Below are 252024 nucleotides of genomic sequence, written 5' to 3' on the forward strand. Positions count from 1 at the left end.
TGAGTGATGGGGAGAATTTCACCTACCCTTAGGTTTGCTGATCAGAGGGGGTTTGAACAAGGGGCTGGAATATAGATGCCAGATTTTCTGTCTGAAATATCCTGAACTTAAGGACTTTCCTCACAGAAAGGGGCACTGACAACCTGATTCAACCCCTTGACACACCTAGGCCAGTGACTCCTCTATTGCAAGTCAGGGTCCTGCTGCAGAGCTGAAATAGGTGCACTGCACTAGCTCCGTCTCTTGAAGTAAACTGAACATGCACACCAATAAATCATCAACACAATCCCTGGCACAATTTTGGTTCATGCCAGTTTTCTGCCCAGTAGGAACCCATACCTGGGGATTTTTTAGGCTTTGGTTTTCTGTTCGTTGTTTGGGGGTGGGGGTGGTTTGGGGTCGAGAAGAAAGTTTTAGAATTTATTTGTATTAGAAAGAAAAAGGGTCTGATTTCTGCACAGACCACATGTATACAGGTAGCCCCAGGACAGGAGAGGTTTGCAGTGGTGGCTACTGCTGTTGTTCCTCATCCACTGCCCTGCCACAGCGGCAGCAGCAGAACAGCCTGCTGTTGCCTTGTTGAAAGCAACAGTAATAGAAGCAGCAGCAGGAGGATTCACAGAGGAATCATGGGGCACAGAAAGGAAAATTAAAAGGCAAGATGGGGTCTTGTACCCCAAAAGAGATCTGAATGCTCTCCTGCATTTCACGCTCACCATTAAAATTTGACAGAGACCATCTGGATTTCAGGCTGTCTGTCATGTGTCTGGGACTACTAACAGTCTGTTTACAGCATGACATTCAGGGGAAAATAAGTCCAGGCTCACTGAAAGGAATGGTATGTTCCTGGCATAGAATAGCAGGTAATGTACAAAGCAATTGGTACTGTTCTTCATATCTCTGCATTCATCTCATTCATGCAACAAAAATTAGGTACCTAGATTTGATGTTTTGGCTAATTAATTTTCTGGGGTTTTTTTTCTTGTTTGAAGCTTGAACTGTCATGGTATTCATGCAGCTCTAACTTTGTTCTCAGGTTCCAATAGAATCAGTACTTCAGTTATCCATTCCTGATCTCACAGATCCAAGAGACATAGTGTACAAAAGCTGAAACTCTGAAGAAAAGGTCTAAGAATCTCAGCTCTGCAGGTGTACTGTAAGGAAAAGAACATTTAAACTGATACATACCCTTAAGTTGAGACTGCTAGGAAGCAGTCTAATTTTGATGTGTACTGTTGAGTGAAATATTTGTGGGTAGCTTAGAAAAGTGGAAGAACTTATATAACATCAAGAGACAAAGCAGCCCTTCCTGGCACTTCCACTGTGTCATAAGCTGCAGGTACTGGCTGCTAAATTAGATATATTCACTAGAAATTTCCAGTATTGGTCTATATAAAGCAGAAAAAAACCCCAACAAAACACCATAAAATCAAACCAAACCAACCAACCGACCAGAAAAACACCAAAAAATTTTATTGATGCTCTAACTGTAGAGATGTTGATAACACTAAGAAAAAAATAGGGCTGTCCCTTCTTACCATAAAATTTAAGTAAGTTTTTGGACCCTGCTGCTGCTTTTAATACTGATTTATGGCTCTTATTTATGATCAGATCAAACAGGAGCCATTGAAACAGCTGATAAAACAAACATACTGAAATAATAGACCCTTGTAAAAAAGATATCTAGATGGAAACTGACACTTCAGTAATAAAGGAAATGGAAATGAGCCTCAACCTCCAAGTAAGAGAGAAAACCCAAAAGACACTGAAGCAGATGAAGTCCTGGTTGCTTGAACTGGGCAAGCACTTACCACAGGGGTGTAGTTCACCTCTCTGGCTATAGCCACTGGCTGCATGGGGGGCTATATTTCATAGCCAGTAGAAGAAGATGAGCACGTGCAGGGTGCCCACCACTGCTTCTTTTGAAGTGAGATGAAATAGGCCCCTTTAAAATGGTGATCAGCTAATGGTACTGTACAGATACAGAGCATCTGCTGTGCCAAGAGATGGATTCCCTGAAATCCAGCTGCAGCCAAAATGCTTCTCCTCAACTGCCATTTCCTGCTGCGCTTCCTCGTGCATCACAGCAAACTTCACCAAGTTTGCAAATTGCTAACACTACCACATGGTATTAACCTGACTGTGCAGAAGCTGTGGAGGCTTTATGATGATGCTGGATTGACACAATCTTTTTTGCCTATTTAAAAATGCATGTTAAAGTTATTATTTCTTCCCCATTGCCTTAGCTCCAAATCCACATTTTCATCAAACCCCACTCGGTAGCCTATTTGAACACATGCTAATACTGGATAGCAATACTCTAAAGAAACGGACATTAATTTTAAGAGTCTTAGTGTGCCTGGATTAATAAAGTCCCCCTGCCATGGAGTTTGGTCATAAACATCCACATGACACTTGTCCACTGTCCCCCACCCACCACAGATCACCCACCACTCCTTAGCATCCTGGAACAGCCATAAGACTGCAGTACAGGAGGCCAGAAAAACTGCGGTGTGTCCCAGCAGCATATCAGGAGAGACCAAGCATGCTGGCAGCATTTCCACTCTACAGAAAAACCAGGGATTTGCTATTTGAAATGTCCAGGTAGCAACAGAAATAGGTGCAACAAATCTCACATTATAGAGGAAAACAGAAGAAACAAACCAAGCCAAAGACAACAAACGCAGATGGTTGGACCTGAGGGAAACACCTCCTTCCTTATCTACTTTTGGTGATGGATGTTGCTTTGAGGATGTCTGACAAACAAACTGATTAAACACACAGAGCTGGTGTAAATATGCATGACAGCCTTCAAACACTTCCAAGCAATATATGATCTCAGCATGGGCAGCCTTGACACAGAGTAGAAGAACTGAGGACTATCAAAAAGGGGTTTGAAAGAGAGGCAAGGCAGTTGGTTCCTAGGGACATTAAAAAATTGGAGGAATGAAGTGGATAGGAAACAGCAATTTTGGGAGAAATGCCTCATGAGATTTTGTGTCAAAAAAAAGGCAATTCTTGCAGAAGAAGTGTGAGAGGGAGGAGAAAGTTTCTTAATGTAAAGAGATGGGGGCAAAGATGAAAGGATTGAGGGAGCACAGGGGATTTAGCAGTAGCAATTACAAAGAAGGATGGGAGGCAGATAGTAAGGGAGATGTCAGAACTGGTGATAGACCCTCTGGATTATGCACAGAAAAATAAATCAAAATAATCAAAAAGCTAGTTAGGTCACTGGGGCAGTTGCAGGCAACATTTTTCAGAGTATTTTGAAGTGGCACAGTTAGCAGGCTCATTTCCAGAGGCTTCCTCCATAGAAAATGCAGAGACAGGCTCCTCCAGGGAGCATATCAAAGCAACAGTTTCTTTCTGAAGAGCCCATCTCTCTCCTTCAGTAGGGAGCCAAGCTGCATAACCGAAAGTACCTACACAGTACACCTAAAGCAAACACATATCAAAATAACACCAGCTAGAACATGTGAACTGAGTTTGGATCACAGACAGTGCCAAAAAAAAACCCAAAAAAAGGAAACGACAGAAACAAAATACGGAAATTCAGAAAAATTTACTCAGAAAAAAAATCAATTTTTTGTTGATCAATCTGGTGAACATTTGACAGCCCTTTCTCATACATTAACTGCAAGTAAGCAAACTAGTTGAATTGTAATTCTGTTGATGCAGAATTGGACACCTTAAATAAACAAAAGATCCCAAAGCCATGGGAATAAAGTCTAAACATGTAACTTATTTATCCATTTGAGTTAAAGAAGTAAAATCTGTACCACAATTTTATTCCCATACTAATTGTTCACTTGAGCAAATAATTATGTATGCTACATCTCACTGCATGGACAGTCCATAAATAAATTTTGAAATTTGTTCTTTTAAATGAAAGAGGAGAATTCTGCAGCAAATGCATTATAGACTCCTAATCATTCAGATTTAAATGCTCAGCAGTCAAGGCTAACTTAAATACTTCCTTCAATCCTGGAGCACTGACTATTGATTTTAAAAGGTGTGTTGGTATTAGTGGGTTACACAATCTGAAGTTTCCTTCTCAAGACCATTAAGTACTCACATTTAAATTATTTTTCTTGCAAACTGCATTCATTCAAATTCCAGTGGAATGCAGAAATAGAAAAAACAAACAACTAAGAAGGTGTCATTCAAAATGTCAACATAAACCATGACTTTTATGACCCTTTGGCTCTTTTCTATTTGTTGATCTCTCTCTTAGCAAGTCACTCTTTCTGTCCTTGTGTTCCAGACAAGCTAAGCATGAGAGGACAAGCACTCCAAGCAAACAAGTTGTTACCCTGAAAGACTTCCTATGATTAGGGTCTGAAGCAAAGACCTTTCACAAATCTACACCCCTCCAAATATAGGATTTGGATAGGATGACATTGTTAGTGCCCACAAACAGAACACAGTCTGTGCAAGAGGCACTTCTATAAAATTACTGCTGGAAAAATGTTTCTAGAAGGATGCTTGAAAATGTACCCTAGTGATATTATTGGAAGTAAAGAGGTAACAATTACGGGATGTCTCAGTAAAAGAAAATCCCAGTGCTCAAAATGCAGTTGCCAGGTGACTATTTCTAAGAAACTCATCCAAATTTCAAAAGGAATATTGATGACACTGCTCTTGAATATCAATAATGATACTGCTCTTCTGAATATCCTTGCAGGGTAATTCTGTCATGTCCAAACACTATTAACAGAAAAAGGGCTGACAAAAAAATAATTAAAAAGAAAGCTAAGAAAATCACTAAACAAGACTGTGGGAGATTTCTCTAAGGTATCTGCCCTGGTTTAGACTGGGATAGTTAATTTTCTTTTTAGTAGCTGGTACAGTGCTGCATTTTGAATGTAGTATGAGATGAGTGTTGATAACACACTGATGTTTTTATTGTTGCTAAGTTGTGCTTACCCTAAGGCAAGACTTTTCAGTTTCCCATGCTCTGCCAGTGAGCAGGTGCACAAGAAGCTGAGAGGGACCACAGCCAGGACAGCTGATCTGAACTAGCCAAAGGTATATTCCATACCACAGAACAACATTCCCAGTATATAAACTGAGAGGAGTGGGCCAAAAGATGCTGATTGCTGCTCGGGTGTGGGCTGGGCATCAGTCAGCAGGTAGTGAGTAATTGAATTGTGAATTGCTTGGTTTTTTTGGGTTCCCCCCCCTTAAATTAAAATTATCATTATTGTCATCATTATAAATATTATTATTATATTTTATTTTGTTTCAATTATTAGACTGCTCTTATCTCAACCCACAAGTTCTATGTTTCTTTTTTTTCCATTTCTCCTCTCCACTGCAAGGTGGGGGGCAGGCAGTGATCGAGCGGCTGTGTGGTACTTAGCTGCTGGCTGGGATTAAACCACGACAGGAGCATTAAACCAGGAGAAGCAAAGCCAGTGACGGTGCTAGTCAGGTAAACAGCTATAGTATGCCCAGCAATTCAAAACAGCAGTGTGTGGACAAGCACAGCAAGTAGAAGAGATGGGGGTGTATCCAAACACTAACTGATGTTCAGAAATATGGAACACCATCAGCAATGAGCTTCCTTTACACCAAAATGCAACAGGCTTCTCAAGGTGACAAGTGATGCTGCATAGGAAGGAGCTGCTGCAATCAAAATCTTCCAAAAGTAAAAGAAGGGCAGTTTTACTTGAAGTATTGCATTGTGAGAAAAATTCACTGTCTAATTAGGAGTCAATGATTAATTTTGATATGTTATTCCCAACAATAACTGTGATGTAAAAGAAATTTAACAGGCAGCTCCATGAACAGAGGAGTAAATGGAACCTGGATCCCCATATCTCTGTGTCTTAGTGTGGGTTGGCTTGTGAACTTAAGATGAGAAACTTTGCCTGCAGTTGTGTGTTTTTAAAGTCTTTCTCTCAAATGGTTTCACCATTACCTAATAGAGGTTCAGCTCCTGCAGCAGTCTTCCTTTCAGCAGGAACATTTATGAGATCCCGCTTTTTTCCCATCTACTTAATTGCAACTGGTAGCTCCTTAATCTTTCTGAGGCCTTGGTCTCTCTAGATTTTGGTGATGGTGTACTGTGGTCATTGCATGAAGTGCAAACACCTTCCACATCCATACATGTGTATATACATACAGGGCATGATCCCACACCTCTGATTTCCTAACAAATCATCAGTTTTTGTAGATTTTGTTTTGAAATTATTTTGTTTGTTTGTTTTTATCAAAAGCCAGCCATTTTCTGGCACGGTTTCCAAATTAATCCCTGTGTAAGCAGCAGAGAACAGTGGCCTGTCCTGGCACTACACAGGAGTGAAATTGAGCGTAAATTGTTTTTCATCTGCAAGGTACAGTGTAGGTACACAAGGTGTAGGTACAGCTGAACTCCACACAGTCTGAAACTTCACACTCAAGCAAGGAATTACTGGAAGTTGGAGAGCTCCCAGGCTGCCAAAGCAAATTGCAAAGGGTCTTGCATCACTGCTGAACAATGGTCACCAGGCCTCCAGTGCTCTCCTCCCTCACTTACAGTTGTTTTTGCCCATGCCCACATTTGCCTACAAGCAGGAGAATCCCTCAAAGTCTATTTTCACATCTTAGCTCAGAGAGGTGGGCAGCATCTCTCCAAGTTCAGGGCTCAATATATTTGTCTCATCTACAGAAGAAAATCTATTCCACCAATCTCCCAATGCAGTGGCCCATCTACATGAAAAATAACAGGAAAGGAATGTCCTTCCAAGTAATACAGACTTCCAGAACACCTCACAGAACTGTCCTGTAGTGGGAATGAGCCCAATACAATCACAAGGAAGGAGCCATTTGGAACCCATAGGACAGTCTGGGGTTTGTTTAGTCACATCCATGGCCTTTTTAATTTGAGGGTGCTGGAGAAATGTGAATATTACCCCTCTTGCTATTAAACACTGAATCCCACTGATGTCAGTAGATCTTACAAAAACAGAGTCGCAGCAGCAGTGAGATGAGGCACCACATAAGGCCCAGTGGAGATTGGTCAAAGTGTTACAAGAAGACAATGAAATACACTCTCTGAGTTTGGAAGACAGTTAAATAACTATTGTAGCAATGACAAAAAGCAAACACTTGCAGTTCTGTCTCTGTCACACAGCACAAACTGACAGAGCTAATTTGGTTCCACATGTGAAAAATACAGAAAAACATTTAGTCCTGTTTTCCAGGTCCACTTGGTGTGATTTAGAACATGGCCATCATACAGATTTGCTGCTGGTTCCAAAACTGGAAGCATCCACATGGGAGGATCCAGCCTTTCATGCCATATTGGTCATGATGACTTTTGAAAGACAATTTGCTTAACATTACTTGTAAAAGAACCAAGGATGCCACCTGAAACCAGAGCAATGTCCATTTCCTTATAGCTGCTTGTGTTTCAGTTATGAAACATGATTTGTTTTTCGGTACATGTTATCACTTGCTGTGTTTACATTATGTCAAAAATGATAAAGAAGCAGAATCAAAATTGTATTAATCCTGTGTAATTAATACTTTAAATGCATGTTATTGTTTGAATGGTTTGAGCAACATAATTCCTGAAGGAGTGCAAACAAGGGACACTGAGCATGAAGCTCTGAGCAGCACAAGCTGTGGGTTTGGGCCAGAGCCCGTTTATGTCCTTCCTGAGAAAAAGGGGTCGTGCTTTTTGACAACAAATACTTGTTTTGGACGACACCAGTTCATTGCACTGAGTGGGGATGTGCTGGTTTTGATTGAAGCTTTGCTTGGAAGGCTTCTCATCTTTCATATTGTCAAAAGCTGATTTAAGGCAACCTCTTCAGATGGTCAATAAGTCAATAGCCTAATTGGTAGGTGTAGAGCATAAGTTTCTTTCTTGCTCTTCCTCAACAGGACATCTGGAAGCTCTTACTCATTGTATAAGTAAATAGAGGGTAATTGGGCCAGAGAGACTGATGCCCTAATCTGCTGTGGTGACATTAGGACATGCCACTTGTACCCCATGGCCAGCTTCTGTCTCTTCAGCGACATTTATACTCCCAGATAGGCAATTAGACACCAGACCAACACAGACATGATTTCACAGTTCAACTTAATACGGACCAGACTTCCACTTGCTCCCCCTTGTTCCAATGTGCACTCAGAAATAACTCCAAAAGGCCTGCAGCTCCAGAGCTCCCAAGGAGAGAGATGTTCTGTCATCTGTGCTTGGCTGTCAGGTGCCTGGTCATTTCTGTCTAAGATACAGAAGGCTGCTGAAAACCACGTCTCAAAATGGTCAGATACAGGCAGAGCACCTTGATCTGAACCCAGAGCACTTGCAGCAAAGACTACTTCCATCTTATCCAGCTGTGGATAAGAGCCAGAAGAGGCTGGGCAGGAACAAAACTTAATCTACCTTCTATGAAGGAAAACTGGGTAATTTTTAACCCCCAAGCTGGTTCTGACTTTTACTAGGTAATCACCTCCAGCATAGCACTTTGCCAATGCACAGTTCAAGATGGAAAGCTACTGTGCAAAGCTTCTGAACTCTGCTGCAAGGTGTGCTGTGTGTGGCTGTGCTGCTGTCAAGCCCATCTTGATCAGCTTTGGCATCCTTTCATCTTCATTCCCCATCTGGGGTTGCTAATATATGGCAAAGAGGCCAAATGTGGTATTTGCTGCGTTAGTCCTGTGTGTACTGCTCGCTATAGGAACAGGCACATCTCCACCATTTGACATACATGGCCTTCAAATCCCATAGGTGTTTTTGATGTATTCCTCTCTGGGTAAGGTGTATGAATCTCCATTTGTCACACTCCTGTGCACTTTGACTCTTGAACCTGTGATTAGTTGAAGACTGTCAGTAAAACTTCTGTGAGCACAGTGCAAGTAGTAGGGCTTCCCTGTTACACAACTGCAGTGTTCAGCAACTCACCTTGGTGAATCTGATTCAGTGAGTTACCTTCCAGATTGCACAACCCATGGAAATGTATCTATTAAACGATATTTTCACCTCCGTCCTTTGGGGAGATGGTGGAATATGCTAACGAGCGTGGGTGGGTTCCCCATCCTGTGTGAAATGTCTTCCCTCCAAAAGCTCTGGACCGGGAAACCCAAGTTTGCGGTGTGACCGCGTTCAGGCAGGGCGGTGCCGTGGCGCCATCCCGCAGCCCGGAGGCGCGGGGCGGGCAGCCCGGGCCCAGGATCGCCGCCCCTTCTCGCTCCGCAGGGGCGCTCAGCGCCTCGGGGAGGAGCGGGCACTGGGACCGTATAAGGCCCGCCCGCCGTCCCGGCTCTGGCAGTCGCACCCGGCACGGCCCGCTCCCGGTCCCCGGGGACACGCGGCGGGGACCTGCGCGGAGCGCTCCGCAGCGCACCTGTCCCGGCGGGAACACCGCACCGCGCTGCGCCTGTGCCGGCGGCGGACACCGCACCGCACCTTTTTGCTTCTGTCCCGCTGGTGTCACCGCTCCGCACCTGCCCCAGTCCCCGCGGGGGACACCTCCCCGGGGGCCGTCCCCATCTGCTTCCTCCTGCTTAGGCCACCCCGTGCCAGCCCTGCGGGGGCAGCAGCAGCCCCTCTGATTTTGGGGAAGATCCTTGGTTCCAAGGGTGAGTTCTTCTAGTAGAATGGGCCGCTTCACTGTCTGGGACTATGTGGTTTTCGCGGCCATGCTGCTCATCTCAGCCATCATTGGTGTCTACTATGCCTTCGTGGGAGGGGGGCAGAAGACATCAAAGGACTTCCTCATGGCAGGCCGCAGCATGACTGCCCTCCCGGTTGCACTCTCCCTCACTGCCAGCTTCATGTCAGCCGTCACGGTGCTGGGCACCCCTGCTGAGATCTATCGCTATGGTGCCATCTTCTGCATCTTTGCCATCACCTACGGCCTGGTGGTGCTATGCAGTGCCGAGATCTTCCTGCCCGTCTTCTACAAGCTGGGCATTACCAGCACCTATGAGGTAAGGTGGAGTGGAAAGAATCTCTCCCCAGCTTTTAGGGAGCTGGGGGGCTTCTTGTGCCTGCTTTCTACATGTCTGCTCTCCATTTTTTCTTCCCCCAGATTCCCTGCACTCTGGGCTGTTCTACATCACCACACTCCTGAGAGCAGGCTGTAACCCTCTCTGTCCCCAAGCCTGCCCACACTGTCTCTGCAGACTGGTGATGTTCAACCCTGCTGCCTTAGCTCAGGAGCTGTGTGTCATACCAGATTGGTTTCCTCACACCAGATACTCAGTTCAGTAGGTGGATTAATCCTAATGCAGCTTGGATGGTGACATGTCATTAATAATCTGTAATTAATATAGCAAAACCAGAGCACAAAAGCATCTACTATAGGAACCAGAGTTCTCTTATCCTATCACACTCTCTTCAGATTGGTTTCTTAAGCTTAGGTGCAACCACAAAAGTCCCCCTTTGGCAGAGTACATATTTGTGCTGTTCCTAGAGATTTTGAAGAGACTCCTTGTCACCTGAGGCTGTTTACACTACTGAATGTCTTCTCCATCATGACTAGACAAGGAGGTCAGCAAGTGCTCTGTGTCTGTAAAAGTTTTCTTACTTTCACCAAAATAAGGCTGAGCTGGTCTTCAGCCCAGCGTGTACATTAAAGCTATAGCCATCAGCACGCAGACATCTGGGGTAGTGGGACAGTCACAGGTAGAGTCTGGCAGTTTTGGGGCGGGGAAGCATCTGGTCAGTGCTTTCTTCTGATTCAGAATGCCCGTACAACCTGTTTATCTTCCTGCATGGAGATGGTTCCTAGCTGCAGATTTGGGAGCAAACTGCTCTTTTTGCAGAGGATTTTGGGAAAGGAGCATTGGTGCAGGTGAAAGTCCTTGACTGCCTACTTTGGTCTTTAGCACTTTATTACACTAAAGAGAGGAATTGCAGCACTGGAGGTTGAAAACAAGATTTCTGTCAGTACATTTAGATAAGAATTCACCAACAGAAATCTCTGGTGTCTTCCAGTGTATTTTAAACTACTAATCTTTGGACTGTCATGATGATACTTAAATAGGGTTCTTTTAAGTAAAGGCTTATGATCATGACTGGAAACTCACTGATTATCTCAGCGTTGAATCAGAGTAATGCACCTATAAAAGATACATCTTCTATTTGTGGGCAGAGTTCAGATTTTTAACAACCTTTTGTGTCTGTCCAGGGGTTCAAGACTGCTTCCTTGTGTGGGCATGCTCACAGATCACATTTTAAATGCTCAGTTCGTGAGGGAGCACTTTGAGGTGCTTCAGTGTTTATTTGTGTTGATTGAACAGATTCATCAGGCGAATGAGATCTCTTTTGTACAACCACACACCAAGATGGTTGTTAGTACAGATGGTAGTAAGAAATCTGTTCTGCAGCATGACAAACTCACTTAGAGGTTGTGCTATTCCAGGCTTGGTAGAAAAATGACGGCTCCTGTTTCGCAAAAGGCTAAATGTTGACTTACCAGTAGAATATGGCAGGCTGCCTTGGGCAGTGCAGAAGGTGAGGTTAACATGGGAAGAAGCTGCTGACCACTGAAAATCTGCCCTCTCTCACAGCAGTTCAGATGGACACATATAATGGCAGAATTTCCATAAGACATAGGAATAGTCACAAAGTTTTCTTTCTCTCTCTGATTTCACAACATTAGTGGATTCTATTTTTTGGCTGACATGTCATTGTCAACTTTCAGGTTTCCCTGTGCAGAGTCAAGAGTTGGACTTGATGATTCTTGTGTATCTTTGTCCCTTTCAATGATTCTGTGATATGTCCTAGTCTTTTCTGTAAATTCCCTTATATAGTGACTAGCTTATGTCTACTTCACTTGCTTGTGTGTTATTACCCAGTGGTGTGGTCTGTAAAGAAATATCAAACCAAGTTGAAAGAGATATCAAACAAGGGGACTCTAGGAGTTTTGGCCATTCATGAAAATGTAAAAACAACACTCTGTATTACTCATGATTTCATTCTAGTTGTATCAATAGTGCCAAATTTCAGTATTTGTTTGTTCTTCTTTTTTGCAGTATTTAGAACTTCGATTTAATAAGTATCTACGCCTTTGTGGAACGATCCTTTTCATAATACAAACGGCAAGTAAACTTCAAAGCTGTTCTATGGTCCTTGGGGCCACCGGAATTATTTGGTTGAGTGTAACTGGCTGTTTTCTCTGAGCAGCTGGTGAGGTTACCACAGTGCTTGGGTGGCTGGGAGCAGGAGAAACAAAGCTCCTTCTGCTCCACAGCAATGAGGTGGGGAGAGGATGCTGGGCTACCTGCCTCTTGAGTCTCCATGGGCACTGCTGAATACCCACAGCAGTCACTTGAATCAGCACCACGCCAAGAGACGAGCGACCCTTCACTACAGGATAGCAGTGTGAAGAGCAGTCATTCGCTTGCCTACTGGAGAAACCCACAATGAGTTAAAAATGTCTATGTGCCCCAATTATCTACAAGCATCAGTTTTCATCCTCTGGTGTGCAGATTCTCGAAGTCTGACTAATTCTCAAGGGTCAGCGAAAGGTGACAAAACAGGCTGTCAGGAGCTGTCATTTACTTACTGCACAAGGGTTTGCACCACCACCACCACCCCTGGAGAAACCTTAGGTGTCTGCAAACTGATAAGTAGAAAATTACTGCCCTGGGGAATGTTAAACTAAAGCAATCTCTGAAATTATTGTTGGTACAGTTTGCTATATCTGGCCCTTTCAAGGAGGCAGTACGGGACCACAGCTTTTAAATGTAAGTGAGCATGTGTCAGATGCACCAGAACAAAAATGTGTTCTTTTCACAATTTTGAAGTGGACTTTTGGGGTAATTCAAAGTAAAGATGACTATGCAGTCAGAAAGTTTTTTAAGTTACATGCTTCTTTTTGTCCATTTTTGTATTTTTTAAGGCACACCAGAAGTTACAGGGCAATCACACTTGCACCAGTAAGATGGTTCCCAATGCAGTGCTCATTACTTATTTGAGCAGTGCTGCTTAGCTGGCTTTTACAGACACACAAGCTCATGGTAAAAGTAGAGTGCTAGCATGTGTGAAACCTGACACTGTTTCACCAGCAAATATGAAGACATCACAGTTGCGTAAGTTAGAAAAGCTAAGCACAGTCTTTGCTTGCAAAGATGAGAAAAATAATTCTATGCAACTTAAATACATGCTCAAGGAAATTAACCAAAGATCTATATGTGTCTTTCTCTGCCAAGCACTTACAATTTAACTTGAATAAATTAAATAATAGTGAGAAAAGAAAACCTCCCAAGATCTTAATGGTGCAATTTTAACTCTTCTGTTAATATTGGCATATACTTTAAAGAAGAAAAGGATATATAATAATACAACCAAAAGAAACCTACTGAAGAAGCAGAAAGATTGTAGCAGTCCTATTTAAATTTACACAAAAATGCAGTCAGAGTCGTGACAAATTTTAATTTCTGATGTTTCAAAGCTTCTGGCACTTACGCTGTGTATGAGAAAGCCACAAGTTCTCAAGCTGAATCCCTTGAATTAACAGGCTTGAAGAGATACGAGTTTGACTGATGGACTATTAGAAGGAAAAAGAATTGGCTTGATGATTACATCCAAAGCATTGCAGTCAACAGCTAAATATTCTGATGGGAACCAGTAATGAGTTCCAGTATGTGCTGGAACCAATACTGTTTAATACCTTCATTAATGACATAGATAGTGAGAATGAGTTCACTCTCAGCAAGTTTGTGGATGACACCATGCTCAGTGGTGCAGCTGATTCGCTAAAGAGAAGAGATGACATCCAGAGGGACTTTGACAGGCTTGAGGAATGGCCCCATAAAGTTCAATAAACCCGTGTGCAAGGTCCTGCACATGGATTGGGGCAATTACAAATATCAGTACAGATTGAGGGATGAGCTGATTGGGAGCAGCCTTGCAGAGGAGAACTTGGAGATACCGGTGGATGAAAAATTTGACATGAGCCAGGAAGTCTGGTCACAGCCCAGAAAGCCAATTTTATCCTTCACCAAAAGAAGTGTTGCCAGCAGGTTAAAGGAGGTGATTCTCTCTGTCTGCTCTACTCTTGTGAGACCCCACCTGAAATACTGCATCTACCTGTGGGGTCCCCAGCACAAGAAAGACATGGACCTCTTGGAGAGGGTCCAGAGGATGACCACAAAAATGGTCTGGGGTGTGGAACACCTCTCCTGTGAAGAAAGGCTGAGAAAGTTGGGATTAATTGTTCAACCTGGAGAAGAGAAGGCTGTGGAGAGACCTTATTGCAGCCTTTCAAAGGGGGCTTATGAGAAAGGTGGAGAGAGACTTTTTACCTGTAGTGACTGGACAAGGGATAATAGTTCTAAACTGAAAGAGGGTAGATTTAGAGAGGTTATAAAGAAGTTTTTTGCAACAAGGGTAGCGGGATACTGGACCAGGTAGCCTGGAGAAGAAGTGCAATGGCCCCTCTCTGGAAGTGTTCAAAATCAGGCTGGATGGGGCTCTGAGCAATTTGATCTAGTGGAAAGTGTGCCTGTCCATGGCAGCGGTGCTGGCCTAGATGGTCTTTAAAGGACCATTCCCACACAAACCATTCTATGATTCTGTGTTTCAGCAGCACACGCTGACAGTCACTGTATGGACAGCAAGTCAAACATTGTCTGGGCTAGACAGGTGTCAGGAGCTGGCTGGGAAGTGATGCAGGTAGTTCTGAGGAGATACTTGACAGGGACTAGTCAGGACTGGCAGCTTTTCTTGTCATACAAGCTATATATGAAAATCTAGAGAGGACTCATGGCACTGAGAGAAATAAGCATGCACACACAGTGGCAGGGAGTAGCACACAGGTAGGAATAACTATTTCCCCAATGTCTCCCCTATCCTTTCTGGCATGTGCCTGTAGCAGGTGTGCAGCAGGGGCTCAGGGCAATTAGGTTAGGCTGGGTGAAGCAGCTTCTCCATACTAATTTCCTCATAAAGCTAGAGAACTGCTCACTCCCGTTACCTCTTGGCTCTGTTCCCAGCATAGCCACTGGCCATGTGGTAGAGCTCCACCTCGGGGACTGCATTTGATCTGCTCAAAAGCCATGGCAAGTAATTCAGTGGTTAGCAATCCTGCTCTGGTTTGCCACCTGTGCCTAGGGTGGACACATGCAGGAAGGGCAGAAGCTGGTGAATCCTGGATGACATCTGATTCTGCTGTTTTTCCATGCCCAAATCCCATCCCTGTAAATCAGAAAGTCAGAATTCTGAGTCCAGCCATGGAAAACTGATGCATGTCAGCTCACGACCTATCAGTGATCTAGATGCTTTGAATCAAGACCACTGACCTTCACAGAAGTCATCAGCACGTTGCAGGCTGTATTCTCCTGACTCTTGTCACAGCTGAACTTGTGGCAGTATTACCAGTGATAAAAAAGCAAACAGGATTTAAAACCATATACAAAGAGATTGTAGAGGTTATCAGTGTATGAATCCCATTGTGCCCACAAAAGTAGATGGAGTTAGCTCCTTGGTTTTTCTGTATTTTTACTGTGGTTGAGAATATAATCACATGTGGCTTCATTTTACATGATGAAGGTTATATAATTCCTTGTAACGCTATCTGTAATGACCAACTAATGTAATATTTTGTGCTCTTAGTCACATGAATTATAGCTATATACTGAGAGGCATATTGATCTCAAAACTGAGGAAATGATAGTAATAGATTCTTTGACAAACCATGTGTAAACCTCATTGACGTCCTTTTGCTCTTGTTTCCTTTGCAGTTTTAAAGGAATAAAATAAGTTAATTATAAAAGTCAGGAGAAGATGAAGATGGATTTTGTATTTAGGAGTCCTTGGTATTCGTTTTAAGAACACTAGGCTGTGAGGCTGCAGAGCTTATTAGCCTCAGACGTTTGTCTTCTAACATTTGCCAACAGTTGTGAACTAGGAAACATAGACTACATAGATACTTGAAAAGAAATCATGTCAGAAAGCTATCACCTTTCCAGGAATTTACATTTCTTTTGATCTTTCCTTTTTTTCTCCCATTCTAGACTTTATACACTGGCATTGTCATTTATGCTCCAGCTTTAGCACTAAATCAAGGTAAGATGAGTACACTGCAATTATATCCTCTACTGATATAATTTCTGCTGCATATAGTACTGGTTTGGTGGGGGTTTTTTGGTAGTGCAACACCTAAAAATATAGCTTAAGGGTTGACTGTGAAGTCTTTTAATGGGAACTCTGTAATCCTAGTCCCTTAATCCTACCTGTAAGGAATTACAGAAGAGATTTATGGAAATACTGGCTCTCATTTACTCTACCTCTGATGCAATACCTGTAAATAATGGCTTATTCAGAGAAGTTGAGAAGACTTAAGTAAATTTTGAAGGCAATGCAGGCACTAAAGACAAATTTAATTCCCCTGGTTAAGTGCTGTTCATCAAGATGAGAGCAAGGCAGAAGTTCTGTAAATATGATTTTGGGCTGCCTGGAATGGTTTGATGTGGTCTGTCCTTTTTCCAGGAAAACCAAATCAACAGCAAAGAGATTGTTAAGATGTTTATTGTGATATTTACAAAGTGAAATATTTCCATTTTCTACTTCACAATGACTCTTTGATTTGAAAATGAGCCACATTGATTTCTAAAAGGGCAAAAGCTTTTATATGGAGCCAAATTCAACTTTTAATCTGACACCATTAATTTGTTCATTTGGCAAGAAAAGGGAATAACAAAATGCAAATAAAAAATGAATCATTTTGGCTAGAATAAAGTCACAGTTTTTTTCCTCATAGAATGTTTTTTTTTGCCCTGTTCATTGAACAAAAAGGAAGAAAAAACCCAACACTCTCTGTACTGGTTTCTCCCAGTGTGTAAGTCCCACAGGTTTTGTGGCTTTGATATTTATATTTGCCTTGCAGATACATACTAAACCAAGCTATGACTTAGCTGGCTCCTAATTAGAATAACTTACGTTTTTTACTAGTTTTGTTTCAGTGTTTCTCATTAGCCTGAGCTGTCTGTCGGGGAGCCCCCTCATGCCCTGCCTGGCAGCAGGTGAGCATGCCTTGCTGGGGCAGTGACAGCGTGTCTGGCAGAAACATATGATCCTTGAGAGAAGGAAGAATAAAAGAAAGGCTTTTACTCTGATGCATTTCTTCCAGACAATGCTTGAACAACCTTTTCTCTGTGCAGAACCCCCATTCTGTTTACTTGCTTATATCCCTGCCCAAGGGCTGGGTAGCAACTACACAGGTGTTTCAAGGAAGGACATGCATTTAATAACCATCCTGAGCTGGGACATATGGGATGTGTTGTTTGGCAGCACTCACATTAAAGGCAAATAGCTTCCTAGATCCTGAAATAAATCTCAACTTTTTAGCAGTGTCCAAATCTGTAACTAAACTGTTTCAGTTTTAGAACTGGTTAGGATGAATCCCTTGGTTTAGACACACTAAACTTTTCATTGCTGTTTGTACCTCCTACTTTTGCATTTAACTTATTTCTAGCTTTTTTCAATAATTGACCTTCAATGTTTTGTCCCCAATGCCTCATTCACACTGATGCCATTTCCCTCTCTTTCAGTCACTGGCTTTGACTTGTGGGGTGCAGTGGTGGCAACTGGCGTGGTCTGCACATTCTACTGCACACTGGTATGTGGGCCCCTACCTGAGAAAAATCTGTTCCTTTCACCACTCACATCAAATATGGAATTTATTAAAAGTAGCCTAATAATCAGGTTACTCCATGGAATTACATTTTACAGGTGTAGCTAGAGGACCATATGCATAGGCAGCCACTATGCAACTCAAATCTTTTCTGTTATGTTACATTCAAACTTCTGTTGTTGCTAAAAGAATAGCAAAATGGTAGATTTCCCTTTCTAAAAATCCTCCTGTGATTTTTCTTCTGATCTAGTAGGGTTTTGCTGTGCAATTTTTCAAACACCTTCTCAATGCAATTGTAACAGTCTTGTGTGTTATTGAATAGAGCCACTGAAAATAGCGTGCCACATGAACAGATTGGTCTTTAATTTAGTGTTAATTGAGCAAGTGTCTAGAAACGATGAAAAGGAACCTCAGTGACAAATTTATTTGTCTGTGTTGGACTAAATCATGTTTATTTTTATTCAGATAAACGGTATACCTTCTGGAGTTAGTGGTACTGTATATAAGTAAGATGAGCACTGTCTGAAAATTTATCTTTTGAAACAAATTTCTGAATAAGGTTATGTGGCACAGGAAATACTGGATTAAACTATGTGTATAGCCAAAGTAAATTCCAGAGCACTTCAAAAAAGGGCCAGGATGTCCTGAGTAGGTTCCAGAGTGTAATTCTTAAAGACACGAGTACAGAATTAGTTCTATTAAAGAAGAAGATGAAATTCATCTGTTATGCATAATTCAGATGGTAATGTTTCTGTTAGTTGAGAGTGCAAAGCAAGAGTGCTGTTGCCTTGTTGTACCTGATACATGCTTTTGCTCTTGCAGGGTGGTCTGAAGGCAGTGGTGTGGACAGACGTTTTCCAGGTTGGAATCATGGTTGCTGGATTTTCATCTGTGATTATACGAGCTGTGGTGGTTCAGGAGGGAATTGGACGCATTGTAAATGATTCCTACCATGGAGGAAGATTAAACTTCTGGGAGTGAGTTTGTACTTGCAGAGGATGTGCCTCTCTCTTCCTACAAATAGAGCTCATGTGACTGACTGTGAAATTAAACTGCTACTGAAGGAGGAGGAAGGCAGAAGTTGTGACCCAGTTTATGTATATTTTTAAACAAGCTTACCTAGTTTTAGGGATATTTTTTAGGTTTTACACCATGCAAAATCCTGGAAAGAGAAAAACGTTTTTACTTTGTCAAGTAGGTGTTTTAAGGATACATTTGGGATTCCACTGAAAGAGAACAATGAATAGGAGAGGACAGTTGTATTTATAATTACAATTTGCAAACAGCTGATTTGGCATTTCAGCGACTGGACCAAAACAAATGGGAAAATAATAGTTTTTGCCTAATCTGAAAAAGAGAAATGTTCTTCTTTTCCTCGAAAGAAAAAATAAAAGTAGTTTTAACAGTAATTTAGCCTCCCTTTTTGTAAGTAGTCATAGCCTAAAAGTATCACTTTACAAATGCAAGAATATTCAGTCTGACTATGTTGAATCAAGGACCATTTTAAGTAAAAAAGTTATTGTACCTTTGATGAATATAAGATTCTTCTGAGAACCTTCACCCAGTGGTATTAGTGAAAGTTTAGTATGACAAGTATTGTGATTTGTCCTTTGTCTGTCAAGTCACAATATTAATCAGGTTGTTCTGTAAAATTCTTCACCAAATTCTTCAGTAAGTAATTTATCTGTGGGTATTTTTTTCTTCTTGTGAACTGTAATTTATTTCAATCTGTTTGGCTCATTTGCAGTGATTGTACTGCATTGATTCTTCTCCCAATCACAGAGTTCATGGATGGAAAAAGAAAAGGAATAAAGGCATGTAATATGTGAAATAAAACTACAATATTCACCAAGATGAATATAATTTAAATTAGTGGCTTAAAAATAATAATTGTTTATGGCCACCTAAAATCTGCTATTTACTTAGAGCTAAACCAGCAGAATGTTTTATAGAGGCTCTGTCCACAAAGGCTGGGATTGTAAACACACCTTTATACTGGTGTTAGACTGATGTCCCTCTAGATAAGCAGCCATATTACACTTTTTACTGCAGCATCATTTCATCACAACCATCACAGGCATCATACAACTTTACATAAGACTGTAGTCTATAGGCAAATAAATCTCTCCAACTTCACCTTTGGACAGTGCAGAGTGTTTCATTGGCTCAGGATATCAGCTCTTGAGTTTTAAAATTTGCTTTCTGTGACTTCACGTAAAGTTAGAGTAACTTAATGTCCAAAATCTGGCCAAATTAAGAAGGTCTGTATGAGAACAAGCACGGAGAAATCATTTCTTCTAAGCATAAAGGTTAAAAGGTTAAAAAGACTTTCATATTCTGAATTTGTTTTCTCTTTTTCCTCTCATTGTAGCTTTAATCCCAATCCTTTGCAAAGGCACACCTTCTGGACGATTGTTATAGGTGGGACTTTCACATGGACTAGCATATACGGGGTTAACCAGTCTCAAGTCCAGAGATACATTGCTTGCAAAAACAGATTCCACGCAAAATTGTAAGTCTGTCTGAAGTAACTGTCTGAATTTAGCAGTGGCTGTTCCTTGTAAGAGATATTTTTTTAGAAGAAATGTAGGGGTATTTTGTCTATATAAATTGCATTTATAAAGGGTAACAACTTTTGCCTTCTTTTTTGTGGACCAGGTAGAAGAAATTTGTACCTGTATAAGTACTGGTATATGAATTACATGTGATTGCTGTACCGCTGAACTTTGTGCCTGAATGTTTCACTGTGCCAGTATTCTCACACAGAAATAGCTGCAATAAGTTTATGTGCAACCTAAAGACCAAATATTATAGTACTTGTGCTGAAGTCTTATCAAGACAGTATCTTGAATTGCTGCTCTACTAAACCTAAATCATTGCGTGGGGATTTTGCATAAGGAAAGACTAAAAAAATTTTCCCTAACAATGAATATCGGTGTGAGAAAATCCAGAAATGCCTTATTCAGTGATAAAATTGCTGAGGAATCGTGTATTTTGTGTTCATAATAATCATGACATATTTTTTTGAGGAATTAACTGTGGAATCTGGCAGAGGGTTCTGTTTTCCTTGAATGCCAGCATTTCTGATGAGCCTTTACTCTAGAATGGAGTATATTTACTAGCTCTATTATCTTACCTTTATCTTTAGTATCATTCCGTTAGTTAACAGCTCAAGATTTAAGAATTACTAGTGATCTCACAAAGTTCATTTATAGAAGAAATATACGAGCACACATCATAACCATAGTCCTTATACATTCTATCATTCTATGGTACAGTGACACACAGAGAAGAAGCATTATGAAGGCTTTCACTTCATAAAGTTAGCAAAATACCCACAAAATTACACACCATTTACAACTGAAATATTTTGGTTATATCAGTAAAGGAAATCTGCTTTTCAGCCATTTGTGCTGCAGACAGGAATGAACTGATGCTCATTATTAGGCACATCTCCAGCCTTCCTTGCCACATCTCCAACGCACTGCATCGCTTCTCTGCAGTCTCTGGCACGTGGCTGGGTTCTAGGTTCTCAGCACTGCAGAGGCAGGAGGCACATCCCACATGTGTAACTCTCCCTGGAATAATTGCGTATAGGAGAACAGACACGTACATTGTGCCAGATTTGTGTGCCAGTCAGGCTGTTCTTCCCAGCACCTGCTCCACTTAGGGCTGTGCCCCTCTCTTGCACCCTTCCTACCCTCTTTCCAAGCAGAGACACCTCCAGAGAGTCCCAGAAGCAGAGTGTGACCAAAAGGAATCTGACACCATGGCAGCCTCAGGGTAGATTTTCTGAGCTGTTGCAGCAGCTTTGGCCAGGGCTGGAAGCTATCTGGTTTTGTAGAAGGTGGGATGGAATTTATAGCTCTCATATTAGTTATTGTGGAGCCTTAATCAGTAGAGCCCTGTCCTGTTGTCATGGGTGGTTGGACTCCACTGCATCCTGCTTGTGCCTCACTTGTGCAAGATATTTCCTTTGCATGGAGAAATGATTTTGCATAATAGTTGCAGCTTGTCACAACTATAAACACTGCTATTCTGTGATGACTATCTAGTTTATTTGCAAATGTAATTAAACACATCTGGCAGGTCATGTCGTTGGCCTGTACCTCTTATTGCCATTTAATCTGTACACAGAAATGCAAAATGTCATCAGATCAAAGTAATAGGGCTTTGTACCCCCATGCCATTTACTGTAAGCCTTTTTAAGACAGCACAGTAACATATCAGAGCTCAGAAAATTATTCCTTCACAGATCCCAACTTGCAGGTTTTGGGAAGGCCTTTAACAGTGGCACAAGAACAGGAATTTTCTCAGGCTTTGGGAAAGTATTTCACCCCATTCAAGAAACACCAGTAGGTAGGAGCACATTCTGTCATCTTCAAATAATCACTAGGCAAATTGAACATAATGCTTATATCTGAATGACAAGAGGCACTCAGAGCAGGAGAGCTACACTGTCAGAAAAATATGGGATACCAACATGTTTTTCTCTACTTCCCTTTCAAGGTCATCAGCTGGCATATTTCCGTGCTAAGGTCTTAGAGCCAGACTGAAACAAACAGCTGAAAACAAGCCTTCTGCAGTCACAATGCCTACTTCACCCAAACTCCACCCCATGTTACTCATGCAGAATTAGTGGAAACACCTTCCTCTGACAGTGCTACAATTTTTGTTCTCCAGTGCTTAGTCACAGGGTGTACCATGAGCTGGGATGTAAATCAGAACAAAAAAACCCAGCTCTCTGTCAAGCACTGATGCAGTTCAGAAACAAGAATTGCTTAAAAATAAGACAAACAATTTATTTTGCTTCCATGTGTTTCTCTCGACTTTCTAATCTTTACTACAGGCTCTAGGCTAATTATTCTATTACATCTGTTCAAAAAGTTGGATTGATTTTACTCATTGGTTAAATTTTGTGCTAAATCAGTTTCTGGGTGTTTTATATCAGCATAGATTATGCCAGTGCAGGAACAGCTTCAGCTAAATGGATGCAAGACATCCAATCAATATATAAGCATCTATGAGAAGAGGACTGCTTCGTTTTTACTAAATTAGTTTAGAGAGAAATTTAAAGTTCTCTTGGTTCTATGTTTAGACCACCCCTAATTGCAAATACAAGGCAAAAATGCAGAGTTTCCCCTACTATGTGTAAATCAGCTTTTATTTATATAGGTCTTTTTTTAAGAGTTTGCATTGTGCTTGCCAATAACTTTTCTATTGTATAAAACTGATAGTTCAATGAGTTAATCCACATTATGCCTTTCTGAAAATGTCCATTTCAATGTCTAACAAGGCCTATAAAGTTAGGTTTACTTCTTCATTAATCCTGCTGGTCTGCTACAGAAATACAAAGGCTGTTGCCCCTTAGCTTCCTGGGAACCAAAAGCACTAGAAGGCCTCCTGAAGCATTGCAAGCATGGATATATTTGCACAGAAACCAAAGGTCCTCTCAGAGGAAGTCTTACCAATTGTTACAGGTCCAGGGTATGTGATCTGTCAGGAAGTTATATCACTATCAGTGATACACAGATAACCAGGAGGCAACTGCTGGAAAGGAACGCTGTTTTTCAAGGTCTAGCTCCCAGTGGGTATGTTTGCTTGAACTGACCACTGTAGGTGAGAAGAACTTTGTGACCCTGGAGATACCAAGAATTTTGTGACATCACATCAAGAGCTTAGAAACGTTTGAGAAAATCGGAGACTTAGATCTCTTAGCAAAAGCCCTCACTGAGCAAGGAGAACAATGTGTTTTTTACTGCCAGTAGAAGCTGCCTGTTGTGTGGCAAAGGCAGCATTAATGCCTGACGAAAACACATTTCTGGTCTCACCATTAGCTGAAGCTGAAGCTCACATCAGGACGTGGGGAGGTGATGGACTTTCTGGTACTAAAGGGGAAGCCTTGACCTTGTTGATAAATCCCTGCTCTCTGGAAGTGGCAGCCAGAGGCAGCTCCAGACCAGGTCCCAGGTCCCAGTTTCTCATTGCTGATTCCCACAGAGATTGTCTCAGGAGGAAATGGGAGATTTGTAGCTTTACAAGGACAACTCCAGCATTGTGTAAGCATGATACTACAGCTCCAGAGGCAAAGGAATGCTGGTGCTATCAGGTACTCCACACTTGGATCTGGGGCACCCTGCCTTACAAATCTGCTTTGGGTTTGTCAAGGGGTGTGGCATGGGGGAAAGAGCATCCTCTGACCTGCTGCCTGCAATATACAACTTGTACACATAATGAAGTGTGGGGATCGCTCCCACCATCTCCATTGTCAGGGGACAAGTGCTCAGACTGTGACACCAAAAGCAGAAGTGACATTTGTACATTTAGAAATGTGGTCTCTCTCCAGGTGAAATGCTGGGAGTCATACGGTGACTCCCTTGCCGTCAGGCAATCACTGACTAGGGAGTCTCCTCAGTGCAGGCACGGTCACTTTCTTGCTTGGCCCTGGCAGGGTCCTTCTGTGGGATGTTGAGCTGTAACATGGTGTTTCCATGTGTGTTGGTGCAGGTCCCTCTACATCAACCTGGTGGGACTCTGGGCGATCCTGGTCTGTGCCACGCTGTGTGGGCTGGCCCTCTACTCCATCTACAAAGACTGTGACCCATGGACGGCCAATCAGGTGTCAGCACTCGACCAGGTAGGGCCCCACATTCCGGGGGAAGGTGGTGAGAAGGTATCCTTCCTCTGCAGCCATAATAACCAGACAAACGCTGTTCAAGAGTCAGGGGGTTGGAAGTAGTGACATGCTGGAGTCCTGTGTCAGGCTGAGACCACAGTGTGAGGGAATAACCTGGAGAAAGCAGCAGACCCATCCTTGGCACTGGTTAATCTCTGCATTTCCCAGCCATCCTGGAGCTGCAAGTCTCTCAGCACTTGGTAAGGTGAGCAGCAAGGAGAGCTGCAAAGTGGAGAGCGCTCAGTCCACCCACCCCTGCAAATGTGTGGGTTTTTCACCCAAAATTGGTTCAGGAGGGCCAGCATTGTACGAAACTGCTTTGAAGAGAAGTGAGGGGAAGAGAGCAGCAGTGCCCTTGTGAGTGACTGCGGGGTCTGGTGAGCTGCTTTGTGCCATCTAAATTCCTCTGGGCTGATGAAGGCAAAATCCTTTTCAGATTAAGAACATACTTGTTCCCAAAGCGCACACCTGGAGGAAGGCTCTCAGCAGGCAGTTCTTTGCTAGTGATGGTGAATCCTTCCCTCCTTTGGAGGAGAGATGGGCAATCAAACTGTGCTGCAGAGAAACCACCTCACCACGATGGTGACCTCTCCCTAAATAGACCTTGAGCAGCATGTTTACCTGAGGAGCAAGAGTTCTGGCAGCCCATAGACTGGCCAGAGTCAGGGCCCAAGGCAATCAAATGAGTTTTATTTGTATGTTTAAGCCTAAGATAATCACAGGCTCTGAATAGTGCTCCAATGGACAGTAGCTGGAAAGCCAGGAGAAGAACACAGACAATGGAGGATCTGAGGCAGGACCACTTGGTCTTTAAGGGTAGAATAAAATAAGAGCCAAGGTGGAAACCGGAAGGAAATGAAGTTGCTCCTGTCAGTCAAATTCCTTTGGTAGAAGCTGAAAGCAAGATACTAAAAATATCAACTTGTCTGTGGAAAAAAAAATGGTTCATAGGAAGAAAATCTTAAAATTCCTCTCTCTTTTCAGCACTCAGCTCTTGCAAATGTCAAAAAATAGCACACAGTTTCCAATAAGGAAATTGATCTCAGGTACCAATATCTGAGGTTATTGGACTGTATATAAACCCCTTTTTGTGGAGTCAACAGCAGAAAAAGCATCTGTGGCACCCAACCCCCCCAAGAGAATGATGTACAGTACAGACTACCTGGTGCCCAGCCCTAGCTTCCTATACCATTGTCACTGGACAGCAAGGTCCTGATGGCATGGCACCCCAGCTATGGGTCTCAACAGACTCTCTGTATCTCTAGTGGGCATTTAAGGATTGGTTTTCTCTGTAGAAAACCAATAAATAGAGCAAGATAGGACATTAAAAATTAGATCAGCTGGACAGAATGCCAGTGAGAAGGCTGTAAAAAACCAATACAGTGATAAGATGAAAAATTAGGGCAAGATGGTAATATTTCTTAATCTGAATTTTTCAGCTAATGCCATACCTAGTGCTGGATATCCTGCATGATTTTCCAGGAATGCCAGGGCTTTTTGTGGCTAGTGCCTACAGTGGGACATTAAGGTAATTTAATAATCTAAAATAATAAACTACTATCTTTTTTTTACCTTTTTTTTGTTGGAGCTAAAGTTGCATTTATACTAAAACTTGTGTACTTGTTTCTTTGTCTAGCTAATTTCTATTCTTTAAAAAAAGCACTATAACCTCTATGATGATGCAGCTTAAAAATCCATAGTTTCCCAGATATGGGTCCTAGGACTCAAAGCTGTTTGGAGTTCCCTACTAAAAGCATGAAGAAACAGCTAGCCACATGTGATGTAAAAAACACTAACAGATCCTTCTCTGTGCTTTTAGAGCCCCTCTGCTATAGGAATTTTTGAGTATTATAAATGGGTGGTTACACCAAATAGCTACAGTTGGAGAAATTTCCTATTGCTCATCTTTAATTTTCCAGTTTCAAAGCTGCATAATTTCAAAGCCATTCCTCACCCCTGATCTTTAGAGACTTCTTTACAAGAGTTCCTGGGCCTCCAGTTGTCTTGAATGAATCTGATGAAACAACAATCACTATATATCACTATATATTTTTACTATAGGAGACAGATTGATACCCTTCTGTCCCATACTGGGGAGTTTTTTGTTCAGCTTTCCCAAGGAGTATCTTTAAGGAACATTATCTCTCTCAAGGAAGGCTCTGAACAATAGTAAGCAGATAGAAATTAAGAAACTTATGAATGTGACACCAGAATAAGGTTTTTTTTTTGTTCTGAATACTCGTAGCTACATAAATAAAGGGAAAAGCCAAAATACTTGTTTTCACATGCTGAAGAAAAGCTGGTGGCTTGCAAGAGCAAGGTACACATAGACAAAGGATCACCTGGTTTGTGCCTTAGGAGTGCTGGTTTCTCTGACCCCACAGGGAGCCTGCAGTAGTTCAGTTTGGACTAGATGCCTAATTTTTAGGTGACCATAATTAGATTATCTGAATCCTCCTCTGAGAGTGCATTAAAAGTAATTAGTGATGTGGGAATTTTACCTACCCAGATATATACTGTAGGTCATTTGTGAAGGTATCATTTATACCAGTAGTGTTTACAACCTAGCCACATGTAATAGATATGTCTATTCAGTTCTCAGGCCCAGCCCAACTTTTCATCAGTATATGCCTTGTCTTCACCAAGAATAATTATTTTAAACAATTTTTCTAAGCTGTTAAGTGCATCACCTGGAATAATAAGTTATTTCAACCAATGCAGCTGTTGCATTAGTTTTCTGACACTGTTCTAGACAGTGGCAGTTTCTCTGTGCCAGTAACCTGTTATCTACTATTTCAGCTTCTAAGATATAAAATATTGTATAAATCTTGCCTTCTGTAGTACGGTGTCCTCCAGCATCAATGCTCTGGCTGCTGTGACTGTTGAAGACCTCATTAAGCCCTACTTCAAATCGCTCTCTGAAAAGAAGCTGTCATGGATTTCCATGGGGATGAGTATGTCTGGAAAACATTTTTTCTGCTTTTATTATGAAGCGAGGGCTTGATTCAGATCTTGCTTATGACAGTGTATGTCAGGAGTAAGTCATTCACACCAGTGGGACTATGTTGGTACAACATTTTGGGGACATAAGATGAGCTGAGTAGGTTTTACACAGATGGGGGACAAATGAGTTTAAGGAAAAAAGGAAACTATCCTGTTTGATCTTTAATAAGGAAAGATGCACTGCTTCTGTGTTAAGTGTTGATTCGCAATTCTACAAAGCCAAATATCTCTGACTTAAACACCTTCTATTTTTCTTTCGTCTGTCAAAAATGAGAAGCAAAGGAAGCTGTTCTGTAACAAATATTTTGAATTGATATGCAAGCTGTAGCATTGTGTCCCAAAAATACTCCAGAGAACAAGAAATTTCACATCTTCTCTGACATACTCTCAGATTGTCACTCTGTTTAGCTCTTCTGCTTAATGTAACTCAAAAGAGAATCAGAACTAGGCTGAGCAGATGGTTTAAATCTGTGAAGTGCAATTGCCATGTCTGCCACTTGTACTGTCTGTGACCAGCTGCAGGTGTAGCCAAAGAAAGTGTTTGTAGTAAACATGGGAATACCTCAGTCCCAACATGGTGTCATGGCCCATACCAGTAAGCACAGCGGACTGGTGGGAGGGTAACAAGTATTAAATATTTTCACCCAAGAGAAGTTTCTTAAACGTTGCAAACAATGCTTATGCCAAAATTGTTGTTTGTCGTATCATGAGTTGCCTGACACATTGCAATGAGTGAGATTAACCTCTTGCTAGAGCAGTGAAACTCATCAGGGGCGGAGGTGAAAAAACAAGTAAGCCAGTGTTACGGCTCCTGGAAAGAGATACTATGTCCTGGTGACCTGGGATGTTCTCTGTCACTGTGCCAGCTCCCAGTGATCTGCATTTACTCCTTTCCTCTCCAGACTTTAGACTGAGAAGTGAAAATTGTTCCCTCAAAATAAGGACAAGGACACAGGAGATTAGTTGAGAAATATGAACAATAAGTGGGTTATTGCCACTATGACTAATCCATATGGCTGACATTTATTAACTAATCTTTAGTAATACACAGAAAGAGGATTTTGTCAAGTTTGCATGGTCTCTTCTTAATGTAAACAGAAACCTGACCTTTTGGCCAATTCAGGCTCTCTTAGAAAAACTCCAGGTGTTAGCACATTTATTTGGGAGATGCTGGAGCCACGGAAACTTTTCCCGTAGTGATTTTCAAACTTTGGCAGATTTACACATTGTTCTGCCTTTCACACACAGGCCTGTTTTATGGTGGAGTCTGCATTGCTATGGCTGCACTGGCATCTCTTCTGGGAGCCTTGTTGCAGGTAGGTGTCATACAGCTTTTTCAAGCCCATGTTGAATGACCCAGAATAAATTATGTAAGAAAATAATTGCTGGATACCATTATGAGATTAGTTTTTATTCTTTTTTGGGTACTAATGTGAAACTGCCCATGGCTCAGCCTGTTTTAAGCATCCATATATCAAATCCTGGCAGCTGAGTACACACCACTTTAAAAAGTCACGTAATTTCTTTCTCAACATCTTCTCCTATGCCACTTTGGAGGCTTTACCTTCCTTGCACAGCATCTGATAGCAGACTTTCTTCCTTCCTCAGGCAGCGCTCAGCATTTTTGGCATGGTTGGTGGTCCCCTTTTAGGACTGTTTGCCTTGGGAATCCTCTGCTCCTTTGCCAATGGAATTGTAAGTAGAAATTTAAAGACCTGTTCATCCAAAATTTATTGATAATTTTGGGCATCTCCTTCCCCCTTTTCCACCAATAATTTGATGTTGGGCAGCAAGGGAGATGTCTTTGATACTTTCCATGAGGGCGTTTCCCCTTGCTCCCTTTCTTCCTTATCCCAAGGAAATGACAAACAGAGCTGTATAGGAACTTGAATTTTCATCCCATGAAGAGATTTACATGTCCAGACGGGGGAAAATAATCTGAATAAAAATGAAACTTTGACAAGGATCTCTTAAAACCGGTTTTGGAAGCAGGGACAACGCATCTTGAGATATAGCTGAACAACCAGTAGGCTCAGAGAATGCTGGCCTGTCTGAGCAAAAGGGAGTCAAGCCAGGAAAATGGGGTCTAAGCACTTGCAGACCAAATTGGGGTATTCTCAGAGTGCTTCAGTATTGTAAGATTTTCATTTCCAGAGAAAAAAACTTTTCCATCAAAAAAAGGATTTGACAGACTTTGTTAATATGGTCCATGGGTTAGTCTGGCAGGATTACTAAATAGTAATTCTGCCAGGTTTACTAATCACTGATCTTCACCTCTTTACAGTTGCATATATTTTATATATATACTAAAGTAAAAAAATAAAAAATTTACTAGCTGTCAGCCAAAACCCCACTTACCCCTGATGTAGGAGAGACTTTTTGCTAAAACAAGTCACATGAGGAAATTGAAAAAGTGCTTCTGTGTTTGTTCAAGGAGGGCCTCAAATAAAGCAGGATTTTCCCATATACCATGCAGGCCAAAGTTATCCTTTGATTGTAAAGATCTACCGGCCAAATAAAAAGAGACCTGTGAGGAAACATTGTATTTCCCCAAAGGGAAATGAAGTAAACTCCCCAGCACTTCCCAACTGTATATTTCATTTCTGCTATGGAAACTACAGGTTAGATTATCTTGACTATTTCTTACTCATCTAGTTGTTGTTTCTTTCAGATATCTTTTGCTTTTCGTGTAAATTCAAGTTTGACTTTTTGTTTTGCAGGGGGCATTTGTGGGTCTTGTCAGTGGCTTCACTATTTCACTTTGGGTTGGAATTGGATCTCAGATTTATCCTCCACTTCCAGAGAGGACCAAGCCACTCTATCTCTCGACTGCAGGCTGTAATATATCCTCAGGAAATACAACATCAACAGAAATTCCATTAACAACGGTTTTCAGCACACCAGGTGCAGAAAGGTATATGAGTTCATCAGGTGCAGTTCAACAAAGCATGTGGTTTTTTTAAGCAACACAAACATCTGTATTTGGGTTATTATAACTATCCTTTTCTGGTTTACCTACCACACTGTTGGAGATGCAGCAGTTTTCCTATCGGACTAAAGTTTGTCTGAGTTATCCCAGAACAGAAGTCAAAGTGAATCTTCTTATTGATCTGAAAAGCTTCAGTTCACTATTTGAGTTCAAAGGCTTGGGCATGCCTTACTGTGGACCACAGTTTTAAACAAAGATATCATTTATAGTTACTGGGTTAACTTCCACAGTCTGTCGCATGAATTAAAGTAGTTGGCAGTTAAAGGGCAAAATGCCAGTTACCAGCTCTACCTAGAGCAACTTTGTGCAGAATAGTTCTATTCAGTACGTTCAGAATGGGCACAATATAAGGGATTTCCTCTGCTCTGCAACTACCAAATGTCTTACTCTGGGTGATCATAAATAAGTTTAACAGTTATGAATGACAGTATAGGGAACAGCAGGAACAGGAAAAAACTGAAAAAACATATTTCTAGGGTTTCCAAATCCTTACACCTTAGAGCATTGTACAATCAAGAGATACCCTGACACACACCTGGGTGCCCAACATCCGGTTTCATATACCACACCTCTCACATGAGCCCTCCAGCATTGCTCCTGGCTGTGGGGAAGCACCTGTTGACACAGAGCACAGTCAGGAAGAACAAAATAAGGTGTGAAGACAGTTCCTCTATTGTTTCTGGCTGTTTAGAGCTGTGTGGGGTTGATTTCCTTGTTGGTTTTTTTTGTGTCCCTTCCTTCAAATAACATCACCCTTGCTAAAGAAACTAATCCCTTCATCCAGCTAACTGGAGTGTTCAGCTTTGCACTAGATTCATAGCAGAGACAGGACTGTCCTGTTTTACCTGCTCTGTCTCATGCATTGCCTCACTGTACTGACTAGCCTCGTCTCTTACAAAGGAACCTGTTCTGCAAATTTTGGAACAAATTTTCACTGCATGTATATTGTATGGAGGTAGCTCAAGATTACCAGGTCACTTGGTTGAAAAGTATCTCTGTATTTATACACTGTCTGGAAACAGACATTTTCAAGTTGTTTGGAACAAGAAAGGAGAGATTAACACTTTTTCTGCTTTATTTCAGGCCTGCCCTGGCAGACAACTGGTATTCTTTGTCTTATCTCTACTTCAGCACGATTGGGACACTTGTCACAGTAGTTGTGGGAATAATTATCAGCCTCCTAACAGGTACAGTTCCAGAGCTGTGATTGAATGTGTCTTAGATCTCTTTCAAACTAAGATGTTCTGAGAGCTGTCACTGCCACAGCAAGTGCCAGTAACCTATTGCAAACCCTGTGTAAAGGTTACCATCCTACATCTAATTTCCTCCCCTCAGCACTTCTGCATCCCACTCCTGGTCTTTGCTCACAGCAAAAGTTACTACAAGTCTCTAAAGAGAAAGAAGTTTCAGCATATTTTTAAACCTAAGGGACAAAAAAAGAAAAAAAAAAAAAGGATGTCTGTCTTTCCTGTTATATTAGATGCCTGCAGAGGCTAGAGGTTTAAGAGGTGTCCCTGAACATGGCAACAACTCCAAGCAAGGCTATACACCCATGCTTCCAGAGAACAAAAGCAGTTTTACTTTCAGTGAGTTCAGAGCACTCAAGGGCTGTTGCCTGCATCCACAGAGTGCATGCTTTTCACCGCATTCCTCAAGAACATGCCTAAGAGCTGCAGATCTTCTGCATGGCTATTTTAGCTTCCTTCTCTTTCCCAGTACTTCTGCAAAAAGGGAAACAGCAGCATGCCATGGGTAAGACTGGGGAGTTCAGTTCCAGCCTATGGCCTCACTACTCTTGCATCCAGGTCAGATGCAAAGTACATTTGTCATTTACCTCATGCATGGCAGAAACAGCAAAAAACCAGCTGTTCTCACAGCTTTACCTGGTATCCCCAGCCAGATTCATGTAACAGCCCTCATCTTTGAGGCCGTTAGATCTCAAATTTTTAGACTGATCTACAGCCACTCCAGGACTATGAAACTCCAAACTCAGTAGACAAATTCACTTCCATTAATTTCCCTGTGCCTTACAACTAATAAGCACAAGTTACATTTCTGCTTTTCTACTCTTTTCCTTCTCAGTTTTTAGATTTGCTCCCCACTTGCTTTCAAGCACATGCTCTTCCCACTGCTATAGTGATGCTTGTAGCCAAATTTTGCTTTTTACCAGGTAGGGATCAGGTTACCTACAGGCCATAAAACTAAGCATGAAAACCAGACAACTCACTAAATCCAGATGAGAACTATTCAGCCCAAGAAACAGAAGCACAAAAGAGTTAACCCAACCATAGTGTCACCATGCTTCTTGTGGAGCAAGATCCCATTTAAGCATCAGGTGGCAAGGAGAGCTAATTCCCAGCACCTGCATCTCTTTTGTTTCCTTCCCAAGAACAGGTAACCTTCCATGCCTTAAAAATACCCAAACATCCCATTAACCCTCATCCCCCCACCTTGGGGGTGCCCTTAAGTAATTCACTATAAAAATTGCTGGTGAGTTTGGAGACAGGAGTCTTGCTGACAAGGAGCTGAGAACTGGAGCTCAGGGTTTAGAGCAGCACTTGGTGCCACAGCTCCTGGACTGGCAGAGTAGTCCCAGACATCATTATATGGGATTCATTTCTGGTGATTGCCAAATTCATTTTTTTTTTTTCCAAAATAGAAAATCTGAGGAGGGTCTAGGAAACTAAGAAATAGCTAAGGCATTTCAAATAGACTTTGAGGGATCATTTTATATATTGAGAGGTGCAGGATGAAGAAATGGTCCCTAAGGTCTGTGATGGCTTGAAGGCTTTTGCTGCATGACTCTGTCCTGCTTGCCTGGCCTGGTGCCCACAGCTGGAGTCTGACACATGGTTTGCACGTGTAAAGCTGGCTGACTAAAACCTGCTTGTTTTGTAGGAGGACTAAAGCAGAACACAGATCGTAAATTCCTGCTGACCAAGGAAGATTTCCTGTCCAACTTCTCACGGTCTGAAACTGAGCAAGTAAGTGTAATTGTGCATCTTTGATTTAAATCAATCTTTCCTCCTGGGGACAAAGGCAAACAAGTGTTCTGGCTTACTTTTTCCAATGGATGAATAGCACCTGATACTGAATGATAGGACTACCTGCTTTAAGGCAGTACCAGAGCACAAGGCAGGTAGAAGTAAGGCAGCTGCCATGGGCAAGGAAGCTCTGTTTTGCCACAGCTTAACTTCAGTCAACAACAGAGCAGCAAGTGAGAAAAGGGACAGTTTTCTCCATGTTTCTGCTAAAATACTCCCTAACTGGCCTCTGAGAAGTTCCCCCAAGGCACACTTTGGATTCAGCAAAGCTTCCTTTGTTTGTGAACATGTGTTCTCTAAGGTCTGAATTTGTTTGTAACTTTGGCTACTGTTTGAGGGAAGACATTTCTAGTCAGTGCATCTGTTTCCTAGCTCTCACCCTAACAAAAAAGAAAAGGGGAAACATTATTGGGTAATAACATCCCTTAGAAGGGAGAATACAAGGAAATTATGTTTTTTTAAATTAAACTACAGATCACTTTTCAATCAATATCAGCTGAACATTTAAGCTCAGCTTTGTTAAGTGCTCTTCAAGTGCTGCAGTACAGGCAATAATCATATCTTTAAGATGGTCGAGTTTGCAGAATGTTTTTCCTCGATCCTGACGACTCTTTCTGGTATGGTCCTATGTATTTCAGCTTCTGGATAAGAACATCAGTGTGAAAAAAGGGATATTTTACCATACTATTGTAATGCTGTTTGTCCATGTCAGAACTGGAGATCAACTATCCAGTTACTGTCATTCACTGTGTTTAATGGGCCAACATCTGTTTCCACTGTCTGGGAATTTAATCCCTGAAGTCTTTTGAAAAAAACAAAACAGTCCACCACACACATGGAAGCTAATGTCCACAGCCATACTTATTTTATGCCTGGAGTCAGAAACAAGTATCTGTCTCTTATATGGCTAAGAGCTGAATAACAAGTGGTTGGCATCACAAATAATGCAGAAAGTTGATGAGATAAAAAAATCAGGGCTAACTAAGCAACTTTCTGCACATGAAGAGCTCAACATCTCATTATATTTAACAGAAATGTGACAATGATGCATGTTAATCTGCTCTTCCTGTCAAAGATGGGGCAAGGATGAAGGGTTGGGAGTCAATAGCTCAAAGACCTGGTGGTGACACATCACTAGACATGAAAACAGCAATTAGAACTTTGCACACCCAAAAGCACTTTAGACAGTTTGCAGGACAAGAACATTTTGTGTGACAAGAACATCTTACACAATTAGTACCTTATGCAATTAAAACTTCCCATGCCCCTAGAAAAATACCTTCTACTGCAATGAGTAAGTATTTGTGCTCTGTTTTCCTGCAAGGCACTCTGCATGTCAGGCCTGACTCTGCTGGCCAAAGAGAGATCAAAGAGAGGAAGACTGTTCCTTCTGCTTCACAGCATGGCTTTTCTCTTTTGTTTTTTAGCCAGAGAAAGTGGAAGTGTTGAACTGGAAACCATTTACCATGGCAGACGAAGGAACTGACAACCCTGCCTTCAGCCACATTGAAATGGATGTTGCAAGTGATAAGAACAAAGTCAATGGCCTTCATATATGACACAAGGGCATGTCAGCTCACGAGGACGGTTTTGTTCATGTAAAGCACTGTTGACATTCCTGGTCTGGGTCAGTTACCAGCTCTGCTGGGGTCATGGGCAGGCATCTGCTGAGCACTTCCTGACACCATTGCCCTTGCATGACCTTGACATTAGTCAAGAAAGGAATCAGGTTTTTCTTGCACTTCCTCACTTTCTCACTCTGGTTCTTGGTGACAGAGCCTAAAGCAATGTTTCTATGTGAAATATTTGCCTGATATTCTTCAGCTTCCTGGAAAATATCTGCTTTTAATCTCATTTCACCCTCAGAGTGAAATTTTTATTTGGGAAGAGTACTGTTCACCCAGATGTGGCTGTTTTTCTGGTTTGCTATTTTTCTTTTTTGTTTTAAGGCATTGAAAGTATGAAGAGATTAGGGTGTGGGACCATATCAGATTGCAAGAAACAGTGGGGTTTTTTTGTATGGGAGGTATATTTAGTGCTATCTGGTTCCTCTGTAGAACTGATTCTGAGAGCATATTTATTTTGCTGGTTTTGTCGTCTGTGTTTTTATTAACCCACTGGTTTCTTGGCTACCTGCACCTTCTCCTCTGTGCTCACTGCTGGAAGCTGCAAGAGTGGCTTTGGTGGTGGGTAGAGGTAAGAGTCAGTACTGTCTTTCCCTTTATGCCGTATCTCCTTCTTCTCCTCTGTCTTGCCCTTACAGAGCTGGTGCTCATGAAGAAGATAATCTTTATACACTTTTTACTCCATGCCATAGACCAGAACCACAGTAGCCTTCTACTTCATGCCCAGCTTGCTGGCCTAGGATTGTTCTTGCTCTGGGCTGGGCACAGTGCACCAGAGATGTTAATAAAGAAGAGGCCCTTTTGGCTGTACTGGACAAGAGGGAAGGCTGCACCTGCAGGTGCCATAGCGGTTCTCTCCAGAGATATGAGCTGAAGCCTTCTTAGACCTTTGTGTTCATGCAGTCCTTGTTTTCACTTTGGGGATTCATGTCCAAGGTTGGTTCAGATCAGGCAAGTGTACACTGTGTTTTGGCAGGCAGGGAGAGCCCCCTGCACAATTCTCCAGGATGGAGAAGGGGTCACAGAGGATGGCATATGGGGAAGGCTTCTCCAGGGCTGCAGGGCATGGAATGGCTTATGCTCTGGTGGGGCTGCCAAGAGAAGGTTAACAGGTGATCCACTCAAGACCATGCACTGCGCTGGTGTTTTGGGAGGGTGAAAACCCCCATTACTTTCTTCTCCTGCTTGCTTTCTGGTACAGTGAGGAACACCCACTGTGTTGTTTTTGTACTTCAGACTTTTACTATGGCTATACAAGAGTGTATAAAACTCTTCTACAGCAGCAAAATCAGGTTGGAAAATTAAAGCCATTGCAGGAAAGATGAGCTGTGAAGCTTAGAAGGCAGTCATGCTTGGGAATCAAGTGAAAAACTGATTCTGTGCCTTAAACTCTTTCTAAAAAGTTGTGCTGCATTTGTGCCAAGTACTGAGCTGCTGTAACTTGAAATATGACACCGTGCTAGCTTATCTGCCTTGACTGGAGCCCTGTAGCATCTAAATCAATTTTTTTTTGTGCCCTTGTGACAGAGGGCACTTGATGATCTACTGTGTAAGATGAACTGTTAGGATCAGAAAATGACAGTGAACAAATGGGCTCCAAGGACCAGCCAAGGAGAACAGGCCAGCCAGACACTCTGTGCCTGCCACCAAGGCCATGACTCCATTGGCTAACCCAGCGCAAAACTATGTGATGGAGCAGGTTTCCCCTTTGCCTCCTGATTTCATTTCTTTGCATGATCCAGTGTGGAGTTTAGGGTCAGCCCCTTTTCTCACACTCCTCTGCTGCAGCTCCAGGTTCAGGTGAGTGCCTAAAGCCACTGTGTGGAAGGGCTGTGGTCAAATGGGATAGATCCCATGAGTTATGTCTTGTGTCCCTATAGCTAAGATCTGAGACAAACAATAGCATCCTGAATACAGTCTTCTAGGATTCAGGACAGGAATATCTCTGTTTTGGGACTATCTTAGTTACTCTGAGACAATTAGCCCATTGACTGAATGAGCTGGCTATGCTTCTCAAGTCTCGGAAGATAACTGCAGCTCATTCAACCTTGTACCTTGTCTTCATGACCCAGAAACAGATACTGCATTCTGTGCTATGGAATAGTTCTTGAGCCTTGGAATATCATAATTTTTACTTAGCAGGTACTTTCAGCCCACAGATCTGAAAGAGGGTAAATACTGCTATCTCCACACTGCTGCAGAGTGCTGAAGTGGACTGGTGTGCCTCTGCATACCTGTGCTTTGTGAGAGAGAGTAAGCCGTAACAGAACAGAAGCCAGCAGCAAGCACTTGATCTGTGTGCCTGCCAGTATGGCTACAGCCCTCTCTATCCAAATGCTGAATTCCCCTCTGAATGTGCTTCTCCAGAGGGTGACTGGTCACTGCTGTGTGAAACAGCATCAGCATGTCCTTTCTGCACCACTCTGTGCTGAAATTACTGCGCTGTAATTGATGCTGCTTTAGACTGTCTTACATTATCTGTAACTTCTACCTGTTTTGTTCATGAAGACTAATCTTCCTGGCTGTCATACTTTAAAAATGCACTTTTTTTTCCCTCAGTGCTTTGAATTCACATAGTTGTTTAAAACAGAGGAAACACGTAAATTACCATCTTGCCTCCCCTTTATTGCTTAAGTCTCTAAGCACTGAGCAGTCATTTAACTCTAATTTTGCTATGAAGTGAAAGTTTGGGCCAGGTGATATCCATTGCTCCACAATCATAACATCAAGGTGAGTTTTCACTGGGAAGTATGTCTTGCTGCAAGTGGTTTAGAGACAAACATCCTTATGGTTTTCAGGTGACCTCTGCAACTATCCCATTTCTTGCTATCTCATCTCCCATGACTGCTGCAGAGCTATAAAGTGACTCCTTTGGCTTTATTTTTTTTCTATATTCTTCTTTTAATTGGCATCATTAATTAAAACAATTCATTGTTTTTGAATAATATTTTCTCTAGGAACATATATTGTCCTCTGCTAGCTGCATTCTAAGCCAGGACCTTCCTTGTCTGTGTAAAAGCAGCAAGATAATTCTTGGAGTCTCTACCATACTCCTGCACCCTGGTCTTTCATCTCTCCCAGCTAAAAGTTCACCTGATAAAGAAATGTGGGATGCTCAAAACTGATTCATTTCATGGGAGCAGGAGCACTCCACAGCGTCCAAAGTACATGCAGCATCTGGCAGGATCACGAGACAAAACAATTAGGAACCTGTTTAAGTAAAAACATTAAAAACCCCTGATGCTAAAACCACAACAGTAACAATATTTGGCTATGTGAATACACAAAAGAACCACAGAGAGAAAACAGTGATAGATTTTGGCTCTTTTTGGTCTGCATTTAAGTTTTGTTTCTATCTGACTGGTCAGTTTGCTTGCTGAACAAATAAGGTAAATAGAAAGAAACTCATGAATGACAAGCAGCAAATATTTTGTATGCATAATTTATTTTTAAAGTTTATTACATCACATTATACAAGCATTAAACATGGCTTTATGTTGATGATTTTTTTTAAAGTGTGAAAACTTGACATTCTTCTCCATAGAATTTTTCTATTTACAAATAAACAATCTCTCTATATACTTTATATATAATATATATATATAATATATATGGTCAATAATGTAACTCCCCTCAGAAAGATTTAAAATAAAAAAGAACTGATTTGTAAACACAGTTTCTGTTGTAGTATTTGGTGGCTTGAATGTAGATGATATTCTATTCCTAGATTTTTCTTTTATCAGAGTATCCAGGTTGTTCATTTACATTTTTTATTCTAAGATCTGTAAAACCAGCATGGGACAGAATGCAAAAAACATAGCAAACAGGCTGAAAACCAGTCCCAATATACAATTTTTTTCCTTGGTTTTAAAAATTGGTGTGTAACTGCTCATGAAGTACATGCTGCTGTCAAGAGTGGCCTATGGAGAACAATTCTACACTGATTGCATGATGATTTCACAGTAAATCTTCTGATGTGTGCTGTCCTGCTTGCTATGTAAAATGTCTGTGCCATGCATTGAGGTTGCACTTTTTTCTCATTCCCGTGAAGGTAGTGCTCTTGTGGAGCTGGAATAAGTAAACAACATACAGGACTGTCACCTCGAGGTTTAAACAAAACCTATCATCACATCAGGAAGACAATGGCATAAATTAGTTCTCTAGAAACTATTAAAATTCCATTTCTTATTATTATACTATTATTTGTATTTTATTTTTCTAATAACTAAAAAGGGGGCATCTTTCCTGTGTGTTCTGCTATATAGCTCTGAACGACTCCAGGGAACTCTATTCAGACCAGCAGCAGAGAAACCTCAATGGCTTGACTGGTCAAACTGTAGTGACAGAGATGTACTCAGGGTCTGCTAGGGAAGTCAGCGTCCCTTGCAGCATCATACTCAGCACAAGCTTGGCAAACAGCCAACCTATGGTCTCATTTAGAGCAGAGCAGGACACAACTTCTAGCAATGGATTGTCAGAAAAATTCATCATAATGTAGCTCTCTTGAAAACTACCCTCAAAAGCAATTATTGTCTATTGCATTTCTGCTGTGCATTATTTGTTTTGGCACATTTTATTGCAGTGGTTTCCCTGGAGTGGAAGTCAGTTTATATTCTACTGTGTTTCAGTTCAGTTCTCAGAAGTTATTGAGATCTAAATTGACAAAGCTGTATATAACTGCAGGGATTTGCAAAGGTCCATTTTGCTCATATGGGTGACACTGATTTTATGCATGGCTCATGTCTCACTTTACTACTTAGCAAACAGTTCCTAAGCTCTGGTCATCTGTTGGTTTAGGCATTTAACAAAGGGTATCCAAACGAATCCATTTATTCATCAGAATTTGGTCTGAATATAATTTTGCACAGCGATCCTGCCCCAAAATCCCCAGACTGTAGGTGGTGGATGGTAAATACTAACCCATTGGTTATTATCTGGCATGTGTGTATTGGAGGCCATTGCCTAATCCCCATCCCCTATTTACAGAGACAGAAATACTCCTATTTCCCCACTGTCCATGTGGGATGAGTCCACAGCTGCTGTAAGCAGAAGGAAAGATGAACAAGTTCACTTTCCCATTAGTCAGGAATTTACCCCACAACCACTAGCTGTGCTCCCCACTCAATTTTGCACTGAGCCAACACAGAACAGACTAATCCTGAAATTCTTTCAGTGCTTTTGGTGTCTCATGGGACTTTCAGGCTTAGGCCAGAAGCAGCTGATAAAAGTGAGCTGCTATGTCATTTATCCTCTTCAGGTAGGATGGTGGGTTGCTACTGGAGGAGGTTCCTTGCTTTTTCGTGTAGGCAGGCAGTGGCTGCAGAGAGGAGTGTGCTTACATTTTCTTCCATCCTTCTCCTTCCTCATGCCATATTCCCTTTCATTAAAGCTTCTCCCTCTCATGCAAATAGCTTCAGTTCTCCCTTGCAGTGGAAAGATCGAATTTGATAATATTGGTCTTGGTGCAAATGGTCCTATTGTCATGTGGAGCTTGAGGTATCCACCCACAGGGTCTCACATTGTGTGGTCTGTTCAGAAGAACCAATTCTACACCTTCTATTAAACTGCTTCCAGAATAACTTTTAAAAACAACTGATGGAAAAGGTTTCACAACACTCAGTATTTTGATTCATGTTGCTCCATCCAACACTTATGACGTCTTCAAAGCTTACAAATGCACTCTTTTGCATTAATAGTCTGGAAATTTTTAATTTCTTAATTAAGAAATTTTTAATTTCTCAGTACTAAGGAATTTGCTAAAGGATGTTGACAGTGGCTTATTTTGCCCAAGTCTAATTTGCAGCCTGTGTAGAATTGCTCTGCAGTCTCTTCTTTTTTCCCTCCACGACTTCATAGATAATGGAATGATGAATAAAGAAAGTGTTACAAGTGTAGATATTCTGGATGACTGTGTTTTTTTCTGCTGGCCTTGTTCATCTGTCTTTTTTTTTGTTTTACTTAGGCAGATAGGTCTTTAAGACACCGTCTGACTTCTCTTACATGTACATCCTAATTCCTGACTAGGCTCAATGTGATCTTGCAACACAAATACATGGGCAGTTCTGGGCAAAATGCCATAACCTGATTTGATTCCTTCAGACACCAGACAGTCCTATAGCTGAAAAGGCACTGTTCAAAACTTTAACGTATATTACCACTTTTCACAGTGTCATTTCCAAATAAATGACCCTACAGTTAGATACTTCTGGCCACATTTAGATGCTTGGCTATCTGTCTGCACTTCTGATGCCTACATTTTTCAGCGTTGTTAGACCAGCTGATCGGACTCATGATCATGCATCTCCTCCTAAATAATACTTCAGTATTGTTGAGTAATGGAAATGGTCCACAAACGTGACCTTAACTGGTGGTAAATGCAAACTAACACAGTTGGGTCCACTGTGGAAGAGAGCAACGCTGCCATGCAAGTGCTGCAGGTGGTGGCCACACACACGGACAAACACTGCCACGTTGCCAAGGCGCAGTCACTGCTTATGAAGTAGCAACTTCATGAGAATGAGCCGTGAGATCACCAAGTTCTGTAAAGCACTGGAAGTTGTATAACTAACTGCTTTGAAGTTCAGGGCCTCGAATTTTAGTTAGGGCCTGGGAGCTTCCTGGCAAGAGTGCAGAGACTCAGTATTGGTTTGATGTGCTTATGTTGACATCAGCTCTGGAGAAGACTAAGCCTTGGAAACACCTCTAATTTCAAAAGGCTTATGACAAAACCCACCCTATTAAACGGGGGTGCACATGTGCTAAGTGCACACAACATTACTATTCCTTTCAGTGCACTCTGCTGTAGAAAACCAGGAATTTTTTATAAATGAGTTCTTATCTTCTTTTAAGCAGTTTCTTCCTCACCCTGTCATGGCCACTCATTGTGATAAGATTTTCCATTCTTTTTCCTTTCCTTCCGCTCTTTTTGCAGACGTTCTAGTTCAGCTTCATACATCATTTCCTGAATCAGGTACTTTTCTCTCCTCATTCGATCTCTCAGATCTTTTGGAAGATCTGGAATTAAGTAGGAGATCAGATGCTTTATGCAAAAGACAAGGTGCTGTGGGCACAAAAAATGGAATGAAAAATTTAAAACCTTAGGAAGAAAACAAGTACTTCTCATATGTTCTGAAAACCTTCTCTTTCCAATTTACAGGCAGATGTTGTGTTAAAACCAAACCCATTACTAAATTTTAATAAAACAAACCATGAAGTATTTTCCCCACAAAAATTCCAGCCAAAGTCCGTGGATTATTGGTCAGAAATATGCAGCAGAAATTATGAGCAGGTGGGTTCAAATAAGGCCTCAGAACTGTTCTATGACCTGTGTGTTGAAAGCCCTGAGGTCATGATTTGCTGTAAGCTTGTTCAGACACGGGCTGGTATTAGTACGGGTATTACTTCCTGCTCTGCAGGAAGAGGAGGATCAAATGATGTAACACTTTCCTGTTGCCATAAATGCTTGCATCAGTATTAGAAGTAATGTATCTATACAAAAGTAGTAATGTATCTGCACAAAACAAAACCTAAACCTTTTTTCTTACACTGGGTCTCTTATCCAAAGACATATTCCTATTTAGCAAACATGACAATTACGTACAAGTTAACTGATCCTTTGTCCCTCCTATTTTAGGCATGACACAGCAAAGCTTGACTTTGATGCAGGAGGATTGCTTGAGTGTCCTTTTCTGCTTGATCAAAAATGCTGCTTGGAGATTTACTCATTTCCCTTGAGAGGAGGAGCAGACAAACAGAAAAATCCTCCATCTCAGAAAGGACACACGTTCTAGATTGGAGAAATAAGGGTATTTCTTCTTCTCCAAGCAGAACCCTTCTTTTGAAAGCCACTGAAAAGAGAATGTAAGATGTTTTCCCATGTATTCTTCCCTCATGAGAAAGAAACTCACAATACTCTAAATGTTGGGGTTTTTTGCCAAACCTAAAAAGAGAAAAAAAGCTTCTTCTGTCAGTTTAGCCTGGACAAATAATTTCTTCTGCAGTGATAGGAAATACTTTTGTTTGTTTTCAAAGAAGGTTAAGTTATCTAAAATAACCCACACTCAGAATGCCAAAAAGGGGTATGAGCCTAGGCAGTTACCAAATTTATGAAAAAACCTACCTTGAGTCCCCTGTCTCTCAGTGCAATCTTTATTGTAAGCACTATAGCAATCACAATACACCCACTGTTGTTTTCCAAGAAGAGGTCATGGTTTCTGCTGCAATTACCTTTTTGATTTCATAGATCTAGTTAAGGAAACAGCTTTCCTTAAACAGAGTGGCTTATGTTGAGCGAAGCAGATATGAACCAGCCTATGGCTTTGGTTGAGGTAAAGCAAAGTCAAATCTGATGTGTCGGTAACAGGCAGACACAAAAAGTTATTCCACAGTTGGTCACAAATTTGGCTGGACACTGAGACTTGAACAGGGCTGATTTTTCTTCCCTCACTTCTCTTTGCACCTACACTGTGCTGCTTTATGTCAAGTGTGTATCAAGAGGCCAGACTCTCTTCAGTCTTTAAAATTCTTAGGCTGACCTGCCAAGACCATTCTTCTAGTCCTTTTTGGAGATGCATACCCTGACTTTCAGTACTGACAGTTCATGAAACTAGAAGAGATTAAGCCCAGCAGGCCTCTATCAAATCAATCTTTCTTTCTTTCTTTCTTGGCATTAAAAAAAAAAAAAAAAAACAAGGACAAAATCTAGATGTGTAAATACTATAACTTTAACTATCATTGTTTTTCAGTTGCTCAGATTTAGTATTTTCTTCTCATGTTCCTTCACCTCTATCCTCATGCACCAGTCAGCATATGGCTTCCCAATCTAGACAAGTTCCTCATAAAGTAACTAAAAGCTTCATCTATTTCCCCCTCTTTGCAAGTCACTGCTATAGTTTTCAGTCTTATATTCCCTTTTCTATGAGAACCTACATACTGTTCAGAAAACAAATCTGAGAAAACAAAGCACAATATCAGTTGAAGAAACCAAGACAAAAACCACCTCAACTGCTGCCATCATAGATCAGCCCAATGCAAAGCTTTGGAGGGAAATTTGTTTTCTTTTTGGTTTTGTTCTACCACCTGAATGGTCACTGACCTCAAATACAATAATGAAAGCCAAGCGCGCTGCTAAGACGTGCCAGAACTGCAGCGTGTAACCGTAGGGCACTGGGGAGTGAGGAGGGTCTCGGTAGTCCCTGTACCTGAAAGACAAGCATGGTATGGTAGTTAGCAAGCTCCTGCACTGCTGCCTGGGGGAAGGAAAAACCAAAACCCACCTTCTCTTGATCATTGCATTTTCTGCACCAAAAATGAGCTCCGTTCAGACTGCACAGGTTACCATAACTCTGCTTGCTTCTAAGGCTGGGCCTATGCTAACGTTTGATTTCAGGTCAGGTGTATGCTTTTGGAGCAAGTGTCCTGATCACCTCCACTTACCATGCTTTTCTTCATCCAAATGGACTTACTTTCAGCTGAAACCTACCAGTAAGACGCATATCAGGAGTGCTCTAGCTGGTAATGGATATTAGGTACAAAGGACCCAAAGCAGTGTCTGTGTGAAACAAAACCGCTGAAGCAAATACACAGGATGGTGGGTGCTTTGACCCTGCAGCATCTCCCTTGGCAACACGACATGTGCCTTTCAGGCATCTCCTCAGAACCTGGAGAAGGCTGGGATGCTTTGCTCTTTTAAGGGACAGTTTATTCCCACTACAAGGACATTTTAAACCCACAAATGTCTCCAGTCTTGTCAGCCTGATAAGTCTCCCAAAATCCATATAAAACTGCTTCGTGGACACCATCTGGCCCTTGATAAATTAGTTGGCCATCCCTGGTGTAAAGCATCACTCATCCTGACTTGAGCACAGCCAGCACTGCACCTCTTGGTATATCAACAGGGTGAGGACCGTGTAAGAAAGGGATCTGGTGTCTTCTCTCCCAGAGTGTTTCATGGAAGACTTTAGATCTCCATAATTTACCTGCAGATATCTGTTGGGAAAGCTGGATCCAGGAATGCTCCAAAATTATATTTACAAACCATGAATCTGTTTAAGTCACACATTCTGGAGTCCATTTTTACTAGCAGTGTGTTAATTCTAAAATAGTACTGTGGAAACTTAATTTAGAAGTAGTGTAAAAATTGTTTGCTTCTTAATCTGTTTCCTAGATGGGACAGAAAACCCATTGTAAAAAAATATTGAAAATACCACAGTAAATAATACACTTAAGGTTGATCACTAAGTTAGTTTTAAGAAACTAATGAAAATGTAGATGAATAAAAGAAATAAACAGTTCTTTCATCTCAATGATAATCTGTAGTTCTCTATTTCTCCATGAAGCTTCACCTTCTTAGATTTCAGAGGGTGCTATACAAACAGAAAGAAACTGTCTTGACATCTTAGCATCAAATCTCTCAGAAAGTGCAGTATTTCTAGAGCAAGATCTTAAAACTGAGATACCTTTCCTTGTGCAAGCAGCATTCTGACTTCATAGTTTAGGATGCTTTACAATATCCTAAGCATCCTGAGAACAGAAGTCCCTGGACCAAGTCCCAGTAGAGTATATATCTTCTTTTTTACTTGCTAGGAATCCAATGTCACACATGAAAAAACAGGGAAACCTTTTATAAACAACCAGAATAGCACAGCACTATCTGTGTTCCAGGCAACCAGAAGTTAACTGGGGTTTTTTTTTCAGACAAACTGCCTTCCTGGAAAAATGCCTACACTATTACGCAGTAGAACATAATATTTCCTTACCTCCCTATCAATATCTGCCTTGAAGTGCAATTAAAATGACTGATGTTTTAGCAGAATGCAGGTGGGTAAGTAGCTGATAAACTCAGCTAAAGAAAGATGTTAATTTTCTTTCAAGGGTAGATATACATAACAATTCAGTGTCTCCCAAAAGAGCAGATTTATCTTTTGGAGATTTATCACACCAATTTGAATAGTGTTCTGTTTATGGGATATTGAGCAGACAATTTTTTTTTTTGTTTATTGTGAGATTTCCGTCATCAGATTAAAGGAGCAGCTACTTCATGCTAGAAGTTGGGGAAGAAAGGAATTAGAGGTGGGGAAGAGAATGGTCAGAATGACAAAAAAATATTAAATAATGCTATAGCAAACAATGTGGAATGGAATATTCTCACTGTGGTTCTGCTCCACAGGTGAATTCAACATTGGAGTACTCTTTCTGCTAAAGAAGTTGCAATAGTCTTAAATATCAGTTAGTTAAATGAAAGCATTAATGCCATCCCATCCCCCCATTTATTATGCTATACCACTCAAAATTCTTCTTATTCATAAAAAGTCACAGTATTGCAAGTATCACTGACTTTTATTGTATCACTGACTTTTGCTGTATCACAGACCTTTGTGCTATCACAGAGTATCTTTTGTTCTTTAGGCACTCGTAAAAGAATATTTTCATCACAGTGAAAAATACTGGCACTAAGCATATCTGCTAAAGGACTACCAAGACTCATGCTTGTAATGTAATATTGCAATTAAAAAAATGGTAGCTGTATTTGTTTTGTATTTTTGTTTGGGACACCACTTAAGACCTTTATGTAGATCCTTGAGGTTTTTGGCCATTAAAATCACTCAGGTGCAAATCTGCCATTACAAACGTTTCTCAGACTGCTATTTCTCCAATCTATTGCTGAGGACAAAAACATGCAGATAAGTAACTGCTCATCTTTCTTTGATTCAAGCCACAGGTATATGATTATTGCTAATAATTACACCTGTAAGCAATGACATCACCATATTAACAATTCAACAATTAGGAAATGCTGAATTTGAGGTTTCGTAAAGATAGCTTATGACAGAGCCTGTTTATGTCTGTCACACCTGTGAAATAACTCAGTGTGGCTGCTCCTACGCAACCTTCACTTCCCTGTGCATGTCCTATGATACAATCTCATCACAGTTGGATCTCACTGGTACCCAAGTAATCAGGCACCTATTATTGGCCCTTTGATACCGTATTTATCCACGATGATTGTGTCTGAGTCAAGCTGTGACACCATAAAAATCCTGCATTAGGAACATGTTCCAGATACCAACTTCTCTTTTATCTGAGGAAGGAATCATGCAGGTAACAGCCAAGCAGTACCAAGAAGAGCATGACCCTGAACAGCACAGTTAAAACTTTCAATTTTTAAGTTCTAAAAATTAGTTTCAACTCCAGATTTATTATGATGTTTCTCCATTTCATTGTCTTGAAGCAGAGAAGTATGTTGGTCAGAAACTTACCTGCAGTATTTTAATGGTGAACCAGAGAATTCACTTCCATTTGATGTTGGCTCAGAACGGTTTTCAAAGTCAGACACCAGAAATACTGATAAACTGGCATTAACGTAGCCAACCATACACCTAGAGAGGACAAAATGCTGTCATCAGGACACAGCAAGGTTTTTCCATTAACTGTTGTACCCAGGAGGATGTCCTTTGGGTTTCATGAGATCCAAAGTACAATTTTGATGCTTATTAATATTTGAAAGGGATGTTGAGGCAATATAAAAGAAATGCTAAAGTAGGTCAGATGAACAATAAAAGTGAAGAAATGATAGATTTCTATGGGAGAAGGAATGATGAAGATTGGGACTGGTTACTTTTGAAAAGTCACCTAAATGGTGACACAATAGGGGCAGAGAAAATAATGAGGAGTGTTAGGAAGATAATCAAAATATTCCCACTGTTACACTCATGGTACTAGCACAAAGGGAGGCTACATCAGATGGAAAGATATGTACTTAAAAGAGCTTTTTAGAAAATGTCCAGTTAATCAGAGGAACTCCATACTGGAAGATCCCAGGGTGACCGAGCACTGTGAAGGCCAGGCAAAATTTAGAGAAGACTGAGTAGGAGAAGTTGTGCCCCCTGGCAAAGGGCTGTGGGCATCAGTAGAAGGTTCAAGTTTGGTGTTAGTAAAGCTGAGGAGAGATATGGCCAAAATGTGTTGTGCTGTTCATGCTGCACTGCCCGAGCACAGGTAAGTGTAGGCACACTACTCAGCTTGGTGCAGAGTATAATGCACAGTAAGGGCTGGGGGATTTTTGTTTTGGTTTGGGTTTTTCTAAATATGGACTTTACAGTCTTTGAGAAATTATACAAACACCATCTGGCTTTGTCTCCATACTGATTGGATTTGGAACTTAATTTAATTCCAGTATTTTTCTGGTATCACTCTGTGTCATATGGATCTAATACCTACAGATGTCTTCTGAAAGAAAAGAGTACCTCTCTCTTTTAAGCTATTCAGTAACAGATGGTCTTCACTCCTTAATTTGAGAAATTTCACTATTCCTGTGGATTTTTGAATACCTTCCTGCTTTTGTAACAGTACTTACTAATAACATTATTCAGAATGCTGACATAAACAGTTTTAATACAAGGTTCCTTCAAATACAAGTAATTCCTTTTAGCACAAGTAATCCTTCAAAGGATTACTACCTGATGGTTTCATCTAGAAATTCACTCAAAAAAGCAGCAGAAGTGTGAAAACATTGTACAAGAGGTTTGTGAAAAGAACATAAGAGCTTTCTCTGTGAGCCAAACTACCTCCCCTATGCAGAACTAGTTTCAAAGCCACTGAGTCATATTTGAGTCTTAAGAGAAATATTTCTAAAGGTGTTGTTTTTTCATGCACAGTGGCCCTGAGAAAATCCCTCCTTATGCTTTCCTTAGCAAGGAGAGTTGCTTGCAGTGTCGCAATATCCTGTAGATCTTTCTAATGGCACGAGCAGAGGCACATGCTCAGGAACAACTGGAACCAGACCACTTTACCCCTGAAGGGATTTTAACTCTTCCTGAAAGTAAACAGAGTATCTTCCCTAGCCCCAGCTAAAATGCCCAACTCCTTGCAGGACAGCAAGTTAGCAGATCTGCAAATCAGGAGCTGCTGCAGCAGATACCCTTCTTCCGTCAGTATGATTAAATGTATTGATAATCAAAATATGTCAAAAAAGCAGCAACAGATGAACTCACTTTCTGCAGCATGGAGTAAAAAAACCAATCTGCCATATGCCCAATAGCAGAGTGTAAGCTCTCTGTCACTGTCTACTGTTTAGCCTGGGTTTCTTTGAACAGCAGGGTTCCTTGCTAATGGCACTGCTAGAGCGTTTGCAAACTGTGTCTGTGTTTGGTTGGATTCAGTGACCTTCCCACAGTCCAACAGCCTAGATTTCACCAGTGGCCATGCAGCAACTACCTCATACTTGCTGGTAGTGTGCACAGGCTAATATAAACTTAGTATTTAGCAACACTGAAAGAAAATCCACTTAGGCAGCAGGGATTTAGATCACAAATATCTCCTGGAAGATTTAATCTAAGAACTCTAGTTTAAGAAGAAAAACAAATTACTTTTCTCTGTAAGTATATCTTGATGTATTAGTTGGAAATTGCTTCCTCTTGATAGACACTACTTTTTTGAGTAATACATGCTGAATATTACATCAGGAAAAAACCCTACGGTACAAGTTTAAAATGCTCAACAAATTCTTTACTGGTTAGTATCAGCATTGCTTCAGAAAGAAAAGAGGATTATATCCACGTAGTACCAGCTGGTAAGTACAGCTTGGGCAGCATCCTGTCACACACACTAAATCTCTGAAATAGCTCTGCCATGTTTGCCTTGAATTAACGTCATGAATCACAGTCACTCAGCAACCCATTCTGTGAACGTGCAGAGCATCAGTACCTGTGGCTGGTATCTGTTACCTAAACACAAACAATACATTTGGGTTAGTGGAATCAAAACATACACAGACAGTAATACTGCTTCTATTTCAAGTAGTAAGTCAACATGTTTCCCCCTCCTCCCCCCCCCAAGAAAAAGCTTACTTTTGTCCAGCTTCTCCTTGGCCAGCACAAGGTCCATATTTGTAAGCATAAACAAGGCGAGGGATGAAATCCGATGTCACTGCTATAACAAACGCATTTGTGATAACGGAAAGAATTCCAATGCCTTCCAGGATGCCGTACCAGATGCCTGTTCAACAAGGAGAGTATGTTTGCTCCAGAAAAAACAAGAACCAAAGTGCCTGAAATACTGCATGATCTGAAGTAGTTGTCCCCACTGCACAAGGTGGTTTTATGTAGTTTTTATCCGAGAGTCACTGAGTGAAAATAAATTTTCTTATTGAACAGGGTGACTTTAGTGGACCAGACATATTCCCACAGTGGAAATTTTTTTTATCCTGTAAATAATATTAAGGAAGCTGCAAAAATGCTCACAGAGGCCTTAGTTCACCAAGACACATGACCATTTGGGCAGTTTTAAGAAATGCTGTAAGCTTCCCTGCTTATGATGATGGCTTTCCAGCCTTCAAGGAGGGTCTGCCAGGGTAGCCATGAATACATGCAATCCATCATCTGCTGGTCACAGGGGCCTTGTGTAGACCTCATGCACAGCTGGTCAGAGTGTTCCTATCAGCATCCAAATCTTCATGGCACACTAATGCTACACAATGGCAGGGAGTCTGGGCTTCACCTGGGTATATTTGGCCCATCCTCAACTGCCTGACAGATCTTGTGGTACAGGCACACAGCAACTCTGGTCATGAAGACCATCACTGTCAACCACACTAAAGGAAGGTTAGACATACCAATTGATTTAATGAAGCATCGAACTGTCCTGACTGAAAACTTTGCCAAATAAGGGGCAAATGCAATTGATTTTGAGAAATCACACCTGAATCGACAGGAAAAAAAGTATTTTTCTGTGCTTCTATTAATTCATTATATAACTGGTTTCTTTAGAAATTATGTGTGCAGTGTATGCCATGTACTGGCTATTGTCCAGACTTGTGCCAAAACCCACAGATTCACACTGTTAACATTCAAAGCTTTAATCAGACACGGACTTTAGGTACAAGGTAGAATGTTCTAAGAGTACAAAGCCTGAGCTTCTGCTATTTCTTGGTGTGGGCTACTTATTTTTGCGATGGAGACAGTTAGTGAGGTTTCCTATTTACCCCTCTGAAAACACCAGGGATTCAGCATTGGACAGATAACTTTGTTTTAAAGTTCTTCCTAAAGGTGTTCTGCTTTTGCATACTGCAAGGACAGAAGAGATTTGTAGTCAAAATAGTTCAAAGAACCCTTGCAATAGTGTGTGGCTGGATGACCTCAGAGTTGTGTGAACCTTGTGTTTAGCAATGCAGGTGTGACTCGCTGAGAGCGAGTTGTCTGCTGGGATCCAGACCCACCCTGTCTGACCCACCAGGGACCCAGTGAGCACGAGTCACAGGGGAGCTTGGTTTTGGCCAGGTAAATATAGAACATACAGGTCCCTTACAGGATGGTGGCCCCTTGAACTTGACTTTCATGTTCCATCTGGTCTGTCTGGTTATTATATTCCAGTTGGGCAGCAGCATGTGTTCACACAGGGTGTCTGCCACAACAAAACACCTGCAGACAACACTGATCACTTTACACCTTGGCTTTTAAGTCCCCCAGAAAATCTTTAAGAGACATTTCCCAATATAGACTATTAATTGCATAAGTAGATTGGCATCAGATACTTGAAGTTGTTTTGAACAATCAAGGGGTGTATTATTAATTGGGAAGATGACTGAAAATGCCTTAAAATGTGCTCTTACTTGAAGTGGTCAAAACTTTGACTTACAAATAACACATACATATAACAAACACCGTACAAAGAGCTCACCTATATCTTTGGCTCTTGAAGCTAAAGGTCTTCTCCATTGAGTAACAAATTTGTAAGCATCAAGCCGAATTTCAATAATATTGTTTAGTAAGGCCAGAAGTGGTGCCAGCGGAAAAGCTGCCACAAAAATGGTTGTGAACCCAAACTGAAGAACTAGGAAAAAGAAGGAAATATCACAGTATAATTGTTAGGATCTAATCCCAAGGTCTAAGATTCCAAACAGTGTATGCAAATAAAAATTATGTAATTATGCAAACACTTCTTATTATGTCACACTATATAGTGGTCTATTGTGGCAGTTGTACAGCAAGTCCTTGCTGAAAGTTCAGAAGGAAGGATGAAAAGAACAAATGCACATCTGACCCTGGAATGAACAGCACCATCTAAATTTTGTAGTTTGGAGTGAAGTTCAGAGGTGGACAAACTGGGCTTTTAGAAAGGAACATTTTTACACCAGCATCAACTACGATCTCTCAATACTTGCAAAGATTAGGAATGAATACATTCCTTTTAACAGTTCAGATGGGAAGCATTTTAAAATTTTGTTTAAGTTTCTAGAGGCAGGTTTTCATCTTGTCAGATTTCCCATTAATTTGAAAAGAATTGTGTGAGGGAGAAAAAGAAAAAAACAATCGTAACATACGCAGTTCAGTCACACAGGGCAAAAGGTCATGTTTCTTTAATATTTTTTGGAGCAGTTTTCCTCCTCTCCCCTCTGGATAGAGCAGTGCCTTTTGGGAGTAGATTACTTTGTAAATGTGAGGTAGTAAATGAGGGAGGATTTTAAACATAAACAAGCATACAGGTCTGTACCATACTCTTAAAAGTAAAAGCACAAGGCAACTTTCTTTAGAAAAAACATCAGAGTTCTTCAGAAATGTATGCAGATAAAGAACTGGGCTCTGGTTTGGCAAACCAAATCCAGTTTGGAAACTGTTTCATACATGGGAGGTTAGCAAACCATCAGCAGTGTGCTTAACTACATTGGTTTGGTTCTTAAAAACTTACTCCCATTCCTCACCTGACCTGTGAGAAAAAAAAACCTTTTGCAGTCTCCTTAGCTTCACATAGTGATAATTAAAAGAATATGCCAGCCCACATCAACAAAAAAGCAACAACATTAGAATCTAGTGAAAGAGAGATAACAAAGATTAGAGCCATACTCATTTCTAGGTATTCATCAAAGAGTCCATAAGCATTCATAGGCTGCAGATTATAGTCCTTTTCCCACTGTGGGAAGCTTGTTTTTCCCTGTGTGCCATACTCTTGCCGTAGTTTTCTCCTGGTCCACCAGTTTTGAATAAGCCTACATTTTAAATTAAATTAAAGAAACAAGGTAAAGAATATTAACGGCTAGTTATCACAAAATTGGAAGAGGTTAAGTGGGCACAACATATCTTGCAAAATTAATTTCCCAATGTACAGGAAAATAGAGCACTAGTAATACATGTGGCTGATGACACAGCATAATAGATATGAAAACAGATACAGCTGATGAGCTGTAATCCCAGCCTAGATGTTGTTAAAATGGTAAAAGGATTTTGACATCTTTTTGTTATTTATTTACTTCTTTTTCTCTGCACAGAACGGCAAATCACTTCAGGGTCTGTTTATATGACAGAATGCAATGCTGTTTAGAGATAGCTGAGCTCAGTAAATAAGAGTGCTAATGCTGCTTGATCCTTTCCTGTGTGTGACCTGGCATCTCTGCATGGCTCTACAGTGTGCATGCTAACAGTCTCTGGGCAATCCTGGAAGGGAAAAGGCAACCCTGAATGATGTCTGCAGCCAAGCATTCAGATAAGCAAGAGGCAGAAAGAAGTGTCTGAACTACTGACAGCACACAGTGGCTGAGAGATGGATGGCTGACATATGAGCTACCTCCATCTCAAGAAATGGGGGAGCTGTACTGGACATCAGGGGGAAGATGCTGTTCGCAAAGAAACGCATGTGTAAGACCACTGTGAGAGGCACTGAGCCAAAAGAGAAATGAATTCTCACATCTGAAATAAACACTGTTTCCAGGAGTTGAAGTGGTTTGGCCAACAAAGGACACTAGTTAAGAGTTAGTATAGAGAGCAAAAAAACTCCAAACCACAGTGACGGAGATTTTCTCTGAAGTTGTGGTTGGCCACTTTGTCTCAGTAAGATAGAACATGATAGATCTCCCAAATAATTAAGTCCTTTTCCTGACAATGCTTCACTTTTTGCTTTTGCAGTGGCCTGGTCTGGTCTGTGAATGGTAAAGAGTGCAAAGTGACTGCAAATAGTCACTGGATTTGGGTAAGGGCAGCATTTCAGGGCTAGAAGGTGGACTGCAGGGTCTGGAGAACAAGAACATCTCTCATCAGAATAAGCTGAAGCCTTTCACAATGTTGTGACTGTGTCTTTTATGTTGTGATTTTCCTTGTGACTCTTAAAGTGAAGATTCATTTCACCTGAACCAGTTTATTCCTATTAAATCACTTGCTCTTAAAAAAATCTCCTATCTCTATCAGTCACCTTCTTTTATTTCTCTTCTGTGCTCCTTGTTAAGTTTCAAAATCTATATTAATAGAAAGCAGAGAGTTCTAATGAAAACTGACAAAAGAGATAGGCAATGGAAAGAGAAGGATCAATACTGCTGCTACTGTTCCCTCCTGCCTGTCCCAACTAATTCCTGCAGCCCTAACAGCTGCAAAATACTGGCAAGGAGTGCTAGGCCCAGGAAAGATGGAGAAATAGCAAATCCCTCTGAACTTTGCTAGGGCAAACTTTCTGACAATGTCAGCTCTCTCTTAGATTTTCACACTTGCTAATTTCCCTTGATGACCAGCAACACTGTCTCTGGCATCAACTACGTTAATCATATTAAACCTATATTAATCATGTTAAACATGCTCATTAAATACTAATCAATAAGGAATGAACCAATAGAAAATGAACAATTGCCAAGCTTTTAGCTAGGGCACAGCTCCATGTTACCTTGAAGATCACAAGGGAACATGTCTACATACCAGTCAGTACATTTTTCTAGCTCTCAGAGTGCATATGCCAGCAGTGCATTTTTTCCAGCTCGTACCTGCTCTTTCAGGCATCTTTTATCACCCAACAAGTAATTAAATTTAGAAATTACTGGCATAGCTAAGAAAGGATACATATAATATTTTTCATGTAATCAATACAGTGGTCACACAGTTATTTTTAAGGAGTTTTAGAACACAGAATACAATTTAACAAAATCAAGTACATCCCGTGTATTACTTATTTGTTAATATTTATATCACACTTTCACTTTTGCACACCATGTCCAATGTGGAAAAAAGCCCTGAGCACCATCTGCATATCTGGAGTTCTGTATCATGGGGGGGATTTTCTATTGCAGTGAATACTGCATCTTGCTTTTATTAACGGGCCATAAGGAAAGCATAAACTTAGTATTCTATAACCTACAGAAACACACGTATTATATTTACTTACGGATATCCCAATTCCATGAAATTATTCCATGTCTGCTTTAACACCATTATAATACCCATTTGCATACAAAGATCAATAAGGCATCCACTAGGGTGGCACTACAGGAAAAGAAAAAAGAAACAAAATATTAAACAGAAATTATACTGAGTTTTAAAGCATTTCTTAAAGGCTATAAATGATACTGGATCATTTACTAAAAGGAAATTAAATGCATTCTCCTTATTTTTTTAAGAAATATAAACTCATGAGAACAGATGACGCTGTATCATTCTGTCAGCATTTTAAACATTTTAAACCTACCACCTAATTCTCTGCAGAGGTCAGAGTCAGCTGAAACCAGTGCAGTTTTCACATCAGTGCTTCTAATGTTCTGTGCAACAGTGGGCAGGGTGGAGGCAAAGGCCACCAAGTTTCTCCATTGATTTCAATAGTTTTTGGGGAGGGTGACTGTGCATCAAGTCAAAGAATGAAGAGAAAATTCCTCTTGGCTGCACAGGCAAACAGTTTATGCCTAAAGGATAGACCTAGAACTGTTAATTGAGTAGTGTTTAACATCTGTGACTGAGTAAACCATGAAAATCTATTATTTTCTTGAAGAACTAAAAATCTCTAACTGCTGAGCAACAATTCTTAGTGTTTCTTGCTGAGTGCTTGCTTGCTTTAGCAGTGGCCCCAGACCTTGAAGTTGTGGTGCTGCTTTTGGGAGAGATGTTCAGCTAGTACAAATTTAGGTAATTTTTTACCTAGTATTGGACAAACCAGAAAGGGAACAAAAGCCTTCTGTCCTCAAACAGCACTTTGTACAATTGGCTTTGCAGATCCAAACAGTGTAGCTCAAGCTGTATTTTTAAATCTTGGGTATTACAGATAAGTTGAGAAAATCACTGTCATAGAACTGGAATTATTTCTCTTTAACTCTTTAGGGAGAAAAATCAGTTATGACCTGTAATAAAGTGAGACGTGAATTTCTTATACATACTGCATTATCCAGCTCTCAGAACCTGGATCCCTGCTGAGGTTTCTGTTGACCTCTTTCAGCATCTCTTTAGATTAACAGGGTGACAGATTTTTTTTTTTTTAACTTTTCCATCATTATTACTAAATCAGGATCCTTCTGTTTTTAGGCATCAGTCACATGAGTGAATGTACCCCAAGAGAGGCAGGTGCAGTGTTAATGAAGTAGCAGTGATGTTATAATGGTAACATAAATAATATGTAAACTGTCGTCTGAGCATGTCCATGGACACTGGACTAGTGTTACTAAATGTCTTAGACTTGGCTTCATTCAACAGGTGAAGAGAGGGCTGTTGGAGGGATATCTGGACATTATATTCTAAAGCAGGTTTCTAATAAGACCTAGCACAGATACAGTCAATAATGTCAAGACATTTTTATTAGACTTTTTTATTATTATTAGACTCTTTTTTTTTCTCTGAGAAAAGCTAAACAGGGACTACTAAGAGTAGCTTCCACCAGCAACTGACCAAACCTGTAACACCTCATTGTTGCACTTTCCTCACAAACCTGGTTCTCTTTTCCTTCCATCTCTGCTCCTGCAGAGAGATGAGGTTCTTTCCCTGTTCTCTGATCCTTCTGTGAAATGAATCACCCAATAAATCATCAGAAAACTAATTCAGCCAGAAAAAAGGAAGTTTACTGCTGATATGAGGAACTGAATAGGCTCCTCCTGGAGTTGGACAAGTGAGAGCCAATGCAGAGGAAGAGGAAGGAGCAAACCTCAGGGGGAGGACTCAAAAGGAAGAGCAGAACTGTCTTCCTTTGACAGCAGGAAGTTGTTAGGTCAGCTCAGCCCCAGCCAGATTTTGGAGGGTTGTTAAGCAAAATTCTGTCTGCCCATTTATCAAGTATTCTTTCCTTGAATGAACAGAATTACCTACAAAATTAGGATGGTTTTATTAAAATTATATATATTTTTTGCTAATATTTGAATGGCCTCTAATAACCAAAATATTTATGTATCCAGAAGTGTTTGAAAATTCAAGTTGGCAGGCATTTTCCACTTACCATTTGTCATTTATCTGCAAAGTTGTTTCAATTATTCATCTGTGAAGCAGGAAAGAAACCATGGGATTTCAGTGTGCACATAGCAGCACTGGAAAGTAAATGACTGGTCCAGAAACTGCTGCTGTTCACCTCCTATAACTGTCAAATGGACTTTGAATTCTGAATGTATTTGTTAAAAAAAATAAATAAAACAGGATTGGTCCTTGAGTAACTTGCAAAGCCAAACTCTCATTGCTCTCCATATTTGTTTCGTTTTATACACATAGAACATGATGCCAGCAGCTTGTTTGGGAAGTTTGTTTAATTGGTTTGATCAAATTTCACATACATTTTATGTGTCTGGATTTTTAATTCCTTACTGTATTATTTTAGCTCTCTGGTCCACAAGGCTAGAAAAGCTGAAAAGAAAGGATTTCTTACAAGCAAAAAGCTGTCAGATTCGTATCTGTCTTTGATTCATTCCAAGGATAAAATATTTCCAGCATAAATATGTGAGTAATCTTTAAACTGTCTGATACCACTATTCGAATGTGATGCAAACACTAAAACTGCTAGCATTGAAAAGGGAATATATGTATCAATATGTAGATGCTTTTATAGCAGATGGTAGTGTCAATAGTGTGGATTTAGGCAGCAACTGAAAACCCAATAACACACTCAAAAATGCCTAGACAGAGTTATGTGTCTGCCTCTGCTTGCATTCATGGCATCCGTGGGCAGCAGATAAATCAGTGTGCAGTTATCAAACACTCACCTCTTCCAGCCTCCACCGGTTTATCAGCCTTAAGTAGGCACCAGGGTGTCCTGTAAATCTTTAACACAGGAATATATATCAACTATGTTGTGTAAGCAGTCTGTTCACAGTAGTAAAAGACAGCTCACACTTATTTTAATCTGGTGTTATCTTAATGTGAGTGGTATAACTATAAAAGACGTTATGCTGTAAAATGTTTTATGGGTATTCCTGGAATAATCCCCATGAAGGACTAAGGATATTTTTACTTTCAGTTTTCTTTCAATACCAAATACTCTACTGTTGGATATTCAACATATGCAGAGCAGAGGGAAAATCTGACTGAAGCTGCTCATGTCAGTTTAGAAAATGGCTTTAAACTGCCAGTCCATTTCCTTACACTATAAAATGCTCTGTGATGTCTGCCTTCCTGTGAAATCAGTGAAAATATTAGTTCTTATTAAGAACCATGATGTTCTAACTATTCTTCCATGTTTTTTCCCCAAATCATTCCCATATGCAAAGAATCCATACTAATGGATTCTTCTATTCAAACCTTCTCTACTAAAAAGGTCTTCTGTTTTTAGGAGACTGACAGAAAGAGATATACAAATAATATATACACAGACATATATATACACACAAATAATATATATATAAAATATACAATAAAAATACAATATACAATAAATATATATATGGAAAAACCCCCCAACTGATAGCTCATAACTCACTCTTAACAGTCCAGATCATGTAATTGAAGCAGGTCCCTTCCAACTGAATTATCCTATCCTATCCTATCCTATCCTATCCTATCCTATCCTATCCTATCCTATCCTATCCTATCCTATCCTATCCTTTATTTATCTATACTTATAATACACATAAAGACAGAGTGAAATGACCTGCATGTATAGTATTGTGAGATGCATCTGTTTCCAATAGTGAAATTGTTAAGTTAATATTGAGACCATGTGGTGACAGGAAATGAAAATTGCATCTGTTTCTGGGCTTTTGAAAGGAATATGAAATTGCAATCTGTTCTGCTTTGCTAGTATGGAATTTGCATTTTGAGATGTGTGATAATATAGTCCATTTTGTTTCATTATAAACAATTTTATTTCTTCTCTCTACTTTGTTTTGCACATATGAGTGTGCAGACATCAATCCTACCTTCCAAGGAAGAATGCTATATAAAAGGTAGAGCTGTTCAGATTGACAAACTGAAAAAGAAACATTTTCAGAGTGAAGCTGTTCTCCCACTCCGATTCGGTGCGAGGCTGCTCTGTGAAGAAAATTATCAGAGTTTCAGACATTTATTCAGATTATCAATTTCCCTCAGCACAAAGGCTGCACACACTTACAAGAGCTGGCAATGTATTTGTAAATTAGCCTGCTGTTTTCAAAATATAACCTGGCAGAAGAATTTGTATCCAGAAGCAGCACTCAGCTAGTGAGCTTGTAGAGACTTAGAAATCTATTCTGGTATCTATATATATATGTTCCCAGGAGACTGTAAGAAAGTGGTCGAGGTAATGCATGTATTAAACATCCCTCCTGTACTTAAGTGGTCTTTACAGGCTCAGGCTCTTCTCTTGTTTCCTTCTCTGTATCCTACCATAATGACACTGCCACTCCACCACAAGCTATTTAAGTGCCTTTTTCTTAGAGATGCCACACTGAACTGAAGAAAATCCTCCTTGTAATTCTGTTTCATGGATTTGCCCACATGCATCAGTGGAGTGCCACTGCATGACACCCCTTCCTTGTCCCAGGGAAAAAACCATCACAGAAAACCAAGAAAAAATATTTTTCAGTGGATGGGCTAAGGCAATCAGGAAAGGGGAAGACATATTCTTCTCTTTGGGTAGGCCCTTATTCTCCATCTCAAGAAATATCAAGACAGAAGTTAACAAAACAATGTCCATGCGAACACACCGGTACCATATTCTGGAACTACTTTCCAGCTGGCAGGAGCTTGTTGTTAGCCACCCATTGCTGGGAACAGGAGTGATCAGAGAAGTGGAGGTACTAATGCTGGTTCTGAGTATCATAATGATAGTACTCATATACTGCTTCCAAAAGAGCCTCCAGTAAAGCACTGGAAATACAGAAACAACAATATACTTGTTTCTTAGAGCTGCTCTTTCATTAGAGGCCAGTCTGCAAGAAGGACAAGTTGGACTATAACAATGCTGCTGCAGCTGAACCTTTGCTCACATGCCCATCAGAGACAATGGTGATGCTCTGGAGGAGCACAGATGTGAGTTCTGAAAAAGATCATGTAAAAGCTGAAGAAGGACATCCTCCATGTCCTCAGTGTAGTTTTGCTGCCAGTACCACTTTGAGCTTATTACACTGATAAAGATCATTCAGATCAAATCAGTTCCTCAGGTCATCAGACTAAAAATCACAAAACAGTCTGAACAGGATCGAAACAACTTGACCCACTGACTTTCTGTAAAAGTGCTTTCTGCAAAAAGCAGACATACCTTGATGACAACCTAACAGAAAGTAATCAAGCTTCAAGGTCTCTAGACTATATCTTACTGTCCTCAGCGTGTCAGGACATAGCTTGTACAATTCACAAACCTCAAAGTCGTATCTCTCAACGGCAGCTAGCAGATATCTTCTCCATACAGGATATCCATAGAGGATACAGGATAGCAAAAATATTTTAAAACTACAGATTACAAATTATGAGTCTCAGTTTAATAAGAAACAAAACAATAAAATTCTATTGTACACAGATATGTTTTGAACATATTACCAATGACTTCTGGGATGTAGAAAAGCCCTGAGAGTAGCTAAAATCAGCTGTTTCCTCTGACCAGACATCAAAATCTGTCCATCTGGTCCAAAATAATTTCCTGAACATCATCAATGTACAAGTTTCCAGAAGCTCAAAATAACCTCCTCAAACCACTTGTATACATGCAATAATATGGTTTGCTTAATAGGCCTTCAGCCATAGTCTCATTTCAGCCTTCTTGACACTAAAGAGCCCTCACCAATTGCCACCAACTACAGCAATCTTCTGAAAATATCAGAATTTGCATGGAGTCTACCTGAGCCATGGATATATGAATGATAGCCTATTGCTCCCCCATTGGCAGTAGATGCTCTCCTTGGAAAATGTTTCCTTACTCTAGCATGAACACTGCCTCTGTGAGTGAGCTGAAAAGGTTACTGAAATTTAGAACATCATATCATTTAGGTGTAGGTAGAGTTGATGATTCACCTAGTTATTTTCCCTCCTTACTGTCCTTCTTAAAGGCAAATGTTTGATAGCCAATCAGCACCTTAGTTTCAAGCTATAAATTTGTTTTTCAGAAGTGACTCCCCTTTTCCATGTTTACAAACCCTGGAGGTTGTGAGTGCTCAGTCTATCTGAAAACTCATGCCTTTCCCTCCAAGGTAACAATTTTACATTTATTTACAGTAAACAGTTTGTTCACATTCTTTGATGGTAGGGGGTCGAAACAAGAACAAAGATGGAAGATTGTTGTCACCACTGATTGAATGGCACAGTAGTTTAGTTTATATACTTCCTTATTATAAACTTAAGAAATACATGAATTCCTATAGATTGCACATTAGTTAGGATTTTTCATATTATACAGACATTTTGAATGTTATCATGGTGTATGGACCAATAAGTCAGTACAATATTATTCAATTTTATATTTAACATTACTTACCTAAATTTGTCAGGAAAAGAGCAACCTTTTCATACAGCTGTAACACAGAAGAAACAGCCTCTTAGTTACATGGTGGCTCAAAAATATAGAACTGCATTCTAGGGAGAGAACATGTTAAGTCCGACATGCAAATGATTTCTGTGACGTTCTGATAATGACAATAAAACTACATAATAATACAGTAATGATATAATCAAACAAGGAAAAGTAATGTTCTTATATCTAATGTTCATCCATAATATATGGAGAAGAAATGCTGTCACTCTCCCTATTTTACATACACAGTGAAAAGGGGTGAGAGAACTTTTCCAAAAACACGAAGTGGAACAATAGCACAACTGAGATTTTTGTTTTAGTTACTGATGGAACATTTACCTCACAAGAAAAAAAATCACCCTAGAAGAGGATACTATGGTATGTTGGATATGTTGGGTGTTTCGGGCTTTTTGGTTTTGTTTGGCACTTTGGTGCTGAAAGGAAAGACACAGGGGAGACAGCGTTACCTCAGAGAAAATCCTTAGTAATCCCCACCAAGAGACACATTTCTTACTCTGTGCCAGTGTCATTTTTCTAAATCCTAGGTGGTACTTTCTGCACTTTCAGGTGCCATGCTCTCAAACTCTCCAGGAGACTCCAAACTTCATAAAGATTACAAAACTAACTTGGAGGGTTTTCACAATCAGTATTTGCAAAGGAGTTTTGAACCTATTAACTACATCACCAACAACATCAGTATTAGAGTAAATTAATACAAAGATTTCCATTTGCTTTAAATGAATCTGGAGCCTGTTCCTCCAAATTGCTAAATGTCCTTAACTCTCACTGATGCCTACAGGAATACAAAGCTTCTCATATTTCAGGCTCAAGTATTTACTTACTCTTACAGTGCATATCAAGCAATGTTTCTTTTTATTTGCAGCTATCCTTAAAATCTCTTGCTTAAATTGAGTTATGTACTGTTTACAGATCAAACTGCCTGCTTAAGAACTGCAGTCATCCAGAAATCTCTCATCCATGTTAACAACCGCTTCATGCTTAGAATAGCTTTCTACTGCCTTTGGAGTAAAAGGTTTTATTTCAAGTAATGAAAAGGTAGTTTCTTCTGGGTGTAAAAGTATCTCCTAAGGGCAACTGTAAATGTGCTAAATGTCTGGGTCATTTATACCCTGATCCCAGCAGGGAGTGTGGTTTTTTTTACAGATGTACGCTGCTCTGCAGAAGGGCTTATCAAAAGTTCCAATTTGTTGCTATTCTATTTGGAACAGTAAGACTGTGTTAGAGATTCTGTTAGCAATGTTTGGATCTAAATATCTGCTACTGTAGTTTATCACTGCTACTCCCAAGAGGCCCTGTTTAGGATCATATTATGTTCTCTGTTTGCATTTTCCACGGTCAATATTACTGGAATTAACAGTTTTACATAACCTAGGTAAAGCTAGTGGTTGTTTTCAGGTCAGGCTGCAGGATTATCTGGGAGACATTATGCTTGAAGGTCATTTTGTTTTGTCATGATGGATGTGTCAGAATAGGTACCTAATGCTCAGAACGTCTGGTCTGGAATTTACTAGTGGTCTAGACCTTTCCCCTGATGCTTTGAGGGGCTGTCAACTTGTTTCAGAATCACTGCTGGTTTTCAAGGCTTCTAGCAGTGAATTCTCTACTGCTGTGCACATCTTGGTCCATTCTGGTTTTATTACTGTATCTTTTCTTGCTCTTCTGACACTTTTCTTGACTCACAGTTCATGGAGGATTCAACTACCTGAATTGCTTCTGGGGATTTTTTTTCTCCCAAAAGAAATCCCACCATTGCCCTTCAGTAAACTACGTTAATCCATCATGGGAAGCAAGGGATTATGTTCCTAAATCCTTCCTTTGAAAAACTCCTGCAGTTTCATATTTTGTGGATCTTTTTCTTCCATGAGCTATATCCAGATTTAAGGCCGTAGTGTTTATTGAATGGTGATGACTATAAGGCTTAAGAAATCCATCTTTGCAGCACTCCACTTATTTGATTATTTTAGGAAATAAAACAAAGTTTCTCGAAAGGCACCTTCAAGCAATCCTCCATTATTTAAAAAAATTCTCTAAGTTGTAAAACTCTTTGAGAATGAAAAAATTTTGTTTGTGCAGCGTTTCTTTGTTGCTGCTTCACTGCATATACAATGACTTACACTGAGAGCTCGAAAAGGGATGTTGTACTGGCATAGATATATATAGTTTTCTTTTTTTTTCTTTTATGCTTATTGTGTGCTCTAGGTGGAGTAAAGAAAACACCCAAAAGCTGGAGACAAAAACCCAATAAAATAAAAAAAACATAGAAGAAGAGAGCCCTCAGTACAAATTCAGACAGAAAACCAGCTTCCTCCTTTCTGTCCTTTCTCAGCCTATAGTCCCACCTAAGGGAAAACATAGGAAAGACAACAGTTCTAGATAGATTGTCTTAGTCACTAATCTAGTCTTGCCTATGCCAAAGGAAGAAGCAAAGTCCTGCAGCAAAGACTCTTGGGATTTCCTGCCATATAAACAAGGACCTGTTAAAAATAATTTTTAGATCATGAAAATGCTTGGATATTGCATAGGAAAGAAAGCAGTCCCCAAGCCAGCACTTGGAAATGAGCAGACCTGAAATAACATCTCATCTTTTCCCTTGGAAGTAAAGCAGCGTATCTCCTGGAGTGAAGCCTAACAAGCTTTTTGCAGAAGATGCTGGCTATTGAGTAGGTAGTGATATTCCACCCTGGCTCCAGTACCCAGGTGGTTTGTAGATTGAACTTTTCTTCCCCTTAAAAGGCATTTTAATAATGTCAGTTGACAAAACCTGATAGTGAAAGGCCATACACCTCTTGCCAAGAGCAACAAAGAGCAGACACATTGCTATCAGAGCAATATACAGGACTATCGACATCTCAGTGGAAGGAGGAAACTCATTCCCCATCTAATCTATGCTATACTGTCTTACTGGGACTGCTGCCACATAGAAATTCCATTTTTGTCTTTGTCCCAAGTCTGGTTCCAAATCAGCTCACAACAAGGACCTGCCATCAGCCAGCCCCACTGCAGTGCACCCAGACCATGTCTCTGGTGCACACTGGCAAGGCTGTGGCAGCTCTAGAGCAAGTCATGTCTGCTCAAGCCTTGTGAAGCTTTCAGCCCAAGAGAGTTCTGCTTATGGACATTGTGTCTATATATGCATATCCTCACTGGAAAAGTACTGTGAAAACTGAAATTGGAATTGCTGGAAATAGTGTTAATAAGAATTTAGCTTTGTCACTATATTTAAAAAATGACATCAAAACACAAAAAGAAGAATATTAATGAAGTGGACTGAAAACTGCGAACATATAAAAGGAAAAGAAGTGGCAAAGGATAAAGCAGGAGTATGATCATGTCTCCCTAAAATATTTTCAGAATATTCAAACATGTTTTACATAGTATTTTGGGCTTGGAATTGCACTACATATAAATAGTGAACGATGTCCATAAACAATAATTCAATGTCTGGCTTAGCCAGGCACTCCACTCCTGCTGAAAAAGGAAGTGAAAGCATTTAGTTGTCTGCTGACTGAGATATCTACTGCTCTGGTGGCTCAGGTATAACTTCAGATGTGTTAATTTTACTCACCACATTCAGTAGCATGATGATGCAAAAGTTGATGCACACTGCAGTCCCTGTAGTTGCAACCTGAGAGTTATTCCTGATTAAAGCCCACTTAAAGGCAGCAAAAGTGCTGACAGTCACAACACGGTAAATAACAATGCCGAAAACAGCAGCAATCACCACACAGATCTAAAGGAAGAAAAAAACAGCGAGAAGAACCTGAAAACTTGCAGTGGAACAGGAGTTACTTTCTCCCTGAAACTCTGAAAATTAAATGAAATGAAAGACTTTAAAAATGCATTCCTTTTGATTCCAAAGAAAGGTTTCAACATGATGATTTTTCTTATTTTTAAGTTCTTTTTATTTATCATAGGGAAAAATATAGGTGAAATAATATTAAAATAATTTTTAGTTTTAAACATTTTCTTGAAAATGTTCCTCTTCCTTAACATTAATGTGGGAGACAGTGTTGCCAGCTCTGAGAATTAGAAATTTTCCTTATCTGCACATGATGTGCAAAGGCTAGTCTCAAGCTTATGTCCCAGCTTGATAGTATCATACTTGGGATGCATTCTGTGCTTTGAAGGACTTCACACTTCACACAAATGTCTCCATTTGTAAGCACTGCCTCAACAACAACCCTGCCAAGCTAGCCTAGCTAGCTGTTTCTTCCTACAGTTCTGGAAATTTTCTATGTAGAGAAGGTAACAAGTTCAATTGCCCTTGTGCCCTTCTCTGATGAAACGTTCAGCAAAGGTGACAGTGACAATGAGAAAGGCACAGCTGAGCCAGGCTGCTTAGTCACTTAATGTTCCTTATGCAACAGTTGGGCTCCAAATGACAACTGTTTTCCATCATGACCAATTTATGTCACAGTTTAGCAAGCCATCTAAAGGACAAATAGTTGGGAATCAGCATGAGTGACTCCTCTCAAAGACACTTGGACACAGGACCCATCAGCAACCTTATTTGGCAAGGAGAAAGAGTTTCCTCAGTAGAAGGCAGAAAATTATTTGCAAAAGAGGTGTGTTCCAAGGTTGTGCATAGCCATTTTAAACCAATCAAAACTGAAGTATATCGAAGTTAATTGAATGGACAAAATTACTTGGAAAACACCAAATGATAATCCATCTGGTTTCATATTTCCACATTCATTACAAAAGTGATTGAAAAAATCCCAGTGGAGGTGTAAAAGGAAAGTGTGTGTGAATGTGAAGGATTATCTCTGGATTCCCTGTATAGTGTCGAGGGCAAGAAGGGCCACTTCCCTTTTCCTTAACAGGGAACCACTTACCTGTTTAAAGCTCTATTAGTAACTACACTGCGAGAGTCAATGCTGAAAAATTTTGAGAACTGTGCTAACCTGAAGTTTGGTGAGCATATATCTCCTATGCTTATAGGTGTAATTAAAAAAAAATATTCTTATCTAAATGGTCAAAAATGTGAAGTTCTTCTAACTTGCTGGAAGCCCATGCTATGCCAACAATAAAAATATCTTCAATGAAAATAATTCTTGTCTTGTTTCAAGGGCTGTTATGGGGACAATAATTTGTAGTGCATGCAATTTAGAGCTAGGCTACTCTCTCTGGCACTTTGAGTAAGATCTACCACTGCTCTAAGGAGATTAATGACTGAGTTTGCATAGGGTAAAATACTGCCTCCCTTCAAGAAAAAAAACATAAGGAAAATACACAAAATATCGGAGTTGTGGTACCAATTCTGAGCAAGGACTGCAGTCCTGAGTACGTGTCCTCAAGGGCTGAGTCAGGGTGTCCATCACCTGACGTACCAGAGCACAGCTCATCTCAATAACGCTCTTGCCTTTCTTGATCTAGATCGCTTTGGGCAATTTTGAAGCCATCAGTTTCTTACTGTCCTCTGCCCTGTTGCTGGGTCAGCTCAGCTACCTGGCTCTCCACAGCTCCTGAGGCTGTACACATCTATCATTTTCTTCTCTCCTGGAAAAGCCATAGTAAATTCCGTGACAGCCTGTTGATTCCAGACCAGCACTGTGTTTTCAAGACCAGCACTACCACGCCTGTTGTCATGTGAATAACAGCCCACAACTGCTTCACTGAAATTAGAGGGTGGGGGCGTTTCTGCAGAAATACACGCAGCTCTCTGTTAGGAGAGATTTTGCTGCTCCTTTTAGTTTTGCACTTTGTAAAGGGGATAAATGCAACATTTTAGTCAAGGAACATTGGTTTCTCCATTTCAGCTGCACTAAGAACATGAACCCTCTTTCCTTATCTCCTCAACACACTGAGAAACTAGGTAGTATTAACATCATTAAGCACTCTAGGCATCTTATTTAGGTTCTCTGTGAAGTTTACAAAGAACAACTGCTTCTTTTTCTGCAACTTCCCCCATCACTCTGGACTGTCTACACAGGGAAGGCTACCAGTGAGCTATTCAGTCAACTGAAGTTGGTGCCTAAATGTGACAGTGTCACTATTCTGGCATGTGTAAACTACATACAGTGTTACAGGTGTAGCCTTGAAGGAAGGGATTAGCTATCTGTGAGATTTAGTGAAGAGTGAACCAGTGTAGGACTTGACAGAAACTCAAGTGATTTGCTATGTAAATTTTCAACCTACAGAAAACATGCTAAAGCTTATGTCACTTTCAAGCAGTCATATCCAGTATTTACCTACTCTGCTAGCAGAGATAATGATATTTTGTTCTTTTTCAACTGGTAAATAAATAAAAGTTCTCAAACCATAAAAAATATTCCAGATGCAGAAACGATGAGTCTGCTGCATTTATCTGCAAATGCTTGATAAGGCTCTGGCTTCCCGGATATGGGGTTCATTCGTTCTTTCTTGGAGTATTTGGCTTCAAACTGCGGACGTATTTCCTCCTAAAGAGCAGACAGATAATGTTCACATACAGCACAGCTAGGAAAAACTCTGCAGGAAACTTCAGCTCTTTCATCAGATCACTGTTTTGGGGAATTACATCTTTGAATTCAGCAGCTGGCACAGCTGCTATAAAAGCTGAGCTGGGAAATCAGGTCTCCTTCATGAGAACTAGAATAAATCACTGTACCCATAAAAGTAAATACTGAAAGTATTAAGTAAAATCCCCAATTAGTTATTCCTCTAAATAATGCTCTTTCAAAACTATGTGGCCGCAAGACAAATCATTTTAAGGTTGATACCCCAGAATTTTTCAGTCTGATGTGATCCTATTGATAGTGGAATTGTACAACTAAGCAAAACAAATCCCAACAACCAAACCTCCTTTTTCCAAACCTAATTACTGTTTCTTAGGCATTTGGTTACATTTCCATTACCAGCAAAAGCTTCTCAGCATTTGAAGAAGAATCCATGCCACCTAATTCTGCTCAATTACTTCTTAACTTGGCAGGAACATAATCATGTTAGCAGGAACAACTTTCAGCAGCAGCAATGTAAAATCCTTCCTTGCCATTAAAAACCCCCTTGTGAAATGAAACCTGGGGATTACTTGGGTAGAGGTTTGGTTACATCTGTTTACAGCATTGTCAGAAGACAGGGTTCGCCCTTGGTGCAGTAGCACCTGCAGCAGCGCTACCCCGCTGCCCTGACATGTGGCGGTTCACCAAGAGCCACGTGTCCTGTGCCACCTCACTCCAGTCTGGCATCCAGGACACTGTGAGAGGTGAGAGAAAGCACCAGGCTGGGAGGATGAACTCTCACAAAGGCTGGCAGACATTAGAGCAATGTTTGTAGTGCTCTGCTGTATACTGGAGAGCTGCTCCATGGTACAGCTGGCTACAAGAGAGCAGATGAGAACCAGCTTACAAATTTCGGTCACTTCCAACCCTTCAACCGCATGTAACTGAACTCTGACTGACTAAAGTTGTAAAAGCCCAGACCTTAAATGACTGCATTGAAGTAGGTGAATGTCAACTGCTCACACAAATCTTTAGAATGTGAATAAAAGTGAGGTATCCTAAAAGCCTACATACTTTTAAAAAAATTCCCCTGAAGAGGAGGGGGAAAAACGTTGTGTCTTATTGTCCTTCTTCCAAGTTTTGAAGATGCTTTCTCAACACAGTTAAGTTTCGAATTCATGCAGCAACCTGGTAACAAGTTATAAAAACAAATAAAGAGGCATGTATGCCTAGCTGCAATGTAACTAATTATGTGCTTGAGGGAAACTGTACACAAAGGCTAAGCATGTTTCTGTGGAGGCAGGGTAATACCTTGTTCTTATTCTATTTTGCTCAAGCTGTTCCTGCCCTATCAGGGCTGAAGCAGGCTGAGCAGACGGTAATCTGGCAAAAGGAACAATGTAGGTAGAGCATTCCTGTGTGCCCAGGGGCATGAAAAAGGACAGAGTGTGATAGCAGTCAATCAGGCTTCTTGAGAATTGCACACTGTAGATTGTGCAAGGGCTCTGCCAGCTGGCTTCTCATCAGCAAGAAACCTTTACTTCTCTGCACCTCTCTCTGAGCCAAGTTTTGATTATTTTTTACAATCTGCAGTGTAGGGAAGTTCTTATCATATCCACGTCCTACAATCTCCAGTTGATGCAAATAATGCAAATGCTATTTTTACAGATATTCTCCAAAAAAATTTGAAACTCTGGCATGAAACTTTGTCCCTGTTTAATGATAATCAGCAATTCCTGGGCAAGTAAACAGTACTGTGTCTGGCTGAGGTTAACGATACAAAGAAGGTGACACTGAAGAAAAAGAAAAAAATGTGCTACAAATAGCAACAGAAGCCTGATTTCATCTGGGAGTGCCAGGAACTGTGTGCATTTGGTTTCTTGTGGTGTGCCCACCCAAGACCCAGTTGCTGTCCATGTCTCCCATTTTGCACCTGGTTTACAAGAACAGGAACCCCAGATACGTAGGGTTGAAAGAGCCAGAACATATTCAGTTCATGTCCCCAGACTGAGGGGCCTGAACATTGCAGGGGTTACTGTATGCCTTTCTTGGATGAGAATCTAAAGTGGGGAGGAATTCACAAGGTTGCATATCTGAATAAGTGCAATTCTCCTTTCCATCATCTTCATTGTTTCATTTATTTGTCTCTCCATTTGGAACAGGAAGGTGATAACAAAGTGATAGGAAGTCTTATAAATTTTTTTTTTTTCAGCGTACTGTTGGTAGGAATTAATGAATTTCCCTCTGTAGCAAAACCTTATTTTTCAATTTGACAATGAAAATTAAAGCAAGCAAAGGCTAGACACATAATGTTAATAAAAGTAACAATCTTCATTATCAAAAGCTTGAGATTTAAAATGGTAATTAGAACTCTTTAATCGATTGCTTTGAAATAACTAATAAAAGCAATCAGCTGATTTTTTCTAGAGATAACTGAATGGAAAGTGGAGAGGAAATCTAATTAGCAGTGATTTTATTAGAAAGTAGCACTTTTAGGAGAAAAAATTTCATCTTATGGAGACCAAATTCTCATTGACTTCTCACTGATGTACAACTTCACAATCAAACTCCACAGGATGAGTCTTTTCCACCCTACATAAAACAGACTGTTCTCCTTCCTTCCCACTTCTCACACATGGATAATTCCAACTTTTTCATAAGAGAAATCATATTGATTTCTGGAGTATCAAATATGGATTAATGTGCATTGCCTTAGACCAGATATTTTTGCTCTAGAAGAGCTACTCTAAATTTCTTTGTGAAATTTCTCCATTTTTTTTCCAAGAGTTATCTAATCCTTCAACAGGTCAATTACTGAAGTTCTTCCTAGTCCAAGAATATTGTTCTCTATATTCCAGATGTAGAAAAAGGATTTGTAGATTGAAAATTTGAATCTTGATCACAATTATAGCACCCCCAGAAGTAAGTCTCCATGCAAAGCCTGTGGTTTGCAGGTGAAGATAATGGCAAAGTGAAGAGGTGGGCTTTGAACCACAGAGCAGGGAAATGATCTCAATGCTTCTTCATCTGGAACACTTGCTTCCAAACTCTGACTTTCTCAGGGCAAAAGTGCAGTTCCAATGGAAAAGTGCAGCATTAGATGCTCAAGCAGAGGCAGCAGTGGCCCATTGAGCTGACCCTGAAGCAGGGACATGCTTGAGCTGTACAGTAGGTGTGGGGAATGGTGGCTGTAGCATCTTCAGAGAAGATTCCTCTGGGAGCCAGTCAGCTCCTACTCTTTGGATCCCACTGAATGGTGAACAAAGGAGGAACTGATGCCTGAAATGCCAATGAGATACTGATGTTCTAATGACTGGCCACACAAATCTTTGAGAAGCAGCCTGCTGAGTTCCTATGAGTTCCTATGAGCATCTTCAACCTCTTATTTGAGAAAGGTACAACATACTTCAGAAAAAACTTCCACCTCCTGCTGTAGAGACTTATGAGACTCCCTCTAGAACTGTAAGGAGGTGCACTGAACAGCTCTGGTAGCTCTGGAGCAGGTACAATCACCACTACATCTGACACAAGTCTTGTTGACTGAGCTTACTGGAAAAACCCTTGTGTGAGAATAAAAGACCAGCTGATACCAACAGGGAGCAGGTATCCTCTGAAAATTACTAACATGCAAATATCATCCTGCAGGCCAAACTGAAATAATCTGCCAGAGGAATATAAACATATCTTACAAAAAAAAAGCAAAGTGTCACTTAAGGACAACCTTACCAGGAAATTCAATATTTGTAAATGAACTGATCATAGAAGATTCAGATGGATGGCTTTATAAACCAGCATAATCCCAAATCCAGGTAGGTTAAGTGGTGAAAGATGAAGATCTATAACATCCCCAACTATAAACATCTGCAAGACCAGGCTTCCTGGGAAAAACATAAAGAGGGTCTCATACTGTACTTTTGTATTTTGTTAAAGGCTCCTTCTGATTCCAGGGACATAGAGGGAGCTGTAATTGTCACTTGGAAATTGCAATCTGGGGAAGCTCTCTTCTGCCTTAGCTGCCAGCAGCGGCAGCAGTGGCTTTTTTGCAACTAGCCATGAGAAGACATGATCCCTGCAGGTCAATCCTGACCACTATGTGAACCTCAGGCAGGGCTATCTCAGTCCCTCTGTGACTTGCCAGCGTTGGCAAGAGTAGGCTGCTAATCTCAGAACAGCTGAATCAGTATTAGAGTATTTCCTATATATATGATGGTAGTCCTGAGGTGTGAGCAAGAACGGACTGCATGTGTGCACAGGTAACAATGTTCCTGTTGTTATAAAGAAATCAATTTCCAGTTGTGTAAGTTACTCATGTTATGTTCTTGGGTTATTTTCTTAGCAATTAAGCATTTAAAAGAAAATCCTACCAGCAATCGCACCATTTCATGGCCTCATTGAACTGTTTTGCCTCATACAGACAAAAATCCCATAACTCAGAAGTCTGTTTCTCTGCTGGCAAGATTGATAAAAAAGAAAATCTTCCACCAAAGCAGCAATGTAGAAGTTCTACTGCATTGAGACCACTGCAGCAGCCTCTTACTATCTCTCCAGGAGCTGCTGTCCAAGAGCTTCTGTAGAGTAAGGAGAGCAGATTTGTAGACACCTATATGTCCAAATCCCACTTGAAGAGCACTTTTTCTGCAACACTCACTGAATCTTGCTTTTCTCCTGCATAATAAAACCTTCTTGTTCTATTTAGACCTCAGTTCTCAGTCCCAAGAGCATATGGTTTCTTTCCAGTGACCACCAGAGGAAAAGGATAAGGCTATTTTCTGCAGTTTAGTTTCTTCCCTAAGGGGATTTCCTGTACCAACATAGAATGAATTAAGTCCTCTCTCCCTCTCTCTTTATCTCTCTCTCTCCATAGCACTTAGATAACCAGCACCTGAATGTTCAGAAGCTGGTACAAGCCTCAAAAGGCTTTCTCTTCATCAATACTCTCAGTGACAAACTAAAAGAATAGATAAAAAGCTAATTTGCCAAAATTCTTGGTACCCTGAGATGTCAAGAATTTCCAGCTTCCAAAATAAAAATGCATTTCTCCCATAGTGCATTTCCCCCCCGAAATGTCTCAAATTAATTTAGATTACCAAAGTGTGAAAAAGGAGAATAGTTTAGCCTGGAGAAAGTTTCTTTATATTCCAGAGGAAACATCTGAGAAGAAAAATCCTTATTTCATAGTTTATAAAGATTTAAAGAATGAACTGAAAATAAATGCAAAATGAAACCATACATTTTCAACCAAATAATTTTGTATTAAAGATGAAGGAGTACATGTTTTTATACAAACCTCTTCTTCTTCCCAGTCTATCAAGTCCCAATCATAAGCAATTACTGCTCGCCTTCTCTTCCAAAACTCCAGAAAAACAGTAGCTAGAGCAAGTAGAAAAAAGATAGAAAACTGTTTTTAAGTCAAGAAAATGTTAATGACTATCACAGAACTGTTGAATGAAGCTGTTACATTATTTTCGTTTCTTTGCATAAGTAGGTTCCTTTGAACAGCAAATCATGCTGATGATCTAAACTTCTTTCAAAAAGCATTGCTTTCTAAGGATTAGCTTGCTTGCTTCAAGTGTGATTGAAGCTTTAGAGATTTCATTTGGTGCTAAATGAGAATGTTTAATTTATAACCAACCAAGTGAGGGCTCTCAAAGAATATAATTGTTCCTATGAATCATCACTGCTAAATAAAGCAAATTTCTGATGAAGCTAAAGGTTACTTGGGGCTGTTGTATATTAAGCAGTAACTTTCTTTCTTTGAAGACCATTTACATTACACAGAAAGCAGAAGCCACAGGAAGCACAGTCCAGTGCATATGAAAATCTGTTGAGTACTAGTGGGGAAATGGGAACTTGTTTACACCTTTTTAATCCAACCCCTTTTTTTTACACTATGTGAGTTTGTATATGTGGCGTGGCATTTATATCTGATAATAAACATTTTGTAGTACAGCCCTTATTGATTGAGTTCAAGATAGATTAACAGGCCTGCACATGACTGCTATGGGAAGATGACTGGGAGTAAAATTAGAGAAAGCTGGAAGGTTATATTTGCGTTCTAACAGAAGTTAGAACAGGATGGACACTACAGGGTAAAATACAGTTGCTGCTCCCTGGATGGAATGTGGTTGGCATGCCCGAAACCTATTCCCCCATGACTCCCCACATACCCAATCTACAAACTTAAGCACCTGCTAAGGGGAATGGAATGGAGGGTGGAGCAGAAAGGAGACTCAGAGGTCAGGCTCTGATGTAACCCTTGCAGGGAGGGGAACTTGATGTTACTTTGCAGCTGATAAAACTGCATAGCATCTGTCAGCCAGGGGAGACAGGAGAAGATGTCTTGTTGCTGAGCCAGTAACTGTGGTGAAATCATTCTCCTTGGATGAACTTGGTTCATTAAAACCTAACTGTAATATTAACACACGCCTCCATCCCAAAGTTACCCGCCTTCAAGGTACGACCACCCCTCACTCATGCATGGGCATGCACTCCATATTTTATTGACTATATCCTTAAGAGAGAAGTGAGAGAATTTTACACCTATCAATAACAAAGGTATGTATCATTAGGGTCACTCAAGCTCCACCTAAATGTAAACAAGTAGTATAAAAGTAAGCTAAGAATGGTGAAAAGTTAGAGAAGATTCCATCGTAACTTCTGGGATCAGGGGACAGGCTGAACCTGTCGCCTCCCCCAAAGGAATGCCTATTGGGTAAGAACTGTATGCTGTGCTTGCTGATGATCATCTTGAGCTAGGTTTGATTGATGATTACAGCTTGTCTAGATACTGCTTTGAACAGATTTTTGCAGTCAGATACTATCACTGTCAATCTCTGAACTTTAACCTGTCACAGTTTTCTACTCTCAGTGTGTGTACTAATAAAGAGCACTATCCCCTCAACTGTTGGTGTATGTCCTTCAAGGGCGCTGGCAGTTGCCAGCAGAGGGCAACACACTTGAATAAAAGCGTGAAGACCCGGGAGGGGATCTCCCTTCTGTTGTCGGTTTGTGTCCCTGAACAAGTCAGTCAAACCATCCTCTAATCCAGTGGGCAGCTCAGTGGAGAGTCACCCTCACAGGACAGAGTGATCAGACACAAAGGTATTGGCTTTTCTGCAGCGCTGACAGACCAATCGAATATAAAGGATTTGAGGAAATTCCCCCTTTGACATGACAATTGTGCTTCCATTTTGTGATGGAAAGAACAATCAAGGAAACAGTAATAACATAATATGCTCATAATCTGAAGATTAATACTCAGCCTGTTTATAGTTACAGGGGTTTTAAACATTTATTTTGTGTAAAGGATGTAGAAACTACCTAAAGCTAACAGAAATCAATGGACAGGCTTCCTCTCCCACAGTGAAATTTGGCTCTTTCCTTTATTGCTCACTGAAAAGCAGCAGATTGATAACCAGAGAACATAAACGTCTTTGTTCATGAGCTAGCACAGTATCAGCTGTAACAGTGTCACAGTAGTCTGGCAATATGCTCCACATCCAGTCATAAAAGCACCTCCTTAATGATCTGTTTGCCCTACTGCAGCATATTAATAAAAATGGGACATGATACTGAGTACTGGCATAAGTTTGGCAAAAGTTAATTTTTAGACAGTAAGAATTATGTTTTATTGTACTACCCAGTGCAGCTAAGGTATATTTAGGAAATGAACACTACAAGCAGACAAGGTAAGGTATCAAAAGCATGTGTAAGGAAGCAAATATTTGGTTTGATGGCATTTTCATATATCATGTAATTCTTTTTCTGAAAGCTGGAATTGTGTTACACCAAGTAACAACCACTTTGATTTTAGTCTAATAAAGAGCCATGAGACTAATGTTTCTATAAATGTTTGTAATAACTGCAGTATGATTTGTTGTGATCAGCAAAACTAGTTAAGTGCTAATGAGGCTCTGCTGCTGCTGAACCACCACAAGGTTCATTCCTTGATTTTTTTTTTCTGGTAGAACTGCTTCTGTCCTATCAGCTCATATTGAATTATTTTGTACAGGCTTAACAAGTAGTCCTGCACTTTTTGGAAACCTAGGAGAAAGAAGCCTGATTCCATTCCAAAAAGCTGCTGGCAGCAGAACTCCAGTAGGTGTTTGAGTTCCGGGCACAAACCTCTCAGATACATCTTTGTTGAACAATACTTATTTTCTTTCTTGTTTTTCCCACACCTGGAGTGAGGAATTTATACATATTATGTTTAGCATATTTAGCACCTGTCAGAGTAAGCATGTGCAGTTCCTGAAGCTCCTTTAGAAAGTTATTTTCTAATTGTTAAGTAGCAAATGTGATGTTCTGTACAGTGCTGTTTTAGCTTTCACTGTGTTACACTTTCCTCCCTCTATTCAGGTCAGTACGAAGTTTTCCCTTGCTAGATATTTTAAAATGTGCTATAAATAACCATCTTTGATTGATTCACTGTACTATTGATGTCTTCTAAAAATACTGCATTTTCAAATTTCTCTGCTTATTTTCTAATTGTAATTTTAACTACTAATACTCTATACAAACTTCAGCATTCTTTTCTGACTTTGACATTCAGTAGGACACAGTTGCATTTTCCCATTTGTGTGCTTAAATCAGATACTGAGTTTTCTCCAAAATTCCTGCTTGCAATTTTGAATTTCTCATTGGCCTTAGCTCCCAGATCTTTTACTAACTTTTGCTGTACTATGTTTGTACTACTTCAGAGCTCAACCTTGCAGCTGAGTCCTCAATATCCACTTGTACAAACAGCTGTCTTAACATCATTTCCTCAGATGCTTTTGTAACAAGTTGTGATCTTATCTCATAATGCAAATGGCCTCTTGTAGCAAATAGCTTTATCCTGACCTTCTCTCAGAAATCCTCTCTCTACTGTATTTCAGAGCACCATTTAATATATCCATCCTGACTCCTAGAATATATTCTATAAACCAGGAGTATTGCTGAAGAACATCCTTAACTTCTATCTCCTCAGAGAGCAGATCAATGTGAATGTTTTATGCTAGAGGCAAGATTTGTAGGAAAGTAATATCTTTTATTAGACTAAAAGATACATACAAAAAAAAATTGTTTTATGTTGGCATTTCTTACTGCTTGAAAAAAGTGTTAAACTCTTCATGCCAGGCCTCTTTTTCTCCTCCCAATTTTGCCTTTCAGTAAGTGTTCTAAAGCTACTTCCTTTATCAAAGGAAACATTCTACACAGGAAGAAATTTCAAAAAGGATTTTTCTTGCATCCCTTAGTCCCCCAAAGATGTGCACGGAGAGAAGCTACCACCAGCCTACCCTGTCTCCAGCAATGCTTTAGAAATGATAAATAGCTGGACTTTCCTATTGAAAAGTTACAGAATTTTGCTATAGACCTTCAGGAAACATCTAGACAGTAATATCTTTGCAACAGGTTTCCCCAGTACCTCAATTTGAAAAGCAAAATCTACAATTCCATCTGGCTTTATTGAAACATGGTGACAGTCAATTGAGTGTCAAATTTACCTAGATTTTTCTAATGAGAATTACTTTTTTCCTTCACTTTGAATGTCTACATTTATTTTGAATTGAGATCTTTCTCTCATTTTCTGTCTTTGGTAAGAATCTCATTTAGGCAGTAAAAAGAGAGGAACTTTTCTTAGGTACGGGAGCTACTTTATCCTAGAGCCCAACATTTCTCAAGGCATATATAAAGAACAAAGTGTAGGTGTTTCCCCCTAGCACAGAAACACAAAATATGATATTTTTTCCCTATTTTTGAAAGCTTTGAACATCTGGAAAATGTCATCAAGACTAGAGATTCTTAAAAGAAAAAATTATTTTCCAGCTTCTGAGATGATCACATCTCAATGAGCACCAATGACAATCTGTTCACCAATAAAAAAATCTTTAAAACTGTTGGTGATTACAGGGATTTACTTCTTCCTATAAACCACAGAGATTTATAGATTCAATCAGTTTGAAAGGGTATTTCCTTTCAACAAAACCTTCAATACCGAAAACCTTATACAAACTACTAATGAATTTCTGAAGTGCACTGAAGGGAGGCTACCTTTTGTCTTTTGATACATCAGTTAAAAATGAAAGTTGCTTTAAGTCATATGGCTGTCAGATATACTTTGGTAAGTACCATACTTTTTTTCTATTGCATCAATTACTTTTACTTCTTTGCTTACACCAGGCAGAAATTAAATAAGTGAGGTGGAGAGTCAATATATTTTTTGAAGAAAAGTGTATTTCTATTCCAATATCTTCTGGTGCACTTAACAATTCCAACCTTTGATGGGTCTCACTCATGCCACAATGAAGCATTATAAAAGATGGGTCCCTGAGCTTCAGAGCCCTACAGTCAGGCTCATTGCTGCTCCACAAATCAAGCAGCCCCTGCTGGTATTTGTCATGGTAATTCCTCTCTGCAGCCTGGCCACAGCAGTTTGCTCATCACTTGGAGATGCATTTTATTTATATTTAAAATGGGAGCAAACCGCTTAATTCATCAACTAAAGAGGTCTTTAGAGTAAAAGGAGGAAAGCACCATACAGATCACCTCTTCATGGAAAGACCAATCTAGCCACACCTGGTTTTGAAGCTCCCAAGCAAATGGCTGAGGCTTCTCTCTCGAGATGGGAGCTTACTAATGGATCTAAAGACAGTGAAGAAAATACTTTGGATAATAATAAAACAGTGTGTAAACTCTGGCTAAAGAGGTAGCACAGTTCTATCTGCCTTTTTTTTTCTTTTGTTCTCTTTTTATGAAAGCTCTGCCATAATTATTTAATATGTTAGTGTCTGTCAAACTGGATCACCTGGAAGGCTGAACTTTTCACAGCCAATATTTTATGTGGTTGCCAGTTGTTTCATGCTGACAGCAAAAGCATTTCCACAACCAAACTACTCTCATTGATTCTTCTCTTCCTCTATGATTTACTGTGATGATGGCAAGGCCTACAGCTGCCAATAGGCCTGTTGCAGACTGAAAACCCATTTAACACAGGCAGTAAGCCAACTCCTAAATACAGTACCAGAAAATCCCTGGAAAGTGTGACTTCCCTTATTCGAATGTTGCTTTAGCCCTATCTGCATGTAAAATACCTCCACAATCTCACTGTTTTCTCTGCAAAGTCGTCTTTAAGGAAGTACGGTTTGTGCGGAGCCATAGGATTGCCCCATTCCCCAAACCACACCTTACACTCACACCTCCTCCTGATGCTGCCCCTCCCTCCCTCTTGGCAGCCAGCTCACAAGTACAGTGTAAGCCAACAAAAGTGGTGGCGAAAGCTCTCACACCAGCTGCTGTCCTATAGTCTCTTCTCCAGTAGCCAAATCATGCAGGGGGCAGCTTCTATTGTATTTTTTCTTATCTCACTGTGGCCTTAGGTGCTGTAGATGCATGCGTGGGCAGTGCATTTCTCAGTCCTGGCAGGCTGGTGTAGAGATTGCTGGAGGGAATTGGGTCTGGGAGTCTGACAGTGATGCTGAAGGAGGGGGAGGAAGGAGAGGCTAACCAGAGTGAGATGCGTGAGAGTCAACCAGAGTTGACTAAAGAGAGGAAAGAGAGAGGGGCTACAAAATTTTGTAGGCAGGCATGTTCAGCCTCCTCAGTCTCCTCAAAGGCAGCGACCGCAAGGCAGGACTGGGCATGGTTACCTCTGTGAGGGCCTCCCCTCACCTAGAGTTGCTTTTCCTACAGCCCTGGATCTGGGCCCTGCTAAGACACAGAAGCCATGCTGTGAGCACAGCTGTTTTCTGAAAGCACTGTTGTTGTTAAGAAGGAACAAAAGCACTGCTGCAAAAATCTGCACTCCAAAGACATGCTCACCAGCAGCTGGGAACACTGACATAAATGTTCAGCAGTGTTAACCCATCACTTTTCCTACCTAGAGGTGTCCCTGACTGTACACTGTCTTGGAAATTCTCAACTTCAGTGAACACATGGAGAAGGATATTGGAAAAGCTGAGTAAACATCTAAAAGGACTCTTTAAGGCCTAGAAATTTTTGGTGATTCTTAGCTCTATGTAGCTCTAAAACAAAGATGAATTATCAGGCAGATACATAAAATCTGTATGACCTGTAGATTCTTCCTAAATGTGATTTGCAATATCTTAATATTGTCAGTATTACATGAAATAGGCATAAATAGGCTTGATTGGTATACGACCTAATTTAATTAGTTAAATAAGACAAAACTGGAGTTTTGGAGGAAGGAACAGGGATAGACAGGTAGGCTAATCTATGTTGTCCTGGTGGTTCTTATGTTGCCTCCTGGATATTTCTTGTGGTTCAGTAAAGAGATTTGCAGTTTAAAATGAAGATTATAAAAATTACGTGGACACTTTTCCAAAGCGGTTGGAGATGTGTGAGTAAGAACAGGAGAACCATGACCAAATCCAGATAGCTCAAGGACCTGGAGCTGTGAGATGGATGCTGGTTTTGTGTCGCCTCATTGAGCCATTTTCTATAGCTGTTAACCTTCTCCCAGAATGGCTTGGTAGCAGCTAAGAGCCTGGGCACATTTAGGGACCGTTTGAAATAATTTTTTGTGCTGACAGAAATTACTGATTCCTCTTGCCTTCAATTCTGCCTACATGACATAGTAGGGAAAATAGTTGAGCCAAAAATAGAACATTTCTATGGGCAAAATTCAGCCTCCATAGCAACAGTTAGACCACACTCGGATCAATTTACCATTCAATGAAATCTTTTATTTATTTCATCAGAGTTTGCTTTAACTGCAACCAGCTTACATGGCTTTAAGTTTTACTGCCTTTCTGCAAGGTGGGGAAACAATACACACCTCATTTTAATACTGACACTAAATTGAGCTGCCCTAAGGTAAGAGAAGCCCTGAGCATTAGTAGAGAGAAGGCCTTAGTACCAACGGATTTAAAAATGGTTAGAAATCTCCACAGAATTATATATATAATCTACATAGACACTACATAACTGCATTCATGTTTTTGTTTTAATTAAAATTATTATCAAATAAAAATTTGGCTCAACCAATTCCATCTTCCTTTTGCAGAAACAGAAAAGTCTCAAGCCTATATTCTTAGTGTCAGAAAAAAAAGTGTGCTGGAAAATAAAAAGGCCTATGTTGTATCACAACCTTTAAGAAAAAGATGGTGCAATTACTTAATATCAAAATGAAAACTTACCCCAGACTGCCATGAAAACAGCAAAAAAGACAGTAGCTCCATTGTCAAAAAGGTGGGTTACCTGAAAGATATATTAATAATGTGATCAATTTGTGATAATAAGCCTTTATTTTCTATTTTCACCTACTAAAATTAATGTGATCATGAGTTTAGCTGGCCTGACAATCCTGAGGATCCTTCTCTTGACACGTGAAATCCACCTGTGAATTGACAGGACTATTTGCCATCCTGGCCTGGGACTGACCCCTGCCAACACCAGGTGTGAGCATCATTTCAGACCCAAAGCATTAATGTTATGGAGCCACATACAGAGGATGGATGAGAAGACAAAGACTGATGTCAAGGACACCATAACACATAGCTCTAGGACACGACCTCCGAGGCTGCTGAATCTCTAAGTGCAAATAGCATTCAAATGTTTTACAACCCAAACTAAGTATTGGTGAAAGACAATGTTAATGTTGGCTGAACTTGATCTGTCCTTTCAAGATTTTATCTACCCAAGCTCACTAAAGACAAATGCAAAGGGCAAAATTCATGCTTTTATCAGGAAGCACCTCGATTTGCATAGCCTAAAACATACCTTGGCATAAATGCAGCTGTCTGACAACCTCATGAAGGGGCAGTATTTATCACATATAGGACACATTATGATATCTGTAGCTTGGCAGACTTCTTTACTGGAAAAATAGAAAAGACAAAAATTAATAGCTTGATTACTACAACAATCTGCACAGCAATCTGTCTGAAAATGGATTGATAGGCTTTGCTAATATTCAGTCACTTATTGAACAAAACTGGTCTGTAACTGAAGCCAAGATGTTCATAACTGCATGTGTATAATTAATATTTGTTGACTGTCTAAGACTACAGCGTTTACAGTCATAACTGCAGAGTGCAGTTCTCCAGGGACAACCTAGCAGAATCTCTTTACCATTTCCAGCTACTCCTTGAGTCAGAGTGACTTTTGGTAGGGGGAGGTTGAGCATAACTGCAGACAAAGTTCAGTTTGACTTATTCTTGTGGCTTAAGTGCACAAAAACTTAGAGATGCAGCTCTCAGCAGAAGGTCCAGGGGTTTCTTCATCTGAGAAATGCCTCTCTCTGGTGGATCTTTGGGAAAGGCCTTTTAGAGAGCGAAAAATCCCCACTCTTGTGCTGGCCTGTTAAAGGGTAATGAAGTTTCTGAGTTGCCAGCACCACTACCAACTGGAATTGGGCAAGAAGCATTTCCTTTCATCCCAATTCAAGAGCATAAAACATGGGAAGTTTGATACTGGGTACCTTATGAGAACTACACAGTCTTTTCTTGATTGTTCATTCAACGGTACAAAATGAAATAATTAACAGCTTGTGGGAAGATCTCTTAAATTATTCATAGTAACCCACAGCTGCAATTTCTTTATAAAAGTTCCCACGTTACCTGACTTGGCAGTGGTTCAAAGTGGTGACTCCATACAAAAAGACAAATAATCCAATGAAGGCAGCTGGGAAGAGCATCCCTGTGTACCAGCCTAACCAGGCAAAGTACAGCCCAATTTTCTCACCAAAGTACCGTCTGTTTTAAAACACAACACAGCAAAGTTACCTGCTAATTAGTATAATCTACTTAATCTTGCTCATTATTAGAACAAAAATATTTCTATCATATCTGAAGAGTAGATTAAAGAGAAGAAAAAGCCTTCAACTAAGCTTCTAAATCCACACTGAGGGACCTGCCCCAGGAATGAACTTAAAACATTAATTCAAAAATTCAATAACCACAGTTTACAGTTAGATAAGTGGAGACCTCATAAAGGAAACACTGAGTTACTTCTAAAAAGCTAGTTCTTTGTATTCTGGAAATTGATGATCTGCTTTGCCTTTTGGCTGTGTGAATGTACTGCCCAAATAATTGTATTGAAATCAGTTTTATCCCTAAAACTTCTACAACAGCAGAAATTATTTGAGCACAAATTATTTCTAAGAAATCAGTTAACCAGAGTTCATTCTCCAATACAGTTTATTTTCATTTGATTACTTATTTTCTTAGCTCCATTCTTGGAAAATTAATTTCATTAGTCTACTGCGGTGGAAAGTGTAGTGCATGTAAGGTCCATCATTTTGCAATGATTTGAGGAAAGCCATCTTAATTGATCCTAATTTATTAAATATATTGCTCAAAAACTAGCAGCAAAGTGGCCAGAAAGTTCCTTTTTGCTACATATTCATTAGCACTTTTCCTCCTCCCAAACACAATCAAACCTTTATTTATGTGTTATATCAATACATCAAGCACACAAAAACCTGCTGAGGAGGAGAGGAGCATCAGCAGCAGAGGAGCAGGCTCATGTATTGTCCTGTGTCTGATGTCTTGTGCACAGTAGGCTGAGATTTTAGGGGATTATTTGCAAGATTGGTTTAAAAGAATGAGGCAAAATGACATGCTTGTGTTTCAGACTTAAACTTTCATATCCACTCAATTTGAAAATAGTCACTGCTGGAAACCCATTTTCACCCTAATGATGCAACTTCTGATCTATCCAGAGAGTAAATGCAGTGAGCCAGCACTGCTGGCTCCTCTATGCTATCAGAGAACATTGTTGGCCAGACTTTCTCAGTGAGAATGGAAAGACCTAGGTCTGTCTCTAGCGCTGGATGCACCAGAGGACGCTTGGTCTGGACTGCAGAAAATTAGCAGTTTTCAAGTTGTTATTAAAAATTTCCTGTTTGAGAAATTCTGCCCTGAGCTCATGCTCTGCTGGAAGATACTGACCTGCAGTGACTATTTTCATTTGAGTTTACCACCTCTGCATAAGAACCCAGATATTGTCATTTTGGTTTTGTTCTTCTGTTATTTAACAGACTCAAATTCATAGGCTAAAGAGATAGTAAGCTAACAATAACATGCTCAGTTCTGACAAGGGCAGCAGGTCTGACTGTAAAAAAACCACACTGCAAACTGTATTTTAAGACCTAAGAGTATTAATGAAACCTTTGTCCTGACCATTTTCCTGGCACCTAGGATGTCAATCTGTGCCTGCACCTCCAAAAAGGCAAACTCACGTTTTGACCTTACTTCCACTAAATATTTATAACCTATTTTTCTCCATGTACATAGTTCAAAGTAGCGAAGTCAACCTAACCTTCATCAAGCTTTATTTTTTCACATCATTCCCTACCCTCAAGGATGAATGCTTCCTGGCTCCAACCCTCTAGTTGAGAAGCACTAATGGCAAAACCCATCTCCTATCCTGTTGAGTCTTTCAATCTAACAGTGCAAATCATAGTATTCTTTTCCATCTTTGAGATCAAACACCTTCATCCTAGATGAAGACCCAAGCAAGGTTCAGTGTGTGCATAAAGAAGACTGTCCATGATGGGGAGCAACCCATCTCTGAAAAGTAAGGAAAAGGCATCTGAGCTGGGTCCTAAAAATGCATGAAAGATGTTGATATTACTTTGATACATATTGGTTTAAATATGGAGAAACAGCCTTGATATTCCATTATTGCCCTTTGCAACACAGCTGATATTCCACAGGCACATGCTGTACTGCTGGAATTTGCATCTGAATCAAGTTAATATATCATGTCTTCTGGGCCCATAGTTAGCATATTTCTCCTTTTAGTCTCTGCTCAGATACCACTCAGTTAAGTGCTATGGAAACAAACTATGCCAGTAAGAAGGTCTTTGGAGGCCTTCCTAGGTACCATATTCAGAGCAGGTCTACATTTATTTCAATATGTAATTCAGCTGGACCATCATGACCCTCAGGGCATGAAAAAGGTTTAGAGATACCTTTGTCACTCCTTTCAATTTGCCCCAAATACTTGTTTGAAGAACAAGCTCTTTGTTTCTTCTCTTTTTCTGTCGCTATGTAAAGAACAGAAATTTCATACAGCTTGCCTCACTGATGGCAGTTCTCTCTGAGCCAGAGCTCAGCAATGTACACAAGGAATTCCAGAGGTTTTTTCTAGAATGCATAACTGTGCATTACTTCTACCTAAATTTCACGTGTTATCATTCTGCTCATGTCAAGGCCTCTTTGAAATTTTCCAGCATTGGTAACATCCTTGTGTTCTTGTTAACTTTGCTAATTTATTACTATCCAATTTTTCAGACTATTAATATGGACAGAAAAAAATTGTTTGAATTTTTAATGGTTCTCCCACAGAAAATTTTCTCCACAACTAACCTAAAAAGCAGAGACATAAAAACCCCCAAGCACCTAATAGAATAATCCATCTCTCCTATCCTTATATATGCTGTACCATCAAAATAATAATAAAAACACAATTTCAGCTTCTCAGTTGTAAGCTAGCCTGTATCATAGCCCTTCAGTACCAGTTACCTTAGAGGTGAACTGTATATCCCCTCAACCCATTCCAATGATAGAGCCATGTCTTAATTGGGTTAAGATTTCAATATCAATATTTATCAATAAGGCACATTTTTGAAAATTAGTAAGCTACAAAGTCTAATTTCAGACCTGTGAAATGTGATATTGGATTATGCTGTGTTTAATGACCTTTATTACAGAATATTTTGCTTTCAGCATGCCTAGAAGGAAGTCATGGATCTAGAATATAGACAGATCAGGGCTCAAGCCAAGAACCTATCTATTTTCATTAACCCTTTTGCAAGTAAGAATGAAATTCTGTACAGAACCTTCTACATCACAGAAACTAGAGCTTTCCAGCAGGTGTTTTGGACATACGAAGCTCTCACAACAGAACCAATGGGGTGGGTAGGAAGGCTTGACAGGAGATTGAAAGGGAGTAGTCAGCTTGCAGTCAAGACATTTAATGGAGCAAAATGCAAGTTGCTCAGGCATCAGTTTTTGCTTCCAGGCTCATTTAGATAGCTTTACAACCACTTAAAAACCATAGTTTTCTCCCTCTGTTTTTGTCCTGTGAATTACATGCACAGGCAGCAGCAGGAGCAATTTGTGCAAAATCAGGAGGGAAACAGCTATGCACGTAAGTGTGAGGAGGTGATCCAAAGTCCCCAGGAATCACTGTAACTGTTTCCATTGATTTACATGGTCCCAGAGCATATAAATATAATAAGTCCTGTTTCTTTCTGATTACAATCAATTCTAAGGCTCATAAATTATTCTTGTAAATATCTATAGACACTAAATTCCAAGAGATGTGTAATTAAAGTCATGGTACCACATCTGTCGATTAGCAGGATTGGCTTTGTAAATTGTGCTTAGTCTACATAAATTATGCATAAATTATGCCATACTGCCACATGTTTCAAAGCAAAGTAGAAGCAGAATCATGCAATTCCCCTCAAATGACTTTTTCTCATTTATTTTTAGTGACTAGTATCTCCATAACAGCCAGCTGATGAGATTAAATGAAATCTGGGAGTTGCCAAATGGGCAGCACAGGAGATGGAAACTTCATTTTAACAGCTAAGGAAAAAATAAAACAGCAAAGAAGCATAAACATTTTCACTTACCATTGAGGCAACTTGACTTTAAGGTAGAAATATCATATCAATTAATGACATAATTGGACTATCTACATCTAATTTACTTCTTAGCCTTTCCAAAGCATAATGTTAACTAGAAGTGTAAGTTCTGGTCAGATGTCTGTGGAAGAATCAACATCCAGACACTCCTTTTGTACACATGACAACACTACACCCTTCAAGCACAACCCCACATAACTCTTGTTATGGGATAAAAAAAGATTTTCCTGCTGTAGAACTGACATGAAAAAAGCTTCTTTTTAAAGTGTGCCTGCTGAGACGCTTCCAAGCAAAATGAACAGCAGGTCTTGCTGGTGTTATCAGTTCTTCAAGGAAAAATCTCCAGCTCAATACACATATGAACTACTGAGAGTGGCAGTAGGCATGGAAGGTTCATTCACAGATGCCGGATTACTCACATTTCTTTATCTCCTCCTAAATCTTTGAATACTCTGAAAATTCAGCAGGAGCTGAGGAAATGTGAGTAATCCAGCATCTGTGAAGTGAGAAGAAAAAGGCATCCCCTTTTCCTATTGTGTCACCCCTCCTTCAGTGAATTCATCACAGCTGTGGATGTGTTCCAGGCAGCAAACAGCAGACTGGGCTGGGGCTGCAGCTTTGGACCTGCTGAGTTTGGTGGCTTGTGACTCAGGCTGCTGTCAGTGCTCAGGGAATCTCACTACTGCCCTTGCCCCTCTCCTCTTTGGGCAAACACCTACTCGGCAACCACAGGACACTCATGACCTCAGATAGGGGGTTTGTAGCAACTGCCTTTCTTTTGTTTGTTTTTAACAGAATTTAAAAAAATCTGTCTGATGAAAAAATAAAGCTTCTTAAAAAATCTTAAGTTTTAAACTCAGTCTACTCAAGAAGGTTGCTATCAAGGTCCAGAATAATCATATCTCTAACATTGCCTACTCTGTTATCATTTATTCTCATACTTAATAAAAACTTTTCAGATGCCTGATCATCAAATTAAACGAAACACCAGATATTGCATCAACAGCACTTTCACAAACAAGAACAAGCCTTGACCACTATGGACAAATGATTAGAAAACTCTCTAGAGGTAAGTTATTTATACTGTGATATTAATATCTTATTGTGTACTGGGAAATTGAAAGCAAAAATCCCCTTCAGTGTAACTGTTGGCTCCCCCATAAATCAGCAATTTCTATTGTGTAATTTGACAAAAATTCCATATTTCTATTCAGTGTATTAAAAAAGAAATAAAAAGCTTTTGGGATTAAATTATGAGATTTAATAAATTATTTTGTAAAGCATTAAAAAATTACATGACTCAGTAAAATTTTTTATTGTATTTCTTGGTGAACTTTTTATCCATGGAAATGAAACTCTCTGTTTTATGAAATGGATAGTTTTTATATGGCCTTAATCAGTAACACTGTCTGTCTCCAGGGCCACCCTCTAGAAATCTTTCATCTGGAAACAATTTTGAGAATAAATAAGAGCAAAGTTTTCTATTAGTTACAGGACTTATGAAAGAGGCAATTAATATGCTGGACCAGCTGCATGTTGTGAATGACCCTTCCTGATGGCCAATGTGTCTTCAGTGCTCCTGACACATCTGAAGACTTTATTAATAGGCTCTTGAAGCTCTGTATTCCTCTCTTCATGTAGAAAAATCCCATTACTGTCCAATAATAGTTCTGCCAACACGATAAGTAAAGGCTCTGGCTCTCTCTATATGCGCAAGAAATATGTAATTCTCTATTAGTGCATGCAAGGCTATTTGAAAGCACTATTTAAGAGGACTATAAGAACTCGGAATCACATCTCAGCTTCCTTGTGTTTTTTTTTCTTTGCAGACTACTTCCAAGATGAATAAAACTCCAGACAGTGGTGATGTAGCTGGTCTGAATTAAAGGGCAGTGGTACAGAGGAGACTTCCACCACTAGTGTTGCTGGATACGGTAGCACATTCAGAACTGTCAGTTCTGCTCTGTGCCATTTGTAAGCATCATGAAACTTCATCCAGAGCTCATTCTGTGGTTGTTTTTCGGAAGAAGAAAATCTAGTTGATGAGAGCCTGTCATTCACCAGAGCCGTTCTCCAAGGAGGAAGAACTCCTCCTGTGGACAGATGTCTAATCAGGTATATCCAGGCTCCGCAGATCTCTCTCTTCCTTTTTTTCTCTCTTAAATATTCTGCAAACACTTCATTTCAAATTATGGTGTCAGGAAACTCTAGAAGGAAACTTCTTTCACTTTCAAGTCCTTGTACAAGCTTTTCTATATATACATCTTTGGATGTAGTGGCACCATGAACTAAATGGTTTCCCATGACTTCAGGATCAGTTTTTAATGAATTAACGGAACTTTTCATGGTTTTGGCAGAAGTGAAACAACCCGTGCTCAAAGCATCTATAATGTGACATAATAAAAGCAAGTGAGTCTTACCTTACAAGATCCAGTGGCTGGTACTTATACCACACTCCCCAGGAAGCCCAGCACTCATAGAGCAGGTGTCTGTGGTTTTCTGCCCCATGGGTTTTTATTGAATTCTTACTTCTGTAACTTCCCTAAAATACAAATCTGGACATTAATGAATAACAGCAGCAAAAAAGAATATTTAAGAAATCGCTCTTACTAGCAGTATGGATAACACAATTTATTCAAACTCCATACTTGTGCTCCAAAAGCTAAATATGACATTAAAAAAATATCAACTGATGTCACTAAGATTTGAGATTATTCTTCCTAAGATATTAATAATAAATTATATTCAAGTCATAGGCTATAAACACAAAGAAAATCTTTAGAGAATCTCAAAAAAACCCCCAGAGCATAATGGCTTTTCCTCTTTGAAAACATAGTGATATATCAACTCAAATAGTTTTTACAGAATAGATCCAGAAGGACTTTCTTTACTCATCTCTTTTTGCAAGAAAACACCCCTAATTTTTCCCCAAGGAAAAAAGCATCGATAAATGGAAACATGTCAGAGGCAGACATTAAAAAGATTGAGGATAAATGATTACACAATTAAGAATTCATTTTGTGGCAAATGTCTGTTCAAAAAGAAAAAAAAAACAAACTGAGAAAAGTACCTCATGAAGAGGAAATGCAGCTTCATAGGAGCCATTACTGAGCAATCGATTCAGACCTAAGAATCAAAAGTATTCAATTATTTACCAATAGGAGCAGAAAAATTGCTAAGCAAAAAGCAAAACACATTTTCGTAATAAACTGACTAAATGAAGATTGAAGCCCATTGACAGTACAAGATACATGTAGAAAAACTAATCTTTTATAGATTTTGATAACTAAGATATAATAAAAAGAAGGACATGTTCAAATATTAATCAGAATCTATCATTTATTATGCTGGAGGTTTAAAGATTCATTCGCCAAATCCATCTTTAGTGTAACTTCAGTGAAATTGGAGACTTCACACTAGGTTTAAAGTTTAACCTCATAAAATATTGTCTAACAAAGCTGTTTAGATGAAAAGCTGCATATCTTGGGAGCTAAAAATTTCAGAGAAGGTCTCGACATTTTTGAATTGCAGACCACTAAAGCAACTGAAACTCTTAATTTCCATATGATAACAACTTTCTAAAATATGTTCAGTTTATGTCTTACAAAAGTTGCTGGTCAGACAAAAAGGAAGAAGACAAGCTGCAGCAGTGCAAGACTAGAAAATAAACAGGAACCTGAACCAAAATCATTCCTATGTGGCACAAAAAAGTAATCATACACCCCACTCACTCAGGGCTTGTCCCTCTTCAACGAGAGCCTTGAGAACTAATATCTGCTGAGATGCTGGTGCTTTTCACTTGGAAAATCACCTAAATAGGATTGAGCAGTTACCAGGCAATGCAAAACAAAATATCCACACTAAGAATGTGAAGGTGTTTGAACTCTATTGACCAAGAGGTGTGGAGTCTTGATTCCTTTCCTAATTCACAGAGGACACACAGCAGCAAGGACACAGCAACGGGAATAGGAATATCAATATGAATATTCAATATGAATAGCACTTTCTGTGGTGGCATCAGTACCTGCCTGGCAGAATATACTTTCTTCCAGTGCCTCTGGCAAAAAAGTAAAACTTGTACAGCTGAGCTGGGCTTTGCTCTGCCCAGTGATCAATGCAAGGTTGTGTTCACTGTAGGTACAGCACAAGCTGACATGTGAGGGATTGGGATCTTGCTGTAGGCAGGGACTGCAAGTGTTTGCACTAGATGCAACGTCTGCTCTGCTTAGAGGTATTGCTGCCCTCATCCCAGCAGCTGAGAAAGAAAGAAACATGGGAAGTTTTGGGATATTTCTCTTCCTCTTCAGGAAAGGTGAGGTTTAAACAGCAGGGAAATGAAATAGACTGCAGAGTTTTATGGAGATTGTCTCTATGTTTCTCTCTATGTGGTACTCAAGCAGTATGTGCTCCGTACCACTTGGCAGGTGACCACTGTTTCATATTCTATCCCTCCTCTGTCACTGCCTGCTCTCCTGGATCTGTGTACGTGCCACTCCAAATGTTCACTCCACTCACTAATTGAAAGTGAAGACACAGTTATGCATAGCAGTCTTGGCACTGAGGACATCAGTGGTGAACTCCCTTTTGACTTACAGCAACAACAGAGATACAGAGTCTTCCATCTCCCTTAGGGATGGATAGGTATCCAGGGAGCATCCCTGTAGGCTGAGATGTAGAGCAGCACAAATCTTGCCATCCTTCTAAGCAAGTTTTTATGAAAGAGTAGAAGTTTTCCTGCATGAGTCTCTCTGCTTCTCCACTGCTCGTAATCTGTTCATATTTCTTGTTTAAATCAGCCTCTTCCCTTGCAGAGGTGATAAATCCCCTGTGGTGACATATGCCTGTGAAAGCTGACTGATATTACATGGAAGTGATCACATCTTCCAGGCAAAGCCCCCGCAACAGCAGTGGTTGAGATGTAAACAGGCTAAACTGAGGTGATTAAAAAGGAAGGAGAAAAGTCTGTTATGAGCCCAGGAAGACTTCTCCTTTCTTTTTTTTAATCACACATTTTAAAGCACATTGCTCAGTACTTACCAATTTTGTTTTTCCCTTCTTCATATTTCACTCTTTGTAAGATATGGTGTACAATTCTACTTCTTGTAGCATTATTGAAGAAAGTGTCTTTGTTGTGTATTATGAAACTGCATGAAAATAAAAACCAAGGGCATCTCAGAAACATATAATAACATGTTTAAGGCAAATATTTAGTTCCATTACTTTCTGTGACACTCTAAAAATCTACAGTATGTAAGCAAGTGCAAGAAGGATTAAAGACACTTGATTAAGAGATGATTAGCCAGGTGAGATGCTGTCAGTATCAGTATTCATTCTCTAACAAAGAACAAAGAACATCTAACAAAGATGGAGAAGTCTGGAGAAAGATAGAAGATATTTAAGTATTCATTATGGTAAGCATCACTTTTAGGTAATTCACTGAAAACCACAAAATTCTTGCACAAAAATTTGCAAAAGCATATCTTTGTAAGTGCAGCAGTAGAAATTCACATTCCATTTCTATTCCAGGCTTTTTGTTACGCTTTACCATTATGAGCCAGCTGGAAACATCTATTGGTAAACCACTCTTACCAAAAACTATTACTGAATAATATGTTAGAAATGGAAAGTATCATATACTCCTATATTTGGTCCTGGAAGCTAAAATACAGCAGAAAATTAGCTTTCAGACACCATTTATCCAGTTAATATTCTGGTTCAATGTTCAATAGGTTAGACAGAATTGTGGTGAGTCTGAATGTATTTTTATAAAACCCAACAAACTCTGTGGATAGGAGGCAATATTGTTTTCCTCATCTGTGTTTTTGAAGAGCTGCAAAATTGAATAAACTGATAAATCAAATGTTACGGTCATAGAGGTGTCATAGAGAGATTGGTCTGTAAGACAGCACACTAGACAAATACAGCCTTAAATGAGATCATCTTAATCAGGAGCTTGGCATGGACTCACATCATCTTCTCTTTTGCACGATGTGAGATTCACTGCTCAGTTTTCCCCTCAGGTAATTTTACTCAAATGAAAATCTGCTTTTTCAGAATGAATCTTTACCCATGGGAAATAATATATGGCTTTGCACCTCCACAGTAATTTTGAAAAACAAGGAGTTCAACTTCTGGACTTTGAGAACTTCATATGCTCCCTCTTTATTATCAAAATTCTCAGCTGAATTTTCAATACAATACAACGTGTACATAAGTTCCTTATGGGCTGCTTCAAAGGCAGACAGTAAAAAAAAAAAATCCTATAGTAAAGGCAAGTTTCTCCAAGAGCTCCAGAAGTAATGAAACCTGGTTTTCTAGAGGTTACTATCTCATGTCTCCTTTGCCACTCCACCCCAGATAATCACAGGCCATTTCTGTGTCTACAATCTACTCATTACTGTAGTCAGTACTTCCGGCTTCCTCCCACATCCCTACTATTCCCAAAGTCCTATGTATGCCCTAGAGTACCTACCTAAAGTAATTTGATTTATGCATATTGGCTGACCACCATGTGCACGCTGATTTACCAGTGGGCTGGTACCACACAGCAAATACAATTGGTGTCCACTGGCCACTGCCTTTTCTGCATAGGAACAGTTTCGGGACACTATTCCATTTCAAGCTGCTGTTACTCAAAAAGTATGTCAGACTGAGCTTATCTTTCAGATGCATAAAGATAAGCAGGTATAGAGATGTATCTTTACAGCTGCATCTGTATCAAATTCAGTTGAAAGTAATCAGTATGTAAAGTAATAACTATTAAAAGCATTTTGAGAAAAAAGAACTACGGTCATCATGTAAGTTTTAATGCTGATAGAAATTATATATTAAAAAAACCCCACCTAAACTCTGAAGCAGGTAGAACACTGTTGTTTTCAGCTGAAGCTGGAACTCTGTATTAGGCTGTTTTAGTAGCAGCAGAAACAAAAGCAGGAGTAAAATAGAAATGAACAATTAGAGATTTTTGCTCTTTATTTAATTTTCTTTTACTGACTGACTTTCCAAGATCTCACTTCCCAAACAGGAATAAATGTAAAAGAACTGTGAAGATAACTTCACAGATATCAAAACACAGCACAGTAATTTTCATTCTGACTTAGCTATGAGTTCTTGTAGGATACAACTGAGAATTGAATCACCTTATCTGGGAAACTTGCAGCATGGAACCAGATAACACCTTAATCTATTTTCCTTGTAATACAATGTTATTTTGCCCATCTGTTATCACAACTGTCTCATACCGCAACTAGAGGTAGTCATTTCATCGTTTTTTCTGGAGAACTTATTTAGTATTTTTTTTGTATTTAGGCATTTCTACTTTCACGAGTCATTAATGCAAAAAGGCAAAAATTAAGGATTATGCAAACTCTAAAAACAAAGAAAGAATCACTTGTTTAAAGAAACACTTAAGTCATTTGCATTCATTTGCAAACTTAGCAATTGTGTTATTATAGCTTTTGATCTCACATGGGCAAGAAGAAATAACCAGACGTGTCTGTGAAGCAGATGTAAACACCTCTGTATAATAACTACCATGAAGAACTCTGCCTATTCCAGAACTAGCTGAAGCAGTCCTAAAACACGTGAGAATATGAGCTGCAGAGGTTCTGACCTGCCCAGTCTTGTGCCAGTAAAAGGCATCTGAGGGCAGGAGGGGGAGAGGAGAGGAAGAACTCACCATGATCAGAGTGGGCTAAAACCACGCCCTTGAGCGTTTTCCAAAGTTATTCATGAAGACATGGATGAAGAAGAGATGCTAGAGTTCAGCAAAGGTGAAAAAGGAATGCCAGAATGAATCCTCTGGATGTCCTGGACCATCCCTAACCATACCATTATTTCGGGATAGAATTGCACGTGGTAAAGTTTAAAAAATAATCCTCGCTTATTTTTGGACATAAAAATCATAGGGCTTTTTTCATTTGCTTAACTCAAATACTCAGGTTTTTTTCTGTGAAATTGTCTGTAGAGTAGGCTCAGAAAGAGCAGCATCACCATAATCAAGGGGGCAGGGGCCTCTGGCACAGGAAACAAAAAGAGTCGGACATGACTGGAAGGCATTGAGAGGTTGAGAACATCTCAGCTAGTTGTATCTGTGTGTTACAATATCCCAGTTGGACATTGACATAAATGAGGACAATGCCAGGGAGTTTCCAATTTATCTCAAAAATCACAGGAGTCGTTCTTGTCAGTGAGAATCAGGCAGCTCAGTGTAGGACTTACCCCTTTTAACCACCACCCCTTCCTCCCATGCTTTATGGACATTTCTTCCCCTCAAATTTTTGTGCTTCAGTTTGTCTTATTTCTGAATGTGGGTGGTAAATCCATATTCACAGAATAACCATCAAATCTATTCCATGTTCTACAGCATCCAATGAAGAATTCAGAGGAGAAAGATTTTCTCAGTCTGTGAAGAACCTCACACTTCAAATTTCAGTTCACAGGGGCCAGAGCTGAAGATATTTTCAAACTAGGTACACATAAACATTTATCAGACATTACTGAGCTATGAACTGTATAGAGCAGAGGCTTTCTAGCAAGTTTTTTAACCCTTGTTGCTGTTAGGTAGAAGAATTTCCTCAGCTGTTCTGTTTCTGCTGCCCTTGTTAGATTTTCAACATGCACAAGGATTTGAATATTCGTAAGAGCAATACAGCTTGTTTTCAAGCTCAGTAAGGGTTTAGACTTCATTTATGAGACTTTTCACGAAAGGTTTTGACCACTTTGTCATCTCATTTGTAAAACAAAAAATAAGCAAGGATTAATACATTATAATTTTTATTACCTGTGAAGTTAATGTATAGGTAGATAAAGCCAGTGATTTGTTCCACAACAGCTATAATCATTAACTTGGTCCAGTAAGCCTTATTTGTGTGAGATGTCCTTACTCAAAATGAAAATCCCAATGAAGATAATGAGAGTACTTTTGGAATGAAAGGTTCCAGAGCTGATCCTTAATTAAAGTCCCTTTTAAAAATGTCATTCTGGAAATATTGCTCTTACATTTACACTGTAAGAGACATGAAGAGTCAGTGAAGGTTAATTGCTTTGAAACTGTATTTGTAGCCTTCTTAACTAGACTCTGAACTAGAAATTTCAAACTATCTTTCTGTGGATAGCAAAGCACAGCAAAGCTAACTGTTGTCTGAAGAAAGGCCTCAAATTAGTGCAAATTCAACCAAGAAAAAACTACCAATGAATTCCTGTTCATACATTCTCTTTGGTAATTTTGCAGGTTGTACAAACCCTTTAAGGGTAAATTTAGCTCTTGAATCTTTGAAAACACATTTGAAAGAAAAGTGGGTTTACTTTTCTTGTTTTATTTTACTTTATATATTTTGGAAAAGCAAACGGCAGGAAAAGGCTATTTTCTGCTTTACTGGCAAGATATACAAGCTGAAAGCTGAACACCCATGGTCTGGTGACAAAGCTACAAAGGGAGGATGGATGCATGCACAGATCCATGTGTGTCTTTGCACCATAGGATCCACAGACACTGAAACATTTGATGTCTGACACTCACCATATCTAAAAGTACCTTCTGCTGGAAGCAGTACAAACTAAGAGCACAGATGTTGTTAGAAGGAGTAATCTCTATGTGAGTAGTGTACTCTTTGGCACAGGAAAAATGCCCAACCTTCTGTATGCCCAGGTAAATCACTGAGCCAACAGCCAACCTATTATTGGCTGAGGCAATAGCAGGTTTTTGGCTCATTTAACATAGATAAAATAAATCACCAGCTGTAGTACCAGCAACAAGGCAAGCCTGCAGTATTCCCCTGAGAATAGTACCACACATTTATCTACTTTTTTTGTTTGAAAATGGGTATATTATTAGCACTTGTCAATTTTCATTTTCCTTGACTTTTAAGGCTGCAGCTGACTGTCTTGTTTATGTAAAAGGACATTTTTATTAATGGTTAACTGGCGTTTTTCATAACATATGCCTAAACCAGGGTGACTTTGGAATGAAGAATGTTGTAGTGGCTCTCTCTGTTTCCAAACTGGCACTACAGCCTCAAAACTGCCAAAGTAAAATAGTCACGGAAGTGCTGAATCTCTCCTCTACCTTCCTCTGCCCTTGCCTCCAGATCAGTCTTCCCCCCAGATCACTTCTTAATTTAAATTGGTTCACTCAGAAATATTCATCTGAGATAGAAGGAGCCTTATGTATTTTTCAGGGATGCCCTTCTTCATTCTATTTGTCAGGCAATTAAAACGTTCAGAAGCAGAGAGAATCAAAAAACCCATTGCAGGGCATGTCCAAGTTTGGAAGCACGGAGATTAGTTTGAGGGCAGCATTTACAAAACCATGGTTCCTCATTTATAAAAAGCCATTTACAAATGTATGGTTACTATACTGTAGGTATATTTAAACAGCAGAACGACCATCCTGGTACAAAACAAGTAAGTGTCCATGCAGCCCTGTGCCATGTCTCCAGTTGCAGCAGCTCCCCGATCTATCCATGAATTTGGGGTAAGGTGGCTCAGGGGAATATGGGCACAGATCATCTTGGTAGAGATGGGGTTTGTTAAGGTCAATTTGAACATCACAAAAAGCTTGAAAAGTAGGTCCCCCCTGAGAGACACACATCTTGGAAATCTGGAAAAAATACAAGACTCATGTACCACAAGGGAACATAATACAAATGAGAATCACTCCATTCACCTCTGGTATGTAGGGCCATTTTTGCTTAATTAATCAAGTTACTATCCCAGTCCTCCTAATTGAGTAAATATTTAATCTGATTTTCACAAAGTAATAAATATTTAAGTGGTTATTCAGTTATATATTAGATTAATATTTAATCAGAGAGTTTATTGCCTTTGAAAGAAAAAACAAAGGGGAAAATAGCTCCTGATATAGAGCTCGAAATCTCTAAACAGCAATTAACATATTTTCCTAGCTAGTGTACAGTTATCTAAGAAATTGCAGCTGATTGCTACTGTTACTATTCCCAAGTGACCAGCAGCTGACTACATAAAATAACTAAGATGTAGTAGAAGAACAACTAAGTATGTCTGATGGTAAACATTTTTCACGTATTGTGCATTCTTGTAACTGATAATTTTCTGAAGAAATGCTTTGGTATAAACACGGCCTTTTCCAAGTTGTGGCTGCAGAAAAGAGACACTACTCAGCAATCTATCTTGAAAATTATCATTTTGTATTCCACACAATTAAAAAAAAATAGTGCCTGGCAGAACTTCTTTCCTCCAAAAAGAGATTTCCTATTACTTAAGAAATAAGATGAATTTTGGTCTTCTCTTGTACTGACAACTTTGTGATATACCCTATGAAGTATGCCACAATCCCTTAAAAAGAAAACCTGAAGCCACACTGCAAAAGCTATAGGCACATCTCACAGATGTTATTCTTGCATTCTCTTCTTTGCCTGTTTTGGAGGAAGGACAGATGGCTAGCTGTGCCTCTTAAAACAAAACTTTTTTTTTTTTTTTTTTTTTGAAAAGCTAACCTTTCTCCACATCTGGCTTTTTTCCATCTGGGTGAGAAAGAAAAATGCAAGAAAGAAAAAGACCATTGATATGATCTACTAAAATTGCACACACTCACTGTACATCAATATTTGAAAAATATTAATTCCTATGGAAATAAGGTCTGGTCAGGTTTTTTTCTTAATTATTTTCCTCCCCAGACACAGAATTGTAAATATTGCCAGTTATTTGTCTTTCCATGCTTTTAAAAGAAGCCATCACAAATGAAAACTGTACTCAGATCATGTTATAAAATCTGTATCAGACTGGGGCCCGCTATGTGGAAAATGTGGCTAGATTACAAAAGATAAACTGCCCGTTCTCTGGTGATGTGAAAGACATCTGAAGCTATGAAGAAAGAAAGAAATAAGGAACTTTAGACCCAAATTGCGATATTTGGACAGAATCAAACACAGCCAAGCTGATATGAATACTTAAAGAAAAATATTTTAGAAAATGAAAAGCACATAAAACTGGGAAAAAAGGAAGAACTTGGCAGCCTCCAGGTAGGACATATGGCAAAATCTACTGTGAGGCCATGGGGATCTTATCTGAGAACTAAGAATGTGGAGTTTTATGCTTCCAAGATGGTTGTAATTGTGAGTGATTTACTTCATGGTCATTAAGCATGTCTTGGATAAACGGTGATTTATGACAACACAGAAATCTGAAATATTTTCAACTGTGAAAAATACATATCTTGCTCTCCAGAAATAGTTGTACAATAGCCAGAAATATCCTCGTTAGTGTAATTAAAAGACTGATTATATATTTTAGGCTCCTGTGGGCATTCCTCAAAGAACAGTTGAATGTACTTCCCACTCATCTCCTCCTTTCACTTAGGATTCTAGATTTGCAGGAAAGTTTTATGTCTTTTACTCTAAACTTAAAATTCAAAATTTGTACATAAGTTCTGACAAAAAGCAGACACTAGTGACATTTTTCAGCTACCACCTTAATACTGTGCAAAAGGACTAAAAGCCTTGCATTTATTCTGCATTCTCTGAGGACTTCAAGAACTGAGTGAGTTACAAACATTTTATTTGCTCAAAAAATATCCATATATTCAATGAAAAGTCTTAACACTGAGGTCAGCCAGCTGAGCATTGGTGCAGTACAGGGACGCCTCCTGTCCTGTACCTGTTCTCTCTGAATCAATTTTGGCACAACTGTGTGATGGAAGAAGATGCAGAGTCACATCTAGAGGCCCAAGAGCAGGAAAGAGATTGTCACTATTCTAGCCTACAGGATGATGTACTTGTTAAAGACTGAACTCCACAAGTAACTACCCATGACATTTATGTAGCTTCCAGTACAATTTCATTGTATTACAATACGGTATGGTAAGAGCACTCTAGCAAAACTTTAACTGTCCCAAATACAAAAATGTATGGACTTTTCTTACCACTGAAAAAATGCAAGCTAAATTATCATAATGTTACTGTAGATAGCAATTCTTTTCAGCATCTCAAGAATTTCTGTGATTATCTTCGGGTCTCTGGGTTAAAAATTGAAATATCTGCATGCAGCTCACTAGACAAATATTGAACAAGTCATTGTATTTCCAAATTCTAGTGAAACAAAACAAGACAGGCTGACACGGGCAACAGAGTGAAGCATGATAGGAGCACCACTGCTGTCAGAGCCAGCACCTTTTGGGAGAAGGAGGCCAACTCAGCCAACATTTTCTAAGTCTCACACACACAAAAAAGGAAGACTACACACAGAAAGCTAAGCAGAAAATGTCAGGCCTGCCAGGGAGTAAAGTTTCCAAGTCTGCAATGACGTTAAAGAAGCGCCAAACAGCAGCAGGAGTGTTAATGAAACTAACACTACTTAATAAACTGCTCCTGCCAGTTTACCAACACAAACATGAGCAAGGCAGAAGAATGGAAAAAAAAATATTCTGGTTCATATATGCCAATTCTCCTTTCAGCCACAGAAAACCTTTCAAAACAAACCACCAACCCCTTTCCTACGTGCAGTAATTTTAAGGGAAGTTAGCAGTTAATATTGCTGGCAATAAAAACATTAATGCTGACATCCCAATTTATTAATTTTTTTATTATCACTGGTCTAGTCTGAAACTAATATGCACCTACTCTTCCTCTTGCAGGGCACAATAACTGACCCATCTCTGTGTCACACAGACTTCTATTGAAATTTCCTTAGAGTTTTGCACCTGTTCTTGTTTTTCTGCTGTATTTGGAAAGATGCCATTTGTGGCAGAGGTTTATTTTATTCGTTCTTATTGCAGCTAGTAAATCAAATCCCTGAAAAAATATTCACTAGGTATTTCAGATCTTTATCAACCTGGCTTCTCCTTGAATAAAACCACATATTTCAGATTTTTGAGTGACCTGTAATTCATACTGTGTCTTTTAGTATCCTCATCAGTGTTGCCTATTTTTTGTGGTTTTGCTCTCAGTCAACAATTTTTTCCCGTATTACAAACACTGTAGTTACCCATAAGACATCCAAAATTTGACACCTCTTGAATTCCATATGAGTTCTGAAGGTTATGTGGGGCTTTCTCTGTTCTGCATTTTGCAAGTGAATAAAGGCTTCTGTGACATTTGTGCAACACTGATGCTGTTGGTATGCTTGGAAAAGTGTCACTGATAGGTCTAAACCCTGCCATTTTGCAAGCACTTTTGCATCCATAAAAGTGAAAGAGAAATTCAATCAAATTGACATTTCCTATTTTCTTTAGAGTTCTGTTTGCTCTACAGTCGTAACTAGGAATGAAATACGAGTATCAGTATTTCAGCCATCAGTGATGAAGGACTAATTTTGATTATGCCAAAGACATAGAAATGCTGAGAAAAGAAGTTCGAATCACATCTTTAAGTGGAAAAGATCAGCTGCAATTCTGACCTGAGAGAAAATAGCCATTTGACTACTTTAGGGACATAATTGAAATTCCAGTGAATTAAAAGGAACTTTCCCATTGATTTCCTTTAGCTTTGAGCCAGACCTTTAATTAATAGAAATGCGGACTTGCTATCTCTCCCTTTTTAGTGAAAAACGACTAATATGAAGGCACTAGTCCTTAAGACATGAACTAAGAAATCAATTTTTTCCAAGGTGAATCCAGAAGGCAAAGTTTTCATCTTGCAATTGAGATATGATAGAATACTCACTGATGTATCCTTTGTTGGCTGAATGGAGCAGTATAGCAGTCATTCTCCTCCAGATCTGGCAGTGTTTCCTTGTCCAGTTTCATTGGCTTTCTGGGTAACCATCCTCGGAACCTGCTTATCTGTTTCTCGATCCTGCAGCACATGATAAGCATGAGCATTTGAGATAATGGTTTTTTTCACTACATTATGAAGCACATGTTGTCAAACCAGGCCACCTAGTATTTACAACTAGAAAAGGCGCAATGTCTTTTGACTTTTTTTGAGGCAGACCAAATTATACAAGCTGAACTTGATTATTAATAATGAGCTTTCTGCAGAGGAGCATTTATTTTGTCTCAACAGAAAAGCAATGCTGATGGTACATGCTAAGCCTTAGTAAGCCCAGTGAGTGCTTGTCATGTCTCTAAAACTTTATTTCTCAGATTTTCAGTTAGCTTAAAATTCAGGCTTAACTGATACTAGATTTTTGCCCTCTAAACATTAGAACAGATTGTGACAAAGATTTTTGGCAGCTAAACCCCAGCAAGTTACATCCCGTTAGTACTCTCTGTATGGATTCTTACCTTGTGATTGATGCTATTTAAAAATGGGCTGCTTTGTTCATTTCATTCAACTGTAGTTTCTTGCAATACTACAACCTCCATGAAACCAGAACCCTGGTTTCAGGTGACTGCTATGCAGCTTGTTACATTTGGAAGGTGAAAGCAAACAACGATTGATCTGGAGAAACGGCAGATTTAACTACAAGTGCACTCATGCAAAGATACACAGTGAAATGAAGGGAAGAATCAGAGCTCATTGGAGAAGACAATCTAAACCAAATTCTAGAATGTTATAATGAAAAACACCTAAGAAAGCTAAGATGTGTGTAGCACAATGACCCCTACTCTCTCAGAAGTTCCTAGCAACTCCAAGTCCTAACCACTGATCCCTGCAAGAATCACAGACTACAAATTGTGGAGTGTGGCCATACTTCAGTCACTGGATGAACGTTTCCAGAATGTTTTTTAAAGGGCAAGAATTGACTTCCTTTGAACTGAAAGTTCAGTTCTGAACAAAGCTCAAGGACTGGAAATATGGTTGGGGGTTTTTTGTTTGTTTTGTGTTGTTGTTTTGGTTGTTTTGACAGAGCCAACGTAAGGACTCTATGACCAACAAACGCTGATACCTCTTCACAGTCAGTTTGAGGGAGGAAAACCCGTACCCAGGCAGCTGAATGTATGGGGAAGGAATGTGAAAATGCTACATACTTTCATTTAAAATACGTATAGTGTTTCCTGGAATATCCAGCCTTCTCCCACCAGGTATTTTTATCTCAGATAAGGAAGCTAAAGCTCATTTTTAAACATGAGCACATTTCAAAATTGTACCTAAATCAGCTGTACTTGTTTTGGTCCCATTTGTGCATTTCCAATCTGGAACAGCATGATGGGGTGAGGGGTGTTGGATGTTGCATGCGTGTGCAAATTTATCATCAGGACTGTTTGGAAAAACTGTAATATGTATGTAAACATAATAGAAGATTTACGCTTAATTAATCACAAACTGTCCATGGGCAGTGTTTGCACTGACCCAGCAGTCTGGAGCACAGGAGGAGGTAGTTTGCAAATGTCTGTGCTGAATGCAAGTGAGATGTCAGATCCCAGGGCTCTAAAGAGCCTGACCAATTGTAACTCTCCAGCTGCAGCATCCAGCCTGACAGCCTTGAGCTAGTCTGTCTAGCCACTGATAGAAATGCCAAGGGAAAGTAAGTTCTCTACAGGAAAATCCCTGTCTTCTGGTCTCTGTTTTTTCCTCTGAAAATTCCATAAGCCCTGTGTTACTGTACATTCAGCAGGCTTAGTGTGTCTGGGTATGAAAAAGGCAGGAGGAATCAGGAAGAGGGTTTTTCTAAATATGCTGTTCCATTATTGTTAATTAAAGTCGTTTGAATCCTCTAAGCTATTAACACCCCTGCCCATCTGCAGTCTTTTCCCATTCATGCTGGAAGTCAATGTGCACATATGAGATACTGCCTACTGCAGGTTTATCACACCCCACAAGCACAGCACAAAGGGACCGAGTGCTTTCCCCACTTAACAGCAATGCATTATTCATGCTGGCTTCTCACTGAGTGTACCCAGAATTTGAGTGGTTTGCCATTCCCAAGACTCAGATTACTTGGCATGCTCAGTCAGCCTGCTGGCAAACGGGTCTGAGAAGGTTGCAAAACCTTACTGCAAAGCACAGAACATGCAGTACAGCCTTCTGCAGGGAAAACAACGCCCCCTAGTTAATTCCTTGGGAAAAAAAAAGGACCAGATTTTAAAATTTATTCCAGCTCATTCCAACAGTGCCATCAGTCAGCAGTGCAAGTTTCATATGGTACAGGAGCATCTTGCAAAAGGAAAAAGCTGAAAGAGTGGTGTTGGTGCTAACAAACACAGACACACAGTGTTAAAAATCCATTTTTTTATCATTTCTTCATGGCTAATCCATGCCTCATTTTCCCCATACTCAGCTGAACAGGGGAAGGTGGGTTGGAAAGCGGTGTGACCTACCCAGGAACAATGGAGTGCATGGAGTGATGTAGAGGGAGCTGCTTCACAGTGTCTCAGAGTCTCTCCCACTCCAATCCTGCCCTAGCTCTCCAAACCTAGTTTTACTCAGCACCCTCTTCCTAAAGATACATATTGTGTTTAACTCACACAAAGTGTTTCTCAAATAATTTTAAAGAAACTGTTTTCTCACCATAAAGTGGGGTAGGGATAGAACTGTTTTTCAAAGGAAAGTTAGGAAAATTAAAAAAGAATTTTTAATTGAGACTGATTTTTATGAGTGGGTCAGCTTTCATAGACCTTTATGCATATTGTGGTGCTAGCTATTGTATTAGTTTAGTTTTTAACCACGATGCAGGTGCTGTATAGATACCTGATACCTGTCCTTTCCTTTAAAGTAGAGGAGTTTTGTAATTTGAAGTTTTGAGATCACTAGAATTTTTCAGAGAGAAAATACAAGTCAGGTTTACAAATAGCAAGAGACCTGCTCTGAGCTTTGCCTTATGACTAAACCCCTCTCTAAAATAAATTCTGCCTGAATGTCAATATAATGTTGGTATTAATTAAAAAAATGGACAAAGGCTTCAAGTACTTTAATCTACACTGAACTAGGAGTAGAGGAAATAGATACTTTTATTGAAACCATATATCTAAGTTTCATGTAAGTTAAAAAAAAGCTGAATATGTTTTCTTTCTTCCCCCCTGGGGCTATTCAGTTACAACTTTTCTGCCTCAAGTAGCTATTTATAGATCTGAACATAAAAATGGAATTTAGCCAAGTGTTCTCATCACTCAGGAACTAAGTACCAGAAAAAGGATCATACCTCTTCCCATACTGACTTCAAATTGCATCCTGACTCGTAAGAAAATGAACATGAAGCAGAACTTCATATAATACATATAAATGATAGAACCTTCACCTTCTCCTTCCTATCTATTTCTTTAGTCAAAGCAGTCATATCTTCTTTAAAGTCAAGACCAATTCCAAAGCTAATGGCCACTATAGTATCTATTGTAAGGTGGGAATGGAAAGTGGGGCAGCATCAACATTTGTGTGCATCTGTTACCCTGTGCCAAAGAGGGATAAAATGTCTCAACTCTGCAAAGTGCTCATTTGGTGCTTACTAACATGAAAAGGCAAATTCTATAATGTGATATCAATGCTGGTACTGTCAAGTCACCAGCATGCCGAGACATAACTTAATATACAAAATGCTTTTTAATATGCTCATACTGCAGAGTGATCATCCCATGGATGTAAATGTATCAATGTTATGTGCAAAATGGTATGGCTGTTTATTCCAAAATGCAGATTTTTCAAATTTAATTCTTCTCTCTTAGAGGTTCTTGGCAATATTTCCACTGACCTCAGTAAATCAGTAGATCAGGTGCTAGACCCCTTTGAAAACTGCATCAACAGTACCATGGCATTAAATGTCACATACAGTGAGATAGATAAATGTAGATATATAAATGATCTGGTTTTTGCCAAGCCTGTATAATTTTTAGGCATTTTGGAGATATTTTTGTTTAATTTTCCAAGGTATCAAGAAGAAAATACAAACTGCTGCAGGGAAAGAGTTTCATTGCAGCAAGTCAGACATAAACTGGGCATCAAGTGTAACCTTAAAGATATTAATAATTGAGTGAAAACACTTCAAAGATTCTTGGAAAATACGTATCTCTTAAGCTCGGTTCTTTGCCTTCCTATCTACCAACAAAGTACTAAGCATCTCCATAGAGGAAGCAATAAATAAATAATGCCATCACTATTACAAGTAAGCAAGGTTCATGGAAATGAACCTGTAACAGTGGTACTCTAACCCCAAGAAACTCCCTAATGAACTACATGAAAAGAAGGAGGTGCAGCATTTGTACTAACATACTTCTATTTCTTTAAAGACTGTGAGATGCAACTTCTCTTGGGTTTTTTTTGCAGATGTCCTAGTGTGTAATCACTCCCTTTATCCTTTCTACAAACACAAATGATAAACTTTTCCTTCCAGCTTGACTTTAACTGTTATTTTTGTTCCTGGGTCCAAATGAACATAAACTCAACTGGCATAAGAATTGTACTCACCTATTCATGAACTTGTATCGGCGGTGCAGGTAATAGATTTTTCTCCTGGAAGAACAGCAAAAATGAAGCCAGTCGAGAAGAAAACCCATCGTCAGTTACAGTATGAACTAGCAAGGAAGGAAAGGAGATTGAAGACAGAAGCCTGTAAGAGGTGGAGGAAGAGACTAAAAGAGAGATTAACAGAACTGTCACAGGAAGCCACACAAACACTGGTGGCATTTGAACTGCTAGAAGGTCATCATTTTTCCATTGCCTCCTCCTTTTCTGCTATTTGTCATGTGTGAAAGATGGAGATCCAAAGATGTTTCTATTTCAGAGAAGTTCATGAACTGTTGCAGGAATTCTTTAGGACTGACACAAATATGGATAAAGTATCTGACATCTACTAATGAATTATTAAGGCTGCATTTGGGGAAACACAAGGGGGATTTACTTAGAAAAGCCAGGAAAGCTGTATCTAATGCAGCACTATGCTGTAACACATGCAGTACCAAGCGGGGTCGGTGGTTGCTGTTGGGATAACATCCCTAGAAACAGAATATAGGCTACACAAGCAAATGCACATGTGCTCAGCACCCCGCCAAGTGTTCAGCACTCCCTCTGCCCCTCATACAGGCTGGTTTCTGTTGTCAGTGCAATAAGCTGTGTGTGAGAGCAAATGATGAGCAAGTGAGCAGACAAGGGAACACGAACAGGCACATGCTGAACCCACTCCCAGCCTGCCTCCTGACCAGCTCTGCAGTGCAGAGCAGCCCCTAACCACCATGTGTAGATCCAGGACAGAGTCCACCTCCTGTCCCTCTCCAGTGCTGGCAGCTCTTGTTCTTCTCATAGATGGCTATCATACCACAGCTGTCAGGATCTGACACTGCCTTCAGCACAGAGACCACATCTTCATGAGAGTTAAGAAAATCTGAGGGTTCTTGAGTGTGGATTTGGGACTCATACTCCTTACTGGAAGAACTGGGTGCCTGACCAAACTCTGATTTCCCCCTCCAGAGGCTGACATTGTCATCCACTGAAGGTCATTGTTAAATCAAGGTGGTTTCTGTGTATTCTGAGAGGCTCCATTGTGTGATGCAGAACTGCAGCACTTTTGGAAAATGAAGGCTTACACCACACATGCTCTAAATATTGTAGCAGATGTAGTGTAGGAATGCTGTTAGTGCCTTGGAAGCAAGTCCTCTAAAATAAGACAGCACTGATGCTTTATAAATGATAAACAAATTTGGTTAGTATTCCAAGTTAATTTTCAGAACTTTTTGACATTTTTGTTATCAGAGTCCATATCATGCTGGTGAGGTAGAATTTTCTAAACTATTTCATGTTGGCCAGCGTTCTTTGGTTAGTGTTATTTATCTTGCTCTAGTCAGCAGGTACAGAGAAAGGTCAAAGCTAAGTGTTTCTGAGGATGCCATCCACTTCTTGATTTCTCTTCTAATGTTCAGAGGTATCCACCACTTTGTCACTCCTGCTTTGAAACACCAAGGATTTCCTCCAGTGATGCATGGACCTTGCACAATTCCAGCCTGAATAATCAGGAGCAATAAACAATCAGCAGCACTTAAAACAAGGGCTTAGACAAAGGCATCTGGAAACATACCATCTAGACTTGTGGACATGTCGTAAAATTTTTTGAAATGATAAACTGTACTGTTGTTTTTAGAATGAAATTGAAGAGCGTGCCCAGCAGTCACTAGTGAATTACCATGATTTCCTGTTAACAATGCTGTAATAATTCTCTTTCTATGGATGTGGAAAGAATGAAGCCATGATCCTGAAGCAGGTCAAGAAACCCTCAGTATTTTCAAAGCTTTCTATATAATCTGTGTGACGCAGACTTTGCTATCTGCTAAGTGATCAGGATAGAAAAAGCTGCTTCATGACTAAATTCAGAGTTCCTGGTGTATTTCTGAATCATGAGACCTTACTCATTTGCTAGAGCAGGTCCATCTCAAGGAATGCCACAGAAGTCAGAGAAGGCACACTTTTTGCCTAACCCATTGTTTCTAGAACACTTTAAAAAAAGAATATTACTATCCTGCAATGAATTGTGATTGCTTTTGGAATTTTCTCTTTAGCACTAAAAGCGTAAGGAAGAACAGTTGAAGATTTGCTGTGAAAATGAAAACAAAATAAATACAAAATAAGGCTGCAATTTTGTCATTTATACATCCCCAGTTTTCCTTCTGAGCTCTCTATTGCTGCGCGGTGTCTCATACCAGAGGCATTTTTCATACTTAGGTAAGAAAAAATGGAAGGAATCCTACAAAGGCACCAGCTCACTATTCTGGGTCTGATCCTTTTCTTGTTCAGGAGTAATTCCATTAAAATTAATGGAGCTTTATGTTACAAACCCTGCTAAGTGAAAGAAGAATCAAGGCCTTTCAGTTCATGGGTTGTGGTCAGTTCCAGTGGAAGTCTTTATGCTACTTTAAAAGTTCTGATAACCAACAGAGTAAATACGGTATTTTACATAGAAAATTTCATAGACCAACATGCAAATAATATTTAATCAATTATAAAAATAGTCTGAATTTCAACGTGGAATTAATCTGGTTATCAGTAGCATTTAATATAATTTCTCTACTTTCTCAGCAGAAAAAAGCATTTATTGCTTAAATCGTTTTCCTATTAGATGGGATACTTATTTATACGTATTCATGTAATACTAATTCCATACTGTACAAGCAACTTACAGGTGCATACCAGATACGTCAAACAGACATGCACTTTCTGTGCTGCCTTACGTACCTGGATCTTCTTGACCTCCCATTGATTTCAATAAAATGTCCATTTAAAAAACAGCAGCGCACAAGTATGCAGGGGGCTCCAGCACTGAAGGGGTTAAAGGGCCTAAGGACAGAACACCCCATGAAAACAGCTGCACTGCTACAGCCCATCTCAAACCAGTATTGTACTGAAATTGTAGGCTTTAACAATAAACAGCAATGAACATGGTATCTAAGGAACTCCATTTATATTTTCTAAAGGTGTGTGGCATCTTATAGAAGAGCTTTTCTATAGGCATTTTGGTGTTATTATCACATTTACTTTACAGTATAGTGTGGCTTTGGAGGTTGAGACAAAATACAACTACACCTACCTGAAAGGCATTCTTACATTCATTAGTTCAGCATATTTGCCCAGGACCTCCCAGGGGGCGTGCAGTTTCACAAAGATGATGTCACTGTTTGTTAGGGATGACTGCAAAAGAAAAACAATACAGCCACCAGGGCTTACTATTTCAAATAAAAAAGAAAGAAATCATAGTCAGTGGTCAATGTGATGTGTCACCCTTCCCAATTCCTGATTCTTCCTCAAATGTTGTATCAATATTTTGTCAACTCATTTTTCTTCTGCTCTCCTGAAAGCCATGCTGTGACTCCCTTCTGGCCTGCATGTGCTTCCTTTACATGGAAAAGAGGACATGGAGGGCAGACAGATGCATCCATGGGTTAGCTGACTGTACATAACATGAAGAGAACTTTATGCAGGGCATGCACATCAGCATGGCTGCTACCTAACAGGAAGCTGTCTGGCAAAGACAGGAGGATGTGTAGCAAAGAGGAGAAAAGGAGGAATTTAGCTCTGTTTGCACTCAGGAGGAGACACAGTGCTCTACAAGACAAGTGCTCTACAGCAGGTTTGGCTGAAGCTGATGTGAGAACACAGAGAGCCACATGATAATACTGGAAGATGAAATGTTCAAATTCTAATGAATAAAAATGAATTGTTCATAAAGTTACATACAATACAATTTTAGACAAACAAGTGGATGATATTCCAAGAAATAGGCAGAGGTGTACTTAGTATGAGAAAAGGAAAGTATGACGACAGAAAACCAGGCAAGAAAATTGCTAGTTAGCTTTGGGGAGGGTTCCTCTGTTTTTTAGACATTGTCTTTTATTCAGTGTTGCTCACATAAATTCTTGGTTAATTGTTGCTCACAATAATTCTTGGTTACAACTTAGGAGGAACTCTTAAATCTAGTATTGCTTATCTGGAAACTACTGTGACTGTATGGGTGGGAGGCTGACATTTTTACTTTTTACACTCTCCATCCACTATCCTGATAGATGCTGAAATTACTGAATTTGCATGTCCATGTCCTCAGAGTAGCTAAAAAATTATTACTAGTTTGTGACATGATAGGAATGCAATCTCCAACAGTTAAGATATATATAGATTTTCTTTAGCTCATCAAAAAAAACCCAAAAACCAAAAAACCAAACCAATCCAAAACAAACCAAAACAAACAACAACAAAAATCCCAAAACAAAAACAAAGGAAAAAACCCCCCTCAAAAACCCAAACCCCCAACCCAATGACTATAGAGTTAACATTTTTAAACAAATATAGTATTGGACCATAATGGAGACAGAGAAATATTTGTACTCAAAGTACTAATGGGCTGCAAAAATGGATTTAACATATAAAGGAATGAGTGACTTTCTGGTGCTAAAAACTGAAGGAAAAAAATCTTCTTTGCAGATGAATTGCTGAAAAATATTTCAATACAAAATGATAGAACAGCAACAAAATGCCCCCAAGAGACTTGCTTCAGAGACAATGAATTCACTTGCATTCTTTCCACTGAATTTAATGGATTCTAATTTAGGCTTTAATGATGTTTTTCTTTATAGGTACATTTCAAAAATTAGCTTTTATTTTCCCATGAGACTTCAGCAAGTAGATACCACAAAACCAAAACTAAATTCTGTTACTCTAAAAATCTCCTGCAAACTGCTCTCTCAAAGGTGAGGTTAAGTCAGCAGTGGATTGGCAGTTTTATCATAAACAACTTGGATTAAAAAACAAAAAAGAGCAAAATCTACCAAAACTCAAAAGAACCATCTAAGAAGCCCAGTATACAGAAAGAAACTACAGTACTGATACACCAATAAAAACTGAGAAATTGGGGAAATTTATTAAAAACAGCTTATAAACTTAGTGATGGCTGTTAAACAGGAAGTTTATAGATATTTTCCAGCACATTGTAGTTTAAGCCGTACTAGATATGGGAGCCAAACATGACTTGTGAAGATGCTGTTTCACAAGTGAACATTATTTAAATGCAGTACCTTACGTGTTACATGTTTTCATGCAGAAACATGAAAAATTTCCAAATAGTTATCACAACACAGATGTTTAAAGAGTATTTTTCTACTCAATATCTTGCAGTGTTAGCACATCAAAATGTTTTCAAAACGATAATCAGCTTTGCCAACAGAAGATCTAACCAACAGAAAATCTAATCAAAATATATTTGGCAGGCTCAGTTATATTCAGAAAAAAAGAAATAATAATACTAAATTATTCATATGAAAATCCCTTTCTCTTGGGTTTGCTCATGTTAAACGTTCATAAAGGAAAGCACTAAGCAAGGCTGGGAAAAACACGACTGGAAAGAGAATAAAAAATCCAGATGGAGGATGAATTGAATGAAATGTCACATTCACCTAATCTAAGGAGTAAATAGCTAACCAAAATATCTGGAAAAAAGATAGCATGAAGACCATCTTCCTTACAAAAATACTTTAGTGAATGGAATCTCCTAAACTCTCATGGTTAGGTTAGTATTTAGACTCAATTTCCTTCATCTTATAAATGTTTCCACTGAGACTAGAGGAGCATTCTTTTGTTGTAATTGACTTTCAAGGTTTGGTTCGTTAAATGATTTGGAGAAGTAAACTCAATTTCACATTATGGGAACATGCAAACAAAAATCAATGTAACATTACTCCCCTTGGAAACTTAAATAAGACAACTATTGACATGAGCAATCTGCTATAAAGTGATGTCCAGATGACGAAGAAAGAAAAGCAGAGGAATTAAGGGGGCAGACCAATGAGATAAAACACTTAGCAAACACAGAAATGGAATAAATGTTTGGAATTGACCTATCCATAAAGGATTTTCTTCTGGTCACTAACAACTTTCTTGGTGGTCTTCAGAATAGTGTAAAGCCAGGGAGACAAGAGACTTAGCAGAATCAGACAACTGTACTCATCTAGGGTGGAAGGGACCTCTAGGGTTCACCTGGGTTAAGCCTCTGGCTAAGGCGGGGTTAACTTAGATCAGCCTGCTCAGACAGGGGCTTGTCCCATTGAGTAGTGAATATCTCCACAGGCAGAGATTTCACAACCTTTGGGCAACCCACTGACTGAAACTGGCTCGAGAAAAGAATATTTTCTATTGAAGAACTGCTCTCTTCCCTCATAGAGAAATCTTGGCTTAAAACTACCACTTTCTAGACTTGTTTTTCCTTAAAAACCCCTTATTTATTACAAGAACTGTATTTAATTGTGTTCTCATTGAGAGGCTGTAGCAAGGCTTATTTAGTTTGATTGAACCATAATCTTCGAAATAGGTTTGTACGGTAGAATTCAGATCATCAGAGTCTGGGTTACAGACAGTTAAAATACATCATGGCTTCACTGACAAACATCATTAGTACTGTATCATTGCTGCCAGTCCTCGAATACAGGCAGTACTATAGGTCCACATATTATAGACCTGCCCTTCTGGCAAGGCTACCTTTCCATTTTACCATTAAGTTTACGAAGCCATTGCTATTTCCCAAGGACATCCAATCAACCACAAACAGATTTAAAAACAAAGCCACATTTTCTTCTCCAGTGTCACTGTATAAGGAGTGGAAGAGACTAAAGCATGGGCCATTTAGGTAACTCCAAAAGCAGAAACACCTGCTTTGATGAGTTACAGTCATCAACGAGGTGGAGGAAAGTTTGTAAGGGTCAGGTTGTCATTCTCCTCCTAAAGCAGGCACAGAGTGGTGCTAACTGCTGGTTAAGTCCCGGCTACTGAGCTCCCATGTATTCCTGCAAGCATTCTAATGCCTTTTGATGGCAGGATTTAAATATATACATATATATATACATATATATATTCATTGTTGACCTGACTCTGCTCATCCTGAACTTATCATTGTTAGTCTGAATAGAAGCAGAGTATGCTGACATGGAATGTCTCTTGAAAAGCCCTTATTTTGCTGTATTTGCAGGCTGCTTTCCAGGATCAAGGCTAAAGATTAGCCTTGTCTTTTGTCAAAAACCTTCTTAAACATTCTCCTCCGCCTAGCTAATTTTAGTTCATTATCAATAATATTGTCAAGTCATTTCAAGACAAAAGCAGATGTAGGTACACACCTCAATACAAGCATTTCTTAAGTCTGAAAGTTAAGAAATTTGAGAAAACCTATTCACAGTATATAACCTTGAAGAAGGATAAAATCACAGTGTCTCCAGTTGAATGGTGCCATTGTTTATTTACCTTGAGCTTACTAGGCAGGTTTTCATTCATGTATGCAAAACAATAGGGCAAAAAAAAGTCAGGATCCATTAAGGTGTTTTCCCCATAATTATTTAAGAGCAAATTACTCAAGTCTGGGTCTCTCTTCACGTTTAAAAGCCTTCCTCATAAAAGTAAAATGAAATAAGTAAGACTTTGAAACAGATTCAACAACTAGAATTAATGTTACCTACTTTAGGAAGATCCTATAAGGCAAGTAAAAAAGCCAGAACAGAAACAGTTCTCTACATTTTGGCAAATATAGCTAATTTCTGGTAAGACCATAATGCAGGCAAAAACAGAAAAGGAGACAAAACCAACATACTTCCTCTAGTAACAATTCTCTCTGTAATCTAGCTCTGCATGATGTCTGAGTGCAGAGTAGTAAATAGTAACTACCACGGGTTCCACTGTTTTTGAGAATTACTTAACAGCACAGATTGATTTGCCATGTGGAGTGAATTAAGTGGAAAAACAAAACCCAGTAAATTTTAGTTGATTAAACTGTTCTTCCTCTGCAAAACCAAAGTAAATGTAAATTCACAGGGGTAATTCCAAAGAACTGGAAAAATAGAAGGTGTATTCTGCCAATACTTTTCCAGTGCATACATTACCACTGGGCAATTATTTAGATACTGTCAATATATGTCTGGTTTCAGGGAAAATATTGCATACTCACAAACTTCAGCCTCCACATTCATGCTTCTGAGGAACCTAATGAATAACAGTGCCAATATCTTTCACACATGTGCTTTCAATCAAAGCACAGGTTTAGTGAAAAGGAGAATATATTGTTCACATTTTAATTAGGATATTAAGAAGCCTTTGACTTGCTAGAAAGTGTAGAGCAAAAGCAGTGAGGATGAAAATAAGAATAAAAAAGATAGCCTTACCTAAAATATAGGAAGCTGTTGATAAAAGCAATTTTGACCTGAGGACACTGACATGTGAAATGTAGAATAACTTGATGTAAGGAGACAGAGGTACGTGATTACAATTCAGAATGATTTTTATGTGAAATCTCATGACAAAATGTGATGATGAAGTAAAGCTTTGTTTTTACTTTGTAAAGTACTTCAGAGGTTCTGCTTCAGTGGAGTTAGTAATGCAGGCAGGTGGCTGCTTACTGCCAGCATTCTGGCAATGTGTCATCTAATCCAGCTCAGAGCAGGTGTCATAGTTACAGTGCTTAATTTCTGGCAGCATTTGACAGGATCTCCGTTCTGGAACAGAACAAGGGGAAATGCTTGCAAATGCCCTTCTACGTAGACAAAACATATGTGAGTGGAAGGACAGCTTCAAGAACAGGGCAGGTTACTTGAGTAGAAGTAAAATGCAAATACTATCTCACCACTGCTCCAATTTACTGCGCAATGATGACCTCACAATCTGCAGTAGAGAAGCACAAATTCCTTTAAGATAAGAAACGACATCAGAAGGAGGTCTTTAATTCCAACTAATGCCATCTAAATCTGCAGAATAGATCTTACAGTAAGGCAACTTAGTTGTAGTAAATCAACCATGGAAACAATATCCTCTGACTTGGACTGCACTTCTGAGAGAAAAGATTTAGAAATACCTGCAGCATGACTGTCTTAATGGAAAAGTTTGATCTGACTGTGAGGTAATGATAAAACATTTCTTGATAATTCCATCAGCAAATACTGAATGAATACAGGTTTAACCCATATGGGTAAGATCTCTGTGACAAAATAGCTAATAATATGGAATTTATCTGACAAATATCTTTTAATTCCTCTGGACTGGAAAATTACTATAAACTTGTGAACTCATTATTTGCAGATTTAAAAATGCAGATAGCTAAAATCTCTGGGCAGAATAATGCATTGTTACTTAGGAAAACAGTATTTGACATTGTCTCTTTACATGAAACATCAGTTATGGGCTCCAATTTTAGATTAAAAAATTTAATACTTTATAGAGTGGTAGTTGAGATCATCAAATCTTTTTGACTGTTCTATTGGCCAAAGAAAGGCCTCTTAAATACATTCTTTTCTTTTGGCATCACAGGCCACTAAAAATATATCACACAATTGTACTACATTTTATAAGGCAGCTTCCTTTGTGATTTATCCCAAGTGAAAAATATAAAACTGATATTTTTCCAATATGGATTTATTTCTTATTAACCATTTTTTGAAGTGGAAAATACTTACATTTAATGAATTGTCTATTAAATATTCATGTTTCCTTTTAGAGGCTTATTGGAAAAACATTACTTTAGTAAAGAAAAAGGCGTTTTATTTTTTGTCCAACAGCTAATTTCACAAACATAATAATCAAACACACAAAAAGTGCAGGCAGGCTTATGATAGCTTTTTCATATGACTAACCTAGAGAAAACTGAATAAGCTGCTTATTGCATCATAGAATAATAGAGGCCATCTAGTCAAATCTCCTGCTCTAAGCAGGGACAACCAGAGTGTTTTGTGGGGTCTTGAATATCTCCGTGGCTGGAGACCTTGCAACCCCCCTGGGCACCAGAGGGTCTCTGGACAGAAAGGCCACAGCTGAACTTCCCTGTGGATGCAGAAGTGTTGGCAGCAACCCGAGTTCCGAGCACCTGCCCATGCTCCAGCAGTGTGAAGCTCTTTGGTTGCTCAAGTCCCTCTTCAGAGTCTTGTTTCTCAGATCATATGGTCAAGGAAGACAACAAATACATATATGACTATCAGAGTAGACTCCAAAGTGTTTTCAGTGTCCACACTTTCCAGGATGCAGTGAGCTGTACACCTCTCTGTACACCTCTGTATCTGATGGCACGATTCAAAATTCTTTCTAAAGGGAGACATGCATGAGCTCAACAAGAGCACAGCTGAGGAAGAGACTACTCTTAATGTCACTGTCAGTTCAGTTCAGTCCACATGACACAAGGAAGCCTCAAGTTCTTTAAGCCAGCTACAAATCCACCACATGAGTAATTATAGGCAGAGGTGTTAGCCCATGCCATATGGGAAGCAGTGGGGTAATACACATGCTTGTTAGCATGGCTTGTTATCTCAGGTGCTGTCCCATGCTGACATGACTAGAATACCTACAAAGTCAGCTGGCAACACCTGGGTGGGTTTCTGCACCATGCCTGGCTGTGCAGGACAAACACAAGTCTCTGCTCTGCAGGGAAGTCACAGAAGAGCACTCTGACTGCTCCTTCTCAGACTTAATGCAGGTTCTCATTTTCCAGGGAAAAAGCACCAAAGAAAAACCAAGATCCAGTTAAATGAAGGAGAAAGATGCATGTGAAGAATGTGAATCACTCACAACTCTACCAGTTACAGTTACCCATAAACTCTGCTAGTCTGGGCAAATCAAATGCTTGTTCGCTCGACTCATATATCAATTTTCTGCGCCTTACTTATCTTGCAAGGATTATTAGAACCGGAAAGAGTTTGAGGAGCCATCTTCTGATAATTCATTTCACATTGTTCAAATCATTGCTGCAAAACTTTTCTGCCTGCCTCATCTAAAGGCAGAGACCTGAGCAAGCCATTTTCCCTTCCTTCTTCCCCTTTATACAACCTGTTATACAGTAGTTATATTTCTTTAATAAGATGTGGATTTCTGAGCAATTGCATTCTGTATAGTCTAACTAAGGTACTCAAGTGATCTGATACACTAAAAGCATGTAAACAAAATTTTACAAGGTAAGTTGTCTTGTAAATATGCCAAAGCATATGGTAGAGCAGCCATCTCTTCAGATACAACACCATTACTACATGAAAGGGAAGCTCATTCCAAAGCAAAATATGATGGTGAGAATAGGCTTGATTACTACTATTCCGTTCACGATTCAAATTAAAATTAGAGAAATTGACCTTCTTTTAAATCTCAAGCCATGCTCAGACTGTGTAAGACTTCCCCCAAAAATTAAATACAAAACCCCAAGAGATAAAGGCAAATCCATCTTAATGTGCTGTCTTCAGCAAGCCGCAGTTTCATGTTCATCATAAAAAGAAATCTCATGGTTTAGTGCAGAGTGGAAATTTCTAATAATTGATGGTCTACATGATTTTTCACCTGTCTGCTCTGCTAAGCTCAAAGTTATTTGACCTCTGAATGTAACTAGATCATCTGGTGTTAAAAACCCACACATCATAAACAGAAGAAAAACCCACTTTTCTAAGCAAAGATAGAGTAATTAGAATCTAACTGGAGACAAGATGAAGTTGAAATACACAACGTCTCTAAACTAAGAAGGGAAAATACTGGATCCTTTGTGCACCTCTTTGCAAATCCCTTCATTTGTTGGACATGCTTTAAATGAAACAAGGTTGAGGTATGACAAGGACAAATTATGATTTAGCTTTGGACTGTTCTAATTTGTTGTGATAAAGCAATGCCCATACATGGCACAATGAATTGTCAAGGCAGACGCCTAAACATGAGCTCTTCTATTGATCAATTAATGCTGTTCCCAGTGTGCCTACTGACATAAGGTGCTGGATGAAAACACCTCCTGTATGACACACAAGAGCAGAGCAGCACCAGATGGAGCTTATCTTATGTATCTTAACGGTTCAGATAAATGTGATAGAGAACAGAGATGATTTTCTCTCCTAAGTCAAAGCTCTTACATGCAGATTTAATGAGAGGAGTTGCAGAAAACAAACAAATCTTTCTCGAAAGACAACATCACTATCACATGAGATAACGTTAGTTTTGATCTGATTGCATATGTTGCAAAGTGGTGTTACTAATCCTGAAATTGTCTGCTGAAACCTATTGGGTTTTCAGATCCTTATGATGCTGTGAAATGTAGGCCACAAGTAACACATACACTGGCAAAGAATTCCCCTCTCCAAATTCAGTTGTACCATGGAAACTGTTGTAATGAAGATTCTTTGCTTAATAGACAATAATGTCCTTCTCTAGAGATAAAAAAATATTATTGTCTTTAAGAAGTCCCTAGCTAACAAAAGGCAGCCTGTTCAGCTTACAAAAGCACAAGTCTCTTTTTTATCCATTGACAGATAAATATTTCTAGATTCTTTTTTTTTTCTGATTTTCCATAAGGACTGTGCCTCTCAGAGCTGCAGCAGAGACTTCACAGTCCAAAAGTGAAACAGAAGTTACGAAAGAGTTTTTAGCTCTGTGGTACTATTCAGATCCTTTTATTCAGTGTGAAATTTTGGAGTAGAATTGAAATTCTCATCTATTGTAGCTCTGGAATGAGTATGCTTACAGCAATCTGTTTCTTTCTCTTCTACAGAGAAGTGTAAAAATGTAACATGGAAATAAAATTAAGGTCTCACTTCACTTAATAATCCCAGTTTTTCAAGCTCTTTATAGATGCAGTATTACAGACATTTTCTTCTATTACAAGACTTCCCGACAGGAAAATTATAATTCCACTCGATAATTTTTGATGTAAATCAATATGGATCACACATCAATGGCTCTATAGATAATAATAATAATTCTGCTGAAAGGAATTTTCTTAAAAACACAGCATTTTTGGCCCAATAAATATTATAAAAGATATTTTAAAATTGGGGGAAAATTCCATTAGTGCTACATCACTAGACAACGGGAAAAATTTTGCAAATTGCAGAACACCATCTCAACAAGCCACCTTTTAGGGTACTATAACTGCACATATACCTCAGGCTGTTGTTCCTGCCAAATATTTAAAATAAAACATCCAGCATGTCCAAGAAATGCAGTGTAGAAATATACTTTGCATCATTTGATGCAGCTTTGCAGAGTCACTATAATTCCTTGTGCTATACAAGCACACATACACTGTCATGCATAACCTCTTTGGAATGTCAGAGCAGAGTGGTGAATTGGTTAGGGAAGAAATGATATTAAAATTGTATGGCACATACATCTCCTGGTTCTTGGTAGTAGAGACTGAAAGTTTTGAACTGAATTGTTATCATCACAGTGACACAGCCGGTGAATTTCTTTTCTAAAATAATGTTAATGCCCTCCTGTCCACAATTGCCATATTGCTCTTCAAAAAAGGAAAGAAAAAATAATAAAAATTAACTAATATCTGCAGCATAATATTTTAAAGCAACTCCCCCTTCCCCTTTCTGTGCCTTACACACACATCCAGAAACACAACTGACAAATACCTCTCTCAGTGGTAGATTTGTTTCCTCCTCCAGAATCCCATCTGCATCTGGCTTGCTTATCTCCTAATCAAAGTCACATTTCTCTCATCAGGTTCCTCTCATCACCACAGAAGGCAACTAGTCCTGCCCATAGCTCTGGCTGTGTGTGATGTACAATGGAGGCAGCTCCAATGCCAGATCTCTGCCAATGGCAGCCTCAGGAGCACAACAAATTAGAGATCTCTATTTTTTATAAATTCAGTTTCAAAAAGTAACAGGAAGTCATCTTAACTTTCGAACTGGAGGAACCTTGTATAAAAGGTACATATACAATATTTCCCAAATTACCAAGGGAACAAGAATGTGGGAATTCTTGCTTTGTCCAGATAGTATTTAAGCACAAAATGGGAGAAAAATGAAAGCTTTAAAATATTTTTTTCTGGCAGATTTTAAGTGAAGAGCTCATCTAACACAGGTGTCATTTCCCCTTTAAAATATGAAAGGTTAACAGGAAAATATCAAAATACTAATAAGGAAAGAGTCCTGGGTAACAATTGAGCAACCACCACTGTACATGGGAGGTGGAAAGTGCAGTGACAGCAGCACTGACAAGAAAATAGAAAGTCTAATGTTGGAAATGTCACCAAGTGCCTAAAGTGATGCACTTATCTAACATATGAATATTTTTAATGTATAATGAAGAGCAAAGGAAAATGGGGGAGGGGGAAACCATGCTCTGTGCTTAGGTAAATGGCTTCTCATGTGACAATCTAGTGTCTGACAAACACATTCTTGTAGCACAGAAGATAGAGAGGTGGCTGAGACTTAAATGCAGAAGATCACCATTACAATCAAGAGGAGAAGTCAGCAACAGAAGCCAGACTAGGGTAAGATGCGCAAAGATTAAAAAAAATCAAATTACGAGCATACAGGACTCAAATTCCCTAGTCCTTTATTGTGTGTAGCTATTCAGCTGGGGGGTAAAGTACAGCTTGAATAAGAAATAGATGGATTAATTAAAGAAAGATTGGAGCAGGAAAATAAGAATGATAAAGAGTTTTGGGAAACTTGACCTAGGGGAAAAAGATTGTTTAAAACACAGATGGAATTCAACACACAAAAAATGCTAAGCAGAGACCACAGTAACATTTTAAAAATAAGTAAAAAATAGTTATGAAGAGGAAGAGAATGAACAGCACTCCATTTTCCTTCTCAATCAAACAAGGAATAACTGGATTAAATTGTAGCAAAGGAGGTTTAGGTCAGATCCTATCTAACACCACACTAGATCCTATCTAACCCCATTCTAGGACTTGGCATGTGGGGCTGTAAGGAATATGTGAGTGGCTGATAGCGCATAGTCCAGGATAAAAGGAGAAGCCCTACATTATGCTCTCATGAGGATATTACTGCAATAAATCCTGTCAAGAAGGCAGAAATTGTTCCTTACTTAAACTCTTTGTCCACATCCATCCACACACATTTTGCTTTCATCACGCTAAAGTCGATCAAGAGCTGTTTGATAAAAATAACAGAGAACTCAGACAAAAGTGGTATTAAAAGCATAAGTTTCTTCAAACACATCCAATATCCTTCAGAGGTGATTTTAGGAGTTTTCAACAGTATCTGTATGCAGCACTTACTGTGGAATATGTTATTATTTTACCTAAAATTGCTTTCTGAGATCGTCAGTTTTTATAGGCTTCAAGATCAAAATTTAGCTGCAGAAATACATCTTCCCTTTGTTAGAGGCATACACTCAAAACGACTCAATTTACAAGAGGCTAGGAACTCAAGAGTAACACAATGAAAGAGATCAGTGCTTTTAGATATTGGTAATAGTTTGTTGACAGTGCACAAATTCTAGGTATTTAAGAAAACCTGACACATATTCATGTTCCCATTTTAGTTTTAGGAGTTTTAGGAACTGACTGTGATAATCTCTGAATATGGGATAAGGAATAAAAGTGCAAGTAATGCGTTCACATCCATGTATATCCTGATGAGACCTGAACCAAACTGTGGCCCAGCACTACATCCCAGGCTGTTGATCTAATTTTACTTTTCTGTAGTCACAGGAAATAAAATGCTGGTGCAGAGACCCTGATTGCAAAGGCTTTTGTTAGATCATTTCTGCAGCAGGAATCTAGTCATGAGCTTGGGAAATGAGGTTTTCTTTTATGTGACATATTGTCTAATGGAAAATATCCTTGGTGCCTTACAAGTAATCTATGGAATTAATTAAGAAGATAGTCAGCCTATAAAAGCTTTTGCTAGGGAGGCATAGTTATTCCTCTATGAACATTCCAGTGATTGGCTGTGATGCCATTTAAGAGAGAAAAGTATTTTGCTGCAACACCACACTGAATAAATTATATGAAAATAGACCAAATTGAACAAGATTTCTAAAAATTTGTCAGGAAACACATGAAAATTTTCACTTTTATTTAGTTTAAAAAACTGTCCATACAAAATAGCATGTTTTGGTACGTTACTGGATTGTATCTGTTTTCTCTTTTGTAAAGGTAGCCTTTATAACAATTAGCATGGCATTTTTATATCAGGTATTTAATACTGAATCTGTTCAAATGACATATTTTCACATATTCAAAATGTTTCCCTCTTTCCTCAGCTAAAACTCTTTGCTGAGTCTAATCTATACTAGTGATTATTAATTCCTTGTCTTTCTCCTTTCCTTCATTCTGTTAAGACATTCTCCATAAATACAAAACAGTTGTTTCAAGATGTTAAGGGCTTGTTTTGTATTTCCAAAGAGATTTTACACTCAGATTTTTACAGTGGGAGTTACACAGTGAGAAGGGGGCTTTTCTATCTGCCATGATTTAATGTGTATATGCCTCCACATTTTGTCCTCTTAGACTTCCTCACTATCATTCTAAATTCCCCTCTTTCCCAAAACTCTAACGCGCTCACCTTTCCCAAATCATTTTCATATTGTGCCTTTTGGCTGGAACAATGCATTAGTGAGAGACATACATTGTGTTTCCTTTCACAAGACAGACAAAAAACCAGCCCAAGATGGAAATGTAAATCGGCATGGCAAGCAGTCATCAATTCCCAGTCAAAACATTAAAGAACAGAAAATGTTAAATAATGGAAAAACTGCAGAAACATTAATCTATTCCACAGCTTAGGGGTTTTAGAATGGAAATTTTCAGTTGTCACGCAATTCTGTTAGTTGTATACTTTATACTTCCCCAGTACGGGGGATGCTCTTGCAATCCACAGATCTATTAATATAAATCTATAGATAATACTGGACAGAGAGCAAACAGAGAGGTTTATCTTGAGTATTTTATAGATATGTGACAGGTATCTGACCTAGTTTCCCCTGCTGGATACTGGCAGGCCACTATATCTGTATCAAAACACTGGCATTATCATGTCTCTTAGCCCACTGATCCTGATAAGTTCCCTGAAGGCTTACTCCCAAGGAGCAGACACCACAGGTGTGATTCAGGGCAACTAAGTTTGGATGTCTGCAATGGAGAGGAACAGGCACCTTCAAGGTGTAATTCATTTGTTCCATCTTCCTCAGGCTGAGATGAATTGCTGCACATTAAGGGCTGGCTCCTACCCAATCAGTTATGTACATTGCCAACAGCTACAGTCAGTAACTTTGGGTTTTTTCCTCTTGGGGCTCTACACTACAACCACCTTATTTTCCCTGGACTCCTGTTACCTTCCTCACCACCCACACCAACTTCTGCAGTAGCACAGACACGTTGCTTCCTACCACTGCACCTTCATGGGTGCCTCCAGTGCACCACTCAGCTGTCTGGGACATATCACAGTGGCAGCATTTGATTCAGAGCATTTGACAAGGCCTTGGCTGTCATCCATTTCCCCCATCCCACCTTATTCATTCTTCCTGCAGAGAAGACACAGGGAAATGCAGATCTTTAAATAACAAAGCCTCCCATCAGTGTCCTCTGTACTTTAAAAGGCCTCTTGATTTTGGTCAGTACTTTCTGTATTTCATTACTTGAATTCTTCTCTCCTGTGAATTTCTGAAGCTAATGATAAAATCCATAAATTTGCACAAGAACAGTGACCTGGGTTGTTCTAAAAATCACAGCTTCCATCCTCTCAACTGCTGTTTCAGGACATTTGTTTAAACCAATCTTGTCTCAGAAAGTCACAGTTTCCAATAGAAAATACACTCACAGTACAACTTCAAGAACTCTGGAGATGAAGGACCAGGCTGTAATCTATAGAAAATCTATAGAATTCTGTAGAAAAAAGCTGCGGCCATCCTGATCTAGCATTGGTGAGAACTCTGCTTCACGAAGCTGACCTTCAGACATGCCTTCCCGCCCGCACACTGGAGCTTCTCCAGATTCCCCAGAAAATGAGGTCACAGAATTGGTTATTAACTTATAAGGCACAAAAAGACACAGAAGTCTGAATATGAAAAGAAAAATTTCTTGAGGAGAAGAACATGAATTTTGCATATTGCAAGACAAAGCATAAAGTCATGGTTTCCAGATGTACATGTCTCCATTTTGTTCTTCTCCTATCTACATTTTCACTGTGGAGGCTTTATTCTTTATGAAAAATATTGAAGTTTCAAAAAGTGCGAGATGGTTTTTAGACAAAAAAGTAAGCACAGCATTCTTATATTTTAAGAAAGGGGAGTCAATCATACTATAAATGGAAAGGTCTATTTGAGCCTATTAGCAAAAGCAAGCTGTACCTAAGAAGAGTAGTAAGTAGAAAACCATGAAGACCTCCAAGAGGAAACAAAAGGGTTTTCAAACTGTTTTGTCTAAAATGTACTTTTACAGATTCTTTCAAGAGCTTTCAGATAAGAAAATGAAAGATAATTTGTGCACAGAATAGAGTTTTGTAAACCAGGTAAGACTTTAAACAGGGGGACATGACTGGCTGACAAAAGTTTCAGTCAATGTGGCTATCTCAGAAGCATTTTCTCCCAGGTCAGGCTGTATTAAACTTCATTTGTAACCATGTGGCTGTCTCAGAAGCATTTTTACCTCAGGTCACGCTTTATTAAACTTCGTTTACAACACCACTTCATTACCACTCAACCAGCAAAAAATAAATATGTAAATATGCAGTGGGTAATTCTGCATTTCATTTGGGCCCAGAGACCCATAAACTGAAAGGTCTTTTTCAAGAAAGTAGAGCTCTGATGTAATTTGACTAGTTCTATTTGTTCTGTTGCCACAACTAAAATACAGTTAATCCATGGCACAGAGCACCAACTCTCCACTTGCTCCATTACTAATTAACCCTGTGTAACGAAAAAAGTAATTGGACAACGAGAGGACCTGGAGTCCTTGTGCCAAGAGCAGTGAGAAAGGGAACTGTCCCTTCCAGATTCATACTTCCTGCTTGGCACTACTTTCAGGGAGGCAGCCCCACACCACCTCAGGCTTTAGGGGAAGATATAAATGTCCCTGAAACCAATCACTGTTTGTTTTAGATGCATAATGCTGTAAATACGGTGCTGCCTTCTCAAAACAAGTTCAACACCAAAATCATTAACATAAAAGGAGAGCACAAAGCCTACTGCTGGGTTTCTATATCCTTCTGTTCTCTGTCCTTCTGTTCCCTGCAGACAACGTTAGGTTTTTGCTTATTAAGCCATTACTATAAGGGAGTGTTGCAGCAAACCAGTCATGTCACCTTTGGGCCTTGAAAACTCTCACTGTGCATTAAGTGATTGTAGCCTTGTGCATTATGCTTATTCCTGGTGCTGCTGGCAGGCAAAAAACATCCCAAAAATAATTGCAGTTTAAGACCAATTATTGTAAAGGGAAAGGTGACTTCTGACACATGGGGGGCATCTCATATATAACAACCATAATTTTTTCTTAATGTATTGTCTATCTGGTTTTTTTCCTTCAAAAGATTTTTGACATTCTGATTTGTGAATGTTGATGACAGTAAATTCTTTGACAAGAAATTTTACCCGTTCCTGAAAGAAGTATGTCAGGGGCTTTCTTACTCCTTTTCAGTTATCTACGTATTTTCTGTATTACCTCCATATTCCTTGAAAAAGTCATATTTTTTTTTTTAAGTAGTTCAAGTTTTCAGCAACATTTTCTTAGTCTACTAGCTTTACAAAGCCCTGTTAAAGGCTGGAATTTGTCTACTTGGAAACATATTCATTTATGGGCTCCCTCAGATAATCAAGGAATTTATCTTTAAGGGCTGCATTCTGAAATTTGAGTTCAGACCCTATCTATCCAGACTTTCATTTATCTCCTCAAATTTTTCTTCTAAATTGCCATTGTGCTGTACAGTGGACATAGCATCTGAAATCTAAAACTTTTTTCCTCAGAAGTTCAGGCAGCTGGAAACTTCTCAACTGTTTAGTGATCATGGGCTTTTTGTACAGAATGTTCTCTGGGAAAGGACATTGTTCTGCTTGTACCATCACATTTTTCTTAAAACATTGCTGAAAAGAGACTCAATTTGCTCTGTGCATTAGATAATAAACCAGTCTGATTTCAACTTGCTCTGGCTGAATTGGGATGAAATGAACAGCCCAATGTTTTAAATTAAATAGCTGGAAGCACTTTTATTTATAATGCTTGTGGTAAGGTTTGCCTCTCAGTCTGGTTCTCTTTTTGCAGATGTAGTTGTTGATGCTTCCATCCATGATTTGGGGATGCAATCAGACACAGCGCTTAAAGCATTAAATAACAAACTTTACCTGCTAATACTAAGATGTTATGCTGCTCATGAAAATACAGAGCCTGAAGGCTGCATAATTTGTACTGTAAGTTCATTAGCTGTAGATATTTACATATTGAATAATAGGATCAGAAAAGTGAGAGACTGAAACTACTTACTAGAGTCCATGAAAGCTATGGAACGTTTGATACTGGTTACAGTAGCGGAGTGACATTGAGCTACACATGTGGTGGGCTTACCCTGGTTGGATGCCAGGTGCCCACTAAAGACACTCCGCCACTTCCTTTCTCATCAGGACAGGGGAGAAAATAGAAGAAGAAGGTCATGGGTCTAGATAAGGACAGAGAGAAATCACCCACCCCTTATCATCATGGGCCAAACAGACTCGACTTGGAGAAATTAGTTTAATTTATTATCAATCAAATTAGAATAGGATGATGAGAAATAAAACCAAACCTTAAAACATCTTCTCCCAACCCTTCCCTTTTTCCAGGCTCAACTTCACTCCAACTTTTCTCTACCTCCTCCCACACAGTAGCATGAAGTGACTGGGAATGGGAGCTGAAATCAATTCATCACTTGTGGTCTCTGCTATTCCTTCTTCCTCAGGAGGAGGAGTTCTCACGCTTTTCCCTTGATCCAATGTGGGGTCCCTTCCACAGGAGACAGTGCTCCACTAACTTTTCCAGCTTGGGTCCTTCCCACAAGCTGCAGTTCTTCACAAACTTCTCCAGCATGGGTCTCTTTCATGGGATGCAGTCTGTTGGGAGCAGACTGCTCCAGTGTGGGCTTTTTGTATGGGGTCACAAGCCCTACCAGCAAATCTGCTCCAGCATGGGGCTCTTCTCTCCAGGAGGCCACAGGTCCTGCCAGGAGCCTACTCCAGTGTGGGCTTCCCACAGGCTCACAGCCTCCTTTGGGCATCCACCTGCTCCAGTGTGGGGTTCTCTGCAGGCTACAGGTCTCCTGTGGACCTCCATGGGCTGCAGGGGCACAGCTGCCTCACCATGGTGTGCACCATGAGCTGCAGGGGAATCTCAGCTCCAGCACCTGAAACATCTCCTCCCCCTCCTTCTTCACTGACCTTGTTGTCTGCAGAGTTGTTTTTCTCACATATTATCTCTCATTCCTCTCTTTTAGCTGCTGTTCTGCAGAAGGCTTTTTCCTCTTTTTAAATACTTTTATCACAGAGGTGCTACCAGTGTTGTTGACAGTGTCTTGTCCAACAGTGGGTTCATCTTGGAGCTATGTGGCACTGGCTCTGACGGATGTGAGGGAAGCTTCTAACAGCTTCTCACAGAAGCCATCTCTGGTGTCCCACTTACCACCAAAACCTTGCCATGCTAACCCAATACAAGGTCTCATCTTCTCCAAAAGACCAAGAAAGCCTAGTTTTGTCCAAATGCCAGTTTGGCCTAAAGGAAACCTGTTAGCCATAGGTGACATCCTATACATTGCTTGACCTATACTATACATGCACTAAACTAGACATGCACAGCAGGGTTAATCACCACTCTCACTGTTGTCTTGGTGCTTCCTAGCACATATCTCACATAGGCATGCTCATAGCTATCTCCTCTCTGTAAAAAAAAGCTCAGAGAACAGCTGATATCATTTCAGTGGTGGAAGCTTTCCCTAGCCACCCTTTTCTCTAGTGGATAGGTGGTTTTGATATGTGCAGAGTAAGCTGAACATGACAGGGAAAGGATATGAGCACCAAATAAAAACTAGCAGCCAGGAAAAGATTTTCCTGATGACCTGCATCTTGCTCCTGGGTACCACACAAACTCTCCTGGCAAGCTGTAAAAAGTCAGTTGACCATAGACTAAGCACTCTATTTTAAACTGTATGCCTGGTTGATTAAATTAACTATATAATAAATAATAAACTACAATAAAGAATAAACTACAAACAAGTTATTGTTCTTTCAATAACTGGACAAACTGAAGTCATAACTGAAAAAGAAACTTGGAATCAACTCTAAAGGCACTGAGATTTTATTGTGCACCGCTCAGAGAACCAAATGACATTAACTACATTTATAAAACACCTTTTCTAACTCAGATCTGCAAGTGCCACTTGGGGTCTGGAAGTCAGCTCAATTCTTTTCTACCCATGAATCACAATCAGAAAAAACGTTTATGTAACAGGAATCTCATGAATAACTGCAGTGATGACGCACAAACCAAAAAAAAAGCAGATCGGTCTCTCATAACTGTTTTGGCTCTACAGTACTAACAACAACAACAACAACAACAACGAGTAGATGTCATTTTTTTCCAGAAAGATTATAGTATTTGATTATGTTCAGAAGCAATAGCTGTTGATTATGATATCTCTTTCACATCATCACTTTCTGAACACAGTACTCAGAAGTTTCAGTCTCTGAAGTTCTTAGTTTTGTCATATTCTTCTAACTTTTACCTCACTTTGACATGGTCATAAGTCTATTTTCCTTTTACACTCAGGGATGTGCTAAAAGTCACGGAGATACTCTGTGTGCTCTTTCTGTCATCTGTAATTTCTCTCAACACTCATCATATTGAAAGCAGACTCCAAGTTGCTGCTAAATATAAGTATCTTACTGAATACAAATTTCTAGCTTCTTATGTCCTGCTCCATTAGCACAAAGTTACAGCCACATTAAAAGAAACTGCTTTGCACAGCTATTACTACCTCTTCATGAACCTACATCTGCTTGCAAACTTGAAAAGTAATGAAATAAAAGTATTCTGTAATTATATGGCATAAACTACTGAAAAAGATTTCAAAAGATAACTTTTAGGGTCATGTTAACATTAAGACTCAGAGTATACTCACTAGTAGATATTTGTTCATACGACATAACCAAAGTTTATACTGTGCTTTTCTTTCTTGTCCTTTCGGGTTTTCCCCAGAGAACACCTATTATGTATTTCTACTGCCTATTGTATACACCAGCTGCGTTTTTGTTGCCAGATGTTGCACCAGAAATGTCAGCTGCTGCTTGAGGCAGGGAGTGAATGCAATTAGAGGTGCCCTGGTGACAGCTTGACACTTATGGTGGCAAAGTTTAAATTTTTAATCAGGCATATAACACAAAATCCCACACAACTTGGATTCTTCCTGAAAACTGGACCTACAATACAGCACTACCATAACATCTTTTATCAGGGAGATGCAAAGATCAATGTGCCAGCAGAAGCCCAGATGGATTGTCTGTTATTTGTAAAATATCTGAAGCTGGTTTCTGAAATGCATTCTGCATGCAATTGCTGTGAGGAGACCTGTTTTCCAGGGCAGTAAGGAATGCTACTGGTTTAAAGTAGTTAACTGCTTCTATACTGAGACATTAGTTACCATAAATATACAAAATATGTAAAATAAAAGGTCTGAATATTATTTCACTACATAAGTGGTTAGTTCCCATTTACTACATTTCTATCACTCACTTTCCTCTAGTCTGTCAAATGCTTTTTCAAGTGAACTGCATGAAATCAACTTATAATATATAGATTAAAAACTTTGAACACAATCATTAATCATAATGTATCAAGTACATTTAGTAGTAGAACAACTCTGTATGACTTAGTTTAGTATAATCATAAGGTGAAAAACCAAAAAATCATGTCAAGTTCAAATTAAATGTATTCTGGTCCTAGGGCTGCATGATCAGATCCTAACCCAGCATCAGATTCATTTTGGATACACTGTTTTTAGTTAAATGCAAGATGACTTTCCTCTTTTTCTCTTGCACAAATTACACATGTGAGTGTGGTCTGTATTTGTTCACCCAGCAGAAATTTCTCATCTCTATCCTGTATTTGCATTACTTCACAGTGCAGCTTAAAGAGTTTGCAAGTGAAAGAGTAATACATGGTCTATTATAACATAGTATAGTTTAAAGTATCTTACTGAGAGATATCTGTAATACTGTATTCATGTAGCAGAACTGCACAGATACTCTTGACAGCAACTTAGTTCTACCTGGTCATTTGGGGCAGGTAAACAGTAATTCATGCTGCAGGAATAATTTGGGATAAGGGTACTTTTCTGGACTTCGGCCAACAGGTTGAATTTATAAATATGTATTTCTCGTGAAAAATACCATGGGCTCAAAGTAATTCTGACTCTTCATTCTCTCTTGAAAAGACAGGTTTTCCAGGAATTGCTGGGCCACAGGGATGAACACTTAATTTGGAGTGACAGACACTACCTATATTTTCTCTTCTCAGAAAAGTGATCACAAGTAATTCTCTTCTGCATGTCAGTGTGTTGATCCAAATCTCAGGTTTATCTTGTATTTAGATTAAATATGAAACATACCATCAGAATGTGGACAGTAACACCCTGTTAACCTTTTGCACACCAGCTCTGGAGGGCATGAGTCTCTTGTGGTATTTACAGATGGTATCAGTGCCTACAAACTTGCAATGTGATTGGTACCTCATCTCCCATAAGAACATGCTCCACTTGGAGACTGTCCTCTCCTTTTTCCCCACACATAAATCTTTTTCAAAGAGTATTAGAAAATGCAGGGTCATCAAGAATCCCAGAGCCAAGATATCATAACTTATCTCACTTGTGAGACACTGAAAAAGAGAATAAATCAACAAATGAAATTTTACACCTGGATGAAAAGAAAATACAGTCTCTTTTCCTGGGCCGACCTACATTTTTGATTAACTTTTTTGAGCATCTATGCATGTGATCACATGTGTTGGATGTGGTCTGGAAGTGTCTGGCTGTGATAGGGTCAACACACTCACCCTATCCAGAACCAATATACATGGAAAAGCAGGGAGAAGCATCATAAAATGACTTGTGTTGTACCACTCAATTAGCATTCACTCTTAGACCTTTGTTTTCAATTTAAAATCTTCCCTATTTAATTTTATTTTTACTATTTTTTTCACTCTTTAAAAATGTTTTATCACTGTTTTTTCTCCTCTATTATTTAATTACTTTTATTCTTTTGTTAAAATCTTCACTATTTTAATGATCTGTTCCTTGGTCTGGGATCCTCTCATTCTTTACTACTGTATATACTGAGCACCAAATCTGCCTGAACTTCCAAGGCAGAGTGATGTAGTACAGTTGAAGAATGTGAGTGTGAATTCCTTGGAGAATATCTGCAAAACATTATCACCTTTTCCTAGAGTCAGAAACATATACCTGTTCAGACCTTTCTCAGCTACATGATCTTGACATTGTGCCTGAAGTTATTTCAACTCTTGTGAAGTCATTTCGGATTCACGTTCTCATTTCATGCTGCTAAGTGAATGCTTCGCTCCCTGCATTCACCACTTCCTTGGAATTTCACTCTGCTGTACTTGTCAGTGAGCCACTGTAGTGCACTTCTCCCTCCCTGCAGCGAGGAATATGGGTTTGAAATTGCAGTGTGGATAGCTCTGCAAGTTTTCCTCTCTGCCAATGGTTTCACATTAAAAAGACAGGACTGACACAATCGAATGTCAACATACGAAGAGCTGGTAGTCAAAGGAGAGTGAACCAACAACCACACAAAATTCACACAAGGTAAAAAGTTTCCTTCAGTCCAACAGTTACCACCTATTGCCTCTGGATATGTTCTGTGGCCAAATCCACAGACAATTTTCTCATCTCATCTGGGAGCAAACTTTTTTCAGTGGAAGCGGTATATTGCATGTGAACAACTTAAAAAAACCCTGCAGCTAAAATTTTCCACAATTAACATTCAGAATGATGTGTAGTCTTAAAAAAAGGGGAAGTAAAAATAATGAGAAATAATCTAGACACTAGCAGATCACACAGCTTAATTTAAAGCTAAGTGTTATGCAGCACTATTCTTAATCTCTGGGGATGGGGGAGGGAGTGTACTAAGAATGTAGATATTCCCTTCAGGATTATAATTAAATTTAGAAACTAACGTGATCATAAAATGTACATGCTAGAGTTTAATTTTAGGTCAGAGTCATATGTTAAAAAAGATTGCTACTTTAGACCTTAGAAACATTAGCTCAAGTCATGTAGCACAACCTCATTTTGATCATTCTGAGTTTAGAAAATGTACAATTACTGATGCTGGCAAGAAGTGACACCAAGGGCAAATGAGATTAGTAAGAAATAAAACTGCATGTCACTAGCAAAATAGAAACTGAAATGAATTATCAAATTGGCAGATCATTCATGCAGCCTAGGCAGCAATGTCCAAATAAATGGTCTTGAAAGCCGAAAAAAACCTCTATAGTAAGCACTTAAACAATCAATTTGAGAAATTTTTCAGTGCAGAACGTTGCAATAAGTTTCCTAATACTTAAAATATAAAGTGATTTCATAGCTTTCACTGCTGACCTTAGTGCAGTAATTAAATCTACAAAAACCATGAAGTAAGAAAAAAATTATTTGGAACCATTTGGCATATGTATTAATAGGGAGGATTCATTCACTGTTCATTTTCTACATTGCCCAAATTTCAGAGACTTTGTCATCATCTCTCCTGGTGGAAGCAGGGCAGAGTTCTAGGATGTGAAGCTGAATAGCTGCAGCAACACTCCCATGTTCTTGGATGTTGGGTTACAGCTCCTACAGACAGTAGCACGTATACAGGAAATAATATTTAATCATCTCTGGCATTGAAAACGTCTATCAACTACTGCAGCACTGAAGATGATGACTTTTAAGTTATTTGAAGGAATAGTTTAGGGTAATTGTTTGGTGTAACCAGTGAAATGCTCTTAATACACTTATATACACCAGTACCCATGTTCAACCAAAAGCATTTAAAAAAAAAAATTTTCTTTTTCTGTAAAGTCTTCCCTTTTTTCCTCCCCAGTGTTCTCCAAAGAAGTGTGAATTTCAAGTACACAGGCAGAATATCTACACATGTACCAAGAACTCAGTGAAAGAAAGGGAGATAAAGTGTAGCAGCTACATAATTGATCAAAGCCTGTATCCTGAAAATTCCTCTTCTGTTTCCATCAGTGGCAGCATGACAACTCATAAAAGCACGAGTGTGAGTCCATCAGGCGCAAATAAAAGTAAATTCTCAGCAATACCTGTTCTGGGTGGAAGTGAGACTTAAGCCCTGCTTGAGCACATTATCAAAGTTTAAGGAAGATCACAGGCTTGGCAAAAGAGATATGGCCTCTTTAGACCTTGCTCCTGCTGCCTAGTATGTCAATACATTTTAGACTCTTTGCATTAATTTCTACACTCTTGTCCATAAAAGATCTACTGATTTAGGACATTGTGTTGGAAATAACATAGATATAAATGATTCATATGTACTGTCCAATTATTTCAATGCTTAGGGTTAAGACAGAAGGAGAAACTTTAAGGTGTTTTCAAACTACTAAAATACTTCTCGTGTCACTATGCCTAAGCTGACAGGTAGAGGAACGTAGGGATCTAGTTAGGTCTCTGGAAAGCACCAGAAGCCTCAGCAAATAGTGGAGCACATAGCTAGAAGAAAATGCAGGTACAGAAATAAGGATTGCACTCAGTAGAATTTAGGCCATTCAAACCCAGCACTTGTTTTTTTGTATTGCACAGCACACTGGATGAAATTCTGTGGCCTACTTGTGCATAAGGTTGAAGAAGATGACTGTAATGGCCTGTTTTGGCCTTCAATCCCTGTGTCTGATTTTCCTTTAGGCTACACTTTTGCGCTGCCCTATATTTAGGCATGCTTAAAAGCATTTTTCTACTGCTACAAGAGAGTGAAGGAGTTTCAGAGTAAACAAACCATACACCCAGATTCTATATAGCTTCAAAGTGAAAGTTTTTTAAAGGAAGACCTCTTACTTCTTTTTCCATTTGGAGTCCTTCTGCTCTGATATTTCTCTCAAATACTTCCCTCTTCTCTGTATGTGGATTAGATTTTCTATACACAAGGATGTAGTCAATCCGACATTTCCCATCTCTAAAATACAGTCCACTGGTCTTGTTCTTATCAGGTACTTCCTGTAAAGAGAAAATCAAGCAACTCAGTAATGTTAATTTGCATTGGTAATTGCTGCGTTGGTGTTTGCATCATCAGTTTTCAGTAATACTCAACAGGAAAGATAAGGAATCAGAAAGCTGTTCAAGTTTTAGGCTCTTTACACAGAGCGCTTCTAACTTCATCTGAGAGGAGCACAGACTTCCCTACTTAAGGGGGTTTTAAGGGGTGTCAGGAACTCTTAGGCAAATGCTTGGACATATAGGGACGGGATAGGAGAGAATAGAAAACACAAGCAAACCTTCCTCCCCCACCACCTTCCATAAGGTTAGGAATAACTTCTTACTTATAAAATAGAGCAGAGAATAGTGTTACTGAAGTGTAAATTTAAAATTAAGAACTTAACATGGCTGAATGTCTTTGTACATGTGAAAAGAGTAGACAATGTTGTGAACATTTACTGTAGTGAGAAACACTAAAACCTGGCACAGAGATGCTCATTACTTTGCCTCATAGGACACAGACAGCAATATGAAGGCTCTGTACCGACCTCACCGTACCTCATCAAACTAACTACAGAATATTCCTTGCTTCATGAATAGCTGAGGATGGATTTGATTGGATTTATTTGGAGAGAATTGCTGGCGTTTGGTGTAGCAGCACACAAAAGCACTAAATACTGTTTCTTTTCTATTAAAAAAAAAAAGAAAAAAAGAAAAAAAAAAAGCCTGTTCAAATGTTTGCTCTGACAGAAAAACACATCTTGATTTCACTGTTAATAAGAGGTCAAACAGGTCACTCTCCTGAGGTATAAAAGACCAGACTACTGGTCTTTTTCCAGTATGTCATGAGATGAAATTCTCTACAGATCCTCTTTGCAATTTAACACTACTTCTATATAATACAATACTGCCCAGGGCTTAAGCTTTCACTTTCAGACAAGTTGAAATTGCCTGGCAGTTCACAGGTTGAAGTGTTTCGTACAGGAAATGTACACTGTGAAGGATACATGGGAACAAACAGCACTCCCTCTGAGCAGTATAAAGGGCAGGGACCTTCAGGAACCTTAAGTTCAGTCCAGCTCGAAGTTGAAGGGAAGGTTAAGCTAATTTACCTCTGTTTTTCCAAAACTTGCTCCACTATTTCTGCCAAAAATAGCTCTGCCCAATAATATACAATTGAGTCTCTTAAAAAAAATAGTATTTTGCCTTTCACATCTGGGAGAAGGAGGGAATTTTCAAAATACTTTCCCCATAAGAGAACTGCTTCTGAATTTAAATTGCAAAGTGAGCATTATAATAGGAAAAATTATTTTTACAGGAAACCCCCCCCCCAAATTGATTTTCCCATTCAAATAGTTTAGTATAAGCTATCTTTCTGATTCTCAGCAGGTGTTTTGATTAAATGTAAAAACCAGTGAAAGCATCCCAAATGTCCCATCCCCTTGGTACATCCAGTTCACTAACATAAGGAGGGAATTTTTTTAACGTTCTTTCCTTACAGTGCCTAACTCCTGACACAACTTAGTGCAGACTTGATACAGTGGAACAGTACTTAGAGTCTGAAAAGAAGGCAAGAAAAATGATTTAATCTCTAAGGAAAAAACAGTAACAAACTCTTTATATCTATACTGCATATCATGCTGATAAATGATATTATCAAGATATGAGAAGCACTTTTCATAGAACATTAAATGTGAAAACAGCTCAGGAGGCACATTTTATCTTTTTCCATTAAAAATCTCTGTCAAGAAGACATTTAAAAAAACCAACAAACCAAAGGGTATTTAAGGTTATTTAAATAAAGGAAGGATGTAGCAGAAGATCTAGAGGCTGTGGGTCAACTTGGTGGTCCTGTTGTGATTTCTAACCCTCCTGGCAAGCCTCCTGTTCAGTAGTCAGAGTCAACACGTACTTTAGCAAGTGGTGTAATAAGAAAGGGACTGTTTAACAAAACAATCCATGCTGAGGATCTGCTGTCTATGCTATGTAGGCTTAAGGGCTCATGTTGGGCCCACTGTAGTCTGGTCCAAAAGCCTCACTGGATTTACATCCGTAAGAAATCCAGGTTTAAAATCCAACACTGCTCTGGACTGCAAAGAAATCATGAGTAGGGGCAATTGAGAGATCCACTTCAAATGTGCACTCCTCATCTGAACTCAGACCCATCCTAAGAGCACCATAAGGAATGTGTCCTTCTCTGCATGCAGTAGTGACTCCACTGGAAAAATAGATTTGCCCCTTCCTATGTTTCTTCTTTCTCTGAAGAAAATTGGTTTGCCCTGCACTGACTCATCAGTGAATGCAGAGCCTTACATGAAGGAGTATCTACGAGATTCAGCCAAGGTATTTGACTTGTCGGACTTCTTCCATTACAAATATGACTTCCTGGGACAATTACTTTCTCTTGGACTTATGAAACACTACCAACTACAGTATTGTAATTTTTCACTCAGAAAGGTGGCTTGGACACCCTTACCTGTACTTGAAGGTTCTTTTTATTTTAGGAACACTGTATGTCAAACCCAGACTGACACACCCTATTGACTGTTGTGGCCTCTGGAAAGGAACTCTTTCTCTGGCCCTCTGTTAAAGATTGTAAGGCAACTTTATAGACTGAGTCTAGACTTTCAAGAACTCTTGAGGATCTAACATGATATAGAGACAGTCAGGGTTGGTTGAGCAGTGTCAGCTGCAGGACTTCTGCATCATCCAAGTATTACAGGCTTATGTTATTCCAGACAGAAGTTTGTCCTACCTTCCTTCAGATATTGCATCTCCCTCACCTGTGTTATGACATCAAACCTCAGTTTTCCTAAACTGATAAAAAAATATATGTAGGACTAAGTCTGACTTCTGGTTTTGGTGAAAAAGTGGTGTAGTCATATATGTCAAACCTCCATTCCTTCATCTAAAAAAAAGGATGCTGGAAGAAAGTAGAACAGTAAAAACTTCACTCTAAAAAGAAGCTTAGCCATTTCTGTCTATCTTTATGACTGTATTTGTAATATGTGTTGTATAATTTGGACTTGTTTTCCAAGGAATACAGTAGTTTTTATATTCTCAGGTGCTCAGTTGGGAACCATCAGCATTCAGACACATGACTCATATACATGCACACGCTAGGAGAGCTTTGGGCCAAAGGGTTTACCCATATTGATCCATACAAACCATACAACATCTAAACAGTGTATCTTTTCCTTCCAGAGTTTAGTGGGGACCAAGTACTTCGAAACTTTTTTCTTTGGTAGGCTGCAGCATACCTGAAGTCCCATTTAGACTTTCAATTTTCATCTTTTTTTCTCCCATCTTATACCTATACATGGCTTACCTTGTTATTTTCCTCAGTTATGGTTATTAAAAACCCCTTAAATCTGTTCATATTCCTCAAAAGTTTTCCCTTTCCCTTTAAAAAACCAACAAGGACACATCTAAGAGAAAAAAAAGGTTTTGAAGTATTGGTTTTGTTATATTGTTACATTAACAGCAGCATGTCTTTCTGATAATTTTCTCTTAATTTTTCCTCTTTAACTTACAAAATTCATGTGCCTTTCACCTGTGGCTTTTTGCTAAAGACCATATGGTACATGTTCCCAAAATGCAACATGGGAATATCATGTAAGATTAACCCATTGTGGTGCAAGCAGGCAAAGAGAGTCCTTTGTAAGTTATATGGGAAGCTAGGGAAGAGCTGTGAGTAGAGAAGATGAAATTGTGAGCAAGGTCAAACATATTCACGGTGCCCTGAATTTTGTTGCTTTAATTATCTCTCTAAACATTCGAGGAGTGCAGCTCTCTGTGGGCTGGTTTTCTAGAACAAAGAAAATCTCTGACTCTCTCCTCAGCAGTGTTGCACAAAAGAACTTGCACCACAAAACCCTCTAGCTGCTGAAAACGACATAATCTCTAATTGCATCTTCTAAACTCTATCAAAACTAGTAAACAAAAGAGGGTCAGGGCAGGGCCCTCAGCAATGTCCTGTGGTTTTCCACTCTTTTTAATTACTAGCATAGCCCCTGCCAGTTCTGGCCTGTGCCAGTCAGCCCTCTGCCAAAAACTTCTGTCATAGGTTAGCAAGCACAGTCCCGGAAGGGATGTCCTTGCTAAGGGGTGCTTACAGTTTCCTCTGGGACCTGATAGAACCTATCAGCTGGCCAGTTTGAATATGGACAATTCTCTAAGCCACTTAAAGTTGTGACCGTCTCTGTGATCCACATTTAAGAATAGGCAAACTCCCCCTCCAAGCTCTCTCTCGTTTCTGGCGCTGGGACAGGTGGCTGCGGGCCCCGTGTGGGGGCCAGCGGGCCCGGCCAGGCCCTGCTTGGGCCGGGCCGGGCCGGGCCACGGCCATCCTGGAGTCGATGGACCTGTTCCAGCCATGGAACCCCCCCCACTGCCTTGCCGTGGGCAGCCGGAGCGGCTCGGCTCTCCCCCCTCTCCACTGCGATAAGAAAAATTCAACATTCGAGCTGCAAAGCTGCAAAGCCGAGGTGAGATTAACCCTTTTTATTGCTGTGAAGAGCTGAAAACCTGAGGGAAGAGAGAGAGGAGATGCTTAAAGCTGAAATTCTGTTGTGAAGCTATGATATATCAGAGTATCCCGTTGTAATTTCATGAAGATATGGGGGGTGGAGTGTTCAACTCGTAAGCAAAAGCACCTGCGCTGAGATAGGCAGATGCTGACGCAGCTGTAATTTCATGAGAAGTTTGGACAGTGAGAGATGGACCAGATGAGGACTTTTGCTCCAAACGGGAAAGGAGAAAACCTCAGTCCCTAGAGATGGACCAGATGAGGACTTTTGCTCCAAATGGGAAAGGAGAAACCTCAGTTCCTAGAGATGCTCCCAGAAATAGTCCTAATGATGAAGATGATGAAGACCCTTTGCTCCCAGGGAAGGAGAAGGGCCTCTGTTTTTGTTTCTGAACGGCTCAACCTTAAAATTGTACCCCAAAAACCTTCAAGAGTGGACCCTTGAAAGCAGTTGCGGGAAAAGCTGCAAGTCGGGGGAAGGGACTCACACGCAGGCAGAGAGACTCCTCTTCCTAAACGGACTGAACAATATTTGGAAGTGGGCGGCTGTCTCGTTGTGACACTGTTTTCATAGCATGAGCAAGAAGAGACTTCTCTTTCTAAATGGACTGAACAAGGTTATTATGGAAGTGGTAAACAGACTGAACATCTGAAGGGTTGTCTTTTTGCATTGTCAGTGGGAGAAGGGAGGAAGGTGGGGGGAGGAGGAGAGTTCTGAAGGTGGTATAATTTTTATTTTTTTTTTCCCCTCTTTTAGGTCTGTTAATAAACTTCTTTATATTCTTTCAAGTTTGGTGCCTGCTTTGCATTTCTCCTAATTCTTATCTCACAGAAGATAAACAGTAATGAGTATTTTAGACCAAACCACTACACTAAATTGGTGTTTCCGCCCGGTTACAAACCCAACCCGTGACAACTTCTCAGGCACAACTTGCAGGTAACATCAGACCAGTCCAGTAAGCACGATCTAGCCCCATTCCTGAGGTGGAGGAAAGTAGAGAAGTCCCTGGTCTCTTCACTCACTGAGAAAACAACCGTAACATCCACAGGAGGCAGGGATTTGGGAGGCAAAATTAAAGAGCATATTGTTCCTTTCCGCACAGAAAACACAATAAGAAATTTAGGCCCAAATTTTTGTAATGGGTCCATGATGCTTTGGCTGCTTTAAGACAGATTTGAGAAGGGACTATATGCTGAATGCTTCCTCCATGGTATGTTCTCTGAATCACCATTATGACCATCAAGTCACTTGTTCTTCACTGGAATGGGATGCGTCTCATAATTGACACCCAATGCTTCTTATGGGAGTTTCATGATAAATCCCCTCCACACTCTTTCCCCTTAAAGGATTAATATAGGGAAAACTTTTCCAGCATTTTCAGAAGCATTGAAGCCTTAGATTTCTACAGATGTTTCACTGAGGGTGCATCAAATCAAAACTTTTGAATTTGAGATATTTCATATTTCAGCATTATAATCTTAGAATGGAAAATCAGTTCTCATGGGAAAGACTAGACACAAGGTGATGGCAGAGAATTAGATTTTAAATCAAATTACATTTATTACATCTTTATAATGGGCCTGAATAAATATTGTATTAATAATTCTGTGTGTCCTTACCTCTCCCACAACTTCCAGCCTGCTGGCATCATCAGAAGTACTGGTCAAGTTACCATGGTGAAGCAGGGAATCATCATCTTTGGAGGGGCTGTTCACACCTTCTAACTCATCAAAAAAAATGTTGACATCCTTAGCTACTAAAAAACAAAAATAAAAATACACATTCAAATCAGCACTGAACCAAATGAAGACAGCAAGTATAACCCATCACCAATTTCACTTTTTAGTTCTGGTATAAGTATATACTATGTTACTTTTAAAATCTGGTGAGCATTGTTGGAGAACTTTCTTCACCAGTGAGCCACATAAAGGTTTAGGACACCACAACACTTCTCTGATGACAAATAAACAATCTGTTGTCGCAATAAAAGAGATGTTAGCTATCTCTTCAGCTTCTTTTGGGGCAAATGGCTTGAATCATTACCTTCTGAGTTAGTATTGTCTCTGAATTTTTCTTACTATAAGGAGGCAGAATTTTAACCTACTATACAAAGTGTTAAGTTCAAAGTTGTACAGACCTGTGGGGCAGCCAGAGGCAGAAGACCTTAAATAAATAGTGTTTCTTGAAAGGCATCGAGTAAGCAAACCTGGGCAAATGCTTCTCTGTTCACAGTCTGGCATATTTTGATGCATATAAATCTGACACTTTAAGATCCACCCACCACACAGCCCTCAGTCTTGCATGTAGCAAATCACTTAAATCTACAGATTTAAGCTGTGGTAAACCAACCCTTACAAAAAGTATCGATACTTAGGGCCTGGAGTGGCTGCCAGATGGGAGGTGCAGGGCAGGCAGGTTCACTCTGCACTCCATGTGCTACAGGCCTGGTGAAAAAGCACAATGAAGAGATGTGTGTGACGAGAAGAAAAATGCCTTAGCTGAGGATCAAGCTTCAGCTGTGGATGGACTTCTACTCTCTAACCTCATGCCTCACAGGCAAAATCCAAAATTATGACAGTAGAGTTATAACTGTTAGAAGGGACCCCCAAAGGTCCCAGCTACTGAGCCTCTTCCCCTGACTAGAGTGGGACCAAATATCTAGCAGTCTTGACAGAAGTTAATCTAACCCCCTATCCCTATTCACAGTTTTTGCAAGCTTGCCTGACTTTTGGAATCATTGTTCTTCTGTGCAATAAACTCCTGTTGCTTTTGCTTGTCCTCAGCTCCCCTAACTTATTGACAGACAATTGTAACTCCTGTTGGTGAGAATCTATATTAACAGCCAAAAATCTCTAATTGCTGGCAGCAACTTAGTTCCATTTCTAACTACTGGCTGCAGGTATAAAAATCAATTCCGCCGCTGTGTAGAGCCTGGATAGCTGCCAGAAATTAACAGCCACTAACCGTTCCCAGCCATCATGAGCATTTTGTGACCTCCTTTTCACCTTTCCCTTCTTCAGAGGTCATAGCCCAGTTTAAGAATCCTTTCAAAAAATTGCTGATGATACCAACTCCCGAGTCTCTGCAGGTGGCCTATTTTTCACGCTCACAAGCAGGAGAAAGTCTTATCCATAATATTCATCTTTAATATAGACATATGTTGCACTTTAAATATACTACTCTTTCCCTGTCAATCATGAGGACAGGGAAAAGTTTCCTCCCTTTTTTTACATGTCTTTTACAGAATCTAAAGTCTATTTTTACATCTGTAGGTAATAAAAAAAGAAAACCCTGTCAAAATACTCAAGAATCCTTCATCTTCATTTTCATGCATAGAATAGGGACAAGGTTAATGAAAGACATTGTATTTTTAATTGCAATAGCTTTGCTTGGAAAATGACTAAAAGTTTCAGAAACAACAGAGAAATCCTCATGTCCAAATTAATCCACTCTAAATACTAGGCTAATGTGCTAACCTAAGCAGCTCAGTTTGTAACAGAGATTCTGAGTTTCTGGTGTTGTTTAGTTTTATGTGATGAGAGCCTGCAGCTCCTCAGTGTCAATGTGGCTGCATCCAACTTGTCCTAGGGCAAACCACAGAGGCTTTAGGAGACTTAAAAGGCAGCAAACAGACTAATTTGTAGCACATGCATCAGTAATATTACAGATTTTTTTTCCCACCTTCATCCATTTTAATCCACCAAAATCATACTAGAGATGATTATAAAAGAGAGAGGAACTGCCACAACACAGCACAGCCTAACCTCATGTCTTTCACTGTCCCTACTGTTTCAAAAGTCAAGACTGGAAACATTCCACCCCATCAGATAATAGTCTGGATGTAGATCGTCACCAGATTTTGCATATGTGTTCATATGATAAGAATTAATCTCAATATTCAACAGAAAGAGCAGCTGAAACAGAAAACACTTCCAATGACTTGAACTTCACTGAATTGAAACCCATCAGTGCCTCCATGACAGTGTCGTGTAAATCTGTATATGATTTACACCTCAATATAATCTGAAAACAACTGTGGAAAAAACCACAAAAATAATTAAATAGTGAAGCTTTCTGAATATATTCAAGATACATATATCTGTTGTAGACAACAATAGATACATATATCTGTTGTCAATGGAAGCTGTAAACATGAAAGTTTTGCCTGTTCTCTAAACTCGAGGGAATTTAAACTATCTTTGTTCTGGCATTAAGACTGCTGTGGTATAAAAGATGAGGCCTCTGAGATACTAGAATTGCTGCTTCTGGAAGTGCTGGTAATGCTTTGAGTTGCAAAATATATGGTTTTTAAGCATATGTTTTGAGATAAAGAACTTGGTGCATAAGACAATGAATGCGTCTGGGGACTTTAAACACAGAATTACTGAGTTATCCTGAGGACTTGTGAGGAGCAAAAAAAATCTTATTTTAAGGTCACTTTAAAATGCAGTCCATTTCAGCAGTGAAGAAGTTGTGGAAGCAGTGAATCTCAGCTGGATAGTGAAATTAGCTACCAGGACTTGTCCAGATTTCCTGCAGTGGAAACTTGCAGTGGAAACTTGCTTATATCAGAAATAAGCAGATAATTGTCATGTTGGTTGGTCACTACAGAAAATATGGGCCCCCAACATTTGCTGGGATAATTTTTCTACCCCAAGTCTCATTATATACTTAAAAATAAAATAGTAAAATACTGGTCTACAAAACCAAATAGATAATTTATATAGCAATTTCTGTTTGCTTTACGTTAATAATGGTGATGGTACTTCCAAGATAACTCTCCTGCTGCTTGTAGGTAGCTCAGCCCTTCCTCTCCAATGCACTGAACACCTGCAAGGCCAAATGTTGCTAAAAGAATAATCAGGGATCCATCTTTTTGGTCCTCTTCAGACCCTGATGTGCATATACCCACAAATATCCTTAACAGAATGATATATAATGGCTTTATTAGACATATAAATGCTATTTGGGAGAAAGAATGGTGCTACTGTACAGTCATGTATTTTTAAGCAGTGAAATTCAACAGGAATACAGAGCAGCACATGCATTGCTACAGGAGATATTAAGAATTCTCCCTCTGGTTTTAGAGGGAGCTTAAATATGCAAACTCTTTTCTCCCCCTCATGTTCTATTTTGCAGAAAAAAAAATCAAAATGACTTGGTAATTCAGAATCCTTTGAAGAATAAAAGAAAAAAAAGTGGGTATACAAATATTTTTATCCCAAATATAGTAGAACCACATATTCTGAAAACTGGATGCTGATAAATTCTGAGCAGGAGTCCACGCACAATCTCAGTGGGTCCACAAGCCACTTCAGACCAAGAGGCTGATATAAGGTAGGACTCAAAACCAAGATAACTCCTCTAACTTTCTGAAGGTGGATGCTGAAACTGAAGTGCCTAAAAATAAGGACTTCCATTTAAAAATGCAACCTGATTATGCTATTGTGTGAGAAGATGGAAACATGCTCAGATATCATGTTTCTGTTCATTTTTATTTTATCAGCAAAAGTGACACTAGGCAATCTAGTATACTCTCGCTTTGGATGATGCTAGCTGAAGAACAATATTCCAAAGCTTGTTTTAGCAAGAAAAATTATTTGGTTTCTAAAAGCATCATTAGACTCTTTTAAATTATCATACAATGCTGACAACTGGGAATAAAAGTAACATTAGCTGTTGAGAGCAACTACCCTAGAAAGAATATTTAGACATGTTGATCCCAATCAGATGATATTCACAACAGTCTGCATGGAGCAACACTCCCCTGGACACACAACAAACCTCTGAAAAGTGTGTTGTACAGTCATAGAAATCCTTTTGTCTTTGCTGAAGGAGATGTAGCTAAAGGACATAGAGATTAACTTCCCAACAGCACCTGTGTCTGGACTGGATAAATGAAAAACACTACCTCCAAGGCTGTAAAATCTGCATCCTTCTCAAATGGCTTGTGAAAAATCTGTAACTCAAAATGGCAATTCTTGAAATATTCCCATCTTGAATTGCTTATCCATGTTTAGCCATCTAGTCTATTCACCCTCTGAAAGATAATTTGGTGCCTTTTCAGCTTCTCCAGTCTGCATATCAACTGCCCCCAGGCCTATATCTGGGCTGTGCTGGTGTGGAGAAGGGAGAAAACAAAACCTCATATTAAGATTTCCTGATGGGAAAAGCTTTTTAAATTAGAAAACATGGAATTCATCCCAAACCTGTAGCTTAAGTAGTAAGGTGATTCAATTTCAAATCTTTACCCCCATCATCTTACTAACTTGAGCATTTTCCTTCACTCCCAAACTAGTACCACCACTTAACGACCAGATGCTACCACTGTGTGGTTCCTTATTCATGTGGCAAAAATCAGGCAGAGTCTGGGCTTTTACACATTCTTATTCATCCTTTATCGCACTAAAATATAAGCTGCTGTTTCTCACTTTAGAAAATTGCTACACCAAACACCCAGTTTAAAATCAAACTGGAAAATAAGGAAGCCAGGAAGCCATGCCTCACATTTTGATTCCTGGCCTCCATGAGATTTAAAAAATTGTTATGGAAAATTCTCACTGAAATTCCAGATTCTATTTGATTCCAGAATTGCATCAGTTTTTGGGGGGTGGGGTGTCTTCCACTGTTATTAACAGGAGCAGCACTTCTTCTAGCACAAGCCTTGAGATCATTCTGCAGTTGGATTTAAGAAGGGTGAACCAATAAATTCTTAGCCCGCAGCCCATTACATATAAAAAGAGATAATTTTATGAAGCATCTAAGACATGTGGACCTTCACTTGTTACGACAATCTCATGACTTCTCCCAGGTATTACCAGCTGCAAAAATATGAATATACCTCAAAATTTTGGAACAACTGGAACTTCAAATCCAGTCTTCAATCCCTGACTGCAGCATTTTTATGATATTATTAGTTCACGCATCCACTCAGGAGTGCAAAGAATGGATTAAAGTAACAGGAATCTTTCTATTTCTGATTACATCTGCATAGAAAATATATAGTGCTGGAATCCTTTGTCACATAACAATTCAAATCTTACTATGACTTCTCTGATAGTAAAAGATTTCTTACTAGCCTTCAATAATCCATTGAACTTCCTGAGACATTTTAATAATAGATACTTATCGTTCAGTTCATCACTTTGTATATGCCTTCAGTTATAATTTCAATGCATCTCTATTGAATCTTCTACCATAAACACAATTTTGCATCCAAGGAATAACTTACTTTCTTGTATTGCATTAAGAATTTCTGAAAAGTCCACATCTGTCTTCTGTATGTCTGGTTTTATCCATATTTGCGTTTCCAGCTGGTTAACCTGCAAATCCTCTCTTCCTTCTGAAGAAATTGAAGAGATTGATGGGGTTTGTGACAGTGCACTAGAAAATCCAGCCAAGGGGCTTCAGGTGAGGAAACATACACATTGAATGAAGGTACTTCCATTTTCCCTCCCTAGCAGAACCAATTTTTCTTTGAACTAATGACCTTCAGATAGAACATGGACTGATTTAAAACTAAATACAATGAAACAACAACATTCTCTGCTATCAGCAGTGATGCAGAGTTGCCACTGGCAAGTCCCTCGTTCAGGTGACCATATGCTGCCATGCCATGAGCATCACCTAACCATACCATCTACAAAACTAGCTCCCAAATGTGAAAACAAAGAAGAGATGTTGTTACGAATGACACTGGAACAAACAGACTAAAATAAAACACACACACAAAATAAGCTGCAAGACAGAAAACAACCATTAGGACAAAAAGAGCATGGACAGTCTGTTTCAGACACAGGGAACCATAAGTTGTCATATGCCAACCTGATGGCATGACACAGTCTAGGAAGAAGCCCAGCACTGCAGTCCATTTTAAATGGATTCACATTGGTATGTAACAGTTGCTGTCTGAAAGCACTGCAGAGTAAAAACATTTTCTGGTGGGTTGCAGTTTCAAACCTATTTACACATGAAAATCGACACAAGATTTGCCCATTTCAGTCCTCTTTCAACAGGAGCAAAGAAGGCAGAAAGTTTTGAGAACAGGCGCTCTCTGTGCAGAGAAAGGTGGCTGCATATGAAGAGTAGACAGAAAATGGGCAAGCAGGCTTAAGATGCTGGATACAGGGTATTTGGATACAAACAGAGAGAAAGAGAGAACTACCAGGAATACATCTGGTTTTTAAAGAGTAGCAGGAAAACCTTTCACAAAGACATCTGTTAGAGATGATGCTCTTGAGTAACTAGTGCACAGAGTTAGCAGAAACATTCAGTGGTCAGGAAGATATCTGGGAAAGGACCTAATGACAAAAGGGCCAAGGTGGAAGAACAAACCCTCAGGTCGTTTAGATTACTGTGCTTTGCTAGATGCATCACTCATGCTTTAGATAGAAGCATTTTCCTTTCATCTACAGTCTGCCTATAGCAAGCTGCTCTTATTTTGAATTCTGTCCTAGCCCACTGTAGTTTCCTCTTCTCCTTGCCCTATACTATCTCACTACTGCCTTGATGGGAGCTACAAATTATATTCCTAGGCACAAAACTACTCAAAACTATTTTAAAGGCCCATCTTCAGTTTTTGGAAATACAGATCTCAAAATGGGTACGCTTCGACCAGCTTAGTTATTTTTTATTTTTCAGTGTTAAAATAATAAAAATTCAAATTGTCTTGTGCTTGCTTCAGCATATTCTTTTGTTCCACAGCAAAGATTCATTGTTAACATCAGAGACAACTCCTCTTGTAGATTCTTGCACAGTGATCTGTCATAGAAGCAGCAGGAGTCAGCATTTAATGATGTAGAACAAAGAGAATTTCTTAAGTGAGACAACTGATTATTCATACAATAGCAGCCTAGGGAAATGTGCAGATGGCCTCAGAGATGAGAGGCTAAGATTTGCCCCAAAAGAGATTTCTAAGGCCCAAGAAAAGGAAGTAGAAAAGTAATCAATGGACAGCAATTCAGTTAAGCACTTTGTAAGTGATATCATTCAGTTTCTTCTTAAATACTCAGCTACCACTTTTAACATACACCATTACGTACTTGCATCCTCACCTCCAACAGCCTTTGTTCTGCATTTCGACCCTAGTTAGAGCAAATTAATGGCAATACTGACAAATGTAAAATACCCTTTCTTCCCCTAAACCTTCCATCCTTGTTACATTCAAATCGCTGCTCCTCAGAACAGATGAAGGTAGCAGGATCCCTGCAGCATCTCCAGAAGATCTGAACTAATTGGGCCAGGGAGAAAGGAAGCGGCAGTCAGCTATGGAGGTCCCAAAGTGCTGATATCTGATGGACTATCTAACCACAGACCTGTTAATAAAATTAAACTCTTGCAGAATGTACATAGGGAATTTCATAGCCCCTCTTTAATTAACAAAACCCAAAATGCCTAGGAAGTGATCAGAAAATGACCAGCCTAAACCTGACTGTATTTCAGACAATGAAGTCAAGACGATTTTTGCTGCATTCAAATTTCCTCTCCTGTATTTGATCCACTTGCAATATAGGGAGCTTTCAGCAATCCACAGAAATGACAGTGTTCTATCTGATTCACAGTAGCCTTAATATCTGGCCTCACTACACAAGTATCAGATTAACAGCATCCAGTCTGATTTCAGTCAAAATTGTAGGCATAATCTTCTACCAATCATTTGTGATAAAACACATAGCTAATCGCAAACTTGCCTTCACCAACACAAGGGCAAAAATGTACCTACCAACAACATAGCTTTAAAATTAGGGGTTGCAGGAGTGCTTTCTTCTCTCATGACCTTAATGCTGTCAATAAATTAGGGCACTTGGGCTTCTATCCTCCTCCCTCTCTGTCAGCATCCACTTTTCAGGAGGGACTACCCCATTTTTTTAGCTAAGAGAAACACCACCTGTGTGATGGGTTGTGGACTGGCCAAATTAATGATTTCTGGCTTGTTGTCAGGCAGAGATTTTAAACTAGTAGATCTTCGGAAAAAGTCACAGTGACCTCATTCATGTTCCAGAGATTTGTTTTCTTTATCTTACCACAGACCTCCAATACTACATGCAAAGACAATATCTGATGTCACTGTTGCTATTGATGAATCACTAACCTGCCTTTAGCATTTCCTTCTTGCTTTAGCAGCTGCTGATTTATGCTCTATCAATATGTTCCACTGAGTAAAATCTAAGCAATATTGTCTGAGAGGATGGGAAAAACTCTCTTTCCACAGAAGTATGAGAAACATACACAGATATAAGTGAAGTAAATATTAGATTTTAAAAATTTTATGGTTTTTTTTTTAAAGATCAGTCTGAGATTTTTCTCAGTTTACTGAGACTTTCTAGTTCAACAGAAATAATATTTTAAATTACCTCATGGCACTCCCTCTGATTTACTCATTGATGCATAAAGTTGTGCATAAAATAATATACTTTTTCCTTTATTTGTCTTGAAGGGTCCCAATTAATTAAGATAGGAAAAAAAAGAGATTTTAAAAAGACCTTTAATTTTTAGAGGCTAAATGAGATGGCATGTTCTAAGTCAGAATTTTAACATACTTCTAAATATTAAAATAATCAAATGCGTCAGGAAAGTGATTTATGTACCAATGTAGTTAATATGGTACTGATGTTAAACAAGGTCATTCCAACTTCTAGTGAAAGAGATTTTGCCATGTGGGTGGATGATCCTGTCACAGGGCCATCTACCTCTAACAGGGTGGTATTTAGGAAGAGCAAATATAATTCTAACATGAGCAAGTTTGTTTTGCTACACTAAGTACTGCATGTAATTTCTACAGAGAAGTTCCTTCTTACCAGACCCTCTTCTTTAAAGCAAGCACAAAGTTGCTGTGCATGGTGCCCTTCTCACTCTAGCCAAACCCATGTCAACGTGGGATAAAGAATCACCCCTTCAGGTACATTTTGTTTTGGCTTCTCACTGTGAGTTCTCCGCAGGCCATCTGCAGCAAAAGCAGAGTTTCAAATGGAAATTGTGTTAGGCTTTTCCTATTCATGTTAGTCAGGGCTGTGCATGTTTGTACAGCACAGCTTTACTGCTCTCAGTTCTGGCACTTTTCATTTCTGTGACAGGAGCAAAACAAAATGCACAGCACAGTCGGTCTTCCCAGGATCTGCCCCATGACTGCACTGGACAATGCAACTGCAATGGATGAAAAACATTTTGGTTCAATTATTGCTTCAGAAATAACCCCAAGCTGTTCTATGAGTCATAGAATGTAGGAAAATATAAATTAATATATACATGTCTTCCTAGCAAGATAAAGATGGCCTGAAAGCAGTAGCTCAGAGATAGATAATTATTTCATTAAGTGGAAGGCTAAAGTGTATCATAACAAGTCTTTCAGAGAGAGCTGCTTTTGCTACATTGGTCAGAGAGTGTTTTCTGTCAGAAATCCTGCATCATATTCTTTTTTGTTCCTCACCAACCAGTACTGTTATACTCCTTCTGCCTAGGCATTTTTCTCTCCCACAGCATAAGGTGAATGTCAGAGTGTTACTGTACACATCAATTGTGCTTCAGTGATTACATTAGATATATTTTAATAGATCAAAAGTATTTAATTGTTTGTTGCTGCCCTTAAATCTCTGAGGTGCAATAGCGCAGAGTTTCACAATGCAAAATTATCATTGCTAAGTATGTTCTCAGCACAGGATGCAGAAACATGTCTTGTGTCAGCCTTGAGCTGCCCCTTCTCCGCACAAAAGAAAAAGGCTTTGTTTTCAATCTGTAACTTTGGCCCATCAGCCTAGCACTGCACTCCTTTCTGGAAAAAGACTGTTACCCAGAAACTTTCCTTCCATCCTTGCTCCTTACCAGCAGCACTAAGCTTCCTCTACCTTACAGCTTCAACATGTTTTCAAATTTCTACAAAGGAGGTGGGGTGTGTGTGGTGAGTTCCCTTTACCTTTCATTCAGATGCTTGTTTCCAGTCCTGGGTTCCTTTTGAAGATGGCAGTGGGGATAAGGACAGGAAAACTTGTGTTTAATTCTCTGTTTCTGAGAACTTGCTGATGTATTTGTATATTTAAGGCAGTGTAACGTCAGAGTAAGACCAGCTGTCTGCCACGTCTACACATGTACGTGTAGTGACAAACTGGGAATATCTTAAAGGTCTCCATTTTTCCCAATACAAACCAGTGTGTGTCACAGGATTTGCCCCATCTAGCTACAAACCACATCCACAGTTTTGGAAAAATTATAAGTAGTAGTTAATGATACACATTGAGAGGCCTTTGGAGATTTCTGTTTTAAGACAAAGCATTCCATAATAATAGCATTAATACACAAGGTGTTTCCAAGACTGAAAAGTTTGGGTACACTGTGGAATTACTTGCAGACCTTTGAAAAACTTCTGCCCTGGTAGATTTCCGTAGATGTCCATAAATACATAAGAACTTTCACATAACTTTCGATATTCTTAATTGGTTTATCAGTTACCTTAAAACAAATATGTATAGTCTGTCACTATTTGGTATAGCTAAACACATCTTCTTCCAGTATGCAGAAAATACCATTTATCTTAATGGTTGTCACACTGATTATGAATAAAATATTGTGTCTGCCTGTTAGCATCCAAGATGAGTGTAAAAGAACAGAAATGTCTTTTTAATTCTGAAAATTTTTTGGCATAAAAATACAGGGCTTCTTCATTTTCCATAAGAAAGACCAAGGAGTGTTAGGAAAAAAACAAAAATTCAAACCCCAAATCATTCTGACTAACATGAAGCACCTATGCCAAAGATGTCTGTGCATGGTCATGTGCATGGTCATGTCAAAGATACAGTAATAAAAATACTGGAATTGTTTTTGAAAGGCCATTTAAAAACAGATTCCCTTTGCATTGCAATACACTGTAAGACTCAGCATATGTTTAATTATGTTAGTACAAACTCTTTTCTTATCTTCCAGAAGCAGCAGTAGTGAAGGGGAGATTTCTGAACACCTAATATTACTGATTTATCACAGACTAAGGTATTTTGAAGGCATATGGTGTCCACTCTCCCCCCCATTAAACCCTGGCTGGCATCAAACAGAGAATTTGTGCCAGTTAACTATAGAGAAGCAGAGATTTCTGTGTTCAGCATTTGTTCTTTCTCTCTCATGCTGTGAATGCCTTTCCCAGAGACAACCATAGAAAAAATGGACAGATAGCCCTTGGTGCAAAGCAATACCTCGAAAATCACTTCTACTGTCACAATAGCCTGAGCACCAGAATATAGGGATAGGGTCCTGCTTGCCCAAATTCTCATATTTCCAATTCTCTCACTGCCCATAATGAGCCGTGGGCATGAGTACAGTCAAACCCACCAACGCTGTGTTTGTATCATCAAGGGGGAGGCACCTCTTGAGCAGCGAGTTTGAACAGGACAACAACTGCAGAGAGCTGATAATCCACATCTCCCACATGGGCAAGAACCCAAACTACTGGACTGCTGTGCCAAAGCCCACAACCTCTCTCTTCATTTCCCATCTATGCTCGGAGTATGCCACAATGTTCTGATTATTGAAAGAACCGGAGTGTTCACACAGAAGCCCCAAGCATAGAATGTCACACAATCCTATGCCTAACATTTCCAATTACTTGGCTCTATTTGGCCCTGGTGCAGATTCTTCAGCAATCAGTAGAGGGACAGAGCTGCAAAACAAGCCTTTGGAATTACCTCCTAGAAGGACTCCATTGATTATACAAAGAGACAGGGCACCAAAGTGTCTCTCCTACTGGGAACAAAGCTATCCTGTTCAAGTGCCACGATGCCTGGGATGGGTATTCACAAGATATAGTCCGAAAGTGACACAAAACCACAGAGTGTAACTAAGCAAGGACATTTCTCCACAGCTGTATATTGCATATGAGGATCTAGAACGAAGCCTAAGATCTAAACACATTGAACAATTCAGTCCATTTCCTACTACCCTTATTTGTATAAAAATAATAGTAAGAATGATTGTTAGCTTCTCCACTTTCCTCTTACACTGTGAGCACACACGTAAAAACACAGCTATCAAAGATCACTATCCTCAGTTACAGCATCATAAGCCCTTTCCCAGGTTAGGGCCATGAAGCCTGGAAATCCACTGTCATCACAAAGTCTTTTTTGCTTTTGTCTCAGATGAGAGCTACCGTGCAGACCCCATGAAATATGCCTTCCTGTACAGAAGCTAAACATGATCAATGACTCCCACCCTGGTCTATCACAGGGAGAGGGTATGGTTCCAACCTACCAGCCTGTGTGTGTGGAGACCTAATAAGGGAGAGGTTATGATAAATATAATTATTCAGTTACAAACTGGAGTGGAAGAATGGGACTAATATTTATATATGATTTTGTAAAAATATTCTTTCTCAAATTTTTAGTATTTCTTTGAGAGAACCTTACAAACAGCAGGAATCATGCCCCTTATACTGGTGCAGTTGACCTTTCCTATATAGCCTTGCAACCTACTATAATTATCAAAACCTGCGAAGGAGAAATAGAGCACTTTGACATTAAAATGCATGGAGTAATATTGGGCTGTTCACATAAGATGCCTACCCAAAGGAGATTATTTTCAGCAACTGGCAGTAAGCAGAGTCTCCCTCACAAGCAGAAGGAGTGTATCTGAATATCAAGGGTCTTAATTTTCAGGCATTCTGGTAACACAAAAGGTGCAGTTGAAAAAATTTTCAGTTCTGATGATCCTTAAAAATCTTTCATCAGTGTAATAGGTCCTGAATTCCTTTTTTGTGTCTGGTGCATTCCTAAAGCAAGGCCTAAATAAGGTATCAAACTGTAGTGCCATCTCCCTTCTTCTGTTTCAACCACCCTGAATATTACTAGTAATGAAGAAGGCCTCAAAAAGTCATATGCTTTGTGCTCCATTGGACCTCTAAAGCACAAAATAGTACAGTACTGCATTCCCAAGGGTGGGAGCAGCAAATATTGTGCCTCTGTGAAGATCCCAGCATGGAGAGGACACATTTGCTTTCCTGAGACATCCACCCACGCAAGGCACAGGAGCAGTCAGTGGTCTGCATGACCCAAAGGAAATTCTCAGAAACAAAGGACAGATTAAAAATGATGTCACCTTTCTGCTTTGCTGCTGCCCTTACACCTGGTCCAAGTTGTAACATGAGTTTTATGCAACTCTTTAGGGCTTTTGGGCTTTTTTGGCACCACAGAACATTGGTTGGAATTTCTAGTGTGTTCATTAGAACCCTAGAAGCCCTTACCTGTAGCATAACTACTCACCCAAGGAATAAGCCCCCCCTCCTGATTTCTTTTTGGTATTTGTTTAGGTTGTGGTTTTTTGTTGGTTGGTTCTGGGCTGCTTTTGTTTTTGTATGTTTGGTTTTTTTGTGTTTGGGTTGGTTTTTTTTTTTCAATTATAAAGGAAGGTCTGGCTTAATTTTGAAATATCAGAATGAACCAGCAGGCTTGGTGTTAGGAAACAGGTCTTGCTGTTTTTTGGACTGATACAAACCTTTTGTGGAAATTAGTAACGCTACGCAGCCCTATTTTAGTCAAATCCCTTTTCTGACTTTAAAAGCATCTCTGCCAAAGTAGAAGCTAGTTTGTTCCATCTTTTGACAGTCTTCCTGCAAGAATCTTTCTTTGGAATATATGTAGCATATTCAACATTAGAAATAGAGTCTTACATAATACTAAACCCCTTTAAGCAAGAACTATAGAGCTAAGAAAAAGACCAATTTTTCAGTCAAGCATTACAAGAACATAATAACTGATTATTCAAAGTCTCTCTCACTGTTCCTTGAATTAGAAGTTATTTTTTAGATTAAATGGGTCATTACTTTCTCAGAAACTTTGCAAAATTTTATGTATTTTCTATTTCCTTCAGAATAGAATGGTCAAGTTGTTTTAAAACAGCTGTGTTACACTGGTCTCAGGACATTATAACCTTGCTCTGGCATGAGTAAGTTTAGTCCTAAGCCTTTTCATGTTTTTTCTCTTTGAAAGGAAACTCTCTGATGGTAGAACAGTCAGAAACATCCACACAGAGTGGCATTTTGCAGCCTTTGTGAGGTGACTACATATTGTAAGCTAACAACAGCCAGGAGAGCTGAAATCTGAAGGGCAACTGTACTGATTTTAAAGTAACCATGCATAATTGATTGCAGGACTGAATGAAAGATTGTTCTATAACAGGAAACAGGAGACTGATCAAAGCAGGAAGGAAAAAAAAATAAATCTTTGAAAAGCATTAAGTTTAAAAACACATAGTCCCCAGAGAAGCAAAACACCCTCAAAGTCACCACTTAAAATGATTAATACTATTTTTGAAGCCCCTTATTGAGGGCAGGCATAGGTCCCTCCCAGGTAGGTTCAGTACTTGTGTGTGTACCATGCAGCACAAATTGATAGAGAGGGTGAAATTTCTGCCTGCCTCAAATACATTTAAATTAAGCAAGACAGATAGCATTGAAAACCAGTGCTTTTTATGCTAGCTTTTTAAAAAATTTTTTTTGTTAGCAGGCTGTTGCAAAAGTGTTCTCCAAAGTGCTTAGAACGAACATTCCAGGAGACTTTGTACCTTAGGATCAGGAATTTTCAAAGTTACTGTTTTCATAGAAAAGTAAAGGGCTGAATGAAATAGGCTGAATGACTAAGCAAAGTGACAGAAGATTTCAAGCTCTGCATCATCTGCTAGATAGTTCAACTCTTAATTTCAAAGTACTGCATAATCACCATGTGGTGTCCAGTCACTCAGTCCAGTGACAAAAGGTCCTTATGGTAATTGAGGCAAACTGTTCTCATTAGGAGCTTTGCAGAGGCTGCAGAGCACCAACAGTCAGGAGAATGAACAGTCTGTGTTCGGCAGGGAGGTGTTTACAGATCACACTTGAAGTACCAACATGGGAGAAATTTTGCTTGGTGCACTGAACTTACATTTCTTTGAACACAGGCTGTAGATAAAGAGAAAAGTTAAATATACAGGCTGGTTTCTTTGACATTAATGTCCCTTCTGCATAGGAATGATTCTTGTCAGCACGTGGGGGTTATAATATGAAAATTAGCTTAATGAGGGGAATACTAAACTTTTATGAAATCTGCTTGCATTTTCTATGTTTCATTCCACATGAGAGAAAGTTCTATATACACCCAGCAGAAGGCATATTGAAAAAGATTGTTCCCCTAATAATGTTAGACAAGTAAGATAACAGCATTACTGTCAGTGCGAATTCAAATTTCCAGATGAATTTACATCAGCCATCCCCATGCCATGCATGCATTTGCTGCCAAGAAATACTTGCATGACAGAGCTTTCTGGCAGAATTATTTGCAGGGTTTTATTATTTTTATCTGGGAGAGATGCATGCCACACATTCTGCCAGTCAGCAAAGAAAATGGGATTTAACCAGCAAGTCATATCTAGCTAACACAGATCTTCTAAAGACCATTTACAATCAAAAGTGAATGCTGACAACCATATGCATATTTTGTGATGAGAAGAAGATATATTTTGCATGGTCAATTACCATTGTTGAAGGATTCAGTCTGAGATTTCTTAATAATTCAAAGTTCATTAATTTGTGACTAAGCTTATTAAACACACATTTCCTTTTTTCCTTTAATTTTGGTTGCCAGTTTCAAGAACCATGCCTTTTTACTCGCCTCCCAAATCAATTTTTCTGTTGGCCAAGACCCCTAGTTCTTCTTTCTTATTTACAAGCTCAGTAAGTACAGTCATCAATAAAAATGTTACGGTTTGATAAGCAGTTAAAAAAAGAGGATCCAAATGTAAAGAAAAACCTGTCCAAGGCAAACATACCTTCTTTTAAACTTGTAATCTATCAAATACTACTTGTCACAAAAGGTGAGAGAGTGCAAGAAAAGTTTCTCCAACGACCCCAGCAGACTTTCACCATAATGCCCGAAGTCAGTCCTTTCAGCACATAAAGTTCTTTCAAGTATCATGGATATTCCTGTATCATTTCAGGTAGCAAGGAATGTCCTTTCCAAAATGTACAGTTCTTTACCTTTGAAAGGGATCTTTTTGAAAGTAAATTCTTGAAAGCAGAAATTTCTAGAATATTTTAATGTGTTTCCTGGAGTAAAGAATCTTTTCATGTTAACTAAATTTTGGAAATAAATTATTCCAAAGACAACCCTTCCTTCTGGTTGTGTAGATTGCCTGCAGTAATGATTTGTATATATGATATAAATTACAATCTACATTATTATGTATACACTAATATATATAAACCTCAAAATGCATTTTTACCAGAAGCACAGAGAGAGAAAATCTTACTAGAGAACCTCTGAATTCCTGCTATTACAAAATGGGTAACAAGTGTTAGGAAATGTTGCAAGTAGAGAATAACTAAGAAGATTCCAGAGTTTCACACAATGAAAGAATTTGCTTTACTACTGCTTAGACATATTAAATAAGACATTTTTTCCACAGCCAGCAAATTTAGTGACTCCTAGAAAAATGAGGTTTGACAAGTTCTGCAGAATCTGAAAATACAGGAATTTTTCACCAAGAGAATGAAGTAATTTAACACTGTCCTGACTTGGAATAGACTAACAATGGAAATAGCAGAGAGGAGCCCAGAAATCAAAGTACTGCTTGTTGCACAGCAAAGGTGCAACACCACCAGAAGTGAGGCAAAGTGGTTTTTGTCCCCATATTTGCCTAACCCTGACATTGAGGGAATGGACTGCGATGACAGTTTAATCCCCTCTAGGGATGTTCCATACTTCTTCTGCTGCTCTTACAGACAGTCTAAATGATGATACCATTGCTTTCAAAATGAGCCTTCCTTGTGCAACACAGGCACATCTATTCTACACTGTCTTCAGGAGTGTTGTGCCAATTCACTGCAGCCAGCAGCCTGCCCCAATGGCTTTGAACTCTCCACTTCAGTAGCCTTGTACCCCATTAGCCACAGCACACTACAACTGCTCATATAGATGGAAGATGATAACTGGAGGTTTCTCAAAACTAAAAACATACTATCCCTGGTTTTGGAAGGAATGCATATTTGCCTTAATGGCATTGCATCTAAATTTATCATCTGATTGCTATACTCGTCTTTGATTTTCTTCTTTCTAAGAGAAAGTTCCCTCATACGGGTGCACCTGCAAAGGTGTCAGGAGTTTTCCCTTCCCTGTTAATAGCCTTTTTCTTCCAGTTGTTTCTCCATTTTCCTCTGTGTTTTGTTTCAGTTACTCGATACCTTTATATCTGCTTAAAATCCAAGCTCAGAAGTTGTGGCTCTGCTCGCGGCTGAGCAGTACCTCTTTGCAAGCTTGCACAAAACAAGTTTTAAAATCTCATTCATTTTTAAATAAGGTACAGTACAGACTACGTACTGCTCTCGAGCCACTCTAACACCCAGATTAATAATAGAAGTCATGAGCCTCAGGCTTCTTACTAGCTACAAATAAAACTGGCAGGGAAGTAACTGGAAAGGAATGCTGGAACAATGCACCGTATCTATTGTTTCTCGTCCTTAGCATATAGCTATATATGAACTTCATTCAAAGGAAACTGCTGTCAAATAAATTGAATTCATGATAGATGAATAAAAGGTGCTGTTCTTGAAAGATGAAATGGGGCAAAGGGAAAAAAGGTGCTGTGAAGAAAACAGAAGTAGTGTGCTATCAAAGGAAAATAATACTCTCAACCTGCACTTTATCAAGTGGTTTCTTTCCGTGGTTCACTCTCTCTTACTGATAAGAATTAAAATGCCATTTTAAGTCCTAAAAATACCTTCTATTATGCTGGACTGTCATCATATTTGGAGTATTTGCTAACTGGACAAAAGAAATTTCAGAGTGAGTATAACATATACTACTCCAACACTGAGAGCTACTTGATTGTGTAACAGCACTCCAATAGAAGGAAAAACCCAAATTGTATGAACTATTTAAAATTAGATGGAACAAAACCCTGCAAACTTACTGCGTGCAGTAGCAGGAGGATAATTTAGAAAACAGTGGTGTAAGATTTGCTACCTGGGAAATTAATATATGTAAGAACTTCATCTTTCTAAAATATCAAGCTGCTTATGGTATCTTAGCTAAGGTACTGCCATTGGACAGCTAGTGCCTTAAGCTAATTATGTAGCTACAGTTGTTAATTTGTGACTGAGTTAGAGTGAAGAACACATGATTTACAGTTTAAATTAGAATTTCCTCTTAGGAGTGCTATTCATTGCTTTTGCTGCTGACCATAATCTTTCTTAGATCTACTTCCATACAGCTCAAATGGTTGCAGTTTAACCTGGACACAGACACAAATTTAGTGGTCTCAAATAGAATTAAAAAAGCAGACACGAATCATAGAAATGATATTTCATTTCAGATGAAAAAATATAAGTTAGTCAAGAGAAGACTCCTATAATACAAAAAATATTCTCCATAGGTCACAAATGCTGTTATTGTCCAAAGAGCAGAAGAATATGTCAGATAAAACTTATCTCATATACTGAAAGCTAATTCCTCAGAGAATCACCATCCAAATGGTCACTAATGAGCTCTATTTTAGGAAACCTCTGAGACCTACCTATAAATGGATCTTTTTCTTGATCAGAAGCCAGCATATGCTGCTTGCACATCATTTAATGTTAAAGCACAGGCCATACTGATCAACACACAGATGTAGAATATGTAGCATCTCAAAATGAATGTTGTTATTGTGCATGCTCAAGCTACTTTTAAAAAAAACTGTGATGCCGGGCTTTTTTGTCAATCTCTTAACACGCTGCAGACATTATTATATATCTTTAACAACAATAACGTTTCTGTAGTAGTAATTTCTGTACTTCAAAGAAAAAGACAGAAGCTGACAAAACAAGACAAACAAGTGAACAGAAGAACTGAAATAAACAAAGCATATGGTTATGAGTCACTGTAAATTCTTCAATCTGTGTTGACAAAGATTATGGTGGCTAAATACTATGGGTGTATGAAACTCATGGCAGTAGACCTGTACAGCAATTCACAATAGATAATCTAAAATGTAAACCTCTACAAAAATTAAGCCATTTACTAGATCTGCAAGGTAAGGGGGGTACACTAAAAGTTTGCAGGCAGAACTCTCTGTCTCACAGAAACAGACTCTGCCTCCCAGCACCCAAGTAGCTGCATACAGCATATATCATGCTCTTTCCTGGGCAGCAACACTGGAAGATTACTGAGACCCTCCAATAAAGATGCTACAAAACTGACTTCATGGGCATCTTTAATTTGCTCTGCTCAGGAAAGAAATTTGGAGTTTAATTTTCACTGTGAAGAACGACTCAGCATGGCCAGTACGAATGTACTCCCCTGCTATAAGAAAAGATATTTCTAAAATAGCTCTGGCAATTATCATAACAAGGAATGAACTCATGATGTAAATTAGAATTTGATGGTTCCCAGGAGATTTTGACTTTCTTTTGGAAAGTTGCATTTCGTTAACCAGTTAACCTATGTTGTAAGATCTCGTACGCAGTTTTTGTTAGTGTTATAGCAAGACAGAGTTTGATCTACACCCCAGATTGTGTCTTTGTTCAATACCAGTGTTAGTGTCTATTACTGAATTCCAGGGGGATGACTCTAGGGCCTCTAGGGCACTGTCATTAGCTCAGGGATTATCAAAATTAAATATATATAAGGGAAGCAGTATTAAAAAACAATAGCCCAAATCTCTCTCTCTGCATTAACATTTTGGATACCACTACACGTTGTAGGGGGTTTTATGATTAAACTTACATTTCTATTTCCCACTTTCAGCTGTCCCAACTGCTGTTACCCCCTATAATCTATACTTGACAAAAATATACCACAGGTAAACAAAACATCCATTGGTAACTCTCACAATCAATAGATTGATCTCCATGCAAGCACAATGTCATGCTATTAACACCAGCTTTGCCACGTCATGGCACATCACACATGAAATGGGGCTGGAAAAGGTATCAAGGCAGATCTGTTACCTGGCTGATGGGTTTTTGTTTTTCCACCAGTGACTGATGAAATTGTAGATCCAGAAGACGAGGCTTCCATTTTTATTGACCCTCTGGCTTGTGGGATCGAAGGATGCCCATCCACAGGTGGATGCTGTGACACTGGGTAGCTTGCTGCAGTTCTCCTCTGACAGACTTGCACACGCTTTTCAGCCCCATGAATAGATAAATTTATACCTGACAGGAATAAGAATTAGGACTGTTAGACACAAGAGATCAACATGGAATAACTAAAATATAAATTCTCATGGTTTAAAATGGAGCTGCAACAGCCTTCTTAAAGGAATAAAAAAAAAAAAAAAAAAGAAAAAAGAGAACTCTAAAAAGACTAATTTTCTATGAAAATTAAAAATGTGAAAGTCTTTGCTGCTGTGTTGCAGGCATCAGAGTCAGCCACACTAATAGATATTTAAATTAATACATAGTCATGGTTTACCACTTCGCTGGTCTGCAGGAGAAAATATCTCCCATTCCTTCAGAATATCCACACAGCTCACAAAGGACAATATTAATGAGGCAACTACCACAGAGTTTATTAAATGACTGTTTTCTGATTGATGGATTAGAACTTCTCAAAAAGTATTTCTTTTTTTCTGAGGCTTTACCAGTACTAGGAAGTCTCATCATATGGAAAAGATGCTACAAATGAGGTATTAACTAGCTTTTAAGGAAAAAAAAAAAAAAAGGTCTGTTTTGAGGAAAGCAGTAAGGCTACAAACAACAATAACAAGACCTTAAGCTTGGCAAAAAATTCCACTTTCTCCAGTCCTGTGAAACCTTACCTTCAGTACTGGAAATTGTCTTTCACACCAAAATTCTCAAATTTGTCACATAATAATTTTTTATACTGAAATTGTGGTTAAAAAACAGGCTTTACTTTTCCAAAGGGAAAAGCAAAGTTGAAATTTCCTGTGTGGCCAATGCATGGTCTTAGAAAGAAACGCTATCTTGCAGTAAATTGCTGATTCTGACTTCCTCCTGTCCACATTGATGCAATTGCTCCAATTCCACTTGAATTGCTTTCAGCATACTGTGGTTGAAAATCTCTTTTGGGCAAGAAAGATGAATGATTGTTCTATGCTACTGTTTTACGCTTAATTTAATTGTGACTCTTATTGCTTCTGTCAGCAAACTATCTTTGTTTTAAAAAAAACCAAATTAAACCCCCTAACCAGATATAAACACGCAAACTGAGAAGCAGATGGAAAAGCAGACCCTAAAACCGAAAGTGTGGATATTGTAAGCACACTGTAAAGTGCAGTTGCCCAAAATCATTAGATATTATTGATTGGATTGCTCAGTTTTGTGAACTGAAATGTCCAAGAATGCATTAATGACTCTGCTCTTCCAGTTCCCCTAGAAGTCAATGTGTGTGAACCTCCAGGTCATGGAAGAGGTTTAGAATCTCTGAAATATTAATAAACTTTGATCCATGATATACTATCAAGGGGAAGAGAGCTACCACTTCCACAGGCGATTTGTGAAAACAGTGGGGTTGCACACAGGAGCAAAGGCTGTGCAAACTGCTCTCCTTTATGATGGTTTTGTGCATTCAGAATCGAAGCTGCACACTCAATACTTGTCTTTGCTTCCTGACACCAGAGCTGATCTCCTGCAGGAAATATTAAGGCATGAGGAGTTTCCTGCAGCAACTGCTCACCTAATTCCTGGTTTTAGGGCTAATGTAACTGCCAGCTTCTAAAGACTGTTGAAATCACATCCTAAGGATACATAGCAAATTCCAGTCACCTTATTCTTGTGAAAGGCAGCGTATCAATCCATGTGAACAGAATGACAACGAGCTTGCCTGGACAACATGTTTCTTTGATCATGCTAGCTATAAGGGACTTCAAACAGTGAGAAGCTAAGCCCCAGCTGTAAAATGAGCTCTTTACTTCTTTTGCAGTCACTAGAACATTGTGATGCTCAAAATATTGAGCAATTATCCCTAAGGTGTTAAAAAATTAGCTACAACCGTTTTCTTTAAGCATCACCACAGGCTGTCCCACCATTTAAAACAACCATCCCTCTGAAGCTTACGGTGAAGTCAGCCAACGCTCGGTACTAAACTTGAGCCTGTCATCAGCACATACTTTCTAGCTGGATCTCAGTAAGGCTGTGCTTTCATTTGGTCATGAAAATAGGGATCTATTTTAGGAACTGATTCCAAACATAAACCGACTGCTACATTACTCTGAGGTTCAAGTTAAGTTGCTTCTTCACATTCTGAAAACGGTATATAAACTCTTGTGCAGCTGTGACTGAGCTTCCTAAACTATTTCTGCAGCACATTTTTTTTTCAGACATCAAAATAAAGGATACTGCTTCCAGATTGCTATTCCTAAGAACTGCAAAATTTGCAGATTGATCACATCCAAAATTAGGTTCAATAGACAACTTGCTGCTGGTTATATGCAACCTTTTGCTTCTTCCACTAAAGAAAGATGATAAATCATACCTCCAAACTATGTGAGAAAGAGTGTTCCAGCATCACTGATAATTTTACATTTACAATTTTCTTTTGACATATTTAAAATTTAAAAGTGCCCAAAACCAACCACACAAAGTGTGTCACAAATGTATACAGTATATTTGGAAGTTCTTCACTCCAATCTCATTGGTACTGCAGTTATTTTTTTCACAGAAGACATGCTTTTGATTAGGAGAATTAATTTCCATTATTTTCCTGAGAACTAGATGCAGGACAAAGATGCAAGTATCCTTATTTAATTATAATTTCAGGTTTTCCCAGAGAAAGATCAGGTCTTGCTTTTCTATGTGCATTTCTTTTTGTTAAACTACAAGTCTAAAAAAATGTAAGACAGTAATACTGCAGCAAGCTGCAGCATTACCTTGTTTTCATGTGGGCGAAAGTTCTTTTAAAAGAGATATTGGCAGTCGAAAATACATCCCCAGATAACATGCAGAAAAGCACAGACAAAGGGAGGGGGAATCAGAAGTAGAAAAGATATTGGGAACAATGCATGTAGCTTATGGCAGATGAAAACCTGGTAAACTATTGGCACTAAACAGACTCTAGAGTAAACTCTCCCTATTCTTCCTACAAATAACCCATGCTGCTGATAAATCCTAGGGTTTGTGGATCAGAGATGTGAGAAAACAGCAAAGAGATCTCTGAAGAGTAGATGTTAAAGTTGACATCATTTGCTTTTTTTCAGTGGGACAATACCCACACAAGACATCTAGAAAGAAGGAGCAGCTCTCCAGAAGCACTCTGCAGTCTGGGTCTTCAACTAACTGCATTTAGTGGAGTTTTTCTCCCGCCTTTAGGCTTGGCCATATAGCTGCTGACACCAAAATCCCATTACCATTGCATGCCTGGCTCTATGGCCTCTGGTTGTACCTGTGCCTGCAGCATGGTCATTTTTAGGTGAGCTTGGCACTCATACTCAGTAGCTGGGTACAAGCACACTGGCATGCTCTGACAGGTAGTATAGTTGTTAAAAAAATCAGGAGTCTCTCCTGCCTTGCCCTCTGGCTTAATGTAATGGCTCACAAGCACCACTTTGAACCAGGGCTTCACTGCAAATACAAATGAAAAACTTAAATACTGTCCAGCATCCACAGCTGACTTTTCAGTTTGCAGGACTGGCTTCTGGACAAGGCTCTGCCACCTGCACCTGGCTGGCTGCAGTAAGAGTGGGAAGTAGAAGTTTTGTGATTTGAAGCTGGATGAGATTTGAGCCTTTAAGTATTGCAGATATCACTCAGCTCTTTTCCTTTCCTGCATGCAGCAGAAATCCTTCTCTGTATTTTCAAATCTTCACATGCCTTTCTCTTCCTTACCTGTATTTCTCTCTTTTTTTTTTCTCATACAAGCTTTTTGTCTCCATGAGGAGCTGCTCTTCTTACTGACCTTTTGTTCTCTCATGACTCTGAGCTTGCAGGTTCATGTAAGACAAACACCTTCACTACCTTCCTGCCAATACATCTCAGCTATGCAGTTTGCTAGCAGAGAAGTGCAGCCTCTATCCTGCTTCTGGATAACTTTTATTGCTCCCAGATAAGTCTTTTTATTACAAAATTTTTCAAAGCATCAGTCCTTCTGTATTGAGCATATTTTGTCTCTTATAAAGTGGTAGTATGCTTCTGACACATAAGGATTTATAATGCTCCAGATAAAACCTGCATATGAGAACATTAAAAGGGAGTAATGAAGTATTCCAAGTCATGAAGCAGTAAAATCAAACATAAAGAAGAAAAAGGAGGGAGAAATTATTAAAAGTTCAAAACACTACAGTGTGGCTGAATGCAAAGTTTTGTGTGACTGATATTTGTTTTGGTGGCCCATCAGATGCTACAAAGATGAACAACAACATCCTGCACTCCTTGGAAATCACTCTGCCCATGCACCTGATGGACATCTGCTTTGGTCGTGTGTTAGCATGACCAGCAGTTGTGCACCATGCACCTCTGCTATGCATCAGAGCACAGTGACATGGCTCTGCTGCCAATGGAGAAGGCTCCTGCACCTGAATGTGGGTCAGAAAGGCCATGTGTCCAAATTAAACTGTGCAGGTACCAAGACACCTCTCTACCTGGGAAGGCATCCCCACAGTGACTGTCAGGCTTGTGTCAGCCCCCGTTTTCTCCCATCTTGTACCACTTTGGGTTACAGGCATTTATTTATAGGTTCCTTTCTGAAATGTTTGTCTCTAGACAGAGATTATATGAATAGGCAATAATAACACAGTGCAGAGTTACAAGGTTGTACAAACCATCCATTAGCTAACAGTGCTTGATCAGCCTCAAGTGTCCTGACCTGCTTTATGGATCTTCCCTGGGATAACAAACTAGTTCTGGCAGGTGCAGGAAGTCCTTTCAGTTTTGTACCACTAGTGCCAGTGCTCCTGTTGGAGACCAATTACTCCATCTGCTCTCTTTTCTATGTGCCTTTTATTTTGTTTCAGTCCTATGTGGAGGCCTTAGGAGCAGTTTGAGGTAGGCCCTCTTTTCAAGGCCATTTTTTCAGCAGACCAAGTACAGGGAAGCACAGAGAAAGAAGTGAGGAAGAAAATCTCAGCTGCTTTATCACATAGGGCCACAAAAAGCAAAGCAGCTCTGGAAAGTCTGCAGTCATCAAAGCACAGATAAGCAAGGTCATAGGAAGCAGCTTGGAAGCATGAGCAGAGAGCAGAAAATGAGGCTTTAAGGAGCAGCATATAAATGGGAAAATTAGATATTTAGTTCCTTTCAACTTTTACAGACAGGAAAGGAGAAAGTGAGCCAATTTTTCCACCTTAATAAGCTAAATACTCCTTCCACACCTTGTGCAAATGGCCACATTTCCCATTAAAGTCAATGATGCTCTGCAGACAACTTCAGCTTTTTCACATTTTTAAGATAGCCTTGATAAAGGGGATCTCAGGAAGGGAAGCAATGTGAAAGTTTTCTCATGCAAACCCAGTTTAATTTGAGACTCAGCAGAGAGACAGCTGTGCTTGATGACATGATGGACTCTTTTGCTTGCTCTGAATCCTAGGTGGAAATGAAGGAACATGAGAGAAAAATTCTCCTGCTGTCCTCTGTACACATGCCTGAAAGCATAGTCAAAAGGCAGTTCCCTTTTTTTTTCTCACCCTATGCATTGCTTAGGTAACAAATACATCCAGAAAGCACCCTTTCCTTAACTTGGTGAAAAATGTTACATCATCATTAAGATTCCTATACTAGATAAAATAATTTTTCAAAAGTTTAAATAACATTTCTTTAACACAGCATCAAGTCTCTTGCCATTGATAACACATGATTATGAAATCATATCTAAGTCAGATTATGCTTTAAGTATAGCTTTGAAAATGTTGAAATACTTCTGACTACATCAGATGTAAAAAACACTTCCCAACTGCAAGCCTTCAGGTAAGCAAACAGAAAAGCTACTACTTACAGAACTTCCCAGGAACTGCACTGGCTGGAGAGAAAGACTAATACTGTGCATCTTGACAAGCTACATGTGTTCAGTTTTCTGAGATTTTGCATGATTGCTCCTCCCACCCTGCTTCCTCCCAAATATTGGGGACATTACAGGATTTCCAAAATCCGTAGTAGTTTCAGGTGATGTTCCCTACATGTTATTTTTTCTTATTTTCTATCAAAAATTTTGTCCAGTTGGCTTCTGAATTTACATCCATTTTTACCATACATAATTTTCCATGGAAAGAAACAACAGAGCTTAGACATACAGTCGTTGGAGGAATAGCTCTGGTTTTTTTTGTCTGAAATATGTTATCCATGAAAGTATTGTATTGAAAGATATCATGAATGACCTCTTCCCTTTCCCTGTCCATCCACGCATGATACTATAGAGCTCTATCATACCCCCCCTCTCTGTTGTCTCTATTCCTGAGCTTTGGAGACCTAGTTTAAACTGTTGCTCCTTACTAATAAGCTGCTGTGTATCTCCAGTCATCCCTGGTCACTCCTCTGTTCCTTGCCTCTTTCAAAGGATGAAAAGGCATGCTAAGAAGGTTTCAAGAAGCAGCATCAGAAATGCCCATGGTGTTCAGGCTGTGCTTTCACCAAGGATTTACACAGTGACACAATGAAGTTTCTGGTTTTATTCTTTCCTTTGTAATTTCATTTGCTCCAAGATACTTGTAGATAGATTCTACCTCCCTGTCACATTTGCCAGCTCTTTGGGCAATTTTTCGGTGACTCAAGTCTCTCTTTTCTAACCCATATACTTGAGGTCCCTGTGTCAAGCAAAGACTGCATGAAACAACGCTGCATTATTTTTCTCATTTCTATGTTGCATCATTTTCCACATCAGTTGCTTTGTAGGTCTCATGTTTGTTGCTTCTCTACGAGCATCATTGTACAGCCTTTTCTATCAGCGAAACAAATCTTCACAGAGGAGTATTACTTGCCAATGCATTACCTTTTGTTTTCGTTACCTGCCTTTAAGGGGAGGAGAGTAGCATCATCCCCAGCCTGCAAGTCACTGGTGAAGTTAGGATCTGCATTTTGAAGTGGGATCAAAGGCACATCTGAGCTATAATCAGGACTCCAGGAAGAAGGGGCTTGTGGATGCACTGGGTTTTATCCAGTTTCATCTGCACTGATTTAGAAATGAACTATTAAAGAGCCCCACGTTCCAGGGGAATATAGGTTTACACTTGCTTGTGTGCTTTAGACCAGAATAACTTATTCTTCCCTACGAAAAAGGCTACATTACCTGTGATATTGTATCCATCCAGATATGCATCCAGAGCCAGTGTTAACTTAAGTCTGTCAAAGTCCTAATGAATAAAAAGATCATGCCCACCTTAGGCCTGTCATCAAAAGATTGTTTTTACAGCCCCAAAGGTGATTCATCAAATTACAGCAAGCTAACATTCAAGAGCATAACTGAAAAGCTCCCATAGTGCTCACTGAGAGGCAAGATAACAACCTGAAGTCATGAAAATGCCTTGGAGAGAGTCATAACAGTCCTACTTTAATGGTCTACATGACACTCTGGAAAAACACTTGTCTTCCTTTAGTATGAAAGCTTAGCTAAGTGAATATAAAGCTCTTGGGGTTGCTGTTGAATTAGTGGTGACTGTCACGGGTATGTTGCAGTGCCATTGTGTTGAACACAAGGTGATGCCTATGCAAGTTGTATGAGCCCACGTGAATATATGGAACTTGTACCCCACCCAAGATGCTTAATTTGATTAATTTTTAAGTCTTGTACTTTTATTTCTGTCTGAAAATTCATGCTTTAGTTCCTCTGTATAAAAACAAACACATTGTACGGTGCCTAAATGTTGTATTTACCAGGCTACTGGAATAAATGCCTAACAATTTTGTGCAAAATATACCTCACTTCAGTTCACCCAGCAACCTGAAACCAGTGTCATTTGTCACCGTCAGAGCTGACTGAACTGTTCCTGAGATTGCCTGCATTTTTATTGTTGTGGTTTTTATTGTTCTCTGATTGTTTAGGATCTATTTCGATTTACTTTGTTGTTCCTATTGGACTTCCACTAGTGTTAGAACGACACACATGTTGAAGAGTAATTTAAAAATTAAAAAAAAAAGCATTTAAAAAAGTTCCTTTGCTTGCCCCAGTATGAAAATTGCAGTGAGGAAAAATACCATGTCTTGAAATCTGATAAACACAACAGAAATCAAAACCTGAGGCTGATAAAACATTTTCAGCAGAGTGTTTTTCTATCAAAAAATGGTCAATTTTTTCAGGAAAAGAAAACCCTAAAGTCATGAATTTCTGTCAAAAATTTTGTTTAGAAAATTATTCTGAACTTATCTGGACTGGAATATATTACTTTTTTTTTTGTAACGATGATGCTTTGGAAAATGTAATCTAAAAAATCAAGTAGAATACAAATTATCAAGTAGAATACCAGTTACCTCTGAGCAAGCCAAAGAAACAATTATCATTTCAATTACTGAAACACCACCTGTATTGCCAATCATCAATTAATGTTACTTTAATATACAAATAGTAAGAAATAATTAAAACCAGAAACATTCAAATCAGAGAGCAAAACAAATCAAAATAATATAACAAAATACAATGAATACAAGAAGTCCAACCAAGATGAAATATTTCAACTGTCCAGAAGCAAATTCTGATAGAATTATTTTAAGCATTATGTGGAAATGTGCTCAAAATAAATTCAAAGCGAGGGTACAGGAAGCAAGAATATTAGAATTTCTGTGGATTGGATAGTCTGGATTTTGACTCACTGTTTCAATAATCAAGTGGAATAGACTTGCATTAGAGTGAATGTAGGATCCTACAAAAACCAGTAGATTCATATTTCAGTTTCTGTCACAACAAATAACATCATGTCAACACTTTTTTCTTTTAAGCAGTTTATCCTAAAAAAGAAAATTGAAGATTGAATCCTTAATTGAAGATTGTCTCCTTAAGTGCCTTTTATTGATTTGGAAACTATACAGTAAATCTTGTCTTATTCATTTTATTATATATGCACAGCATTTACTAGCTGAAAAAAGACTCAACACTGAGATGATTTAAAACTTACTTTCACCTGTGGTAAGCACTGCACTTAAAATCAGTTTCTTTCTTAGCAAGTAGCTATTATTATGATCTTCAAAATCAAGAGCATTCTCCTTAAACCTGTTTGTACTGATTTTGAGCTTTTTACCCACACGTAAAAGGTAACTGCACACACAGCAGTGATACCTGGTACAAACTTTGGGGCAAACCCCAGTGCTCTGTGAAACAAAGCACCAACTGAAGTCCCAGATGCTTTTTACCGGCTGAGGAATGAAAAGCAGCACTAACCATGCAGATGTATTCTAAGTGTAGGTAGATTTAAAAGCAGAGAATTCTCTTTTTCCCCCCCATTTTAATTTGCTGCCTGAATGTCAACTGCTACATTGCAAATACCACAAGTCTCGTTTTATCTGATTTAATCGGATATTCTCCATAATGCAGAACAATGCAATCAATCTGAGACATCATCTGCGAAACAGGAAAAAACCTCAGGAGACTTCACAGATGGGAAAAGAAGATCTCTCAGGATACATCTGAATGTGTCTGCTCCATGGCACAGATAGTAACAATTTTCAGCACAGCAACTAGGCTTAATTTAACTTTCTCTTTTGCATCCCATTTCAGGGGACTTGTCTGCCCTCTTGCTGTTCCAGTGCCAGGCCCTGGTCACTCTCTCTGGGGCAGCTGCAAGCAGCAGGTCAAGTGCACTCCCCTGCCTTCACCCAGCCTGTGCTATAGCCCTGGCTATGGGGCCTTTTACAGGCTTGGTGTCTAAATGCTCACAGCTAGCTTTATCAAACCTCAATTGACTTTTACTTTGATGATATATTATCATCAAAATAACACAGCCAATGTCTTCAGGGTCAGGGCTTAAGACAATGAAACTTACTTCTACTTCTCCCTCCGCCAAATAGGAAAAATTATTTTATGCACAATGTTGCAGCAAAGTATAAACTTTACTAAAATGTTTTTAAAGTAAATATGCATCTGGACAGATGCACACTTGAGTAAACAGGTCACATGTGTTGGGTCAAGTCCGATGCCTGGGAGGGTTTTTGCCCTCTGAAACAACTGTCCATTGTGGGCATGTCCCAGGCTTTAGCATCTCGTGTGTCCAGGATCTGATGCTGGATCCCCACTGGAAGGAGGCCCAGAAGCCCCCCACCCCTTCCAGGGAAAGCTCTCATATGGGCTGGAAGGATGTGATGTGGCAGGTTCCATCAGAGCCTGGATGAGCGTTGCCGTGCAAGGAAGAAGCACCAGCCCCACACCCCTGCTTGCTGCAACACCTGTGTCTGCATCAGGCTCCTCCATGGCAGACATATTAACAAGGGCCAGTGTTACCAGAAATGTTGAGGCATGTTTATTACTTGTCTTTCTTTTGTGCATCGTTAGTTTTCAGCACACCCTCTTTTGGCAAGTAACGATTTTGGTTGTAATAAGGCCTATGGTGCCAAGCTTTCTAAATGGTCATAAAGTGAAGGCAATTCCCAGAAGAGATGGCAGATGTAGTGTGCAGCAGATGCCAATGAAAATCTGTGTTCATCTGCCACCTCATCTTTCTGGCAAGACTTCAGACCGTTAACAGTAACAAAATACCATTGAAAAGAATATGTAAACCTGCCGTGTTTATACATATGTTCCTCATAGGCATCCAGTTGATTGTTCTGAGCTTGTGCTTCTCTGGATAGAACAAAGCACAGGTCTTGCTTATTCTTCTGAGCTAGACTGTATTTCTGATGGAAGACTAATCAACTCTGAAAGACAACAGTAATCACATAATGATTGTCTGAATTTGGCGGATTCCATAGAGATGGAAAGTAGCTCTCTACTCATAGATACAATTTGAATTCTTGAGCTCTTTATAGCAGAATGAGAAGAAATGGTAGAAAACTATAAAAATGGAGTGGCTGCCTTGTAGCATGTAAGGTCTCTAAAAGATCCACTTCTGTCAAAGACAGTGCATGCTCTAGCTCCTTTACTGAATAACAGCCTCGTGCAAGGGCAAGGCCTACTGTTCTTTCATAAATAATTCTCTGATACGTTAGCAATTCAGAAAAGCATGCAAAGTATGCAAGATAGACTTTCAGGTATGTTTTATGCACTACGTAAAACACTGGATATTAATTCGATGTTCCTACCTTTTAAGAGGAGGCACAGAAGAGACGCAAATTTTTTTTCAGTGAAAGGGCATTCATTAATATTCTTTCATAAAACTTTTCCTTTTTTCACTCATATCCCTGACACATAATGTCCCACTACTGTTCATTCATTTTAAAAACCACCAAGAGAAAGTAAAAAGGAATATTTTTTAAAATCTCTCTGCATATGTAAAAAATATTGCAAATATCTCCGAGTTACACTTAAAAGTATTGCAAGTATACTGAAAGTTATATTTGTAAGAACATTTCAGTCTGAAAATGATACTGAATTTGGTCTGAATGTCACAGTCATTTTGAGGATTCAAACCAACAGACAGTTCAGGAAGATAGTCACTTTCTCTTCACAAATACCATTTTGTCCACAGTCAAGTAGATTCACCAAAAGATGTATAGAACACAATCTTTATGAACAAATCCTAACTGACATTTCATCACCAAAACTGCCTATAAAATCCTGAAGGGATTCCGGGAAGATCTTAGCATTTCATTAACTGGGTCTGTCTTTGAGCAATATACAACATCTGAACAATTAAAAGTGGTTGTGTACTCTGCTCCTATGATAATACAACATCCACAAAAAGAAAACTCTAATACACAGGCAGCAGTCTATTGAGAAACCAAGAGAATAGTCTACAAGCAGGGCAATGAAACTTAAAAAAACTGGTGGACAACCTAGTCAGTGAAAAAAAACCCCAAACAAATAAAACATCAAGCCTTCCACATGCAAAATGTTTTTTTTGTTAAAAAACCCCCACACCCAAGTCCCAACAACATAAAAATACCCAAACAATCCACCTGTCTCATTCCTTCCCAGGGGAGATGTCTGGTTAGACATTACTCCATAAAGCTGTTTTACATACTCCCTGAAAGAAAGAGCCAAGAGTACTTCTTCACATTATAGCTGATCTACTGAATCAAAATGGCACTGAAAACCATGAGTCCCACTGGACTCAGGTCTTCCTTCTAATCCTTTATGAACACAATTCTAAATCCTGAAAAGTCTGTGGTTTAGAAATAATATTCTTGTTAAATTTCTATGAGTAGTTATCCACCAACCAGAAACATTTTTCATTTACAAAGCAATATGATCCAGCTAACAAAAGGGTTTTGATGAACCACAGCAGTCATAATTACAATTACATGAAGAGAAATCTGAGAATAAATTTCCATATATGATTTTAATGCCTCAATCAATAAAGCATACAGTGTGTCTTGAAGTCAAATATGTAGATGAGTTAGAACTGAAGTGGATGAAAGTGTGAGAAAATTAATATTAGATAAGAATATAATCTGTTAGAGAGCTTGTTCTCTAATTCCAGATAATGTTCATGATGTTTTCCATCTCCTTTTGTAACACCTCTCCTTCCTGAAAACTGGGCATGGTCTTCACTTCATGACTTCTGACAATAACACCTTCAGTGATCAAGCCATGGCAAGGAACTGATTATGACACATTCTCTTTTTCAAAAAACTGCTGGGTTTTGGGTTTGCTTCTGCCTTTGCAAATGTGAAAACTTATTCCTCTCAAAATGTATTTTTCCATTATGAGACTTTTAAAATGTAAATCTAAGCCAGTCAAGATAAAAACAGTTTCACCATTGAAAATAATGAGCTTTTCTTTATTTTTCTTTCAAGTCCTCCAGTTAACAATCCTTTTTATAGATAAATATATCAGAACCAAAACATATACAAATACAAAGATGATTCATAAAAATTCTTAAGTCCTAAAAATTGCTGTCCAAATATGCTTGAGATATTTGGTGTTCCTATCAGTTCCATAACTGTTTTTTCCTTCTTGGAATTTAATGTTTTATGTCAAAATGTTTTCTATACTATCTTCAATCAAAACAAAATATCTCAAAGCAGCTACTTCAATCCAGTCTCTGAGTATCTGCAATTTAGAATTCAGCGATAATTTTCACTGACTCTAAATTCACATTCAGGGAATACGAAGACCACATATGTTCTTAATTCATGCAAAGTGATAAATCCCTCTCTGCTTTCTTTCTCATTTTTACAAGTGCAAGATACTATAAATGTATGAAAATTCTTTTTTTCCTCTCTTATTGTTTTAGGGCACAGTTCATTTCATCTCATCTCCTTAATTCTAAAACTGCAATTGTAATTTATGATGCACAAATTCTGCTGTTCATCCTTTCAACAGAAATGAATATATTGTCTGGAAAAGCATGGCAACACTTCCTCAGTAAAAAGACTATGCACTAGGTTTTACTACATGCTGATGGATGGTATGAGAAAGATTGTGACCCAGCTATAATCCCATCTATTGGAAGGGTTGGGAGAACATCTGCCAACCTGCACACGGTAAATCCGTCAGCCAATTTTTCAGAAAGTTGGCCACAGTAATTCACAACAGTCACTTCTTTTTTGAAAGATTCTTGTTCAACTTGCAGTCACTTGGCATGACCCACTATGAGTTTTCTTCCAGACACCATCCCAGGCCTCAATGGTATTTTGCAAATGTACTGCTTGCTGAACTGATTGCTGACCTAACACCTTGTCAAGATTCAGCTGGCTTTGGAATTTAATATAAAGTTCTTGACAGGACCCTGTACACATAAGAAGAAACAACCCTTCAGATCACACTGATGCTATCCTCCATTAAAAAAGCACAAAAGGCAAACTTTTACTTACCCACTTTTCACACGAAATGAAAATACCACTGCATGATGGCAGAAATATCTCAAAAGACTATGCGTTTCAGATAAGTGTTAATAACTTCATTGTTAACTTGGCTTTAAAAGCTAAACTTTTCTAAAGGTATTACATAACATGAGTAATGCAGTAATTGAGCTTATTTTTAACTGCGCTTACTTTTAATTGAGCTACTCAGGTATTGAACTTAAGACTGTCACCTTTAAATGACTCGTTACATTAATATAATAAATTTTAAAAAGTCTTTCTATAATTTTCCCCTGCTTAGAGGTGCTTTATAATCTGTTTCTTCCAGATATGCAATGCATGGAGAAATACTGGAGTGTTTACAGCATCAGCTAGCCCTAATTCCAGCAGAACTAGCTTGCTTTTTTCAAGTGGGGAACAAGACCAGTGAAATACAAGTGAACTGTTGCCATACAGCTAAATAATTAACCCAGGTGGTGATCTCATGGATGAAGCCCACCATGCCCCCTCTAGACACTGGCAGTGTGGCTCAGGCAGCCTCCCGTGGGCAGATCAAGACCTCACAATTACAGATTACATGAAAGAAGAAAAGAAAGTCCTTTTCTGACCTGCCCTCCTCCTTCCTACATGCAGTGTGGGAACACTCCCACACACCCTGGTACACTTTTGGATCATTATATTCAACCTTGGCAGAACCAACTGGATGGTTTTGGGTTTTTTTTTAATTTTTCCATGGTATTTTTGCAATTCAATTAGAAGCAACTTTCTCTTGCCAGTCCATCAGCCTCTTACTGTGCTCTGAAATCTGCCCAGAGACTGAAGTCCTCAATCTGTAAACTCCTTCTCCCATTCTCACAACTACTTTGGACATAGAAAGTTTAATTCTAAATTGCTCTTATTCTGATTATTTCAGAACAACACACCAGAGTTACCATTTCAGGGAAAATGTCAAGATTTCATCTGATGTACAATATGCTCACTGGGGAAATTCCAATGGGAAAAGAAATTACATATTCCTTGGATCTAATACATACCAAAAATAGGATATAAAATAATCCAGCTGAGTATTGAGAGGAATAAGAGGAACAGAGTGCTAAAGTTACATTTCACTGACCTGTAATGTGTGAAGGATTTTCTTCTTTTAATGCATAAACAACTTGTTTTCTCCCCCTCTTTTCTGTTACCTCACTTTCCTTTCTGATTTTAAAAATATTTCCCACTAAGATGCTGAATCTGCATGAAAAGGCAGTCCAAAAGTAGAAAAAGGAAAAATAAGATTTTAAACATGAGAGAAATGTTGGCAAATTTTTAACTAAATATCTACTTAGATGAAATCTAGTGATATCACAAGTATTACCACCAGGCTCTATCTAGTTCTCCAAGTCTATTTTAAGACAGCATTATGATGAGATTAGTTAGCATGCAGCATCCTTATGAAAAAAATTTAAGTCACCAGGATCTTGCTTTCTGCATATAAAAGTCCCTCTAACTGATTCTTTAAAAATCTTATATTCTATGGGAACATTGCTAGAAGCTGTAAAAACTCACCTTTCTCTTAGCTGAGGATGCTTCTTAAAGGCAACTTCCTATGTTTGGAAACTCACCGTAAAGGTTGCCATGGTGATTAATTTTAAAAGTGAAATTCTCCCTTTTTAAAGTTTTTTCTTTAAAGAAGAAATGTTCTGTGCTAGGGCTCAGTTCCCAGCAAGGCAAATGGGAATGAAAATTCCACCTTAATCCAGAAGATTAAAGGACATAACCTCTGTGTAACTGCAACTTCAGCAGCAGAGATTTTTTCAGAAAAATTTTGGAAACATCTATTTTTACCTAAAAATGAAAGGAAAAATACATCCATAGGCAAAAGAATTGAAGGAAAAAAGCAACATTTTCCTGTGGTCACACTGCAGCCAGCAGGCTAGGTTTTATACTAGTGATAGGAAGGAGGAAAGGCAAGGAGGGAATGGCAGGGGTAGCTGAAGCTCAACAGAAAAACCAGCTGAATCAGCTAGAGATAGTGACATAATGTGGTAAGAGAAAGAAGTGAAATGCATTCCCAAAGAAAAAGCATAGAAACCAAAGGTCACTACTGAAAAGCTCTTTACCTAAGGCATTGTCCATTTTATTTCCACGGATCAAGATATAATTTCACATGAGTGTCTCCATCTATTGACTTCTCCTCTCCACAACGATGTGCAGAGTTACATTAAACCTTGGCTGTCCACACAACTGTGTTAGCTGTCAGGGAACAGACAAGTGCACAGCTCTGTTCCTGCATTGGGAGATGGAAAAGTACCATTTCTTCTCTAAAAAACATACAATATTCAACATTACATCATCCAGCTTGCCCTGCATAAGCTGTCACTGCAAAAATCACCGGCAAATTAAACTGGCAAATGTTGTGCCAGTTCAATACCCAGGCAATTTATGGCTTCTTTATTCACATAAAGATCACAGTACTGTGAGACAGCTGCTATTCACTGTGTGTTTAATATTTTATCTCTCTAGGCAGAAGTATCTGTACAAGCATAATTAAAATGTCTGACGTAGACAGAGCTGATTTTAATACAAAGAATCAAATTTGTTTCAGAGACCTGCTTGACCTTAAAGCTCTATGGTTTAAACCTAGAGAAGGAAAACCAGACTGAGACTCATACAGTGCAGTTCCTGGGCATTACTCGTTTTACCTTGAATGACTACCCAAGAAAGCCTCTTTACTTGATCTTACCATATTAGTCGTGGAAAATGCAAGATATTCTAAGTTATATAGAATTATTTTACGTTCAACACACGTGGTCATGATGATAACGAAAGAAAACACCATTTTAAAAATGGCTGAACAGACAAATAATTACTATTGCTTCTTTGCCATTACTGTAAAGTTTACTAAATCCATGTGCTTTGTAATTACCTATTAGGACTTCCAAGGAAAAAAACATTATCTGCATGGCATCAGAGTTACAGGTATGAACACAATGAAAATTGAGTAGGAAATAGTCACCAGCTTATTCCCCAGACCCTAGAGCAGCAATGCTACTCCTAAATTAGTGATCCCCATGCCTTTTTGCCTCCTCTTGCAGGGGTAGATCACACCTATTGGCAACTGCCTGCTCCCTAAAGAAAATCCAGTTTGTTTTCAGTGTACAAGTCCCAGAGACCTGTGTTTTTCAGCATACAGAGTTTAAGCAGTGAAAAATCCATTTTCTGAGCAAGGAGAAAACTGGAGTTCAATATGCAAATGGCTAGATAGGTACAAACATTTCAAGGCTGTCATCTCTGCCATTAACAGGTAAGGTCACTCTTTTACCCACTAATGTTTATAGAGAATGTAGTTAGATTAAACTGCAACTATTCTCCATACTCTCTCTTGAGTAAGGGTCTTTGTAAGAATTATGGAGACAAGCCACACTCCAGAAATTCATCCATGGGAGTCTCAATCTCCTTATGTACTCAGAGTAGAGAAGTTGCTGGAGATCTCCACAGAGCACCTTACAGCTCAGAACAAAGCTGAGAACGATCAGAGTTAAATCACTCCATTATATGTCTTTGAAGGTTGAGACTCATTTTGTGTTCAGGAGTAAGTTAAGCTAAGAAGAGTAGTGAAGCATCATTCATGCACTTTGTACCTTTTTTGGTTTTTTTTCACCTGTATTTTTCCTTTACTTTTCCTGTGTCTCTGTCCTTTCTTGTGACTGGCATTTTCTTTAGGCCGTGATTTGCTTCTCATTTACTCAACATCAGCAAGTCTCAGAACAGTAAAGTGTTCTTAAATAGAGTGTTTGTGAATTGCTTTGGAGCTTGGAGTTCAAAGTGTGTTTTTCATCTAATAAAAGGCTAAATGAACCAAATAAACCAAGAGAAAATGTAGTGGGTTTAGCGGAACCTTCTCTTTTATCACCCTTGCTCAAGATGATAATGTTTCCCTCATGACATCACCAGTATGTTACTACCAGCTCCTTGCATTAAAAGAAAAAGCAGTTCAAGGTAACCCAGCACACAGAGGAAGAGAGAACGGCACTGGGGGCCTGTGACTGGAGAACCAGCCTGGGAATCCCTGGGCTGACACAGGCAGACACACATGCCAGCTCAGCATTATGTTGTGATTTCCCTTCCCTCCTTAACATGCACCTGATGTCTTTCCAGGAGCTTGCCCACCCAGACATGAAGATAAAAAGAAAATGAGGACACAGTTGTTGAATGCAGTGTCTGAAACATTTGAACACACAGTAAAAGTTTTGCACAATTTTTGTTCTTGCACAGAATGGGACTAAAAAGAGACACTGGATTGTTTTACCCAACTCTCCAAAGAGAGGGAAAGACTCAGTACAAGAAACAAATACTTTCATTATAAACTTGGAAGTTCCATGCTATAGAGAACCTTGGAAAAATAAAGGAATCATTTAATTAGAGACAAAACTTCTGTGGATGTTTCCAGCTTACAAGGCAGCACTGCAGACACAATCTAAACATACATAAATGCTTCCAGATAGGAAGGCCACTCTGGGACTAACTCAAAATGAGATGTCACTGGAACAGGATGAGGAGATTAGGCTTAAACTGAGAGAACCCAGAAATGAAAAAAGAGGAATGAATTTGCCTAAGGGAGAAGAAAAATACAGCTTATTCCCTTCTCCCAGTGTTTCCTCATTAACACTGGACAGTGTGACTGGTCAACCTCTTCCTTTCCAATCCAGACCACAGTTGTACCTACCTTACTGTTTCCAGATGAGAGCGAGCTGCAGTGTGAATATAGCAAAGAGCAAGGTATTCAGTGCTACCAGAACAAGGTGTCACAATTCAGCTGTTAAGTTTGCAAATCTGCTATTAGACCAGGATGACCAGTCAGTTTTCTAGTTGGACAGGGGAGTCACTGCAATGTAATCTCCTGCAGCACGGCTAAGTGGCACCATTGGCCTGAAGAATGGTGGCCAAGAGTTATTAATATGTCACAGAGGAAATCTGTGACTGCTACACAAAAATATGGCCCCTAGGATATCCGTGAAAGAGCAGACTGCCTTTCAGTGTCTGTAGAAGTAGACATGAGGGACGTCCTCCACATCGCATGGCAGAAGTGCAGGGTAAGCCAAGGTCTGAGAGCAGTTTTGGCAGATGACAGCAAGATGGTGCCCTCAAGGTGCTGGGTGATTAGAGCTCAAGCAATATGTCTTCTGCTTTCTCTGTATGCAGCCCAAGATTCCTGAAACACTTGATTGTGTTAATCACAGAGGACTCATTAAGACTGGTCTGATAGTAATGCAATCACACCTACTGAGAGAGTCAACAGCCCTCTGGCTGGAAGGCTTCACTGGCCTAAATCATGGACCAAAGTTCTGAATATAAATTCCCATTTATATTCATAATCGAATATATGAATATATGAATAATTCCTATCTAGAACCCATCAAAACCACAACACCCTGTTTAGCCTAGGACAAAATTATCACTTCCTGTGGCACTAACAAGTCCCATCATATTGAGAAAGGCCAGGAGGCTCCTCAGTATATTTGACAGAGATTTTATAAGTACTGCTGATTTCAATCTGTTTTAAATACCAGCCAGGGTCTAGAGGTGAAGTGTAAACTGGACCAAGTGTCAAAGCTTCAGCAAGGACAGGAAAAACAGAGTGAGGTAGAGACAATACAGAAATACGCTATTAAGCTACATTCAATATCTTAACAAGTATTTGGAGAACACCAGGGGAGGTGGGTCTGTTTATCCATCAAACATCAGGTATCGGAGGACATCTGAAAGACTCCAGCCAGGTTATCCAGGAAATGCTCAGACCAATGAGACAAAAGGGCTCAAATAACAATCAGTTACACGTCCTTATCCTTCACATAGCTTAGCAGACTCTGAGGGTGCTCGAGGCTGCTAGCACATGCCAGTGAACAGGGGTAATGGTCCAAGACCTGGCACCAGACGTTTGTCTGAGTAAACAAAGAACTAAGCAAAACTGTAATCCTAGTATATTACTTTATGATTAATACTAACGAGGAGCTCACCCATGAACTAACCAGTACTGCACCACTATGCCAGAGAGGCCAACCATGGCAGCCTTAGCCCAGAGCCACTAGCTCAGCACACATGACAGCAGTCCTGACAAAACAGTAGGCTTTATACAGAGACTGAAACCTCTTGCTCACTGCTGGCAGTATGAATACCAAGCAGCATGTACTTTCTGCATCGCCACACCATTAATCCTTGGAACAGAAGAAAAATACTTGAGCCTCTGTCAATAACTTACCATGCCTTGCTGAAGGCTAAAGGTAATCTGGGGAAATGGCAAAAATTAAGTGTTCTTACAGATACTCAAAAATTCACACTGCATGACTGTGCAGATTGCAAGGGGCAAAATGTACATCCTGTATCACCTTTCATCTGCTGAGAGATGAGGTCTCCCCTCAAGACTGGATTTCATCTGAGGGGACTTCAGCACTGTCCCAGCAGAATTATGGAACGACATCCTGAGAGGAACAGCCTCTCATGAGAAAGGACAGGGAAAAGCAAAGTAGTGTATCAGTTTACCTGCCCTAGGGCACGAGATATGCTGGCATCATACAGTGTGAATTGAGGAGCAGAGCAGAGGGGGGAATTCATCAGTCTGTGAAAAAACAGAGAGGGTCTGTACACTTTCAGTGGCAGGAGGCATGTCACACAGCAGGGGACTCCTCCGCATTTTAAGACCTGGCCTATGCAAATGCATTTTGATTCTTTGGCTAACAATACAATGTGTAAACAGAAGCAGGTGTTGTACTATCCAACATACTGCCTTCAAAAGAGAAGCCAAACTACAACACATCAGAATAAAGCAGTTCAACCTCATACAGAAATCTATGCATACATAATCTTCACCTGGATATTCAGCACTAAAAATAGCTTAGTGCAAAGGCAAGGCAAGTAGGAAGGAATCAACACTTTTCAAGTTGGATGACTCCACTGCAAATTCCCAGGAGCTGCACAGCAGCCCAGCACCAGCAGGAGAAGTAGGGCTGTTTGCAGGCAGGCTGGTGCATGGCGCTGTGAAGCACATGCCACAGGAACAGTTGGGCAGATGGGCTGCTACAACTCCAGATCAAAGGCCAGAGGTCACTACCCAGGGATGTGCCATTCCCAGAACAGCTGTCAGGTGACCACAGAACAGAAAGAGTAATAATCCTAAGAAGCAGCAATTATAACACTGGAACACTCTGGGGAGCCCGCTCCTGTGCCCAAACACCCTCTGGGAGAAGAAGCTTTTCCTAATATCCAAGCTAAACCTCCCCTGACACAACTTTAGGCCATTCTTGCGGGTCCTCTCACTGGTCATCACAGAGAAGAGATCAGTGTCTGCCCCTCCTCCTCCCCTCTTGAGGAAGCTGCAGACTGCAGTGTGGTCTCCCCTCAGTCTCCTCTTCTCCAGCCTGAACAGAACAAGTGACCTCAGCCACTCCTCATAACCCTTCCCCTCAAGGCCCTTCACCATCTTTGTTGCTCTCCTTTGGATATTCTCTAATTCAGCCCCATGGAGTGAAAATGGGAAGCTCCCCAATTCCATGCAACCCAGCAGAGAAACTTTAAGATGATAGAAGAAATTTTACTATCTCTCCGAAAGATGAACTAGAAGTGGTAGATTATTGAGAATTTATTAGAGGAATTTGAAGCCTAGCAGTTTGTATGGGCTGATTTGTGAAGCATTAGCAACCACTGGCCTCAACAAAAGAGTAAACATTTGCAAAAAAAACCCCATAGCTTCAGTGGATGGCACTGCAGCTATGCATCCAACACCTCTGCAAACAGCTAATTCAGGTGCACACTGCTACATGACTCACAAAACAGTGATTTTCTTTTCCTTGCTGGGAAAGATTAAAACTTCTTCTACATATTAGAAGATTACTTCTACATACACAATTCAAGAAATTTTGAAGTTATTAAAAGAAAAGTGAGCATAAATTTTCCCCTGCTGTGTTCCACTTCTGTAATTAGTCGTTCTTAGTTCTCTCTAGTTCTCATTTTTCCTTCCCAGGTTTTTAGTAAAACAAAAATTCTCCTTTCCTGCTTTTATAATTGCTAATGATTTATCAAGGATAATAGAAAGTATGTAACCTTCTTTAAAATTCAGTCATGTATCTACCAGTTCTGGAGCTTGCAATATATAGTGTCAGAGAGAGTAAGAATAAACATTCTCATATTAAATATTAATATTATTATTAATAATACTACACACATTGTAGCAAAGGTAAGAACAGAGGTAGAATCCAGTCACCACAGATTCTCTCACCGGGTTTACCTGGAATCATGAGAAATAGAAACTCACTGCAAGACAGCTTAGGAAACAACACCAGAAGAAACAACAGTGAAGGTGATGATTTGTCTGTCTTACACATCTCCCTATGAAAGTCACCCCCCTTCAAAGCTGAGAGGGGCAGACCCCTCCCCACAAACAGAGGGAAAGGGCAAAGAAAAAGAAAGAAAAGCCAAGTCCCTGCCAATTACTATGTATGTTTTATTAAGAGACTTCTTTGGTAGATTATTAGTCATTTTTCATTCCCGAAGAGTAATTTTTCCTCAGCAGAGTTACACCTTAAGCAATGTCACATTGTAACAGACCATGTAGCACCGCTGACATGCTGTAATTTGCTCTGAATGCAGACACTTATGGTTTCATACTAACGTACTTCATGATGATGGTATAATAATCTTGACCTGCAGTTTTTACAAGGAAAAAAGAAAGTAGTAAATCATTGGCCAGTGACCATAATAGCAAGTATCCCTGCTTCCCAGAGATGCTCTGCTCTTGTTGATGACACGTGCCATTAACTAGCTCAGTTCCAAATGACATGTTTAAAAGGTGAAGTTGGCAGTGTCATTCTGGGGGTCTCACTGACCACTACCCAGAAGAAACATGCCATCTCACGCAGCAAAGACCTTGCAAGGAGCTGCTGGCAGTACGGGGCAGCCCTGATTCAGGCTGATGCCGTCAGTGTTGTGACCTTGGACTGAGAAAACAGAGTGCCAAATCAGTCCCAAAATGAGGAGAGCTGGAGTCTGCTGCTCTGCCTAGGGGATGAAGGGGTGGAGTGCAGCCTTATTTCTGAGAACACATCTCAACCTGAAATGCTGGTGCCTGGCATCTCCTTGCCTTGCCCACAGGCCACCTGCCCAGGACTTGGGCAGAAGCACAGAAAATAAAACTGGCTGTTCCCTCCTGCAGTCCTCAGTGACTGCCCAAGGTACCTCTGTCAGGAGCCAGCCCTGCCCTCTGGGCACTCTGTCCCTGGCTTTGCTCAGTTCTAGCCACCTCTGGGGCTACTTTGGCTTCCTGGACAGCCCTACCTCTTGGAAGCCTGACAACGTGCATTCCTCCATTTCCTCTATCTTTGATCTTTTAATTGTCTGGTTTCCTTTGTTCAAGTGCAGTACAATGTCTTTGCAGCATTATTTTTTTGTACTGTATATTGCCTCGGTTATTTAATTCTCTAAAGACTTCTGGAGACAGCTTATTTACAGGATATCATATAATTATAGGAAGGTTTTTAGATTGTGCTGGAAATGAAGTTGTCATTGCAAAAGCAGCTCTGAAATATGCTATGGATTTAATCCACTGTTTCAAGTCTTACATCCAGATACAAATAACACCTAAATGCCAAAACATGAATGTAAATTTCATAGTAAAACCAATTTACTCCCAAAAAGAACAAAACCATCCTCATACAACTGCCCTTACTAAAAGTATCTATTAATTCCATTTTAAAATCAGAATTTGGAAAAAACAATTTCCAGCAGGTGGTAAACTTTGTGTTATTCACAAATATTTCAGTATGCTGAATATTATTTAGGTATAGTATTCAATGAAAGCAAATGCCTGCTTCTCCTCTAACAGCTTGGAAATAGCACTGCTGGGATTAGCATAAGACAGAACAAATCTGTTCTGAAGCCTGTGGGGCCCACTCCTCTCCTGATATGTAGGGAAATCCTTAGGTAGCAAGTCCATATACAACATATTTCTACCTCAGGCTGCCTGACTTCCAGAGAAAACTCACCCTTCTTTAAAAGAAAATAGTAAAGACTCATGCTAAACATCCCCCACCCTCCCAACCCAGCCAATAAACAAACAACTCCCCCAAAAACCAAACCAACAACAAAAAAAACCTAGAGAATAAAAATCATCTATCAGAAGTCTCTGTCCTACCCACAGGAAATTAATCAGAAAACGAAACCAAAGTGAAAATGCAGAACAAGGATTTTTCTACCTCTCTCCTTCTGTGTATATACTCTTACACACATTTGAAAAAACCCCATATATATATATGTATATATTTAACAAGTCGTCAGTCATCGTAAGCATTACTACAGTAGCAGTCATACTTGCCATCTGTACAAAATACAGTCATAATGATAGTCTAAACCTAACAACATTAACATTCCTGATTTCCCTAGGGGACAGTATGGCAAGAAGGAAGATCTGCCAGGTTACAGCAAAATGTAGAACATTGCACAATTCCCTCAGGGTAACCTGTTTCAAAAAAAGTTGCAAAAGTAATGACAAGGAAGGTAGAGCGACACTTCCAAGCAAAACTACAGAGCATCCCAGAGCTGAAGATTACCCATGAGGTTGTTAACTTGCATGGCCCTTGGCAAAGCAGACCATTTCTAAAGACATGGGTTCATTCAAAGTAGAGTTTTTGAGCAACTTACTGCAACAAAAGTAATTTAAAGACAGAAAAATATGCAGTATGTAAATAAGTTCACATAAGCTAATAAAAATCTAAAGACCAAGAGAAATCAGGGAGGCAAGCAGACTGGCCAAGTGAATAAAATCAAGCTTTGACTCACCTCTTGCCTTGCAGAATTAGGAGAGATGTGCAGAATGGGTCTCTTGCTGACACTATGGGCCATCCTACAAATGTGGGATTTGAAATGGAGTAAAAAGCCAGTCATTTGGTACTAAGGAATCTGGGAAAAAAAGACCACTTTTATATGACATCTTTTCTTGAACCATCTTTTTCTCTTGCACTATTGTATCTCCTGCAAATAGATTAAAAATTACTATTCCCAAATCCTTTGCAACAAAGTTCAAATTTCCTTCTGAAAAATTCTGCTACCTCTAGGCTATGAAACACAATGAACTAGTGGAGCCTTCTTCCTCATAAGTTGCCTCGCAGAAGAAGATTCATTTTAATTTGAGTGGAGTGATTTTTGACTACATAATTACCACCTGGGTTGCCTCTAGAATGATTTTGCTATACAGTTCTCAAAAGTGTCAGTGCATTGCTTACCCAATTCTACATGTGTTATAAAACTTTTCTTCAGATTCACAATAGCAAGGCAGAGGTAATAGTAGATACTGAGTCTATACAAAAGCTGAAGGCTGATAAAAGACGCCAAGTGAACTAACCCTTTTTTTGTCAACACAGATCTGAATTAAAATGCCATCACAAGTTCCTTGCATGAAGTTTTATGTCATTTACCATCTTATACCCTTAGATTGCATCCCTTTTCTTGTTTAAAGCATGTAAGCATTGCTAATAATTTTATTTAAACCTATTCAGTTTTACTGAGTTGTGACCAGCTTTTATTGGATGACGAACTTTTGGAAATTATCAATTAAAATGTGACCACTCTATACCATAAAAACCCCTTTGAAAAACTGAGTGATCTTTTCTCAGATTACAGTAGATTGTTGTACAGTGGTTCAGCGACAACATGCAAGTTACTCCAGGTGCAGCCAAAGTCTCACAGAGCTGTTCCACTGTAACATTTCAGGAAGACACGATTTCTGAGCCCACACCTGTTCTCAGATGCAGTGAGGGATACTTAAAAAGTAAAACATAAGAAAGATAAACCTCATTATGTGAAATAAGGTTACATAATAACTGGGGCTCTTTTAAGGTACTACCTGGAGACATGCACCCTAAAGAAGCCTCACAAGTTGCAAACTTGAAACATTAGCAGGAATTAGATTCCTAATCCGGACAGACACAAAGCATCACAAGGACCACGGGCATGAAAGCACACCTAGCTCAGAGCCTGACAGCTTGCCTGGATCCAAAAAGTCAGAGCCTACTCCGATGTAAAGCTGCTCTGCAGCACCATAAAAGATGCTCTGAGACCTTGTTTGTTTAATAGGAGCAGGTAATGCCTACAATGATATTAAAATGGTGACCAACATCTGGTGCTGTAATGCCCCCAACAGCACCAGGTGGATGATACTTGTGTTGAGCTGTCTTGCTGTGGAGTTAAGCAGGTGACAGCTCCTCAGGGAAGTACAAACCCTGCTTCGTCAGGACGAGGGCCAGAGCAACACAGGAAACAGGCAGGAAAGGAGCTTGCAAGATCACCCAGCCTCTCCTCTACCTTCCCTATTGGGAGACCAAACTCATGCAGCCACTTTAACCCACCCTGGAAATCTCCCAGGAGAGATGGCACAGGCCCCTGCCTGTTCCCAGGCAGCCTCCTCTAGTACCTCACTCTCCTCATGATTAGAAAGTTTTCCTTCGTGTCTGAAGCTCCTTTACTGCAGATTAAGGTCTTTTCTCCTTGATCTACTCCCTGTGGACAGAGAGATCAGACTACTCCTTTCCTGTCTGCCACCACCTTTAATGTAACATGACTGAATGGACAAATGCACACTCTCTCAGTCTTGTCTCTGCCAGACTGAGCACCAGCAGCTCCTTGGCACACCTTGTTTTTCAGCTGCTCTTGCTGCTCTCTCCCAAAATTCCTACCGTTGGCTTTTCCACCTACTCCTAGAAGGGGTCTGCCTCAAACTAGGCAAAATACTACAGCTGAGATCTTCTGTGTGCCAGCAACAGAAGGAGGATTTCTCCAGGTATCTTCCACACAGCTATCCTCCTCCTACACCCCAGTACGCTGTCTGTTTGCAGCAGTACAACATTATTGGCTCATACTCAGTTTTTGTGTCACTGTAACTCCCCCACCCCCAGATCTTTTTCCAGAAAGCAGCCACTTCTTGTTCCTCATCCTCCACACTTGCAGCTGATTTTTTCTGCCTAAATGTGGTCATCCCAACTGAAGAGCATCCAGCTTTTCTCTAGACCATTTTTGCAGTTTGTCATGGCCATTCGGGTTTGACTCCTGCCCTTCAACATTCCTGCAGCATATCTGAGAAGTTTGTGTAATGTGAAAATGTACTTAGAATATCATATTACATATGCCATAGGTTGTCATGTCCTATCAGTAATTGTAGACTACCAGACTCCAGGTGACCTCCGTAAAAACTCCTGTACTACACAGCATTTCAGGGTAACAGGTTTAACATCTATTCTGTGCCTCTTCTTTTTCAGAAAAATATTGTACAATAGTACATCTTGTAGGAGTTTCATGAGTATCAGGCTTCAGTAGTTTGCAAATGAGTGTCACGAAAGACTCTGTAAAAACCCCTACCAAAGCCAAGAAATATGTCAACTACTATTTCTCCCATAACCAGTAAACATGATACTCTCTCGCATGAGAAAATCAGATGGCTTTCATGCAATTTACTCTTGACATTATCTGAGGACTGCTGCTCATCTTCTTGTTACCTTCTAAATATGAATCAACAGTTTACCTGCTCAGTAACTTTTCCTGTTTTTTTCTTTTCAGGGATTAATGACAAACTGATTAGTTAACAACTCCTTGGCTTCCCTTTTTCTTCCTTCATAAAAGTGTTCTCTTTTTTCTTTCTTTTTTTTTTTCCAGTATAACAGTCCTGTACTGTATCAATGGACCAATGATTCTTCTTTAACATATTAAGATAAAATTAACTCCCCTGCCTGCACCGTAGAACAGGCAAGCTGCCTTGCTGCCAAGGCTTTCCCTCTCATTACTCTAAATAGTTCTTTTTAAGCCAGCCTCTCCTCTTTCTGTTCTTTTTGCCTTTGAAAATGTCTTTCTCCGGTTGCTAAAATGTACACTTCCTACTAGGACTCCACACTGGAAACCACTTGGTTTGAAACATCTAAAAACGCATTTTAGCCTGGCTTAGAAGTGCTTTGCTCAGAGGGGTCTTTTATTAATTTGCATGCAAGTCTTCCTCATAGCCCTTACCTCAGAAGTGCCAGAATACTGAGACCCTGGAATTTCACATGCCAGTCATAAGGAAACGGAGGTGTTTCCTTTGAATATCAAATTGCCCTCCAATGTAACCTTACTTTGCGAGTGCCAGAATTCGGGATTTGATGGAGAGAAGAGTTTAAAAATTATCTTTGTTCTGCTAGAGAACATAGGAACATTTTGATGCTGAAGTGAATGAGGACAGGTTGAAGGGCCTCACTTCTGTTGAAACAAAAAACTGTCATCTCAATTATTTTCTATTTGTTTCATGAGGCTCTAACTGCTGAATTTGACTTAAATTTGCAAATAATTTAAATTAACATAAAAGTACATATGCTGTCATTTATTTTTGGGCAAATAAATTCTGAAATGTTTGCTTTGTGCCTCTGTTTTCTCTCTCAAAGCACAATTTTATAACTTTTTCTTTGCCTATGAATTAATTCTGATTTTTTTTAATGTTTTATGTCTTAGCAAAACATGGATAGTTTTTCATCAAAACAGCAAAGACATACCAACCTGTCAAAAAGCATTTGTTACAAACCAAAAATTTGCTACAAAGAAAGGATTTGCAAAAACAATTCAACAGAATCTATATTAAGATCTTGTTAACATTAGCAAAACAACATTTCTATAATGGTATAAAAAATTAGCACACTTTAGCAGATGCTTCAGAGAGGCAAAAATATCTGGCAAAAAAAATCTGAGGGATTTTTTATGTAATCTGCTCTCTTCCTTCACCCTCACTTTGCTGCTGCCGCTCAGATACCAAATAACAAAAAGCCCAACTGCTCACAGATGCACAGATGAGTTTTGCCCAGAGAAACAGCTGCTCAGTGCCATCTCTGATACTCAGCTGAAGCTTTTCAAGGCACCAGGCTAGCACTGTTCTGTTGCTGCTAACAGAAGAGATAGGAGCAGTACAAGGCATGGTTTGGGGTTTCTTTGCATAAAGAACATGGGGCTTAAGTAACTGTATGAGAATGAGAAAGGTAAGTACAAAAACATCAAGGTTATCAGCAGAGAACACAAAGCATTAATCCCAGGTTTGACCTGAATTTTTCTAGTAAATATTGGATTAGCTTAGATATTTTGCATTAATCTTTCCACCAGACTTTTTCATTCTGTGGTCCAAAAGTGCCTGGTTTTGCATAGCTTCCATCCTCATCCTCATAACTTTATACTAACTTAAAATTATACATATATATTGCCAAAGAGATAATGGTGTTCTCTATTTATCTGTTTTATTTCTCACTAACTAAATTGGATTCTGCTTGCTTTCTGAAGTGTTATATGTAGCCTTATATTTATTTACAGCCAAGCTGCCTGAGAGAATAAATTCTTGTTCCTCCCAGGAAGATATATGTGCTCCCTGCAGTACACAGCCCATTTAATGAAAAAAAGTTACTACTTTAATGACAAGCTTTGAGGACTTTGTGAAAACCCTATAAATGTTTTCTTCAGGCATTCACAATGAGTAATTTAATAATTTCTAAATACCTCCCAAGTATTTCCTTGGAACAGCTTTTGGGAGAAATATTCTTTTGTGTCAATTCATAGAAATAATACAGAAAATGTTCTTTTAGGAAATGTCGACTTGGCTGATATTCAGCTCTGTTGTCAAAGATCTTCATTGATGGATTGCAGTATGGCCAGTATATTATGAAATTTATATGCCTTATATTGATCATCAAACTGGAATGTCATGCATAACTCCTTGGCATGGGAATTTGGGGGAGCCAAACTGAAGGTGAATGGGAAAAAAAGAATGCATGAGAGCAGAGGAAGCATTTGCCAGACAAGAAAGAAATAGCAGAGATACAGTCTAACAGCAATATGATTACATTTGTGATGGACTAAGAATATAGTTTATTTAGTTATTTCATTAGTTATTCACGTTTCTTTCAAAAAAAAAAAGATAAAGGGATCAATTAAGAGAATATATACTGTAATGGAAAATTGGAGTTTCTGAGTAAGGATGCTATTTCTCAACAGTTACACTTGCACAAAGAAATTTGGGTTTTTTTAAAGCAGAGAAATAAAATATTTGCAAAAGTTCCTGAATTTTCAATACAAGTTTTAGCAATCAGACCAAAAAAATGGAAGGAGCAGCTGGTATAGGGTGTAAGGGAAACATCAACAGTGCCAAGCTTTCCCTGGCATCTCTCCTCTATAACCTGTGGCCTTTCTCTGCAAGCACTGTTCTCCCTTGCCAAATGGTGTTACTCATCAAAGCAAGCTGTAAATTTTAGAAGGAAAATATCAAAAACGTAATGCCAGGAAGCCCCTACTGCAAAAAAAAGTGGAAGAAGCAGCCAGGTAAGTCCATACTACTGTAATTAGGGGAGCAGAGGGAAAGCATAGTAATGGAACACTCTTTCCTTCCACTGTGTTTCAGCACACTTCATGGATCAGCATTTGTTTTGCTATTGAGTCGAGGTGAGCAGGAGCTCTGCTGAATTATGGTGCCACTGCTTTAAGTTCCAAAGAGATAAATACATTAATGCTCTAAATAAATATTTAAATTTATTTCAGTTTCCAGTTGATTCAAATTGCCACTGGTTTTCCTCAATCCTGCCACAAATACATGATCTGCTCACAGTACACAGTAGGGTTGCCTGGCATTCAAAAATAGTGTACCAAAAAAAATATAAGCAGTATCAAAATCTAATAATTTCTTATCCATTAAGAAAAACCTCTCTCTTCCAGTAGTTGCTGTTAAGTTACTCATAATATCATCATTTTAAGTACCTCCATGATTCCTATCTAGATGTCTTTCCAGCCATGTGAACTTCTGCACCAAATATTATATTCAATATTAACAATAGCACAAGTATTATTAGTGTTTATTTGTAGCTTGCCTGGCAATTTTTACTGCACCCTGCTCTCTCTTCATCCAAATTTTCTATTAGTTTGGGGCTTTCTTCTGAGTCCAACATCCAGAAAAAGTAAATTGCTATAAGACCACAGAGTCGAGAAGGCATTTTGGAGAAGTACAGAGTAACCGAAGCACAGGGGAAGCTGGAAACTCAATCTACAACCCACAGTTCTGTCAATAGGAGCAGCAGCTGGTCCACTGCCCTTCTCTTGGGGGACACCTGGGAAGGGTCCTGTGGCACCTGGGAACAGCCCTGTTACAGCCTTCATTGTTGGGACTGTCAACTACCTGATTCATAGTCTACTTGCTGACAGCAGATACCACACTTGGACCCTCAAAGCCAAGACCTGAAAATAATTTGTTGTTAATATATAAGAGATAGGACTTTCAGAAAGTAGTCCTAACAGCATTTGCTACAGGGGGCTAAGGAAATTCTGTCTCCTGTGCTGTCCCAACTACTGTTGATTTTGTCTCCAGGTCCTGGAGGTCTGTTTTGGGCATCAGGTCAGCTCACTCAGTATGGGTGAGCAAGGACAAAGGAACATTTGGTACAAAAAGCAGCAGGCATTTTCCAACTAGCCTAGGTCTGCAGCATCTTGCAGCAGGAACAGCCAAACAGAAAACACATTTTTCTTTTTGGTTTTTCTGCTTCTTAATTCACAGGTTGGTTTGCTGCGTTACCTCAGCACATCCAAAACTCATTTCTATAAGCAAACAGATTCAAAACTGGGAGGAGTTGTTGACTCTCTCAAGGGCAGGGAGGCCCTGCAGAGAGACCTCAGAAAATGAGAGAACTGGGCAGTCACCAACTGTATGAAGTCCAACAAGGGAAAGTGCCGGATTCTGCACCTGGGATGGGACAATCCTGTATGTACATACAGATTGGGAAATGAGGTGCTGGAGAGCAGTGCCATGGAAAGAGACCTGGGGGCCCTGGTCAATGGCAAGTTGAACATGAGCCAGCAGTGCCCTGGCAGCCAGGAGGGCCAAGAGTGTCCTGAGGGGCATCAGGCACAGCATCGCCACCGGGCAAGGGAGGAGATTGTCCCACTCTGCTCTGCACTGGGGTGGCCTCACCTTGAGTCCTGTGTGCAGTTTTGGGCACCACAATACACAAAAGGTATAAAGACCATCCACAAGAGGGCAACGAAGACGGTGAAGAACCTTGAGATAAAGCCTTATGACGAGCATCTTAGGACACTTGTTCTGCTCAGCCTGGAGGAGACTGAGGGGAGACCTCATTGCAGTTACAACTTCCTCATGAGGGGGAAAGGAGGGGCAAGCACTGATCTCTTCTCTGTGGTGACCAGTGACAGGAATGGCCTGAAGTTGTGTTAGAGGAGGTTTAGGCTGGATATTAGAAAAAGCTTCTTCTCCTACTGGCACAGGCTCTCCAGGGAAATGGTCACAGCACCAGCCTGACAGAGTTCAAGAAGGGTTTGGACAATATTTTTAGGCACATGGCATGAAATCCTGACTTAGGGATGGCCCTGTGCAGGCCAGGAGTTGGGCTCAATGACCCTTCTGGGTCACTTCCAACTTAGCATATTCTGTGATTCTGTGAACATGGATCTGCCACACCAACCCCTGAAATTGACACCAAAGTTGCAAAGCAAATGAGAAAATACTCCCAGAAGGATTCCTTATCTGTGAGAGGAATTGATGCTGCTCTTCCAATACATGCTGCAAACTGGACAGGTAGGTATTAGCCTCACAGTGGGCTTGCTATTTGCATTGAAGACAATGGTCCATTTCCCCGAAGACCCCACGATCCTCTAGCCTTCTGGACTTTCCATATACATTCATAAATCAAATTTTTCTTTTTTAGAAACTGACTCTCAGCTTAAAACCTACAAGTCTGATAATGCCCTGGGTAAGCTGTTTGTGGATACAAAAATGGTGCTAGCAAGGATTTTCTTGCTATTTTCTAAGTCCGTGAGAGACTTTTCTCTCTCACAGAAGAGGTAGCAGAGTTATGTAAACAACCAAGCCACCTGCAGCCTTGGAAAGTCTTGTTTATAGTACAGTAGAAAAATATTTTGACAATGGATGTTTTAGGATTTTAGCCAATCACCCCCACGGGGTAGCTGATCCTTGTCCAATTAGACTATGAAGAAAAAAGTCTATAAAAGAGTTTGTAAAATAATTAAATAAATCAATCTTGCTGCACAATTCCTGCCTGCTGGATCTTCTCTCCTCCTCCCTACGGCTGTGGGACACAGTGATAGGGCCTAGGACTGCGGTAATACCTGCTCCAGCATATTAACTCCACACAGGAGTGTTGCCTTTGCACATAGAGCAGGGCAGACCAAAGCCCACAGCAAAAGAGGCACCATAACAAAAAGCAGAAACACAGAGTTCCCATTCACACTGCCAGCAGGAAGGGTTCTGTATACTATCTCCCATCACACTCATCTTCTGAATAGACTTGGTCTTGCAAACTCATAGAAACATCAGTAATCTTGGCTAACAAAAAAACAGAGAAAATAGTCACATGTAGAGGCAATTGCAAGCTCAAGCCCATTATTTACCAGAGTACACAGCTGGTAACAAAACCAGTCATTCTTATATTCATGAGTAAGGCCCTTAGGCACCAGGCCTGCTGTTATTAAATTTTTTTTAAATTTTTCATAGACTCAGTTTATTTCTTTGAATCGCTTAACTTTTGAGACTAATTAAATAATAAAAATGTTCCATTTGCAAAATCGCAGCATGTTGCTCTCACACAATGCAAAGAACCACATGAGAGAACTGGGCAGTCACCAACTGTATGAAGTCCAACAAGCGAAAGTGCCGGATTCTGCACCTGGGATGCTTAAGCCAGTAGTTGTTGTTTGTTGTCTTGTTCTTGCTTAAAAAACTGTTAAAATTTGGGGGACAGTTTTTTCAGCCTAAATTTGCATGCTTAGTTTTTTCAGACTACAAACTAGGTCTTTGATACCCTCAGTACAGAGTTAACTACTCTCTTGCAGGAGCCTGTGGACAACTCTTAGCGCTTGATTCTCTTGGGAATCAGATAATTTACTTAATTTCCAAAGATACAGACCTGAGAGCTTTGTTTTTCTAAAATGCTGTCTTAATCAAATAAAAGAAAGACAACTCTGCTGTTTTCAAAGGTATTTAGCAGAGTAAGCATTTATCCACTTGTTCTTCAACCTATAGCTTTTACAGTGCTAAAATACCAGTGCATTGAGAGAAAAAACCTGCCATGATGCTGATCCTTTTGTTGGAAGTACAAATGAAAAGGAGTATTTTCAAATCAGTATTTGGCATCTGGCATTTGTTGACCAGAGAGTCATAAAAAATCTTGTTCCTGAGGAAAGGTGGGAGTACTTCACTAGCAACGTAATATATGTGTAATGTCAAGTGAACATAAGAATATATAAATAAGTGAGATACCTTGTGGGGTTTCCAATAACTTACAGTAATCACATTTTTAAAAAGACATAAAAGAATTACTGCAACCCCGTGAAATTATGCCATAGAAAGTCATGCTGCTTTTGTTCCTGGCATTAATTGACTTTAAAGAGGTATTTGACTCAGCCCCCACAGGAAATGAATATCTTAGAGTCTTTAATGGGTTTACCCTTATAAAGAAAATATGAGACAGAAAAGTTCCTGGCCTTATACTACTAAATGCACAAAACCCCATTGATACCCCTTTGGTCACGCTAGAAGACTAAGGGCAGTCCAGAAACATATAATGTGAAGATCTGTCGATGCAGCTTTCTTAAATGTATCACTTTCAACATATCTATAGACATAGCAAAGTGAAAATAAGTATACTCAGAAAAGTAGAAAAATTCAACGTTGTCATGCTAATAGCTCATCTACCACAAGAGTCAGTCATAGACCCACTAACAAAATTAAAGCAGTTCTAGACTCTCAGTTGTACTGTTATCAAAATTCTAATAAACAAGTACACTTGATCTCACTAGAAAGATTTAGTTAATTCTCCAGAATTAATTTATTTGGTGCTTCTGTGTTCAAATTCATGGGTACATATGTGTTTGTATGTCTGTGTGTGCAAAACTCCACTTGCATTTTTGATGTGTTTGTTGCTGCCTTTCAAAAAATGTCCTGTATTTCACATTTTTCTTCAATTGGAACCAGTATATTTCCTGAGAAGCCAGGTGGCTTCCTTGAGAACACACTACATGTCAGGGCTACAAGTAGAAACTCAGTATTTTCTGAGAAGCTCACAGTACATTGCCAACAGGACGCTTGTTACATTAATAATGGATATTATCCCGGTTCAACCCATTTTTCTTTTTGTTATTTTAATAAAATTCTAATTTCACAAGACATATTCCAGTTAAGAAAGAAATCCCCAGTTTTCTGGGCTCCAGTTCAGAAAACAGGAACATAGAGAGGATCCCAATTTTGTTATTTCTCTATTTTCTTTGGGCACAGTCCCTCCATTTGATGACACATCAGCAATTAGCATTTTGAAAAAAAGGAGAAAAAAGAAGGAAAAGACATCTCTTGAATTGCTCAATGTTTTCATTATGTTCTGTAGTCTAGTAGCTCTTCAGAAGTAGTAAATTAGCCTGCAGCACTGATTTTTCCCAAGACACCTCTATTACTTTGCATTTGCATCCTTATCATGTATATTATGTATGCCTGTGCGTCACTGTGCCTGAATTAGACTACAAGTTCCTTGCGACAGAATACCTTATTCTGTTCACAGCACTACATTCAATTTTGATGCTCAAATAATAAAGTCAACATACAGAACATAATGGCAAGCAAAATCAACCAAGATGTGAGAAATGCAAGACTGACTACGAGTCTAACACCTACTAGACAAAAATCAGTAGGCAGCACAGCCTGAAGGTTCACAGCTGAAGACTTCTAAAAGTACTCTCACAGACTCTGGATGATCATTTCTGTTCATAAACACACGTTGTGGGAGCTCCTCTTCCAAGGGAGAGCAGCTCTTCCTAAAATAACTTCCTGCATAGAAATACTTATTCTGAGTTCCTACTAACTAACTACTGTCTACTACTAACTACTAACTTCTGGCTCTCTGCAAGGCTGATGGGGTGGAAGGGGTCACATTCCACCTTTGGCTGATTTTCAGAGGGAGAGGGATACCCCCCTTGTGTCTCACTCAGGAGTTTGTGGGTTACCATTTTCAGTACAGTGCAAGGTAGCAGGAAGGAAATATCCCAAGGCTAAGACTCCAGGTAAAAAGAATCCTTCCAGCTTATGCAAATATAGGACACTTCATATGAGCTCTGTTATTTGTTCTACTTCCTCTGTCTTGATTCCTGCCCTTCTGACATTAAGAACTGCTGGCTTGAAGCCACTGGATCAATAACAGGGGTTTGGCTCATTTTAGATCCATTACATGGACAATATCCTGAGAAATAAGCACCAACAACATCAACAGCACAAAATGATTTCTACATGTCCTGGATCAACACGTTAGCAATTTTGCAAGCTCTGAAAATGAATGCCACGTAGAATAATAGACCTTGTCTTTCAGAGAAATAAACTATTCATCTCAAAGAGTTAAAAAGGGCTAATTTTCTCAAGTATCACTGTAGTATGATGCTAATTGTACTATGTATTACATTACCATATTGTCTTCTGAAGAAGCTTCACTCTTCTCTATTGCTTTAAGAGCAGTCCATTGTCAAACACAATGAAGTAGATGAAGAAATAGTCTGATTTAGCAGTTTCTGCTCCAATTTTGTAGCATTCACATATTTGCTCAATCTACAGTACTGACTTAATAATCTCAAATTTTCCATCAGGACCTTGGGTTTTGAAGGTAAGGAGATACTCTGTAACTACAGTGCTGTGTATTAAATTGGCATTACCCCAAGCAGTGCCTGGGATTACTGAAAATCTGTGCAGGATTAGAGGAAGGAAATGGTATTTTCTGTCTAGCAAGTAGTTCTATTCTATTTGCACTGGACAGCCCTCCATGTATGGTTTATTTCCTGGTGGTGCTGACTCCTTTTTTTTGTTATGTGTTCTCCTGCATGAATGTCTTGCAAGCTCTGCCTTCCCCAGCACAGCTGTGGCTGTCCTGGACACGACAGAGATGGATGCAGCCCTCTCATTTAGCAAAATGATTTTTTAAATTTATGACTTTGCAAAAATTTTATGCATGCTGCAATACTTATGGAGCAAGCATAAACTGTATTACATGGAAGTGATTCCTTGCAACTCACCAAATGTAGAAGAGTCAGGAAATTAATTAGCTGAGAGGATGCATTCTCATTTCCCAGCAATGTTTCTTGCTCTCTCTTCACCCATTCCTGTGGTTTGTCTGCTTGGAGCTGAGCAGAGTGCAGGGACAGGAGAAGATGCTATGTCAGCTGTGAGGTGATACAGCAGTTGTTTCAATGACAGCAATCCTTTCAAAATGGAGATCAGAGCTTAATCAGCAAATAGCAAATGACCTGGAAAGGCAGGTTAATTTACAGCTTGGCTGCAAGATGAACACTTAATAGAAGACTTATCAAGAGCTTGCAGGACTTACTCCCAGAGTTTACAAGCAGGCTCAAATGCCCCATGAAGCACAAGGGGGTTGTTGTTATCTTACACCATCCAAAACAGCTTACTTGCATTTCTGAAGAGCCAGACAATCCAGATGGAAATAGATGGGGCTTCCTCACAATTTCCTGCTTCCTTCCTCTGTCGGCAATTTCCAGTGATATCAAACTTGTCACAGACTAAGCACTGCAACATAAGCACCAAAGCTCGAGTTCATTAAAACAATGTTCAAGTTCCTGAGACATGCCAATATCCATGCAGCTCTTGAATTCCTGGTTTAGACATTGCTGGAGCAGAATAAAAACCATCAGTCTATTTCTCTTCTAGCACTAGGAAGGTGACCTCCAGCCTTGGGCGGGCTACAATGCACAATCAAGCAGCAAAAAAATAATAATTTAGAAACCAGTGGACATGTGCCGATAAATGTTACCTACTCTGTTAAGTCTACTCACTTTTGTGGACTGGCTTAGAAAACTGGTCTTTGCACTGTAGATGCTTTCGTAGGTACTGCCATAATGTTGCCAACTATCTTTGCCTCTAGGACAATGCATTAAAACATCCAAACCAGAAAAAGTAGGAGCATAAAAATCTTGTACCATTTTTCCTGGAGCTTCAATAGTTTTTTGCCACAAGTAAATGTGGGGGGGGAAAGATTTAAAGCACAACTGAGTAAATGCCTCCTTACTTTACTGCCTATAACTCCGTTTCCCTGATGCCTTGTCAATGTTTGACACAAGAGGAATTATTTTCCAGGGGAGATGCTTTGTTTGGAAATTTCGCCAGTGTTTCATTGCTGTTCAGCAAGACTTCCAAAATACACATACAATGATCACCAACTCCTATCCAAAACTGAATCATACATTTATCATATGTGGTATACTCAACTAGAAGCTGAAAATGTGCTCCTTTGTTTTTTCACACTGGTAAATATGTAAATAGAAATCAGCTAGCAGTTAACTGTGCCACCTTCTAAGCGATTTTATTTTTGTGTGTGTGCATGCACTGATAAGAGTCATGATTTAAATTTTTTAATTGACTTTGGGAATGAATAAGAAATGTTTTGAACTAGCCCCTAGGGTTGCAGCACTCCCCTGTGGAATAAACCCCTGTCATCAGTGGTGTCAACCAGAAATGCCAGATGTCAACTAACAGAAATGCCAGGCTTTGCAGTGGTCTTGACCAAACTAAGCATAGATCTGCAGTGTCAGCTCTTTCACCTCTACATCATCTGAAAAGTATAAATAGGACATAACTTGGTCCTGTCTGTCAAATGGAGATCAGCAGCAATGGAGGGGAACACTGAGCAGACAGGAAAGTAGCCAGTGCTGTGCCCTGCACAGGGCAGGCAGAGGCAACGAGTTAACGCAGAAGGCAGAAATCCTTGCTTGCACTTTGCTAGTGCTGACCAAGCAGAGGCATCTGCTAAGTCAGGTATCAAGATGGCAGTACAAGAACTGGGAACTGTTGCTCTGACTATTTCTACCCTTCTTCCAAGCAAAGGACAAAATTTGAGAAAATCTGGGCCAGTATTTCAAATATTTCTCCTTATAAATATAGGAATCCATTCAGAATTTAGCAATAAGCTTCAGATGTAAAGGAATTGTTTTGCTCAGGCTCCTGGACATATTCTCCAGAGTACAACAGTATGATGAAGATAGAGCTTTAAATATCTTCCTCAGCAACAATAGTGTAGTAATGGAGATACTAGCAACAATATGGACATGAACACCACCTGACTGAATGAACTTGTCAGAACTCAGACATTAAGTTGAAAGTCAAAACAAAACCACATTTTCTGGGGGTTCGTTAGTTTTAAGACATAACTGAATTCTTATGGCCGTTCCTTATGATTCTCTCAAATATGAATTATTGTAGCAATGGATGAGACACTACACTCCAGCTCTTCTTCAACTTCTGCTGCTGTTGCAAAATACACAGTCAATTTAGTTTACTGCACTGGATTAGAGATAAACCTGCTGATCTTAAGAAGTGACCTTCAATTTCCTTTTATCAGAAGCTCAGGAAATCCTGGATGTCATTGGTTTGACAGCATGGCAGAGCATTTCTCTAACTCACTTGCAAACATAAGTAAAAATGCACTAAAAGTGAGGTGATAAACTCCAGTTTAAACTCAAGGATTGTACTCAGCACAGCACCCAGTGCTGAATCTGCACACTACATATTGCTGCATCACCAGTGACCTTCTTCAGACTCTCATTCCCATAGCCCACTGTAGATGCTAAACTCTGATCGGGTACAGATATTATATTACAGATAAACGTGCCTGTAGGCAGATAATTAAATTAAGCAAACTATTTCCCACACAATTTAGAACCAAGTTCTTTTCAATAGAAATTTACACCTTCAAATGTAAACATTTATCCTCTATTTGCAAACTGTGGCTGATCCATGTTTCAAACCTCTCCCACAAGACAAACTTTATTTTGCACACAAGAAGATAGGACATGAAGGGCTGTCTATGTTCCAGTCATCATTGTAGCATCATTGGTGGTGAATGTGTTCTTCTTGTGATTCCACACAAGAAGAAGAGCTAGAAAAGCTGCATCTCTCCTGTCTGTGCTGCTCATTCCTATATGGTTCTGGTGCAGCTAGAGCAGTGTCTGTTACTGAGCCTAAAGTAGTAGTAAGGCCCAAGTAATATGACCAAAACTCAAGAAGCAAAACATTGGTAAAATCAGATAGAAAGTTCCCATCTTCCAGATATGCTATGCTGAGATAAGCCCCCTACCTCATTTTCTGTTTCTCTCCAGAAAAAAAATTAAAATAAATGAGCCATTAAATAATTAAGGAGAACCTCAGTTATTCACTGCAGTTCCAAATACTGATCTCCTTGTAGTGGGAAATTGATCTAAAGAAATCTACCAAAAACTCATTTCGCTGAAAATGTAGCCCAAGGGAGCTCATACTTAAAATTTATGGATCTTCCTGCATCTACAGAAATATTAGGATAGTTTTGTCATCCTCCTGCCACTGACACAGTTTCATGCTGTTCAGTATGACTGTGGTATTAGTGAAGAAGTTTTGTTAAAGTTGATGATGGAACAAACAACAATGTAGACTGTTTCTGTGTTCATTATCTCTGGAAAACAAAACTCAAATAAATCAACTCAACATAACACAAGTTAGCCAAAGTGGGCAGATGTCCACTGAGCCAGTGCTTTTCTCCCCTAATCTGCAGCCTGTAGAGTGTCCCTGCTGTTCCTCTGGATCTGGGTTTCAGGAGCAGGGTAAGGAGTCTGGCTGCTTTGCACTGCAGCTTTTCAGAAGCAAACACACACTGCAAAATCCACTGAAACTGATCCAAGTCGTATAAATTTCTTGCTACATTTAGGGGTGGATTTCTGAACAAGAGACTATTTACTGTACCAGTCATTGCATCCCCCTGGAGAGACTCCTTGATTGTTCCATATATCACATCCTAGTGGTTTTTTTTCCTCTCTAAAATCCTATACATCTATACAAGTCCCAAATGGAGCTGTATTACATGTTTCAAAAATTCTTTCACCACTACCTGTATTTCTTGCCTAAATCTCAATATTTTGTTTTCTCTTTCTTTGAAAAGTTGAAAACCAGCATCATATACATGGGAAAGTTGTTTTAAAATAATTGCCCCGAATTATTTCTTAAAGTCAGAAAGAAGTCTGAAAAAAACCAGTTTCTATCAGAAGTGCTCTGTGAAAAGGTAGAGAATTACAACTCAGTGTAGATTTTCAAGAACATTCACTTAAAAATTTGTAAGATTCTTCATCTTGAAACTAGCATTCATATTTTATGTTATACTATCTTGTTATGATTGTGAAAAGGTCACACTGTGAGAACTGCAGTATTCGTAAAAACTCAATAATTGTCTTCCAATTTTCTCCTTATTTTAGTTCATTCACTGCGTAAGGGAGATATAAAAATGCATAAGTTCTGTCCAGATACTTTAAGAAGTTTATGGGAAGAAAATGTTTTTTCTTTATTTGTCTTATTACAATTTTTTGGTGTCAGGTTTGCCCCTATATATTTATTTTCATACCAGTATAAAATAAACTAAGAAATACAATTCAAATCTTGTTCAGGACAATGTTGAAAAATGGCTATGGGGAAAAAAAAAATTTTAAAAGAGCTTAGCTTCCTTGTGATAGCACTTAAATTATGTTCAAATTAATTCTGTGCAAATTGAACCTGCATGTTCTGTGCAGGTTTACAGAGGATCTGCACTGAGCCTGCCTAATTTGAATGGCACTTTTGCCCATGCTAAGGTAGCTTCCCCTGTGGGCTGTCAGCAAATGTTAGGACTGTCCCAGCTAAGCATGGTCAGCATTAATAGGTCAAGAGATGGAAATTTTTCTTCTCGGTTTCATGCTGTGGCAGAATCATCTCTTTTTTTTCGCTTCCAATTTCCTCACAATGTCTCCTCAGAGACCCCACTCTTAGAAGCTCTCAGACACAACCACGGCAAGAAACACTCCCCACTTCAATCCTGAATTAAGCATTGCCCCATGTTCATCTCTGGAAACTGCAAAATGAATGACTATGAGCTAAATCAGATCATCTCTGAACATAAATTGTCACACCTGAGGTTTCTGCAGTAGAAGCATGTTGATTTAAGCCCACTGAAATTGTGTCCTTTTTGGCTGGGAAAGTGCCCAGGGCTAGGACTGCATGAAAACATTTAAGGTCGGTTTTCTTTAGGAATCTGGAAGCATGTAGGTTTTAGTCCAGAGAAAATAGAATAATTGCTCTTCTCCATCAAAAATCATTGCATAGGCTGTACACTGTGGCACAGAGGACAATATCAATAAAGTTAGCAGTGTGTGAACAAAATTGTCAGGGCCTTTATGTCCAATGACCAGAGCATACACATCCAGTGATTCTCCTAGCTAGATCAAAGGCACTCTTTCTGTCTGCAAGTGAATGCCTCACAATAAAAATGAATTGTCAAATTAAGCTGCTGATTAATTCAGGGTTATTTCTATCCAATGATTCTGAAATAGTACTATTAAAGTAGAAAAGCATTTTTTTTCTTTTCCTAGTTGATTATTCAATAAACTTTAAGCAAGGAATTGTTCATTTCTAGCAATTTAGCCTTCAAACTCAATGTAGAATTTTGAGCCCATAAAATCCATGGGTCTTCTGTGATTACAACATGAAGATTTAGGCTATTTATTTGACTAATTACCTAATTTTTTTCTTTGTGCTGACTTGAGTATGGTTCTGAAAGAGAAAAATGTACATCAAGAAAAAGTTAGAGATTTAAAGCAATGAACAATGCTATTTTCATTAAATTATATCCTACCGTTATTCACACATTCTGCAAATGCTATAAATAAAATATACTTCCTACCCTAGTTCATTATTCTCTACCTTCAGTGCCCCTTTAAAACAAAATATGTTTTTTTCTAAAGGAAGAGAAGGGGAAAAAAAACCCCCTCCCCTCTCACCTTCTTATTGATTTTTTAAGCCTGAAGAATATAGAAGTCTATTTAAACACAAAATGATACAGCACTGATTTTTATAGCCTTACACACTGTTCCTACAGCAGGTAACTGCTCCATGCAGACTACCCCTTTATGGGCCAGAGGGAGTCCTGCCTCTGGGGCTGTCCAGGAGCCTGGGTTGCTACTTAGCCCAGGAGGAGTTCCAGAGACTCCAGGAGGCTGGATGATCTATGGAGTGAAACTAAATCATCACCATGAATTAGCAGTTGCTAATTAACATCACTAAGTGACCCTTCCAGTGTGGACAAGGGAAATGTCAATAAAACAACTCTGCCTGTTTCCCATGTACCTGACTTCTTGAACACCCACAAATGATCCAAATTCAAGTTCTATACATCTGTGCTGCTCACAAACTGCAAACTGTGCTGAGAAAACTCTTGACCCTGCTACTCCTCATTGTTCACACTTCCACTCGTTACTGCCATTCACTTCTGCTACATTAGCAGCATCATCCCTCTTCAAACACCAAGTAGTCTAAAGAATTAGTCAAAAATTAGTCCAAAAATTGCATAGAAATGAGGGGATATTTCATGTCTCAGCTCCACAAAGAAATTCTACTTAAGACAATTATCCACCATCCAAACCAGACACGGAGTTGCTCAATGCCTGTCCCCACTGCTCCAGCTGCTCTGCTGACCTCAGTATTTTATGTGACTTTCAGTAAGGAACGGAGATTTCTCTGTCAGGACCTTGACGTTAGCCAAAACAGAATAAAGAATGTTAGGAGCTTAGAAATCTGTACAAGGCACAAAAATTATTTGGCTTCCAACAGAATTCAAGATCCCACAATCTCAGGTGCTGGACATCACATGCTTTTAAAATAACCAAAAACCTCTTGTCTCAAATTCTTACCATCTTTGTATGAAAGAGACAAATTGAGGAAAAGAATGAAACTAGGGTGCATTTAATGTGCCAAGCATGAACTAGACAAAGCTCATTTGCTCTCACTCACTCCCTGTTACTGTTAATTGTATGGATCATTTACTAAAAGTTTCAAAATAATACTATGTGCTCTATAAAAACTCATACCTATCCATTAAGGAAGATGTGACTACATTCAAAAATGTCACACCAAGATAGGCTTTGAATTTAAAACTTTTTGTTGTTAATTTATTCTAAAATCGACCAGACAGGTATTGCTGTATGCTGCAAATTTCAACTACTGGGATGCTGTTGACTACAGATCAGCAGCAGCTTCTGCCTGAGCCAGGCAATACTTTTGCAAGAATGAAAATGGTAAGCATGCATTTTTACTTGTAACTGATTTCCTGACAAACTGCAGCACTGGATTCTCTTTGACTTTTTCGAAGATTTTTTATTACATCAGATCCTACTGATACATAGAAAACCTACAATTTGTCTTGCATGACTCCTTTTTTGAAAGCACCTCTCTCTGAATTATTTTATTGCACTGGCAACACAAGAACCAGAGGATTAACATTGCACCAAGGTGCTCAGCATCTGGCAGTTAACAGGGTATAATATTAGTGGTATGTCAGGCTTTTCCTATGAAGAGTAAGGAAAAATTTCTCCAGACTTTCAAAAAGCATGAAATTCAACACAGAGGTGACCCTTGGCTTAGTTATTGAAGGTTGCAAACCTGGCTTGTCCTAAATCAACTAACAAATGACTGCTTATGCTGAAAGGAAATGGTCTGTGTGGGAAAATGAGCATTTGTGTGTACCCTTTAGAGGAAACCAATAGGTCTCTAATTTCCTTGACACAGAATTAGGTACTTAGTGCCTTAAAACCTATGTAGAGTAAGTAAACTTGCCATCTTGCTCTCCATGCTTCTGTTTATGCAAATGGCTCCCTCCACCTCCTGATCATTAGTATTTTTAGCATACAACTGTAAATGTGATTACATGTAAAAACATTTAGATGATGCATTCAAGTTACACTTTTAAGTATAAACAGTGATTGGAGGAGCATCCCTAGTACTGTTTCCCGAGTTCTGCTATTCTCTGGTTTTGGCTTCAAAGTATATTCAGCCCATGATATTCCCTCTGAAATATCTCGATCCCTAAAAATTAAAAAAAATTATTGTAAAGCATGAAAAATTAGCTCATGGTTTTCCTTCAGCTGAAGTCAGAGTAAGGTATATACTGAGCCCCAACGGTGAGATAGGGTCAGGCCCTTTCCTGGGATTATGCATTGAATAGAATTCTTGTTTTTGCCCTGGGACAGCAAAATGCAGGTGACAAACCATCACTACGCCACAGGCATTGTAGGATGCCATGCTGAGACATCTTCCTGCTAACAACACTCCAGCAGCATTTAGCAGGCATTGCTGATTCAAAATCTGCATTCTCATAACCTTGGCCCACTGGCCAGATGCTGGCAAAGCTGCTGAAACAGGACAGTGCCTGTGCTATTTTCAAGGGCACATGAGCAAAGCATTAGTTGCTTTACTCACCACACTTAGGACAGAAGATTTTATTTTTTTGGACTTGATCAGTCGCAGTTTTACTACTTGTATTAAGTTCTTTGCTAAAACTATGTTAATGAGAGGGAATGAAAACACTTTCCGAATTTAACTGGATTTACTTATAACACTGAAACTGTAAAGAGAGAATTTGTGCTCACATAATAGCTAATCAACAGCAATTTTTCTTTTTAAAAAGCAGCTTTAAAGTATTAACCACATCAGTGAATATGTTATAAAATCACTAGCCATGCACATACAAACACAGATGCCTCAAGATTTAAAACGCCATTTCTGACTTGGGAAATCAACTCTGTTGGAAATACAGAGGGAGAATTTTGGGTTTAGTTTGGACATTAGGAAGAAGTTCTTCACAGAAAGAGTGACTGGGCATTGGAATGGGCTGCCCAAGGAGGTGATGGAGTCAGTGTCCTTTGAGGGAGGTTTTTAAGAAAAGACTGGATGTGGCATGGTCTGGTTGACAAGGTGGTTATAGGTCACAGGTTGGACTTGATAATCTCAAAGGTCTTTTCCAACCTAATTGATTCTGTGAATATCTGTCTATCTATCTATCTATCTATCTATCTATCTCTGAGAGATAGTTATTACTGTAAAAATATATAAGATTACCTGAAGGTATAGGCTAACTAATTATTTTTTTTCTGTCAGCAATAGATGTGGTATGCTTTTTTCCCTGCATTTACCCCTCTTATAGCTCAAGGGGATCACTATAATGGTAGAAGAGTAGAGACCTTCTCTCTCAGGATCTCATGGCTAACAGTCACACCACATCATGAAGGAGGAAGAACTACCCTAATGTCAAGATTAAAAGCTCTGTGGCAGTAGAGGACACTTTGTTCCATTGAACAGCCATCAACAGGGAGCTTTGTAGCAAAAGATGTACTTCCTTCCTCTGACAGGTCTACCGGCCCTGGAATGTCAACCATGGCTACCAAGCTGACCCCTCACTATGCTGAAGACCAGGAAGAAGAAAACTGAAGCTCTCAAATAGCTGTCTTATATTTTCAACATTTTTCTCAATATCAAAGGATGAAAATTCTGAATTTTATATAGTCTTTTAAAATATTTAGGTGTTGACATATAATACAACTATGTCAGAGGGCTGTTGAGTTTGCAGTATCAAGTGCCCAAGAAATGCCAGGATTAAAGCTGCATCTGTGAAATACACTCAGCACTTCTAACATGATACGGGTTTTAATTTCAGACCACACAGAAATTTTTATACTCAGTGTGCACTTAGGATGGACACCTCTTTGATAAGCATCAGCTCCACCTGGCCTCTGCCCAGTCTCTGTGCACAGGGAAAGCCTTACAGAAACACACATTGAAGCTGCATGAAGACAAAGGTTGGTCTCAGGATCAAAGCATTTGAGTTTTAATTTCAGGTACTCAATTGCATATCCACTTCTGCTTTCCATGCTGCTAAGAGACTTCAGTGGGGGTATGTCACTGTCCAAGCACCCAGCAGACAACACCTGATGAACCAAAGCTGTGGTACTCATAGCTACAGTCAGTATCCACTGAAGCCTTTTTTTGATTATATAAAATGCTATAATGTGATAAAGACATGAAAAAATCATACCCTTGACATGTCACATTCAGGACCCTAAGGTAATGAGCATTTCTCCCTTTCACATCAAAAACCTTAGCTCCTTATCTATGAAGTAATAAGAACAGATGACACCAGCAAGGGAAATAATATCTTCTTACATCGTTTCCATGAAGGATAATTATTTGCCATCTAGACATTAGCAGAAGTTGTGGTGATTACAACAAAAAAATACAAATATCAAGAAATATTTGTTTGGTTTTTGTTTGGAGCCTGATTTGGATCATAGACACTAACTGTGAGACAGAATGAAATATTTCACAAGGAAAATAAAAATAAACAAATATAACTCAATGAAAACACTGCATGTGAACACATGACTAAAGTCTCCAGGATGTTGTGTAAGTATAGACAACCAATATTGTGGCATTTAATAATTCTTAAATGCTCAAAGCTGCCTCCTCCCATGGTATTCAGTAAAATAAAACCAGCTGTGCTAGTACCTGAGAGTGCAATGAAGTACTCACAAAGCCATACCCAAGGTTTAAAACTGATTGACAGACTTACAGATGTTTCTGAAAATGCAGTTCAAAAGCTGTAAGCACTAACAGAGTGGCCTCAGAACATGTTTTCCCCTGGACTCTATTCAGGAAAGACAACATATGTTTGACAACAGCGAAAGAGAAACACATCAATTGCAAGTTACTTAGCCTGGAGTGCACTGCAATCAGAGCACATCAAAAACTAACCAGATGTCATGGTATGCCCTGGAAACAAGCAACTGGAGTTTTTAAACAGGCAATGACAAGCTGCAATGTTATCAAAGTTATCTAGCAAATATCCTAAATATTTGTCCACTCTCTGTAACAATATGATAACTTTTCTTTTTAAAACTTCTCTTGAGTCCTTTACTTGTTTCAGAACCTAGAAGATTAAAAGTTTTCTTCTTTACCTTGTGTATTTGAATGTAGCTTATTTGGTATTATCTGTTAGTATTAGAATTTCCATTTCCCCTGTACTGTGACTCTGGGAAAACAGGCTACCCTGGCATGGGCAGGGTACTGGTACAGGTTTCAAGAGTCCTGGGCTGAACCAAGACATATTTTTCTATATGATCTTGAGTGAGACACTTAAATCTTTGACAATGAACATGTTCCCGTGCAGTAATTGACAAGTCATCACATGATAGCTGAAAGCACATAGAAATTCCCAGATGAACAGTTTCTTTCGTCACAACCTGATCCTGAAGCAAAATGTCAAAAATAAAAACAAAACCAGTGGGTATGTGCCACATCCATCTCTCTTCTTTCCCCCTTGTCCCTCTTGGAACTGAAAGGAAGTACATGTCCTGAACCTATCTCCCTTCTCAATTTATGAGCAGAGGTGATACCCTTTAGCAACCAATCTCACACAAGGAGCATCAGGACAAGCACAGACCTATTATCTCTCCTCACTGCAACATATATTAAATTTCAATTCAAGCAGTGTACCTTAAGGTAAGGAAACAAGTTTATCATATTGAAATCTGAGCCTCTATTTCTGCATTGTAATGTCACCTTTAACACCCATTGCATTGTTTCACAAACAATTCATAGAAAGTTTTGTTGTTGTTGTTGAAGTTGCTGTTGCAAAGAATGGTGACCTGCACAACAAGCACTGCTGAAGTACCACAGCTCATTCTGAGTCTAAGTTCATATTTTCACAGCTCGAAACTCAAAGCAAAAAACCCACACCAGTATGTGAGTGGGACACCTGGATGCAGAAATAGCCTTGAGGAGCAGGTGAAGAACAGGAGCAGACAGAGAAATGCTGGAGGGGGAATGGAGCAGAGCCTGGAAGAGAGTCAAAGGACAGGAGGTCCAGCAAGAAGCGGAAGCACAAAACGGAGATTTGTAAGAAATAAGATCAGACATAGGAGCTGTAATATAAGAGGCAGAATTAAAACCAGAGTTACTCGAATGCTGATCTGATTTTTACAGGAAGCAACTGAATAATTTAGACCTAAATTTTGTCACAAAAGTTGTAGTATATTAACATAGTGTAGTAATCACAAAACAATTGAGTCATGTTAGTTTTTAGGTAAAAAAGGAGAACAAAGTAATATTTTTCTTACATAAGAATGCATACTATGTTTGCAGAACTGTTCTGGGCGACAACAGTGCAATGAGAAGTTGCAGTAACATCTTCACCATGGGACACTGAGTACTTCACAAAAGTTGTTTGTATCATCAGAACTGTACCATAATATATTAATCAGGATAGTTCAGAGCCTATTCTTATTAGAAATATAAACTAAGTAAACTTCATGAAGCATGCTGAAGCAGAAGGTTATCAAATCTTTTGCCAAGGCATTTCTGAAATCCAAATCACAAGTTCTACATTATAAAGGAAAATAAGGAAATTCTGTCTATGGCTCAACAGCAGTTTCTGTGTGACCAGTTAGAAAGACCTTTTTATGTTTAAGCTCATCTGGTGGTCATCATAAAGAGGCAGAGAATAAAACAGAACAACTACTAGCAACACTCAGCATCAATCAAAACAAAAATAAGTCTGTGGGTAGATACTTGACTACCCTACACTTAATTTAAATGAGATCGGGAATTTTCCCCAATCTGGAAGAGCTTATTTAAATGATATAGGTTAGAAAATCAGCTGCTGTAGTTGTTTCTCTGGGAACAAATGACAATAAGAAATTTTAGGAGGTAATACTTTTCCTTTTTCCTGAGGGCAGAGCAGCATTCAACTTAATTGATTTTCTCCCCTTATCTAAAATAAAGAATTTTTAAGGCAACAGCCTCAAAAACAGTAAACATAAACCAAAGCAGTGTTGCCTGCATGAAACTGCAGAGAGGTTAAAATAACAGACCAGTAACACCTGCTTAATTCCGCTTTGCTGTGGTTCTTTGATCTCAGATTCCAAAGCTACAAAATATATTATTTTCCTGACAGATTAAGGAAAAGAGTACTCATGCTAACAGGGCTGACATTTTACTTGACTCTTAGGTTCCAGCCCTTTTGTCCTGCCAAGCCTGTTTGTCACTGCCTCTTGTTCTCCCTTCTCTATGCATGCTTCACAATATATTGGGATGGCAGACCAAGCTCCTACAAAATAACTGTCTTTAGAAAGGACAGTATTTGCTTTTGCCTGGGCACTGAATCAGAGCAGTGCTCTGCCTAAATGAAACTCAGCATAGGATGGCAATTAGTATAATTATAAAACCCCCCCCAAAACTGAAAGAAAACCAAGACTAAGGAAAATGTGAAGGCAAATTGATATTTAAAAAGGCAAAAAAGTACATATCAAGGGAAAGCAGTGGAGAGACAGTGACATGGAGCACAAACAAGGAAAGAATTTAATTGAGGCTGGGGGATAGATGAACAACATGTAGAGAGGTTGTATGTCTGCCAGGATATATGGACACATACCAATGGACTTCACAAAGCTCTGGCTTTTAATTGGCATTTTACAGGGAGTGGTTTCCCAAGGAGAATCAAACCCATTTAGAAACAGTCTCTGGTGGTCTAACACATCACATATAAAGTATTATGTTTAATTTTAATGAAAACCAGTTTCTTCAAAGAAAATTATCTGAAATGGGAATATATCTCCTGCTGATCCAAAACAGCTAATCACCAAGCCAGCTAATCACCAGCTTTTCCATACAGCAAAACTGGCTCAGAGGAGATTCTGTCTTTTTCTTCTCAGGTGATTTTGTTAATTAACTTCCTCATCCAAAAATGAAGGGAGGAAGAAAAAAATTTCAATATTTGAAGGCTGTAAGAACTATATAAAATAAGAAATTAATGTCAATACTGCAGGGGGATGCAACAAGCCAAATGGATGAAGGTAGAAAAGCTGTTTTGATGAGGGCTCTATTTGAATAATCTCCCGGCAAGACTGACATAAACCCTATAGATAAATTATACAGAAGCCTACTCTTCCTAGCTTCATATTAAACAGCAATAATCTTCTAAAGAAGATTGGGATATCTCTTTTAGACGTATTTCCAACCACCCTCTGGAAGTGCAAACTTCTGGTGTGCTACCACTGTAGAGAGCATGAGAATCTCATCTCCCATGATCATCATCAATACCTAGATAATCCTGGAATCTCAGAACACACTTATGGCCAGAGAATGAATTCAGAAGATTTAATTTGTTTATCTTTTAAAAAATATTTATCTATGGTAGTATGGGCTTTTGAGGGACCTAGCTGTCCAAAACAGCTAGCCTCCCTTTGGACAATTAGATTGCAAATGCTGAATCTTGAAATCTCTGGATTTATGTTCAAAGTTCACCATTTGGTGGGAACTAGTCTTCTCTCAGAGCTTGAATTTGGAGGCCCATTTGGAGGTGGGCTTGCTGTAACGCCTTCTGAGGTGATGAGCAATTGGTTTTGCAGCATTATTAGCATCTACATGCAGCTCTTGGAAATATGAGACTTTTCTGAAAACATTCTGTCAGATTTGTGTTTTTCTAAAGTAAAATCCATGCACATGCAGAGAGCTGTACACCATTATCCACCCTATTTGGGGATCTAATTGCAGCTTCAGTGATATTCATCCTGCTCAGGGTGTTATTCATGAAGATTAAAACACTTGCATTGCCTGCTCCAGCACCAAGATCCCTTCCACTAGAATACTGAAGTACTAACCCATAACTCCTAACGAAACTGTTATTTCTCCTTATATTATACAATGAGAAGTTCTCAATTTCTTACAATCTCACATTACCAGAACAAGAACACTTCATGTTGGTCAAGTCAAGCAGGCCTAGTGCTGCTCCACTGCTACCACATTAAATCTGGAATAACATAATTGTGGCTTTTGCTACGCAGGAGAAAGTTCTGTAACACACAGAACACTTCTCACTTTATTGTCCAGTGTTTCCTATGCAGAAGTTGCCTAAGAACAAATCTGCACGACACAAAGTGAAAGACCACAGTTTCCATGAAGAACCAGACAGATTGACAAAAGCACTATGCACTCATACAAAAGCAGAAAATGCGATCCCCTCCTGAGATATGACAGGCACAGGATGCAAGCACTTACTAGAAGGCAGCATACGCTCAGGACACACGGGACATACGTAACAATGCCTGAAAGCTTATCCTTCCCCCCAGACAGAGGGAAAGCACATAGCACACAAACACCCTGCCTAGTACTTCCAAAAAGCACTAAACTTCTGACAGATTATGCAGCGCAGTGCTCACACACAGGATTTCCAGACATCCACGAACTGCAAAAAATAGCAACTGCACCGAAGAGAGTTCACCTGTTAAAGCCACAAAATATATAGAGACAGGCTTGTAATATTTGCAACATTAGAGCTACAAAGTCCTTGAAGTCATCCTGGACAAAATCTGCAGACTAAGTGAGAAAATATGTCCAGGAACACCTTGAAAGTTAGCTCTGTGAATAAGGGAGAAAGCCTAGAATGTGCAGTCGGCTTTTTATTATCCATTAGTGGGCTCATTAGTGGGTCAGGATGTATGAAGAAACAGGCAGGTAAAACCACAATTGATGCAGCATGAAAAATATCACTAGCCAGAGCACTGCCTGGTACCGATGACTTCAGCTCTGCAACATGCATAGCTCAGTATTACTTTCCAGTCTGGGACAGAGAGGGAAGTTGGAGCATGGCTAATCCACTGCCTGAATTCTTCAGCCAGTGATAATCAATAGCTGTCTGCATAGGTTTTGTCAGAAAGGATATGAGCAGATGGAAAGCATAAAATTACTGAAGCAGTATGGATAAATGAGAGAGCTTTCTGTATAAACATACCCATTTATATTCCCAACAAAAATGTATATTTTTGAATATATGTGGAGAAAATAAGCTTTAAAAAACTTGCTTCTACAGACAAGTGGAGTGAAGAATGCATATTGATCATACACAGGGGGAAAAGAGTGCAATGACTTCATCAGACCATTGGGTGATTTTGGCTGGCTAAGGAACAGAGGGGTTTTTTTTTTTTTCTTTCCCTGCAGTTGTTTTCTATGCAGTCTTCAGCCACCCTGCAATGGAATTAACATGACACCATGCTGTGAAACAAGGAAGTACTATGCATGCATTCCCTATTAGAGAATTCATAGAATTCCCAGGAAATGAACAGCACATCTACCTACTTGAATTTCATGTAATTCAGGGAATTTCACTCTTCTCTATACCTCTCAAGACTGTTATAGAGGATTGCATCTTTATTTTTCAAGCCTTTAGGCTGCAACAAGGTGTGCTGTCAAGGATTTTAGATGCACAGACTTCTCAGTTGCAGTACATAGAGGTCAGGTTCCAAATGCAAACATCCCATTGCAAGCTAATGTGGTTTAAACTTGAGAAAATATTTCAGGATTTTCCTCACTTCCTTTTTCCTCAAGGTTATTGAAAAATCACATTAAATTATGCTCTTTGGCTTTTAAACTTTTATTGGAAAAGATAGATTCATATATGCACTTATGTTCAAAATTAACTTTTACAGGATAATTTTACTTAAACATTAGTAATTGTTGAGTGACATTGCCACATTTGATTAATTGTTAAGTAGGAATGTAGATTATATTAAGGCATAGGAATATCTGAATTTACAACAATATTTAAAAAAATAATAGCATGCAGTTCCATAATTAACTGTGAGGTTTTCAGAATTTTTTTGATTGTGCATGTATTCTGCAAACCCTCCTGTTTTTCAAGTTTACAATAATTTTATATGGAACAAACTAGTAAAAACTCCAAGTGCATACACACACACCCCAAGTGCATATACAATTACTTTTTATATTTAATCAAGAAAAGCCTAAGCCTGATTGCTCCAAGGCAGTTTCACAACCTGCAGGGAGTCAGGACTGCTTTTCTGTGTGTGTTACTAGGAGCCCTGCTGATCTTCCACTGCAAAAAGTTTCTTTGCTGCTGTCATTGTGTCAGCACTCACTGAAACTGTAAGAGAACAAACTCAGGCACTTTGTTACTGATATAAAAGAGTTAAGTAACACACAGATCAGTCATAGTGCCAAAGCCTTTCTGTAGTAGATAGACAGTGGGCAAGATTGCTCTAGAAGCAAATGTTTTAGACAGTTCCTTGTGCTGCACAATTGCCAAAACAGGCCTGTTCCCTACCAGAGTAGGAGGTTTGCAGCATGCCCTCACTGCATCAATGAGAAGAGAAACCAGGCTCATGACCAGCTGCACCAGTGGGTACTACATGATGCCAAAACACAAGATCTGGTGGGGCAGAGGACTTGGACCACTGACATCTGGGCTATGTGCTGCCCATTACTGCTTGCTTTGAAGGCAATGCAGCAGCTACCTCACTGCACCATGAAGTCCTCTACCTACAGATCTGGGTAAGCTTCCTCCTCCCCCCACCACACACATACGTGCTTGTCAATACAACAGGACAGTACACCCCCGTACAGAAAAGAAACTAAGGGTATTGAAAATAACAGCAGTGTTCTAAAGTTTTTACTCATTTGCAAGGGAAAAGGAGGTACCCAAACTGTGTTCAGCTAAACTCTCTGTGAAGCAAAACTCTCTGAATTACAGGATAAATCAGGAACAAAATTGTTTTATTAAGTCACAATGTAAGCTATATTAAGCAAAGAAAAAAATTCCTAGACATCAGTAGAACTCTTGTTAAACCCAGAAAAGGCAATGTAGAGACAGAATAAAAGCTTTATTCTTATCCTACCTCAGTAAAACAAAGGTATAAGAACACATCTCCTCTTTGCTCTGCTTGAAGTCAGACCACCCTGTGATGAGTTTAAGCCAGTGTTATATCTATGCCTTCAGCGGACCTTTGAAGATGTAGCAGAATCTTTATTATTCCTGCAGTGTGTAAGGGCTATGCATAGTCAATCCCCATAATGGATCCACAGCATGAAACACATTTCAGTTAAAAGAAATACTTTCACAGTTCTCTTTTATGAAAAGGAAAGGAATATATCTATCTACCAGAAGCTGTATATTTGCTTTACTTTAAATCTCATGCAACAAACTAGAAAAGAAAAAAAAAAAGGGCACAGTTTACTCTGGTCTAAAAACAACCTTTCCTATTTATAAAATCGGAGCTGTTAGAACAGCTTAGAGCACAAATTAAGCCAGCACATATTTTCAGACATTTAGAAACACTTCTTTTCTACTGCAGAGATGTAAAAGCACTTCAAAAAGCTAAGAATTTGCAGCTGTAAGGACTGGAGAGGGATGAGGGTTATGAGGTTGCCTATTCCGTAAGTTCTTGTCCCAGCTAGTCTGTACTTTTAAGATGCAAAAGGTCCAACTTAAAAACACCTGATGACATAGGCTTATATTGAAAATGCTGAAAGAGCCCATCTGTCCCATGCCAACATCAGCAAACACCAGTTCAAGCCACATGTATGCTCACACTTGAACACTGAGGGGCTTCAGTTTTCTAGGTGTCTGGTCAAGCAGGGGATACCTGTGCCCTCAGTGCAGTGGTACAGACCTAGAGAAATGAGTCAGTCACCTTTACCCAATCTCTATTCCAGTTCCCCAGAACCGTATCCCGTTGCTGCCACAGGCAATCGGGAGCAATGCTCAAGCCTCTCGTTTCAAGGACAAAGAGGCAGCACTCAGCTTGCAGTCAATACTTCAGAGCTCTGGGTCGGAGGAGGGAAAGAGCAAAATAAACAGAAAACTTGTGTTTTACTTAGCCAGCATCTGCTATGAAGATGATGAAAATTATGACGAGATATTAAGTGAAGGTCACGAGGCTTATCTAAGACTATAGGGGGAGAAAAACAGATGGGGAGGGGGAGGGAGAGAGAGAGAGAGGGAGAGAGCACGAGCACTGCAGCAAAGAAGCTATGCTCAGCCAATATATGCCGGCACTTACCATAAAAATAGAAAGATCCAAAGAGAATCAGATTAAGGATCCTTTTTGTCTCTCTTCAATACAAAGATTTCCACATGAAGCTCTGAACACAGCTGTCCAGGGAAAAAGCAAGGTAATATGATGATACACAGAAAACACTAACACACAAACGGTAAGTCCTTTCACAGCCTTCAAAAGCCTGCAAGCAGTTTGTGCCGAAAAACCAAAGGTAAGAAGTCTGAAGATGACTCCTACATAACACTGCAGCTAAACCAGACTGCCGGATTTCCAGTCACTCACACCTCACTGTTTTCATCTTCGTCCTCTCACCATTACTTACATCCTAGAGGTGGGCTTGGGGGTGGGGATAAGAGATTTCTCCTCCAAGTGGAAAGGATCACAGAAGCAGAATCAGCATTTGTAATCAGTCGCTGGGAGTACCCAATCAGAGGACCTGCGGCGTGGCAGCGTGACAGCTGTCCAAGGCAGGGCAGCCCGACGCGTCAGCTGCCGGCACGGTGCTGCCTTGGGGCTTCTCTGCCTCACAGCCCCAGCCCCAGCAAGGATTCCTGCACCCATGGACAGACAAACTGCCTTCGTGCACTGTGCCTGCTCCTCCGAGCAGCAGCGCTCAGAAAGCCACAGGCTTTTCTGGGTTGCTGTTCCGACAGGCTGCTGGCGCAGCTCTGCACTCGTACAGAGGTAAGAAAAGTTTGGAGGTTTGAATATCAGTGTCATTTAACTTGAAATTTTATTAGCCGGTACCTTCCCTATATAAAACATACATTAATTGTTGCTTCCTCTTCAAAGGCATCTTTTTGAAGAAAAAATAAATCTGTAAGAGATTTTACAGCATGGTCTCATTGTTGTGAACTGCCTTGTTAGAGCCAGTGCTGGTTTTGACACGACATCACAGACCCCAGACAGCATCAAATCTCCAGAAAACACACAACCAAAGTTCCTCTCCCTGCACCTGCCAAGATGACAGCTGGATTAAAAGTTTTGTTGCTTTCAAAAATACAATTTGACACCAAAAAAAAGATTTAAAAAAGACCAAAAACCAGACCTCTACTTAATTTTCAATAAGGATATCCAGGGTCTGGAGAGAAATACTTCTAGGGTATTTAAAGCATTCAACCAATTCACACAGTAAAGTGATGCAGCAGATTTAAAGCTGCCAAGCACTGTAACTTTCAGGGGATGTTCCCGATTCTAAGATACAAATGGCTGCATTTGACTATGGGGGAGAAATTATTCTGATTCTACTCACAAAGCAGTCCACAGTGGAGGAAACCTAAATACAGCATGGAAGTTTGTGTTTACTTAAAGCAGACCCTCTGCCAGAAGAAAAAGTTAGATGCTTACCTTTTCAAAGCATTTTTAGAACAGTCAGTCCCCAATTTCTGCTGCATCACAAAGTAATCATGAATACCATCCATCTGATAGTCACATTTCAGAAGATGAAAAGGCTGTGTAGTGTAAGGGGGGAGCATGGGGAAAACAGGCATCAAAGCATTCCCAGCAGTGGTACCCATACTACTTGATCAGTATCAAGTACTTGTAGATCGCACCAGGTAACAACATAAGCCTATCAGGGAAAGAGGAGGCCTAAAAACAACAGCAACATTTTTAAAAAATAGTAAATCAGAGCTTCTACATCTTGAAGCACAGACTAACAATCTAAAGTGCAATTTAATACAACTAATCTGCTCCAAAATGTTTGGGAGTGTGAATATAGTGCAAGAGCATACAAACTCCAGTAGCAGCAACAGCAGAACACTAGGCTGACATCCCATGTCAGTCAGAAGATATAACCTTTCTATTTGTTTTTTTTTTTTTCTCTTTTGTTTCGGTTTTAGGTTTTTTTAATAAAAAATTTTTCCCTTCAGATGACAGAATATCGGAAGGCCCATTACCTTCTTACATTTCATTTAGGTTTTGATTAGCTGGTTCCATACTGTCAACAGAATATGCATGATAGTTATTCCTCCTTTTCATAAACATAATTAGTTCAAAAAACATGAGAACTGCTCATGAGGGAGTAGGCACAGGTGAAGGCAGATCAAAAGAATAAATGACAAAGGAGGGCAATTGCCATTTACAAATAATGCACATAAGATATATACAGATAATAACACATATAAAGATAACCAAGATTAAAAATATAGCCAACATAGGAGCGAGCATGAGAAAAGAAGGAAGTGGCAGAAGAAAATACATTTAAACTCTGCAGTAAGCTTTCAAAACACAGTGCAATGCCAGCAGAAAGATTACTACTTGACACTTCACATGCTCAGTGAAGTAGGCAGTTTCTGTCTGATCTGAGGGCTTGTGAGCCTTCCCTAGGTGTTCAAGCACAGCTCTGGTGCCTGGTATTGAGGAGGGTGATGAGTGCAAAAACTTTATCTTTCTGCTAAATTTATCTTGCCTGAAAGTGACTTAGGAAAACCAGCACTTGGTACTGCTCAGCTTGAACATCCTTCAACTTTCTGATTTTTCTATTTTTATTATGCATTAAATTGAAGTGCTTTCAGTTATCAGATTTTTAACCTCCACATTGATCTATTGAGAACTGGCAAAAATCCCTCCTTAGCTGTCATACTGGTAAACATAGATGTTTTCTGATCTTTTCCTCTGTCCCATGGCTCCTCTGCAATTTTTCAGGACCTTTTTTTTTTAGCTCAATTAGGAATTAAACAATTACTTTAAAGTCCTGTAAAATAAGTTATCTTTCTACTTATTCTAAAATAATTTAATTCATGGTTTCTAATTAGAAACGATTGAGTAAGTATTGGAATGAAGTATTTGAGGTTATTATATCAGTTTTCCCCTTAAATACAGAACAGAAATATTTACTGAATAGCTCTGCTTTTAACATTCTCATGGAAAATTCTGCTATTTCTACATCAGAACTCTAGCAGACTAACACATTTTGAGAAAAAATCTATTCCTAACCTACTTTTATTTCTGGTTATAAGAGGAAACTTACTTATTTTCCACTGAATTAAACATGCATTAATATTCATGGCTGTCAATACAGCAAATATTTTTTTCTATTTTATCATTTTTTACCTTACAGTTATGAAATTAATATAATTTTATGTTAAGACTTCATTCTTCAAAATGTCATTTCCTTGGAAAAAGTAAAATGTTCTTAAATGACTTTCAGATAAATAAAAAATTCATAATTATAAAAAAGTGGCTTCATTTTTCAAACCTCCTAGCCATGAAACAGGAATTATCAATATCATTTCAAGTAGAAATTTTATCAATCTCTTTTTCTAGAAAAATGGGTGGTCCACAAGCTTCTGCTCATGTTGTTGCTGCATCATTTGAAATTGCATAAGGGAGGTTCTGAACAAGACATGCAGATGGAAAGGAAGCTAAAAGGCATGATGGACTTGAAGAAAAAGATGTTAGTTAAGCAAATTCAAAATGACCATTAATAAAAAAAAAAAATCCATACAGCCATTTCTGAAGTACTAAAAATATCGAGATAGAGGAAAAGAGAATAAGTAATCATCTAGAAAGACTTCCATTTCTGCAGCGTAAGTTTAAATCTAATGCAGGTGGGAAGCAAACCAGAACTGACAAGACTGGGTGGAGAGAAACAGCTGCTGCTCACTGAGACCTCTTTCATTCTAGTAAGAGAGCTTCTAAGACCTTTGCTGTAACAATTAAAATAAATGGAAAAAAAACCCACCAAAAAGCAAACAACAAACAAGCTTTTCAATAATAAAGACAAACCCCTGGCAGAAAAGCTGTTCATAAAAAGCCCCCAAAACCTCAAAAAAAACCCCCAAACCTATGTCTCTTAGCCAGCTTTTGGCTGATAAATCAGTAATGCATGTCTGCATTCCAGGGAATTTATCTAAAAGGAATTTATCTAGGGAATAGTAGCAAGATGGTATTTAGGGATTGTTTCACTTACGGAGAATTTTCCTAGATGTTCTATATAAAAGAAATAGCTTCATTGTGGCTTTCCATGTACTCACATGTGGCTTATGTACCCACATTTGTAAAACAAAAACAAACAAACCAAAAAAACCTACATCAAAACAACCCAAAATTCTACAATTTAGGCACAGATACACAAGGAGAATATTCTCCCCACCTTCTTCCCTCCTTCCTAAAGGGACAATAAAATCAATGCTGTGCAGAGGTAGCTGAGGGACACAACTCATACCAAGAACACCATTACCACTTCCAGTATCTACAACATCATTTGGTCTTCAACTCAGGACCTCACAGTAAGACTTCCCATAAATCAAGTAATAAAATTATAGACAGGTAGTATTTCTTAAAGCATAAAGTTTTGTTAAAGCAACTTCAAGGGGGCTCTAACAAAAACAGTTGCAGTCTGAAGCCAAAGCTTGTAAGTATAAACAGTAAACATACATAGACCAACAAATGGAAGTTTTGATTTAAGGTTGCTTTTCAAAAAAGGAAAAAAATATTAAATATTCAATGATTAAATAATTTAAAACTTAAAAAAAAAATCAGTTATGTTACTGCTACATAATTCCATGTTAACTATATTTTGTACCATGCACCCTATCAAGAAACAAGTGTCATAACATGTGAAGCAGTTAAAGCACTTTTAACATATTGTAATTTAATGGTACGGAATATTCCATTTATTTCTAGCTCTTCGCTTAGCTGAGAAAATTAAACTCATAACACTAAAACAAATTTTATGATAGCCCAAAAAAGCTACCTTCATGAAAGTTTTAAAGCACTGAATTACCAGCAGTAGAAGATGGTGAGATCCAAAAGTTGGTGAAGGTTCAGAAATAACAGAAGAGCACAACAAGCCTTTAACAAAGCAAGTTTAAAAACTTATATATATATATATTTATTTATTTATTTATTTATTTATATTCTTCACACATGAATCACCCAGATACCTTTCAGACTGTGGACTAGAGAGAAGTTGGTTGGATTTTTCTTACCTGCAAGGAGACAGGCATATTACATCAGGTCACACAACATGGAGAGGCTGTGATACTGACCTCCCGAGAGGAATAAGGGGAAAGAGGACATCTAGAAAGTACAGGGCCACCTTCTGGGAAAAAACAGGCCCCCAGACACTTACTTATGAGGGCTTTCCAGCCCACTGTTATAGCAGGTGGCTTAGAGCTGTGTCAGACCATTAGTCAAATTGGAGGTGACCATATACTAATCACTCAACTTCATGGAAGTAAAATATGAACTGAAGTTAATGCTGAAGCAGAGAGGAAGGACCCAGAATGATCAGCACAGCCCCAACAGAGCATCCCCTGGTAATTTGTGCCCTATATCCAAGTGTATTGCTGGTTCTGCAATAGTTTCATAGCTGCATCCAGCCCTACATCTAGCACAATTTAGAAAATAGATGGTGAGAAGATTTGCAAACAAAACATTAAGAATGTGGCACAGGGATATTGGAGAAAGCATTAGATGCCATGAATAGGCCACTGAGATTTGAAGGGCCTTTAGGGTCAGACACCCTGACATGACACATGCACATGTGACAAACATTTGAGAGCTTACAATAACAGAGAGTGTTGCTGAGCATTAACAGCTGACACATTCACTGTTGACCTTTTAGAGGTTCAAATAAAGAATCATTTAAAAAAACCATAATAATTAAAAATACATGATCTCTGTGAAGAGACAAAGTGTTTTATTTACTTCTGATTTGAGGTTTACCATTCCTTTTTTAAAGAGTAGGAATGAATCTCTTTTGAAACGATAAAAATCTAAACTGATCTAAGCTGTTCCTGTTTCCAATGCGGAAGCTGGACAAGATGATCTCAAGGTGCCTTCTAACCCAAATACTCTACAGCTCTAAAACACCCCACCAAATTCCAAGAACAATCAACCAAGGAAACCTCTCAAACAGAAACAAACAACAGCAAAACTGCTAGTGATAACCTGTAAATAATAACATCCACTGATCAACATATACGCATATACACACACCATAATCAAAGAGCCTGAATTCCTTTAACAGGTATTTCAGGTGGAGTCAAGAAGAGAAGAGATTTTTATCCTGGGTTCTTTCTCCCAGCAAGAACCTACATAAAAGGTTTCATACTGAGAAGTTTCAAAAGTTGGCTGATCAGACTCTGAAAAGTGACTCTATTTGATGACGACCTTTTAAATACCACCATGTCAACCGAGGCTGGGATGAGTTCCTCAAGTCTTACTCCTTTAATAAAGTTTAAAGGAGTTTTTCTTCTGTAGAAATATTTTAAGTCCATCTTAGAAATAGTAGTGGGATTACTAAGTGTTCTTTCAGAAAGTGAAGCTATTTTTTAAATTGACTTACTACCTAATTAGCTGGTTCATTATTTCAGCTCATTCAGAAGCACAGCCCATTTTCAGGTATTCAACATTTAAAATGCTGAGAATGAAACAGAAATAAAGTAACCACAAAACTCATGATTTATTTGAGCTTTCCAACTTTTCATGGATTTTTAATGTAAGAAAAAGAAATTCTAGAAATGCCACCATTATCCTGTTGGATCTCTATAATACCAAAAGCAAGAGGAAATTAAAATAGAAATCCTTAAGTAGTGTATATAATTTAAACTAATAATTGCATCACTTCAAGACGCATTCATAAATATTGCCAGTTACTGACAAGAGTAATTCAAAACAACCTTTTAATAACAGCTTGCATCCCCCTGTAAAATACCTTATAAAAAGAGATCAGAAGAACTGGGTTCCCACCAAGAAATAAATCTTATCACATTGCACTTAGGACCTAATGCAATGTACAAAATGCAATAAAATTAGTATCCATGACAAACTCAGTATTTTCTGTGTATTTACTGATTACTATCTTTGTCTATCCTATGGTGATCCATAAAACCTGTGAACTGAAATACACAATATTTTTAGACCACTGTTAATTCTCCAGTGTAGAAAGAGCCTGAAAATGTCAGCACAACAGTTTCTTCAGCTTGGCAGGTAAACTGAAGAGTTATAGTGAGGAAAAGAAGACAAAGGTTTTCTACAGTATTTTTACAGGTTCTTCTGGCTTAGTTAAGTGAAGAATCTTTATGGGACAGTGGAAGCTATTTTGACTGAAACAGACAGAAATGCTTGATTTAGTTCTTGCCTTATGAAACCCTTGTGCCGATTTCCTCTCATCCCCATTAATTTAGATTGATTTCTTTTTTTTTCCTTAATGTGAAAAAATTTTTTTGAAAAAATTTAATTTCAAAATTATTTTTCAAATTTTCAAAGTATATTTTTGGAAGAGAGATGTTGTAAAAGCATGTTTGTAGTGTAAGAGTGTGCTCTGCCATCCAACTTCAACACCTAGACTGGAAGTGGGAAATTAGTAACCTTAGGGCACCTAGGAATGTGCAGTACAATAGTTCCTGCACCTAACCACAGATCTGCTGCTTAGACACACAGAAGCAGTTAAGCAAGTTTTGGGTGATGTAACACATGTCTAAATTTTAATCTAGGGGAAAAAAACCACCCCAAATACCGAAATTTTGGGAAATATCAGTATTTCTCAAGTGGAACACTCCACTCTGAAAGCATCAGAAGCAAAAAGGCACTGACATTGCAACAGTTCTGCTTGAATAAGATAATTCACTAGATTTCATCTGTATTCACTGTTTTAGTTCCCATTTCCCCTCTGCTTACACGCACACAGAGATCCAAATCCCTTCTAGTGGAGAACTTATAACTTACTATTTTCTTATTATTTTCAGTGTAACTGCTGTTATATTTGATTTTAAAATATTTCACCCACTATAGAGTACCTTCTCCTTTGTAGTGAAGAAAAGGAAGCAGCACTTGCTGGCAAAATGGAAGACACCTACACATTGATGTGCCAGCCCTGGAAGACAGAAAAAGCACCAGCTCCTCCACAGTTCAACAGAAAAATTCATGAACAAAATCCACATGTAACCCAACAAAGCTGTTCCTGTAGGAGTCTACAAAGAATTGATACTGATATTGATATTGATATCTGGAGCTAACGTTGCTTCAGGTCTTTTAAGCAAGTTGCCTGAGACCCCCATAAATTATAAGCAAGGAAAGAAGATTCAAGGGACATGCATACCCCTGGAGGAAAAAGCTGTTGCGTTACTTAGAGATTTGATAACTGCTGCTATTACATGAAACTAAGCCTGGATGGACAGGCTGCTGACTTAGGTGCTGATTACTCAGCTGCTAAAGCATCGTGCAAGCAGCAGTGTCCAGCTGGCACTAACGATACATCACAACGCTCCATCTGCAGCTCCCCAAGTGCACGCTGTGGGGGGAATGTCCTGTGCAAAGTACAGGAGGCAGTTAGGCAAGAGAGGCTGCAAATACAAACCAAACAAACGCTTCCTGCTTATTGTGATCCACCCTCAGCTTCCCCAATGCTGCCAAAAAATGATGGATGACCAGTGAACACGTGGAAGTATTAACTTCCATTTATTATTATGTTTTTTCAACTTAAATATTACTATCATCTGAAGTAAACGCTATTTGAAGGCATTCCTGAAAGTGGGGATAGGTTTTGTGTGCAGACATGCTCTGGTCTTCTTTTCCTGTCTTAGCCTAAGAAAGGCTCTTTAAAAACAAAATATTCTCCATAATGACTTTTTAACATGCTCCAAGCTTCCTAGAGCCACAGATTCAGAACAACAATTTTCTAATGTTGCTTTTTTTTCCATCTCACTTTTATATGTAAGAGCTGGGATTTGAGTGCTATTGTGGCCCTGCAAGAAGCAATGCTTTGGTTATTCAGATTAATTGCCATTTCCACACTAAACAAAGACACATCAGGAAGAAAGTGACTTAAGAAAATATGATAACCACAAGTAGCTGTAGAGCAAGAAGTAATGACAAGTCAGAAAAGAACTGATCTTTCACCTACACATATGGAACACCAAATGAGACTGATCAATCGGCTGAAATAATCTATGACAAATGGAAAATAAAGCAAACAAATGATTAATATCAAGTTTTACTCTAAAGCTCTTTTCTTTTCCTCCACCTTCCTTCTTCACATTTCTGTCACTTTGCTGCCTGGGGCTTGGAAATGAAGATTTTGTTAAATTTCCGTAATGCAGCAGAACCATTAGTTGCATAGCCATAGACGTAGAAAATAATTGTTAAATTTACAGAGAGTAAGGCTCAGAGTAGAGTTAAAGTCAGAAAAACAACTTACATTTACGCTTTCATATGTCCTCAGGACATTGTGGGGGTCACACTGTCATGATTGCTGCCACTATAGAGTGGACCAGAAGAAAGTGAGATGGCTTTTCCTCCCTGGTTTCTTCCAATTTACTCTTGGTTTCCCTTCAGACAGCTGGATTAGGTGAAAAATTCCTGACTAGATGAAACACTTCAGTTTTCTTGTCCCAGCATGGATTTGACCAAAGCAATTACAGAACAACTCTCTATCATCAAATCAGGTCGGTGAGGAAGGTGACTGGGAGACCACCACCATGAGCACCACGGGCAGACCCCAATGTCCCTGTTCTGTCCTTTGGCTGGGCTGAGCTTTCTGCCCCTTGCAAGTGCGTGCCTCAAACAGTGTGCTTTTGTCATCTCTGTCTGGGCAGGTGTGGGAGTGAGCTGAAGTAGGTTGTCATGGATCAGCCTCCAGCTTTCATCACAACAGTGCCAGGCTCAGGTCACCTCGAAAAGCACTGCTGCTCCTTCTCCTGCATGGTCCATCCTCCATGCCTGCCCCCATGGCTGCTCTGCCTCTACTGAGGCAGCAGCACTTTCCCAGGGGAAAGGGGCTGCAAGCCACAAACCCACTGAAGAGATCATAATGGCTGTGCCAGAACAGCACAAGTGTCTCAGTGCAAAAATCAAAGCCTCTCAACAGAGCAGCGCACAAAGCCATTACAGCTTCTACACCACCCTTTTCAAACATGACATGAGGCATCCAAGAAAGGATTGAGCTGGTTTTCCATAACCTCTGCTTGTGAGGACACACTAATCTCTGCCAGACAGGAAGATATCTCCCTGTAACTTGGCCTCTTATGATACCAGTCCTTAAACTGTCCTTGCAGCTTGGCAGAGGGTGTCCTTTCCTCCTCCCAAGTGGCTGCCTATACATACTGACGGTACCTGGGGAATAACGTACATTAAGTTTGCCAGCTTCACTGGGATTAATTTTTAATAATGAGATTGAAAAGGTGAAAGCAGTACAATTTTATTCTGTCAGAGCCAAAAGCTTGTTTCTGATGACAAAGTTGCAGAGGAGAACAAAAAAAACAGTATCTATAAGATGACAGAACCTTCCCTGAGCTATCACTTGAAACTCCTGAAGCACCTTTATTGCTGTAGGGGGAAGGAAATGGGGCAGCTGCATCCCCCCCAGAGTTGAGCCCTGCATGCAGCCCTGGGGCTGCTGCACCAAACCACTTGCCTGCTGCCCAAGCAGAGCCTTCCAGCTCCCATATCCACATTTATTAGCAGCTTCCCCACCTTCTGTCGTTGTTGTCTCCTTTTTAACAAGCAGCAAAGCCACTCCTGGCTTCTTGTTCCTTAACAAGAACCATTTCCGAGGTTTTACCCCCAGACTCTAGAATATGAAAGTGCAGGAGGGAGGTCCCTCTTGGCCCTCCAGGCCCTCTGATCACAGAGTGCCATCGTGCTCTCTAATATATTTCTCCAAGCTTAGGTAGTTCTTGAGGTATTTTCAGTCCCCTCAGGACCATCTCACTTTTTGATAAATAACAAATCATCTGGAATATTTGTTGCATGCTTACCTTACAAAGCTTTCCATTCTCACTCTGCTTTCAGCTCTCCACTGGGACCAACGACATTGCAGAAAAAACCATAGGAGACAGGTCTGGCCTGTAAAAGGAGCTTTCCAGGTGTCCTTTACACCCCCAATTCAGAGAAATTTGTACTGGTAGTACAGACTAACTTCCTCAGCACACCTACCTTCACACACAGTGCAGTCAACCACAGAGTTTCTCAGCTGAAAATTATTATAAAATAAAATTAAGAGGGAAAAACCTTCTGAAGTTTCAAAGTGAACATCAATCATCAGAAGACTTGAATATTTTGAATACCTGGCAATGTTTCTGAAGATAACCAGCATTGCAGAATGTTGCAGTCTCTCAAGAATAAATGCATGAGACTCTTAAGTCCAACCTCCTGGCAAAAAGTTGTAGAATTAGTTAAAGGACTTTGTTTCCATTTCAATGCAGACTAAATTCTTTCATTACTTCACCTGCCAAAGCACTTTTTATAAAGAAAAGCTCCCAGAAGGCTCCTACTGACAAGTTTCCTTCCAACTAGCAAAGGTGCAATCCGAGGTCACTTGCACAGACAACCAAGTCCTGTCGCTGGAGTGGCATCAACCACCTTGAGCATTTGAGACTTTATTGATCAAAACATTTGAACATCAAACCTAAAGCACACAAAAGCACCACTAAAGTAAAATATTGCTCGTATGTTAAAAAACACACCTTAGCTGAAACATTTTGCTAGCTCATCCATCATGGTCTCAGCAGCATTTATGATTAATTAGCTTATTCCTCTAAGAGAATTAGGGCTCTTTACAGAGGAATGACTGTAAGCCATAGACCTTAAAAATACGCCTATGTTTTAATTCAGTTACAAAAGAAAAAGCAACTATTTAAATAATATTAAGTAATGTAAATGTGAATATATCAGATATTAGTATTTTCAGACTGGTTTACTAACGCATTTACACTGATTAACTATTTACTTTTCCCAGAAGTGCTCTGCATAAAGATATATTCATCTAGACAGTCAGCCCAGCTAAATTAATATATTTGTCACCATCATAGAAAATTCTAGATTTATTAAGGAAGAGTTTTTTTACTTTGTATAAGCAAGGAACAGATTGAAAGAAATGTATGAGTTTAACACAAAAAATCAGTGTCTTATATGCAACAAAACAAGTATTTTCAAAAAGCTAAGTACTGCATACAGAGCTGGAGGGGCTTTTTCTTTTTTTAAAGACAGCCATGCACAGGATCTGCAGAGTCAAACGTTTATTTGTTGTACAAATGCTGAAAGAAGAATAATCATATTTTTAAAATGAAATATCAAAATATCAAAACTGCAAATAATCATGCATGCAAACAATGTCTAGACAACTGACATGTTTGAAGTGTTATGCATTATTAAATTGCTTCAAAATGAAACCTAAATCAATGTAAAACAATATCAAAAATAAAACACTTGTACTAAGCCCTTCAAGTCTATGTCAAGTCTATGTCAAGTCTCCTCAGTTGCCAAAGAAAATTTTAAACAGTATGCCTGAAAGCAAAAAATGAGGCTTTTTTTCTCTGAGCCAAACTCTCCTCTGTATATTCTATATTTTGAAGAATTAGGAAACAAGGTCCTATAGTCTTCCACTAAAATAAGTTTCTTTCAATAAAAGTAAAAACGGGTCTGATTACTCTCGAGATAGAGGTCACAGGGGCAAGTCATTCTACAGAACCTCAACAGACCCTGTCAACTTCAAAAGAGTAACATGGCAAAGTCTTAGAGAAGTCTCGGCAGCTAAAGAAGGAAGATGAGACTTTGAAAGTTGACAAGATATAGTGAATGTAGATGCAGTTCTGATCAGCAATATTATCTCCTGACCAGGAAATAATATACTAAAAACCATTATATTAAAACTATAGTAACATAGAAATTTAATAAACTTTGGTAAGGGACTTATCAATAATATTTGATAATAAATTCCTTATTTAAAGAAAAATATATTATCGCCAGATTCATGTGTATGAAAAATTTAATTTAATTTTTTTCACAGTTGGATTTACGATTACTTTAGTTTTCAGTTAATAAGTTGCTCAAAATAAGAGTGAACAGTATGTTCATGATGCAAGAAGAATATCACTGTGCTTGTGAATCTGAAGACAATATAATGACTACATCTGAAAATACACACTGAAACTACCTCAGTCCTGTATCAGGTCTCCCATATACACAAGCCCATTAAATGAGAATTTCCCACGTCCATGAAGACAACTTTACTTGATGTTATTCTGAAGTGTTTTACTGAAGCTTACATGTGTCAATCCCTGGATTTTTGTGTAAAACCATTTTTATTCAGTCATTAAAAGTTCTTCTGGTTCAGCTTTCAAATATTCACTGCCTGATTCATAAACCTGAGCTCAGAAAAACCTCAACTGACAGAATTTCAATAATATTTTTAATAAAAGCTTTTAACATACGACAAAATTCAGGGTTGCTAAGTTATACAAGATAGTGTTTCTGGACTAAGAGCCCACAGTGTGCATGAATAACTTCAGTGAGATCATGAGACTGTGCTGAATGTCTGGATGTTTATGAATGCAGAGGCATTATTTCTGCAAATGTCCAGTTTTAGGCACTGCTTTATTCACAGAATTTTCTACGTATTAAAGCAATTGGCCTTTAAGCTTGATGCATATCCAAAGAGTTGTTGAGGCTTGAATTCTTTTGCCATCGTTCCCATTTGCATGTTCTAGCCTTAGATAAAAACCTCGTTTCAGCAAAATGGATTCCTGTTTTGCTGAAATAAGTATTTTTCTGTACTTTAAAAGCAAATATCTTACTATGCAGCTTCTTCCTTTCTATCTTCTAAGAAGTAAAGTGTGGAGCAGAAGAGGATGTGAAAGAATTAGAAAAAAATAATGTGGATTTTTGTTGTAATCAGAACTCAGTACAAAGTATTACCAGATATACAACCTCTTCATCAAAAGCCTGGTTTCCACGGTGACCAGCACATCGTCTGCTGGTTTGTTTTAGTTTTTAAAAAACCTTGTTCTTTAATGTCACCCATCCCCAAAATTAGGATGGAAAATAAGCTCAGAGAAATGTGATTTTTTCCCTACAGTATCTAAACCAAAGTGAGGACTTTGATGCCCACACAGTACCAGCATAATGCATCATTTTTTTAATCTAAAGCTTGCTCATCCAACACAGTTACTAGTAGCTACTCTACTTTGACAAAAATGTTCATCAAGGAATTTTTTTAAGCCATATGGATGACAGTGACAAGCAGGTGAACCACTGCTCAAGCTCAACATGCTCTGCCTTTAAATTGTGTAGGAACATAATCTAAAATTTGGGGTGCTGGATCATGCTAGAGGCCTTCTAGTCTACTTACTGAAGCATTGTGTTCCCAGTAACAGCCAGAGGTCATAATTTCTGCCATTTTTATCATTAAAAGTGATTGCTTCTTCCCTCACCCTGTAAACTGAACTACTGCATCCCCTTAGCCATGAGAGAAACCTCCTTCTAACCAGACATAACTTAAAACCAAGTTGAGCTCATGATTTGCCATATATACCAAAATAGGTGATTTTTGGTTTTGCTTTTTCCACTTGCTACTCCTGACATTCAATACAAAGAAAGACTAAAAAGCCTTGTGCCTCATCTCCCTGCCTAGGAGGAAATGCCTGTCACTGGACTGGCCAGATGCCTTCCTTGTCCCTGCAGTACCAGCTGTAACAATACAGACAATTCCCAGATTGCAACTGGCTGAAATCACCAGTGAACCCTAATCACTATGCGTTTACGTAGTAATCAACATTTGTATGGTATAGACACTGCCTATTTCTCACTGCAAATTTCATCCTCTATTCAGCTGGCCAGCACACTCAACATTTAATTCAATCCCACATCCTATTTTTAACAATGACTCATTTAATTTCACCCTCACCCTCTTGCAGTCTCAGTTCAAGACTATTATATAAGTCAAACCAGTAAAACATACAGCTACAATTTTTCACTGTTACAGCTTCACTGCTTATAATTTCTGTCAAATATGCCGTTTATTTTAATGCAACATAAGATGTTTACTAATACAGGTTCTCAACAATCACCAGTACTGATAAAAAGAGGTAATACTTTGTTTAACCTGCTAACCTGAAGATCACCTAGAGACATTTGATTTCTGCTTTGACTTGATAAACACTAACCTTGTGACCATGTTGGATATAGTTGGAATAATGGCTCCACCTTTCTGTTTCTTCCTCCCTCGCCCACTATACACAGAATGGCGTAGTATAATATATGCCTAAGGAAAATAATAATAATAAAAGCCTGTTTTCAGCAAGCCTGAGGTACAGCATGTTCTTAGCTTTATGCATAGAGCTGCATGAACACTCTCCCTTCTCCCACAAAATTAATCTCCAATAATTTATTTTCACTCTTCAATATTTTCATCTTAAAAGCTGAAGTTTCTCAAGGATATGAATGACAGTATTTTTGGCAAGGGAGAAAGAGGCTCCCAGGGGAAGTACTTAGAAGAATAAGAAAGAAGTATGTAGGTATTTCTGCATGAGGTGTGTTAGCAGGTTTTAGTCCTGATGTGGAAAAGATGACTGGGCTTTGAGAACTTGTCATTTGAAACGCAGCAATTACTTCTGTAACCCCAGAGTGATGCCTGACATGTGCATTTTTTTTTTTTTTTCCCCTATGCAGACAAATGGGAGTCAAGTACTCATTTCAGGAGATTTCTGCAGCTTTATTTCCAGGATAGAAGGGAAAGATGAGGTAGGAAACAATGGACAAAAGGAAGCAGAGACAGAGCTGAGAGAGAGCAGTCGTATATTTGAATAACAATTTTGTTTATCTTGGGTTCAATTCCCTTACACTGCAGTGCAAGTGAGTCTTTCCATTGATTCCAACAGAGTTTAAACAAAGTCCTGACTTGCAAGATAAAACTCAGAATTAAGGGGGTTCCAGCAGTCTGGTAATTGGGATTCAACTAGCAGCATGTTAGTAGACTTAGGAATTGTGTCCAAGGGTTTTTTTGCCCTTCACAATGAATGCTACTCCGTCTTCTCAATCAAATCATTGCTTAGACATAAATGCCACGGAAAGACTAAAAGCAATCAGACACAAGTACTAAGGAGCAAATAATCTACTAGACACCAGATCAGCATGTGCCAAATAAGCCCCCTGCTTACCCGTTATAGAAATCGGCTTCCAGATGGAAGCTGGCCACAGATCAGCTCTCTGGAGTGAGGCAATCCACTCTCCCCTTGGCCCTAATCAGCAGCCTGCCACCTCCGTGGACATCCTCCATCCTGACCAAATGAGAGCTAAAGACAGCACAGTGGCTCGCTGTCCTTATTGGTCTCAGTTTGAACCTTTCAATTTCCTAAAGTTAAAAGTGAAGCAAAGTACCTCGCCTGTAATCCAGGCATGGGAAACTGCTTCTCTTGCAGCAGGCTGTATGAGAGGAAAAGCTACATACATGGAGCTTCCTCCAGCCATCACCTCCTCAGAGCTGAGCAGAAGCAGGCTGAAGGCAAGCAGAGATGCATGGCTGGAAGCTCCTTTTCCCTGGAAACGCTATAAATGAGGAATGCAAAATAGTAGAAAACGGAGAGCAAACTCGCAGTACGTACACAGAACAAAGAGGAGGGCAGGAGAGTGAAGGAAAATAGGAAGAGAGATTTTCAGAGGTATACAATTAGGAGAATGACTTAAGAGGAAGAAATGTAAAAATCCAAGGAAAAAATGAGCAAAAAGAAGAAAATACAGTAGTTGAAAGAATAGCCAGGACGGCATTTTTCAAATTGGTAACACCAGTTTTTTTCTTGAACTTGAATATCCTTCTTTCAATGAGGGAAGCAATGGGATACAAAGCTTGGTTACCTTAAAAGAAGCTTTAAAGGCAGAGGAGGAAAATAAATAAGGGCTTTACTGGAGCTATTGTGCATAGTTCATTCCATTTTAGTTATACAGCTCTTGCTCTCTGTCTCAGTCTTGTATTGCAGTGCTAAACATGAACGCTTCCCACTTGACATCTGAAACTCTTGACACACCCTTTCTCTTTTAAAGGATCAAGGCTTCATTAGCCACAGAAAAATGAAACAGCTCATTAAAAAATCATTGGAAAAAATAAAGAAAATACATTAGCTGGGGTTTTTTTCTGGTTCATGCTCTTTGTGCCTATCAAAAGTGGATTTATTATAAAGTTGGGGGTTTTTATAGTTTTCCTGCTCAAGGATATATCAGTTACTAACATATAGAACACTTCAAGTTTTAACTGTGTTATATTCTCTAATGAGAAATAAATTAAAAATCGTTCTATTTTTAGACCCTTAATTTCTCTGGAAGTAAAGTTGGAAAAGATCTGTAGAGTTTACAAGCAGATATAAATAATAATTTTATGCTTATCTTTTAGTAGTGTTTTGGTTATAAAATATGCAAGATAAGTACACTGTTCACAGGAAAAGGCATGTCATTGACAGGAGAATGAAACAGATTGCTGTTTCACACAGCATCATTAAACCTCTCTTTGATTTAAAGAACTAATTAAACATTTCCCTCTTGCACTAAGCCTTGAAGATCCCCTAGCACTAGAAAGCTGCAATTGGAAGAGTGATATAGAGACACATCCTTAGGTAAGAAGCAGCTCTTCAATTACTGATTCAAACTCCATCCTAACCCTTTTCTGCATTAAGTGACTAGGTTACAAACCCAAAACATTGCCCAGAGAAAAAGAGTCTCCATGAAATCTGACATTCAAAATAATTCTTATTGCCCCAACTGTCATCAGTGGACAGTGCATAGATATATTCAAGAAAGAATAAGGCAATCAAAAAGGATTAAATCTTATAAATCTAAGTCTGTGTTAGTTAAATGATCATGTGAGGAAGAGATTGTGTAGTACAGTCCCTCCCGAACTTAAGTTCACACAAAGCACCAGCAATAAGCAAACAGGGATGAAATCAGATTCCCATTTAAATTTGTGTAACGATGTGCCAACCTCAGACAACAAAAAGGGCAAATATCCACATTGTAGATAAAAAGGAAGGCCAGGCCTTGCAGTTAGTTTCAAAATTAGCACAAAGAGAATGCAGGAGAATAAATGCACTTCCTGCTCTAAAGATGCTCTCTGAAGACAAGTTTGAAGCACACTGGTACAACAGTACAAGAGGCACGTGCTAGCGTTACCAGTGTTAAACATCTTCAACCAACAGCATGATCAGTGCTGGCTGGAATTCCCAAATATATTATTACAGGAACTACCAGCTCATTGTATTCAGGCAGATTTTAATTTTTCATTCATAAGTGGCAAGAACAATTAAAGAACCAGATAAACTGATTTCCATGGCACAACTCTCAAGTTCATTAAGCATCCAGTTCATTGCTTTGCTGGATAAGAATCAGGCAGTTCAGCAGCTTCTAGACTTGATCCTACAATAAGGTCAGAAGGGTACAGAAGTTGCACAGTTTTTATTTCCTTCCTTTTAAACATGAATGTTTTAGAATGGTCTGTGCCAGAATGTCAGCCAAAATGTTGAGTAAAGAATATTTCACTTCTTTGAATCATAAAAGCAATTCTACTGGTAGCCAGAGTCTTGAAACTGATTAAGTACATGCATTTAGATATTTGGAAGTATAGATTTAATTGCGCTCTCTGTCCCAAGAGTCAGCAAGGGCATTCTTTGTAAGATCCTAATTTATCATACTTATTGAATGCAGTATGCATTTCAGCCATTTCAGGTTTAAACTTCAACACATTTAGTCCCACTTTATTCAGAGGAAAAATGCATATACAGCATTTCAGGAGCAAAAGATGACATAGCACTGGAAGAAAGGCATTCCGCAATGAAGTGCACTCCCCTCATTTTTGAGAAAAGCAGTGGGCCGCTGCTTTTGTAACAGTGGAAGATTCTGCTGGTGGCTCAGTGAAAGAACTGAGAAGGATAAGCCTCTCCTGCTCATGGCTGCAGTGATTAATGAACAGAGAGATGAAGCTTTTGCTAGCAGACAGGACAGAAGGGTAGGGAAGGCAGGCTGCTCTCAGGGCAGTGAAATAAGTTAATGCAGTTGTCAACCGGACTGCATTGTTTCTCAGGTTCAGCTGAATTCAGAGTTCCCAATATTAGCAAAAATACCATTTTTGCTAATGGTATTTTCCCCTCTTTATAAACCTCACTAGGAGCTCTCTATTAGTCAGCCATAAACTGCAGAAACTTATCTCTCTTCGACCCTTCTAAGATGCTGTACAGAGAATAACAAACCAATTTCCCCAGACGGTCCTTCCCCTGATGCAAGCACAAAGAGAAAAAAGGCAGAGAAGCACAAGCAGTCAGCAACAATGTGGGCACACCAGATTTTGTCCTTGGCATTTAAAAGGCATGGAAATTCAAGCAAGGATTCTAATCAGAGATAACAAAGATATGTTTTCTTTCTACTTCTCAATTTCATCATTTCATCTATCACTTTGCTTGGCTGAAAGCCAAGCAAAAATGGGTTACAACCTCAGAAATAACCATCACCTTTCTAATTCCCCTCATCTCCCTCTTTCCCTCCAATACACTAAGAATGCATTAGGGCTTTTAACCAAAAACTGAGGCTTGACTACAAACTGTAGCCTGAAGCAAGCCACTGACTTTATTACTTGTTTGCAGGTTAATACATGCCAAACCCCATGGAAATTTTGTCTGGTTACACCCAGGCCACTGCATGTTCTGCTAAATCTCTCGTAATGCCTTCAACCACAGTAAGGAGTGTCAGCACCATCTTGTGGCTTTTGCTTTTGTACAGAATTCTCAGGAGTTGGTCAGTTTATGAATCCTCCATATTAAGACTTGCAACTGGAACCCAAACTTCAAGAGCTAAAATGAGGAGTTACATCTCGAGGGTCACTTAGCAGTTTCCTCAGACTCTGAAGGCTGCTGGTCAGGATAAATGGATGGATTAGATGCCTGTTCTTCAGGCCCAGCTATTTCCCCAAACTTTACAAACATAAGATTATTAAGTAAACAGAAACCTGCTGTCTTGGTTTTTCTTTCTTTAAATGGCTTTTGTTTTGCTAGTCTAAACACAGCAAACTTTTTTACTCTCTTCTCCCATATGGTTCTGATGGCTTTTCCTCTGCTTAAGCTCCAGTAAATCTCTACTCTCTTTGAAAATAAGCAGTCAGTTTAGGTAAAAATCTTCAACCTCTCCCTCTGTAGCAAATACTTCACCTGAAACATCCCAGGCCTCCATTTGCTTTTTCCATAGCTGCAGTACACTTCCAATTAGTATCTGACTTTATCTTCCTCTACTACTTCTAGCTGAGGACTCCCAACTTACTGGAGAAAAAGAAAAAATCCTGCTATGCACACTAGCAAAACTCTTGTATTCCATCACTTTTCCCTTATTCTGTTCCCAAAAGCCATCCATTTCTTCCTACCTGACATTCTGATTACCCTTTGCAGTGATGATATCTACCACCTTAGACTCATCAGCACATCTCATCAGTGCACTCCTCCTTTCCAGGCAGAAGTCATCCATAAAAATATTAACCTTGGTTCCAAACCAGTACTGGAAAACGCCACTATTCATCTTCCTCCTGTTTAGTACTCCCCCTTCCAAGACTGTTTTCATGTGCCCCTCAATCATCTCTTTACTCACATTATAGTTCTTCTAAGTATCATTTTTCTTCAGGTGAACAAATAAATCCCTAGGCAGGCCAATATGACTCCTTTTAAAGAATCCAGTTAACATTAGATCTACTTCCTTTGCATCTAATAGATTTAACCAGGATCCTATACCACACTAGATAGTAGGCAATGTCACAAATTATTTCTCTATATAGGTTTTTACTGTCATCACACAATTTAAAACTTAAAAGCTGCATGATACAAGACAGCTCTGTCAAAAAATATATGGAAGCTGCAGAATCAAAGAATACATAAAAGTATGCACTTATATACAAATCAAGAAATACATATAAAATTAATTTGATGTTTGACTATGTCAAATACAGCAGTCACAGCAGGCGGCAATGTCTTGCAGTATAGTGGCAAAAGGCAAAGGTTTGATGTCATGATTGCCCATGCAATAAGAAATGAAGAAGTCACAGGAATTTATGTAAATAAAAGAGGCGACATGAGCTGCAGGCAGACTTCCAATAGATTTGAGGAACAAACCTCGAACACTTTCAGGTTTACTTACGGTTGCAAAAGCTGTGCACTAAAATCGTAATACCATTTTTTTCCAAAGTGTTTGTTTCTGTCTAACTGTAAGACAGGCCCAAATGCATCCCTGAGGAGAGTCCATCTGACTTGAGTCCTTTGCATTTTCCCTGCCTCTGCTGTGAAGTACAAGTTCTCCTGAAATAGCTCTGCTCTGGACATTCACACACCAGGGACCAGGCACAGACCAAGGAAAAAAATGTAGCTGCCTATTTCACCTTTCAGCTGCTTTCCTGGGATTTAGCAACCTAAATGCATTTTTGGGATGATTCCATTGAAGCAAGGATGGAGTAAGGTCCCGTAACAGTGAAGAGGGGCAAATAAAATAGTTGAGGTAATTACAGCCCAGTCAGCCAAACATTGATATTTGGAAAGAAATGGTGACAAATTAGTAAGAAAGCAATAAATCAAGCTGTCTCTAACCACCTTGAAGAAAACAAGATGATAAAAAAGAGTTGACATATTTTTCAGGAACAATTCATGGCAAATCAATATAATTGCTTTCAAAACAGCTGATCTAGCATACAGGGGGACAGGTTCCTGTAATGAACAAACAAGAGAAATATAGTCTAGATGAAGGTGCACTTATTTCAGGTCAGAAGCAGTTGAATGGAATGATTCAGATTATTATTGGAAAAATGGGAATACATTTCAAAAAGGCACCGGTTTCTTGCTATATCAGTATTTTAATGAATTACGGTAATTTTTTTTCTTTAAAATTTGCAGCTGACACAAATTTAACAGGTATTGTTCTGCTCCTGACTCAATTCTATCCAGTGCTAATCTATTCATCTCATCCAGCTGGAGTTGTCTAGCATAGTCTTCTGGATATTCTGGAATATAGTGTTCAATGTAATTAAGCATTGAATAATGATCATGAGAAGAGACAAAGTTAATCAACAGGAACTCTTCATGACTCAGATAAAAACCAATATGCAGTTATCAAGTATTTACCACATTGACCTTCCTCTCTGGTACTCCCTCACAAAATTTCCAAGTTAGAAAATGAGCAAAGAGTAACTCATGTTTATTCTTGCTCTAAACAGAAGCCTGGCTTTTATTGATCAGAGCAATCTTCTCAAACACCCATCATTTCGAATCACAAGTAATACTAGAAGTTTAAGAATTCCCTTCCACAGTCCATGAAATTGATTAATTCTGGTGTCTATTATACTCCTATATCCAAGGACAAAAGTTGACACTACTCTGTAAATTATCTAGCATTGCAAAATGCTGCAAAGCAACAAAAGCACTAAATTGGGCCTAATGTTTCAAGTAGGGTGCAAAGCACCCACTAAAACCAGCTATTTGCTGCAGTTTTATCTCTTTCATACTGTGTAGCAGAATACACAAAGGTTTTTGTGTCAATATCTTATTTTCTGCATCACTGTCTTGTGCCTCTGAGCATTGAAATCCAGCTCAGACATCGCCATGCAGAGTTTATTACAAGGTCCCAAACATGCCCTGCTCAAAAGGAAGCAGCCAGAATTTTTCCATCATCAAAGGTTTAAAAAAGAATTCTTTTGAACTATAATGTGTGCGTTGCATGCATTATATACTGGTGGTTTAGCATGGTTTGTTTTTTAAAGAATTAGTTATTAAAATGTTATAGAGAGTTTAATTGTAAATGCACAGAAGAGAAGAACAGTAAGCCTGTGGCATGATATTCTGCATTTCAAGGTCCTGTAAATGAGCTGATCAAGTAGCCTTGGACATAAATGAGCTTGGATATAACTTTAAGATTTACCCTACTTCATTAATCTAAGTTACCCTTCTGTCTTTTCAAGAAATCCCCCATTTCAGCTGACACCGTACCCTTGCCTGAGCTTCCATAGATGTGCTGTATGCTGCAAACAAACTTTTCAATCATGGCAAGACAGTCCCTGAAAACTGATTTAGTTTAAAAAACTTGAGGAATCTTTGCATTAGAAGAGTTATAATGAAGCCCAGGGATAGGGGTTATCCCTGGTGTTGCAGACACGACATCCAGCCTTACAGAGTAGCTGCTGACACAAGGCCCTTCTACCCCTGGCCAGTAAAGGTAAAACACTTCACCTTCGTTACATGCAGGACCCTCTACTCTGCTGCAGAAGACAATTAGATTTTAAAAAAATCCCACGGATTATAAATTGTTCCATTGAATACAGAAATTAGGATATTAGCTATCAGGATAAAGATTGTACCTTTTCATGCTAGAAGTTGTACTTTGAACCAGGACCACCCTGCCCGGCTGAAAATGGACATTACTTCAGTGCTGACCTATCACCATGCTTCCATGCTGCTTTTCAGTATGACATTTTCATAAACATCTCAGTGTGAACTCTTCAAAGACCTTGTAGCTTCTTAAAGTAGGGTGAAAATTAGAGCGTTTGTATTTGGCTTGCTAATATAATATCCTAATGGCATCTTTGTTGACTATATGCATCCATACTTTAGAACTGGGAGATTGTTCTGCAATGCTAACAGGTCCTTATCAAGTTTTACTACTGTTTTATTATACTACTACTATGTTCTTTTATTTTAAATTAACACTTCTTCCCTTCTCTACAACATCACCTCAAGGTGTTAAGTGCCTATGAACCTCCCAGGTGCCCACTTGCCACCTTGCTGTCCCAAAATAATTTCACGATTAAAACCAGAGTTGTCACTCATCATGTGGGGAAAATATTAAGTATCTCATAGCAGTACAGTATTTCTGTCAGTAAAACAGATGGTAGTGTAAACCAAGATGTAAATTAAGCCTACAGAATATAGTCACAGAGGTCATACAATCAACACTGCATTGAAGAAGGAGGTGCATATTTACACAGCTCTTAACTGGAAGCAGAAAAAAAAGATAAATGAAAGTCACAACATTTAAACTTCTTGAAATTGTTCAGCATTTGCCTTAATGCTCCTGCCTTGCAAGCATCACCATCAAAGCAGACATTAGGAAAGGTACTTGAAGTGCTGGAGCCTGGGATTTTCAGCTGCCATGAGCGTCCAGTCAGGTTTAGAGAATGAGCCATTAGATCAGAAAGTTCTGGGAAGGGGGAAATTGATTTTGATTGGATTTTAGCACCACCACAGAGTTTCAGGCCCACTATTTTTTGGCAACAGGCAGTAATGTCTACATCATTTACACTAAATTACATTAATGTACTTCAATACTTAAAATGATAAAAGCAGTAATACAAAACACAGTAATATGCATATTTGACTATCACTTTTACTACAAATTATATTCAGCTACAGTTGCCAGCAATTATTACAATTTTAAGAACTAGGTCAGCACTAGATATTTATACCAGCTCTAGGCAGACTTTTCCAGCATCGTGCCTTTCAGTACTGGATTTACTAATACCTCACTCTCCATATATACCATTCTTTTACCTGGCACCTAGGTAGAACCTTCTAATTCCTTCCACTTAGCAGCACAACATAGGCAGCAGCAATTAAAATCCTTTTACAGGGGTTCAGTTAGGAAGCATAGAGGAGATTCACTGACAGCCAGAAAATTTCACTGAGCTCATGACCCTCTTCCTATCATCGTCATCAAGAACTCTCAGCAACAAATGTGGCCCAGACTGTGGGCCAAGTGATTATTTTGCATAAGCATAAACTCTTTCATGATGTTTCTGTGGTCTGATCCTTATTTAGGAGCAATCAAAGCACTCTGGCAGCAGAAACAATTGTTTACATTGGCCGTGAAAACTGCTGATCAAACTAAGCTTGGACATGTGAAAAACAAATAATCACTTACCTGTGGAGTCTTGACTCAAAGTTTCTTGACTGCTACTGTTGTAAGAAGGCACTGGAGTGATAGAAAGTGATGCTGGACAGGACAATGGACATGAGAAGTCATTTTGTTTAGCAAAACATTGACACACGGGAACACAGGCATCTTCAGGGACAGTGAGACCAAGGGCAGGGTTCCCATACACACAGAGATTTTTCCAGCGAAGCAGTCCTATTGCAAGAGGGCCAACAGCATCAGAACCTGACAACAAACACCTGGAGTTAAAACCTGTGTCCTTGTATTGTACAGTTTATAATTTTGGACAATGAAGCTATAGCAAGGTAATACTAATTCCTGTTTTGATCATTAAGTTTGTCTGTCGCCTGGAAAAGAATGCCCTATTTTATTCTGGTCCACTATCGGTAATCTTGTTAAATGCTGGCGTAATGCTGAAAGAATACTTTCAGTATGTGTTTTCCTGAACAAGGTACATTTAACATGAAATAAGTCACCTAATTTCAATGTCAATTGACAGATTGTGGTGGTCTTGCTTGTACCTGGATTTCTGCAGGAACTCACTCATACATTACAACAACTCATACAACAACTGGAGGTTTCTCAAGGAAGAGTGGAAAGCTGGAGTTGAATTTTTTTTTTTTTTTAATCACCAACTTGCTGTGATTGTTTTGGTCCCTGTGAGGTTCGGACCTCAGTGGAAATCAGGAAGTGGGAAGCACAGCCCTCCCACTGTCACAATGCACTTCTCTGTTCTTATGCTACAAGAAAGTCCTCAACAATTCCCTTATCCACCAATCAATGGTTTGAGATCTCTTCTATTTCACATTTTCTTTTTGCACATTCTGAAGATTCATATTCGATCTTACTAAAAGCTCAACTGTATACGACATTGTGACACAAAACAATAGGGCTTATTATAACACTGTACCACCAGACTGTGGAGAAGAGATACCCTATAAAAATTATTCTGCTGCACTCAATATTAGCTCCACTGTTCCAGCAGTATCCCATCCAAAAATATAGAAGAAGAAAAAAAAAGACATCACCTTTGGAGTACTGATTACCTATAACTGCAAAATAAGGGGACTTCTACATGTCTCTCCTACAAGTAGTTTCTTATTTTTTAACTCTCATGTTTATGATACTTGCAAAACTGGGAGCATCTGAATCGAAAATATCCCATCCACAAAACTGGACTCTCAAATGCAGACAAATCAAACCTGTGATAGTCATACAAGCATCCTCAGGCTATTATGGCAACACTCACAACAAGACTACTAGTGCTGCTGCATCAAGCAAGCACTGAAATGCAACACAGCAACTTAGACCTCAGACATGATCATGCAATGAATTCCTGAATTCATCTGCAGAAAACCAAGTATGTAACAGTAGAGCATGTCTGAGTGGAACTGTTGACTCGCAGAACTGGCTCATAACATCTGCAAGAGCAATATGAGAGTATCTAATGCAAGAGTCATTTCAGTTGCTCTCACCACATTTCTGTCACTTACTGTAACTAAGCATCAAACTAAGCACCTGAAGAGCAGCAGTTGTCTAATGGTAGATCCCTTAAAAGGGAACAAAAGAACAGAGATTTTTCATCAGTTGTCTCAGAAGAGGAGCCTCTAGCAGCTAGGAAATAAACCTCTTTAAATAGGTGTGTGTGCCCTCAGAGCTATTTGAGTTTCCCACTAGACAGGCAGACCCATACATCAAGGACTTCCAAGTGTGTCCACTCCAGAGAGAGAGCTCATAGGCACTGCAGAAAGTTCAATGAACTGTAGTAAAATAATGTTCAATACTAGCCAGTATTGTAGCAGACATCACATTTAACAAAAAACCTCCATCCTCCTTATTTTCATCTTTTTTCTTTTATACAAAATTTTGACTCATGGTTTTGTTTAAACATAAAATTGGTGGATTTTCTAGGGAGTTAGCTGCCAATGTATTGTTCTATTTATCTTGCAAACATTCAACACATTTGAGACCATCAATAGTACTGAACATGGAGCTTTGCCTGGCTAACTTAAAAGGACACAGGTTTTATTCAGCTTTCCTAGTTGTAATTTGTGTTTATTTTAATACAGATACCCACAGACTAAAAACTGTAATTATCCCATAGTGCTTGACCGCTTTACAATGAAGGCTCAGGAAAATGGGAGCATTAAAATATATCTGTGTATACAGGATATGAAATTTATGGTTGTTTTTAACTGTCGATATATTAATGCAAAATCCATAAAGATTTATGTTCAGATTTTTTAAATACACTTGCAGTCACTCCTTTGTCCAGTATAATTTCCTGTAAACATTGATTTTCAATTTTACCAATAAAGAGTCATTCCATAAACTCATTTGCAAGTACATGGAATTGATCATTTCTGAGAAAAAAAACCCAAAAAAAACCCAACACAGATACATCACACCAAAGAGACTATTAGTTGTCTTATATATCTGTTCACCACTGCAAGGCCATTTTGCCTATACTAAATCCATCAGCTTAATTTTCATTTTTATCTGAAAGAGAGCATATGCTGCAGCTGTAAGCATATTACACACAGGACCTGATACTGAAAAACTAAGCTAGACTATAAAAAGTTCATAAATAGAACTACTCAGCACTCTTGAGTGAAGACAAGCTATCCAAGTTTTTGACTATGTTTAATCTCATTAGTCACATCAGTCAGCAACAGCTTTCACCATAACCACTTCTTGTAGCCACATTAAAACAAATGTCTAATTAAAGCAACACATATAGAAATGTGTATATATCAATGATATATGTAAGTGTATCTAGATATGAAAATATATACATATACACACATACCCATGAAAGTGTATGCAGTAGTTTTAAATTCTTGAATTGCAAAGCCATAACTGTTTTGTTTGCAGAAAATTTTAGTTTCAGTTGGAGTTTTTTCGGAAGGGAGGAAAAAGCTCCCTGAAAAATTTTCACTCAAAACAAACAAACAAACAACCAACCAAAAAAACCCCACCACTTGAAAAAGTTATCAGACTTCAAAAGACGTGTTTTTCAAAGTAAGTGCAACACCAGGTATCATTGCAAAATGCAAGGAATGCTGGCTAACCCTGCAGCAGTACAGACAGATGTGTTTAACTGCATGATCCATGCACAGGCTGTTTCTGTCTGCTTTTTCAGGCAGAAACAGCCTGACAGCAAAACAGCAGCTGAAACAGAAGAATCCAAAAAAGAGACTTTTGCAGTGGTTACATACTTTTTAAGTTGTGCCAAAAATGTCAATATTATAAAAGCAAAGGAAAGCAGTATAGAGCTCTCAACAGGACTTCACAACATCAAGGCAGGGAAAGGGTTGCCTGATATGTGCTGAAGGAGGCTATTTAGCAGCCTAATAGAATTTGTGGTTGGAAACAAGAGGACAACTATGAATCTACAGTGTTCCAGCCACAAGCTTAATGTCATTCCCAGGTGTTTAGATATAACTATGCTTTGCAGAAAAAGAAGCACATGCACCCTCTATTAGCAATATAGAAATTAAATTCAATTGTATGTCTTGGAATCATTTTTCCAACTGAAGAGGACTGAAAGGGGCTTGATAGTCCCTCAGAGCACTGCAGATGCAATGCCCTGAAGAGTAAACCTTAAAGCTTGAAAACGGATACAAACCTGGCTACCCTGGTCCCCCAGGTCTTCCTGTCAAGCATCCACTTTTTATGCACTTGTTTCATTGTTAGACATTTCCCTTTCTCTCTGCAGTTTTCTCTGAAGCGATTGATTTGCATCTGAGTTTTCTCTCTGCAGGATTGTCCCCAGCACTGTTCTCTCACAGACAACACCATGCTCAAAAATGCTCCCTGAAAACCTCAACATTTGTATCTCCTCCTGAAGCAGTAATACTCAAAAAAAATCCCCTAATGTTCCTCTTACCCCATAAATGCAGTAATGCTATACAGCAAGCACATAGCTCAGTAAATTCCTGCTTCTGCTTTACAACAAGTCAAAACTAAGATGAGAAAAATAACATACCTTGCAGGGTCCATGCATTTGCCCTACCTGGGCTCCAGGCTGAGTTTGCTGCAGAGTGACAGCAGGCTGTCTGTCGTGGCCTGTGCACCTCCAGACCTCTCCTGTTTCCTGGTGTCCTGGAATCCCCCATCCCGCTACGATGCTTCTTTCTGCTGCTGCCCAGCCAAAGCCTCTCACCTGTGCTCCTGCTGCCTCCTGAAACCTGTATGGCACATGCTGGCCACATGTTAGAAGTGCAGCCCGGCCATTCAAAGGGTTGGGGTTTTTCCTTTCCTTTTCCCCTCCCTCCTCCCCTGTCTTCTCCCACTTCTCCAGTTAATCCTGATCTTTGCAATCAGGCACACCTTTCCCCTCCTGCAGCTGAGGTGGAGCAGGAGCTGCTGTCCTTTCACATGGTTGTTGCTCTAGTCAGGGTACTCCATAGGGAAAAAATCTCAGGGAGGTGGGAACAGAAAAAAGCACCACCACACTTGGGAGGATTTGCAAAAACACACGTATTTGTTCATTTAACTCCTTCTTGCTGCTAAACCCTCCCTGAGCTGTGGTGGTAAAACCAGACACAGCCCCCTGGCATAGAGAAATAAGGCTGCTGCAGGGTGGGCCAACTACATCTGCACAAAACATGGTACATTAAAAGGAGGTGTTTGTATGGGGAGAAATACACACACTATAACAAAATAAATCCAAATCCACAAGACTTGAGTGGCAAGTTTCACTGCTACATTTCCACCTGAGATCCTCTCCCACCCCAGCAAAGCAGGAGGCAGAAAGCCCAACAGATTATCTCGCCCTGAGCTTTACTGCAGGTCAGGACCCAGCCAGCTCCTGTCCTTCATCGATGCTATGGGAGGCAGACTGTGGCCACCCAAGTCACACACCCTGACACTTTCCTCCAAAAGCTTAAGCTGTGGGTGGCCAGCTGGCCAGCGTGCAGCTTGCTGGAAACTCCTTAAGCCTGTTCCCAGACCATCCCATTTAACCCCTGTAACAGTAACCTGAAATGTCTCAATATGCTTGGGAAGCAAAGAAGGACACCCTTTTCTCCTGGGGTAAAACTCCTCTTGCTCTAGTAAGTGCTCTTTTTATCCCAGGAGTCTGATTAAAAGCTCTGCAGTGCAGGAAGAGTGACAGGACCAATCAGAGCTTGCCTTGCTGCCTGCTCTGCTTGCTTATCTGACCTGAAACACTGCCTAGGGCTACCTGCTCTGAAAAAGGTTCTCTAAATTCTCTGACCCTTCCAAGCAGTTAAAGGACTGAGACATCTCATTCCCAAATTTTGGTTCCTTTTTTGAAATAATTTGTTCTGAATAAACCACATTATTAATTTCTTTCCACTGGAAAGATACATATTGGGGATAGATGATATATAGCTAACATGGCTAAAATAGTCACAGTAACAGATTAAGGATACCAGTTCTTAAACAACCCCTCCCTCCCCCCCAAACTATGAAGTCTATATTAGCATTTTTTAATCTTGCATACTTCTGGTATGTTTATAGGTATATTTAGCCAAACAGGACGACAATAATTACTTTCAAGAAATTCTGTTCCAGCTAAGCATATTTGACATTCGCACACAGCATAAAACTGAAAGTGCATATGTGGAATTTTTTCAAAGTTTAGGTTAAGCAGAAAAACAGCTTTTAGCTTTTTATTATCTATATGTGCCCCAATTAAAACTTTTCAGCCTAACATCTCCTTGTCCAGCTTTCAAATACTGGTGTTAGCTGGTAGACTGGCTACCACATAACCAGATACAAAGAGCATGTTATATTAACAGGGATTTGACATGACTAAATTATTTTACATCTCAGTAATCACTCTATCTTTTTCCCTTTAGAAAGGTAATTATCCTTTAGCTGCCTCTCCGTGCAGGAGATATGCTGCCAAGGATGAGCCAGATCTCCCATGGCTGTTATTAATTCACATCTGGATTAGACAAGAATTGATATTTATATGAACGTTTGGTAGAAAATAAATGCATGTATACATGAAAGTATTATGTGCAATGTCTACTCACGTTGCATCTACTGACATGTGAGTAATTTCCTTTGGTTCATGTCAAGACTACAGATACACATCAAAGGACAGAGTTTTGCACTCAGCCACAGAAAAGATGCACAGCCAACCGTGTCGTACAGCAGAAGGGCACATTCTCACTGCTTAGCTTCACTTAGCTGCTGTAGGAGGCAAGCCTCCATAAGTTTCACCCATAAATGAAGAGAGAAGGATCAACTGGAGTAGTCTGTAGTAAGATCAAAACTCCAGTCTGTGAATAATTCTTGATAAGAGCTTTACTCTTACTTACCATTAAGTAAAGATACAGCACAAGGAAACTAGCTACCTAATTTAGCTGGCTAAGTTAGTTTCCTGAAGATCGGAAGTGTAAACCATGACCTGCTGGATCAATTTTGTCATCCAGTCTCATTCCATTTTTTTTCTGGATTCAATAAGCACTTAAGAGTTTATTCTGGAGAGGCAATTCCACAGGTGCACTGTCTAGTTCTGTGGGAAAGAGCTGTACCAGGCTCCACTCTCACAGCTTGTCTTCCTCTGCACAGGGGATACCTCAAGATCAGGAAAGATTGCAAATCATAGGCAGATGATGGAGATCACACTGGCTCTCTACAGTTCAAGGCAAAAATAATGAGTTATTAAGGACAAGGTGCTGTTTCCACCTGTCTCACTGCAGAGCAGTGGGTAGAACACCTGGCAGTGTCAGAACACACAAGGAGCTAAAAATTGCAAAAGGTTTCCTTGTCTTCTTACCTAAGGATTTTGAGACTGCTTCCTGGGGAAGAAGAGAGTGTAAATAGCAGCTCTAGAAATATCTAAGAGAAAACAACAAGAAAAGCTTTTGCTCTGCTTACACACAGAAGGATCTATGTCACTAACAAAAGCCCTGATCTTCAGCTGATCACCTCAGACTGCTTATCTGTCAGATAACTTCAACTTGATTGAGAGCCCTTGCTGAGCCTTTTCATGTTAGTGCAATAAAATACACTGTTACGGATGTCCACTTCATCAGTAGTGTGGTTGACAGGACGGATTTTTTTTGGATGGTCTGTTTAGCTACACAAGATGAGGTAGGAGCACTGCAAATCACTGCCATAGACATATCATAGCAGAGGGGCTGGGGAGAGTTGGAGCATACTGCATGGGAAACAGACTTAATTTACAACTATTATTTATATCTACACTAGGGACTGCAACATCATTAAAAATCCCCACTGCAGAAAAAGCCCAGGAGAACAATCATTATAAACATCTTCCCTGAAAAAGCTTGAAGAAAGGCACTGAAGATCAGACTCTAGCAGAAAATATTCAGAGTGTGGAACCTAGATTACCCAAGATGAGGAGTTATTAGCTGTCCTCTTTCCCAGTAATGCACTATAAAATTTTAAGTAATTTCTATTAATTTTTTAAAAAACATATACTGGTAAAATAAATTGGCATTTTAATGAAAAGACAAGTAGTTCAAGCAGAGACTGGCTTGCTGCATTCTACAGCCTATTCAGGAAGAACTCTTTAAGCTTAACAGCTTCTCTTCCCATCAATAACTGTGATAAGCTAGCTGAATAAAAGTTAAGTAAATCCTAAAAGCTTTAGTTTTTACTATGGAAGTGGAAAATAAAAGATCAGACTTCACAACAGCATGGAGTTCACTCGGTCCTCTCTATTTAACTAAGTTTTCATATCTAATAAGGAGAACTGTGTTCAGAAAACAGCTTTGTTGCAAGTGCTGACAAATGGATAACACAGGGTTTGCTACAGACCTTGACAAAAAATAATTGAGAACATCAATCACAACCTATTTGGAAAACCTCACTGTGTATTAGATGCAAGTTATGAATGTCTCTTCCTAACTCAAACATTCAGTCAACAGGAGTGAAGACTTAGATGCAGAGTGCCAGCTGCCTGAAATATATAACCTAACATCACCATTCCCCAAACGGGTCCTGTCCCAAGAGCCTTGGCACTGTAGGTCTCACCTTTTCCTGAAAGTGCGCACACTGAGAGACACAGAGAGGCTTTGAATTCCACCATAAGGTTTCCTCATACAAGATACAAGAGACTAAAGTACAAGTTAAGCTTTTAAAGACAGACCCATGCTCTGCAAGCAAAGCAGACTGAATAAAGCCTTCCCACTGCGTCAAGTAGAACAAGTCCTCTCCTCTGCTCTGCAGCTTTTACCAATTTCCTGTCTTGCACAGACTCCACACAGACCTCCACAAGCTCCAGACTCTCTGTTGCCTCCAAAGGCCCAGAAGGCTCAGGTATGTCTGCCCCACCTTTGCAGATGGTGACACTGGAATGTAGGGTAACCTTGCCCCTGCGCAAGAGGAGCATCCTCTGAATGCAGTGGGCTTCATCAGGTGACAAGCAGGTTTGTCAGAATAAAATGAACAATTTGATAGGTAGTAAATGGAGCAGCTTTGTTTTCATTGTCGCTGGGTAATGTGGTCTTACCGAAAAATTCATAGAAATTTGAATGACGATTTTGCTTTTCTTCCCACTCCTGACTTCAACACATAGCCACACACAATGTTTTTACTTTATTTCAGAACACATATTTCTGTCCTATTAATTCATTTTTTAGCCCTTAGTAACTGAGTCATAAGCAGTTTTCATTGTTAAAAAAAAATATCAAAGGATTGTTTGCTAGTTCTTGTTATAGGATTGTGAGCAAAAGAACAGGTACAAAAATAACTGTTCACAATTTAACAAAGTCTCATTTGTTATTACTGAATTCACCTGTTGAATTGAATGGCAAGCATAGGTTTTCACTACATTTTATGAGGTTGCTCATTAAGGTACATTTTTGCAACTTCTTGAGCTCGAGCTTAGCTTTAGGATCTCATTGGCCTGAGTATACCTGAGAATTCCTGCTGTATAGGAATAAAGCATGCAGACAGAGCCTTGTTTCCAAAGACCACTACATATCCATCTCCTCTTAAAACACTGGACTGACTCACCTTGCATTGAGAGACATCATTACCTCTCATGTCCGTCTTGTACTTCATGAACTGCAGAAATCTGTCAAGACTCAGCACATGCCCTTGAATTTTTATTAGCCTGTCTATGCAAAACCAGATTTTACAGAGAGCAGTGCTTGTTCAGCTAAAACCAAACACTTTATTGTCACAATACCACTTCAATGTTTTTACAGACACTGCAATATTTTCCAAAACCCACATTTCTAATTTGGTTTTAAAAACTCCTTTGTGTTTATCTGTGTGTCAAGTGAAAGGCACACTAAGCCAAACACTACCGTAATTCATTATCTACAAGAACATCCGGTGATGAGAATTTCCCAAGAAGAGCATTCACAGAGAAGTAAAAAGCTGAGCTGAGAACAAGAGTTAGCTCATCTGCAAACTTTGCTTTAAAGAGATCTCACTGAAGCATCCAGCACCCCAAAGGGAACATCCTTCTCATCCAACCCAGTGGCAGTCACCTAGTCACCAGGTTGTTCTTGGTCAAAATTTCTTAGTTTATTATTTTTGGGTTTTGAGAGATAGATACAGCTTTTTAATCTCCCAAGTGTGACAATGCTGCCTGTCCCAGGGAGCAGAGAAAATTGTGTGGTTGAGGTGGTTGTAGGTTGTGACTGGAGATCTGGCGGTGAAGAGGGAGAAGGCAAGGCCTGAACAATGCTGTTGTAGAAACTTCAACAAAGCTTTTTGAAACCATAGGTATAACACCATGGCTGCTTGATAGAATTGCCTTATTGGGGGAGGGGGAAGCAATAAAAGACCTAAAATAAGCTTATATGCTTTTTTTTAAGGTTTATAAAACTGGCTTAACCCAATTCTTGGAAAACCAATCACACAATGCCTTTTTGTGCAGTCACAGCAAGAGCAATACTCTCTCACGAACTGCAGTTCTCCGGGTACCCGTTTCCATTAGGATGTTCACAAGAGGTTTGTTGACAAGTTGGTAGTGACTGGCTAAGAAGATAAATAATAAAAAATGGTAAATAGCCAAGCATCAGCTGTATGTTGTAAGCAGCTACTCTTCTCTTGTTTTCTTTCCTTCACCTTTAGCACTATACTGTTAGTTTATAGCCCAAACCCAGCTGAATAACGCCCAAACTATACTGTTAGTTTATAGCCCAAACCCAGCTGAATAACTCAAACACTGTCTGAATCTAGTTGTATCTTTCACTAGTACAAGCACCTATTTTTGCTTGATTTGAACAGAAACACTTGTGGCAGTGACACGGAATAGAATAGCTAAATTGGAATGGACTTACGCCAATCATCTAGTCCAACAATACTTACAGTGTGATCCAGAACTTGTGGAACAGAGATACTTCAGGTTTCATTCTACAGAGCAACATACAAAATAGTCAAATAATTTTGGAGGCAGATATTATAAGTTTAGGAAATAACAGAACTAAATTGGTCAGAATTGCTTGTAGCTCCTGAACTCAGATCCCTTACATGCATTTAAGATGAGATGAGCTGCAAATTCCTGAGGATTGGTTCTGCATCCTTGGGAGAGATAGATGGGGAACACATTGAAGGAATACAGGAAAGCTGCATGATTTACTTCAGGCAAATAATTTCTGTCTCTAAGAACAACATTTATATGTCCTTTTTTTCTTTCTACCTCCCCGCATATTAGACAAATGAGATTTAGCCCACCCTTTCACAAAGGGCTACTTTACTTTTTCATTAAAGGAGTGTCTGACTTAAACCCATTAGTCAAATTTGCAATGCTGCTAAACATTCCCAAGCTATAAAGCAAAGTCACCTGAAATTTCAAAGTTATTCAGTCCAGTATCACACTAACTACTTTGAATTGCAAGTCATCTCAAGTTAATTGACTCAACTGAATGAATCACTGGGACTTTCAGCCCTGACTTTCCTCCATTTTAAGAAGATAAGCCTCAAGAAACACTCAGGTGCTGGTGATGAGAACCTGCAAATACCAATATGAAAATGACTCACTGCCTTCAGCACAGGCTAGAAAATAAGGCAAGGGGCCACACACTGATGTACAGGGAGAATCCCCAGTACTGAACAACTGCTTATGCAGTCAGAGCTGTCTCTTCTACAGGCTGAGTGAAACAGCATTCTGGTGAAATCATAATTTATAATGGATGTGTGTGTCAAAACTATAGAATCATAGAATGATTTGGGTTAGAAGGGACCTTATAGATCATCTAGTTCCATAGTTCCTGTGCCCCTGTCACAGGCAGGGATACCTTCCATTAGAACAGGTAGCTCAAAGCTCCATCCAGCCTGGCTTTGTACACTTCTCAGATGAGGCATCCACATCTCTGAGCAACCTGTGCCAGTGCCTCACCACTCTCAGTGAAGAATTCCTTCCTAATATCCAGTCTAAACCTTCCTTCTTTCAGTTTAAAGCCATTGCCCCCTGTCCTATCACCCACTACATGCCGCCATAAAAAGCCTCTCTTCAGCTTTCCTGAGGGCCCTCTTTGGGTACTGAAAGGCTGCAATAAGGTCTCCCCAGTGCCTTCTCCAGTCTGAACAACCCCAGCTCTCTCAGGCTGTCTTCATAGA

General features: G+C 39.3%; 2 protein-coding genes across 8 annotated transcripts; one reads left to right on the forward strand and one right to left on the reverse strand.

Moving 5' to 3' along the window:
• Positions 1–9283: 9283 nt before the first annotated feature.
• SLC5A8 (solute carrier family 5 member 8) lies at positions 9284–38202 on the forward strand. Its single transcript, XM_048301058.1, has 15 exons — positions 9284–9924; positions 11974–12039; positions 15958–16009; positions 17494–17561; positions 18399–18553; positions 19948–20088; positions 24084–24213; positions 25692–25780; positions 27094–27206; positions 28504–28571; positions 28864–28950; positions 29976–30169; positions 31328–31431; positions 33143–33228; positions 34716–38202. The coding sequence occupies exons 1-15, from the start codon at positions 9592–9594 to the stop codon at positions 34845–34847; spliced, it is 1818 nt and encodes a 605-aa protein (XP_048157015.1). The 5' UTR covers positions 9284–9591; the 3' UTR covers positions 34848–38202.
• A 401-nt stretch (positions 38203–38603) lies between these two features.
• On the reverse strand, positions 38604–216354 carry ANO4 (anoctamin 4). 7 transcript variants are annotated; one of them, XM_048301053.1, is made up of 29 exons: positions 216170–216354; positions 215851–215942; positions 160267–160473; positions 145570–145680; positions 139958–140094; positions 133672–133830; positions 108939–109039; positions 108587–108688; positions 105833–105877; positions 101216–101347; positions 91617–91723; positions 89650–89705; positions 89000–89121; positions 82540–82674; positions 81701–81797; positions 81118–81178; positions 73269–73351; positions 67823–67963; positions 65128–65292; positions 61506–61542; positions 58978–59089; positions 57826–57883; positions 55047–55144; positions 52751–52893; positions 51588–51740; positions 49760–49907; positions 47171–47290; positions 44008–44113; positions 38604–41973 (listed from the first exon to the last, which is right to left on the reverse strand). In XM_048301053.1, exons 3-29 carry the CDS (start codon positions 160334–160336, stop codon positions 41782–41784), a joined length of 2991 nt encoding a protein of 996 aa, XP_048157010.1. In that variant the 5' UTR covers positions 160337–160473; positions 215851–215942; positions 216170–216354; the 3' UTR covers positions 38604–41781. The 7 variants fall into 7 exon arrangements, with proteins under 7 accessions (XP_048157010.1, XP_048157009.1, XP_048157008.1 ...); XM_048301052.1 differs by adding an exon at positions 184900–184963 and having other exon boundaries at positions 215851–216354; XM_048301051.1 differs by having other exon boundaries at positions 215851–216354.
• Between the last annotated feature and the right edge of the window lie 35670 nt (positions 216355–252024).

This window comes from Corvus hawaiiensis, chromosome 4 (genome assembly GCF_020740725.1).
Source record: "Corvus hawaiiensis isolate bCorHaw1 chromosome 4, bCorHaw1.pri.cur, whole genome shotgun sequence".
NCBI classification, from domain to species: domain Eukaryota; kingdom Metazoa; phylum Chordata; class Aves; order Passeriformes; family Corvidae; genus Corvus; species Corvus hawaiiensis.

Coding starts and splice junctions, on each gene's coding strand:
- SLC5A8 (XM_048301058.1), top strand. CDS start 9,592: ATGGGCCGCTTCACTGTCTGGGACTATGTGGTTTTCGCGGCCATGCTG. Junction 17,562..18,398: donor GCACATTCTACTGCACACTG/GTATGTGGGCCC, acceptor TTGCTCTTGCAG/GGTGGTCTGAAGGCAGTGGT. Junction 18,554..19,947: donor GGAAGATTAAACTTCTGGGA/GTGAGTTTGTAC, acceptor CTCTCATTGTAG/CTTTAATCCCAATCCTTTGC.
- ANO4 (XM_048301053.1), bottom strand. CDS start 160,336: ATGGAAGCCTCGTCTTCTGGATCTACAATTTCATCAGTCACTGGTGGA. Junction 105,878..108,586: donor GGGAGGTCAAGAAGATCCAG/GTACGTAAGGCA, acceptor CTGTTCTTCCAG/GAGAAAAATCTATTACCTGC. Junction 61,543..65,127: donor TCATCATGCTACTGAATGTG/GTGAGTAAAATT, acceptor TCTGTGTTACAG/CTGTATGAAAAGGTTGCTCT.